The 240,190-nt window shown below is 53.8% G+C and overlaps 68 protein-coding genes across 68 annotated transcripts; 36 read left to right on the top strand and 32 right to left on the bottom strand.

Moving 5' to 3' along the window:
• The first annotated feature begins 1,014 nt into the window (after positions 1 to 1,014).
• KVR01_005087 (uncharacterized protein) lies at positions 1,015 to 3,910 on the top strand. The gene is made up of 5 exons (XM_044793991.1): positions 1,015 to 1,527; positions 1,725 to 2,105; positions 2,314 to 2,434; positions 2,792 to 2,942; positions 3,046 to 3,910. The coding sequence occupies exons 2-5, from the start codon at positions 1,883 to 1,885 to the stop codon at positions 3,196 to 3,198; spliced, it is 648 nt and encodes a 215-aa protein (XP_044645532.1). The 5' UTR covers positions 1,015 to 1,527; positions 1,725 to 1,882; the 3' UTR covers positions 3,199 to 3,910.
• Positions 3,911 to 20,289: 16,379 nt separating this feature from the next.
• Positions 20,290 to 21,256, bottom strand: KVR01_005691 (uncharacterized protein; the record flags this gene model as incomplete). Its single annotated transcript, XM_044787780.1, has 2 exons — positions 20,290 to 20,450; positions 20,725 to 21,256. The coding sequence occupies 2 exons, from the start codon at positions 21,254 to 21,256 to the stop codon at positions 20,290 to 20,292; spliced, it is 693 nt and encodes a 230-aa protein (XP_044646136.1).
• Positions 21,257 to 23,469: 2,213 nt separating this feature from the next.
• KVR01_004990 (uncharacterized protein) lies at positions 23,470 to 29,646 on the top strand. Its single transcript, XM_044784321.1, has 2 exons — positions 23,470 to 27,061; positions 27,118 to 29,646. The coding sequence occupies exons 1-2, from the start codon at positions 24,528 to 24,530 to the stop codon at positions 27,557 to 27,559; spliced, it is 2,976 nt and encodes a 991-aa protein (XP_044645435.1). The 5' UTR covers positions 23,470 to 24,527; the 3' UTR covers positions 27,560 to 29,646.
• Positions 29,647 to 29,776: 130 nt separating this feature from the next.
• On the top strand, positions 29,777 to 37,409 carry KVR01_005401 (uncharacterized protein). The gene is made up of 2 exons (XM_044786363.1): positions 29,777 to 32,070; positions 32,491 to 37,409. Exons 1-2 carry the CDS (start codon positions 30,423 to 30,425, stop codon positions 32,598 to 32,600), a joined length of 1,758 nt encoding a protein of 585 aa, XP_044645846.1. The 5' UTR covers positions 29,777 to 30,422; the 3' UTR covers positions 32,601 to 37,409.
• Positions 35,260 to 37,260, bottom strand: KVR01_005550 (uncharacterized protein; the record flags this gene model as incomplete). Its single annotated transcript, XM_044790991.1, has 1 exon — positions 35,260 to 37,260. One exon carries the CDS (start codon positions 37,258 to 37,260, stop codon positions 35,260 to 35,262), a length of 2,001 nt encoding a protein of 666 aa, XP_044645995.1.
• An 88-nt stretch (positions 37,410 to 37,497) lies between the features above and the next one.
• KVR01_005422 (U4/U6-U5 snRNP complex subunit PRP31) lies at positions 37,498 to 41,317 on the top strand. The gene is made up of 2 exons (XM_044792099.1): positions 37,498 to 38,003; positions 38,121 to 41,317. The coding sequence occupies exons 1-2, from the start codon at positions 37,686 to 37,688 to the stop codon at positions 39,612 to 39,614; spliced, it is 1,812 nt and encodes a 603-aa protein (XP_044645867.1). The 5' UTR covers positions 37,498 to 37,685; the 3' UTR covers positions 39,615 to 41,317.
• A 5,407-nt stretch (positions 41,318 to 46,724) lies between these two features.
• On the top strand, positions 46,725 to 49,088 carry KVR01_005331 (uncharacterized protein). The gene is made up of 2 exons (XM_044788368.1): positions 46,725 to 46,854; positions 46,940 to 49,088. Exon 2 carries the CDS (start codon positions 47,003 to 47,005, stop codon positions 48,287 to 48,289), a length of 1,287 nt encoding a protein of 428 aa, XP_044645776.1. The 5' UTR covers positions 46,725 to 46,854; positions 46,940 to 47,002; the 3' UTR covers positions 48,290 to 49,088.
• Positions 49,089 to 51,318: 2,230 nt separating this feature from the next.
• Positions 51,319 to 54,652, bottom strand: KVR01_005442 (uncharacterized protein). Its single transcript, XM_044785341.1, has 4 exons — positions 53,334 to 54,652; positions 52,627 to 53,274; positions 51,902 to 52,570; positions 51,319 to 51,806 (listed from the first exon to the last, which is right to left on the bottom strand). The coding sequence occupies exons 2-4, from the start codon at positions 52,970 to 52,972 to the stop codon at positions 51,595 to 51,597; spliced, it is 1,227 nt and encodes a 408-aa protein (XP_044645887.1). The 5' UTR covers positions 52,973 to 53,274; positions 53,334 to 54,652; the 3' UTR covers positions 51,319 to 51,594.
• Positions 54,653 to 55,158: 506 nt separating this feature from the next.
• On the top strand, positions 55,159 to 58,352 carry KVR01_005132 (uncharacterized protein; the record flags this gene model as incomplete). Its single annotated transcript, XM_044787469.1, has 7 exons — positions 55,159 to 55,888; positions 55,967 to 56,055; positions 56,138 to 56,402; positions 56,464 to 57,040; positions 57,202 to 57,566; positions 57,740 to 57,818; positions 57,892 to 58,352. The coding sequence occupies exons 1-7, from the start codon at positions 55,796 to 55,798 to the stop codon at positions 58,350 to 58,352; spliced, it is 1,929 nt and encodes a 642-aa protein (XP_044645577.1). The 5' UTR covers positions 55,159 to 55,795.
• KVR01_005192 (uncharacterized protein) lies at positions 58,324 to 62,463 on the bottom strand. Its single transcript, XM_044786420.1, has 3 exons — positions 61,712 to 62,463; positions 59,475 to 61,649; positions 58,324 to 59,423 (listed from the first exon to the last, which is right to left on the bottom strand). The coding sequence occupies exons 1-3, from the start codon at positions 62,120 to 62,122 to the stop codon at positions 58,641 to 58,643; spliced, it is 3,369 nt and encodes a 1,122-aa protein (XP_044645637.1). The 5' UTR covers positions 62,123 to 62,463; the 3' UTR covers positions 58,324 to 58,640.
• Positions 62,464 to 62,577: 114 nt separating this feature from the next.
• KVR01_005163 (uncharacterized protein) lies at positions 62,578 to 64,571 on the top strand. The gene is made up of 5 exons (XM_044787045.1): positions 62,578 to 63,171; positions 63,279 to 63,352; positions 63,415 to 63,653; positions 63,734 to 64,121; positions 64,190 to 64,571. Exons 1-5 carry the CDS (start codon positions 63,053 to 63,055, stop codon positions 64,399 to 64,401), a joined length of 1,032 nt encoding a protein of 343 aa, XP_044645608.1. The 5' UTR covers positions 62,578 to 63,052; the 3' UTR covers positions 64,402 to 64,571.
• KVR01_005063 (rDNA-binding RNA polymerase I transcriptional factor) lies at positions 64,548 to 67,166 on the bottom strand. Its single transcript, XM_044794477.1, has 2 exons — positions 66,020 to 67,166; positions 64,548 to 65,967 (listed from the first exon to the last, which is right to left on the bottom strand). The coding sequence occupies exons 1-2, from the start codon at positions 66,899 to 66,901 to the stop codon at positions 64,795 to 64,797; spliced, it is 2,055 nt and encodes a 684-aa protein (XP_044645508.1). The 5' UTR covers positions 66,902 to 67,166; the 3' UTR covers positions 64,548 to 64,794.
• A 992-nt stretch (positions 67,167 to 68,158) lies between these two features.
• On the top strand, positions 68,159 to 70,285 carry KVR01_004965 (uncharacterized protein). The gene is made up of 2 exons (XM_044790661.1): positions 68,159 to 68,783; positions 68,847 to 70,285. Exons 1-2 carry the CDS (start codon positions 68,494 to 68,496, stop codon positions 70,057 to 70,059), a joined length of 1,503 nt encoding a protein of 500 aa, XP_044645410.1. The 5' UTR covers positions 68,159 to 68,493; the 3' UTR covers positions 70,060 to 70,285.
• Positions 70,262 to 74,461, bottom strand: KVR01_005309 (uncharacterized protein). Its single transcript, XM_044787986.1, has 6 exons — positions 73,498 to 74,461; positions 73,094 to 73,427; positions 72,946 to 73,023; positions 71,946 to 72,879; positions 71,651 to 71,893; positions 70,262 to 71,586 (listed from the first exon to the last, which is right to left on the bottom strand). The coding sequence occupies exons 1-6, from the start codon at positions 73,805 to 73,807 to the stop codon at positions 70,777 to 70,779; spliced, it is 2,709 nt and encodes a 902-aa protein (XP_044645754.1). The 5' UTR covers positions 73,808 to 74,461; the 3' UTR covers positions 70,262 to 70,776.
• A 989-nt stretch (positions 74,462 to 75,450) lies between these two features.
• Positions 75,451 to 81,547, top strand: KVR01_005038 (uncharacterized protein). The gene is made up of 2 exons (XM_044790736.1): positions 75,451 to 76,389; positions 76,735 to 81,547. Exons 1-2 carry the CDS (start codon positions 76,269 to 76,271, stop codon positions 77,259 to 77,261), a joined length of 648 nt encoding a protein of 215 aa, XP_044645483.1. The 5' UTR covers positions 75,451 to 76,268; the 3' UTR covers positions 77,262 to 81,547.
• On the bottom strand, positions 77,704 to 80,874 carry KVR01_005014 (uncharacterized protein; the record flags this gene model as incomplete). Its single annotated transcript, XM_044792418.1, has 1 exon — positions 77,704 to 80,874. The coding sequence occupies one exon, from the start codon at positions 80,872 to 80,874 to the stop codon at positions 77,704 to 77,706; it is 3,171 nt and encodes a 1,056-aa protein (XP_044645459.1).
• A 3,646-nt stretch (positions 81,548 to 85,193) lies between the features above and the next one.
• KVR01_005367 (uncharacterized protein) lies at positions 85,194 to 88,515 on the top strand. The gene is made up of 4 exons (XM_044787882.1): positions 85,194 to 86,210; positions 86,331 to 86,774; positions 86,827 to 87,115; positions 87,165 to 88,515. The coding sequence occupies exons 2-4, from the start codon at positions 86,348 to 86,350 to the stop codon at positions 87,826 to 87,828; spliced, it is 1,380 nt and encodes a 459-aa protein (XP_044645812.1). The 5' UTR covers positions 85,194 to 86,210; positions 86,331 to 86,347; the 3' UTR covers positions 87,829 to 88,515.
• Positions 88,516 to 89,081: 566 nt separating this feature from the next.
• Positions 89,082 to 91,702, top strand: KVR01_005105 (uncharacterized protein). Its single transcript, XM_044783584.1, has 2 exons — positions 89,082 to 90,111; positions 90,197 to 91,702. The coding sequence occupies exons 1-2, from the start codon at positions 89,436 to 89,438 to the stop codon at positions 91,597 to 91,599; spliced, it is 2,079 nt and encodes a 692-aa protein (XP_044645550.1). The 5' UTR covers positions 89,082 to 89,435; the 3' UTR covers positions 91,600 to 91,702.
• Positions 91,703 to 91,972: 270 nt separating this feature from the next.
• KVR01_005278 (uncharacterized protein) lies at positions 91,973 to 94,898 on the bottom strand. Its single transcript, XM_044791158.1, has 2 exons — positions 93,068 to 94,898; positions 91,973 to 92,992 (listed from the first exon to the last, which is right to left on the bottom strand). Exons 1-2 carry the CDS (start codon positions 93,401 to 93,403, stop codon positions 92,297 to 92,299), a joined length of 1,032 nt encoding a protein of 343 aa, XP_044645723.1. The 5' UTR covers positions 93,404 to 94,898; the 3' UTR covers positions 91,973 to 92,296.
• A 789-nt stretch (positions 94,899 to 95,687) lies between these two features.
• KVR01_005053 (uncharacterized protein) lies at positions 95,688 to 99,077 on the bottom strand. Its single transcript, XM_044791715.1, has 2 exons — positions 96,581 to 99,077; positions 95,688 to 96,509 (listed from the first exon to the last, which is right to left on the bottom strand). The coding sequence occupies exons 1-2, from the start codon at positions 98,267 to 98,269 to the stop codon at positions 95,922 to 95,924; spliced, it is 2,277 nt and encodes a 758-aa protein (XP_044645498.1). The 5' UTR covers positions 98,270 to 99,077; the 3' UTR covers positions 95,688 to 95,921.
• Positions 99,078 to 99,156: 79 nt separating this feature from the next.
• Positions 99,157 to 104,175, top strand: KVR01_004923 (AAA family ATPase peroxin 6). The gene is made up of 3 exons (XM_044783802.1): positions 99,157 to 99,810; positions 99,878 to 103,301; positions 103,360 to 104,175. Exons 1-3 carry the CDS (start codon positions 99,636 to 99,638, stop codon positions 104,039 to 104,041), a joined length of 4,281 nt encoding a protein of 1,426 aa, XP_044645368.1. The 5' UTR covers positions 99,157 to 99,635; the 3' UTR covers positions 104,042 to 104,175.
• Positions 104,176 to 104,303: 128 nt separating this feature from the next.
• Positions 104,304 to 106,327, bottom strand: KVR01_005579 (uncharacterized protein). Its single transcript, XM_044793865.1, has 2 exons — positions 105,516 to 106,327; positions 104,304 to 105,441 (listed from the first exon to the last, which is right to left on the bottom strand). The coding sequence occupies exons 1-2, from the start codon at positions 105,957 to 105,959 to the stop codon at positions 104,614 to 104,616; spliced, it is 1,272 nt and encodes a 423-aa protein (XP_044646024.1). The 5' UTR covers positions 105,960 to 106,327; the 3' UTR covers positions 104,304 to 104,613.
• A 670-nt stretch (positions 106,328 to 106,997) lies between these two features.
• On the top strand, positions 106,998 to 108,625 carry KVR01_004991 (uncharacterized protein; the record flags this gene model as incomplete). Its single annotated transcript, XM_044786887.1, has 3 exons — positions 106,998 to 107,777; positions 107,845 to 108,476; positions 108,550 to 108,625. The coding sequence occupies 3 exons, from the start codon at positions 106,998 to 107,000 to the stop codon at positions 108,623 to 108,625; spliced, it is 1,488 nt and encodes a 495-aa protein (XP_044645436.1).
• Positions 108,626 to 109,548: 923 nt separating this feature from the next.
• Positions 109,549 to 111,251, top strand: KVR01_005519 (uncharacterized protein). The gene has a single exon (XM_044794088.1). The coding sequence runs from the start codon at positions 110,289 to 110,291 to the stop codon at positions 110,712 to 110,714; it is 426 nt and encodes a 141-aa protein (XP_044645964.1). The 5' UTR covers positions 109,549 to 110,288; the 3' UTR covers positions 110,715 to 111,251.
• A 3,714-nt stretch (positions 111,252 to 114,965) lies between these two features.
• Positions 114,966 to 116,827, top strand: KVR01_005254 (uncharacterized protein). The gene is made up of 2 exons (XM_044787473.1): positions 114,966 to 115,594; positions 115,687 to 116,827. The coding sequence occupies exons 1-2, from the start codon at positions 115,169 to 115,171 to the stop codon at positions 116,230 to 116,232; spliced, it is 972 nt and encodes a 323-aa protein (XP_044645699.1). The 5' UTR covers positions 114,966 to 115,168; the 3' UTR covers positions 116,233 to 116,827.
• Positions 116,828 to 119,084: 2,257 nt separating this feature from the next.
• Positions 119,085 to 119,700, top strand: KVR01_005307 (uncharacterized protein; the record flags this gene model as incomplete). Its single annotated transcript, XM_044791795.1, has 2 exons — positions 119,085 to 119,285; positions 119,371 to 119,700. The coding sequence occupies 2 exons, from the start codon at positions 119,085 to 119,087 to the stop codon at positions 119,698 to 119,700; spliced, it is 531 nt and encodes a 176-aa protein (XP_044645752.1).
• A 2,401-nt stretch (positions 119,701 to 122,101) lies between these two features.
• Positions 122,102 to 122,811, top strand: KVR01_005530 (uncharacterized protein; the record flags this gene model as incomplete). The annotated part of the gene is made up of 3 exons (XM_044788132.1): positions 122,102 to 122,249; positions 122,322 to 122,489; positions 122,570 to 122,811. The coding sequence occupies 3 exons, from the start codon at positions 122,102 to 122,104 to the stop codon at positions 122,809 to 122,811; spliced, it is 558 nt and encodes a 185-aa protein (XP_044645975.1).
• Positions 122,812 to 124,527: 1,716 nt separating this feature from the next.
• KVR01_005616 (uncharacterized protein) lies at positions 124,528 to 125,304 on the top strand (the record flags this gene model as incomplete). Its single annotated transcript, XM_044781707.1, has 1 exon — positions 124,528 to 125,304. The coding sequence occupies one exon, from the start codon at positions 124,528 to 124,530 to the stop codon at positions 125,302 to 125,304; it is 777 nt and encodes a 258-aa protein (XP_044646061.1).
• A 453-nt stretch (positions 125,305 to 125,757) lies between these two features.
• KVR01_005635 (uncharacterized protein) lies at positions 125,758 to 126,048 on the bottom strand (the record flags this gene model as incomplete). Its single annotated transcript, XM_044786970.1, has 1 exon — positions 125,758 to 126,048. The coding sequence occupies one exon, from the start codon at positions 126,046 to 126,048 to the stop codon at positions 125,758 to 125,760; it is 291 nt and encodes a 96-aa protein (XP_044646080.1).
• A 376-nt stretch (positions 126,049 to 126,424) lies between these two features.
• KVR01_004987 (uncharacterized protein) lies at positions 126,425 to 127,237 on the bottom strand (the record flags this gene model as incomplete). Its single annotated transcript, XM_044793729.1, has 1 exon — positions 126,425 to 127,237. One exon carries the CDS (start codon positions 127,235 to 127,237, stop codon positions 126,425 to 126,427), a length of 813 nt encoding a protein of 270 aa, XP_044645432.1.
• Positions 127,238 to 127,875: 638 nt separating this feature from the next.
• On the bottom strand, positions 127,876 to 129,406 carry KVR01_005158 (uncharacterized protein). Its single transcript, XM_044784087.1, has 4 exons — positions 129,148 to 129,406; positions 128,930 to 129,039; positions 128,472 to 128,817; positions 127,876 to 128,395 (listed from the first exon to the last, which is right to left on the bottom strand). The coding sequence occupies exons 1-4, from the start codon at positions 129,161 to 129,163 to the stop codon at positions 128,085 to 128,087; spliced, it is 783 nt and encodes a 260-aa protein (XP_044645603.1). The 5' UTR covers positions 129,164 to 129,406; the 3' UTR covers positions 127,876 to 128,084.
• Positions 129,407 to 134,252: 4,846 nt separating this feature from the next.
• On the top strand, positions 134,253 to 137,245 carry KVR01_005029 (uncharacterized protein). The gene is made up of 2 exons (XM_044791738.1): positions 134,253 to 135,104; positions 135,253 to 137,245. The coding sequence occupies exon 2, from the start codon at positions 135,273 to 135,275 to the stop codon at positions 137,109 to 137,111; it is 1,839 nt and encodes a 612-aa protein (XP_044645474.1). The 5' UTR covers positions 134,253 to 135,104; positions 135,253 to 135,272; the 3' UTR covers positions 137,112 to 137,245.
• A 2,129-nt stretch (positions 137,246 to 139,374) lies between these two features.
• On the bottom strand, positions 139,375 to 140,027 carry KVR01_005054 (uncharacterized protein). The gene is made up of 2 exons (XM_044787643.1): positions 139,837 to 140,027; positions 139,375 to 139,747 (listed from the first exon to the last, which is right to left on the bottom strand). Exons 1-2 carry the CDS (start codon positions 140,008 to 140,010, stop codon positions 139,409 to 139,411), a joined length of 513 nt encoding a protein of 170 aa, XP_044645499.1. The 5' UTR covers positions 140,011 to 140,027; the 3' UTR covers positions 139,375 to 139,408.
• A 1,820-nt stretch (positions 140,028 to 141,847) lies between these two features.
• On the top strand, positions 141,848 to 143,885 carry KVR01_004949 (uncharacterized protein). Its single transcript, XM_044793661.1, has 4 exons — positions 141,848 to 142,661; positions 142,733 to 143,152; positions 143,228 to 143,402; positions 143,471 to 143,885. Exons 1-4 carry the CDS (start codon positions 141,918 to 141,920, stop codon positions 143,800 to 143,802), a joined length of 1,671 nt encoding a protein of 556 aa, XP_044645394.1. The 5' UTR covers positions 141,848 to 141,917; the 3' UTR covers positions 143,803 to 143,885.
• Positions 143,886 to 143,926: 41 nt separating this feature from the next.
• Positions 143,927 to 145,112, bottom strand: KVR01_005615 (uncharacterized protein). The gene has a single exon (XM_044783660.1). It carries the CDS (start codon positions 145,055 to 145,057, stop codon positions 144,053 to 144,055), a length of 1,005 nt encoding a protein of 334 aa, XP_044646060.1. The 5' UTR covers positions 145,058 to 145,112; the 3' UTR covers positions 143,927 to 144,052.
• A 1,537-nt stretch (positions 145,113 to 146,649) lies between these two features.
• KVR01_005097 (uncharacterized protein) lies at positions 146,650 to 148,128 on the bottom strand (the record flags this gene model as incomplete). The annotated part of the gene is made up of 1 exon (XM_044781760.1): positions 146,650 to 148,128. The coding sequence occupies one exon, from the start codon at positions 148,126 to 148,128 to the stop codon at positions 146,650 to 146,652; it is 1,479 nt and encodes a 492-aa protein (XP_044645542.1).
• A 1,155-nt stretch (positions 148,129 to 149,283) lies between these two features.
• Positions 149,284 to 150,128, top strand: KVR01_005602 (uncharacterized protein). The gene has a single exon (XM_044787124.1). The coding sequence runs from the start codon at positions 149,340 to 149,342 to the stop codon at positions 149,943 to 149,945; it is 606 nt and encodes a 201-aa protein (XP_044646047.1). The 5' UTR covers positions 149,284 to 149,339; the 3' UTR covers positions 149,946 to 150,128.
• An 878-nt stretch (positions 150,129 to 151,006) lies between these two features.
• KVR01_005361 (uncharacterized protein) lies at positions 151,007 to 153,444 on the bottom strand. The gene is made up of 2 exons (XM_044793374.1): positions 152,111 to 152,668; positions 151,007 to 152,055 (listed from the first exon to the last, which is right to left on the bottom strand). Exons 1-2 carry the CDS (start codon positions 152,592 to 152,594, stop codon positions 151,463 to 151,465), a joined length of 1,077 nt encoding a protein of 358 aa, XP_044645806.1. The 5' UTR covers positions 152,595 to 152,668; the 3' UTR covers positions 151,007 to 151,462.
• A 118-nt stretch (positions 153,445 to 153,562) lies between these two features.
• On the bottom strand, positions 153,563 to 156,847 carry KVR01_005655 (uncharacterized protein). Its single transcript, XM_044792011.1, has 4 exons — positions 156,546 to 156,847; positions 156,148 to 156,467; positions 154,535 to 155,737; positions 153,563 to 154,473 (listed from the first exon to the last, which is right to left on the bottom strand). Exons 1-4 carry the CDS (start codon positions 156,615 to 156,617, stop codon positions 154,308 to 154,310), a joined length of 1,761 nt encoding a protein of 586 aa, XP_044646100.1. The 5' UTR covers positions 156,618 to 156,847; the 3' UTR covers positions 153,563 to 154,307.
• A 1,533-nt stretch (positions 156,848 to 158,380) lies between these two features.
• On the top strand, positions 158,381 to 162,544 carry KVR01_005243 (uncharacterized protein; the record flags this gene model as incomplete). The annotated part of the gene is made up of 3 exons (XM_044787812.1): positions 158,381 to 160,329; positions 160,380 to 160,915; positions 160,971 to 162,544. The coding sequence occupies 3 exons, from the start codon at positions 158,381 to 158,383 to the stop codon at positions 162,542 to 162,544; spliced, it is 4,059 nt and encodes a 1,352-aa protein (XP_044645688.1).
• An 822-nt stretch (positions 162,545 to 163,366) lies between these two features.
• On the top strand, positions 163,367 to 164,590 carry KVR01_005245 (uncharacterized protein; the record flags this gene model as incomplete). Its single annotated transcript, XM_044792882.1, has 1 exon — positions 163,367 to 164,590. The coding sequence occupies one exon, from the start codon at positions 163,367 to 163,369 to the stop codon at positions 164,588 to 164,590; it is 1,224 nt and encodes a 407-aa protein (XP_044645690.1).
• A 449-nt stretch (positions 164,591 to 165,039) lies between these two features.
• On the bottom strand, positions 165,040 to 166,855 carry KVR01_005588 (uncharacterized protein). The gene is made up of 3 exons (XM_044788753.1): positions 166,654 to 166,855; positions 165,952 to 166,590; positions 165,040 to 165,788 (listed from the first exon to the last, which is right to left on the bottom strand). The coding sequence occupies exons 1-2, from the start codon at positions 166,718 to 166,720 to the stop codon at positions 165,968 to 165,970; spliced, it is 690 nt and encodes a 229-aa protein (XP_044646033.1). The 5' UTR covers positions 166,721 to 166,855; the 3' UTR covers positions 165,040 to 165,788; positions 165,952 to 165,967.
• Positions 166,856 to 166,866: 11 nt separating this feature from the next.
• On the top strand, positions 166,867 to 169,689 carry KVR01_005441 (uncharacterized protein). Its single transcript, XM_044789982.1, has 2 exons — positions 166,867 to 167,308; positions 167,368 to 169,689. The coding sequence occupies exons 1-2, from the start codon at positions 167,035 to 167,037 to the stop codon at positions 169,179 to 169,181; spliced, it is 2,088 nt and encodes a 695-aa protein (XP_044645886.1). The 5' UTR covers positions 166,867 to 167,034; the 3' UTR covers positions 169,182 to 169,689.
• Positions 169,690 to 170,231: 542 nt separating this feature from the next.
• On the bottom strand, positions 170,232 to 173,343 carry KVR01_005719 (DNA-directed RNA polymerase II subunit RPB4). Its single transcript, XM_044786881.1, has 2 exons — positions 172,688 to 173,343; positions 170,232 to 172,585 (listed from the first exon to the last, which is right to left on the bottom strand). Exons 1-2 carry the CDS (start codon positions 173,013 to 173,015, stop codon positions 172,467 to 172,469), a joined length of 447 nt encoding a protein of 148 aa, XP_044646164.1. The 5' UTR covers positions 173,016 to 173,343; the 3' UTR covers positions 170,232 to 172,466.
• On the top strand, positions 170,459 to 171,514 carry KVR01_005345 (uncharacterized protein; the record flags this gene model as incomplete). The annotated part of the gene is made up of 1 exon (XM_044789865.1): positions 170,459 to 171,514. One exon carries the CDS (start codon positions 170,459 to 170,461, stop codon positions 171,512 to 171,514), a length of 1,056 nt encoding a protein of 351 aa, XP_044645790.1.
• A 387-nt stretch (positions 173,344 to 173,730) lies between the features above and the next one.
• Positions 173,731 to 174,233, top strand: KVR01_004999 (TRAPP subunit TRS23; the record flags this gene model as incomplete). Its single annotated transcript, XM_044789377.1, has 2 exons — positions 173,731 to 173,840; positions 173,897 to 174,233. The coding sequence occupies 2 exons, from the start codon at positions 173,731 to 173,733 to the stop codon at positions 174,231 to 174,233; spliced, it is 447 nt and encodes a 148-aa protein (XP_044645444.1).
• Positions 174,234 to 174,548: 315 nt separating this feature from the next.
• On the bottom strand, positions 174,549 to 175,534 carry KVR01_005302 (proteasome regulatory particle base subunit RPN10; the record flags this gene model as incomplete). The annotated part of the gene is made up of 2 exons (XM_044786069.1): positions 174,549 to 175,166; positions 175,244 to 175,534. 2 exons carry the CDS (start codon positions 175,532 to 175,534, stop codon positions 174,549 to 174,551), a joined length of 909 nt encoding a protein of 302 aa, XP_044645747.1.
• Positions 175,535 to 176,036: 502 nt separating this feature from the next.
• Positions 176,037 to 177,336, top strand: KVR01_005279 (uncharacterized protein; the record flags this gene model as incomplete). Its single annotated transcript, XM_044783072.1, has 4 exons — positions 176,037 to 176,244; positions 176,304 to 176,447; positions 176,517 to 176,619; positions 176,673 to 177,336. The coding sequence occupies 4 exons, from the start codon at positions 176,037 to 176,039 to the stop codon at positions 177,334 to 177,336; spliced, it is 1,119 nt and encodes a 372-aa protein (XP_044645724.1).
• A 329-nt stretch (positions 177,337 to 177,665) lies between these two features.
• KVR01_005268 (uncharacterized protein) lies at positions 177,666 to 178,451 on the bottom strand (the record flags this gene model as incomplete). The annotated part of the gene is made up of 3 exons (XM_044790467.1): positions 177,666 to 178,081; positions 178,182 to 178,289; positions 178,391 to 178,451. 3 exons carry the CDS (start codon positions 178,449 to 178,451, stop codon positions 177,666 to 177,668), a joined length of 585 nt encoding a protein of 194 aa, XP_044645713.1.
• Positions 178,452 to 179,754: 1,303 nt separating this feature from the next.
• On the bottom strand, positions 179,755 to 180,878 carry KVR01_004846 (uncharacterized protein). The gene is made up of 2 exons (XM_044786558.1): positions 180,838 to 180,878; positions 179,755 to 180,757 (listed from the first exon to the last, which is right to left on the bottom strand). The coding sequence occupies exon 2, from the start codon at positions 180,478 to 180,480 to the stop codon at positions 180,151 to 180,153; it is 330 nt and encodes a 109-aa protein (XP_044645291.1). The 5' UTR covers positions 180,481 to 180,757; positions 180,838 to 180,878; the 3' UTR covers positions 179,755 to 180,150.
• Positions 180,879 to 185,444: 4,566 nt separating this feature from the next.
• On the top strand, positions 185,445 to 186,885 carry KVR01_005526 (uncharacterized protein; the record flags this gene model as incomplete). The annotated part of the gene is made up of 2 exons (XM_044786637.1): positions 185,445 to 186,193; positions 186,274 to 186,885. The coding sequence occupies exons 1-2, from the start codon at positions 185,510 to 185,512 to the stop codon at positions 186,883 to 186,885; spliced, it is 1,296 nt and encodes a 431-aa protein (XP_044645971.1). The 5' UTR covers positions 185,445 to 185,509.
• Positions 186,886 to 187,482: 597 nt separating this feature from the next.
• KVR01_005231 (uncharacterized protein) lies at positions 187,483 to 189,221 on the top strand. The gene is made up of 3 exons (XM_044790259.1): positions 187,483 to 188,142; positions 188,333 to 188,643; positions 188,706 to 189,221. The coding sequence occupies exons 1-3, from the start codon at positions 187,780 to 187,782 to the stop codon at positions 188,956 to 188,958; spliced, it is 927 nt and encodes a 308-aa protein (XP_044645676.1). The 5' UTR covers positions 187,483 to 187,779; the 3' UTR covers positions 188,959 to 189,221.
• A 1,464-nt stretch (positions 189,222 to 190,685) lies between these two features.
• Positions 190,686 to 193,158, bottom strand: KVR01_005449 (uncharacterized protein). The gene is made up of 3 exons (XM_044790733.1): positions 192,413 to 193,158; positions 191,340 to 192,329; positions 190,686 to 191,276 (listed from the first exon to the last, which is right to left on the bottom strand). The coding sequence occupies exons 1-2, from the start codon at positions 192,448 to 192,450 to the stop codon at positions 191,351 to 191,353; spliced, it is 1,017 nt and encodes a 338-aa protein (XP_044645894.1). The 5' UTR covers positions 192,451 to 193,158; the 3' UTR covers positions 190,686 to 191,276; positions 191,340 to 191,350.
• On the top strand, positions 192,504 to 193,676 carry KVR01_005712 (uncharacterized protein; the record flags this gene model as incomplete). Its single annotated transcript, XM_044787325.1, has 2 exons — positions 192,504 to 192,845; positions 193,611 to 193,676. 2 exons carry the CDS (start codon positions 192,504 to 192,506, stop codon positions 193,674 to 193,676), a joined length of 408 nt encoding a protein of 135 aa, XP_044646157.1.
• A 4,429-nt stretch (positions 193,677 to 198,105) lies between these two features.
• KVR01_005409 (uncharacterized protein) lies at positions 198,106 to 199,636 on the top strand. The gene is made up of 2 exons (XM_044789118.1): positions 198,106 to 198,490; positions 198,546 to 199,636. Exons 1-2 carry the CDS (start codon positions 198,447 to 198,449, stop codon positions 199,042 to 199,044), a joined length of 543 nt encoding a protein of 180 aa, XP_044645854.1. The 5' UTR covers positions 198,106 to 198,446; the 3' UTR covers positions 199,045 to 199,636.
• On the bottom strand, positions 199,306 to 202,795 carry KVR01_004899 (uncharacterized protein). Its single transcript, XM_044784618.1, has 3 exons — positions 201,846 to 202,795; positions 201,465 to 201,771; positions 199,306 to 201,396 (listed from the first exon to the last, which is right to left on the bottom strand). Exons 1-3 carry the CDS (start codon positions 202,650 to 202,652, stop codon positions 200,525 to 200,527), a joined length of 1,986 nt encoding a protein of 661 aa, XP_044645344.1. The 5' UTR covers positions 202,653 to 202,795; the 3' UTR covers positions 199,306 to 200,524.
• Positions 202,796 to 207,894: 5,099 nt separating this feature from the next.
• On the bottom strand, positions 207,895 to 209,513 carry KVR01_004966 (uncharacterized protein). The gene is made up of 2 exons (XM_044788429.1): positions 208,471 to 209,513; positions 207,895 to 208,417 (listed from the first exon to the last, which is right to left on the bottom strand). Exon 1 carries the CDS (start codon positions 209,321 to 209,323, stop codon positions 208,667 to 208,669), a length of 657 nt encoding a protein of 218 aa, XP_044645411.1. The 5' UTR covers positions 209,324 to 209,513; the 3' UTR covers positions 207,895 to 208,417; positions 208,471 to 208,666.
• Positions 209,514 to 209,719: 206 nt separating this feature from the next.
• On the top strand, positions 209,720 to 211,959 carry KVR01_005463 (uncharacterized protein). The gene has a single exon (XM_044792858.1). The coding sequence runs from the start codon at positions 210,033 to 210,035 to the stop codon at positions 211,728 to 211,730; it is 1,698 nt and encodes a 565-aa protein (XP_044645908.1). The 5' UTR covers positions 209,720 to 210,032; the 3' UTR covers positions 211,731 to 211,959.
• Positions 211,960 to 211,962: 3 nt separating this feature from the next.
• On the bottom strand, positions 211,963 to 213,057 carry KVR01_005646 (mitochondrial 54S ribosomal protein YmL37). Its single transcript, XM_044787193.1, has 2 exons — positions 212,633 to 213,057; positions 211,963 to 212,539 (listed from the first exon to the last, which is right to left on the bottom strand). The coding sequence occupies exons 1-2, from the start codon at positions 212,982 to 212,984 to the stop codon at positions 212,283 to 212,285; spliced, it is 609 nt and encodes a 202-aa protein (XP_044646091.1). The 5' UTR covers positions 212,985 to 213,057; the 3' UTR covers positions 211,963 to 212,282.
• Positions 213,058 to 213,177: 120 nt separating this feature from the next.
• Positions 213,178 to 214,013, bottom strand: KVR01_004969 (uncharacterized protein). Its single transcript, XM_044785914.1, has 2 exons — positions 213,658 to 214,013; positions 213,178 to 213,513 (listed from the first exon to the last, which is right to left on the bottom strand). Exons 1-2 carry the CDS (start codon positions 213,881 to 213,883, stop codon positions 213,431 to 213,433), a joined length of 309 nt encoding a protein of 102 aa, XP_044645414.1. The 5' UTR covers positions 213,884 to 214,013; the 3' UTR covers positions 213,178 to 213,430.
• Positions 214,014 to 214,426: 413 nt separating this feature from the next.
• On the top strand, positions 214,427 to 216,160 carry KVR01_004903 (uncharacterized protein; the record flags this gene model as incomplete). The annotated part of the gene is made up of 4 exons (XM_044794609.1): positions 214,427 to 214,957; positions 215,019 to 215,123; positions 215,186 to 215,775; positions 215,830 to 216,160. The coding sequence occupies 4 exons, from the start codon at positions 214,427 to 214,429 to the stop codon at positions 216,158 to 216,160; spliced, it is 1,557 nt and encodes a 518-aa protein (XP_044645348.1).
• A 1,943-nt stretch (positions 216,161 to 218,103) lies between these two features.
• Positions 218,104 to 219,555, top strand: KVR01_004975 (uncharacterized protein; the record flags this gene model as incomplete). The annotated part of the gene is made up of 2 exons (XM_044790165.1): positions 218,104 to 218,251; positions 218,324 to 219,555. The coding sequence occupies 2 exons, from the start codon at positions 218,104 to 218,106 to the stop codon at positions 219,553 to 219,555; spliced, it is 1,380 nt and encodes a 459-aa protein (XP_044645420.1).
• Positions 219,556 to 220,285: 730 nt separating this feature from the next.
• Positions 220,286 to 221,995, bottom strand: KVR01_004956 (uncharacterized protein; the record flags this gene model as incomplete). Its single annotated transcript, XM_044795005.1, has 1 exon — positions 220,286 to 221,995. One exon carries the CDS (start codon positions 221,993 to 221,995, stop codon positions 220,286 to 220,288), a length of 1,710 nt encoding a protein of 569 aa, XP_044645401.1.
• Positions 221,996 to 222,264: 269 nt separating this feature from the next.
• On the bottom strand, positions 222,265 to 225,186 carry KVR01_005206 (Golgi transport complex subunit COG4). Its single transcript, XM_044782810.1, has 2 exons — positions 223,734 to 225,186; positions 222,265 to 223,669 (listed from the first exon to the last, which is right to left on the bottom strand). Exons 1-2 carry the CDS (start codon positions 225,045 to 225,047, stop codon positions 222,473 to 222,475), a joined length of 2,511 nt encoding a protein of 836 aa, XP_044645651.1. The 5' UTR covers positions 225,048 to 225,186; the 3' UTR covers positions 222,265 to 222,472.
• A 148-nt stretch (positions 225,187 to 225,334) lies between these two features.
• Positions 225,335 to 229,243, bottom strand: KVR01_005429 (Ca(2+)/Mn(2+)-transporting P-type ATPase PMR1). The gene is made up of 4 exons (XM_044782863.1): positions 228,694 to 229,243; positions 227,426 to 228,626; positions 226,041 to 227,375; positions 225,335 to 225,971 (listed from the first exon to the last, which is right to left on the bottom strand). The coding sequence occupies exons 1-4, from the start codon at positions 228,835 to 228,837 to the stop codon at positions 225,433 to 225,435; spliced, it is 3,219 nt and encodes a 1,072-aa protein (XP_044645874.1). The 5' UTR covers positions 228,838 to 229,243; the 3' UTR covers positions 225,335 to 225,432.
• A 787-nt stretch (positions 229,244 to 230,030) lies between these two features.
• Positions 230,031 to 232,917, top strand: KVR01_005612 (kleisin alpha). The gene is made up of 2 exons (XM_044783057.1): positions 230,031 to 230,730; positions 230,788 to 232,917. Exons 1-2 carry the CDS (start codon positions 230,467 to 230,469, stop codon positions 232,438 to 232,440), a joined length of 1,917 nt encoding a protein of 638 aa, XP_044646057.1. The 5' UTR covers positions 230,031 to 230,466; the 3' UTR covers positions 232,441 to 232,917.
• A 2,443-nt stretch (positions 232,918 to 235,360) lies between these two features.
• On the top strand, positions 235,361 to 238,305 carry KVR01_004914 (uncharacterized protein; the record flags this gene model as incomplete). Its single annotated transcript, XM_044793468.1, has 2 exons — positions 235,361 to 235,412; positions 235,475 to 238,305. The coding sequence occupies exon 2, from the start codon at positions 236,806 to 236,808 to the stop codon at positions 238,303 to 238,305; it is 1,500 nt and encodes a 499-aa protein (XP_044645359.1). The 5' UTR covers positions 235,361 to 235,412; positions 235,475 to 236,805.
• A 647-nt stretch (positions 238,306 to 238,952) lies between these two features.
• KVR01_005467 (uncharacterized protein) lies at positions 238,953 to 239,960 on the bottom strand. Its single transcript, XM_044793812.1, has one exon. It carries the CDS (start codon positions 239,851 to 239,853, stop codon positions 239,131 to 239,133), a length of 723 nt encoding a protein of 240 aa, XP_044645912.1. The 5' UTR covers positions 239,854 to 239,960; the 3' UTR covers positions 238,953 to 239,130.
• Between the last annotated feature and the right edge of the window lie 230 nt (positions 239,961 to 240,190).

The following is a 240,190-nucleotide window of genomic DNA, read 5'->3' as shown; positions in this document are numbered from 1 at the left end:
AGCTTCAGTGACTTCCGAGGCCTTGCCATCCGTTACACAGTCGATGCCTGCTCTGCGTGGTCTGCGCGTCGTGTTGATAGGCTCCCACACCCACATACACGGAATCACAAGCAACTGACAATATGGCCATCATAGCAGAACAGTGAATGTCCCCTGTCCACCTGTCGCCACAGCCACGGCGGGATTTGGACCAACGAGGGGATCGACAAGTGCAGCAGATCGCGGCAGTCGCTGAACCGAATCTCAGATACTGTGGCCGGCCTGGTCTGGTACTGGTACCTGCTGTACCGTAGGAGCGAGTCTAATAAGAGCTATGGCCCATGGGCCCCCCACACCCACGCCGTGCTCGGAGGGGGGAAGCGTTGCCTGCCCTCTGAATCGCATCGCTCCGGCCGGCAGAGCTTGAGTGATGGGAGCCCTCGGAGCAGGCCCTTGAAGCCAGGGTCACATAATCGTGACAGGCTAGACTATAGCACACCAGCGCCGTCGCGGACCCCAGTGTTGCTGGAAACCTTCGGCCCTGAGCAGGTGGGAAGTTGTGGCTGGCCTGGTGATGTCCATGGGAAAGCCATGGGATTGCCCAAAGTCCCATATTTCTGTGAGACAAATCCCGTCATCGCTGCCCAGTCAAGCGCAAGGACGGGGCTTGCTTGCATCCCGTCTTGCGACTAGGACCGATCGTGACACCTTGCCCGGCCTTGCCTGCGAGCAGGGGATGCAGGACAGATTCCTGCCGCAGATGGCTGAGTGAAGCTCGGGAGCGTGATGTGCTTGGTGTGTGGTGCATGTGTGTTTGGGTGGATGTATGTGCGTGTGTGGTGTGGGTGGGGTGGACGGGAATTCCTGGTACAGCCCGTTGGGTGCGGCACCCCTGCTGCGATCACCCCAAGTGCCGCGCTGTATTGGGGCACGGGGCACCCTTGGGCTTTGGCACCTGCAGACCCCAGACCCGCTATTTCTGGCAAGGTAGCACTAACCCAACGTCCCAGGCTCCCGACGTCTGGCTGTCCGTCCGTCGTCATCTCAGAGCTGAGGTTCGTTCTCGACCCTCAACCGGGAACGTCACAACACGACACACCCACCCTGCCGACCACACACCAACCAACAGCTGCTCGCACCTGCGCCCAAGGCAGCCCAGAATCGCCCCGGTCTATCGCTGATACCTGATACCAGCCAGCCTCCCCCTATCGTCACCGTACGCGCGGTTCGCCCAGGCTGCCAGAGGGAAGGAAACCTTGCTTTCGGGCCACGTCGCCAGCGCAATACGAACCTCCCCTTCCCGACAATAAGACAACCGCACAAGCGTTGATCCAGATCCACAAATCCTGCCATCAACCACCTCCGAGGCTGGATCAAAGCCCAAGCATACCAGAGCACAGGGCGCAGAGACAAAGCACTGGCTGGACCCGACCTGCCCGCCCCTCCTGTCCGCCCCTCAGCCCCTGAGGCTTCCGCATACCGTGTGCCTGCACCACACCCCCGACCTTCCGATCCACACCTGCTCAGGAACCTGCCACAGAGATAACGGTAGGTGACCCTTTCAGTCACAGCCTCGCCCTCTTCATTACGCCAGCCCTCCCTCCCTAGTGGCTCGCCGGTTGATCCTCCATAACCCCCATCTCAATGCCACCCAATAGAATCGCGCGCTTCACACATGCTGCACCCCCCTTCATCGTCTCGAGAAAAATCACAAGGCCGGCCACTGATTATCGTCACGGCAGCAGCAGGTCACTGGGCACACCTTTTCGCCACCACGTTGGTGACCCGGAACCGTCGGTCCTGGCCCTACGGTTCTTTCTCGAATCCCTCCGACTGAGCATCCACATTTGCGCCCTTCCCGGACCGCCAGGAGCAAGACGCAGTGCCCTGCGTTGACGACAAGATGGCATCAGCATCATTCCGAGACCAGATGAATGCCCTTGGCTGGTCTAGGCGCGGACAGGATGAGCCTGTGAACACATCCCAGCAGAGCGGACTGCTGTCGTCGATCAAGTCGTTGAACCCATTTGGCGACCGTGGCTACGTTCGCCTTCCTACGACGGAGGGCGCCGGCGCTCCACTTCCCGCAGCCTCGCGGCGGGAAGAGGAGGAAACCTGGTTTGCATGTGAGTCGCTGATCGCCGCTTAACAAATTCCACCTACCCCCAGAGAGCCTCCGGTTCCCTTGCAGACGGCAGCCGGCCCTACGAGGGCGCTGCTCGAAGCGCCGTGTCTCACCATCAACGGAACAAGAATGTCTATCCTTACCGCGGGCTTGCATCCGTCACAACAGACAAAGGCTGACTTGGCGGCTCCTTGGGCTTGCTCCCACAGTGAATAGATGGGATCGGTTAATGATTTTTGGTGCTTGCAACTTGGGCGCCGCGGTCTGCTTCGTTATCTGCTTCTTTCTATTCCCTGTGCTGTCACTGCGGCCGTCAAAATTCGTCATTCTGTAAGTGCGCATGTTTTCTTGAGTACCATGTGAGCACCCACAGCAGGAGTAGCGCTGGGTGCCCCCATCCCACGACGCCCGAGGCGGTACATCCCTATTCTACATCCCATGCACGGGGCCCCCTTAGCCGGCCCGTTTCGTTCTGGAGGAAACAAGCTTGGTTTGCTGCAGCTACCCGGCGCGCATAAGCTGTCGATCTCGCATGACACGCCGAACAGCCAGTTCCTCGCCCGGTGACTGGTGAGGGTGACCTGCAAGGCACAAGCCCCCTTCCAACTTTTTATTTCAAAGCACTCTCTCTCGATCCCGTCCCGGCCGCGGTGGAAATGAAAAACTGACTCACAAACTTACTTTCAGGTGGACGTTGGGATCGACATTGTTTCTCATATCCTTTGCGGCCGTGATGGGCCCATGGGCCTACGTCCAACACTTGCTCTCCGGGCCACGGCTTCCATTCACGGGCGCCTACTTCGGATCCATAATCCTCACGTTTTACTTCGCTCTAGGGGTGAGTCATTCCTCCGTCTCCCATTGCTACGTGTCCTCAAAAGCCCGTTATCTTTGAAGCCGAGATCCTAGCTGACGTAGCCATCCCCCACCCCCACGAATAGCTCCGCAGCACCATCCTCACGCTGTTTTCCGCTATCATCCAGATGATTTGTCTCGTATGGTATCTTGTCAGTTACTTTCCCATGGGTTCCAGCAGCCTACGCGTTGCCTCAAGCTTTGGCGCAAGGAGAGCTGCCGCCTGGATGACCGGGTGAGCTGAGTACACGTGGGTGCCATGACCGGGAAACAGGTATTTCATTCTAGACATCACGAGGCGGAAAGTGGCAGTGGAGACATGGTCTCTTTCTTACACGGCTTATACTATAACGGCGGTTTCAACTAGGAACAGTGGTCATGAGATGGAGCGGTTGGGAGTGAATCCATATCGAAGCGAAGACGGGCATGAAAGGAGGTGTAGTAATGATTGAGCAAGGCTCGGTACTGCAGGCGGGACCTCCACGGGAGGGCAGGCGTGATCAGAGATCATGCAGCGCTTAGCTGAATGTAACATAGCATATCCATATCCCGGTTTCCGTATTCCGAAGAAATGCACGACATACAGTACAGCTGCCGTATCGTGCGCAGGCACTGGGGCGGTGACCGGTGACTGGTCGACTTCTGGGAGTTGAGCGCTGGGCGCGGCTAACTGAGAAATGAGTGCGGTTCCTCTCTCTGCTGTCTGCCATCAGATGAAGGGTCGATGTGACATTGCCCTTGCAGTGGCTTTGGTTCGCGCTATCAACCAAGGCCCTTGGAAGGGCGTCCTTCAAGGGTCGACATCTCGAGATCCCCTAAATCCTCCCCAGTCACAGGGAGGCCTTTGCTGCGAGGTATCCCGGGGCCATGGCAAGGTTTGTCAGTTCGCATGTGTCGCTGCCGACGCCCGTGATGGAATACAGTAGCGCGTCCCGTGCAAGTATTAGCTTCCCACCGGCCCGCAACCTTTCCCTACCCCCCTGTCCCCCTGCCACCCCCCACAAGCGGCGCAACATGCCCTCAGAGATGGGGCATCGCGGACGGGTCGAATGAAATGAGAATGCCGTGTGGCGACAAACATCTCGACACAGCACTGTACGAAAAGAAAGAGGAAGAAACGTGTGTGTTGTGTGTTTCGGATTAGCCACGGCGCAGCTGGACGCATCACCGTCGTCATGACGTTGCAACGGGCCTCCACCCTCCTGCGCCGCGGCCAAGACACTGTACATATATCTACATACATGCAGTATTGGAGGGGGCCTAACACAGGCAGACGGGCGACGCGAGTCTGCAAGCACTTGAGCTGGGGCAGGCAGGCGCAAAAGCTGCTTGTTCCCTGCGTATGTGTGTGTGTGTGTGTGTGTGTAAGTGGTATGTATGCAGGACGCCCGATCTCGCTTTGTGTGTTTGAGGAGTGTGTGTGGGCGCAGTTGCAAATGTCACCCCAATATACTTCACGACGGGGGTGGTGGAGGGGGAGGGCAGGAGGGGGGGGTTATGCAACTTTGGCCAGGCGTCTTCTCGTCTGTCCGCAAAACATCACGTGGGAGGGCGTCTGGTGACACCCCATGCCCCCTCGGACGAGGTGTGCCCTCCTGCTTGAGTCTTGCCTGCCCGCGTAGACTAGTTTGCTTCAACTACCACGGTCGTCATGCGTTCTGACTCGTCGGGATGTGTCGAGTGGCAGGAGGAAACGTTCCGGGAGGAGGATGGGCCCAGAGACTCTGCTCTCTCCTTCTCTCTTGGCCTCTCTCCTTTTCGCGGTCTGCTGGTGGCAGTCGGATGTGAAGGGGGAGGGAGAGGGAAGCAAGCATCTGTCTCACACAATGCACCACCAGCTCCACGAAGCGAAGCGAAGAATGTCGGCGATCTGCGCGCGCCGCGGTCGCAAGACAGAGAAGGCCGCCGGCCGTTTGGCATTTGCCAGTCTGCCAGTATGCTGTCCCACATTGGCCTGCAGCGGCGGGAACGGCCTTCACGTGCACCCAGAGATCCGGGGGTTCTGGCTCGACGCCAACTATCAGACTTGCATGCAGAGGCGGCAGGTTTCCCTGAGGCAATCTGGTTCAACCCCAAGCCACAGGGGAGGCGGGAGGGGAGGCCTGCCGCGGGTTGATAGGGTGTAGCTCATCTCTTGACACGGCATCCATGGATCCAAGGATGTCTTTCCGCTGCTGCTTGTATGATACTAATATACTCACTTATATTTAGCGAGCGTCCCCGGGGGGATCAGAGACAAAAAAACAACCCTCGGCCGCTGCAGCATCTGGCGTCGCGCGCAAGCGCGGGACGGGCAGCGGTGAGATCTCAGACAAGAGTACGTCACGCAAATACCAACCCGTGCCCGTGGGCTGCAGTAGTACCGACCCCCGGGAGCGAATGGCCGCATCTGACAGCCTGCCCGGCCCGCGGGATACCTGCATGCGGGTGGCTGCTGTCTATCACCAATGGACCGCACTGGTCAGATGAATAGTCTGCACCCTACGACGGCATGCCGGAACATGTGGGCAAAATACCCTGTTCTACCCGTCGCTTCATATGGGACGGCCGTATTGGGCACTCGCGCCAAGTGCAAGGGGTTGATATAATCATGCCCAGGTGCCTCCATCTCAACAAATTATGCCAGTTTGACACGTTCTCGGTCGCCGATACGAGCATCATTACTAAATTACTGCGGACTGCCCATTGAAAGTTGCATGTATCCTTTGTGGCTTGTCTGATGCTCTCGCAGGATCATGTGTCTAATTTACCTGATCAGCCATTACAGAAAACACGCCACATTGCAACTCTGCTGTATGTACTGCCCCTTCTGTGCGTATTGTCTCGTGGACGTCTTGTAACGTCTCACATACCAGTCAGTGTCTAGTCAGTGTCTTGTTCAAAAGAGCTTCCCCAAATTGCTAACTGTCAGGTTTATTTACTTCATCTGGAGGACACACATCACTGTGGATCAGAGTACACGTGAAATGCTGGAGATGATATCAACTCGGCTAATTAACTACAAGGAGTACTTTTAGCCCGAGGAGTGAAATCTGGTCATACTTCCCGCAGTGCTTTCATATCATGGATGAAAACCCGCATGTACGTGTCGAGTCAAGTCCAGCTGCCCAGGTGCCGAGAGCTCGTATCGCTGCGTCTGCCTCAAGTGCTCTTTTACCGTTCGCACATACCCGCAAATTCTAAAGTAGAAAATATATGGCGTGTTGGACTCGACTGTCTAGGTGTAAAACGCCACTGCGAGTGCTAAATGATACTTGCGTAACGCTGTCACTTGCTACTGACATCTGAGAGAAAGGCTACCTATCTGGATAGGTAAGGACTTACTAGACCTACATGTTCAAAAGCGCTGGCACCTAGGTAGCCTTTATCAGAGCTCCCTATCCCTTTCTCACCAACCTCATTGTAGACAGTTCCTATCCTATGGCGGCCTACATATATTCAGCTCACAACCACAGTATAAAATCTTTTTCTTATAGCTATTAACTATAAAATATACTATAAAAGAATAATTAACTTTACTTAATATTATAATTTATAATTTAAAATTATTAATAATAATTTATTTATTATATTTTTATATTTATTATAACTTTAATTTTAAATTATTTTAATATTTAAAGTAATTAAATATTATTTTAAAAAAACTTTATATTTTATATATTTATTATATATAATTTTACTTTTATTTTATATATATTTAAAGATATATATAACATTTTATTATATAAAGACATTATATATATTTTAAATATATATAAAATAAAAGTAAAACTATATATAATATTTTATATAATAATAAATATTTAAAATTTAATATTTAAAAAGAATATAATATTAATAATAATAATTTTTAATGTATACTTATAGTATATAGTAAAAGGAATAAATTTTAAAAGCTTTAATATTAGTAGAATAAGTAGGGAAGTACTCTTTTTAAGTATAATAGAGCCCTACACACTAAAACTAGGTCGAAAATCAACTTAAAGTTAGCCTAATCTAATTTCAATATACATTAAATACCCACCTAATATATAAAAGCTACTATCCCTAATAATATAGTAGTTAAAATCTTCCTAACTAAATTAAAGGTTATTAATTTAACTTTAAGTATTATTATATCTTTTTTTATTTACTATTATAATTAGCCTTAAAGCCTTTATTATAATAGTTATCCTCTACTCTATTATCTTCCACCCTCTTATTATTAACCCTATTAAACTTTATTTTATAATAAACTTTATTCTTATTTAATTAATAAAAGATATAAAATTTATTAACCCTTAAAGCTTTTAGTATTACTTTAAGTTCTATTTAATCCTTTAATTAGTTAAAAGAAAGTTATAAACTTATATAAATAAAGTTAAAGTTAAAATATTTTAAATTTAATAAATCCTTTTAATTAAATTATTTATTAAATAATAAAAAATAGGCCTCCTTAAATATTCTCTTCCTTAAAGGTTATTATTATTTTAATTATATAATAAAACTTTATAAAAAAGTTTTATTAAAAATAATTAAAAAGTAGGTTAAACTTTAATTTAAAGCTTTTAATAATAAAAGATATTAAATAGAGTAGATTTTTATAATTTTAAAAGTATTAATTATTTAAATATTATAAGACTTTAATAAATAAAGTTTATAAATATAAAAATATATATATTATAAACTTATTATAGCTTTTAAAAAATAATAATAGTTTTAATAGTTTACTTTTTTTTAATAAAAGATACCTTAATATCTATAAAGGGAGAAAAACTAGCTACTTTAAGGTATAAAGAGTGCTAACCTTTATTTAGTTTTAATAGATATACTATAAATATTTTAGTGTATTTAATTTTAAAAAACGGCTTACCTTTTAAGTTATAAATAAATATATTTTAAAAGACCTATTAAAAATAGATATTATTACTATATTATAGCTATTATTTAATATATATTTATAGTATATAGTAAAAAGAATGAATTTTAAGAGCTTTAATATTAGTAGAATAGGTGGGAAAGTGCTTTTTTTAAGTATAATAGAGCCCTATATATTAAAACTAAGCTAAAAATCGGTTTAAAGTTAGCTTAGTCCGATTTTAATATATATTAATTATAATATAATAAATATTTATAATTTTAACTTTATAATATATAAATTATTTATATTTTTTTAATTTTATTATTAAATTAAAAATAAATAATTAAAGTTTTAAAAGAATAAAATATAATATATCTTTTAAAAATTAACTTAATTAAGTTTATTATATAAAACTTTTTATAATAACTTTATAATTATTTATAACACTATCTATTATTAAAAGATACCTTTCTATATTAATACACTAAGTTATACTAATTTAAGCCGGCACTATTAACCTATTAAAGGTTAAAGCTATCACAAACTACAAGCTACCTAGTTTAATATTAATAAGTATTATATATAAGTGTTAAATTCGCTATATAACTTAGGTAAGTTAGCTAAAATAGGCGAAGATAAAGCTGCTATTCCCCTAAAAAACACACACGAATTCTAGCTCTACTTAAATAAACATCTATCTATTAGCTCTATTATATTATAAGTAAAACTATTTAAAAGTAGTTACTTAACTAACCTATTAAACTAAAAAATAGTTAAATAAAGTAACTATATTTTATTATTTAAGTTTATAATTCTAATAGCTTTATTATAAATAAAAGAAAAATAACTATTAATAATTAAATTTATAATTATATAAAAGTAAATCTTTACTTTAAAAAAGTTATTATTATTTAAAATAATTAATATATTTTAAAGAAATTAAAGGATTATAAGTTTAATTTTAAATATATTAAAATTTATAAGAATATTAAATTTAAATTTAAAAATATAAAGCTTTAATTTATTTTAAAAAAGATTAAAAACTTAAAAGAGATTTAAATTAAATTAAATTAAATTATAATATAATAAAATAATTAAATAAAAATTAATTAAAATTTTATAATTATAAATCTTTTAACTTTATATTTAAAAAAGAACTTTATATTATATAAATAAAGTTAAAAGTATTATTTTAATAATAATATTAATTAAAATTATAAATAAAAGTAATTATATAATAAAATTAAATTTAAAAATAATTATTATATAAATAAATTATATTAAAAGAAGTTTAATTAAAAATATTTTTAAATATATATATATATATATTATTAGTTAGCTTTCTATATATATATATAAAAGGAATAAAGGTTATTTATAATATAGTTATATTTATTTTAGTTTTATATATATTATCTCTTTAAGAGGTATAGTAAAGCTACACCTAATAAAATAACCTATTTAATACACTTACTTATATAAATAACTATAGTCTACTTACTACTATTAACCTATTAAATTAACTTAACCTATACTAATAGTTTTTAAAATTATAATATTAATTTATTTAAAATTTATAAAGAAAAATATAAAAAAATTTCTTTAAAGTTAAATTAAACTTTAAACTCTTTTATATTTTAATTTAAAATTTTATAACTTCTACTTTACTATATTCTTATTAAATAAAGTATACTCTAAATATTATTATTATTATTAAAAGCTTTTAATCTATATATTTTAATTTTAATTAATACTTTTAAAAGTTAGAATAAATATATTAATTTTATTATATAAAGTTTTAATTCTAATAAAATTTTAATTAAAGATTATTAATTTAAATACTTAAACTTTTACTTTTAAATATATATATAGATTTAATTTTTATTATTTATAAAATAAATAGATAAATTAAGATTTAAAAACCGTAATATATAATACTTTTAATAATATTAATAACTTTAAACTAAATTAACTTTTTTCTATTATTATAAATATTATAATTATAAAACTTAATTAAAAATATTTATAAAAATATAAACTAATAATTTAAATACTTATATAATAGTAAATAATATATATACTTTTAACTCTATTAATATAAGTTATTAATTTAAACTCTAATTATAAAGTATTACTTTTAAAAGAGATTTAAAGCTAATTATAAGCCTACTATATAGTTTATAAATTATTAAATATAAATAACTTATAAAATATAAATTTAAACTTTTATTAATTGTTTTATTATAATTTTATACTTTTATCTTCTTATTAATCTTTTAATTATTATTCCTTATTTTTAATTTATAAGTTTAATTATCTCTATTATTTTATTTATAAATTCTAATAATCTTTAATTTTATTAAATTAAATATCTTAATATATTAAGTATAGTTAATACTTAAAGTTTATTAAAATTTAATACCTTTTAATTAATATATTTATATTTTAAAGTAAAGTTTATTAATAGAAATAAGTTTTTCTAAAGTTTTATTTAATATTAACTTTATTATTATATTAATAAAGTTATTATTATTATAAATTTAATAAATTTTATTAATTTCTCTCTATTTATATAATTAATAAAGTATTATAATATTAATTATTAAATATTTCTCTTTTATAATTTCTAATTTAATAAAATATTTATATAATAAAAATAAGTTTATATAAATAATAAGTAAAATATAGTTTATTTTAAATAATTAATAACCTTATAAAGTATAATAGAAATAATTATAGCTATATTAAATCTATTAATTATTCTATAAATCTTAAATATTAATATACTCTTTATAATATATTTATATTTAATAAAGAATTAATAAATAATATTACTAATTATATTTTAATATATTTTATTATTATTTATTTTTAATTATTAAAATAATTATAAATTTAATTTATAAATTAAAGTTAATATTATTAATAAATAATTTATTTATAAAACTATTAACTTAGCTTTTATTAAATTAATTAATATATATTAAAGTCTTTAATTAAAGTTCTTTATTTACTATTTTAATCTTTTATTTAACTTTATATAATTATTTTTATTAATTTTATAATTATATTATAATTAATAAATTAAATAAAGCCTTTAATTAATATATTAATATTAAATATACTTTATATACTCTTTATTTAATATATTAATATATTTAATTTAATACCTTTATATTAATTAATTTAATCTTTATATTTTAACTCTTTTAATAAATATATATTTAGTTACCCTTTTTATTATATAAGCTTTATTAAAGTTAAGTAAGTTATTTATAATTAGCTTCTTTTTAACTTATATAAAATCTTCTCCTTTTACCTTTTTATTATAAAATTTAAAAGACTTTAATAGTTAAAGTTAAAATATTATTAGTCTATAAAGCTATTATTTTAAATATATTTAATAAATATTATAAACTATTATTAATAAATATAAATTAAATATTAATATTTCTATTTCTAATATATTAATATAATAATCTTATTATATTTTATATTAATAAACTTTAAATTTAATAAAATTATAAAATAATTTAATTATTTATATTATAATTTTAAAAGTATTTTAATTAAAGTTTAATAAAAGTAAATAAAATAATATACTTAAAGTTAGATTTTAATTATAAATATATTTAAATAATATTTTAACTCTTTATTACTATTTTATAAAACTTTATTAATAAAGTTAAAATAACTAATATAAGCTATTAGTTAGTTTATTAAATTATAAGTAATTCTATAAAATACCTTCTTTCTTTAAGTTATTATTTCTTTATATAATTATATAAGATTTTTATAAAGCTTAAAATCTTTACTTTTAATTTTATATATTATATAGGCTTTAAATATATAAATTCTATTATATTTCTATTTATTATATATTTTAAATATAAAATATTATTTCTAATTAAGTTTATAATTTTAATAGTATTAAATTCCTTAAATAGTTCTTTAATAATATTTATTATACTATTCCTTTAAAGTTTTAATATTAATATATAGTTATTTTTCTCTTTTATATTATATAAATATAAATAGTAAATATTTTAAGTTTATTTTTAGATTTTAAGGATATTTTTATTATTTATATTTTAATAGTACTAATAGAATTATTTATAGTATTATATAGGGTTATAAATTATTAGAAACTAGTCTATTTTTATCTTTATTTATAAGTTTTATCTTATTATAACTAATTTTTATATCTTTATTATAAAAGTATAATTATATAATTATAAATTAGAATTTAATAGGTTTATTTAATAGATTTAATATTATATTATATTTATTAATTATAATTATTTTATATAGTTCTTACTATTTTTCTTCTTATACTATATATAGATATTACTTTAAATAAATAGTATTAAAGTTTTTATTATTTTTAATCTATTATATATATTTATTATATTTTATATTTATTACTTTATAATATATTAATATACTACCTTTACTACCTTTTAAATTAATTCTACTTAATAAAGTATAAATAATATAAAAGAAAGTTTATATAAACTTAAAAGTATACTTTAAATATTAATAATATTAATATTAGTTTATTTAAACTTATTATATTATTAATAATTTTAATTATTATTTATAAAATAATATTTTAGCTTATTAATTTTACTATTTTTATATATAATATATTAAAATATACTTTAATAATTTATAATAATATTTTATTTTTTATAAATTAATAGACTTTTATAAAGACTTACTTATATATAATTTTATAATCTTTACTTTAAATTTAAACTTTATAGAAATAAAGTTTATTTTAATATTATAAACTAATATATTTAATAATTTTAAATATATATTAATTTATATTATATATAATATTTTTATATATTCTTTATAAATAAAATTAAAGGAAGTATATAGCTTAAAAGGAGATTATTATATTTATTATATAAAAATTAGTTTACTATTAAAATATATTATATTAATAATTAGTTTATAATTAAAGTTATAATTATTCTTTAAAAAACTTAAATTATTTTAAGGTTAAATTATAAAGTTAATAATAATAATAAAATTTAATAATTATATTTAATATATTAATATTTATATTTTTATAATTAACTTATTTAAGTAATTAATATAATTAATTTATTAATTAATATTTAAAATAATAATAAAATTATTATAGTTTTATTTTAATAAAAGATTATAATATTTTATTTAAATATATAAAATTATAAATATCTTTATTTATATATAATTAAAAGAAATTATTTTTATTATTATAATTTCTTTAAATAATTTAATTTATAATATTATTAAAGAAAATATATAATTTATTTATATCCTTTAAATATAATAAAAATATAAATATATTAATAATATTAAAATAATAATTCTAATAAAAGCTTAATATAAATAATTTTAAATAAAGAAATCTTTATACCCTTATTAAATTTAATAATAACTTATTTTATTTATTTTATATCTAATAATATATTTAAATTTTTATATTATAATACTATATATTAATTATAACCTATTATAAAGTATTTAATAATACTTATATTTAGAATAATATTTTAAAACTTTTACTTAAAGTATCTCTTTTAATAAAATTATAATAAAGAATTAATATCTTCTAATATAATAAATCTTTTATTTTATTTAAAAATATAATATAAAAATAAAGTATCTATAATATACTATATAGTTATTATATTATATAAAATATTAATAAAGTAATAATTATATATTCCTTATACTTTCTAATCTTTATCTTTTAATTATTTTTATTTAAATTAACTTTTAAAGTTAATTAAAAGGTAGTATATATATTATCTAAATTATTATTATTATAATATTAAATATATATATTAAAACTATTCCTAACCTACCTTTTATTTTAAAGGGGTAATAAATAAACTAATAGTTTTTCTTATTATATATATAATAGTATTTATTCTACTATTTTTATTATTATAATTATTATATTAATAAAATCCTTTATATTTATAATAGTTATTACTATTACTATATTAATTATAAAAGGTCTACTATTATTTTAATATAAACTATATAAAGTTTAACTATTCTTATTACTATATTTAAATCTACTTTTTATATAAATAGTATTTATTATTATTATACTTATAATTAATATAATATACTTTAACTTTTAAATTAATATTCTTTTATCTTTATACTTTATAACTTTTAAATTATTATATTTAAAACTATTAATTTATTATTAATATAAAATTATTAATTTAATATATTTTAAATAAAAGATTAAGGAAAATAAAATCCTAAAATAAATATTTATATAATTCTATTAATATAAATAATATATAATTAAACTTAAATATATTAAAGTATATTTAAATAATAGTTATATATAGGATTTATAATCTTTAAAATTTAAGTTTAAGTATTTATTAATATAATTATAATTTATTAAATAAAGTTTAAAGGATCTTTTATAATCCTTTATTAATATATATTAAATTACTTTATATATTTATATATATTAAATTACTTTAATTAAAAGTATTATATATAATTAAAATTAGTTTTAAAGTAATTTTTAATATAAAGTATATATTTTAAAATATAAAACTATATTTAATAAAGTAAATATAATATATTTTAACTCTTTTATTAAAATAAAAGAAAGTATAATATAAAATTAGTTTAATATAATATTATATATTATATATATATAGAATAATAAGTATATCTTATTATTTAATAAGTTATAAAGTTTATTAATTTACTTAATATAATTAGTTTAAGCTTTAATAAACTTTATTATTTTATTTAAGTTTATAATGTTATTAGGTATCTCTTTAAGTAGTAGAATAGTATAATTATTATCTTTTAAAGCTAATAGTTATCTTTTAAATATAAAATATAGTAGTGGTATATTTAAATATTTTAGTATTTTATATTTAGGGTATTAGGAGGGATATTTATAATTAAATATTATTTATTATATTATAAGTTTAAAAATCTTTATTTTATTCTTATTTTAATATAATTATTATTATTAAAGTTATTAATACTTTCTTAAAGTATATAAAATCTATATATATATAAATTTATTATAGTTCCTTAATAATAAATATTTAAATTTATTAAGTTTCTTTATAAATAAAAGTACTTTATTCTTTTAATATATATTAATATTATTTCTATTATTTAATATTAGGGTTAAAAGTTATAATTAAATAATAGTTAATATAATATTAACTTTCTTATTTTAAAAAGTTTAATAATTACTCTTATTTTTAATTTATTAAATTAAGTTTAAATTATTTAGTAAATATATACTATAAAGGGAAGGGATTTAAACTATAAGAAATAGTTAATTTTAGCTTTATTTTATATTTAAAGCTAGTAACTTTAGTAGTTCTAATACTTTTCTCCTTAGTATTAATAAAAATATTTATTAAATTTTAAAAGGTTAAGGAGATTATAAAGTAGGAGAGTAATCCCTACTTTAAAGGTTCTTCTATTATATATATATTCTTAATTTAACTTTAATCTCTATATTTTTAAACTCTTATTAAAGCTATTAAGAAAGTTTTAAATAGTTAGTAATTAATATAATTAAATATAAATACTATTATTATATTTTAGTTTAATATAAATACTACACTCTATATAAATTTCTTTAATATATATAATATATATATAGTTTTAAATATATATTTTATTTATTTAATAAAATTACTTTAAATTTATATAAAAGTTTATTATTTATTATTATTAAAGTAGTTATTATTTATAAATTTTAAAATATATATATTAAATTATTTAAATAAATTAATAATTATTATTAAATTTATAATAATTAATACTATTATATTTTAAATATTTTAATCTATTTTTAATTAAATCTCTTTAATAATATTAAACTTTATATAAATATTATTTATTATTATAAAGTTATTTATAATAAAGTAAGTTATATTCTTTTATATAAATAAATATATTACCTTTAAAGTTATATTTTTCTTTTAAAGGATTATTACTTTTATTATAATAAATAATATAATATTTAATTAATTCTTCTATCTTTTATTATATAAATATATTAATTATTAGATTTATAATATATTAAAAAGATATAAGTAAATTAATTAAATAAGTAGGTTAATTATTAATTCTATTTAAATAAATAACTAAAAAAACTTATTTTAATATAAAGTTTAAAATAACTTTTATATTTAAGTAAATAAGTATTATTATATATAATTTTAATAAATAATATAATATATTTAATTACACTTTATTTAATTATACTTATATTATATTTTATACTTATACTTAAATAAATAATTAATTATACTATATTTATATAATTTTAATATATTTTATAAGTTTTATATAATTTATATAATAAATTATTTAGTTTATTAAGTTATAAATATAAATAGAGTATATAAATATAAGTTTTATTACTATTAAAAGTAGTAATAAAAGGATTATAATTTATAATATACTACTAGCTATAGGAGGAAGGACTAGTAATTTAATATAAAAGTTATAAAAGTAAAAGAGTATTAAGGTTATAAAATAAAAGTAATTATTATAATTATTATAAAATTTAATTAATATATTTATAATTAAATTATTTAATAAAAGTTTATATATAATCTATATAATAAATATAATTATAACTATATAGTTTTAAATATTTTAAAATTATATAATTATAATTTAATTTCCTTTAATAAAGTTTTAAATATTTTAAAACTTTATTATAATTAATTATAATATAAGTATTATTATTTATAAAAGAGTTTTAAATATTTTAAAACTCTTTTATAATAATAATAATAATTTACCTTTTAACTTTATTATTTTATAATTATTAAATAATTATTAATTAATATTAATTAGCTTTCTATATATATATATAAAAGGAATGAAGGTTATTTATAATATAGTTATATTTATTTTAGTTCTATATATATTACCTTTTTAAAGTATAGTAAAGCTATATCTAATAAGGTAATTTATTTAATATACTTACTTATATAAATAGTTATAACCTACTTACTATTATTAATCTATTAAATTAACTTAACCTATATATATATTAATAAAACTTTTATTAAATAAATATTATAACTTTTATTTAAATATATAATTAATTTTAAAAACTTAAAATAAAGAAATAATTTATAATATACTATTTTAAAACTTTTATAATAAAATATTAAAACTTTTAAAAATATTTTAAAAGTAATTTATAAAAAATATAATAAATTTATTTTTCTTTAAGTTTATATTTTTATTATTAATAATTATTAATTTTAAAATATAAAAATATATATAAAAAAAAGAATAAAGTTCTTTTATAAAAAAATTATAAAAATATATATAAAGTTATTAAAAACTTTATATATAAATTTTAAATTAAAAAAAATAAATAATTATATAATATAAAAGAAAAATATAATATAATTAAAACTTTATTTTATATATATAATAATAAACTAGTATTTACACACCTAATAAGTTAATCTACACACCTAATATTTTCTTTCTATATATTTAATACCTATTTTTTATATATAAGGCTTATAGAAAACTATATACCTAACTAAAATTCTCTAAATTTTCGGTACTTAAAGTATAAGCCCCTTCTAGACCCCTTCTAGCACCCCTTCTAGCACCCCTTCTAGCACCCCTTTATCTTCACCTTTTAGCGCCCCTTCGCCTTCACCTTCTAGCAGCCTTTCACCTTTGCCTTCTAGCACACCTTCTAGCCTATACACCTTTAAGTACATTTAGATACTAACTAAGCATTCATCTAGCCTTCTAGCGTTCAATTAATATTTAAATTCTTAGTTAATACCTAAATATACTTAAGGTATACAACTAGAAGGTAAAACTGAAACTATAGAAAGGTGAAGTGAAAAGTAAAAATTATCTTATAAGGTTTTTTAACGCTAACTTAGAAAGTACTTATAAATATAAGGGAGTTATTAAGAAAAATAGGTATTAAGTAAGTAGAAAGAAAATACTAGGTATATAAACTAACTTACTAAATATATAAATACTAGCTTTATAATAATATATAAATTAAAATTATAAATATATTTATTAATTTATATAAAATAAATTAAATAAAATTTTTAAAAAATATAATATTATTATTATTAATAATAATATAATAAATATTTATAATTTAAATTTTATTATTAAAAATATTAATAAATAAATTAAATTTATAAATTATTATATTATAAATATTTTAATTAAAAAAGTATAATTTTAAATTATTTAAACTTAAAATTTATTAATTATTAACTTATAATATTATAATATAATAAATAAGTAGTAAAATAAAAATATAATATACTTAAAGTATAAAGTAGAAATAATTGGACGATGCCGGAATCGAACCGGCGACCTTTCGCATGCAAAGCGAACATTATACCCCTAAACCAATCGCCCGACTGATGCATGGCATCGGTGCTGCAGGATCATGTCAATTGACTTTTTGCCCAGCTATGGAGGAGATAGCCATATTGTTGCAGTAAGTCTACTAATAGCACTAATATGGATTCTATTAGAGACTGTGTTGTGGGCCTATCAACATGTCTGTTTGGTTTAATATATTATTCTAGCTTTTATTATTTATATTTATATAGTAGGAACCTTTTTAATTTCTATAAATTTCTATAAAAGCTAGGTTTTAACTAGCGGTAATAGTTTTTATAGTTTTAAACTATACTTATATATATAAAAAGCTAGGAAATTATTAATATTAAGGGTAGAGCTTAAAAACTTTAAATACTTTAATATTATAGTCCTTAAGTTTATAATTAAAACCTTTTTACTATTCTCTTTAAAATATTTAAAATAATATAAACTAATTTAATCTTTTAAAGTCTATAAGTATATAGCGTTCTTAAGTAAAACTTAGTGTTTATAATATATTATTTATAAGATAGTTTATGTTACGAGAGGGGAAATAGAGATAAAGTAACTATCCTTAATACGTTAATTTAAATTAAAACGACGCTACCTTTTATATAAAGGGAAAGGTTTAAAGGGATTGTAGAGGGAAGGTTTAGGTCTTAGAGGGTGTGGGTAAATGGGCCACACTGGATGACTAAGCAGTAGGTAGCCAGTGGGGCCCCCAGTCACTCACACACACACACTCATAGTTTATAATAACTTTTCCACATTAATTTACTTTAAAAAGTAGTTTAAATAATTTATTTAAAGTTATTATTTACTATATTTAATATAGTAATATAGTAGTAAGTATAAATAAAATTATTATACTTTATTATAATAAAAGTATTTTAAAATTTATTATATTATTTTAAAGAGTTTAATATATATAATATATTAAGTTTATATATAAATAAAGAGGGTTAGAAAGAGAGAGAAAAGAAAGGAGAAAGAGAGAGGAGGAGAGAGAAGGAGAGAGAATAATAAAAAAGAAAGAAAAAAGCTAAATAAATAATAAAATAATAAATAAAATAAAGTAAGATTTTATTTTTTCTTACCCCTCCTACTCTCCTATTTCTATTATAATTTAATTTATTTACTATTTTATTATATTATTTCTATTTATATTAAAAGCTTATATATTATATTATATTTATATTAAGATAAAAGTATTTATATTTATATTCTATAAGTAAGTTTAGTGCATGTAGTTTTGTGAGTAGCAACCTTGAACCTATCTCATTAGGTCCTGTACCGGTGCAAATAAATCCGACCACTAAACGTTGAAGGTAGGCCACTGCTCCCTAAGGAGTGTCTAACTCCCTTGAGAGGGATTTTAAGCATGCGGTTCTGTGTGTGGCTGGCGCAATTCCAGAAACGGTGTCATCACTACCTCAGCACATAAGTGCTGCCAGTGGCCTACGTGCCTAGGTACCTAATAATGCCAGCATCCCAGGTTTTATTTCCAAGACCAGCGATTTACTCCCGCATAAATAGAGGGTACAGCCATATAAGGCTCAGCACCTACTTAGGTAAGTACATATAGTCAATCCCTTGGTGGGATCTACTTACATAGCGATCATCTTAAGACCTAGTCTCGCCAGATAACTCCTTTCATCGCAACTAGCCCGTGGGCTACTTATATCCACGATTCTAGTCAACACCACCATTAAGACATTGCCCCTTAGCCTTACTTATACATCACAAGGCTAAGGCCATAAGCACCTATCATATTTTAAACACTACATTAATATTCTATAATTTTAAATACTAGGTCTTAAGCATTTACCACTATGTGGCACTATGTATGTTCTCAGACATATATAGAATAGAAGTGAACCCACTTAGCTGTACTGTAGGGCCTAGATACACACTGTTTTTACGGGTGTGAATCTCTTATCTCTTATTATTTCCAGTGGTGGCTATTTATCCTAGGTCGAAAGTGTTGTTTTCCTCCCCCCTAATACTGGGTCTTAAGTGTTTACCACCGTATGAAGGCGCCATGTAACTATGTCCCCGGACGTACGCGGAAGAGAAGCAAAACCAGTCAAGCGTTTACAACTGCATGAAGGCGCCGTGTATGGCTTCGAACGTATATGGAATAGAACCGAAACCAGTCACTCTTCAATAAACAGTGGCCGGTGCTGGAGCAAGGCGGCTTCAGGATTTCCACAAATTCTGCGAGCGAGTTCAAGTTGCTCGTGAATCCTGGATTGAGTGATGAATAGTAAGCCAGCAGTCACTCAATGAAACAATGGCCACATAGCTACTGAGTCATGCCTTCTTTATATCTCGCCCCAAGTATGTGTTTGTCGGACAGGGATAATATATGACCGATTCCGAGGCTGTAAAACTTCCGACAATGCGTCCCGAGATCACTTCAATGTCAGCTCTGGCAAGGCAGTTCTCCAATGTGAACACGCAGCGTCATTATTTGACGGGTATGGCAATTAGCAAAACGGGTTCGTCACTCTGTTCTCACCTTTTTGAAACGGCCTGGGCAGTGATCGAGGTGAAGACGGACTGTCGGTCCGCTTCGGTCGCGATGAACCGTCCTTAAGTGGATGGAAAGGCCGTTTCACAATGCAGGGTGCCGCGAGAGAGCTCTCCTGAAACCAGACGATCGATCTGTGTTTGAGGTGGGCTACATCTGACGCCGAGGAAGTCCGGGGTCGTTGCTTGAGTTCAGTCATCCGAACAAGTGAGATGGGCATAGATTGGAGGCGATCAGCCCCAGGATTAGGTTCGTTGAGATCTATTCCGGGAGACCGGTCCTCTCCGTGCGTGAGAGGACTGTATCTCGAGAGAGACCGACTGGCATGACTTTTGTAAACAGGCTGTAGTCCAGTCCAAGGCATTTTGGCAGTGTATGAGTGGATGAACGAGCAGATATCTGTATCTTGTGGCCCTGGCCAACTGGTGCTCTTAGGCGTCTGAGAAAGTCGCAGGTCCACACAAACAGACCGCATGCCAAGAAGTACCCGTGGACTCTCCTGTAGCAGGATGTTGGCCATATGGCGACTTCTGGAGCGCCACAGCAGCCTCGACAGAAACGACCGCAGACCACGTATGGCGGAAGAAATCGAAGATATGTCCTGTCACCCATAATCCACCTTATGCCACATGTGCTGGGTGACTGCCCAGGCGCGTGCCCATCTCATCGTAGGCGTCAATCCGGGGAAGGGAGGGGTGGACGGGGAAACGGGGAAGCTGCGGCCAGCCAAAGCCACCTGCCCGTTTGACAGCTGCCGGGTGGTCCCGCGTCCTCCGTCAACATCACACCACCAGCAGTGGGAACGAGGCTCAATGAACTCTTGCGCCCCCCCTTCCCCAGGACGTCGTATCATTTGTATTCCCTTACAAATGGAGGGGGCCTCTGGTGGAGTTGCCGGCTAGGAAGCTGATAACTGGTCATTCACCTTACACGATAATATGCCAACAGGTCTCGGCAACACGGTACCACAAGGTCGCTTGTTGAACTCCGTGGGGCATTGGGGAGGTAGGGCGACAAGGTTGTTGGAGGGGGGCTTTTTTGCGCCAGTCTTGGGCAGCTGGCATCGGACTGGACAGTCTGTGCGGAGGATACTTCGTATTGGTGCACCGAGTCGACAACAAAGAGTGACCAGTGACTGGAAGCGCGAGATCTTCAGGGGCCCCTGTGACGCTATCCCGCGACCAGCTACGTATAAACAAGGCCCGGACCGGCGCTTTCAAGGCTTGCCCGATGGTCAAGCTGAGCCAATTGGGAGGGCAGATGAGGGAAGGGTTCCGTTCCATGAGCTTGTGCCCCTCGGCCCTCATGCCGTGGCGGCGACACAGCTGGACCTGCCGATTGGAGCTGTCTCTGAACAACAACGCAGCCTGAATAGGTAGGGCTTGCCGACGTTGCATGTGTCTCAAAAAGCCGCGGTTTGCCCTACGTAGCCCAGTCCTTGGATATGCCATTGCCAGCAGATGCGAGGGTGGATGGTACCGGCATGTGTATGTGAAGTGCTGTACGATGGCTAAGCCTGCTTGGGACATTGAGCTCCGTAAACAACCTTGAGAGACAGCCAGGAGCGTGTGACGCCAGGTGTGCCCGAGACGGTGCAGCTTGTCGGCGGCGGGCCTTCCAGCCTGAGAGGTTTATTAGCCTCATGGTCCTGACTGCAACGCAACCTTTGCAGGCGGCACACCCTTGATCGGGGGGTTTGGACGGAGTAGAGGGTCCGAGGGGTCTGTCCTCCCTGCCTGGCTGCCTGGCTGCCTGGTGTGGAGTATTACACAGTAGATCTTTTGCAGCAAGCGACGGCGGCCTTGGTGAGGCAGTACCAACAAGTCTCTCGTGGGTCCGTGGGAGATTACATATCTGAGGTCAGGCTGGCGGAGGTCGGGCTGGTGAGCAGATGAGAAGCGACGAGAAGCCTCGGCCTCTTCTTCCTCCTCGGAAACCCGGATGACTGCGACAGTGCAGGAACACTCTCTATTTTCGGGTGCAGGCGGCGGGGGGGGTATGGGTTTTCGGCAATGCTGGGAGTTCTGCAAGGGAAAATTTCAGAAGGGAACGGTGCAATGCAAAGTTCCGGTGGGCCCAGGGGGACTGTGGCCAAGAGATAGACGGATCAAGATACCAGCATATGGACCCAATGTCGAACAGAGATACCTTCTGGGTGCCGGGGCAGGTAGCCAGGTACTAGTAGCGTAAGACGGACTGTTGGAGGGGCAGAGGGGATGGAAACAGCACCTGCCTGTGGTGGTAGTAGTACTCCGTACTTTAATGGCCTTGCAAGGGAGGTAAGGTAGGTGGTCTGGTGGTGCGTCATTGGGACGGGCAGCCAGGCAGCCTGGCAGTCAAGCAGTCAGGTCGTGAGGGAGAAGTGTGTGCCCAGGCGGAAATAAAATGGTTTCTCCCAGCAAACCGCCCTGCACTGCTGTGATGCAAGCCTGCAGGAAGCGAGAGACGCGAAAGGGACGACCTGGGAGACCAGACCAGGGCAGGATGATGCTCTTCAGGTTTCCTCGGGAATACATGGGTATTCCGTACTCATGGCCCTTTTGCACGAGAGAGCACGCACTCACGCACACACATACAAGCACATACATGTACACACATACAAGTCATTTGCATTCGACAATGTAGACAGGCAAGGCAGATGGACACACACACGTTATTCATTGAGCCCTCTGCATTCATTCCATATGCAGTGAATGACTCTCGTGGGAAGCCCTGCTTTTAGATTTTGGGTGACTGTCTAGTCCAGGGCGGGGACTGGCTTTTTGCCTGCAGATTTTTTGCACAAAAAATTCCCCAGGCTCCTCCTCACTTTTTACAAAAGATTACCTACCTCACTTCACCTCTACCTCTACCTCCTCCCTACCTACCCAACATCACCCCGTCCACTCCGAGACTGTGGTCCTGTTCATTCCCCTGCAAGAAGAAGCCTCTTTCTTGTCCAGAGGGAGAGGTGCCGTCGACATCAGAAGCAGCAGCAGCAGCAGCAGCAGCAGCAGCAGCAGCAGCAGCAGCAGCAGCGGACAGCATTCCTCGGGATTTGCTTGCAGCCAGCATTTTTTTTTTCTCCTTCGGTCGTAGCAGCTGCACCACCAGCTTGCTCGTGCCCGCCCCGTCCGCCCGTCCGAGGTCTCACTCAGCCTGGCCTAGCACCCACCAATTTTGCCTGCCTGCCTGACCTACCTTGAGATTTCGTTTCGTGCGTTTACTATCGGCTCGTCTCAACACCCGAGCAAACGGCGCCTGCTCTCTCAGACGCTTCTTGTCCGTGTCGTCTACCCCATCGGTTATCGATCGCCCACCTTGAAATTCTCTGTCCTGCCCCAGGGCTTCCGCGACCCCCGCGCCACACGACATCAAACAGAACCTAGAGTGGTATTCGGTACACCTTGTTCACTCCCAGCCTGCGTCCTCCAGCTGCCTCGTTCCTCCTTGGAGCTTACCTCACGACCAGACCCAGCCTGTTGTTCCGCAGTCTCCTGGGGCGACCCAGGCACACCACGCATTTCGAGATACCTGCCCACTCGCCAGCACAACCCAGAAGCCACAGCACTCTCCCGCTTGCTTCCTCCCCTGTTTCGCGGCCAAGGCTATACTCTGAGCTCCTTGAATCCGCGCAAACCCCCCGTGTTGTGTTCCTCGCTTGAGGCGCGCCTGCGTGCGTGGGATACATTAACCCTACCACTACACACCACAGGCTGGGCTGCAACTGCGAAATTGCTGTTGCAGGCCAACCACCCCAAGTGCCTACCGTGAGTCAATTCACACCACGCAAGCACTACGCATCGGACACCATGTCGGCCGCTGCCACCTTTTCCTACGCGCAAGCCGCCAAGGGCCGCAATGCCGCCCAGCCCGATCCTCAGTCCGCAGCGAGCCCTGCTCCGGTCGATCCAGCAAAGGACGACAACAGCTCGGTGACCACAGCTGCAGATGCCTCGGCAAAGACATTCTCGACCACTTCTGAGGTGTCCGAGTCGGTCAAAAGCTCCGAGGTTGATCTCGAGTCTGTTGCCTCGAAAGCCCACTCAGAGCTCGCCAATACTGGCGATTCCGACGGCTCGGCCACCTCCGCCAAGTCCGAATCCACCGTCGTGCCTCGCCCAGACGACGCGTCCAAGAATGGTGCGCAAAGCACGACAAGCGAGAAGACCTCCCGTCAATCAAATCGTACCAGCGAGTCCTCGGACAGGAAAGGCCGCAAGGGTAAGAAGGGCAAGACTTCAGACAAGGACGCCGAGGGCGAACCAGCTCAACAGGAGCAGGAGAAAGAGGTCATCCCTGTGAAGCTTTTCGAAGCTCCACCCCCGACCGTCAACGTGTGGCAACAGCGGGCCGCTGCCGCGAAGGCAAGGCAGCCCAGCGTGACTCCTGCACCAGCTGGCACCGACGCGGCGACCAAGGCCGTGTCTCAGGGCTCAGACAAGAGCACCAGCGGTGCCGAGAATGCCGACGCCAAAGACTCCTCCGAGTCGACCCGACCTGGCAAGCCCGTCGACGGATCACGCCAAGCCAGCGAGCAGGGCCCCCGAAGGAATCCGAGAGGCAGCAGGGCGAGTGAGCAGGGCACGAACGGCAATGTTCCCCCAGTGCAGGACGCGTCTCTTTGGCCAACACCGGAGACCGCGGCCGCTGAAGACAACAAGCGCAAGCTTTCTGAGTCGGACGCACCCTCAAAAGACAAGCAGGATGAGGGGTCACTGACCAAGACGACCCGGCCGAAGTACTCCACGAAGTTGGACATCACCCCCACCGTCAAGTGGGAAACCCAGCTACAGACACGCCCCGCGGGCAAGGCCCGGGGTGGAGGGCAGTCTGGGCGGAACTCTGTTGGCCGAGGCGGCCACTCTTCAAACCCCAGCGTTTCTGGGGACAAGTTGCAAGGCGGGTCGGAGGCGCAAGGACCAGCTGCCACCAGTGATTCTCAAGGGAAGTCCAGGGAGGACGCTCCGCCGCGAACGAACCCGCTGCCTTTCGAGAAGAAGAGGTTCCCCGCAGACACGCGGGACATCCGCAAGGCACCAGCTGCGGCTGAGCGTCGTGCCGGCGCCCCCGGCGAGTCTCATTCCGCGTCCAAGAGCGAAGCAACGAAGGGATCTAAGGGTGAATTCGCGCAGGGCCTCGGCGGACAGCAGAGCGGCTCTCGAGGCGAGGGCGCTGAGCCTGGTAGAAAGGAGGGGGGCTTCGCCGGACACAAGGATGCGAGACCTAGGAGGGGCGCACACGGCAACGGACGCGGCGGGCATAATGGAAGTCAGTCATACTCGCAGTCATACCAGGGCAACGGACATGGTCCCAGGTCAAACGCGTTCAATCAGCCCCCCTTCGCCAATGGAGTTTCTTACGGAGGCCCGGGATCAGGCAGAGGTGGTCGTGGTCGTCCTACGTCGTTCGGTACTTTTAAGGGCCCATCGAACGGCGCAGGCAAGATGGCCATGCAGCCTCTCAACACTGACTTCAGCCCTTTCTCTCCCTATGGCCAAGCTCCCCATTCCGCTTTCCCCGCCTTCCCAGTATCGGAACACCACCTGTTGCAGCACGCTGCACTGAAACAGCAGATCGAGTACTACTTCTCTGATCTCAACCTGCCTAAGGATCTGTTCCTGAGAGAGAACATGGATGCGCAGGGATTCGTGCCTCTGAACGTCATTGCTGAGTTCAGCCGAGTCAAGAGGATATCTCAACAGAACCTGCAGTCTGTGCGAGAAGCCTGCTCAGACTCGGAGGAAATCGAGTTTGTGCTGGGTGACGGCACGACAGAGCTCTTGCGGCGGCGGGAAGGCTGGGAGAAGTATGTCCTCCCAGAAGCCAACAGGAAGGAGCACGCCCGCAATACTGGCCCAACCAGTTTCGAAACCAAGTCAAGGCACAACATGCACATGAGCGCCCCCGGCTATCACCAGCCTTTTTTCCCCGCAATGTCACCAGCGTTTGGAGCACCGTTTCCTGGAGATATGTACCCTGGATACATGAACGGACCAGGATACAGCAACCAGGGACTCAACGGTGGGCCGGTCAACGGTCACCGCGCCGATGATTCCCAGCTGAATGCTGCTGTGCCCGAATTCGCTCCCGGGAACGACGCCATGTTCAATGGCTTCGATGGCCACGCGCTGCAAGCACAGGGCCCTTGGGTAGAGACCGCCCTGAAGGATGCCGAGAAATTCTCAGACGAAGAGGTTTCGAAGCTGCATGTTGTCCTGCCGGGACAGTCTAAGAAATCCCAGGAGGCTGGAAAGCTACCCAACGGAAGCACTCAGGACAGTGCCGAGGACTCTAATGGCATTGAAACCAATGGCGTTCATGCCAGCTCAGACGCGTTGAATACGTGAGTACCTGAGTGCGTGCCAAACCCGGTGTCATCATCCGCTGACACTTGCACAGTCCTGAGCTGGGCCCAGTCGCCGATGAAGCTGCCTCCAGCTCTCCTGCGTACTACCGCTTTGATGGTCAACTGGCACAGGCCTCCGGTGATAAGATCACTGAGAAGTATGTGGATGTCCGAGCGAGGGCTTTGAAGCTGCGTCAGTCTGCAGCTTCAGGAGACGTCCCGAACGATATGAGGCGGCTATACAAGTTCTGGGCGCCCTTCTTGGTGTCAAACTTCAACCCTGGCATGTACAAAGACTTCCGCCAGCTCGCCCTCGAAGACGCGACGTCAGCGAAACCAAGCAAAATTGGCCTCGGCTATTTGCTCCAGTTCTACACCAGCGTGCTATTTGCCGAGAAGCCTATTTGGTCCCGTGATCACCCCATATACAGGGTGCTTACGTCGGACTTCGAAAGCTCCCAGACAATGATCGGATCAGGAGAGCCTCAGGTGTAAGACAGGCTTGCAGGATTGTGCATTCGGCAACGTCTGGTTGGCTGCGGTACTTGACATTGTATCATGCCTGTGAGAAGGCGCAAGAACGGAAGCAATCTATCTGATTCCGCCGGGGCCATACGACGCTGGATTTGGTTCGAGGCCTGCACGAGAACATCCTGGTTCTGCGGGTCTTTCCTGCTTCGGCAACGGAGCCTTCACGCAGGAGCCTTGAGACTTGACGCATTTACCGATCACCATCTATCATCTCTGTCCATGGAGGCTTGGGTTGATGAAGCCAAAAGAAAAAAGAAAGAAAAAAGATCAGCACAGGACAGCGTTTTGAATCATGATACCCGTTGGCGAAGCCCCCTACAATCTGGAGGCATGTCTGATACGAAGAAGCGCACTCTGAAGGCTTCCTAACGTGGACAACTACAGCGATGGTGGCCGTAATATCACTCGGTCTCACGGCTTCTGGACTGGCAACATTAGCACGATGATATTTGCAAGAGAGTATGTATGACAACATTCTTGGTCCACAATGAGGACAGTCACGATTTTCAGTCGGGCATGAGTTTTTCCCTCCCCCCGGCCCCCCCAAAAACGAAACAGAAAAGGAGGATGGTCATAGGCGTGTGACACACGACAAACCTTGGCCAACCAGCTAGCATCCCATTCATGCATTCCGGTCTCCCGGTGGAGGCTGTGGAGTCTTGAAAACCATCCATTCCCGCATCAACCTTTTTTTTTTACGCGAGAAGATAATTCATGGACAAGCACATTTCGGGCAAGAGAGGAGTTGTCGCATGCAAGGAGACAAAAGTTGCACCGGGGAAAGCTTCCTGCTGTGTCTTCTACCTCTGCCACTTTGAATGTCCAGTGGCAGGAGGACGACACGTGGTGAACCAAACAGGCCAGCAAGATGCAAATCACACAGTCCATTTGATATGGTCTGGAATTGGAGGAAGGTCATTTCGAATCCTCTTAGTGCAAGGAAACGGGGTTGGCCCAAGGGATGGATGGACAGGCCTGGGCTTTTGTGTTTTTTAAACGACGACGGGGTTTGTCAAAAAAGCTCTGGCCGTCTTTGCGCTTCTCTTTCATTGTTCTTCAGGTGTTCGGTATGGAAAGACAAAAAAAGATTTATTACCCTTATGCTTTTTGCTTGCGTGGCCGATAAGTATGGCTGTATGAATAGGGATCATGGGGAGGGGGAGGGCAAAATATCACATGGGAGCAAGAGGACAAGCGGGCAGAATGAGGCGGCTCCTCCTTTCAAGGTCAATCTTGAGCGACGTTGATGATGTAAATAAGTTAGTTCTTGAATGTTGAGGGCAAAAGCGACCTGATTTTCTTCGTGGGATCGAGCCCTGGCTGGCATTGGTCCTTGGCGCTCTTCAGTGCGTGGCTGGCGGCACATGATTTTCTGGCTCTACCGGATGTGATTGGCTGGCAGGTGAAAAGCAAAGAAATAGCAAACAAGACACTACTCAAGAATTGGTATCCGAGGTTCCCCGGTGCTTGGAAAGTGAAGCGGTGGTGAGCAGAGTCTGGGGGTGGGAGAGAGCGGCTGGATGGTTCAGTGAACCGAGGAGCCAGGGGAGCTACTCCGTACATAGGAGGGGCACAACACTACGTCACCCGTGGGGCATGGTTGGGTTGGGCAGTGGCTGGGCTGGCACGCAAAGGGCGATAGCGAGTACACCCAGACAGCCAGACCGTGACAGCAGCGGCCGTTCTGCCGTTCCGCGGTCAGCCCGATGCCCTGCGCCACTGGAGGGCCTGCTGCTTGTCTTACCCGCCCAACGTTTCGATTCAGGTGTCAGGCCGGGCCGGGTAGGGCAACGAGCCTCGTAAGCGCGGACTGTGCAAGAGAGGAGGCCTCTGCTCCTCTTGTCCCGTCGTTGTCGTCCCTGTGCGACGAGGCCATGCTCTGCTCGGGGTGGTCTGAGGGCGGGGACGGGCAGATAGGCCGCCCGTGTGCCATACAAACCCTCGTTGTTGTTGGCCATGTTGTGCCTGTGGTGCTGCTGGTGCTGTGCCACAAACGGGCATTGGACAGGCCGACAGGCCGACAGGGAGTGGAAGGTGGAAGAACAAGTCAGGCTTGGCCTCCTGGGGTCATCCTTCGATGACGGTGGCCGCGAATGGTAGGGCGGCACAGGGCGAAAAGTGGGAGGAGGGAGGAGGGCTGGAGGGCTGTGGCGGCTTGCTGCCCTGCCTGTCTGCCTGTCTGCCTGTCCGAGTGTCCCATGCTGCCTGACCTGACTGCCCTGTCCTGTCCAGACTGGACTGGCCGTGACCCCTCCCTCCCTCCCACTTGATTTGAGCCGTCAATAGAATAATACAATTTTACTTGCCGCTGTTGGGTCATTATTACCCACGCTGCCAGGCAAGGTGGGAGGAATTTGTTGAGTCCCATTCTAGAACTCAAAGTTCAGCTGCTGTTTCTGTCTTGAATTACCCTCGTACGTTATCAATATCCTATTTTAGGTGCAGGCGGCCATATTTTCTAGCCTCTCTGCTTCCTGTCCCCCAGTCCCCTCCCCCTCCCCCCTCACCTCACCTTGCCCTCGCCCCTCCTCGCCCCTGCTGCTCATCAGCTGAATCCAGCCAACCCAACCCTGTGCATTTCCCGGGCGTGACACCTCCCTCGCCTTCTGTTTTTCTCCCACTACATCCTTCCATTCCCCAAGGCAAACAGACTAAATCCGGGGTCTGATCATCGGCAGCCTGTCCTCTCTGCGCTCTGCCGTCAAAACAAACAAACATACGCACACACATATACACACACGCACCTTTGTCCAGAGCCTGATCAGCTCATCGGCTCGCCGCTGACGTCACCTTGTCCTCCCTGCCACCCAGAGAGCATCCGTTAGCCATGAGCTACGACTACGATCCTCCCCGCCGCCAGCGAAGCACCCGGGAGCACTATCGCGAGGAGAGATATGCTGATCCACAAGATCCCTATCTGAGGGTTCAGTCCACTCGCGACCTCGTGCCGAGGGGTCGGGAAGACAGCGACCTGTCTGTAGAGGAGATCCGTAGGGACTTCCCTCCACCCGGCTACGCCCCCCGCGGCGATATTCGGAGGGCTCGCTCGGCCGAACCCTATGACTATGACGATGATGCGCGCTCCGCCTACACCCGCAGGAGCCGCGATGACTACTACTATGATCGCGACTACGATCGTCGCCCGCGCAAGAAGGCCGAAAGCGTCTACATCGAGGAGGAGGAGATGAAGCGCAAGCGTATTCTTAGCCAGCAGGAGAAGATCATCGCTGCCGTCGCTGGCGCTGCCGTCGCCCTCGGCGGCAAGGAAGTCTATGACCGCCGCGAGGCCAACGAGGATGGCACTGACGTCCATCGCAACTTGATCTCCTCAGCTGCCCTGGGTGCTGCAGGTGCCTTTGCTGCCTATCAGGGCGCTGAATTCTACAACAAGCGCGCCGACAAGACCGAGAAGAAGTCCACTCACATCGTCCACAAGGGCCGTGATGGCAGAGTCACCGAGTACTATTCCGATGACGAGGACGAAAAGCACAAGAAGGGCCACAAGAACTTTCTCGAGGCCGCCCTCGGAGCCGCCGGTCTCGGCACAGCCCTTAAGGCTCTCACCGGCGGTGGCGGTCACGACGAGAAGCACGGCGACCGGGACAGGGACAGGGACTCACGATCCGACACCAGGAGCCGTCGCGGGAGCCGCGAGAGATCTCAGTCCAAGGGCGGGCCTGGCAACAAGATCCAGAAGGCCGCCATGGCCTCCCTCATTGCCGGTGCCACTGAGGCGTTCCGGGTCTCCAAGGAACCTGGCGCTTGGAAGGGAGAGAAGGCCAAACGAGTTCTCACCGCCGCTGCCGGTGCCGCGACCATCGATGCTGCTCAGAAGCCCGGGAAAGACGGCAGCAAGCTTGGCCTGGCTGAATCCGTCATCGGCGGTCTTATCGGCAACCGCATGATCAACGGGTCCAAGAAAGAAATTATCGAGGACAAGGCCACAGGGCGAAGCCGCTCGCGCTCTCGTGCCAGGTCTGAGAGCAGCAAGGGAGGTGGTGGTGGCGGCGGCGGCATGGGCCTCGCTGCACTGGCTACTGCCGGTCTGGGTGCCATTGGCGCCAAGAAGGCCGTTGACAACATTCGTGACGAACGGTCACGATCCCGTCGCCGGGACGACTCTCGCGACTCTTACGACAGCCGAGACGAGTCCCCCAGGAGACGCACGCGTAGCCGTAGCCGAAGCGTCGTCGACAAGGCCCGCAAAGGGCTGGCGAGAATCGGCCTAGGCAAGGGGGAGGATGAAAGCGAATATGGGTCCCCACGTGGATCGCGCCGAGGGGGCCGCTACGACGACGATTATGATTCTCGGGACGGCCGATACCGCGATGATTATGATGATGACCGGTCCTACCGGGCTCGTAGCCGGTCAAGAGGAGCCCCGTCCCGAAGCCGGGCATCCTCTCGGGGGTCGGTATCCAGTTCGGATCTGGGAGATTCCGATGAGGACGAGAAAAGGGCAAAGAAGATGCGAGGTAAGCAAATCATCACTACTGGCCTGGCGGCCGTGGCCACCATTCATGCAGCGCACAACGTGTACCAGAGCATGGAGAAGCGAAATGCTCGGCACAAGGCGGTCAAGGAGGGTCGTCTCAGCCCGGAGGAAGCCCGTAAGCTCAAGTCGAAGGCGCTGCTGCAAGATGCCGCGTCAGTTGGCATCGCCGCTCTGGGCATCAAGGGAGCCGTTTCCGAGCTCAAGGAAGCCCGGGAGATGAGCCACGAGGTGACGGAGTGGAAACACGAGAAGGAAGAGCGGCATCAGCGCCGGATGCAGCGCCTCGCACGCCAGCAGAAGCGGCTCGCGTACTCGAGCGACGACGACGACTATGGCGACTTCAACGACGGTGCCACGCAGTACAGCAGAAGATCCGGGGCTGACAGATATGCTTCGTCAGTTCCTCCGCGGGTTGGCGGCAGGTACGACGACGGGCCCCGTTATTCTGATGGGAATCCTTACTCTGCCTTGCCGGCACCCCCTTCTGGCTACAGCAGCAGCAGAAGATGAGCACTCAGGCGCGTGATGCAACAAGTATGGATGCCTCCGTTAACAATCTGCCCATTCTGCTGCCGCGCGCTCCTCCACCTACACCCTCACCAGATCAGCTTGGCTCATTATGCACATCACGTCATGCGCCTGTCTGCCTGCCTGCCTGCCTGTCTGTCTGTCTGTACGACTGTACCACCGTGGCACCGCACATCTCGCACATTTTACAACAAGCACTATACCCTGACGACTGTTATGATCAAAAGATTTGGAACATGTGCGACGAATGGAAGGCGTTGAAACGATCTTGTGGAACAATGTCTCTATTGGGTCTAAGATATGTCGAGTGCTTTCATCTTGGGCTTCCTCGATTGGCTCGACGACTCTACCTCCTACCGCTGCAATGCGATGGTAGCCATGGCTTGGGCTCCCAACCCCTAGCTTCTGCTGCTGCTGCTTCTTCCCTTGTCTCATGATGCCTACGCCACGCCAGCTCATACACATTTACACGCGCTATGATCTCTATATACGCCACCAATACCCCCAAAGACTATACGGGTGCATTTGGGGAAAACAGATAGACTCCCCAGGCATTTACTCCAGTCCCTTTCTACACGGCACTAATTCATTTGCTTTCCTTCCACACAAAACGTTCCCGTGCAAGTTACTGATGATATCCCCTTTTCGTGATAGATCGGCGCAATCGCCGCTAAAAAAAAGAGAGACGATCCCTCCCGCGTCTTATGGAGTCAAGGATGTCTCTGAGGGATTTGGGAGTTCTAGGCCCCAGCCTGTTTCTCTCTGGGATGCAGCTTGTGTAACCGCTCCTTCGGGTTCGGCCACACGAGCGGACCAGCCGGGATTATCAGCAAGTGGGCCACAAGAGCCGCATATAAACCAAAGAACGAGAGCATACGAGACAATAACGCGCGAACCACGCGAGGCGAGTGGCTGACCGCGACGATCACCTGCAGCCAACGTACCCACAGATCGGACGATCGGTGATTTTCTTTCAGTCCTCGCAGTGGAAGACAATGCGAACGGGCCCTGGGACGGTGCACGGAGGAAAAATGACCGGGGTCCCACGAGGGGTAGGGGGGTTCTGGCAGAGTTGGCTGATGCGGGTTTTAAAACGGGCATCTAAAAGGGCCCTCGTGAGAAGCGAATGGCCGGGAGACACGTCTGTTAGTTCGGATGCCGCATATTTTTTTTGGAGATGGTTCTGGGCTGGTTGGGCGGTCTTTTTTGGGGTGGGAGACCAGCGTCCTTGGGATTTGGGAACGACAAAGCTCATGACAATGCAAGGGGCTAGCCTAGCCCACGCGCAGAACGAGATGACGACGACACCTTTATGACCTGATTTCTTTCTTTTATACCTCTGCTCTTACTCCGCACATCACGACACCAAGATAGCCTCATAGCAGTCAAATGCACGATTTCATGACCTTGGTGATACTCGGCAGCAGAGAAGTACATGGTGGCAACGTGCGTCACACAAGAGTTGTTCCCAATGGGGCTCTGAACGCGTGACTGCCGAGCTCTGCGACCGCTGTGACGTGGAGACTGGCCGACCTGGGGGACGTTGAGATCTCTGACAGGTACAGCCCAGCTAGTGCGGTCTTGTCCAAATGCGACGACGCGCCGGCGAGTATCTGGCCGGGGTTGGTTATAACTATGAAGCGGTGTGAGGGGGAGGGGGGGAGGGGGCGCACTCGGGCCTCAAGGACAGAGATGCGGGACACGAAGCGCATGACCACCTCGTTCGGTGCCCAGCAGGCGCGTGTGGGCGGGTCTCTGCACCTCCAGAGGGGCGGGCTTGAGTGAAAGTCTTATTGAGCTAGTAATTAATAATTAGATCTAGCCAGCCACAACGTATCTGTGACTGTGGCGTGTTGGGCGGGGCCGAGGGGAGGGGGGAAGGGGGCTGTCCTTCTTTCTGTCTGCTCTCCTCTCTTCCGGAAATCCCTGACCACCGCTCCTCAATTTCTATTCCTCTGTTGTGTACTATGAGTGTGTGTTCTTGTGTGTGCTGTGCGAGTATGTAAGGCATGTTAAGGCAAGTATTTTCCGCCCCCCGGGCAGAGCCGAACCCACCCCGGCTGACACCTCTTCGCCTCTTTGCGCACGGGAACCAAGCAGGCGGAAAGACGAGCGGGAGTTCCCAGCTTGGCATTGGCGGTCACGCCCATGACATCACCGTGCAGCCGGCCCAGGGCGAGACCGGGCCTGTGCCTGCCTGCCTCCCCCGAATCTGCCAGAGTGTACCTGACATGGGTCCGGGCCGGCTGGGGTAAGAATGAGACGAGGCCCTTTGGCCCCGCGCTCAGAGACAATGCACGCATAGGGAGGCTGACTGCCTGGCTGCAGACCGGTTGGCCCTACTGTGTATACGTACCTAGGCACCCAGGGTACTGCTTGTGCGCAAGCACCGTCGGACGACCACTGATGGACGAAGCTGCTGCGATGGTCCCGTGCAGTGTCGAGAAATACTTGCCTCGGAAGATTCCGACAGGACGACAGGAAAGGTCTCTGTGGCCCGAGGAAGCCCGCCTATCATTGTGTCTCAAGCTCGGTTACCTCCTCCGAGGGCACAACAGCAGTCACAGGTGACACGGGGGGCCGGGGCGTGACGGGTAAAATGCGATGCTTTTTGATCGGCGGTAGAAAAGGCCCTGCGATCTTATTGCTGTTTCCATGCCTGTGCCATAGCCAAGAAGTTGGAGATGTCCGCCGGCTGCTGCTCGTCCACGGGGAACACGTAGTCGATGTACTCCTCCATCTCGCCCTCCTCATTCTTCCTCGTCTTCCTGACCTTGCGCGGCATCTGCTTCTCCACCTTGGCCACATCCTCCGCCGAGCCCTGCTCCCTCTCGAACGCAAGCCACGCGTTGAGCAGCGTCACCCGCTCCGCCTTCCGCTCCCGCATGCCCTTGAGCGCCCGCTCGAACACCTCGCGCGTGCGACCCTTGGCCTCCTCGGATACGCCCTGATCCTCCTCGTCCGCTGCCGCCTCGCCCCCGTCAGGGGCCCCGAGCTCGAACTGCGCGTAGCTGATCCAGACCTTGGGGTGGTCCGCCTTCTCGAGCAGCCGCTCGTACAGAGCCCGCGCCCGCTCGAACTCGCCTTCCTCCTCCTCAAAGTCGATGTACTTCTTCCACACCATCTCCGGCATGTCCAGGACCGGCTGGTCGATGCCCAGCTCGAAGATGGCCCGCGCCCGTTCCAGGTCGCCCAGTGCCCGCTCGAGCTGCGCCCAGTCGATCCACGTCTGGCAGTTGGACGGATTGTATGACACGTGTTTCTCGTACAGCGTCCGGCACCGCGTGAACTCGTAGAGCTTCTGCTCCAGCGCCACGTACCCCTTGAATAGCGAGTCCTTGGGGCACATCCCGATTGCCCGACCAAGCGTCTTGCGCGCCAGCGTGAGGTTGCCCTGGCGGATCTCGAACTGGGCTTTGAGCAGCCATACCTTGGCAAAAGTGAACTTCTTGTGCGGGATCAGGTTCAAGCATGCGTCGTAGACCTGTCGTGCGCGCTCGATATCTTTGGCCTCCATCTCTTCGTATATGGCGTAGAAAATCCACAGATAGATGTACCGCCTCCAAAGTCGCTTCTCCTGTGCCGGTGGAACCTGGGCGACTGCCTTTTCGTAGACTTCCCGCACCCGCTCAACATTGCCAGACGTCTGTTCCAGATTTGCATAGTCGATCCATGTGTCGTAGTTCTTGGCGTTTTCCTTGACCTGCTCCTCGTAAAGCCGTCTTCTCTTCGAAAGGATAACATCCTCAACGCCGTCCCGGTCGCCAAATTGCTTCTCGAACACAGTGTACTCAGCGTGCAGCTTCATAGATCTTGATCGCGGGAGGTTGTCCAGCGCGAACTTGAAGATAGCCCTTGCCCGGTCATACTCCTTGAGTTTTGCCTCGTACCTCGCAAAGGCAATGAATAATCGCTCATCCACGAACTCGTCACCTAGTGACTCGATTGCTGTCTGGAAGACCTCCCGAACCATGTCACTTGTCCCGAACTCCTCTTCGAATTTGGCCCATTTCAGGAAATTTCGCGGCTCGGGATGAACTAGAACAAATCGCTGGAGGATGTTCCGCGCGTTGTCAAACTCCTGGTATCGCCTCTCAAAGTGGATGTAGGCGCTCCAAGCCCGCTCATCGGGCTGCCATGTCATCCACCTCTCGAATACCTGCCGGCATCCAGGTATGTCGCCCAGACCTTCCTGGACGAAGACATACTTGTACCACATCTTGTCCACGCGGGGCAACAAAGTGACCGCGCGATCAAGCAGGTTCCGCGCATGTTGGATGTTGCGCTCCTTGATCTCGAAATCAATGTACCGCATCCACAGCGCCGGGTTGGTCGGGAGCACATCCAGGGCACGTTCGAAGACGGATCGCGCGCGGGCAAACTCCTTGTACTGGATCTCAAAGTCGGTGTACTGGGTCCAGTTCTTGAGCGACTGGCTGTTGCGGCGGATGTAGTCCTCATACTCGCGGCGCTTGCGGCCCTGGAACTCCTTGAGCTCCTCGAGATCCGCGAAGCGCTGCTCGGGCTTGTCGAGGCCGCCCTCCTGCCTGTCGACGGCCTCGCGCAGGAGCTGCTCCGCGCTGATCTGGATGGGCGCAGCTCCCTTGTTCTTAACACGGGGGGGACCGCGTGAAGACTCCATGGTCGGCGAGCCGGTAGGACCAGATACGATAACTGAAAATGACCGAGGCGTCCCGAGGGGGGATGAGGCGACAACGATGAGGTCAGTGTCAGTCCTGTGGTGTTCGGGCTTAAGATCGTGAAATGATGGACTACGAGTGAGTTGGCCCTCAAGTACTTGAATCGTTTATTTTCATAGCGTCCAGACGCGGCTGACCTAGCATGGTTGCTGCAGGCTATTTGCGCTAGGATGTGGATCCCGCACGGACCACCCGGTTTTTCCAACCTTCCTACCTCTTCGCCTTGACAAAGAGCTTCTGGAATCAACAGCACCATCTCAACTTACCATATTTCTCACCTACTCAGGCACGAGACCGTGTCGTGATACACACCGAGCTGAAACCGTAACCAAAGAAGATCGCACCAACTGATAGACAAACGAACAAGATGTCTACGCTCGTGGACGAGCTACTCCAGGACTTCGAGGACTCGGGCTCGGAGGCTGGCGACGCCCCGAACGAGGACAGCTTCCTCGGGCTCGATGATGGCGAGACCGCCAAAGAGACGTCCGGAAACGGGGCAGACATGGACTTGGACGATGGAGCTGACGAGGACGACGAGGAGATGGGCGGTGTCGACAGCAGCAAACAAGTACCAGAGGATCCCGAGGAAGCCAAAGCAAGGGTCGAAAAGATGCAACTCAAGGACGTTAACGATGTGCGGCATGTCGCTGGGCTCATGAAGACGCTGGAGCCAGTGCTTGAGGTTAGTTGCCCGCTTTTGAAGCCCCCCTGGCCCTCTACTACTTGTTCAAGACATTGTGAAGTGTTTACATCTTTATCTCTGGACATTAGCCCTGACTATTTGCGCCCGACCCTGCAGAAAATCGCATATTACCAAGCGCAACCACCAGAGGCACGAGATGCTAGCATCGGAAACATCGAAGACCATCCCGAATACAACCTCTTGACCGAGTCGAACCAGCTATCCACCTCAATCGACAGCGAGATTGTGCTTGTACACAAATATATTCGCGATCACTACTCGGTGCGGTTTCCCGAGCTTGAGACGTTGATTACGAATCCTCTCGAGTACGCCAAGGTTGTTGCCATTCTGGGAAATGGCCCTCTCGATTCAAACAACGTCAAGACCTTGGAAACGTCGAAGAACAACATCTTGAACTCGACGCTGAAGGAGGTACTTGACGGTCCCTCTCTCATGATTGTGACACTGGAGGCAACGAGAACGAACGGCCATGAGATGTCAGAGGCCGAGCTCGGCCGGGTGATGAGGGCTTGTAAGATGGTGGTAGACCTGGACAAAGCCAAGAGGACCCTGACGGAATACGTGCAATCGCGCATGAACATCTTCGCACCAAATCTCACCGCTCTCGTCGAGTCTCTGACGGCCGCGCAGCTTCTGAACGGGGCTGGAGGCCTGACCGGGTTGGCCAAGACGCCAGCCTGCAACATATCTGCCTGGGGGTCCAAGAAAAACCAAACCAGCGGGATGGCGACAAACGTGGGCATTCGCCAGCAGGGCTTCCTTTACCACTCTCCAATCATCCGCAGTGTACCCAGCGACATGAAGAGGCAGGCTATGCGTATAGTATCCGCAAAGGTGGTCCTCGCCGCCAGGGTAGACTGTGCACACTCAAGTCCGGATGGCTCAGCTGGTGAGGACTTCAAGCAGAGCTGCCTGGAGCGGCTTGACAAGTTGCAAGAGAAGCCCCTGAGCAAGGGACAGCGCGCTCTGCCCGTGCCGGATGACAAGCCGAGCCGAAAACGAGGAGGGCGTCGCGCGCGCAAGGCCAAGGAAGCTACCGCCATGACTGAGCTACGCAAGGCGCAGAATCGTGTAGCCTTTGGCAAGGAGGAGAAGGAAGCAGGCTACGGTGCAGGAGACTCCACTGTGGGCATGGGCATGATCGGACAGACTGACACCGGCCGGGTGCGCGGGACACAGATCGACGCGCGCACGCGCGCAAAACTAAGCGCGAAGAACAAGGGCTGGGGCGGCCTCGCGAGCTCGGTCACGGGCGGCGCGGCATCATCGCTCAAGGGCTTCGGCCAGACACCTGGTGGCCTCGACCTGCGGGGCAACGGACTGCGAACATCTGGAGTGGGTACTACGGTGGGCGGTGGTGGAACCATGTCATCTCTCAACTTCACGCCAGTACAGGGCCTGGAGCTGGTGGATCCAAAGGTTCAGGCAGAGCTGAAGAGGAAACGTGACGCCGAGCAAGATCGCTGGTTCAAGGGCGGCACATTCACACAGGTCGGCGGTGACAGCAGCAAGACGAGCAGTGATGGCGTTTTCAAGAAGCCCGCCCTGCCACCACCCAAGCGGGTTGACACGGGCGCGACGAAGAAGTGAAGAGGAGACAGTATCAAAGCGGAGCGAATATTCCGGTGGAGGCAGCGCGCCTAGCAGCTGAGCAGAGGACGCCACAGGCCTGGGCGAATAGGAAGACAGATGATAGCTAATCGTGCTGGCTCCAGTAGGCATCTGAAGAGCAAAATAGGGTTTACTTGATACGAATCCCAACCAGTAAGCTGGTTAGTGTGTTGGGGAAAAGCATCGCGGAACCATGCACCAGCCCCTCAATCAAGACAGCTCGCACGGATCTCAAACGAAAATGATGTGGTGGGACTTGACCAAGCGCGTGCTGCCTTGTGAGGCGACCTCTCGTGAGATGACCCGGTGTGTGGCCCACGACGGACAACTCAACGTGAGATGTAGACCGTCGGTGGGATTTCCTCCCGTCCGTCCGAGATGGGAAAGTAGATAGATGTTGACGGACCAAGCCCGGTGCTCACAAGTGCAGGCTGATCACGACCCCAAGGGCCAAAGGGCCCAAGCACCCCCCCAAAAAAAGTGGTCAATTGTTAGAAAACCTGACACACCAAGCTTGTGGAATCGTCCCCTCCAAACCTCCCGTCACCCCGCTCCGGAAAGCTTGGTCCCCAAGCCTTGGTGCATGATGGCTAGAGCTTGCGCTCGGCTTCTCTGTCGCGATGACTTGCTGGCATGATGGGGGCTGCGATAAAAATGAAAGACTGGTTCCTGTTGGCCTCTTCTGTGTCTCTTCCGGGTCGGGATGCAGGCAAGGCGGTTAGCAGCTAAGCGGGCTCGGCAGGTGCTCCATTGGCAGATCACTGGTAGAACAGGTTGTGGATGTTGTTGTGATGATGTCCTGAGATGTTGATGACTGGAATGTGGCGAGACGAGGACGCGCAAGACATGTATGGGTAGGGAGTGAGACGCTGGGGGTGGTGCAAACCCCGCCTGCTGCAACGCCAACCGGCCACGGCGTGATGGGAAATCTTGCTTGGAGGCGAGCTCGAGGATGGGGATTTGCTCAGAATCCCATCTTCGCCTAGACTGGATGGATGGCAGGACTAGTGGGCTGATCGTCGGTTCACTATCTAGCTGTCTACTTTTCCCATTTGATTGCACCCGGGTTCTCGCCCCTCGATCCTCCCCGCAAATTGCCATACTGTGGCATGCGAGGCAACAGGCAGGATGATGTGTCGCGTGTTTTCTGTCCCATTCTTTTTGTCATAAACTGTCATAAACTGTCATGCCGGACCAAGTGGCGATGCCGCATCTCTGATCAACGCAAACTGACTTGACTATGATGGCATTTTCAGTGGATTTGCCCGAGTCTGACCACTTGGGTGAACAGGGGACATAGGCCCCGCAGCGTATCAGAGCAGTCCACATACATGCCAGTACACCAATACTGAGGTAAGAGCTCGGAAAACCTGTTTGTCTCAGGGTCCTTGGGCCCTGCATGGTCCATAATATATCTGTTCTGCGTGGGGTGCGACGGGTCTGGCCAAAAACATGTGCTGCTGCAACCTGGACTGCGCGCGCATGCACCTTCGCGCTTCGCGTGGGCTAAGAGCTAGTCTCCCAAGTCTCGACGGCGTTGGGAGAATGGTCGGGTGCCCCATTGGCTGATTGGGCAAGCGTCAGGTTGAGAAACCTGCTCCGGGTCACTGGTGTATAGATATCATTTCACTTCCAAGGCCCGGGAATCGTGTTGACCACTCGCATGGCGGCCGCCAAGGCAGTCGTGGTGATGAAACGCAAGCAGAAGCTGTTGTCGTGCTCACGTTTCTCCGCAGCTGTTTCGACTTGATGGGCTAGCTGGTGGTAGGTGACCGAGCCCTTCTGTGTTGTGGCTGAGAGACGGTACGGAGTAGACCTGCCACAGTATACAGTATACAGCTAGACCACGTCCTCCTGTTGGAGAAGCGCCGGTGAGATAACCCCTCCTTGCAGGGTGATCACGTCCGAGATAGCCGGAATGCTCGCCTCTGTGTCGTGTCTGTGTTGTGTGTGTGATGTGAGCGCCTTGCGCCTTGCGCCTTGCGCCTTGCGCTTTTCCCACGCCCGTGATGAGCCGGGACTCGTGGGCTCACCGTGGTGCGGTACGGTAAGGCCCCCTCGTGCTGTATCGGCATATTACTTTTGGTCGTCTCATCACTCCGTGTCGGCTAAGGCTTCCCTCCCCTGTGGCCGTGGTTGGGCCTCCTGCACCTCGCGTTCGAGAGACGGGGAGACGCCAGTCGAGGCTTGGCACCAAACCTTAATGACCTCCAATGGGAACTTGGTCCCCGTGCAGCCAGGCAGCTCGAATGCCCTCGTCGCTTTCGGCAGCACGGCAGGGAGTTGTAACTGCTGCTGCCAGTGGACTAGCTAGCCCATTCACGCTACCGAGTACTTGACAATTTCGGTACGCCAACTTTCGTAGCGGGAACGCGGCCAGCTTGGGTACCCAGGGTGGGTGCAACTATGTATCTGGCTTCGTTACGTCACTTTTTTTTTGTGCAGCAGACATGTGTAGACTGACCAGGTAGTTACCTAGGTACGTAGGTACCTAGGGAGATGTTAGATATAATTGCAACGGCAGGAATGGATGGCGCCCGAGGCCTTGCCATGGTCAATGGCCTGAATAAAGGACAGACAGATCAAGTGCCTGACCGAGCAGGTTCGAATGGCCCAGCAGCCGAGGCGGAGCAATTGCTCCTCGACGTGTCCCGGTCTCACACACAAGACACACAGGGAAGGGAGAGATCTCGATCGCGGTAGCCACGCGCGCAGGCTACCCCTCCCAGACAGGAAGGACCCCTACATTTCGCGAAGGACCCCAGCATGTGCGTAGTTCCAGGGTCCACACCCAGCCCCACCGGGATCAGACACCCAGACACCCTGTGCCTGCCCTGCGCCCTGCCAGCTGCCAGCTGCCAGCCTGGCTGCCCTGGCTGCCCTGGCTGCCCAGGCTGGCCAGGCCCTCTCGTCGACCGTGACAGCCCGACTGTGGGACGCTTCGTTGGATGCTCAGTCACCCAGTCCGTCCGTCAGTCCGTCCGTCTGGCGGTGCTGTGTGAATTTCTTTCCCTGGACCCCTTGGCCCCAGTTGCCCCATCGGATCCTGCAGTGCGTCACTGTGACGTCCTTAATCCGAGCGCAAAAAAAGCGTCTTTGCCCGGCACTCAGGCACTCCAGCACCCATGCACACCGAGCCTGCGAGCTTGCCTGGCCGTGTGACATGACAGCGTCCCCGGGGCCCGGGCAGGCACAGACGAAACCGCCGGCTCCCACGTCCTGTGTACGGTGTACGGTGTACTAGGCAGTAAGCCAGCTGGCTGGCTATGTTTTCGCATTCGCGATAAGGGAATCGTCCACACCGCCGACCGCCGCCCAGCGCAAAGGGTCTCCTGTCAGAAGGGGGGGGGGAAGAAACACTACGGGATGGAGCTCCATGTCAGCTGTCCCTGAAGCCAAAGCAGAGGAGCAATGCAAGGTCAGGCCTGGAGGGTTACACCTCTAGCTGGCCGAGCTCCACCCCAGACAAGGGCCCCACACGTGTTCCGGGTGGGCCCTGTTCTCGGCGCCTGCGGAAAGCCGATCCTCACCTGAACTCTCGATCAGTCCCCCGAATCTTACTTGCAATCCTGGGACCCTGAATATCCAGCGCACACTCGAGGTATCTCTCTCTGCATCTGCCTGGGCCTGCCCACCGCCTCAGGGCCCCATCAGCCGGCTATGTCACCACTTTCCTTGGAAGCTCGCGGAACTATTCCAAGGAACACCGCCCTGCCGAAACGCGCACAACAGTAACCTGCCCCAACGTCGTGTGGGTCCATTTAGGTTGGCCCGAAGCGCTGGGAACACTCCGACGCCTACACCAAAACAAAACCGCTAGGCCAATAAATCTCTAGCCTGCTCCATCACCCTGCCCTCTGCCAGTGGCCTGCTCATTCTATTTCCAAGGCAGAGCATCATGCAAGACATTCTTCTGTAACAGGCGGAGAGGTCACGATCTGGTGGATGAGAGCGCAGAGAGAAGGCTAAACCAACAGACCCTGGGAGGCTAGGTCTCACCGAAACCCCTCGGCCGCGTAGCCTCTCTGGCCTGAGCCTGCCAAAGCGGAAGTGGGTTGGGCATTAGTGGTCCTGCTCCCATCACGACAAATCCATCATGACCCCAACTTGCTGGCGCGGACCGGAACTTGGCGTGGCCAGCCAGATCGTGGGAAACCGATCCGGATCGTCAATCCCCCCCTTTACACGCCTGACAGATCGCAGTGCAGCAGGCAATGTCATGCTGCGCTGCGGTATCGTTGCGATCCAAAACCAAGCCCGTGTTTACAAAGACTCGTGTCGAAGAAAATCCAGCACGCTCGTGTGTGTGCCCCTGCGATGCTGATCTCAAGAGTGCGCATTGCGACGCCTTGCTGATCCTGTGTTTTAATTCCGGTTCCCAGAACAAAGCCCTACCTGCGATGATGGGAAACTTGCAAATGCGCATGCTCAAAGAGGGGTGCCTCGGGGAGGGGAAATGGACGCATTTCACTTTTGCGGAATGCAGGAGTTCCCTGCTCGGGACCGTGTCATTCGCCCACGAATCTCCTCCCGCCAGAGCTAAACTTTCACCACGGGAGTCTGTTACGGGATGGCACGACCATCCTGCAGCATGGTATGCATTGTCGATGATTCCGGATGACCCTCCTCTCTGGTCATCCATCCATCAGTCGACATCGTCTTGCCGTGAGTCGACCTGATGAGGGAGCTTGGCCGCGGTGGAGCCCAAAACAAGGGCCCTAATGCAAGTAACAAGTAGCGCTACTTGTCCCCAAGTACTCCCTTCCGACCCCCTTGTCGCCTCTGGCTGTCCACGTCCACGGGCTGGAAGATCGCGGCTCAAATCTCAGAAAGCCCGATTATTGGCTGACAGCTTTTTCCTACTTTTTTGTCGACTCTGGTCCTCGAGGTACTTACTCGCACACCCGGCCGAGCCACGCGACGGGCGAGGCGTCCAACACTGAAACGGGCTGACGGGTAGCACGGCAAACTCTGCCCTTGTCGCCCAACGATGAGGCTGTCATGATGAATCGGCGATCGTGATGCCAGATTCAAACTCCCTCGCGCTGGAGCCCATATGACAGGTTCCCGGCGTCCCAAAACCTGGTTTCCCATCGCAGTGCGTGCCCCCAGCTGTCCCGGTGTCCCACATCCCACACCAACCCAACACCACAACGGCTACCAAGTCCTCACACGATTGTGTGACCTGTGCCAGGTACTTCGCAAGGCGTCTTTCCGGCGTGGTGCTCTGTCGAGGGAACCCCCTTATTGGGAGCCTTCTGATCCCAATGTGGATGTATGTCATTTGGGATTGCAGCCCTACCCAGATGGCCCGTCCTCAACCCTGGCCGTACCGTCTTTGGGGCCGGTCCCTGATCATCTAGAGCGACCCTGCAAACCCTGCAGTACGAAAATGTTGTCACTCCTCCCAAGGCGGGCAGCACGGCCAGGTGCCAATGCCCAAGAATACCATCCCAGCAGCCCAGCAATCAATTTTGCCCATTACGTTCTTGCCCATCGACACTGGAAAAGAGCGGAGCCATATATAGTATTATGGCACGCGCCATTCGAAAAATAAGCACCGGCTTAGGCAGGCCAGAGCATGTCGATTGTCGAGTGCCTCCGGGGCCCCGGTAAAGTCGTTGGCGGCCATTTCCGTCCCTGCGGGCGTCAGGGACCCGATTGCAGGAGAGGCCCGGCGGGGGGGGACAAGAACCCTGGGCGCTGCCCGACGTCATTGTTCTCACTGTGGTAAATTCTCACAGCATGGAGGAGCCCCATAGCCCCCAGATTCATGCATGAATATCCGGTGTGGTGCTGGGGCCTGGGCCCTTAATGAATGAGGCCCACGACTCCCAACATCAGAGCAGCCCGCAAGATGGCCGAGGTGAGCGGTCGCGACAGCGGGAGGATCTTCCCCAGGAGTCTTGGGTCCGCCTGAAGGACCAAATCTCATAGGCTGTTGAGTGCAGAAGTGGAGGTCGACCCCAGGCTGCATCCTACGCTGCTGCTGATGTGGATGAGGACGGTTGCGAGCCGGTTGATCAGCTCGCGCATACTCGAAAGCAAACATTCCGGACGCTGCCTTGCTGCACCGCTGGTGCGCTGGAGGCCAGCCAGCCTTCCCCTCAGGGGAGGCAGCGCAGAGGTCATGTGTCAGCAGCGACTCGGGAGAGAAGTTAGGATCAGCATGTTTGGGTGCTCAGCCGCGTGCCCGTCCGCACCGGGCTCGGCACGGAGCCATACGACCCTCGAGGGACGGGAGACGGACAGAATGTTCCGTGAAAGCATATTTTGTCCCAAGCCCAAGGCAAGGACTGGGGGAAAACCTTGCTCGGCAACTCATCTCAGGCAAGTCTGGGAGGATGGGGCAGATTTACAGCGCATGTACTGTTGTTGCTGTGTAGGTCGGCATGAGGCTGCATGCCGAAGGCACCGAAGCACCACCAGCATGGAATCATCATGACAGAGTCTCTCCCTCGCAAGACTTCTCTTGACATGGACAGTCGGTCTTGAAAGACTCTGGTTTGGGGCAAAGGTCGTGTCATCTGGACTCGGGCGCAATCCCGACGATTGTCGGTGACGAGCGAGTGGATGGGAAGTCTCGCCGGCGGGCCTGATGAATTTTACCTTTTCACCAAAATGTGCCGGTGTCTGGGTTCTCAGATCGCGATTTAGAACTGGCGGAGGGTCCTTGGTGGGCGCAACGTCTCCTGTCACCAGGCCCTGGACCTGGGCATGGGGTCTAGGTACTTCGGGACGGGGTCTTGAAAGTACCTCGTCGTGTGGGCGGTCCTCAGGGCCCACCTCAGCACGCGGCAGGGATAGCCCTGGACGGCCTGCGCGCCCCCTCGAGGAGCCCGCGCCAAGAGGGGTCACCCATGTCTGTCCGTGCCTTCCGGGGGGGTATGCCGACAGAGCAGAAAGCCCATCCGGTTTCCTGGTTTTTCCCACCGCGGCCGTGACTTCTCGATTTTGTAGCGGGCCCCCCCTGCTCTGCGACGAGACCCCTCCGCATGGACTCGCACTAGATCGAGACCCTTCGCAGCGAACTCTAAAACCGATCAGGGATCCCGGGCTGGGCTGGGTACCGCCTGGAGCCTGTGTCCACCCGCATCGTCTTTCAAAAAGGAACACTGCCGTCCGTCCATTCCACCCGTCTGCCCCTTCTCCCCTCCCTACACCCATCCTCACGGTCAGTCACACACACCTATCCCGAGCACCTCTCCGGACCATCAATGTATGTTATTGTTGTTGTTGTTGACTTGTCGTCACGACAAGGCCCCGACCTGCCGTCGGAGCTCATAAATTGACGTCTCATGTAGCTGTTGCCCGTGCCCACCCGAGCCCCCCAGTCAGACCCGCCTCCCGCGACAAACTCACTCGCCATGTCGCCCACTCACCGCGACGCCTCGGGGCGCCTGATCTCTATCCTACAGGACTCCAATGAGCTGGATTATGAGCCGCACACCTCCCAGAAGACGGCAGCTCACTCGCAAGCACCGGCGTTCGGCTCCTTGGTGATGCCTCACAGCATGCGCTCTCACGGCTCATACGCCCCGGCTGCACCCCACAGGGAAACCGTGCATTCAAACCCCAGCACACCAGACCTGATGCGGTCCGACTCGTACGACTCTCAGACCAGCAATGATCCCGCGAGCCCCATCACCCCCAACAGCACTTATCAAGAGCAGCTCTCCCCCAGGAGCTGGGCGCAAAACAGCACGGGCTTGCCTGCCCCGGAGTCCTTTCACTCGGCCTCAAAAGCTCACTCTGCTTCACGCCCCGCTTACCGTGGAGAAGCCCGCCCGATCCTCCCTCCGATCTCGTCCTTTGCCAGTCTGCCCAGCCCGCGGACAGCAACGAGCCCGGGTTCGGCATACCCATACGACTCCATGCATCGCCACCACTCGTCCTCCGGTCTCGAGGATCACCACTTTCGTCGCGGCTACGACGCGCGCGAGGACTACCCGGCGTCCGTGCTAGATGGCCCAGCTGAACCCTCCATCCAGAGGGCTGCGGAGCAGCAGCAGCACACTGATTTCAAGCACCAAGCGCCATCCCCGTTGTCGCTGGAGCAGGACCACGCCATGGACCTTGACGAGGAAGATGAGTCGGTCGAGAGCGCTTCTCCGGGCAAGAGGGCTTCCAAGGGCAAGACCTGCACCTCGCCTAAGCGTTATCCTTGCAAGTTCAGGGAGACTTATAGTTGCTACAAGACCTTCACCACTTCGGGCCATGCGTCACGGCACGCCAAGATTCACACTGCAGAGAAGACGGTTCCATGCTCCTGGCCAGGCTGCAACAGGAGGTTCACCCGATCCGACAACATGAAGCAGCACCTCGAGACCCACAAGAAGGACAAGCCGAGGGCCTCGACCCGGCAGACCCGCCGCCCGTCCCTCGCCGCGATCCGACGCCAGTCTTCTTCCAGCAGGAGCAGCGTCAGCCGATTCTCGCTTCCCCGCGACACACCGCCTCTATTGTCGCCGAGCATTGGCTCCACCATGATGTCCCCGACCTTATCCGCTGAGCGCTGGGTCAGGCCTGTAGCCTCGAGAACTCCCAGCAGTGGCCTCGACGCCCTCGCCATGGTCGCCGCGGATGAGAGCCGCGCCGAGCAGGAGGCTTCATACTACCAGCAGTACCAGCAACAGCGACCTCGACAGCAATAGGAACCCCATATCCGGCCTGCCTGTTCCGGACCTGCCGGCAGAGACATGGGCTGCGACTATTTTTTTTTTTTTGAACTGTACATTTGAATTTCTCGGGATCCATTTCATCTCTTCTCCCTCACCTCGGACGGCCAGATTGGGGACACGGATATATACCCAACACGAACTCTTTTCTTTTTTCTCTGCGATCGGCACGGCGCAACAAAGGATACGGACATAGACGGCTGCACGAATACGCATAGCAACCCGGCGTTCGAAACTTGATTTTTACGTTAGCTTTTTGATTTGTTTTATCCTTCTACTACAACGAGGGCGAACGATCTTGGAGCCCATGAGGCGACGAATGGTCCAAAAACAAAAGTGGTCGCAGCTGGATGGCCCCGACAGGCGGTCTGGGCTCTGTGGTGGAGGTCTTTCCCACCTAGCGTGGACGGGACTCCAACATGGCTCTCTCTTTTGTGTACATATACGACGGACAGACCAGCGGTCCAGATGGTCGACGGTTGATGGTATTTATACATACGGAAATCAATGATACCACGGGAGGGGACTCTGAATGTTTTTGCAAGAAGCCGCACGCACACGACAGCGCGGCATAATGCGGCTGCGCGCATATCAGTGGGCGCAGGGGATGGCAAGCGAGAGGGAGAATTTGGCAGTTGAAAATTGGGGGAGGGGGGTGGAAGCGATCGAGCGTTGCTTGTATAAGTTGCGCGACGCTTGGAAACAAAGCGCGAGCCTTTGTCACTTTACTCACTGAGCTTGGCCGAGCAACGAAATACAATCAATTTTGATCAAATAACGAGGTCCCTGAGCAATCTCACTGTGCATTTCATTGTGCATTGTACCTGTTGAGTGACTAAAGAATAGGTACCCAGCTTCGGTATCTGACATTCAATGAGCAGCCAAGTTCAGCTTTGAATTGCTCATGCCGCTCAGACTATAATTGCTCTAATGCGCTAGGCCTCGATTCATCTCATTTGGTCTCGTGCCATAGAACGTCAAATGTAACACGTGCTTCGGGACAGTGAGACGGCGGTATGACAGTCCTCTCAATCTAACTCGTACAGACGTAGCTTCGAGCCTCATACAAGGCCGCGATAACACCCCGGCTTGCATCCAACGCCGGCCCCGGACTGCCATCCTACAAGACGGGGTCCCCACACCCCCAGGTTAGAAAAGCTCTGCCCGTCCAACTGTCGCCAAGACGCCTGCTTTACCCAGATTGTGGTAGCTCCCGCCCGCGATCTAAGCCCCGGCTCCGAAGAAACTAGCCGGCTCCTGCGCAGGAGATGTGTTTTATATACAGACCAGGGCTTTCCACATGTGTTGACCGAGCCTTGGCTACAAACAACAACAACACCAACAACACCAACAACACACCCCATCTTCCGGGGTCATGGGGCCACACACAAACACGAACGAAGTCGGCGCAACGGCCCTGCTCGGACGCCCCTCGGGATTCTCGACGACGATATAAGCTTAATTATTATGTTTGAGATAGATGTTCCTGCACTCTCGATGTCCTCAACACGGCTTGATGACACCCGTTACGTCACTAGCACTGGTCGGTCAGCAGGAGAATACAAATATCCACGTTCGACGCGAGTATCTCAAAGCATTAACCGAGACGTCCCAATTCCAAGATTTGGTGGGATTTCATGTCTATCAAAACGAACACCGATGTTTCTATGCGGCTCGAGCCGCTTGTGACTTTTCAACGGCGGCCTCCTGCGGGAAACTGAATGTGTTGTAGATTCAACAGCTCCCGAACGGCTCGCACCCTTCCGAGTTCGATGAGATTCAGTCGTAGATTCTTGAACCTGGGAAAGACCCACAGTCCTTTCTGTTCATGTATCAGGCCAGCTCGGAACAAGGTCGAATTCATTCCATCCTGTGCGCTCTCTTGCCTCTGTTACACAATATGTCCTGTTTCATGGAGAATGTTGGAATTGAAGGAACTTCTATCTTAGCAAAAGTCGTCTGCCAGAGCCAGCAGTATGTCTAGCAAATCGACCTCTGAGCATCTTAAAGGAGGATATTGACAAGGTTTTCATTAACTCTCTGGGTTACTGGCATTCGCGCGATCGTCAATGGTTCCCAAGTACACCGCCTCCTGAGCCTCACTGGCCTGGCTACCGTGTCATCTGGTCTTTTCGAAAGGAAAGGAATCAATACCCCGTGCACACTTGCTCAGTACAACTTAGCATCGCTACCGCTTCCCTGTAAACGGGCCCAGAGTAAACACGATACCTTGTCCAGCTCCCCCGCCCAAGAAGAGGCAACCTCGCCATCCCAACGAGTTCGGATAGATTGATCGGCGATGAGCTTACGAGCGGCTGGCCAGCGCAGACTAGAGCTTCTCGCTCCCCGGCCCTGGCGAGGCCGACCGCCACCCTCAGCTCTGGGACGAGCTGCTGGCTTGAGGACTATCATTGTCATTATCAAGTGTGTCTGATGCCCCAAGTAAGGCCGCATCTTTGAGCTGTTCAACCCATCTTCTGGGGTCTGCTTGCAAGACGGTCTTGCAACATCTTTAGGACGTGTAAATCAAGAGCCGCAGAGGAAGGGAGAGAAGAGCAATAAGACCGCGATGGAAGTTTGGCTGAAGTTCCCCAGTGACGAGGTTCGGTTGTTGCGGCAGGGCCTTCTCAGAGCTGCCGGAAACAGACGAAGGGCCAATGTAACTCTTCACTACAACATCATCCCAACGCCATCATCCCTTTGTGGTATTGCTACCTCACATCTGAAACACCTAGCTCGTGTATTTATAGTAAGTCATCTCATCACGTTGGTCACTGCTTCCTATTTTCTGCCGCATTATCCGTATGGTGCGTTTGTGCGGAAGGTTTTCCAAATCTATATTGTGTTCGCTCTGGTCTATGGGTGGCAGCCTCAACATGATTGACGCGCGAGACCACTGCTGTACGGTGTTTCAAAGTTTTGGACTCTGTAGCTATCCGTGTAGGCCACACTGGCATTGAGAAACAAGTTGTATGCAGGACAGTGTCACCGTGGAAGCTTTTGCGGTCTGTCTCTGTCGATGATTTCGACACAACAGGTCTATTTTTTTTATTTCCAGTGGACGGAGTGATCGTGAATCCGTCGCACTCCACATATCCTATAAGACAAGCCTGGGTATAAAACTCCTTGCTCAAACTGCGACATCCAGATTTCCTTTCCCAGTAGCAGTTTTTGTCAACCTCCCCTCTCCAAAGCTGCATGTTTAGCACACCCTTAGAAGCCACGCCAGCTGCATCATCACCACAAATAGTAGTCTGGAGTTTGTCCTCCAAGTGTTGTTGCTAGGATCCCGCATCACTGTTCCCCGGCCCCAGCATAGTGGATATGTTCGGGAGACTTCTTGAGGACTCTGTAGCCTCAAGCTCATACGTTGTTTGGCCCGTCCGCAGGGCAGGCATAGGGAGTTCAATACGGTTTGGCGCAAATGGCATCCCACGCAATGCCGCGTCTGCGATGTGGCAAAAGGTCCATTGGTCAACGAAGCGGCGGTAGTCTAGATTATTGGTCAGCGGTAGTCATGTTGGTCTGGCGTAAATAGAACTCTTGAGGGAGGGACCAAGGCGGAAAATTCAAGGGTGAAATACTGACCACTTTCCCGTGAGAAGCGAACCCCCAACCAACGGATATCCAGCGGCACAGTAGTCGCGGAAATCTGCGAAGCATCTCGTTCTGACGACCTCTGCTTGCTTCGCCATGAGGACGGCGACGAGAGGGAGAAGCTCCTCGCGCGGACGGCGTTGGGCGCGCTCCCGCGCCTTCCTATCGCGCCGAGTCGGCATTCTCTATGCTTGTCGTCGCGGTTGCGAAGCTCCTCATGGAAGTCGGTCACCTGGTACTCTCGGTACCGCCGCTCGCGCCGATTGGACGGCTTGTTCGAGTAGAATGTTATGCAGTGGTGCAAGGAGAGTCGGTCTCTCCATAGTTTGATTCTTTGTATTGTTGCCAGGCCTCGCACAGCCCCTGTCAGGGTGTCTGTCCTCCCGTGCGTGTCCGAGAAGACGACATCAACGTCGAAATAGTCGACAAAGTCTTGTCTTCGCAAGTCTCCCTGGAACCGCATCGACCCCTCGATCGAAGTGAATTCATACTTGACTTCGACGACCTCGTCGTGAACCACCGTGCCGTCGGCCGTGGTGTACCTTATCCTGTATGGCTCTCGGAACGTGACAAATAGCTCCATCTCCGCTGGGTCAGAGTAAGGGCGGTGCTGGGCGTGTAGCGTAACAGGTTGCGCCTGTGTTGGGAGGCCCAATGGGACTGCTGTAAGGTTAGCTCATGCTCACTTGGATAGAGACCCTCTATCCGAAACGCACGGAATTGTTCCAAGATCTCGCCTTGGTAGCTGCTCTGCCAGACAACCCGGCGAGTCTCCCCTTCTATTACCTCCCAAGGCCCGAGGTACACTGTGCGCTCGTGCGGTGTGCGCTCGAAGAGAGTAATCGTAGCCTGGTAGCCCGGGGGCCCAAGGTCCAAGGGACGTAGTGAGGTGGCCGGGAATGACGGCTCGTAGGTTGCGCCCGAGGCGGAGGAGCTTGTCGGCGTGTGCGTGAGATGTGAATGTGTCCGGCCGAGGGAGGGACCGGCCAGGGACGAGGAGACGTATGATGACGATGAGGACCCGGATTGCAACGATCGAAAAGATCGACTGGAGGAGGCCATGGCTGGGAGGGAGCATCAGTCCCCGGGCGTCCTGAAGCCCAGCTGCCTCTGAGCCTCGCCAAAGGCAAAACTAAGGTGAGTTGCAGTCGGTGACGGAGGGCATGCTATCGATCCCAGGAGTGCTAGCAGCCGCGCGGCCAGGTTCGGAGTGTGTGGTCCTTCACTGCACGAGGCGGTAGATATAGGGGAGATGTGTCTGGGTGGGCAGACAGCATGCGGCAGAGCGGACAGGACCTGGCAGACCGGGAGGCTTCCGTGGGGCAAAACAACACGGGCAGACAGAGGTGAAGGAGTGACGACAACTACGTGCCAACGAGTTAGGGTCGGCAGGGGATATTGGCCGGGAGGTGGAAGGCTTCACCTTGGAGAGGCAACCGTTGAAGGACCCCGGATCAGCTGGACAGATCGAGGGCAGCGATTAAGGTTGCGACAAGAAAAGCATCTCCGTCATGGGCCGAGCTCGAGGGTTCACGGTTGTGCTGTTTGATTTGTTTCAGGGCGGGCCCCATCGCCGGTGCAGGCACAGTCTGGCAGTCTGGCAGACGAGGTCGAGATCATCAAGCTGGGCATCTTATCGGAGAAAGAATGATTTGCATTGCTGTTTGTTGCTTGCTGCTTGCACCCTGTCGTGGTGTAGCCCCTGCTCCGAGGCTCTTCTGGCTCCTGACTGGCGGTTGCGTCGCCCGTCGGGCCTGCCTGGGACAGGGTGGTGGTGATGTTGCCGAGCGTACTCCGCGCAGGGCATGCAGGCTGGCAAGGACAGTAGAGTTCAAGGGGAGCGGGGGCATTATGGGACGCCATTGGTGTTGGCCCGGGGGGTCGAGATGTTCTCAAGGGGCCCCCCGACACGGCCGTGGACCAGGAGCATGGCGGGATGCAGCAAATAGAGCCCGGCACACGAGCACATGCCAGAATCCGACGACGGGATTGCACCGTTGCATGGCGGACGGGCTAAGCCGTTCCGGGCGGGCTGCAGGCCCATTTCACCCCGTCCCAGCCCGTCGTGGTGGTTGTCGTCTTCCAGCCACCCTGTTCGTGTGCCCCGAGGGTTGAGCCCCCTGAGGTTGCATGGGCAACTGGTCCGGCGGCGAGGACGGGTGCCGGAAGGACGCAGGCACGAGACGGTGGGCGGTCTTTTAATAGAATGTTGATGAAACAACCCCAGGAGGAGACCTTGCAGTGCTGCCCATCTAACATGGGCCAGTAATGCGCCATGATTCAGGGCAGGTTGTGTGACAGCCCAGAACCAGGCTGCTGGGTACGGGGTACCTGCTGTGTAATCTGTATTAGCGCGCACGAAACATCAGGCTGCCAAGGCTGGGAGTGGTGGTGCGGATGCAAAACTTCAGAAACATATCGCCAATGTCTGATGTTTGTCTGATCCGTTGTTTGTTTGCCCGCCTCTATTTTTACCGTCTCAACGGGCGGAACAGACGCAGCCGAGAGCCCAAGACCGGGGCTACACCCGGGTGGGAAGTGAGGCTCTATAATTATCACCGACTCTCGTTGTGGTGATGGAGAAACAGCAGTCATCTCCGCGATCCGGTGCGAGCCCCGGTGGGTTGTGTTTGTGACAGCTCGGCTGGGACCGATTCGATCGAGGTGGGCAGGTGGGGTGCCAGGTAGATTGGCTGCCGTAGGCTGGGGATCGACGACCCGTCTGGAAACCCTGGAAGTAAGTACCATGTACTCCGTACCGTGGGTGAGGTGAGGACTGGACGGACTAGTCTGGTCTGCCAGCCGCGCGCCCTCGACGGCCAACGTCTCCTCGTCTGTCGCACCTGCCCACCTGCCCACCTGCCCACGTGGGCCCTGTGCTCATGCTGGGGCTCCCGCAGCCCAGGCAGCCAGGCAGCTGGGCAGAGCAGAGAAAGAAAAAGCAAATTGGCTCTTGTACCACGGTATGTGCGCGCACACGGCATGTCCAGCATATTGTCTGCATGATAAATAAACGCCACCCACCCAAGGAAAGAGGCGACTGCGTGAGCAAGGCTGTGGACATGATAGGCAGGTGCAAGCGTCCATGTCTGTGTCCGCCAAGGTGAGCTGGGGTGAAGACTGTCTGTTCTCCTGCCACTGCCACCGCCGCCAGGCTATTGTTTGATCGGACCGTAGTGCTTAATGGGATATGCACCCTGCTGCCCTGTCGTCTTGGGGCCCAGGTCTTTAGCCGGCCAACATGCGGCGACTGGCTGATGTTTGCTGAATTAAACTTCTCGCTCGGATTTATACGTTTCGACGAGCCCGGCCCCGTCCACAATCACACCTCCTCCGCCGCCGCCCGTCCCATGGATCGTCCTGATCAACCGTCTGACGGCTTCTTGACCCAGATCAAGGTCCAGGTCCAGGCCCATCTCAATGTGCATGTCTGATGTGCATGTCTAATGTCCATGTCCGATGTCTATGGTGGTACCCACACTCACCCACACCCACACCCGCACCCACACCGATACCCACACCCATACCCATACCCATACCTCGACGAAACCACCGCGCACATACAGCTACAGCTACAGCTAAGCTCCAGCTCCATCATCCATCCAATCGGGACTCCTGGCCTGCTGTGACCCGGCCACGGCCTTGCAGCCTCGCAGCTTCTCATACATGATCCTCTACTCCTGCCATCAGTATCCTGATCCTGCTATTACTCTAATCTTCCTGCTCTGTTGGCCCCACCTTACAGCACCTGCCCGTGACAGACCGAGTGTGGAATATTCTGTTCAGAGCCTCTGTCACCTCCTATCTCGCACCATGCCCGCTTAGACATATACGATAGATACTCTCTGTTGTTGAGGTCTCAGACATGACCAGACTTGTGTGAAAATGCCACGCAACATGTACCCAGACGATGTGGAAAAGAAAAACCGTGGATTCCTGGGCTTCGACAGCTCTGCACTGCCCCAGAGGGACCTACAGGTGAGCCTCCTTCTTTATGCCGATACAGCCCTGAATGTGGGCATATGACCATTTCAACTCACCAAATCCCGCTCCCAGGACCGTCAGCAGCTACGCTACGAGCTGGATTTGAATTCTTGGAACCTGAGGATCTGGGGTGTTGCTGCCTCCGGCTTTCTCACCGACTCGTAAGTCTGTCCCCACCGCTGCTGTATCTACACTGTCATCCCTATCATACACGACGAGCCCTGGCCGCTGACAGCATCATAGGTACAACCTATTCGCGAGCAATGTTATCCTGACCTCAATCACTTTCGTCTACTTTCCCGACAAAAGGTGGCCTGGCCTTGTCATAAACCTCGTCACCCTCTTTGGCTCAGTCTGTGGCCAGATGCTCTTCGGCTACCTGGCTGATCGCTACGGACGAACGAGGCTGTACGGCATCGAGCTTGTCCTTGTCATTGTCTCAACCATAGGAGTGGCCACGAGCAGCTATGGCTATGGCACCCTGTCGTTCCTAGCCCTGTTCACCTGGGTCAGCCGCCTCTGCCAGAATATATCTCGAGTGACCAGCTACTGACAGGTAATTCAAACAGTGGCGTTTTGTTATGGGTATTGGAATCGGCGCAGAATATCCCCTCAGTGCTGTCATCACGTCAGAATGGTCCAGCACCTCGTCCCGGGCCACCATGATCTCCTCCGTCTTCATGATGCAGCCAGTCGGCCAGGCACTGGCTCAGCTCGTCGGCCTTTGGGTGGTCATAGGACAGAATAAAAAATACGATATCCAAGGCATGCAGTGTGGAATCAACGATAAGTACGAGAAAGAGTGCAAGCAGGTCATCGACGGGATCTGGAGGATCGTCATCGGATCTGGCTGCGTCCCGGCCGTCCTAGCCATCATCTTCAGGTTCTTCCTCTACGACTGCGGCCTCTATAGCTTGGAGGTCAAGGCAAAGCCCGGGACTGCTTTTCGTGACACACAGAGAGTATATGGCGCACCCCCCGCTGCTGTGACTATTGACAGTCCTTATTCCCCTGGTGGCCACCAAGCACAGCCCTTTCAGTTCATGCCGGTGCAATTTTCCAAAGAGGATTTATACAACTATTTCATCACAGATGGAAATTGGTACTATTTACTAGGAACCAGTGCAACATGGTTCTTCTTGGATGGTGAGTGGCCCCTCGGACGTGTACTGTCCCTGGAAAGATTGTCTTCAAGGGTCAATCAAAACGTGCGATGGGATGCGCAGGCAGCATCTCTCCAGTGTGGGCATGGCCGTCAAGTACACCTGACCAAAATTCCTCGGAAGATGCTAACTTGGACTGTGCAGTCAGCTTTTACGGCTTTTCCCTAGACAAAGGCAGCACGCTCGCAGACCTCTGGGCAACAAGCTTCAAGCCCACCATCACCCCTGACCTGTCTTGCTGGAACTCGACCCTTGACGGCGGGAACTCCACAATACCCCTATGGAACCAGAATGGCATACCAGCATGGCAGACAGACTATGCTCACCCGTGCTCGACAATCTACGATACACTGATCGAACAGGCCAAACAGTACCTCGTCACCGTGTCTATCGCGTCAATCCTCGGCACTGCGTGCTACACCTTCGCGGCGAACCGCCTGCACCGCAGGCGCTTTCTGACTACGTCATTCTTACTTCTAATGGCCCTTTTTCTAATTACTGGAGGCGTTGTAAGTAATTATCAAGGACAAGACACGTTTCTGTACTGTACGAAAGAGGCATGGTTTGCATGGTGAAGAAGTCTTCACTTGGCTAGATTGCACCAGGCACTCCGAACAGCATACAGATCCCACCGCTGAGTAGATACATGGCCGTGAACACGACTGATATTGATATATTGCAGTACTATGGCGTAGCTCACACATCGTCGGCCCCAGCGACAGTCCTCGGTGTCGCGATCTGCCACTTCTTTTTCAATTTCGGTACGTGATTTCCACAGCTCCTGAATGACACCGTTCCAGCAACGAGAGCCCCTCGACTAACACGGCACCACAGGCGCAAACACCCTAACATTTATTATACCCGCCGAGATCTTCCCGACCACATACAGGTGCACCTGTCACGGCATCTCCGCGGCGGCGGGCAAGATCGGCAGCATGGTGGCCGTGCTGGTCGTCTACGGTATCAACGCGGGCTACAAGTCCAACACGCGGCAGGGGCTCATCTTCCTGCTCTTCTCCCTCTTCATGGCCCTGGGCGCCGTCTGCTCCTGGGCCTACCTCCCGGACATCCAGCGGCGCGTTCTGGACAGCGAGACAGGGAAGCCCCTCGGCCTCGCCAACAAGAACCTCGAGGTCCTGGGCGAGGGCCGCGAACGCGCCAGGAGGGACGGCGAGGTCGTCACCATCCGGGAGAAGCTGCGCGAGCTCAGGAGGCGGAGGAAGGGCGCGGGGTTCTCGCTGGGCTCCACCCCAGCGGAGCAGGAGGCTCGGGGACAGGATATCGGGATGAGATAGATGGATGGGCATGTATGTATGATATAGAGGCACTGCGCTTGGCAGCCAGAGATTTGGAAATTGACAAATCCTTCTCAAGAAGCATGGCAACGTAGGCTCCCGCGGTTCCGCATCACAGAGCGTCCTTCCGGGGCCGGAACCTGCACTTACACTTTGCTGCAATTGCATTACTCACCTCAAGGGAGGGAGCAACTGTTTTCATTGACACCCGAAAGTATTGAATGCGTGGTATATCATGCAATTGGCCCATTTAAACCTTTTGTTTCGGCTGATATACAGTGGTCAGCCTCATCTCGCCGTCCCAGCATCGCTCTCCCCACTAACGCTCGCGCTCGCATCCGACAGTTCACCACCGCCGCCAGGGCTCCCACCGGTTCCACCAACCGGACTCCCCGCCTTGCTCGACTTGCCAGACCCGGAGCCGGAGCCGGATCCCGAACCGTTCAGCGCCCTCCTCTGCGGGACTTCAAGCCGCGCGACGAGCGACCCGCCAATGCCCTCCTCGCCCTCCCTGTTCCCCGTCGCGATCCGAACGTTGGCCATCTCCAGCGCCTCGCGGAGTGTATCGCCCGTCTCGTCCAGCGCGGCCAAGAACCGCGCCAGCTCCTTGCACAGCTCCCAGTCCTCCTCCCTCATGGCCCTGCTCAGCAGCCTGACGCTCTGCTCCGACGCGGACGACAGCTCGTCGAACGTGTGGAGGATGAGGAGGTAGCCGCCGGCGGTCTTGAGGCTCCCCCGCTGGAGGCTCTCCTCGAAGAGCTCCTGCGGCGGGGGGAGGTAGGCGAACAGAGTGCGCCAGGAGCGTACCTCGGTCTTGCGGGTGCATTGGACCACGATGTCCAGATACTCCTTGAAAGACGAGAGCAGCGATAGGACGCGAGGGAGGATTGCGCTCTCGGGAGGCGGGGACGGCGACATGTCCACTTCTTCGTCGAGGACGTGGTGAAGAAGGACCTCGAGCGCGTGCGCAAAATACTCAAGATGCTGATATTGTTGAGCCAGATAAAGAGCTGCCAATGGCTTTCCGGCGATGAGGTGGTAGCGTAGGATCTCAGGCAGGAAGAGGTTTGTCTAGGTTGATGTCAGAGACGTGGGCAAGGTGAATATCTATGCGGTACTTACCCGTATCGAGAAGCGGAAGAATGAGAAGTTGATATCCCTCCTCTGGACAAGATCTGGCTCAACGCCAAGGATGATGGCTTTTTCGAGTAGGACCGAGAGTGGGTAGAAGTCTATGCTTATAGCAACAGGTGGAGGGAGTTCGCGCTGGTTGTCGCCTGAGATTGCGTTCAGGACCTTTTGCATATCCGACCAGGCCTTCAGATCACCACCGTCGAACATCCACAGAGAGTTGAACAAGTCCTCATTCTCCGCTTCTGCTGGAATATTAGTGCGAGGTGGGCCAATCGGGGCCAGAAAAGGCTGGTCCTTCATGGAGACGTAATACTCGACATTCTGCGCAATGACGCGCATGTCGTACTTGAGCTGACCTTCGTCATTCAGTGAAGGTTGCAGCAACACGAGCTTGCCGTCCACCAGAAATAATACTGATGCGACAGCAACATCCTGAGAAGGATCACCTTCGACGAGGTGATGTTCTGGCAATACCCAGCTCAGGCCTCGTACTCTAGCAGGAGATCTGACAATGCCGTGGAAGGCAATCTGGCCGACTTGCACGAGGCGAACTGAGTTGCCGAAAGGAGCGAATATGAAATGGTACAGGAGATTGTCGTAGGTGTATACCAGAAGCGAATCTTCTCCCGAGGGGGTGAGGAGGACTACCGGTGCGGGCATAGAATGCACGTAGACGATAGATGCGTTGTCCAAGTCCTTCTCACGCGAGAAGAGTCGTAGCTCGTAGGACTTTTGGACTTCTACGGCAGCCACCAGTACGTTCTGGTACCAGCACATGCCACCTCTGACTTGAAATTCATTCTCCATGTCTGGGTTGGAGAATGTTTTCCACCGGCCGCTGTTGACGCTGTAATGAGCAAGGCCACGCCGGCCAGCAACGGCCAGATAACGTCCATCTGACGATATGACCGTGCAGCGTACTGGCCACTGGTTCAACAGATAATTTGCGGGCATCCTTGCCGTGTGCCAGAGGAAAGGCTCTGCTGAGATGGTACTCATGTCTGGTAGATCGTACCCTCTGTATATCATCACGCTCGAGGTGGTCTGTAGCACAGTCCGGAAAATGTTCGAGGAGCTGTAGCACCCCGTGACGGCGCTTCTCGCCATCTCCAGCAGCCAGAGAGCCTCGTGTCTCATACCGACCATGAGCATCTCTGAGCCGCCTCCAAGCCACGAGGCGTCTTTGATACCGGAGATCCAGTGCTCATCGTGCCTAGACACGAGATTTTGGTCGACCCCGAAGCTGCTGCTAAGAGGCTTCCCGTACACACTCCATGTCGCCCATCCCTTCTCGTAACCTGCAAACAGACAGTACCCGTCGGGAGAATAGCTCAAGGTAGTTAATGCGCCTGAGTGGGAATCCGACACAGACAGCCTGTGGATGTGAGACGAAGGAACGTTGCCAGAGTAGTCTCTGACCGTATAAACACGGATGGCGCCGTCTTCGCATCCGAGTGCTATGAGGGAAAATCGTGCATTTATGACGGCGTGTGTCCCACGGTCTTGTTTGCCTTGTGGGGTATGAAAACAATGGCCCTTGAACAGCCTTTTCGGGTCCATCTCACCAGTCTCTGGGTTAGGTTGGCCCTTTGGCGTCCGCTGGACGGCGTAAGCCTTGCCGTCACTTGTGATCCAAGTCGAGAGGTTCATCGACCTGTCATTCGTCATCTCGATCACGGTCACTTTCTTTCCGAGCCACACCATCTTGCTCAGGAGCTCGGTGCTCGTCTGGCTGCCCGAACTGTCTGGACTCCAACGTATGCACTGTACCGCGGCTGGCTTCCGCGTGGCCACTACCACTTCGTCATCAAGCGCAAGGGCACTCACTATGCCGGCATCTACCTTGATGACCATGCGAAATCGCACGCTGATATCGCGAACGCCCTGGCCCTCCCCAGCGCCCCAGAGTATCTGGTCAGGAGCAGTATGTCCCGGGCCACCCCAGTGGCTTTGGCGCCGTCGCTGAACATTGGTATGGCTGGTGAAGTAGGGCTTGTATACTCGCGACTCGGGATCGGTGGCTAGCGAATAGGTAATGAGGAAGCCCTGGCTGGTGCGCACGACGAAGATGGCCGAGTCGGGTCTGAGCAGGAGATCGAGGTTGGTGCCGTAGGTTTCGAGGGAGGTTTCGGATCGAACAATGACAGCAAGTATGACAGTTGGCTAAACACAATGTGAGCTCTAAATGTGGGCATCCGAGGGCTGGGAGGGAGTTGGCATCGCACCTTGGCCTGCCATATGGTCATGGAAGTCGCAGTGATGACGGCAAACAAGTGACCGAGGCGCGCAACGCGCAGGGCCAGGATAGGCTCCTTGAGCGGTATTGACGCAGGAACAGGGGGTGGCTCATTGCTTGTGGAAGCTTCTGAGGCCGAGTCGAGCGAAGCGTGCTCTACCGAGTTGATGGCGGGTGTCTGGGGCGTTATTGGGGTGACGGGAGTGGGTGGGACAATGTCATAGCTCGAGGCCGAGGCGGAGTCCGAGGTCAGGAGGGAAGCCTTGTCAGCCTTGTCTGTGGCATCCTCATAAGCATCCGGGGGAGGAGAGAGGCCATCATGGGAGACGACGAGGTTGAAGTTGGCAGTCTGGGTGCTGCTGGTGGCATAAACTCGAGGTGTGCCAACGGGCCAGTACATGGCTGGCTGTTGGGAGCCAAGAGACAGGTTGTGTCTTCATTCGTGCCAGTTCAATGGCTGCTGTATCGGTTGAATGGATTGTGGGAGTCCACTGCGAGCACTTAGCTCATCATGATTGGCCTCTGTGTGTGTGTGTGTGCTGGTAAGTTCTACCTGGGTGATTCCAAGGTTGCAGAGAGATTGTTGACATTGACATGTGGTGAGTGGTTGATACCTAGGTAGGTACGGAGTAGTGTGGGTGGCCTCAGCTCAGCGAGGCTTCCTGTTGTTTGCGACGGCTGCGGCAGGTTGGGATCAGCTCAGTGGAGCTGACAGCCCTGCCTCCCGCCTGCAGGGAGGGCCACGGACTCGGGGGCCCAATGGGAAACCCCCAAGGGTCCCGAGCCTCTGAAGCTTACCTCCAAGTCCGGCACTAGCAGGCCAAAGAGCATGAATTGGAGGAAGAAACACGATAGATACAACAGAGCCGCATTGAAATCTGATATAACTGGGCAGCTCGTACTGTACAAATTGCAGTCTTGGTGTCCCTGGGCCTCGTGGTACGTTGGCGAAGCTCAAGTCGTCTTTGTACTCCGTACTTCCTTTCCAACACCCATGACACAAGGCAGATGTGAGGTCTCCCGGTTACTGGATCGCGTCCCCCCGTTTCTCCCGTCTTCCTCAATAAGGAGCTGGTTGATTTCCCCAGCCTTGCAACCACAAAGGGAGCACCTGGAGGACTCGGCAAAGCTTTCATAATCTGAAACTCGTTGACGGTCTGGGAGCATATCAAGGGCCAAGCTGCTCCTTGGTGCGTTACGTGCAGCCATCTCGAGATCTAAAAACCGAACCCTCGGAACTGCGCCTTCTCGCTGAAGACGAGTCCCAGACACGTGCCACCAAATCACCACCCTTTGTCTCGGTGTCTGTCCAACGCCGCTTGCAGCTGAGATGGCTCCTCTGAAGCCTAGAAGTAGTATTTTTAAGCAAAACTTTGCAGCCCACTTCAGCCAGCAGAGAGCTCAGGCATATTCCGACACAACATCCTCAAGAGGTGCCTCATCCCACAAGTATGTCCCCTGGCAGCCCTGCATCGACAACCGTGCCCGCCATCTCCAGAAAGTGGCCATCATGGCAACTTACCTGACCTTATGGCATACTGATACATGGTTTTCAGCATCCGTTCTATTGCGTGGAATCCTCAAGGTAGCTTAATCGCCACCGGTGCTGCGGACAAGACGCTACGAGTCTGTGAGTGCGATGGAGCCTCACCATTGATGCTGTACAAATTCGGTAGCTGACCAGTCCTCCAGGGAACCCGGAGAAGCCAAATGTTCGCTTCTCCACCGAGCTCAAGGGCCACGCAGCCCCGATCGAGAAGGTCGCCTTCAACCCCGTCAAGGACGCCGAGCTCTGCTCCGTCAGCAACGACGGCGTCGTCAAGTTCTGGGATGTCCGCACCAAAGCCTGCATCAACGAGGTCAAAGGGCTCGGCGAGGCCTTCACATTGGCCTGGCACCCTGACGGCAAGTCCCTTATAGTTGGTACCAAGGTGAGATACACCTCCCTACGACCATTCCTGGCGCGCGGGCACCCCCTTCGGTGACTGACTACCCACCGTGACTGCCGCAGAGCGACAAGCTCCACATCCTGTCCCCGACGCAGTCGGCGCCTCTGTCATCTCACCAGCAGCCCGTCCAGACGAACCAGATCTCATTCTGCTGGGGCGGCAAGAAGGTGTTCGTGTCGACGGGCGAGGGCAAGGTGCGCGTCCTGTCGTACCCTGACCTCCAGCCCCTCATGCACTACAACTACGACCGCTCCAAGGTCGACGGGCCCGGCGCCACCGACGAGTACATGATGAAGGGCCACACCTCGTCCTGCCTGTCGGTCGAGCTGAGCCCCAACGCGCGCTACCTCGCCTCCGGCGGCACGGACTCCATGATCTGCCTCTGGGACACGCAGGACTGGATCTGCCAGCGATCGTTCACCGATATGGTTGGCCCGGTCAAGAGCCTTAGTGAGCCATCCCGGATCCTGCCCTATCTTCGGTCCAAGATGTTGTGCTGACACCTCTTCCTCTCACAGGCTTTACCTGGGACGGGTACTACGTGGTTGGCGGTAGCGATGAGGGCACTGGCATCGAATGTTATCACTGCGAGTCTGGCGAACGCGTCCACACCTTCAAGACGGCCAGCCCTTCTCCCGTCGTCTCGTGGGCCCCGACTAGGTATCACCTTGCATACAGCGACCTAGGCCAGCTCCGCATAATTGCAGCGGATGTGCCAGATAGGAAGTGACAGGATAGTGGTGGTGGTGATGATGATGATGCAGCGAGGAGGGATTATGCTGCACGGCTGTCACAGATCAGAACACACAGGTGTGTAGTTTCAGCCTGGAGATACCCTTGTAAACAAGACGAGATGTCACAATATATGCCCAGTGGTTTTCTTCTAAAATTAATGTGATTTTGCAGATTTTGTGTTACACATGACTTTTCAGAAATGGGTCAAATGTAGCTCCTCTGGTCACATCTGCCGCAGCCAACACAGCCAAATTCTCATAACGTCTCCGAACGAACGCTGTTCCATATCCGATGCTTGGTATCTGTACCCCTTAAACGCCTGACCAAATGCTTTTATGCCTGCGCGTCTTGCCCCTGTATCTCGAGGTCCTAAAACGCCTCTGACCGCCTATTGTCTTCCGCTCCCCTCGTCGGTCTCTGTGTCCTCCTCAAACGTCTCCATGCCCTCGGGAAGCTCTTCATCATCACTCTCATCCTCTTCATCATCAAGACCCGGGAAAGGATCGTAAGGTATGTAGTCGCCGTCGACCCAATGCCTGCTCTCGGGAAGCTGATAAGGGTCGAAGGGAAAGTATGGCGTGAGCTGCAGCCAGCTTTCGTCGTATGGGTTGTGGCTCGCTGTCTCTCGCAAGGCCTCCACGCTTGAGGATACATACGAAGAGAGATAAATCCGTCGGTTCGCGTTGATCTTGTCGTGGACGTACATGAAGTTCAGGTGACCGGCAAGCTTGGCGAACTCTTGCACAATGGTAGGATGACAAACCCGCAACGGGTTGAACGCGGACCAGATGTTCGCGCGGAGGAGTGGGCGCAGCTCTTCCATCCACTCCAGTTCTTGGCCCATGTACGAAGCAGGATCCTCAGGATCGACGAGGTCGGGCTTGCCGACCACCAGATCGCGCCATCGAAAGCAGAAAATGTAGAGGAGGCCCTGGAAGAGAGCGTAGTAGGGGGTGAATCTCCTCAAGTCTGGACGTGCAGTCGCTTGGTGTCTATAACGATATGAGTCGATGTGCTTGATGAGCACTGTGCATATCGTCCGCACGGACTCGGCAGGAACCTTCTTCCCGCGAGCTGCGAAACTGGCCAGATAGGCGGCGGCATTCTGCCTCGTGACCATTGAGTTCTGATTGCCGAACGCAATGTCGAGCAGGACTCCAGCAAACCGGTCGGTGAGGTCCTCGGAAAGCTGGCTGAAGTGGAAAATGAGGAACTGCGTGTGCCGACTCGAGTATGTGGGAAGGATTATGTTCACAAATTCTGTAAGCATGTTCTCGAAGACATCCCTTGCAGCATCAGAGTCGGGGTCGGCGAAGATAGGCTCGTAGAGCTCGAAAAGGCTGTTCATGATGAAATCCATCTTCTGGATATGCTGCGCCGCCTTGAGGATCTTGCCGCTGAGCTCATGGCGATCATCACTCTCGTCACTTGCAACACTCTCGACGTCACTCATATCATCTTCGTCGGGGTCATCCGCTCTGGAGGCTTGGAGCTGCTGGATCACACCCGCAGCGATGTCATCATCGACCTCATCCAGGTCGACTTGGATTTGGACATCAATCTAAGGCACTGTAAGCGAACAGCCGAGAAGGAGGGGAGATGGCATTGCCCACCTTGACAAGTCGATCGGTGATCAGCTCCATGATCTCAGGGCCCATGTCCGGTGCATATTCCCGCAGACGCAGCAGGTTCTGTACGAAGGCCATATGAATGCTCTTGGACTCGTCGGAGAAAGGGAATTCCTTGTTGACCAGAGACAGAAGCACACGCCTCGCGGCGGGGAACAGCTGCAGAACGTGGGCAAGTGCTCGATGGAGGCGTCGCCTCATGACATCGCAGCTGACGTCGGGGAAAAAGCCTGCCCTCCACTCAAACTCCCTGAAATACCGGAATCTTTCCACGAGCATGCTGAGAACATTGCTGAGATAGATGGATTGGCCGGTAACGAGGTTGGCCAGGAAGTCGATATAGGCGTCCACGAAGTCGTCAGGCCGGCCCAGCCATGGTATGCTGAGGACCTCGTGCACGAGGCCTGAGCAGGATCTTCCGAGCTGAGGTGCGCACACCTTGAGAGCCTTGACGTAGTGTATAAGATCGGCAGGGTCGACCTCGTCGTCGACCTGGCTTGAAGTGGGGGTCTGCCTCCGGCGTCGGTCGTTCTCGAAGATGCCCTTCAGGGTGTCATAGCCTTCTTGATCGCCCATGCTGTTCTCCTTCAGAGCCTTGACCACTGACTGCTTGATCTCTTCGACCTTCTCCTTTGACTCGGCCGGTGTTGCCGGGGCAATGCTCTGCACGGTGTTGGAGTTCATGTCGAAAACGACGGTCTTGCGACGCTTGGTTGGACTCTGCGGGTCGGCGTCTTGGTCTTGTTCGCCGTCTCTCACGCGACGGCCCAAGGTCGTCAGACTCGTGCGCAGGATGCTCTTCAGGGCAGAGCTCTTGGCGGATGGCGATGACCGCCGCTCTGCTCTGACGGGTGTATGGGTGGCCATGGGGGAAGAACCAGATTCGCAGTTGGTCAATGCTGACGTCGGGGCCGTCGAGGATGCCTGATGGATCAAGGGTTCGGATTTTAGGCGTCGAGCGAGGCGGGGTTTAGGGTTTTTGTGCAGAGCAGATGGGACATGTTAAGGTCCTCCAGCAAAGACAATAAAGCTGCCTGGGTATTGTTCCTGTTAAAGCTGCCTGGTCTGAATGGCAACGAAGTTGTCCATTGGATCGTAGTGGTGGGCAGGGAGGGTTGGAATTCCAAAATTTAGCACGCGAGGGAGTGGAGGCAAAACCCTCCTCCTCAAACTCCGCTTCACTCCCGCCGTGGACCCTACAGTACTAGAACGCGAGTTGGCCCGTGCGCATTCAGATTTTGGGTCTACTACTAAAGCACGCGTTTTGCCCTTTCAAAATTCTGGGCTTCTATGCCCCTCCGAACTGACTGCCTAGGTATTGCCGACCGGCCAATTCAAGCAGCACCAGGCAGGTGGCTGGAAGATCCAGTTGAACACTGTGTGTATCATGAGAAGCGCCCTCGGTATGTTCACCATAAGGACGGGAGGCGTGGGTTTGCTGGCTCATTGTCAACCCATTATGACAATCCTCTTTTGGTGACAGTCATGGTCAATTTGTCAATTGCACCTCATAGCGTGCAAGCTTATATGATCAGGGTCCGGCTACTGCCCGCAGAGTTTGGGATTTCCCTTGTCGAACCACGACACAGGATGGTAATCAGAGTTGCTCGCGTGCCCGTACTGCCCAGCAAGCCCAGGTCGTGACGGCGCCAACATCCCTGCTACGGCCCGTCCTTCACGGGCTGAGCACAACAGCACGACCAGATGAGCCCCAGAGCACCAAGCCCCTCCCCGGTCAATGGAAAAGGGAAAGAAAAGACCAACAAGTGCTCACTCGGCAGCCCTGCCCTCAACACAGAAGCAAGGCAGCGAGCTGGGCCTACTACGGAGTACCGAGTACAGTACTTTTGTATAATCAATTGTTCTACACTACTGGGCCGCCATCCTCCAACAGTGGCCAACCTGCCAACGAGCGCAGGTCCTCCCTCTCAGGTGCCACGCAAACGCTGCGGCTGTGGGGTGACGATCGGCCTTGTCAGGCCCCGTTGATTCGTAGGGGAGCCGGCTGCCGGGTGGCGCTGCAGGCCTCAGCAGCCAGCTAGTCATCCCCGTCCGACAGCCAACATCCCGGCTGCCCTGGCCAGCAGCTTCGGGCTGGGAGAAACAAGCCTCGCTGCGGATCCATTTTCACGAGTTTCGCCTTTCCTGCTGCGCTGCACTGTCTTGTCCTTCCTCCTCCGCCCCGGAGTATCATACAAACACGGTGACGTCTAAATATGGAGCTGGGCAAGGTTCTGCTCGCCGATCAGAATGTGTGCTGCGCCGATTGCTGTATTGTGCTTTGTTATATCTGCTGTGGTCCCAGCCCAGCCTCCCGTATAATGGCCGCCGAGCTCGAGTGAGTTTGCCCGACCTGCTTCCTCTTCGCCCCAAGTACGGACTTGGTCTATCTCTTCTCATCGCATCGTGTCCCTGTCCTGTCCTGTCCTGTCCTGTCCTTGGACGTGCAGCAGCTCGTCATGGCTGCTCCAAACCGCCCGCTCTGGCTGGACGTCAACGACTCGCCCTACAGCAACAACGGCAACCAGGTCGCTAGTATTTTCTTCCTTGCTATTGTTGCAGCCAGTCTCACATGCTGCCTTGCTGTATCGTGGAAAACGCGACGCTTCGTTCCGTTTAGTCTGGTCCTCAGCATCACGTGTATATTCGAAGTAACAGCCTACGCATTGCGGTTACAAGATTGGTACATCGTCACTTACACCACCAACTTCGGTCTATCCGTCATCGCACCCGTCTTCCTCACCATTGGGTAAATTCTTCTCCACAATACCAATCTGATCTAGTAGTATTTTGGGCTGACCCCATCGGACAGAATTCATCTTTGCGCCGCCCAGGTCCTCCGCGTCCTCGGAACCGAACATGCGGTCCTGTCGCCCAACGCGCACATGCGAGTCTTTATCTGGTCAGACATACTCGCCGGTCTGCTCCAAGCCATCGGCCTTGGCCTGACCTTCTCACGCGCCAAGCAGGCCGGTCCATGGGGAATTACTTTGCCCAAGGAGGCCGGTACGGGACAGGCCATCATTTACGCCGGCCTTTTGATGCAGACTCTGATGTTAGCTGTGGCGCTGGTCCTTCTTGCCATCGCTTATGTCAGGGCTGGGAAGGCAGACCGACAGTACGGATACACAACTTTCCACAAGGACGGTGCTGGATATGTCCCTCTCACCCCTCGCTTCAAGACCTTCCTCGTTGTCTTGCCGCTCGCTGGAGTTTGTGTGCTTGTCAGGTGTGCGTACCGGTCGGCGGCAGCATGGGGTGGAATCGGGAGCCCGACCGCGAGGGACCAGCTATTGTGGCTCGTTGCCGAAGGCGTCATGCTGACCGAGGCTATCGTGACGCTCGCGGCCTTCCACCCTGCGATATGGCTTGATGACGGAATGAGGGGCAGGGTACACGGAGATGTCACCGAGCAAGATGGGACCAGGACGTCCAAGCTGGGCAAGCGGCTGACGGTCGGGACCTTCGCGACCGGCATGACGGACCTCGAACACGGCAACGCGCGGGACTCGCGACAGGACCTCGGCGAGATCAGTCAGGTCATCTTCTCGTCGAACATGATGGCCCCATCGGACGTCTCATCAGAGGGCTCGCCCTCGCGGCGCGGCTCGGCTGGTGAACACGGCCACGAGCCCATCACTAGCCACACCGCGGACATGATGGCCAGCAGCCCCTACGACCCGCATCTGCCCCCCGCGAGGCGGTACTCGCAGGATATCACGGCCGAGTCGCGGGCGCTGTCGCCGCTCGAGGCCGAGGAGGAAGCCGACCGCGTCTCGATCATCCCGGAGCCGCCGAGGAAGTCCAGCAAGCGGATATCGCGCGCGCTGGAGATGGCTAGGCTTGAGCAGGAGAAGCGGGACCAGGAAGAGGAGGACGACAGGCTGGAGGTCGAGTCGGTCGTTCTGCCGCCGAGGATGCCCAGCAAGAGGGAGCCTAACCGCGGGTACAGCTACAGCAGGGAGGACGACCTGGAGGATGTTGCACTCACGTCAACTTATTCACAGTCGCTTTACTCGCAGTGAGGGGCAATTGGTACAGGGGTAAAAGGGTGGACAATGTGGAGGAAACGGCACAGAGCGATTTTGATTACAAACATGATACCCGGAGTTTCTGGTGCTTATTTTGGTCTGCTCAACCTTCAAGAGCGGCAAGGTTGCCCAATACGTGCGGTATGTGTGTATCCGGCCTTTCAATGTATTGTTTAATGTGTTATCAGTATGTATGAATACAGACACACGATGCAACTTATAATGTGGAAGCAATGTGACTAGAATCATTGCGTGTCCGAATTTGCCTTTATAGCAAAAGATTCGCTGTCGTGGAGTGGGATGTCCGCGGCCCTAACTCTCCCAAAATGAGGGATTATGTCCCGGAGTAATGTACATAAAATATAGATGAAGAAATAGCTTTCCATCCTTCACCCAATTTTTCGCCAAGCCGGATATCGTGCAGATTCGGTTTCCAAAAAAAAACAAAAAAAAAAAAAACAAATAGGATGACCCATACCGTTCGACCGCCATATCTTCCATGCTACCCACCCGCCGGAGAGACTTGAGCAACGCTGCAGTCAAGATGAAACAAAAATTGAACATAAACGCCAAGTCGACTGACTTCCATGTGCTCATCCCAAATACCACTGTCACCGGGTCCAAAATGACCGCGCGGTTCCCACGCCATGATGAGCTTACTCAGATTTCCCCAACACCTATTAAACACCAAATATCCAGCATCCAGCCCGATCAGGGCTGTGCATCCCATCCCATATCCATTGTCTCCATGGGCCCCATCTGTAGCATCGTCCTTAGAACGCCTTCGGAGACAGGCGTCATGCCGGTCGTGCCGGAAGTAAACTGTTCCCAATTGAAGTCTCCCGCATTTGAGCCCGCAGCGCCGCCGCCTGGGGTCTTGCCCGGAGTGTCTGGCATCGTGAACTGCTGGCCGGGCGTCAGGCCAGTAGTGAAATCGCTGCCGGGCAAGTTTTGGAAAAACGCATCGATGTTCCCGGTCGGTAGCTGGTCTTGCTGCGCCCGTGAATTGTTGTTGCCGTTGTTGAGGTTGTTCGTGGATGACGCCGGGCTGGCTTCGAATGAGTTCCTGCCAGATCGATTGCTGTTGGCCGTGAAGCCATTGCTGCTGCCGTTGTGCCGGTCAGATGCAGATGTGCTGGAGTTTGGCGTCGGCCTGTCAGATGCGAGTCCCGCGTCTGGTGACGCCGACATGTCTCCGGAACTTCCCTCATTTCCATAACCACGTAACATACCAGAACCGAAAGAGTGGGCGTTTCCAGACCGCAACCGATCCATGTACCCCGCAGGGCCCGTGTTTGGCCATCGAGTGTTTGCTCCGGGCATATTCGCCGGGTTGGTCTGATTGCTGGAACGGCTTGGGTCCGCATCAACGATGTCGGGACCGCCGACCAGGTCACCATTGGCGTCGCTGGATTTCATGTAATTACAACCACTCTGCGCGAATATACCGTGATTATCAACCCCCTCGTCGCACTTCGCACCCGGTGGGGTTTTGCCAGGCCATGGATAGCCTCCATCTTGCTAAAGCGGCACATCCAGTCAGTCTCACATATCTAACGACGTTGGTTGACGGATCCAGACTCACGCCCAATGTGCTTCTTGGGAAAGCTGCCCTCAGCTTGGGTATACGCGCACCGAGGGCTTCCAAGTCGACATCAAGCTGGACAAGGAAGGACTCGGTCAAAGGGTTCCGCCTCTTCAGGGCTCCCATTGCTGCAAGGAGAAACCGAAGTGAATCGACAGTCTGGCTGTCGTCAGGTCGACTTTTGAGGTACTGCACGAAGACTCTCGCGGCAACATAGAGGCAGAAGGAGGTGAATGGGTTGACCTGGAATGGTTTTAGCATTGGCATCTAGTACATCACCGTCTTGGGAACTCACCGTAGAGAGGTCTATATGTGAAATCGTCCTCATGGTACTCGCAATCTCGTTTGCTGCGGTGATACAACGGACCTTGCTCTCGGCACTCACAGAGGCCGGCAGTCTGTTCTTGTCCGCCTTGAAGATGGCGGCTTGGTGGAGGCAGATGGTGGATGTGTGTATGCACATGTTTGTGAAGATGACGTTGGGGTTTGTTAGACCCGCAGGCAGTTTGAGGTGAGCCGGAAGGCAGAGAGACGTGTTTAGAAGGATGTTGTCCAGATTTCGATGTCGTTTCCAGAACTCGCCATTGAGGTCGTGGTCGCGGTCATCGACGTCCGGCCGGTGGAGATGGAGGAGGTTGCGACCGAACAAGCATGCCATCAGGACGACACCGCCCATTGTGGAAATGCTACCGGCCCCGGCAGGGGTCATGGAGTCTGCGAGGGTCTGTGTTTGCTCCGGTCGGCTCATATCGTAGGCGTCGTCGGAAGCAGGCATATTGCTCATGATGTCCTTCTCATCGATGGTCATGGGCCACCCTGTACCAATGCTGGCGTACCTATCCTCAGTGAAGGCCATCCAGAAGGTCCGCCTTCTTTCTTCTCTTTCAGTCCAGTCCCGGGGCGGGGGAATGCATTGCTTGACGTCTAACCCAGCACCGTCTAGACGATGCAGTCCCATCATCTGACAGAGCCGAACAGCAGAACCGGTACTCATCCAGGCCCTCGGGAAGTACATCATCTTGAACTCATACTCGGCAAGCAAGACATGGGTCTGCGCATGGGCGACCGAGATCAGGTGTTCACCAAAACCTTTGACGTAGTCGGCCTCGACGTACTTGCGGGCTCGCTGGTAGAACAGGTCTCTCAAATCGGCGAACTTGTCTGCTACCGAACAAGCAAGCGTCCATATCGCATACCTAAGACAAACAGGTGGCCGCTGACTTGGCGCTCTAAATACCGTGTGAGTGACCGGTTTCGAGACATAAGCATGGTGTCATGTAGGAGGTAGGCCTTACAAGTTCATAGCTGCGAGGTAGCGATATTTGTGTATCATGGGCATGGAAGGGTGAACTTTCTCAAAGTATATCTGGTGGCTGCACGTTGTTACGTGTTAGTACCTCCCGCTACAACGTGAATATCCCGCCGGAACAGGGCCCAACTCACAATTCATCAATAGACTCTTGGGGAGGGAGAGGCTCTTCCAGACCCAGGCCGATCATCTCCCAGGTAAAGCTGTTCTGCATTGGTATAGCATTGAAGTCGAAGGTGTCGGCGGGCTGTGGAGGTTGGGGGGAGTTGTCCCCGTTGAAATTCCACCGGTCTATGTCACCCCCAGCAGAGAGGCTGATAGAAGGGTCATTGACAATGAGGTTGTTGGGTGTTGAGAGGCTGTCGTTGACCTTGGGATCGGAATTGAGTGCGGGAGGGGCAGCAACATGCACGACTGGCTTGGGGACAGCGGGCGGATCTTGTGTCTTGAGCAGAGTCTCGACTTGTTCTATGAGCGCCAATTCGTGTCAGCAGTTGGTCTTTCAAGACGTGCCCTGTCAGAGTAGGAGCAGACGCACTCAGCCGTTCCTCCAGAGCCTTGACATATCCACGCTTGGGGCCGCTCTTCCGCCGGACCTCGTCGTAGGCGCAGTCGTGACCCAACCTCGTACATGTGCTACAACGGGGGCGGGTGCCGTCGCATCTGAGCTTCCTCTTCCTGCATATCATACATGCCAGGCGCTTGGGCTTGGGTACATCAGCATTGTTGGGTGGATGGGGGGCAGCGCCGGTGGTCGGCGGGCCGCTAGTTTCCACCTGGCCGGCGAGGGTGTCATCGGCATCCTCGACGCCATTCATGGCCGTGTCCGTCTCTGGCGACGTGGACATGGCGAGGGCGCGACGAGCCAGCCCTTGGGCAGGCGGGGAGGCGAGGGTTGTACCGCAGGGCCGAGTGGCGTCCGGAGCCGGGCAGCAGAAGATGTGATGGGCGAGTGCCGTCGACTCGGGGGCCGAACGGCGGCGGTGCCGCGGAAGCGAGAGGGCGTCGTGGATACCGGAAGGGGTTCCGTCTAGCTAGGGGGGCAAGGCGGAGCGTGGGCTGACAGGGCGGGGGAGTGCGGACGTTGAGGGGCTGGTGGCCTGGAGCAGGTCGGCGATGATCTAATCGATATTCGGGCGTGTGAGGCGAAGAAAAACGGCAGGCGAGGGGCCATGTGAGGGTGGTCGTCGGCGGTGGGGAACAGACAAAAAGTCAAGCCAGGCCAAGTCGATTCGGGCCAGAGAGATGTATGTGCTATGTAGGATGCCTCTCCTTTCAGCTGCAATAGGAAGCGGGAGCGCGCTTGTCTGCTTGCTGTCTGCTGCGCACAGGCGGATGGGATAGGAACTGGATGCCAGGATGCGTCCCGAGGTGGGCAGCCCGAGGTGGTGTCAAACAGTCTACGTAGTACCTGTCCAACTGTCTAGACTGACCACCAAGGGTAGTCTGGCTGTCTCATCCTTGTTACCAGGCCCGTGGGTTTGGGGGGAGCGGGATTCGACGGTGCATCAACCGTCACAATCCGAGTGCGACTCAGGAGATCGGCAGGCGCACTAGGATGAGCACTTATTAAGTGCCTTCTACCTCCAACCGCAACTATGTCTCCACCCAAGGCTATGTATCTGCAACCCAGATTAATAATACAGCTAAACATGTTTGGGACTGGCCAATGCTGCTAGGTTCTCTAGCCTTCTACAGTATCTCACGCCTACTGTGTACGACAGTGCAACTGCACTACTACTGTCTTGGACTAACACCAGTTGACCCAAGTGCAACAGGCGTCAGTGTGTATTCGTTATCAATCAATCTCCCTCTCGCTGCGGCGGGCCTGACAGCCATGACAGACGTCTAGCTGCAGCATCAGCACCAGCAGCATGGCTGGCTGCCCACGTTTCTTCAAGCACGCCGCGCATGATCTTGAGGACACATCGCAGCCGCTGACTGGACCTGGGCTCGGATCCGAATCCCGCCAGCTCTGAACCATGCTTCTTATCCATCCTCTTCCCAAGGTTGCCGTGGATGACGCGCTCATCTACTCCGTACACCATGCCAGGAGTGTGTCGGTTGTGTCAAAACCCCCATCGCCAATTATGGGGTACCAGCATTCCATCCCACCCCATGTCATCCTATCCTATCCTATCCCATCCCATCTCGACGCACCCTGTCTGTACAGCACTGTACGTGGGCGCATATACTTGAGTGCCCAGAGAAGCGTCACATTGCTGGCCGAGGCCGCATGTGCCATCCCTCCAAGCCCCTCCTCAACCATTCGTCGTGGGCATGTGTAAGGAAGTACTCCGTACTTAGCTAAGAGCCCAGCCGCGTGGCTCTGACAGCCAGGCAGCCGAGTACCGTCCTGCATGCACAGCCTCGAATCAGATTGAATCCCACGCCGGCCACTGCAGCCCATGTCGGTGGCTTTTTGGTCCGTCTTACTCCTACCCTGCTCTCACCGCCTCCCCCTGCCCTTCTGGACCGGCAGGGGCTTGGCGCAATCCCGACTGTTTCGCTGCAGAAGCTTGTTGCTTGCATGCTTCAGCGTCTGTCCTCCACCACCTCGGGGCCGAGCTGCGCCGCTCCGGCCCTGGGTGGACGGAGAGGTCGGCGCCTCAGCTCGGAATCAGCAGACGGGTCAAGTCCCGGGTGGGATTCGAATTGGCTTTTGCAAGACTCTCCCAGCGACTCCCGGGCCGGCACACGCCCCTGACACCCTGGCTGTTCCTCTCTGGGCTGCCTGGCTGCCTGGCTGCCTGGGCCCTGGGTACTCAAGCCCTCAGAATATGCCACTTGGCCCACTCGTGCCACCCGCACAATATGTGTCACCGGACATAAGAGAGAGCTCACTCGTCGGGGCACTCCGTGCAGGCGGCCGCAGCTGCGCGCCCGCCATGATTGGCCGCGCACACTGTTGCACGCTCACGCACTGCTGAATAACCTGGTTACCTCTTTTGTCCTGGTCGCTGTCCCAATGCGGAATAACCACCATGGGACCCAGGAAGGAGGTGACACCTCGTCGAACCTCGACCCAGCTTCACCACTCCCTCATGCATGGAGACGCTCCCTCTTCCGCCTGTGACGGGCGCAAATTCTGCTTCGCTGCAAGGATGTCGTCGCCACGGAGTGCCCAGGTCTTATTCAGCTTGCTGGAGCACCAATGCCGGGCGGGCGCCGAGGGTCGAGGGCGGCGTATATGAATGAGCATGGCGGTCTGGCCGTCGCGCATCGTCCTGCCTGGAGCAGACCACGATACTCCTCTTCCCGCCGGCCCTGAATACCATCCTCGCTCCTCAGTCAGACAGCTTGTGAACAATGGAGGCGCAGTCTGAAGATCGTCCGTCATTCACGTCCTTCTGGAGGAAAACAAAGGACGAGTCGACAGCCCGAGAGCTCACTTTCGTCCAGAGCGACCCCAGCCAGTCGAGTGGTAAAGGTGTGTGGGGATTTCATGTTTATGAGTGCTGCTGTTGCTCTTCTTATATGTCCAAGGCTATATGCTCTGCTGTAACCAGCCGGACGGGGCCAAGAAATCTGGGAAACCTGCAGCGTGACACATTGTCTTGATTTGGTGACCAAGATTTGTCAACGCTACGCTCGGAACGGCCCAACAGTCGACGCCGGGCGTGGAGCTTGGGAATCTGCGTGGGACTTAGTCGCGCCCTGGCACCATGTGTCCTGGGTACCCATTGCTACATCAAGCCACTTCCCGCGCCGCAGCTGCTTTGGACAAGGTTCACAAATGTAGCCAACCAACTCCAGCTAACATACACGCTCCTAGCACCCGTGCAGGCCCACGAACCGGGGCAGGCCTCAAAGGACAAGCGGAGAATCCAGGTTCGAAAGGCACAGGTAGCACACCGCCAGCGCAAGGCAAAGTACGTGGAGCAGCTCGAGGCGGACATCGCTGGCATCCGAGACAGCATCTCCCACGCCGAGAGTGCACGACAGGTGCTACGGGACGAGAACGAGGCCATCCGCGCTCAACTCTCCGCTGCTGCGGCGGCGTCTGCCGCCGCGTCGGCTTACAACCAGGTTCCGGGCCCGGGGATGCACCTCTCTTATATGCCGCCATATTTGCATAGCAATCTCCAGTACCAAGACCCGGGCCTCGACCCGGGATTTGGCATGGACCACTATGACACCATGAACCTGAACATCGACGGCTCCCTGGACACATACCCCCCATACTACGTGAGCGCGCCCTCTTCCTTCGCCAGCTCAGGCGTCGGGTCATCTCTAGGCTCGCCCCAGTACCTGGCTGGGAGCGGAGGTAGCTCTCCATATCCCTGCTTACCGGATATGTGAGCCACTGCTCACGCTTGACATGTCGTTTTGCAACGATACACAGCAGTTGCAGATTGGGCTGGTGTCTTGGGACGCATGAGCTTGCAAGTGTGCCTGCTGCAGGGCCGGGAGATGATGGATGGAGAACAGAGGCGATTGGGGTAAGGGGGTATCAATGATCTCTCAAGATACCCGCAAGTTCGTCGACACTGTGGGCTGCATAGAGACTAAAGGGCACACAATGTGTTACCCGAGCCACTTCACAGAGGATGCACAGTCCGTCCTATGTAGATAGACTCCAGGTCTGAGACTACTAGCTCAACAGGAATTGGGGCCGGGGAGAGTCGGGGTTTACATTGGCCGGTCATTGTCACAGATAGGGCACGTTTGGCATAGCATCAACATCCATGAATGATTTATGAATTAATTAAAACAAATTATTTTTATGTCTCCAGGACCATACTCAAGCCTCCACCCAGTTCACCCACTCACACCGGCAACCACCCGTGCCGCCGTCCACGCCGCCCCAGCTCAGGTCACCGTTGGGCAACCGGGGGTTGACAGCAGGAGCACCGAAGCCAACGTCATTGGCAAATAGCGTGGCGTCGGTGGTGTTGACGTGGCGGTCCGGCTCGACGCCGTACGCAAAGGTAGCCTTGAGGTCGACGCTGCCGCCGTGGGTGTCCTCGCCCACGGTGACGGGGTAGGGAAAGGTCCCCGGCATCGAGGCCAGGTCGTCGACGTCCGCGGCCGGGCGGCCGGAGCCGCCCATCAGCCTGCTGGCACCGCCCTTCCGGGTCCAGATCTTGACGATGAACCGCGTCTGCGTCCACGACACGAGGAACTTGGCCGTGCCCTCGCGCGACCCGCCGTTCGCGTCCGCCGCCACCGGGCCCGAGCTGTCGTTGCCGTCCATCGACGTCACGTAGATGGTCTTGTTGAAGTACGAGTAGAAGCCGTAGTGCTCTGTCGGCAGGCCGCGGTCAAAGAGCCGCAGGGGCTGCTGGAAGGGGTACGGCCGCAGCTGCGCGGGCGCGCCCGTGCCGTCGGCGTTGAGGGGCGGCGGGGGCAGGAAGTCGGACAGGCTGCCCGTGCTGTCGGACCCGGATCCGATGCCGTTGCCTATCCCGCGCTTCCCGGCCCCGTCCGACCGGAGCATGTTCGGCCCAGCCGAGCCGCTCGTGTTGGTGAAGAAGCTGATGTAGAAGGGCGTGGGCTCGCCCGCTTTCTCGTCCGAGACGATCCCGTCCGTCGTGTTGCCCAGGAACCACATCTCCTGGAACGACGGCGGGTCGGGGTTGGGCGCGATGCCGGTGTCATATAGGTTGATGGCACGCTTTCCTGGGGACGAGCTGGGGTTGCTCAGGTCGCCGCCCTGGATGTTGTTGGTGGCGCTTGCGCTTGCGCTTGCGCTGGTGGATGATGAGGCCGTATTGGAAGCACTCGCCTTGGAAGAGGTAGATGCTTGGGGTCGGGTTGGTGTTGGGGGAGTGCCGTTGGGCATGTTCCACAGCTGGCGGGTGTTGTTGTCATACTGGATCTGGAAGATGAATCCAGGCTGGTCGGCATCAGAAGGCTCGTTCGCTGCCTGCTGCTCAGGAGGCAGCGAGCAGCTCCAGAGTGTCGACGGCGCGGCGCAGCCGTTGACGACCTGCGAGTTGTCCGGGGCTACGATGGTCGACAGGCCGGTAGGCATAGGTGGGAAGTCGGTCAGGTTGAGCCAGGTGTTTTGGATCTCAGAGCCGCCTGTAGAGCCGCCTGTGGAGCCGCTTGTGGTGGGTGTAGTGTCACCACCGGGTCCGCGCGCCATCCTGCGTGAGAGCACAACACCCAGGACAACACCGAGGGTGGTCAGCAACAGGAACGCGAGGCAGATCGCGCCGATCCAGACCCTCCTGCGCTGGCGGCCCTCCCGACCCGAGCGGCCGTAACACCCGCTCTCGGGGACGCATCCGCGGCCCCTCCAGAACCCCCCGGCCTTGTGGGCGACGTAGTCTTCCTTCTCGTGCCTGCGCCTGGTCCGCTCGATCTTTGCGGCGGGGTCATTTCCATAGTTTGCGAGGAAGTGGTCTCCAGTCACATAAGTGCCTGGTTTTCTTTCTGGCAGCGGAGTGCTTGTGCCAAGCGCCGGAGTCAGGGGTACATCAGACATTTTGATGGCTCCCTGTGAGGTCATCGTCCCGTCCAGACCGGGGCTGCCCGGCTGCGGAGAAGGCGGGTAGGTGTTGGATAGTTCGTGTCCTGGAGGGAAGACGGCGCGGAATCGAACGGGCTTGGGCTGCTTGGTGGAGGGTGTTCGCTCGTACGGTGGTGGCATTTCCGTCGGGGCGTCATGGCCCTCCTCATCCTCCATCATGGCTCTCGCCTTTTCGGGTCGAGACTCGCCCTCGTGACCTGGCGCTTGGGTGGACGCGCCGGAAGATGAAGAAGACGCTATCGTCGGTGTTGGAACGCGGATGATGGGGACGGGCGATGGGTGTGGCCGCAGTGTCGCAGAAGATGCCGAAGCGGCGCTGTAGGCTGGATGGTTTTCAATATGAGCGGCGCCGATCGACTTCTTCTCATCTTGTCCTTTCCACCACTCATCTGCAGCCGGACTCGGGGCCTCCTTGTCAGACTTTGATGTTGGGCTGAAGCGTTCGCGGAAAGGAGTGGTGAGGTGGTCCCACCAGCCAGACCGGGCGCTCGTCGCCGTCATTGCTCCCGGTGAGAGCTTTGAGGTCGCGGAGGCTGGGGTCTTGTGTCCATCCTCCTCGAACAAGGTGATCGGGGTGGAATCGGAGTCATCGTCAAAGTCACTCCTCGACAGCCTGGCCCTGGCTGGATTTTTCAGGGACGTCGGCAATGCTGGCACAGGTGGCACGCCGGGCTGCCCGGGCGTGGCGCTCGTGACCTGTGGTGATGGACCTGACGTATAGCGAAGATGGCGCGCCGGGGAGAAGCTATCCTCTGTGTCGGGGGACCAGGCAGATTTGGGCTGCTGGTTCTGGAAGGGATTCGTCGAAGGCTTGCTGAAAGGCAGTCTGTCAAAAGGAGTGGCGACGACGGCAGTCTGGGGGCTGATGTCCTTGCCGGCAGCGTCATCCTCGGGCAAGGATATACCAATGACTATCTTGCTGCTGTCAGGGGTGGTATCGCCTTGAAAGGTCGAGACTGAAGCAGTTGATGGGCTGTTCTTGAGCCAGGCCCAGTTCCCAACCGAGCCGGGATTGGGCGACCCTTCCAGAGCCCTCAAGGCGCTCGCGTCAGAGAACTTGCCTGTGGCCGGATGACTGGAGTGAGGGCCAGGCGCAGGCTTCACGAGCTGTACGGCGTGTTGAGGCCCCTTTCGGAACCTGGTCATGTCTGTGACCAGTCTGATGCCCGCCTTGGCATTCTGGTCTTTTTGCCGCTTGCGAGACTTGAGTCTCTGGATTCTCATGGTCGACTGTCTCGGCTTGGAGGACCGCTGTGCGGTGGAGGTCTGTGTTTTTGACGAAGAGGAAAAGCCTGGTACCGCCAATGGGGCGGGGAAGTCGTCTGCTCTGGGCGTGGGTGCCTCATCGTCTGTCCATTCCTCCCACTCATCCCGTTGGGTCCCATTTTGAGGCTGTGTTGCAGCCATGGCGATGTGCATGGCTCTGAGGTCCTCCATCTCAGGAGTGGTAGGCACTGTGGCAAGTGCGTATCAAGATTTGCTCAAGATTTGCTCAAGATTTTCTGGGTAAACAAAAGGGGAGATCTCGTCAAGAGATCTGAGCCTTGAAGAATGCAATTGGGATAAGAGCAGATGAAGAGTATCGTTTCCGTTAATTCGCAGCCCAAGGATAGGTAGGGTGCGATGAGGATATAGCAGACAGAGAGAGGTTTCAGGCTTCGTCCAAGGGAAGGAAAAATACTCGAGAGATTAAACCAATTACATGGGTGGTTGGAGAGGATGTGTGGGTGGTGTTGGGTGGTGTGAAGAATAGGATGGTCGAAGGAGTACAATGGCAACAGCAACGCGTGTTGGTCAGAACAATGAGAAGACCATGGCGCGTGAACCAACGCACAATGACTTTGGCCAGAAGAACAAAGGCAGAGAACAAAGAAAGATAAAAAATGACCAGTTTTCAAGCCATGTTGAGATGAGTGATGAGTGAGTATCCTCATGGTGGCACGAGAGTTGGGCGGCGGAGCAGCACTTGAGGGCAGTCAGTCAACTGGTCCACCCTCTCGACCGGTGGGGCTGCGCGACTGCAGGAACCCTCCAGGAAACCCCCGGATGACAATGTTTGAGCATCAAGCAGATCTGACTGGCCTGACTGGCGCGGACAGGCATGTGGTGAAATCTCGCCAGTCTAAATGCTGCAGCTCGGGACAGGGCTCGACTGCACATGACGGCGCCTAAACGTTGGCTTTGGTGGTGATTTGCGTCGAGGCTCGAGTTTTTGCTGCGGTAAGCGCTCGAGTCACAGACCCCAGCCCCACCCAGCCGTCTTGGTGTAAAACGATTGGCCGAGCACCGCACAGGGCCTCTCTCGAAGCGCCCTCCAACGCCAATCGGTCTGGCCCGCCACGACCAAGATGCCGCGCAGCCCTCCCCTGCAGATGGCCCCCTGCATATCGCCTTCTGGGTCCATCCTGCTTTGGTCCCAACGTCGTGGTGGTGAAATTGCGTGTCTGCACGAACACCACCACCGCGATCGCGTCAACAAGACTTGCAAGGTTGCGAGCTCTTCTGGCCCTGCAGCTTCGCGTCAAGGATGAGACGGCCGACACATGCATGTCTTTGTGTCTAACTTCTGTGGTCGGGAATCCATGCTGTATCTCGGCTCGGCTGCTGATCCCGTCCCGGTCGGCCCAAGCTCCTGTGTACACAAGCACACCCATGTCTGCAAATATCATTGATTGCCAATAATTCTGTCGAATTGACAATCCACCCACCAATGAGCAGCAAGGCCAGCGGTCTCGATGGCAGGCCTTCAGGACATGCCGCTCATCGAGACCTCCATGTGGCCGCCTGACCCCAAGGTCTGGGCCATTTCATGTTGTAGGAGGGGGTCTTGGACCTTGTTTGCTATCGACGGTCACTTTGGAGGCCCGTCAGTTCGGGACACTAATCGTGCATACGGGGACGGGCAGGGAGCTGTCGCGACATCATGTTCTTGTCAGTGGGTGGGTAGGATCCAGGCAGGCCAGCTTGATCGGGCCCGGGTATCATATGCACGCATGGCCACGGGCTGGTCAGATCGATCAGACAACAGAGTGGGGCTCACGGTGGTCCCATAGTACTCCTTAGTATTGAGACGGCCGGCGTCAAGCTGAGGAGGTTTGAAATGAGTTGCGGGCTGCGCGCTTATGTCGGCGCTTGCGCTCGGATGGGCTGGATCCCGTCTACATAATACTGATCCCTTGCCCGGGTGAGCTCTGGTCCGCAGGCACGAGTCCAGTAGCATCATTGTTGCAGAAGGTAGCATGCCCAGGTACGTGTGTGGGTCATGACGACTCTTGCACGTGTGTTCGCGAGTTCGTGTTCGCCTGTGTGGCTCCGGTAATGGCCGTAGTGGTCTGCCTCATCACTTTTCGCCGGGAGCTCGATGTCCGCGATGTGTATCGGGCGTCCTTGGCTGCTGCCGTTGGATTTATATCGAGTACGTATGGCTCCCTTCCTACCTAAGTACGTTCCCCGCATTATCAAGTACCTTGATGCTGGAGCAAACTCAACAGCGGCAACACCCCATGCGGTAGACAACTTAGGTACACAGGATATTAGATCATCAAATTATGAGACCGGATATTTGCACCCGCCAAAACGGAGGGTGCACCCATACCAGGCAACTCAAAGTTCAAAGTGCTTAATTCAGCACCAAGCCACAAGTAATTATCTTACAGGTTTATCCTATAAGAGGTTATCCCTTGAGGCTTGGGTATACCCTCCGTTTTGGTGGATGTGAATACCCGATCTCATTAATTAAGATGGCTGATGTTATGTTTGAGATATCTGGTCTTTTTCTAGTTCATCTTCGAAAACTTCTGTACGACATGTTGGTAGATGGCCTCTAGCATGATAAGTTTGTCCAAGTCCTCAATCCCGGCATCACACATGATAAGTAGGCAGGGAACAAAGTCCCAACGTAAGAGAGAGTCTTTCATCAACTCTCTAGCACGCTTGGAGATCGCATACCTCTGAGGCCAAGATTCAAACCAATCTGGGTTGTCTTTACGGTTGGTAAGGTCGGCCTTATATTCCTTGACTAGACACATAGTCAAGTCCAGGTCATCTCTTGTCTTGACTTGGCAAGGGGGGTTGTGGACTGTGTCGGTCTGGAACGTGGCGACGGGCACGGGCTGTCTAATAGTATGGGGCCTTCTGATGATGGACTGCTTGGTGCCGAATCATATTGGATGTCTTCGGCGTCAGACACACCGAGTTCCTCGCTGCCTTGGCGGCGAGGTGTAGTGATTCAACTGTGGGACTTGTTGTCGTGGCTCGGTAACGAATAGACAAACGACCCCGTGCCAGACTTGACTCTGATGCTCTTTGTCGTCGATCTAGTGCCTAGGGTTGTGGGCGGCATCTTTCGCTTTGGATTGATCAATGCTGCCGTGTGTTTTGGTATGGGGGGAAAGTCTGAGGTGTCTGGCGCATCGGAAAAGCCATTAAACGACTCCGAGGCCACCTCTGACGTACATGGTCCCATAACCCAGGCAGGAAGAGCAAAAGCATCATGACAGTTGACAGACCTGCCATCGACACAGATCCTTGCCAGTGCATCTGGTGCTTGGGCCATTGTCGTCCCCAAAGGGCGAGGGATCGGCAGGGAGCCCCAGCGGGAGGGAAGCTTGAAATGCTTGGCGAGATGGTGGTGGATTGCCACATGTAGACCGTGCAGAGCGTGGCTTGCGTGGGTATTCCGATGTCTGCGCGTGGTTTCCGCGGTACGAGGTGGGTTTGTGTGCTGCTGATGTCGCATACACATTCTAAAGCCCACGACCACTACGATCGCCAGACCACGACTTCGTTCCCGAGTCTAATCAAGTACTTACCTACGTACTTAAGTACCTAGGTAGTCTTGGGGAAAAGGTGGTCTCAGCAGGGCGACTCGAGCCGGCGAAACGATGCTCATACAATCAGAAGCAAATGTGACAGCCTGGGCGATTTCTCGCTCACAGCACGCGAACATGCCCAGGTGGCTGCCAGTCAGTGGACACCAGCAACTCTTGAGGCTTACTATACACATGCAGCATTTCATCTACCACACAGTCGCTACCACGAGATGGTAATCCGCGGTCGGCAGATCTTACCTCGAGCTCACGTGATGTCCGTCTCACCCAGAAACAAGACAGGTGCCCAGGGTTTATCGTCGGCCAGGCCTGTTCTGCCTGTCTCGCCTGGGATTCAGCCTCCCTTGCCAAGCCCCTCGGTCGCACGGGGGCACAAGTCCGACGCTGGAGTCGTGATGCTCTGCAGAGTCCTGTGCACCTTGTGGCGCAGTCAGTCTGGAAGGACAACAACAGCAAAGGACAGAGGAATAAGCGCTGCTTGATGCCTTCGGTTCATCAGTCGGAGGATGGCTAGTGCTGATACTACAGATGTACTTTAGTCAAGTGCCAAGACACTCGCGATGGGAATACGGCTGGCGCGTTACTAAGAGCAGCCCGTATTCCGTCCAGACTACTCAGCTGTCAGGCCCGTTCCGCTGCCCTTGTCCGCCCGCCACCGTCTTTTGCTCGGGCGGGAATTTGTGTCGTTTTATGTTGCATTGCTATGCGATGATGGGCGCCGTAGTAGCCCGTGGTGGGATCCTGCAGGTAGCATCAAGATGGTCAGGCTCTTCCTTCGTCTGATGTATGTTATTTTGGCGAGGGCCTCTTGGACCCCTGAGATTGCAGAGTGCTGTCATTTAAAGTTATGGGTCGCTCGCTGGCTGCCAGGCTGCACGGGCTTTCCCCTTCCCGGCGAGTCAGTGCTCTTGTGCAATCTGTGATCTGTGGCCTGTGGCCTGTGGCCTGTGGCCTGTGGCCTGTGGCCTGTGGCCTGTGGCCTGTGATCTGTGATCTGTGATCTGTAATCTGCAATCTGCATTCATCTCATTGATTGTGTGCCCAGCCAGCCCAGGCTCTTCCTTCCTGCCAGTTGCGGACCAAAGACATACTGTACATCACTTTCCATCTCCCATCTTCTCTTCTCCGTCGCCCACTGCTGCTCATTTGCGCCAGAACCCATCGCACGGAAACGGGGGCTGCATGACAATCTATCGGCCCAGCGCCAGCAAAATACCAGCCCGTCCCCGTTCGTCCCATCGCATCCAGACCCTGAAAGCACCACATTTCCCGGCCCCCCTTCCCCCACTCAGAACCACCCGTGGGCCCAGCCCGTCACCGTGACAGCTCTGCCCTGGCACACACGCACGACGACTCTGTCGATCTCTCTGCAGGCTCCCAGCTCCAACTTCCCATCCGTGACGGAGACACCTGTCGTGCCCTGCCCAGGTCTCGGCTCGACTCGACTCGACTCGACTTGCCGTCCCAATAGGGCCATCGCGACCTCTTGCGTGCGCACCTACTGAGACCTCGACGGCTGTGCTCCCACCCGTCAAATCATCACACCCGAGGTCGACTCGAGCACGAGGCTAGACACAAAGCGGATTGCAACCCCACGCCCACCCACTCGCCCACCCGCTCGCCCAATACCTCGCATCCTTGCCGCCGTAACACCACCGCCCGCAACTCCAACCTCCCTATCCACCTCGCAGCCCCTTGGCTTTTTCGGCTAACCAGGAGGCAAGCCTTGCCCTCTGGTCGCTGTCACCTGCACCGTCAACCTGGCTCCCCCAAGACCCTCCGCTACCTCCTCCTCGGCTGAGGACAGACCGGCCCCCTCCCACCACCGACGACGCTCATCTGCTTCGAGTGGCCTCAAGATTTCCTTGGGAGGCGAGCCCGCCTCCTCGCTTGGGTCGCTTGGCGTCCATCGGCAGAAGCCTAGCCAGCTCTCCCCGATCCCAGGTATGAGTTATGTCCCGTACACGCTCCCCTTTCCAGTCGCAACCGCGCCGCCCGCTGCCCGCCGCCCGCCGCCCTGCCCCCGTGACATTCCTGCTAACCCCTTCACCCTCCATGGCACAGGCACCCCAGGCTTCCAAATGTCCCTCTCGAGAAGCCCGTCCCCCCTTCCCGCCGGCGGATGGAGCAGCCCCGGCCTCGATATCAACACGAGCGGTCGATCCAGTCCCTCGGCCGCATTCCCAGGCTCCAATGGAAACCAAGTCGTCTGGGAGTCTGCGCGCATCAAGAATATGGGCAATGGTGGCTACCCGTCGTTCGCGACTCAGAACCAGGGCTTCTTTACCCGACACATGCGCCGCATATCGAACAGCCTGCCACAGTTCAATACGAGCACACATTACGCCGAGAAGGAGAAATTGCAAAAGGGCAGATGGGCCCCAGCTCAGTCGGTGCCGTTATATGGCAGGATAAGAAACATATTGGCGCGCATGGGCCGAAAGTCGAAGCTGCGGTTACTTTTCGTCCTGCTGCTGCTTGTCGCGATCATCATATTCTACCAATCCCGTACGTGTCCCCGGAGCTTGCGGGCTCTGTCCTACATACTGACCTTCGCCAGCTTTAATATATCACTGGCGCCGGAAAGCATGGCTTGGCGGCGGAGAAAAATACGTGATAATACTAGCCGCCAACGTTGGTGGCGGTGTCATGGAATGGAAAGGCGCGAGGGAGTGGGCGATCGAGCGCGACAGTATGCGCAACAAGAAGAAGTACGTCGCAAACTGGGGCTACGACCTGGAAGTCGTAGATATGAGCACAAAGAAGCGATACGCTCACGAGTGGCGAGAGAGCTGGGAGAAAGTCGACTTTGTCAGGCAAGCCTTCATGAAGTACCCCAAGGCGGAGTGGTAAGTGCATCTTGACCTACTTCTCGATCTCAGGCTAACCAGTCCGCAGGGTGTGGTGGCTCGACCTCAACACTTATATCATGGAACCATCGTACTCCCTCCAAAGTCACATGTTCGATCAGCTACAGAATAACATTTACCGCGACATCAACGAGTACAACCCTCTGAACATCACGCATCCCCTAAACGACACCTACCTTGACGATGATTTGCGAAGCCCAGTCGGTGACGGAGACATAAACTCGGTGAACTTGATCCTCTCCCAGGACTGCGGTGGCTTCAACCTCGGCTCCTTCTTTATGCGACGCGGCCAGTGGACCGACCGCCTGCTCGATGTTTGGTGGGATCCGGTGGCCTACGAGCAGAAGCATATGGAGTGGGCACACAAAGAACAGGATGCGTTGGAGCAACTCTACCGAAGCCAGGCGTGGATCCGATCCCACACGGCCTTTGCGCCGCAGAGAAAGATCAACAGCTTTCCTCCGGGCGCGTGCTCCGATAAGGGCAACGACACACGCGTTCACTATGACCAGAACGACCGTGACTTTGTCGTCAACATGGCAGGTTGCGAGTGGGGCCGAGATTGCTGGGGCGAGATGTACAACTACCGTGAACTCAGCTACTGGCTGAACCGAAACCCGTGGGAACGTTTCAAGGAGGACCTTGTCGCCCCTATCATCTACAAGGTCACCGGCAAGAAGGTCAAGTTCTGAGAGCTGCGCTTGTCGCGGTGCATCATTCGGTTGCCAGATGCACCCACGCAATCTAATACCTAATCACCCCTGCTATTTCAGTCGACCTGATGTGGTAACATCATCCTTCCTCCAGCCTCCTCGTGGGGTGTCTCGAACCAGCCACATCCTAAAGCCCCTGTCAGCTTAACGACAGCCTTGTGTTGCAGTGGCTCAACGGCCCAGAGGACGAAACGCTCCAGACATTTCCCAAGCCTCTTCATCCCTGGCTCCACAGTATCCGCGCTTGTCTTATCCACAGCGCCTGTGTGCTACTATGCCCCATTCGTGTTACGCCGGCAGAGCCGAGGCCCCAAGACACAAAATACGACAACCTACTTTACCCCTTTCGACGGTGATGGTCCCGTGGTGCCGAGAAGCATTGGCGGAGAAAGACGGGTGGATTCCTGCATTTGCATCTCATAAGGAGTACAACGATTTGTTGGATTGAGAACAGACAGACGGTGGATGTCTCTGCCCTGTTTTCTTGCCAAATTGATGACTGTTTTGGAGGACGGACGATTCTACTTTAGATGGCCTTGGGGATTTTGGAATTACAATAGGCGCAGTCGCAATGTCATTGCAAACGGATACCATGTCAGAATCAAATGAGGCTTCCTGGGTTGCAAACACCGACGCTGTGATTCAATTACCGTATATGACTCTCAATCCCCTAGCTGAAATTCTGTCAATCCCAATCGCACTCTGCTTTATATATCCAACCTTGCAGGGAGCTTCTGCGCAATCGACAATCCCGCAGTCTTGTTGGGGAGGGGGATGGTGTGTACCTAGGCAGTTGGCGGCGCTAAGGGCGATGGAAGACGTCAAGTTCCGTGCGCAGCGGAAGCCAGCGAGTGCTATATCGCTGCGGTATCTCACATTGTACTCTGCGCTCTATTAGGTTACGTACTTAGGCAACACTTGCAATTGTGTGGTTGGAAAGGCTCAGTGGTGGTTCATGCATTGCTTTTTTGGGTTGCAACTTGTGTGGAGATACTGTGGAATTAAATGAATATTCCTTCAATTACTGTCGACCGACCAGTACACGACAGGCTCGGAGGCAGAGCTTCCTTTGACCTCCTTACTATCGGGAGACCTGTCGTCAATCACTTGGCGCCTGCTGATGTAAGCCAGAAAGGCACCCCCCGGCGGACGACCAAATTGCAACTAAGAAGCTTGGAAGCCAAGAGACTAGAGGCCACAAGCTGACGGACCATGGCACGCCGCTCGGGTCGCCTGAATGCACATGTGGCGGCCCCAGGTGTAAGCGATCAGGGGCGTACTATGCAGCTATGCAGCTATGCAGTCCTGAATTGATCAACGCATGCCACCGCTTGGGAAACATTCCTCCACGACAATTCTGGAACCTCTTCTTCCTTCGCGCTGTGCATAGCCCGCCAGTCCGCGTCTGTGCTTGCTGATCGTCGGATGAGTCGACGACAATCCTGAGACACTTGGCAGCCAGAGGGACTGGAGCCAGGCATTGGTTTCATCGCATCTTCAGCGGTCGACCGCCTACCTATCTGTTCTCTTGCTTCTTGCTCCTGTGCCTGTGTCCCGCGGACAATGCTCGCGTGGTGTCTGTCAAGATGGTTAGCACCCGCAGCATGAGGCTGCTGATTTTGGCGCTCCTGATTACCGTTACATTCTTATACATTGGCTGGGACCGGCCGCTTGTATGGGGCGACGTTCCGGACTTTGTGACTGACCCGGCGCCCGGGGCCGGGGCCGGGGCCGTGGCGGACGGGAAGGCAAATACGCCGCCGCCCAGCGGCGATGCCCTGAGCCGACCCGGGTCCCCGGGGCTGAATGACGATGAGACGGATGGGCCTGGGGACGGGAAAGAGGAAGATGACTACGATTACGAGCGCCCAACGAGCCCCGAGGACGTCCCGCCGCCGGCCTCGCCCAGCAACGAGAAGGTTGAAGGAGAGGCCTCAGCCACCCCGGTCAAGGCTGGGGGACAGGCTCCGAAACCGACGGTGGAATGTCCCGTGAGCTTTGAGAGCTACATGAGTAGCCAGCCAGGCCCCAAGTCAACGGGCAGACGCAAGTTTCCCCTGGTCCGCCCGCCTCCCGAGTGTCGAACTTTTGTGGTCCCGGAGCTCGACGAGTACATCACCAAGATGGAGTCCAAGATCAAGGACCCGGATCTGTATAGGCTCTTCCAGAACAGCTTCCCGAACACGCTGGACACCATGGTCAAGTGGCACGGGTATGCCCAGGACAACGGCACTGAGACGACGGAGGAGCTCAGCTACATCAGTGAGAACTCACACCTCCTTGCCACACATGACATCTACATGAAATTTATATGAGATGGACTCATTAACATCATGGATACTTGTAGTCACGGGCGATATCGACGCCATGTGGTTGCGCGACAGCGCGAGCCAACTGTACTCGTACCTGCACTTCCTGTCACCAGAGAGCTCATCAGTCGGCGGCAAACTCAACACGCTGAACTCACTCTGGCGGGGGCTGATCAACTCACACTCGCGCTACATCATCATATCCCCCTACTGCCACTCGTTCCAGCCCCCACCCGAGTCCGGCATCCCGCCCACGACCAACGGCGCGTACCACAACAACAACCCGCGCCCGGCCTACGACCCGGTCAAGGTCTTCGACTGCAAGTGGGAGCTCGACAGCCTCGCCTCTTTCCTCCAGGTCAGCTCGGGCTACTACGAGCGGACCAAAGACCTGGCCTTCTTCGCCCGGTACAACTGGATCGATGCCGTCAAGGCCTCTGTTGACGCCGCCGCCGCCATGACGGTCGGCACCTATGACGACGAGGGCCGCGTGCTCCCCTCGGCGTGGACCTTCACGGGCTGGACGAACAGGGGCTCCGAGACGCTGACCAACGACGGGCTCGGCAACCCGAGCAAGACGAACGGCATGGTGCGGACGGCGTTCCGCCCCAGCGACGACGCGACCATCTTCCAGTTCTTGGTACCTGCCAACATGATGTTTGCGACCTACCTGGAAGAGGCGTCCATCATCATGGAGGCGCTCGCGGAGGGCGGCAAGGGCAGCAACGCACTCCCAGGGATGGACGCCGACAAGACGGCGCGGGCCGCCAACGTGACGGCCGGGATGCGCTCCCTGGCGGCGGGGATCCGGCGCGGCATCGACAAGGACGCGGTGGTCAAGCACCGCGACTTTGGCGACATCTTCGCGTACGAGTGCGACGGCTTCGGCGGCGTCAACCTCATGGACGACGCCAACGTCCCCAGCCTGCTGTCGATGCCGCTCTTCGGCTACGCGCGGGGCCCGCCGGCGCGGCTGGCAAAGCTGCCCGAGGGCGAGCACGCGCCGCCGAGGCGGGACTACGCGGCCATCTACCAGAACACCCGGCGCTTTGCCCTCTCGCTCGCGAACCCCTACTACGCCAAGGGGCCCGAGATCTCCGCCGTGGGCGGGCCGCACCTCGGCCCCGGCAGGGCGTGGCCCATGGCGGCCCTGGTGGCGGGCATGACCGCCTTTGACGAGGAGACGGGGCTCGCGGGGCCCAAGGGGAAGGGCGGCGTGGAGGACGAGGTCGCCGAGCAGCTGGGCATGGTGCTGAACTCGACCTCGGGCATGGGCGTCGTCCACGAGAGCGTCAACTCGTGGAATGGGAATGCGTTCACGCGGGCTTGGTTCGGCTGGGCGAACGGCCTGATGGGCGAGTTGATAATCAGGATCGAGGAGTGGGAGATGAAGGCTAATAAGTTGAGCGGCGCCGGGTTGCTGGGTAGAAGCTGGCAGTGAGTTGGACATGAATTGCGGTAAAGAGCACATATAGCCAGGGCTGTAGGAGCCCTTGGGAGGTAATTGGCATATCACATCAATTTGAAATCAAAAATTCTGAGAAGACTGTCCGGGTACATAACGAGGCTGCTATAACTTTGTAAGCGGCGGCGGCGGCGAGAGCGACGACGGAGGATTGGTCAACATGGCAGTGAGTCCTGACTGACCAATCAAAATTCACACGGGGACGGCAATGAAGCAGTGGACAAAAATAGGCGTTTGTAGTATGATGATGGAGATGCCAAAGCCAAGAAAGTTCTCCGACGAACAAAACTCAACTGCGCAAAGGACGTGGTATTCAAAACGGGCATCACAACGATCAGATGCAAATAAGTGAAGGGCTGCCCCGTGTGGCAGAAATCCATATGGATTGGCATATTCAGAGTAATCCATCGCACTGTCTACCTCGATCCTGTGGCCACCGAAAATCCGACCAGGATGCCAAAGCTCAGGAAAAGATCGAGCCAGATCAAACGCCGTCCGTGCAAAACAAGTGTGGTATCAGAATGGCATATCGCCCAAGGTTGTATAACCGGAAGAAGAAGAAGAAGAAGAATATAGAAGTGAAACCCCAACACCTGTCCCCCATCCCATGTCCATTCACACCAGGCAAACGACGCAAAGGAGAAGCATGCGCGGCTCTCGGCCGGCGGCCGTCTTAGACCTGGTGGTCGCGCGGCATGAAGCGCATGCCCCTCTTAACGGGCGTGCTCGTGGTAGCGCCAGCACCAGAAGTCTTGGAGTAAACCTTGATCGATTTGAAGAGCCAGTAGGCGTCCACAAAGGCACTGGGGTCCTTGGCGGCGTATTCCTCGCAGGTGGGTGCTTTTGCGGAGCACTCGGCATCCTCGGACCAGTTGGCGCCGGCCCACTGGCCACAGAAGTCTGTGTTGATGGTGATCCAGTGCTCCTTGAAGTTGTTGTCGATGTTGCAGCCGCTGCCCCCCACGAAGCTGGCCAGCGGGGTGCCGAATGTAGAAGAGTCAAGCGTGTTGTTAGACGACGTGATCCTGTTCTGCATCGTGCTGTTCCTGGGGAAGAACCACACCGAGATGGCGTCGCTGTTCCACTCCATGGCGTAGACACCGCCACCATTCGCGTTCAGGCCTTTGCCGAAGTTGTTTGTGCTGTTGGTGGTCTGGGGGCAGCCGAGCCCGCCTGAGCCGTCATTGCAGTTCTCATTTTGGAGAAGTGTGCCGTCGACAGTCTCACCCTGGGTCATGGAGCAGGTAGGGCCGGTGTGAAGGGTCACCTGGTTGGACTTCTGGCTGTTGGCGCCCTCAATGATGTCGATCTCGCCATTGTGTGGCCAGGCCTCGTTGTATGTCCACAGAGCGGGCCAAGTTCCACATCCCTATGCCGCAGGAGGTTAGTTTATTTCTGACATGTTTGCAAGGGTTGGAAGGGGGAAAGTATGTATCGAACTTACCACTGGCATGTGGACGACATCAGCAACAAGAAGCATCTGGGTGTATGACTTCTTGCTGTTGATACGCGTGCTGGCGCGGCCATTGGCGGGGTTGGCGGTCTTGTGATCGCTACCCACGTAGATCATATCCTTGTGGAAGCCGGCCAGTCCCTGGGAGGCAGCATTGACCCTGTTCTGGTACTGAACAAAGCCTTTCGTAGGGTCTGCCTCAGAGAAGAACTCGAACCCGTCGAAGAAGTTGGCTTGGTTGTAGTCGTCAGTCAGGCTGTAAGCTGCTCCTGCCACCAGCTGAACGCCGGCAAGCAGGGCGAAAGTAGTAGCGGTGACTGAATGCATCTTGTCAAAAGATTTGTGAGAAGTTGAAGGTGAGACGCGTTGAAAATTGTCGAGGAAGGAGGCTGGCTCTGTTTGTTTTTCCCTTGCTTGCCCGCTGCGAAAAGTCGACAGTGAGGGAGAGGCAAGTTTGACAAGATGAATTGGACCAAGGCTGTATCTGAGTTGAGGAGGATCGAGGAGGAAACACTTGAGTCTTGGGTCAAGACAGCCTCGTCTGTAGACAGGTATGATCTCTCAAGTATGTGTCTGTGACAATGGCACAATGGTAGAAATGACAGAAGGGTTGTCGAGAATAAAGCTATTGTTGGGCCTGCAACAAAGGCTCTCTGTGCCTTGAACAAGGAGGGGCTGGTGAAAAGCACACCGGATAAAAAAAGAAGGACAATGGATGAGATGAATATGTGCCAATCAAGGCAAACGCCGTGTGAAGGAGAGACGGCGGAGGGAAGGGAGAGAGGGATGAGAGATCAGATGGTACCAGCCACGCGGGTCCAAAGTCGGTCAACGATGATAGCGAGAGTCTCGACCTTGGGAGAACTTGGCCATATGCCTCAGACGGGAATGTGGTGTTAAATATGGGCACGGCTGGCCCTGCATATGGAGCTTGGAGCCTGGGAGCCTGCCCGCCTGCCTGCATGCATGTGCGAGTCACCTTGAAGTGGACATGCAGACATGCAGACATGGTGGGAAGGGGGAGTCGGGCTCACAGGCGACAAGCGACGGGGGCGTCAAAAGTCGACAAGGGAGGAAAGTTTGGCGCAGATCTGCCGGGGAGCCGCACCACAGCACGGGCGCCGAGGAGGGGAGGGTGACCGGGGGGCCTTGTCCTATCCATTGGTACACATTGGTGCCATGGTCCCTTCTCGCCTGCTACTCGCCAATCTGGGCGGCGGCGCAATATGGCTGAGACTGGAACCTCTGGGTCGGGGCCTGCGGGGCTCGTCTTCTTTGGGACCGTGAGTATATGACAGGAGAAGGGATGGTTCTCGGTGGGGTTCTACTAGCAACAAGACATGCGTGTGCTTGATATGACAAGGAGCACCTCAGATGAGGCGGGCCAGCCACTCACACACACAGACGGGCGGACAGACAAGCACTGCGCGTGTGGGAGCGGCTGGGGTGCCGAATGGACCAGACGAGCTGCATGAGAAACATTTGAGACAGGGTTGGAAGCCAAGCATTGACTCTACTCTCTTTCCAGATGATCGACGTTCAAACCGTGCAGGGGTTGGCTTATACGTGAGACCTGCCAAATAAGCGTGCAGGCGGGTGCCCGAGGTCGTTTATCTGGCTCGACCGGGACTTCTCAGAGGTGACCGACTCAATATCCCTCCAGCAGCCTGGCAGCCAGTCGCGCCAACGCAGAGGATTGAGCGTTGGCCACGAGACCCACAAGTTGGGCTGAGATCAGATCAGAGATAAGTGGGAGATGAGGATTTCATGCTCCGTAAACCAGGCTGAGGTGGGATGGATACACATGTGGAGGCACGCAGGCACGTTGAGTGAGGTGAGGTTCAGGGAGGCTCAGGGATGGCAGGGATGCAGGGAGAGTCGTCATGTGTTTGGAAAAGGTTGACGGCTCTCGCCCCCTAGCCTCGTGATTGGTCCTCGCCCACCCCACCCCCTAGTCCGGCACGCCAGGCACACCAACCAGATTGGCTCGACATCTGCAAGTGTAGTAGCTACAAGTCCAGCCCAACTGATCTGCGAGAAGCACATGCTGGTGAAACGTGAGAAGCTTCCAATGTTTCGAAACACCCGCCTTTGCCTCTTTGTCGCGCTGATCACCTACCTCTTCGCCCTCGCCTCCCGTCACGGGCCAGAGCAGGCCAGACCGGCTGACCGGACGGACCATCGAGCCCTGCCAACCTCCTGGCGGGCGGGAGGGCCAGGATAAATACCTGGGCAAACAAAAAGGACTCCGACCTCGCTGGGTGGGGACCATTTTGCCCCTCAGTGGAAACCTCCCGATTTCTGGACCCCTATCAACTGCCACATCAACTGACAGCCAACGGATCCGACTATCTGGTAAGCATTTGCAGGCCTGTTAAGCGCCGGTGTGCCATTTTGAAACAGTTTGACCGCCTCTATGCCCAGGTCGGTGTGCGCGCGTGTGTGTGTTCGCGTGCACAAGATGCTGTTGGCCGTGGGAGCCATTCGGGCAATTTTCTTGTTTGCCCTCTGCTTCCTTCATCTTCTACTGTGCATCGATCGTGTTGATTGTGGGCCACCAGATCATCCCCGTGGCAATACCACTGTTCGCGATGATCTATGCATGTGCATATGCAGGAACAAGTCAAGTGTATTAAGTTAATCTGTGAGGTCTTTGTGTTTGCAGGCCGCCCATCCTGGCGTTGCATGCACGCCCATGATAAACAGCTAGCCAGGACGCCAGGCTAGTCTCGATGTCGCTATGCCCCATAAGTACATGATATCTAAGCAGCTCAAAATATCCAAAGGGGCTGTATATATGCAGGTTCCCATGGCCCATGACAGCGTCGCTCGTAAACTCATCACACTATGCAGACAACTCCTCGCTGCTGCTGGGGCTCTCGCCCGACGTGTCGCCCTCGTCGGCGGCCGGCCCTTGGTTGTTGCCAGCCCCATCGCCTGTCGCGCGGTCGTCCACCCACTGCCCGACATCTTCACAGCCCTTGGGCACCCGGCACCTGGCCCTCTCGTCCGGGGGACACGTCCGCCAGAGCGTCTCCCTCAGCTCCTGGAACACCTCGCGCTCCGCGTCCATCGCCCATATCACGTCCAGGTGCTCGTACTCGGGGATCACTTTGCTGAAGACCACGCGCGCATGCGGCTCGCGCCCACGTTCAAACCGGCGCAGGAGCTTCTCCCCGTCCACCAGGTCGTCGCGGCCGCACACCCAGAACGCCATCGGCGGGCTTTGCGAGTTATACCATGCCGAAGATCCCTTTGGCCGCCGGTGGTGGTGGTTGTGGTGGTTGTGGTGGTTCTGATGGCGTGTTCGTGTAGGCGAGCGCGGCTCGCTTGCGTGCACCTCGGGAGGCACGGCTGCGACGGGGTTCTGGGACTCATCCTCGTCCTCGCGCTCCTCGGCACGCCATTCTTCCTTGGTGGAGAGGATGCATTTCTGCGCAGTTACGTGTCAGCGGGGCAGTTGCGCATAGAGGTCAGTAAGCACAGGCAGGAGCAGTGACTCACGTGCTTTGCGAAACACTCGCGTCCCAGCCACCACCTCATCGACTCGGCACTGACATAGACGGGGGCGAACTGGAAGAATCTGTTCCTGAGCCCCCGGTCCCACCTTGTATCCGACCAGTCGAACAGGAAAGAGAAGACCTTGTAGCCCATCCAACCGTAGAGCCTCGCGGGTAAGAACTTATGCGCGGTCATCATGATGGGTATAAAGGCATGGATGCCAAACATCATCCTGAACATGGCTGGGGTGATGACCCGCATGAATTTGAAATACATCTTTCCAATCAGTGGCCCGGCGTAGGCGGCCGGTGCCAGGGCACAGAACACAGAAAGCTTCTCCCCGAGCTCGGGTCTCTGTTCCTTGGCCAAGGCAACTAATGTCTCGGTCGTGCCCTGGGAGTGGGCTACCAGGCCAATCTTTGAGAATCCCGTCTCGTATAGGACACGAGAGGTCAGCGCGGGCAGGTCAAAAACGCCCATCTGCCTGATGTTCCAGCACCACATGCGCGGGTCGGAATACTCCAGCAGTACGTGCTTGGGCTTGAATCCGCAGCGATTGTTGCCGAGCCAGACGTCGTATCCTGACTTGCACAGCCAGAAGGCGAGGGACTGGTCATCGTTTACGCAGTACGCCCCGGCTGACTGCAGCAAGCCGTGCATGAGCAGTACTGGGTATTTCCGTCGCGCCTCGGGGTCTTTCAACTCCCTGCCCCGCCGCTTGCCGCCCGTGAAGGGGTCGGGGCCATGAGGTAGTCGCTCCTTGGCGTCAAGCTCGACGTATTCGCGAGGGTCGTAAACATGCCACAGGTCGATGATGAACCCGTCCTCGGTCTGGACTTCGAACTCTTCAACATCGAGGCCAACCCGCCGCGCGTAATAGCCCACGTCGCACTTAATGGGGTCCGGGCCACCTTCTGTGGGAATATAACCATTGTAGCTGACCACGCTATCATTGTCGGTCAGACGTCGTTCCTCAGAGGTGCGATGCTTCCACTTCCGCTCCTCCTCCCTTCTTGCGTCCCGTCGGCTGACTTCCTCCTCGTAGAACGGACGACCTTTATCCGGATTTCGAAACGTGAGTCTATACCAGATGCGCCTTGCCACCAGCGGGATGCTCGTGAAGAGGGACCCGAGAACTACGACGCCTAGGAATGACAGGCTTAGGAAGAAGGAAGACACTCTGAAAGCCGCACAATGGATGTCCCGCAGGATCGAGGAGGGGCCGTACAGTGGCAGCGGGGGGAACAGAGGGTTCGTGTGGGAGGGCGGCATGGCCCGCCGCAAGGAGCCTTCGGACGTCTTTTGCAACGACTTGCCATTGGGCACCGGGGGCGCGGTGAAGGCCTTGTGCGGTTCGCCGGGGTTATGGGAGGTCTGAGCCTCGACGTCAAGATCATGGTGGGCGCTTCCATTCCTCGAGTGTCGAGAGGCTGCAGGCCGGTCCTGTTCGAGCTCCTCCCTCAGCGTGTTCAATTTTTGCGCCTCTTCCAGAGGCACACCTGGCAGCCTGTGTCCTTGGGCCGTGGCGATGACGGGGTCCCTTGGCGTGACGAAGAGGGCCTGGGCGGCGACATTTTCCGAGTTATCCTCGTCTGGATTCTTGTGCGATAGTTTCTGTGATTGCTTTGCAAACTCGACTGCGGGGTGGGCCAGCGGCGTGGAGCTCGGGCCGGGTGTGTCGTCGCCTGTCATCGCCGTCGGTCGAGGCTACGATGAATATAGAGCCAGGCAGAGGAGGCAGAACGGTGAGAGCAGGTATAATTCTAGAAGACGGGAAAGACGTCATGGAAGAGATAAACAAAGACTATTATTCTCTAGTCCAGGAACCGGAGTCTGCAGTTCTAAGGCGTTGGTCTAGTTGCGCACGAGCAAGAAAGGAAAAAAAAGATGATGAAGCCCCTGACTACCCTGGAAGTTCTCCGTAAGGGGATGAGGACCACTCATTTCCCGGGGTCGGCCTATCGCGGGTCAGTGGAGGACAGACAGATGGTGAGAAGGGACGTCGGGATGGCACGAGGGCGGCGGCGGGAGAAGGCGCGTGACGGTGATATGCGACAGTGTGTAGGGTACCTAGTACTTATTAGTGAGGAGAGAATATCATCTGTCAAGGCACCCGGACACCCGTAATGGGTGGTCCATAGCCATAGATTCAGCCCCGCGCGTCATCTGTGCAGGGGTGGGTGGTCATGAAATTTTGCAGCCGCCTCTCCTCGATACGGACGGAGTACCAGCTAGTCAGACGTGGAAGTCCAGGCATGTGAAGACCAAGCCACACCCGCAGCTGGGTGCAGTTGTGCTATCGCGACTGCTCAAATCGAAGGCGAGATGGGCGCAGGGCTTGGCTTGGCATTCGTTATGATTGCCAGATTGGCATCACTGCAGAACCCAAGTACCCAAGTACCTAGGTACCTAGGTAGATATATCTTGCAGAAACTTGATGTCATTTGCAAGAGTCAATGCAGACAGAAGGTCGACCCAGGCGGTGAGGTGGTGACTGAATACACGAAAAGGATGCAAGGCACAGAAGAGAAGAGGGACACGTTTGGATTGGGATGGATTGAACTTGAATCTCGGCTTTATATCAGTCTTCTATGTTTGGCAAAATAAAAATAAAGTTGCCTCCAGATGCGACTACACACGGACGGACACTTGCCGTTCGTTGGGTTGGGGTTGGAGTCGGCCGGCTGCCCATCCTGCCATCCTGCAGCCCGCCAGCCCGCTTGCCGAGGTTCTCCAGGAGAATCGGCAGGGGTCCACGGGACTCGTCAACCTCACTCCGCGCCGAACAATTGACTCCGGCACCACCTGTCGCATATCTGTCTGTCTTTCCTTCCGTCTGGAAACCGTCAAGCTGCTGACCATCTCAAACGGGGTCGGTTGCGCCGTGTCGTGTTATACTACGCCGCCCCATCTCCCAATCCCCCACCCGAGAAGACGATGAGCTCCCGATAACTGAGCTCCATAGAGCTGTGCGCTGCGGGGCCGACACTCATCGCCAACCTCGTCTGGGTCACGCCTCTTGACTTGCTATACCTCCCCCTCATACCAGCTGACGGCCATGTCTTCACCGGCACCCGTCGACCTGTCTCATCCCCACCGGAAGCGGAAGAGAAGGCGCAGACACGACAAACCTGCCATTGCCGCCCGGCTCGTCCTTGATGATCATGTCAAGGGTGACGTTGGCATCTTGTCCGAGGACTTGTTCGCCGACCTGTTCCCACATCTGAAACATGGTAGCTCTTCCTGCCTGTCCCTCATACCCTGGCTTTCTCATGCTAATACTCACCTCTGCTGCTCAAGACGCACAGCACGACCAGGATGGCCCCCTCGTCCCCGACGTGCTCCACGTCGCTCTGGCCCCGTGGGCACCCAATGCCTCGCCCGAAACCACGAGCTGGACAATAGTACCTGTCACACAGTCTTCTGCCCTCGCACACTCGACTCTCCAGTTCTCTCCCTCCTCCCTCGCCCTCCAGAGCTTTGCGACCACCCTTCAACAGGTTGCGCCATCCAAGCTGTCCAGCCACAGCCGAAGTGGAATCGAGATATTGGTTTTGGACGTGGTGGCTCTATCACTCGATACAGTCTTCGTGAGCCTCGAGGGCGACCTCGCGAAAAGATTGGAAGATGGGGAGGGCACTTTCTTCAGGGACCATCCCGACGTTACCTCGGCCCAGCTCAAAGGCAAGGGCAAGGGCGCCACAGATGAGCCCTCTCCGGATGAGCGCCTCAAAACCGCCATACGCGTTGCTCTTGGTACATTGAAAGTGGTCCATTCCGGAGATCTGTTTCCACTGCCTCTGCCACCTCACGCCGTAACTCACGTGCCCCCGAACCCAGGCAAGGTCACGCTTTGCGAGCCAGTTGCCCAAGGAATCTTGTCGCCATCAACAAAGATAATCGTATCTAGAGGGCGTATGCACTCCAAGGATAGCCGTACTTCATCAGCCATGTCCTCGTCTAAGAAGCTTAACGGGCTTGCCGAGGATGATGACGACACTGCGAACGACCAATTCTATTCCGCTGCGGAGGAACGCTATAGGACGAGCACAGAAGCCCAAACTGAAGAGTCGGATGTCATCACCGAGACTGAAGAGTCAGAGCTTTCTTTGGATGAGCACGACGATTTATCGGACGATTCGATGGATGACCTGATCTCCCTCCAGGCCCCAGCGTTGCCCGCGACAGCCAGCGGGGTGTCCACGATGGTTGCCGGCACACCGATGACCTTGGGCCGCGGCCGAAAGACGAACGGTATCAGTACGCCTGGCTCAGTCTTCTCAACCTTTACTGCCACTACGGCGAGGCTCGACCGACCTCGCGGGCGGCTGTTCAAAGCACAGGGTCTCATGAGACCCATTCCTCCAGAGCTCCTACATCCGAAGGTCCTCCCCGCTGATGACGAGGAGGCTCGTGTGTATGTCGACATTAGCAATTTGACAAGGATTGGTTGTTTTTCTGGAGACTGGGTGAGGTTGGAACCTGCACAGGAGCCTCCTGCGAACGGGTTCGGCCAGTTTGGCCTCGGGAGCTTTGGCGACATAGGCGAGGAGGAGCCAGACTGGCGGCCAGTGAGGGTCTTCGGTTTGCCAGAAGGCTACTCACAGCGACCTGTGACGAGGATTGTGCACTCCAAAAATGAGGGCAGACGACCTTCCTTCTTCGAGTCCCAGCTGCAGAAACCGTCAAGCCCTGCGGTCTATGTGTCGCCTGTCTTGTTGGCAAACCTTGACGGCCCGGCCTATCTGCGGATAGCCCCTTTAAAGAGGGGCTCCCCGGTTTTGGCGAAGAATCCCTTGTCAAAGCTGACAGGCTCTTCACAACCACCGTATGCTCGCGAGGTCACCCTGCGCCATGTTCGAACTCCGAGATCGGTGGAGCGGGACGTCCAAACAGCTGTTATGGCCGGGGTGAAGTCCTATTTTGAAAAGAAATCGAGAATAGTCAAAAGTGGTGACTTGATCGCTTTTCCTATCGACACGCAGCTCGGAAGGACACTCCAGGAATCCGGCGCGGATAACCTCGCTGTTGATGATATTCTGTCTTTGGCCGCGTCAAATCCTACGAACCGAAGACAGGGTCTCAGCTATGATGAGGTGGTCTGGTTCAAGGTGACCCATATTGTTCCAATGAAACGTGAAGGCCCTGAGGAAGAGCCTGAAGAAGATACGTGGGGCTCAGTCGCATGCATCGATGTCTCAATGACACTCTTGCGACAGACAGGGTCTGTGACAAGCCGCATACCGGGTGTTCAGGACAGCACATGGAGGTACTATTTGGGCCTGAGAAAGCCGCCAGATCGATCTTTACAGTCTCCACCGACAGCAATTATGGAACCAGAGAAGCCTCGAGTTTCTCCCCTGCGGAGCCGCTTGCGTAAGCTCCTATCAGCAGCAACAAGTCGAAGGGCGATGCAGCTCAAAATGCCCCCTTTGGCGATCTTGCTCGTGTCCACCCAGAGAAATATCGGGAAAACCACCGTTGCGGGGGATGCGTGTCTTGACATTGGCCTACACACCTTTGTGCTAGACGCATATGACATTGTCAACGACGCAGGGTCAGGGGGCAGCGACGTCAAGACGGAAGGATTCTTGAAGAGTCGAGCTGAGCGGGCCATGAGCTGCGGCCCAGAGTGCTGTGCTTTGCTCATCAGGCATGTTGAAGCTTTCACCGCGGACAGGATGGTATCGTCAATGAGAGAGATCCTAGCCGATGCCAGAGTGGTCATTGCTACTACGACCGAGGTGGACAAGGTACCCGACGGGGTGAGAGGACTGTTTACCCACGAGCTCGAGATGAGGGCTCCCGACGAGGGCGAGCGAGAAGTGATACTGAGAAGCGTCATCGACGACCGAGCAATTTCTCTCAGCCCTGAGGTCGAATTAAGCAGTGTAGCCCTCAAAACCGCCGCTCTAGTCGCAGGTGACCTGGTCGACGTCGTCGACCGGGCCCTGGTCGCCCAGCGATCACGTCTCGAGAGACTCACCTCCCAAGAAACGGATACAAGCACCAGGCTCACCATCCGTGACATTCAAGTCGCTGGCGGTCCATCCTCTCGCGGCCTGACACCGGCTGATTTTGATGTCGCTGTGGAAGCTGCGCGCAAGAATTTTGCAGACGCCATTGGGGCCCCAAAGATCCCCAATGTTACATGGGATGACGTTGGTGGTCTTGAAAACGTCAAAGATACCGTTTCAGAGACCATACAACTTCCTCTCGAGCGGCCTGAGCTGTTTGCTAAGGGTATGAAGAAGCGCAGTGGCATTCTTTTCTACGGACCACCTGGGACAGGTAAAACGCTGCTGGCGAAGGCTATTGCAACTGAGTATAGCCTGAACTTCTTTAGCGTGAAGGGTCCTGAGCTGCTTAATATGTATATTGGTGAGTCTGAAGCCAACGTGCGGCGGGTCTTCCAGAGGGCAAGGGATGCCCGGCCATGTGTGGTGTTCTTCGATGAACTGGATTCCGTGGCTCCGAAGAGAGGCAACCAAGGAGACAGCGGTGGTGTGATGGACCGCATTGTGAGTCAGCTTCTGGCTGAACTGGACGGAATGTCCAGCGGCGAGGACAGTGCAGGAGGAGTGTTTGTTATCGGTGCCACGAACCGGCCGGATCTTTTGGACTCGGCACTGCTGCGGCCAGGAAGATTTGACAAGATGCTGTACCTGGGAGTGTCTGACACTCATGAGAAGCAGCTTAGGATCCTGGAAGCACTGACACGCAAGTAAGTGCAGTTTGAAACCTCGTCCACCTGAGCACGAAGGCTGACCATCCATTCGCAGATTTACCCTCCATCCGGCTCTCACACTGCGCGCCGTCGCCGAGAAGCTTCCATTCACATACACGGGCGCCGACTTTTATGCGCTATGCAGCGACGCCATGCTCAAGGCCGTGACAAGACAGGCCGGCAAGGTGGACGTCAAGATCAAGGCCCTCAACGCCGAAGCGGAGGCCGAGGGCAAGAAGCAGGCCATCTCCACGGCCAACTTCTTCGATCACCACGCCACACCGGAGGACGTCGCCGTGATGGTGACCGAGGAGGACTTCATGGACGCGCACAGGGAGCTCATCCCCAGCGTGAGCGCGGGCGAGCTGTCCCACTACGAGCGAGTAAGGGCCACCTTCGAGGGCGGCCGGGAGGCCAACGGCGCCGCGGGCGCAAATGCGGAGAAGCAGAGGCCGGCCCCGCTCAACCTCAGTCAGAGGACGGTGTCGACCGCGTCGCAGCGGAGCGCAAAGGGCAAGGGCAAGTCGATTATTGCTAGCAGCAAGGGCAAAGGCAAGGCGGTCGCTGCGGGAAGTGATGGTGAGGATGCCGAGTATGAGGATGACTATGGGATCGACGCCCAGGAGGCCGATGGAGATGGGCCGAATGGGGTCAGCACCAAGAGCAAGGGGAAGGGAAAGGCGGTTGCTGGATTCCAAGACGGTACGGCGAGTGACGACGATGGACTGTATGACTGAGTGTGCTTCAACTCCGGACCTGGTATCGGTACAATGGGGCAAAAGTAAATAAGGAAATGGCACGTGTTTATATGACCGAGGAACAACGGCCACAGAATGTAACAAAGTACAATCTACATGTATTGTGCCTGGAACAACTGGGTCCTTTCGCATGCTGACTTCCATTCTCCTTCAGGATTGAGATCCACTAGCACTTGCCCTCCCTGCATTGCTCCGGGGTGGTGCTGAAGGGTCTCATTGTTGCACAATCCGTCCGTACCAGTCGCAGACGTTACTAGTTGGCTGAGATACAATTCGCCGGAGTCTGGTCGCATGAATATTCAAAACTGACAGGCCTTTTGATGCATTGAGCTTGCATTCCATATCAATAAACAACACTCCAGGGAGACCGATACTCGACCCCGACATATAAATCTGAAAGTCCCAGGCAAATACTCCTCACCTCCTAAACCCAAAGCTCATATAGGAATTACCACGACTGCCATACTCCTTGCTACTGATATCAACATCAGTTGAACACAGCCGTACTGAGGTCCCTGCTGTAATCCGGCGATCTGTTTGTCCTGCAACGATCATGCCTTGGTCCCCTCCGCCTCGACCCCTTCCTTAACCTCACCGGCCGGCTTGGCTGTATCCGACTTCTCCTCCTCCTCCTCCTCCTCCGGCTCAGGCTCCTCCTTAATAGCCTCCTGGCTCTCAACCTTCTCGATCTCCTCGGCGCTCGCGCTCGCCACCCTGGCCCCGGCGAACGTCCCTTCGCTCTGCGCCTTCCACGTCGCCGTGGTAGGGCTCTGCACTGTATGCAGCGCCGCGCCGAGACTGTTGTCCCCGGCGCCGCTGCTCTTCCACGCGCCGCTGGTGGGAGACTGCAGCCCCGCCGCGGTGGTGGCGGCCGACGACGCGGAGGCCGCGACGGATAGCTGCGACATCTCCTTTGTCGGGGCGTCTGCCTGCTCCGCCTCGGCCCCCTCGCCGCCCGCCTCGGCCTTCTTGCCGTGGACCTTCTCCCTCAGCGCCTCGAGCTTGGCTTTCTTCGCCCTCGCCGCGGCCTCCTTGGCCTTCTGCGCGGCCTCCTCCGCGACGCTCTTGGTGGCGGCGACGACGTTGTTGTTGTTGTTGTTGTTACTGTTGCTGCCGCTGCTGCTGGTGGTGGGGCTCTTGGCGCCCTTGACGATGGCGGCGATCTTGTTGGCATTCTGTTCGGCCTCGCTCTTGACCCGGTCGGGCGGCGGTGGCGGGTTTGGCATGGCGGGCGGGAAGGGGGTCTTGTTCTCGGGCTGCTTGTACTTGGGCACGGGGGCGACGGCGCCCTTCTTGGGCTGGGTGAACTCGTCGTAGTAGATCTTGACGTGCTGCTTCAGCTCGCCGTACTCGTTCCACTCCTCGATCTCGACGATGTCCTAGGCCGCAAGAACCGGGGTGTTAGCTAGTCATTTCCCATTTCCGCCTGGGGAGAGGGGCCGGGCAGACTCACGCCGAGCACTATGCCGGTCTGGACGAGCCCGGGTAGCCTCCGTACGCGGCCGTCCGCAGCCTTGCCGGCTCGACGGCCCCAGAGCATGCGCGCCTTCTCATCGGTGGCGACGTCGATGGCCTTGAAGGGCACACGGTTGGCGCGCAGGATGGTCTCGAGTCGCGAGGTGGCTGTGATGATGTGGCGGTTCCCCGCGGTCAGGGAGGTGTAGATGTACAGTGCTGGGTCGGTGCTGTAGTTCTTGACCACCTTCCTGACCACCTTCTTGACCGGGGCCGACGCAGGGGCATCGGCCGAGCCCTCTGCTGGCGTCGGCGTCTCAGCCGACTTGGAGCTCTGGGCTGCTGGCTCCTCGGCTGAAGCTGGGGGGGCGGGGGCAGGTGTTGGTGCTGCTGCTGCTGCTGGTGTTGCTGCTGGTGCTGCAGCTGGTTCCTCGGACGCCATGGTGGGTGGTGGTCTGGTGCTTTCTCTGGGGGTTTGGGGCTTCGTGGAGGCAGGTGGATGATCTTGGGATGGCTCTGGGGTCTGGGGTTGTCGCTGCAGACGTGGCACTTGGTTGATGTTCCGGTGAGATGGGCCAGGGTGGGATGGGACGGAGGTACGCGGAGGGGCCACTTCACACTCCCACACAAGAGAGCTCTGGGCTCAGAGAGATCAGAGGTGGCCGGCCTCAGCGTACGAGCAGGTGGATCCTGCGTTTCACCAATGGGCCATTTTAGCCCGGCCAGCGGTGGTGGCCACCATGTCAAAGAAAGGCCTACGCGATCTGCAATTTCTCGGCCCTCCCCGCCAACGCTATGCTACTGTAAAATCAACTGCAGGTTACCGTTGTAGGAGGATGGGTGAATTCAAGACTAACTAATAGTCCTGTCTCCCGCTGTCCTCTGATTGCCTTATCGATAGTATGACGTACTCAGGGGTCCTATTGCCGAGCTGCATCGTCTGACTGGTACCCCGTACTTATAGGTACCTAGGGCTAGTATGTTTAGCTGTCTTGTACGCACACCTGTATTTACCATCAAGGTCAGGGCTCATAAAACAATACGCCATGTCAATCCGGCGTGGCCGATATGCCGCCATTGTGAGACATTCCGAGCATGGTTACATCAAAGCCACAATGCTGGGAATGGAACAACTTCGCTATTGCTCTGGTCCTGTTCCTGGAGTCCGAGGGACCACAATCGGTGATTTTGGCCAGACTGGCTCTCGGCACAAAGTGCCGGAGCAGCAGGTGCTGCAAGTTCCCTTTAAGAGAAACTAGAAACTGGGTGTAGAAAGGAAATCTCACATTTGTTATTGTAGCTGTACGAGACCGGTCCACCAACAGGACAATCTTGGTTCCCGTGCCGCTTCAATACATGACTTGCTTGCTGCGGTTGAGTGAAGTGATATAAGACATGTGCATCAGTGAGAGATGTGCACATATGGCTCCGGAATCATTCTGTAAATTGCCCCAATACTTCAACCGTCCTTGAGATACAAATGTGCTTATTGGTCCCACCAAAAAAAGGCTCCAGGGGGCACAAGAGCACCAAGACGAAAAGCACCCCGGAGATCAAACCTGTCGCCGTTCCTGCCATGCCCACACATAGCCGTATGCCTCGGCCCAAGACCAGTGCCTCCTCTGTGGCATCCCCCATGTGTCACACAGAGCATCTCATCGACTATCTCAGGGAGAGATACCCGACGGAAAGCACAACCTGGGAACAGTACAGCCACAATCTCGCGCTGCACCACTTGGATGAACATGTCCACACACAGTTTGACCAGGCCAAATCCGCAACCGAAGGGGTCGGGAAAGGTATCAAACAAATCCAGGAGCGCCTAGAAGAGATGGATGAGATTCTGAAAGGGGCAGACGAGGCTGCAAAATCCGCCAGGGACTTTGGAGAGGAGACGAGGAAGAGGCGATCCGCAAAGGCAGATGAGCAGAGCAAGATGAAGGAAGACGCGGCAAAGAAAGAGCTTGAGCGCTTGAAGGGGCTGGTGGAGAAGCAAGAAAAGGAGAGCGAGGAACGCAAGAACAAGCCGGCCCCGAAAAAGGGTCTTGAAGAGGCAGATGTCCTGAAGTTGATCGATGAGCGCGACATGCGGCGAGAGTTGGAGGGACTGAGGGGGCTGCAGGAAGGGGCTACGCCAAAGCACAGCAAAGAGTGCCTCGGGGAGGCTGACCTTGTCAAGATCCTTGATCAACGCGACCACGAGCGAGAACATGCCAGACTTCAGGCGCTTGAAAAGCAAAAAGCAGAGGACGCCAAGCAGGTGAGTGGTCGGAACGAGCTCCCGCCTACCGACCAGCATTACATTGGGACTGACTCTGTTCTTTCAGGACGAAATCAAGATGCAGGAGCTCAGATTCTCCGAGATGTTGGAGGAGAATGAAAGGAAAAGGGAATTTGAGAGGCTCAAGGTCCTTGAGGCGGACATCCTGAGGCAGGCTGCCGGTGGCTATGCGAGCCCAAGCGACACGGTGACCCCAAGCCTGGCAGAAATCGAAGGCATGATCGAAAGGATCTTGGAGCGACATGACCTGACGCGACGGTTTGAAGAAAGTTCCCCAGCTCGAGGGACCAGGCAGAGGCAGGAGGCATCAACCATCGCTGAACCCAGCCGCGAAGCCGAGGCCCAGCGCACGATCGGCCAGATCTTGGGAACGCTCCTGCAGCGTCAGAATGTCGACCAGGCGACGGAGCTGCTGGAACGCCTATTGCACAAGACAAGGCAGGACAGCCGTAGTGACCGGCACTGGATCCTAAGCGAAGTTCTCGCATACGTGGACGACTACTTGATGCCTGAGCAGCGTCAGGAAGAGTCTGGGCGGTCTGGCCATCACCACCATCACCGTCACCATGTAAACGACACGGGCTGCAGGTTTGGTTGTGAAGCACCGAGCCCATATGCGTGTCCTTGCAGCTTGCACGCCTCGCCTCCTCCTCGAGATGGCCACCCCAGTTTCGGTCCGTCAGGCCGCTGGCAGCCAATACGCCCCCGACCCCGAGTTGAGAGGCCGGCCACGCGCCCCTGGGAGCCCGAGACTCATCAACACTGGCACGAGAGCCCACACTTCTGAGGTGTTGCGTCCCAAGCATGGCAGCCTGGAGATCCTATAGTACTCGGTGTATGATGAACCGGGCTGGCACTGACCAGGCCAGCCGAGGCGATGAGGGAGTGTGTATGTCTGCTGCGCATCGCCGGAGTCTGTGATGCAGCCACGGTGCTTATCCGGAGGGCTTGTCCGTGTGGTGGGCCTGACCGCTGTTTGAGAGGGCCGGTTTGGGGCAAAGCATCCGACGTCGTGCACAACGGTGCTATATTCCGTAGTGGCATATAAGACGCAGGCTGGGATCGGGTCTGCGGGTCTGGACTTTTGTAGATTAGGAGTCGGTGGGGTTGTCCCATGGCCGAGGGAAATTGGAATGGGGTTTTGTCGTGCGCAGACGCCAGCGGCCGACCTCTGCGGCCTGAGCACGATTACGATGGTCAAGCTCGTGCAGAAGCTTAAACGCGTGTGTCAAGCTTTATCGGGGCGTCTTAGTCCTGGTCATCTCTGCTGTCCACAATAATAATAAGTGGCGTTTCCTCTATCAACTGGCGTGGCACGAAAACCTCGTGGTGCGACGTTGCCTCGGACAATAGACACGTTTTGTGCAACCGTCGGCCCAGGACAATACGAGAGTGGCCTTGGCCTGCTGAAGAATTGTAGATTGTTCCATTGATGCTTCTTCCCCGCCATGATCGTTAGTTCCGAGGGCTGCGAGGAGGTCAACGGCCGCCGCTCGAGTCGGATGCCCCGCTGCAGGCTTTGCAAGTTGCCACCACCACAAAAGTGTTCATTCCATGGTGCAGATATCACATGTTCTGGACTCCCCAGAGGCACGCAGGCAGGCAGGCAGGCACGCAGGTCGGTTGGCCGGCAGTGGCCGTCGGAAGCGGTTTTGGCATTTAAATATGGCGCATTGTTCGAGTCAATGTCGGCGGTTTTTGGGGTCTGACTTTTCGCCATGGCTCCTAGGGCGTCAGACCCTTGTTGCCTGCACTATCACCCTCATGGCTTGCAGATCTGTATCTCATCAGCCAATGAGGGTGTTTTGTTCCTGAAAAAGATGGGGCGGTGCTGCATGGGAGAGCCCAGGACCCAGCTCCAGTACCACGATGACCTCCTCCCAATAAGGTAGTGGGGCCCCAAATCCAGGGCTGGCATTGGCCAGGGCATCTCGAGTCCCACCTGCCTGACAACGTCAACCCGCTCGGATGAGATTGCGCTGCTTCCTGCTGCCCTGCTGCCCTGCTGCCCTGCTGCCCTGCTGCCCTGCTGCCCTGCTGCCGTTGCCGCACACACACAGAACCGGCTGACAGGCAGACAGGATGCAGAGACAACTGGTACTTGTGGGTGGAAAAGGAGGCGCACCCGCCCCCGTCCCTGTCCATCCCACACAGTGGCCCCTGCCGCCCCCATCCCACCCATCCCACCTGCCCACCCGGCCGCAATATCAACCTCGTCGGCCTTCCTTGCCTCGCCCGCACGTCCTTGCTCCTTCTCTCCCCAGCCAGCAGCTCTCAAATACACTCGCTCACTCACCCAGCTTGCCTCGCGCAGCCTTACATTCGCTACTACAAACTCACTCACGACTTTGACCGACGCCCCAGACTCACGACGACAAAGTTCACTGAATTCCTTTCTCATTCGACGCAGATCGCAAAAACCCTGTCGATAAACAAACACATCATCAGCTCATCCACCGGTCAACCGCACATCACAACCCCTCTCCCAAGATGCAGGTCTCAAACATCCTCCTCACCCTCCTGGCCGCCGGTGCCTCGGTCGTCTCCGCCCAGGACTCAACCACCGTCCTGACCACCTCTCTCACAAAGAGCGTCACCCTGACCATGGTCTCCCCCACCTCGAGCGTCGTCTCCTCCGCCGTGGACAACACCACCACAAGCGAGTCTGTCGCGGTCCCGACCACCTCCACCTTCTTCCCCATGGGCAACTCGACCAACCCCTACCCCTCCGGCACGGGTGCCATCCACACCTCCACCAAGGCCACCGCCACAGCCACCGACTCCTCCGGCGAGTCCAGCAGCGAGACCGGCGCCGCTGCTGCGAGCTCCTCCAGCTCCGCTGCCGTCGCCGGCGCCCAGACCCTGCAGGGCGGCCTGCTCCTCGGCGCCCTCGGCGCTGTTGCCATGCTTGTCTAATGGGCTCGCCGATAGGGGTTATCAGCTGAAATCATCGCGTTGGGGGCATCGACTTAATCCTTCGCTTCGGCCTTCACGTCGGATATGGGGTCAATGATAAAGCGTTTTTCATTTTAATTCTCACGGGGTCGAGAAGATTGGATGTTTTCTTGGTCGGAGAGGAGAGAGGGACGACAGGACCTGTGATACCACGACGCATCTTTTTCTTTGCCTCTGTTGTTTGTTTCTTCCCATCTATACACTTCTTGTCGGATCCATCATCATAGCTGGCTACCGGGCTGGCGCGATCCTACCTTTTTTCTCGGCCGTAAATTTGGACTATCACTCGCCATAGAACGCTGGAAAAGAGAAAAGTTATTTTTGGTCCCGAGTTGCAACCTCGTCACCCGAAAGGGGGAAGGAAGAGTTAGTTACGGAGATGTACGGCGGCGGCAAGCAGTTCATGGGCTTCATGTTGCATAGTTTTAGTACCCATTTCCCCAAACAGCGGGATCAAACATGACTGCAATCGACACGAAATGATGATCTGCTACTGAACCGAACCTGTCTGTGTCTTCCCGTCCAATGCTTGGGCCATGTCTTGAAAGCTAGTTCGTCTTGGGCCAAGTATCCGAGCCCGCCTCAAATCTTCAATCGGGAGCTCGCTGCGCATCTGATATATCTGCTGCGTCTCAGGGTGTGCTCGGTTGCGTCGAGGGCTGGCGGGCTGGCGGGTCAGAATGGCGAGACAGGGTCCTCCTTGCTCACAGAAGCAACTGCCAGCGAGGTCCGTCCGGCATTTACTGTGGGCTCGCTCGATGCGACATATTGGTTTGTGTGAGAAGGCGCAACGTCATTACTGTGCTGTAACAAACTACAAGTCTGCTCGCTCTTTCCTCTTTATCACAAACGACAGCTGTTACTTCCCGATACAACTGACAGGCTGCTCAATCCTTCCCAGGTTGTGGTAATTATATGGTATGCTCTCCTTCCATCTATAAATCTGTCTGCCTCTGCCAGAAGCTTTCTGCCTTGCTCTCCGCAACCCTGACTTCACTTTGGTACTCACAAGAAGCTCACTGCTTTCACACACGCGGTTGTTCCCCACTAGAGAAACTTGCAAAATCCTGACCAATGCCATCCCATTACCAGCTCCATATTCTGAGGGGAGAGCAGCAACCCAGAATCATCTCCTCAAAGTCATCAACACAATATGTACACTCGCCCCCGGCAATTCCTAGAACACTTCTTCCAAAACCCTTTCCTTCTTCTTTTAAACTCCTAGGACGCCCGGGTTGTTGAGACACCGATGCGGATATCTTTGGCTGGCAGTGCCTGTCCCAGAGCCCAGGAGAGGCAACCCCTCCCACCTTCCTTGTGCAGTGCGCCAGGAAGCCCCATTCACGTTCAGGCCCAGTGGCCATGCATCTCTTTAGAAAGGGTATCTTCGGTCGGTAGGGGGTACGGACGGGAGCAGACGCCCTCGAGATTCCCACAATTAACTTGTGGTTTGGCGCCGACAAACCAAGCAAGATGTTCTCTTCTCTAGGTCACTGTCGGGTGGGGGCACTTGTTCGCCTTGCACAGATCGCACAGGTCGACTCCGGACGTTGTTCTGTAAGGACAGCCTAGGGCGTGATGATCACACCACTTGTCGCTCATTGTGTCGCGGCCGGTGGTCTCTGGGTGAACTGTCTTCAGCGGCAGACTTGAGGCTAGTTGATTAATGATCAGTTACGACATACGGTACTTGTGTGCACGGCGGGCCAACGGTCTACTGACTGGTATGAGGGAGGAGAGATCGTCGAACGACAGAATCCAGGCGATACTACCCTTGTCGAAGTAACGAAGCCTCTTGGGGGGGGGGGGGGAAGGTTGCGGTCTATCGAAGGCACGAGGCTGCTCGACCCGGGAAATGTTCTCACATATAATCAGGGATTGCGACCCCTGTCGTCGACTGAGCTTGGGCCCTTCATCCCATCCAACATTCTGTACCTGGCAGTGTGGGTGTCACTGATGGCGCAGGTGACCAGTGCCAGGACGGCAAATTTGCACCTTCTGCAGACCACGGTACGACCTGGGACAGCCTGAAACGCACGCATCCGCGGCTCTTTGCCCCAATAACTCGGTACGCGGGCCCATCTCGAGGGGCGCGGGCAGCCCGTGGCACGGGCTGGCAAGGCGACAAGCTACGCGCTGCCCTGCGAGGGGAAAAGGGCAGCCGGGCGGGCAGCTCTGTTTGCCTGGCAGGAACTTGGCACGGCAGAGATGTATAGGCGGGACCCGGACGACTCCATGTCTATTCTCGGCAGCATGGCCAGATGCTCGGGAGTCACAGCTGCTGACGACGCGTAGTAGCTGACACCATACATCCAAGACACTGGCTGTGGGCTGAAGAAGTTGAGCGAGGCGATCCATGCTCGGGAAATCCTGCCTGTGCTCAACGCGCATACAACTAGCACGGCAGGCCAACCAACTATCGCTGGGTGGCACCGGATGCTCTTTTTTTTTTCTCTCTTTTTTTTTGCTTTTGCCCCCAGGACGCAGTGGTGCGCGCAATGTCGGGGTTCTCGACATTCCCTCTTTTGGACGGACCAGCATTGCCGATCGGCGGGCGGGTCCAATGGTCCTACGCTCGTCAAAAAAGTTCAATACGGGCTGTCCGGTATGGCACTTGTACGCAACGAGGGCTTTTAACCAGATCCTACGGTCGCATCGAGATGAATAGCGGTGAACCTTGTGCCCACTAAGGTTTGGAGATAGAGGGCGAATGCCCGATTTGGCGGGCCCGTTTCGCCGTCTGCATATCTGTGATATTGTTGTGCAGGAGGCAGGGAAGGGAGGCAGGTACTTTGGAGAATATGGTGGCCATGATGGTGTGAGAGCCCCATAAGGTGAGTTGACCGGTGAGTCTCGGTGCCTGGGAGCCTGGGACCGTCGGAGCAGGCGGGCAATGCCAACCGACGCGTGCAAAGCGGCGGCATGTCCATCTTGCTGTGCCGCAGCGCAACGGCCGTAGCATGGACGCTTGAGCGCCGAGCCGAAACAGGACTTTGGCTCGAGGATCGCCGGGTCGTCCCATTCCACCGTCCCCCAATCTGTGCTGAGAGATAGGGCGAAATATACATGGTATATAGTACACAGTTCACCCAAAGCTCTCGGGCCGTCCCTCTGCGCCACTAGCTCGAGCCACTCACCATGCCCCGGGCGGTCCAGCAGGCAGAGCGATGGCACCTTGTCGTACTCGGGCCAATCCCTGGCATGGCGGGTCCAGCGCAGGACCGGGGCGGGCGTTTCGCAGAGACAGAACTCGGGGAACACGAGCTGTCAGCACTCGGGTCTCGAGGGGCGGAGGAGAGCGACAGCGGCGTCATGTTTCAAAGAAAGAGAGGGAGGAGGGAGGAGGAGTGGTTGTGTGTCTCTGCTGTGCTCCCGGTTCCACGGTACAGGTAAACCAAACCCACTGTGGTGGAGCCGAATTTGCTGCGGAGTAAGCCTGGACGCGAGGGAGGGACGTTGTGGATGTGGCTCGTACAACCACGATGCACAAAGCACGTGGACAATTAATGACGTGCAGGCGGATGTTTGAGAGGAATTGTCCTTTTGCTGCCGCTCCTTGGGTGAGGCTAGCGTGGCCCGTCAGCGCGGCCAGGTCTGGGGCGAGCACTTGAGGGCGAGTGCGAGGGCGGCGACCTGGCAGCGACCTGGCAGCGACCTGGCAGCGACCTGGTTACACTGCGGGTGCGACTGGCGTCGATAGACTGCCGATAGCGACCTCTGATGGATGGCGGGCCGTTTCAACGCCGAAGCATGTGTTACCTGGCATCACCGCCTCTCCCTTCCTCGGTTGAGGCGGAGAAACGAAAACACAGCGAGACTGGGGACTGGGGACTGACTCGAATAAAAGAGTGCCGGTGTTACGCAGTCAGGCAGTACAACAGAATGCCAGTGCTGTGGCAGTCGAGATGCATCACGTAAAAAGAGCAACGACCCTGCGACCTCGGGTTGGGCGGGTGGGCGAGCCTGGCAGCCTGGACCTGCAGGACATCGGAAATAACGAAGGAGCGTCCCTGTTGTAGCCAAAGTACCTTGGTATAAACAGGCGAGAGGAAGACCCTTGGAGCTTGGAGGGCTGGAGGGCTGACCTGCATGCAGCACGGTGGATGCAGTGACGGAATTGGAACCCCCCGCCGCCGCCGTCCCGGGTCAGGGTCCTGTCCACCCAGTCAGTGCTCCGCAGCGAGCTGCTGACATCACCTGGGACACTGACGACTCAATCCTTCAGGTCCCAACCTATGGCTATGGCTCTTCTGTCAGCTCAGCAGACGTCAGGCGGGAGGCGGAGTCGGAGGCCTTGCACCAGGCCGAACTGCGGCCCGCACTAAACGATCCCAACCTCCCAGCCTACACTTACGCAAGTCCGTTTGCTCTGCAGCTGAAAGGTGAATGAACCTTGCCTCCCGAGGGGCCCTTGGATGGGCCTGCCTTGGAGGGGGGGGGCGGCGCAACTCGCCATTCATCACTCATCATGCCGCAATCTCGGCTGCTTCCAGTCGGCCGCCCGTGTGACTGACGTGACTGACGTGTCGGCCTGTCGGCCTGTCGGTCTATCGGTCCTGCTTCTTATTATTATAATCACCCCGATCGGCCCATCAACCTCGCCAAACCCGCAGCCCCTCGGTCCCTACAACCCCCTGCCTACACTTTCGCATTTCCCCTTGGCATCTAATCGCAGTCCTATACGTATCCATCAACGTTTATCAATCTCTTTTGGACAACAGGAATACCAACAGAACATCATGTCTGCTAACGATTACTACGGCGGCAACGGCGGCCACCACCAACAGAACCAGTATGGTGGCCAGGGCTACGGACAGCAGGGCCACCACCCTCAGCAGCAGGTATGCGATATCCAACTCCTCCCAACTGTCCCACGTGCACCCGCCGCCAGGACATTCATTGCACAGCACGGCTGACACTGCCGGACCCCCAGGGCTACGGTTCTTCCCCCTACAACCAGGGCGCATACAACCCACCACCCCAGCAGCAGTACAACCAGTACGCAAGCCCCCAGCAACAGCAGCACCAGGGCTACGGCGGCGGCCAGCAGTACCCTCCTCCCCAACAACAGTACGCGCCCCAGCACGGCCACCAGCAGCAGTCGCAGTATGGCCACCCACAACAGTCTCAGTACGGCCACCAACCCCAGGGCGGCGACTCATCCTACGGCCACCAACAACAATACGGAGGACACCAAGGGCAGCCAGGACAGCCAGGACAGCCAGGACAGGATGAGCGCGGCCTGATGGGCACGGTGCTCGGCGCCGGCGCGGCCGGCTACGCTGCGCACTCGGCCGGCGGTGGCGGGCTCGCATCCGTCGGCGCCGCCCTTATTGGTGCGATTGGTGGGAATGCGCTCGAGAACAAGTTTGATAAGAAGAAGAAGGACAAGAAGGAAAAGAAGCATAAGAAGGACAAGTACGGCTACCAAAAGCGCAGGGGCAGTCACGGCTCTTCGTCGAGCAGCGACTCCGACTAGGCTTTTGATGGTGGTGCCGGGGTATTGGGGGGCGGGGGCGGTCTACGCCATTCTGAGACATCGTTGTGTCGGTTTGGGGTGGCTTCTGGTCTGCCGCCTGTAGACTCGAGATTCCAGTAGGGCTTGTGAATCCAATAAGTCTGCAATGGATTTGCAGTTGCGCTGAGTGATGGCAGCCAGCTGTCACGGGAGGGTCAAGGCACATTGCCTGTCTCAAGGCTTTTTTCGAAGTACCTGATACCTTGAAATTGACCAGTCTTGACTTTATGAATCGATAGCCTCGTGATTTGCGGCCTGTTCGGTTCACCAAGTTTCTTGCAACCGCGCCGGTGCTTCTCAAGTAAAGCCAGTCTCTTGACGCTCTCGCTCTATAACTTTCTTGAGGCGAATTAAAAGGCCGCTGCGCGCAGTTTGACAGGAACCAGTCTGGAGCCTTGAACGTACCACGACGTTAGAAGCAATGCTTTCATAGGCAGAAACGACTCATTTGCGGCGTTCATGGTCATCAGACTTGAAACGAGGATAGGGAGTGAGAGTCGACATGAGTAGTCTTGTTCCCAATCCTCATACACGTCATGGTGTATAGGGTTTCTTCACACAGTGGCAAGCACTCGAGGGATTCAGTATTGTCTTCCTCTTTTTTCTCTAGAACGATAAAAAAAAATCAAACCGATAATAGGTTGGGAAAAACAAAAACAGCGGTATTATATGTTCAGTCGACATAATCATTCCTCGTCGCCGTCACAACTCCAATAGTGGAGAATCGCTGTATCATTAGAGCCATGGTCTTCTGCGTTTAATCCAGCTCTCGTGCGGATCGTGCTCATGGCAAAGCGGCGGAGGAACGAAACAAAAGGGGGAAAAGGTTATGTATTTCCACGCTTGATTCCTTTCAATCAATGATTTGTCCGAAGCGACAAGATCAACGGGCCTGAGGACTAGAAGAAGAATAATGAGGACACAAAGCCTAGAGGAAGCTGAGGATTATGGCGGTAAGAGGCAGCCACGAGCACTAAAAACTAATCCATTTGTATATGATCGCTTATTCCCACCTGAAGGTTTCGATACCGACGCGATCTGAATGTTTCTACCAAGAGCACCTGGGCATGCTAGATGCATCTACAAAGATACTTGATTTGACAAATGATTTTTGCTAGGTACATGAGCAATATTAACACCACCCACCAGCTAATTATTCTCTATTTATGCGCCATGAACGTTTCTAGAACATGAATAATCGCAGCCTCTCGAAGCAAGCTTCTTGATTCAGCACGAAATCAGTGCAACACAAGCTCAGTACCTACTTAAGTACCTAGGCACCCGGGTACTTGGGTAGTTCTCTAGCTGCGCACTCCCCAGTTTCTAAAGTTAAGTACTCCAGTGCAACATCCCAACGTCACAGATGCTCTCTGCTGCCGGATGAAAATCGTACCAAAACGTGGTGTGATTCCGAGAACTCAATCTCTCGTTGCACATGGCAACCTTGAATTGAGAGACAAGTTTCCTCGATGTTTACATTGCAAAGTATCACACCTGATGTGGCTTGCGTGCCGTCCAGCCCCTTGGAACCGAATCAGGAGTGTTGTCCGACCCCAAGCAGGATTTCCCCAATACCGACGGCACACGAAACTCTGTTGAGCCCCTCGTGCCCCTCACGACAACGTCAACAACCCTGGAGCCACTCTCGCAGCGTGTGATCGCCGCACAGCCATATCCCGCTGGGAGAACACGGATTGCACCAACGAGAAGTGATTCTGTTATGTAAAAGGTATGCCCCTCTTTTTGGGCGAGCCGTCGTGAGGCGCAGGCCGCGGATCGCAGCCGCCATGCTGCCCCACGGGGTGCTATCATGAGCTTTTCGTTGACGAAAAAGAGGTCCGTTGCCGAGGGACACTGGCGCTCGGAGGTTGCTCCTCCTGCCGAGAAAAGACCATCCGGAAGTCAGAGCTAGCATCTGTGCCTTTCACAAAGCCAAGTCTGAAGCTGGGCTCTGCCGGCAGTCGTAGGCACTTGGATGTGATGACGATGCCTGACAGAGCTTGAGTTTGATAAAATTCTCAAAGCCTTTTTGCATTTCTCGCATAATGAAGAAGATCATTGCACCAGTTCGAGCTTAACTCTTATGCTCCAGAAGACCGGCCAGCGCGGGCACCACATGTTCGCCTCCCATCTTGGCACAGCCATGATGGCTCGCATCCCACAATGTCTTTGCTATTAGTCCCAGGGGTTCGTCCCAAATAATTGGATGAGCGTTTTGAGACAGCCCACCACCGGTCAGTACCGCCGACATCTCGGGCCAACTGCCACAATGGCCATCAAGCTGACCGGTCCTCCCAGGTTGACCCAAGCCTTCCCCGCATTCTGCGGATGGAGGGACCCATGACCTATAGCGAGGGCATGTTTTACCTAGTCTAGGCTCGCCCGACGACAGCCAGTTGTGGCCAATGGTCCGGCCCATTCGCAGGTGTTGGACCTGACCTCCGGCCGAGTGAAGCAAGTGTCGACCGTCTCAGCACACTCGCGAAGACCTCCGACTACGACCTTGGGTCGCATTCACAAGGGCAAAAGACCGGGCCAAGCAATTACGGAAGCATCACAAGTCATTGCGAGGCAACGCAGGCCGAGGATGTCTCCAGGGAGGCTGGATATGCGCCGTCATGATACTAATAATACAGTCCGAACCCAGCTGCGTACGGACTGCATGTGAGAATATTTATATGAGTCCCAGACCTCCACCCATTGTGATCTGTTCCAAATATTCGAACTGTCTCTGCATCTCGTAAAAAGTATCAAGCATTATTATAACCAAAACACACGGCCCTCATTCAACTTCCTGCCAGACAACTGCCAAAATGGTCAACTTCGCCTCCGTCCTCGTCTTCGCCACGGCCATCACGGCCCTTCCTTCCCTGATCCGCCGTGATCCCGCCGAGACTCTTGCCAACCTCCAGAGCATTGACACCTCAACCCGGGCTCTGACCACCACCGTCACCAACTGGGACGGCTCGCTCCTCGGTGCCTTGGGCATCCAGTCTGATGCCAACGCCGTCGGCGTAAGTCACTCTCCTCCCCGCCTCGGGCATACAAACCCAGGGCAACTCTCGAGAGACATCACCAATGCTGACTAGGTCCCTGCAGACCCAGATTGACAACGCCAACACCGCTGCCGCAGACGAGGCCCAGGCCTCGAGCGCGGACTCGCAGAACATCATCGGCTACGTCACGGGCACCCTCACCCCAGACATCCAGGCCTCCCTGACCGCCCTGACCAACCGCAAGGCCGACTTCCAGGCCCTGGGCATAACCTCCATCGTCCTGTCCACTCTCCAGAGCCTGCAGTCCAAGTCCGCCACCCTCGGAAACACGCTTGTTAACATCGCCTCCGCGGATCAGAAGGCCAACGCGCAGGCTGCAGCTGACGCGATCAATGCTGCATTCTCTGCTGCTGTGGCGGCCTTCTCTTCTTGATTGTTACCATAGCGTCACCGTGTGATGCGTGTGCCCTGTGCTGGCTTGCTGTCCTCTTGCCAGGGCAGAAGCTATTCTGTTCAAAATGACATATATTTGTTTTGTTGTTCTCAAGATAAAATACGTACATGTATAGCAAATAACTAGTAGGCCAGGCAACATGTGTAGCGAAGACAAGGAGGAATTAAAAAAACACTCATTTCTCTCCGCCACTTTCATGTTTTGATAATGGTAGCAGTGTGTATGTCTGTGGGTTCGAAGATGGGCAACAAACCATTCTCATCCGTTGTCAGAATGGTGTCACCTACCTAGAAGCCCAACGGCTGAAGTGGATGATGCTAGAACTTCGGAGCTTCGGAAGAAGGTCGCGAATGATCTACGAACACCCAAGCTCATTGGACCGGCTGACTGGATACGACAACAAGATAACAGGGCCCTCCCCGTTTTCCCATACACGTACCTAGGTTACTTGGCCTTGTAGCGTACCTGAATTCCAAGGCTGTAAGGTGAGTGGGGAATATCCTTGCAAAAATACAACGTCCATCTCCAAGAGTGTGGCTTTCCAGGGTTGCGAAATAGAAAGCCACTTTTCGGTCCGGCTACGGGCCAGGCTCTACTAAAATGGCACTAGACATCTCATTATGCGTCGAGTCAGGCCAGTCAAATGTATAGGTATTTCCAGAATTCGGCGTCCAGCACGTATCACTGGCACAACCTGGTGAATTTTGCACGGATATAATGAATGACTCGTTAAACTCAAAAGCTGCACTGGCGGACATGTAAGCAGACTTGTGGATCAAAATCGAACGCGACCACAGCAAAGGTAAATAGGCCAACACAAATGAGTACGGGATTAAACAGCTCGAAATGGAGGAAGAAAAATTATGAATCCGCTATGTAACAGTCAAATAACCTTGGAAGGTAGGACGTGGTGTCCGCTTCCATCACAAAGACTTCCTTAAATACTTTACCAACTGCTTGGTCCCCCTCGCTGATAGCCCTTAGCATCAGGTCCGTCCCAAGGATCCCATTCCCGTCATCGCATACATGACATGCAGTCTTTCTTCTTATTACGCTCGGATCTTCATTCGCTATAATAGTTATCATCAATTGGCTAAGTGCGGGCAATGGAACCGTACTCCAGGCACTTGGGCGATAACTGCCACCGTGCCGACTTGGGCTCCCGCCGCCCCCTCTGAGGCTCACGAACGATTCGATTCGAGTCAATTTTGTCAAATTGGCAGTAAAATCCGAGTTCATGTTCATGTAATGTGATTTCGTCAAGACGGTGCCCCTTAGCCTTGTCTGTGTGTCGCAAGGCTGAGGCCACATGCACCTCCCGTATTTTCACCTGCTATCGACACTATATGCTTTTTTTAATGCTGGGTCTTGAGCGTTTACCACCGTATAAAGGCGCCTTGTATTATGTCCTCAGACGTATACGGAATAGAAGTGAATCTAGTCAGGTAACTCTCATAATAACGAATCCAGCTCAAGACCCAGCTTAGAAATATCCCGTCGCAGGGCACCTGGGGCGTGTGGATGACTGTGCTACATGGGCATCTTATTGTTCCTCCCTCCGCTGATTATCATTAAATTAGCAGGTACTCGTGGACGTCTAGCTTCGTACTGGTAGCACTTGAGCGCTGCCGAGGCACAAGCTGCCTCACAGCCACATGAAGTTGAACGCACGCTGGCAGTGGGAAAATGGAGTCTAATTAATGAGGAGGACCAAACATCAATTGCGAAGCATGTTGATTAATATCCAGATGCTACCCTACACCCTTGAACGAGGTTTATGACGACATTTATGTATCGATTTCAAAGCAGACGCACTGGATGCCTAGTCAATTTGCGATTGGGTCGAATTACACGGGTTATCAAGAGAGCCCGATGTTGACAATTCACCCCTACTGCACTCCGCGCCTTGCTGACCAAGGTGTCTTGCGGGCTCTTCCTAGACCTTTTCGTGATCGCCTGCATACCCAGGTGTGTAGGGCGAAGCATTCAAGCTTTCAAGCACGAATTTCGAAGCTGAAAGATCTGCCGCAGGCTTCTGCGCTAGTTCCCCGAGCGTCATCCCGTCTATTGGGTTGCAGTAGCAAGCCGCACCCCATCGGCTGCAGTACACCTCGCGCTTGAGTGGAATCACTGGCGTTGCCCAATCAAGCCTTGGATGCAAATTATGGATCACTCATCAACAAACTTGGAGTTGCCGAGCAATGACAAATTCACAACACAGCTACTAATCGACCAGAACACGACTATACGGACCGGACCACGAGTATATAAAATGGAGAAAATCCTGGAATACTAATTCCAACATCCAAAATAAACACACGCAAGAAACAGATACTTCTCATTTAACAGTCAGGTTTCAAGCTAAATCGTCAGACAAGAAATGTCTTCTTCATACCCGGGTAAGATCGCCGACTGGATCGAGTACAACAAGAGTTTTGTCACAGATGTTTTCCCTTCCCTTCCTCAGCCATGGCATATGGCTGAGCGTCGGCTCCTCGCCAAAGAAACCGGCGAGACGACCCTAGTCCGTAAGTCACCCGCCCGACAACACCTCCCCTGTACTCAAGCTTCGTCTAACGATGTGAAATACCCGCGTTCAGTGACCTGCCTCGATCCTCGTTGTGTCCCGGAGACGTTCTTCGGCCCCGGTTTTGACGGCGGAGTGATCCGCAACGCCGGAGGGCGGGCCACGGATGACGCGATTCGCAGCCTGACCTTGTTGCGCGGGCTCGCTGGGCTCAGGAATGTCGTCGTCATCCACCACACAGGTAGGTGTCCAAATCTGAGGTTCCGAGGTGATGTCCCTCAATATTGGAATGGGATCATCTGCTCACCAGATTGGGTACAGATTGCGGTGTTACGCATGTGACGCCGGAAGAAATCGTCAACACGGTGGCAGCCGAGGGCGACGCGGATGCGAAGCGCGCGGCCGAGGAGATTGACTACAAGCTGTTCTCGTCCGACGAGTTTGAGGACTCCATCATGGAGGATGTCCGCATTTTGAAGAGCGCCAAGTCGCTGGCCGGCCTAAACATTTTGGGTTTCAAGCTCGATACTTTCACTGGGAAGATTGAGCCTGTGGGGATCTGAGAGAGGAATCCTATCCTTGATATGTGTTCGGAAAAAAGACGACAGCTGCACCCTCTTCCCAGGATACGAGGAGCGACAGGCGAAGGGGATTCGTGTGGTGGTTGATTCAGATCTATTGCTAGGACACGATCCTAGGACAAGGCTTCAGGTGGAATGGTGGATAAATTCATCAACAAAGTGGACTGTCTCGCTCTTTTTTTGAGAAAGTTTTCGACCTTGGGAAAATTGGGAATTATTGTACTAGTCAACACTACTGCTTAAGGCCTACTAAGTTGTAATGAAGTGCCCCTGACAATTTCTTTTCCTTTCCGTTTGCCAATCTTGGAGACTTTGGTGACACACGATCAAACATCGGATTCCATACCTAGACAGAGACGAGTTGGCTGCTGACAGATCATAGACATGTAAAATACTGACGAATTGGGCGCAAAAGAGCAGCTTATAGTGTCAAGTATTTCATACAATTCTAGACTGATTTCAAAGCCATCACCGAATCGTTGAATTGATACAGGTTTCTGATTTAACAAACCAATTGTCTCGTAGTAACTTGGATGCAGTGTTGTGGCGACACCTTGAACAGTTGCATCTGAAGACACATTAATTATTATAGGTAAAAAGGGCTCGGGCAACCAGACTGGGCGGCACAGCAGATTCTATTTCCTCACTCAAGTCGTACTGGCAGGACCTTAGCATTCTTGGCAGCTTATTAGAGGAGTGCTTAGAGGAGTGCTGCGCCGCACGATTGAAAGGGAGCACGGCAGCTTGGCATTCCTCCCAAAGTGCTGTGGATCTTGAGAGTAGTACAAAGTGACTCTAGCCAGGAGAATAAGCCGGCCCCCCCAAGACACAAGTATTTTGGGAAATGCGGACTCTCACTCAATGCGCTTACTCACAGATGCATATCTGATTGGCCCACTTCCAAGGTTGTGTATTTGTATTAGTCGTACATATGTAGTCTACTGGGGAAAAGTGGTGCCTGGGACCTGCTCCTGGTTGTGAGGACTTCAGGAGCCAAAACCGGCCGGCCCAATGGCCGCCATTGTGTTTGAAGGAGCCCAGCGCCTCCTCCAGTCATCAACACCTGGGTCTTACGGCCGGGCCAGCCTCAAAACAGGCCCCCAGGGACCGCGGCCGAGGGAGAAGAACGGGTCTGGCTCCGGATCGACACTGCAGGAAAGCCAATCACCTGGCAGCTGGGCAGGCCGGCATCAAACCCAACGGTAGCAAAAGACGGCCTCGTTACAGCTGGCTTAGATGTCGCCTGTCTCACAGATCGCTGCCGGTGTGTTTTTGCCCGTGGGAGTGCTCTTGGCATAGTATCACCTTTTGCCTCGTTTGACTTGGAAATGGCCGGCCGCCTAGTCAACGCCAAAGGAGGCGCCTTACTGCCTTGCGGGTGGCGCATCTGGACCGCGTCGTATCCCACAGGATGCCCTCGTGGTGGAGGCATGTCGCGATGCTCGGGGGCCCTCAGGAATATAAGAATGGCTTCATCAGTCCATCATACCACTTCTCATCCCACTCTCATCATCACAGCATCTCATTCTCTCTTCCCCATTACACTTACTCACTAATCTTTACACGCCTGGCGCGTTGCATACACCGTTCTCTCACCACATTCACTTCCACTCACGAGACTTCTCAGTCCACCACCATCTTTACACCACACCACACCTAGATTCGTCCGGTACGATCATCTATCCACATTCCCTCAAGATGCTGTCCTCGATCCAGATCCTTGCCATCCTGGCCGCCTGCGCCAACGCCCACATTGTCATCACCACCCCTCAGCCTTTCGAGGGTTCCATCAACTCGCCCATCGGCGCGGACAATGCCTTCCCCTGCCAGGGCAAGACCAGTGGTCCTCTCAACACCATGGAGCTGGGCTCGACTCAAGACCTCGCCTTCATGGGCTCCACCGTCCACGCCGGCGGCTCCTGCCAGATCTCCCTGACCTACGACTCCCCCCCTACCGCCAGCTCCGCCTGGAAGGTCATCACCTCCTTCGAGGGTGGCTGCCCCGCCCGCGGCCAGACCGGCAACCTCACCCCTGAGAGCGCCACCCTCCCGGTGCCCGACAAGTTCAACTACACCGTCCCGGCCGACATCCCCTCCGGCAAGGCCACCCTCGCCTGGACCTGGCTGAACAAGTCTGGCGGTGTCCGCGAGTTCTACATGAACTGCGCCGATGTCGAGCTCACCGGCACCGGCGGCGATGCTTCCGCCTTCGAGTCCCTCCCTGACATGGCCGTCGCCAACGTCCCCGCGGTGAACAGCTGCAGCAGCACCGAGAACACCGACGTCACCTACGAGAACCCCGGCGACGCCGTCTTCCGTGAGCAGTCCGACGCCTTCGCTCCCCTCGTCGGCTCCAACTGTGTCGCCGGTGGCTCCTCCGGCACTGCTCCCGCCGCGGGTGGCGCCGCCTCCAGCGCCGCTGCTGCTCCCGCCGTCCGCCGGGGCTCCAACGGCAGGGTCGCCCGCACCTTTTAAGACAAGCCGCTGTGCTTCTGAGTCAGAGGGCCGCTTGTCAGCAATCCTGTGAATTTTTGATACTGTGACCTGTCCCAGATGAGAGAACCTAGGGCATCTCAATGTACCAGAGGCATAGGAGACAAGATATACCAAGCGGCTGCTCTAATATCTGCTGGAAATTAGCTACGATAACAAATAGACGCGCAGGTAACTGCATCAGGATGATATTAATACAACAAGAGAGTCTGCCAAAACCTGATTGCCTTTCTGTGACCAAGTCCAAAATACCCTCTGATTTGTTCCATTTGTGACATCAAATGAGTGAGTAGTGTGGAATGAGGTGTGAAGGTCGCTTGAATGGGTCCTCATTTTCCACATGTCGTTGGTCATCAAGCTGAACGGACCATCGACTGCCAAGCCTCCCCAGACTCCCCAGGATAGGTGAGGTAGAGGCCCGACGGATAGTCCTCCTCATGGCCCTCCCTCGCCGGCGTCCTCCCTCCCGCGCGCCATGTAGAGCTTCTGTGCTCTCTCGCTCATCCCTTTCATCTTCTGGCCCTCGAGGCGCTCCAGCGAGTCCTCGATCAGCCCGATGTGGCCGCGCAGCGTCCCCTCGAGCCCGTCCATGCGCGCCTCGTTTTCCGCGTGCTCCTCGAGCTCCTTGGCGTGTAGGGACCTGAGGTAGAGCGTTGCAGCCCCGAGGGCGGACAGGTTGGCGAGGCCGAGGAGGCTGGTTAGGGCTGGGGAGCGGAGGATAGACATGGTGGCACTGTTGAAGGATAGATAGCCTTTACTCCTTGACTCGTTCCCTTTTCTTTGAGTATATGCAGTGGGTATATTGTATTTTGGGATATGTTGGTTGCAGAAAACATCCGTGCCTCCCGCCTTTTTCTGTTGTCTTACTACAAAGCAATCTACAGTTGAACAGGCCTTGGGCTCAGTTGCTGTAACGTCCTCTCGGAGCTGACGTCGGGCAAAGGCAGACTAGGTTGTTTAGCGCGCCCAGACCCCCGGTGCAGCAGTGATGATGAGGTTGTGAGGTCAACGACCTCAGATGGTGCCAGTCCCTGGGTTGGCTCTGATCCTAGCCAAAACAGACAGCCAGGGAGCGGGCTCTGGGCGGATCCCACGCAGTAGCTCAAGAATCCCTGTCGTAACGCTTCACCGTCAACCCCCTCGAGAGCTCTATGCCCTTGCTGCGCTCGTCGAGCTTCTTGACCACGGCGCCGAGGACGACCTTGACCAGATCGTCGGTGGACAGGGACCCCGGCTTGCCCGTCCACGTGGTGGTGTCGACGATGTCCCTGGTGTGGGCCTCCTTGTGGAGCTGGTCGTCGAGGTACTCAAAGGTCTGGGCGACCTCGAGGGTGGGCTTGCCGATCTGGAAGAACTGGACGCCGACCTGGTGCTCGGGGACGCCCATCTCGTCGAGGCTCTTGGCGCTCTTGACCAGCGGGGCCTTGATGTCGTCGTCAAAGGCGCCGGCGGTGATGACGATCAGGTTCAGGGCGGCGCCCTCCTCGTCCTGCTTGAGCATGCCGTGGTACCAGTGGAACAGCTTGCTGAGGCGCGCGCCCATGTTGCACTTGCCGTGCGGCTTGACGCGGTCGAAGACGCCGGCGACCGTGTCGGCCGTGTTGCCGCCGATGCGCCGGTAGCCCGACTTGCGGAACGACATGTTGGCCAGCAGGCCCTTGGGCCGGTGGTTGAGGAAGAACAGGTCTATGCCGTCCGGGTCGTACTTGGCGCAGATGGGCGCGATGCGCTCCAGCAGGGCCTTGACGTCGCCCCAGTAGGGGCCCATGGCCGCCGAGTCGTCCACCAGGAAGATGGTGTCGAAGCACCGCAGGAACGACAGCGTCTCCCCCAGGTCGCCGATGTCGATGCCCGACCCGGCCTCGGTGTCGGGGGCCACCGGGGCCACGGGCCAGGAATCAGATCGCTCCACCATTGTTCAGCTGTGTGTGGGCGAGGGCGATATTACGCAAGTCCCACAGGCGTTGGAGGTGTGGAGGTGGTTTTTTTTTTGTGGCCGGCGATCGAGATCGCTAGGGAGTGGAAGGGCTGGATATCAGACGTGAAGTCCCGGTTCTGAACACAGGTCACAGGTCACCGGGTGCGGCAGGCGTGGCTTTAGTTTAGGTTTTGTCGACGACAGCGGTGAGCGCGGTGGATCTGCGTGCTGCGTGCTGCAGCTTGAAGATCGGCTCTCCCAGGCGCTAAACACGCCCATTCGGATGGCCCGGCTTCAAGGTTGGCGACATGCATTGTAAATTTGGTATAACTGTCAATTCGTGACTGTTATTTACGCTCTCGATGCCTCATTTGCAATGCCATTGTGGGGGGTTTAGGCCAATTGGCACGCGGCATCTAAACATCGTGTCCACTTTAAGCACCTGGGCAGATATACAGCTACGCCGAGCCCCTGAATAAGGCACCCTCCCTCGGCACCCTGGCCTGCCAATCTGCTGCCGACCCCTGCAGCTGGGGCGCAGGCTGCGGGTTCCTGGCCGCCCGAGAAATATATGGAGCAATATGTCGCCAGCTATGCGCACATGTGATTTTACTACACGAGACTGACGAGCACGCTCATTCTTGTGTGTATAGTATCAGACTGCCGGTATGTGTGTGCTCCCCCCCGTGTTGCATGGCCTCACTCCAGAACTCCTCTATGTTTACTCAAGTACCCACCAGATGCTGCTGCTGCTTTCCGATGCCATTAGTTACTAAGGAGAAAAACGTGCCCGAGCCAGCCCCAGCCAGCCACTGCAGCCCCCCACCCCCCAACCGATATAGCCCTAATTAGTGAAGCTCGTCATCCTGCTCATCCGCCCTAGGAAGCGCCGTATCCTGTACTGCTTGGGCGGCTTCATAGGAGTTCGGAATGATGCTGTGGACGAGGTCGATGGTCTCTCTGCCGCCTTGATGATGTGTCCGATACCGGTGATGGCCTCGTCCACGCCGTGCTCGCCGCTCTTGGACGTGTCAACCTCGAAGTACGCACACTTCCACTCCTGGGCCACCGCCCGCCCTTTCTCTCTCAGTGCCTTTAACTCTGCCTCGGCGTTCTCATTGAAAGCTGTTGGTGAGAAGTCGCCCTCCTCAAGCTCTGTGTCGTCAAGGATCCAAACAGGTCAGAAGTCGTCTCTCGTTACTCTAAGTGCGGAACTGTCTCTGCCACTCACCCTGTGGAGGAGCCAAGTCCTCGTCCCTGTTCCCTATCAGGAACACGGGCACCGTCATCCCGGGCCTCTCATAGTCGGACATGGTGATGATGTTGTGGTGATTCCTCGCCGCGCCCGCGACCTTGTCACGCAGCTTCTGAGCAGTCTCGAGCGTCTTGGGTGAGTACAGGCTGAAGACGAACGCAAATGCGTCGGCGTACTCGACCTGATACCTCAGCATGGCCGTGTCCGTCTCCGGGCCCAGCTCCAATAGCTCGACGGCCGTGGCCGCGCCCGAGATGTCCATCAGCTTGCGGCAGCGGTCATCATTGTCCGAGGCGCTACTGGGATCATCGTTGAGCGTGAACTAGTGGGCCATGTGTTAACAACGGGATTTTGCGTTCATCGGCCACCGGGTCCCCTTCAAAAGGAAAAAAACGACCGAGGGTAGGATAATATAAAAAGGGGATTAACAAAACCTTCTGCAAAATCTTGCTCCTCCCAGCATACTCATCGTCGTCGGCGCAGATCACGATGCTGTATTCGCCTGGCTCCGCGAATGTTGGAAGGTCAAGATACGTCTTGGATGCTGCGTGACGGCCATTGTCAGGGTTGCGCTCGCGTGTGTGGTGCCCGGTGCAGATCTCCCAAAGGGCTTGCCGCCGTTGAGAGGAGTTGCGGGTGGACTTTCACTCACCTTGAGACAGTCTCATTGTGAGCAGCACACTAAAAAGGTATATAGCACGAGCCCACCAACTGCACAGCGGTGGTCCAGACGACCTTTTGACCGCTTGTCGCCCCCCCGACGAAAGAATGCAAGCTCGAGGCCACAATTCTCACGGCTTCCATTGGCCGTGACACGCGGCTCCTGCACGGTGGGGAGTCTCCACAAAATGCCCTCAGGGGGGTCCATCTGCATCGCCCTGAAAGTTAAAATCAGGGGCAGAGGGGCAAGGGTTAGGGGACTGTCAAGATTTCAGGGGCTCCATATTGTAGAATTGGGCCTGCCTGTCAGCCGGCGTATTGTTTATCGAGGAGGAATTCGCCGTGGCGCTGTGTATCTGACACACATGGCAAGGGTGCTCTGATATTAGGGTCTCACAACATTGCTACCAAGTCCCGGAGCGTCTTTGTCCGTCGTGATAACCCGTCGATAAGCCAAAGCGGCTGAAAGAATTTAAGTGTGGCTTATCGATTCATTGTCTACCTTAATTTCATCAGAATCATCAGTAATAAGACGTTTGTGGTGGTGGGTGGCATTTGTGAGTACTTAAGTACCTATGCATCTGACCAGACTAAGCTGTCACGGTGCTGCGTGCATATGTGACCAGAGGAATTACCGCCGAGAGACAGTTACACCCGCATGTCCCGACATCGATCGGTGACCGAACTTGGAGCAGCTCGACACACTCCTGTGCCCACTCTCCCATGGGAAAACAAAGCCCAACATTTCGATGTATAAATCCATGGTTGTGACTGTTTGCGCGGGCCAATTCCGACAGTCGGGCTCGACCGAATACATCCGCTTATCAAACCCGCTGGGTGTAAAAAGTAACCACTGTAAGCTTCATGAGAAACACCCCATTATGAAAATTACTGGCAGAGAAACTGAAGCTTGCGACAGAGATGCACCATCTTCAATATCTCCAAGTCCTTTAGCACGGGGTACCTGTCAGCCTCCAGCTGGTTGAACATGGTCTGCATCACTAATTTCATGGGCTTCGTCACAAAAAACCCGCCATCGGGCCGCGGCTCACTTGGCTGGCAAGTCAGGCCTCTGTAGCACTCGGCCATCTCTCTGGAAAGGGCAGACCGGCGTGCCTTGCCCATAAATCCCCATGAGTCGAGGGTCATCCCACGTGTGGTACTGAGAACAAGCTGCTTGAGACTAGTGCATGTGGCGAGAAACTCCATGAATCCTTCGATGTCCGTCTGGGGGTGAAGCTCCCAGAGGAGGGGGCGGGGCCAAAAGTGCTTATCGCAGCTAAGAGCCAGGCGATGAACCAGTTTGTTCCAGCCCCCTTCGAAGTGAAGCTCTACTCCTGCGAGGATCTCTTGTCCGGTGTAGGGCAAGAGCAGCTCAGAATCCAGATAGATCAAGTCCTCTCGAAAGCTGAGGCGCGGCCCAGCGTCACCGAGGGTGTCAGGGAAGCGCTTGCTAACGACAGCTCGGGACTCGGGGCATGTTGCGAGGAGGATGTTGTTGGGGCAAGACGTCCTTCCAAATCTGGTCGCGCAGTTCAAAGGGGAGGTGTAGGAACCTCGGGAAATGACCATCTTCGCGGTCCATCCTGGAAACGGTGCGGACTGCCCTGGTGGTTCTGAGTGCCAGTGTGCGCCGGTGACGACCTGGAACAAACGTCAGAGCGAAGTCGATTCAAAGTTTGTGGGAAGTTTCCGTGCGGTGTCGTGTATGCTCGTTGTGACGTGACTTAGCTGTAGCTGGTATGAAGGATGCCAGGAGAGATCTGGAACAAGGCGCGAAGCGAGAAAGTTGGAACTCGGCGAGACGAAAGCTGCCGAGTTCCACACGTGTCCCCATAGCTGCCCGGGTGTATGCGCAGACTAGATGCCATCGTCACAAGCTGGTCGCCGGCGCTGCAACACTAGTTGCACGACGGCGAGCCACCAGGGAAGGACAGTGTAGGGAGGCTGAAGCGAAGTCCACCGCCCCATGGTTGAAGAGAGACTGGTGCGATGTAGCTGCCTCTAGCTAAGTACTAAGAAAGCACCTAGGTACTTAGTACATACTGTGGTGGTAAGAGTATCTCAGATTGATCTTGCGGAGAAAACTTGCGCCCCAGAATATCCGCAGGCCGTCCGTCAAGCTCATTACCAAGCGAGGGCCATTTTGGGCCAGCCTAAAATCGCCCTGACGCCTCGAGTCACTCCCTGCGACTTCACAAACGCCGACATCCCGAATGCCGCAGTAGCTTGGCGTGCTGGCAAGACACGGGCAGACGGCTGAGGCTACCCCGCCATCTGCCAATACGTCACAGGGCAACGTTTGGCGGAAGCTGCGCAAGTCTACCACGCAACGGGGTCCGCCAACGGTTCTAGATGGCATTAGATCCCTGGCCACAGTCAAGACGGCTGGACGGTTGGGGTCAGGTCTCGACGTCTGCCGCGTGGAAGTGCGCAGATACGGTAGACGGATTTGAGCACCTGGGCAGGGCACCTAGTACGGAGCCCCACCTCGGCGCGAACGGTGGTCATAGACCCGTGAGCATTCCGACATCGTATCTTGGCCTGGCACACTACTAATAAAGCAAAAGCCAGGACTACTCCTCTCTGAAACCTTTACTCCCGCCCTTCTCCATTTCACCCTTTACACCTCCACCAGTTCACCACAGCTCACCACACATCAAGATGCCCGCCGACACCGTTGGAAAGGTGAGCGCGACCACTCGCTGCCTGCGACGAGACCGCAGCGCTGCTGGGGCAAATGCCTGCTGAGATTGAACCACATGCTAACAATTGACCTCTAGACCATCACCTGCAAGGTCGGTAGAAGTCGCACGAGGCGGGGCGAGAGTCTTAGGTTCCGTACTGACAGCCCCCGCAGGCCGCCGTCGCCTGGGAAGCCGGCAAGGACCTCTCGATCGAAGACATCGAAGTCCTGCCCCCAAGAGCACACGAAGTCCGCATTGAGATCTACTACACCGGTGTGTGCCACACAGATGCCTACACTCTGTCCGGCAAGGACCCAGAGGGTGCCTTCCCCATTGTCCTGGGGCACGAGGGTGCTGGTATCGTCGAGTCTGTTGGTGAGGGCGTCACCAACGTGAAGCCTGGTGACCACGTCGTCGCGCTCTAGTAAGAAAACCCCCTTCGTGCGCTCGCTCCTCTGCTCTGCTGTGTTTTCCTCATCGTATCATAATCTCCCGCCTCGACCCCGCTGGAGCCCCGGTCGACAGCTGGCGCCCGAGCTCCTTGGCTCGTTTGGAGCCGGAAAGTGGGGATGCGGTCCTCTGCCGGGCAGCTCGGGCACTCTCGGCGTCCCACTTCGGCTTGGCAGGGCCTGCACCACACATGCCTGATATCGGGATCTCTAGGGCTAACGCAGTCGCCAAAACAGCACACCCGAGTGCAAGGAGTGCAAGTTCTGCAAGAGCGGCAAGACCAACCTGTGCGGCAAGATCCGGGCGACCCAGGGCAAGGGTGTCATGCCCGATGGCACCTCCCGGTTCAGGGCCAAGGGCAAGGACCTGCTGCACTTCATGGGCACGTCGACCTTCTCCCAATACACCGTCGTGGCCGACATCTCGGTCGTCGCCATCACCCAGGAAAACGCCCCTATGGACCGCACGTGTCTGCTGGGCTGCGGTATCACCACCGGTTACGGAGCCGCCACAATTACTGCCGGCAAGGGCGGTGTCGAGAAGGGTTCCACCGTCGCCATCTTCGGCGCCGGCTGTGTCGGTCTGTCTGTCATCCAGGGTGCGGCCAAGAACCAGGCCTCAAAGATCATCGTTGTGGACGTCAATGATGCCAAGGAGGAGTGGGCAAAGAAGTTCGGCGCCACCGACTTTGTCAACCCCACCAAGCTGAACGGCCAGTCCATCCAGGACAAGCTGATCGAGCTGACGGATGGTGGCTGTGACTACACCTTTGACTGTACCGGTAATGTCGGTGTTATGCGTGCTGCCCTCGAGGCCTGCCACAAGGGCTGGGGCGAGAGCATCATCATTGGTGTCGCCGCCGCTGGCCAGGAGATCTCCACACGGCCGTTCCAGCTGGTCACCGGCCGTGTCTGGAAGGGTTGTGCCTTTGGCGGAGTCAAGGGCCGCAGCCAGCTGCCCGGTCTCGTCCAGGACTACCTCGACGGCAACCTGAAGGTCGACGAGTTCATCACCCACCGCCAGCCCCTGGACAAGATCAACCAGGTAAGTACCAAGGCACCCAGGACTGTGTGACTTTCGCATTAGTGACACAATACTAATCATCTTCATGCACAGGCTTTCAACGACATGAAGGCGGGTGACTGCATCCGTTGCGTCGTCACCATGAGGGAGTAAGCGGAGGTGTTTTGAATAGAAAACGTTTAGCATAGTCAAAAGTCTGGTATATGGGAGCGAGAGAGTTTGGGGTGTGGCGGGTGGCGGGTGGGGCGTTGTGGTGTAGTATACGGGTGCGTGGTGTGAAATGAGACTGTCGCACCGATCGATCAAAAGAAACCAGAAGAGTTTCGTTGAAGGCATTGCCAAGTGCAGCCGTGACACTCGAGGGCAGGGACGTGTCTTTGGGCTTCTGCAACCACCAATCTCCTGAATAGCCTAGACAAAATTGAAAATGGTATTCAGAGACCAAAATGGCGCTCTTCACCACCTGTGTCCATGAGCCTTGCAAGAGTGGAGGTGTTGAGCGGGAAGAAGACGCCTCGTGCCGTGTCCTGACTCGTCTTACATGGCAGAACCGTGTTCCGATTGGAGAGTTCAAAGACAAAATCCATCGCCACATGGTGTGTCTGATTATGTCCACGGGAGTCAGAGGCGCGCAGCATATGAATGCGTATGCCTGCTCGTATCTGACGTACCCACCGTTGGGCCTCGTGTATTCAGGGCTCCGAGGTGCGGAGTGGACCACGTCTGCTTGGGTTGGCCACAGACGCCGTGCCTCGTATGTTTCCACTTACACACTTCCAAGACGGTCCTGTCAAAACAAGCTCGTTCGCCGATGGCAACATGCCATTGCAAATTCCTCGGGTTGCCTCTGCGGCTGAAAGGGATTCCACCTACCTGCCATGCGACATCGCATTATAGGCGCAGGTAAGTCGAAAAAATGCTCGACATGGGCGGCGACAAGAGATGCGCCAAGCTCGGTCCCTGCCAATGCTGTTTGCCAGTGTGCCAGAGCAGGGGATCTGTGGCGCTGGGGAGGGCAAATGGCAAATAAGCTTCTGCTTGCCACGGTCAAGCTTCCCCGCCCAGTCGGGCCGTCGCAGCTCTGCGAGAGGGGACGGGCTGACGGGATGGGACGAGAAGGGCATGGCATGGCAAAAGAAAAAGCAGAAAATTCAAGCATGCTAGCGAGGGAGGCTAACCAAAGATGATATGAGATAAACGGGCCAGGTCGTGGGAGCATGGCATGATGGCACGATGGCTACTGGTCTCGACGATCCGGGCCAATGGTTGGTTGGTAGGATCAAGACCACGGCCGGTAGGCACATCTAATCTTATCAGATCACTCACGCTGGAGCTGGACTAGCCACTGGCCATTGCTGTTTTTGAACCCTGGATCCCGTCCGTCGTCCACTCTTTCCCAGCACCTGCATCGGGTGGTGGGGAGCCAGGGGAGCGTTGCACGCCCATATGACCGACCGGCCATGGTGCGTGGCTGCGTGGGTGGGTGGCAGGGTGGGCAGGTGGGTAGCATGCCCCAACCTGGGGCCTTCCCCGTCCATTACTAGTCGGCACGAAAACTCAGACGGTCTCTGGCCAGAGATCGACCAAGTTGCATTTGTGCACACAAGCGTCGGGCACATTACAAGTATGGCCTGCACCCCCGGTGTCTTATCAAGCAGTCACGCCGCGAGTTGCCAGTGCCCGGCCTTCTCGCTCTCCTTTCTCTCCGCCACGCAACGCCCAAAGGTCCTCCTCGTTTTTCCTCCAATGTCTGATGGCCAATATAATAAACAGGCCTCTATAGACTGAGGTAAGAACACAGCTCATCTGCAGGCCATGTGCATGATCATGGATCTCTGTCGATCGTGAAGCCTCCTTGAGGCGGACCCGGCCCATATGCTTTACACTCACTCTGTTCTGCTGTGGACTTCACTGACTCGAGCATGGGCGTGTTAAAGCACGCAGAAAGCCGCCCACCATGAGGTTCCTCGACAAGTTCAAGCTGCCTCACGACACAAATATCGTCGCATCAACAGGGCATGAGGGTGCTCCCGCGGCTGACACCAAGAACGAGCACGATGTGGAACAGCCCAGCGCCCCCGAGACAGACTTCAACTCGTCCTCAAGGGCTAGTCTAGAGGAGATCAACGAGAAGGAAATCCAGGCAAATCCCGACCACGTCACCGCCGATGCCGCCCTTGGTGTGCAGAAGGCTGAGGCCGCCGCTCTCGTCTGGCCGAGATGGGCCCTGTATGCGACCTACGGCTGGATATGGGTCTGTTTCTTCATGTTGGCCCTCCAGCAGGGCACCACCGCCATACTCAACATGAACGCCTACGCGAATTTCATGTCCGCGCCCCAGATCGAGACCGCCAACATCCTCGCCACCATCGTCGGCGGCGTCATCAAGCTGCCCATCGCCAAGCTCCTCAACGTCTGGGGCCGTGCCGAGGGCTTCTTCTTCTTCGTCTGGGTCTATCTGGTCGGCATGATTATCATTGCCTGCAGCAACGGCCCCGACGCCTACGCTGCTGGCTACGTCATCTACTGGGTCGGCTACGATGCCATCTACCTGATCATGGACGTCTTCGTTGCTGACACCTCCGGCCTGCGGAACCGAGCCTTCGCCTTTGCCTTTGTCGGCACCCCGTTTATCTGCACCGCCTTCACAGCCCCGCTGGCTGCGCAGAGTCTACTGAACATGACCACCTGGCGCTGGGGCTACGGGGCCTTTACCATTGTAATGTTCTTCGTCTTTACGCCCCTTGCCGTGGTCTTCAAGTTCTATTCGCTCAAGGCCCAGAAGCTGGGTCTCTTCAAGCGCGAGAAGAGTGGGCGCAGCCTGGCCCAATCTCTTGTGCATTACTGTCATGAATTTGATGTCGTCGGCTGTGCGATCCTCATGGCCGCCTTCATCCTGTTCCTGCTGCCCTTCTCTCTGGAACAGTATGGGAAGGCAGGCTACTCCTCAGCCAAGTTCATCGCTATGCTCGTCGTCGGTGTCTGCCTGTTCCCGGCCTTCTATGTGTGGGAACGATACTTTGCTCGACACCACTTCATCCGTTGGGAGCTCTTCAGGAGCCGCACCGTCACTGGCGCCTGCTGTCTGTCCGCCATCCTGTACTTCAGCTTCTACTCGTGGGATCTATACTACCAGAACTTCGTCATAGTTGTATACAACCTCGACCTGGCGATGGGTGGCTACATGGGCCAGATCTACAATGTCGGCTCCACATTCTGGAGCGTCCTGTTTGGTATCTGGGTGCGACAGACCAGGCATTTCAAGTACACCGCGCTGTTCTTCGGCCTGCCGCTGATGATGCTGGGCGCCGGCCTCATGATCCACTTCCGCGGTGCGGACCAGGGCATCGGCTACCTGATCATGTGCCAGATCTTCATCGCCTTTGCAGGCGGCACCCTCGTCATCAGCCAGGACATGGCTGTCATGGCCGCATCCGACCGCGACGGCGTGCCCATGATGCTGTCGCTGATAGGCCTTGCCTCCAACATAGGGGGAGCCATCGGCCTGGCGACCACAGGGGCCATTTTCAACAACACGTTCCCCCAGGCGCTGCTCAGGGCGCTGCCCGCCGATGCCAAGGCCGGGTACATGGACATCGTCACCGGCGGTTACCTCACACAGAAAACGTACCCCGTGGGCAGCGCAGTCCGCACCGCAATCAATTATGCGTGGGGCAACTACCAGAAGCAGAGCTGCATCGCGGCCACCTCCATTTTGGTTCTTGCTATTCCCTCTATTGTGGTTTGGAAGAACTATAATGTTGATAGGAAGCAGAACAAGGGTGTGCTGATTTGAGCAAGATACCCTTCAGATTTTTAAAAGGCAGGATTGAGTCTTCTGGTCGATTTCAAGGGTGAGGTGCATGATTTGTGAGCATTTAACCAAAGGATCTGGTAATATGTAATATAATGCAGTTTTTCTGAGCTGAATCCACATCGAACCCCCACATTGAATAACATCAGCCCCCAGTTGGCCCCGTTAATCCGTACACATGCTATGGGTATGCGACCCTTATACATTAGTAAACACTTGAATCCCCAGTTGACTATAGCCATACTATTAGAATGCTCTAGGAACTTAATATCTCTAAGTGTCGGTCTGTAAAGTACGAGTAGGCCTAATCGATGAGGAATTTCAAGTTGTTAGTTGCTACCTAGCGTGAACTAACAAGAGCCCCGAAAAGAAATGATTAGCTACGTAGATAGTACCTTGCCGTATTTTTACCTGGGGGCCAAAACAAGTAATACCAAACATAATCAACATAAAACCCTGAAGTGTTGTTGCACTGCAGCTCGAGCTGAAATGCAGACAACAGGCCACGGCCGTGGTTCATGTCCTACAACGACACCTTGTCCGTTGTATTTCAGACGCACGAAGCCGCCGCCACAGGGGGATTCCAATGATTTCGAAATGTTATAAATATCTACATATGTCTATGAAGCACCAACTGGATATTACGTCGCCGAATGCCGCAATGCCTCCAAAATCTGTGCCAACGGAATCTACTACCAGTAGTATCTTGTGTCCTGACACTAAAGGTATGTGGCCTGAAGCTCTAAGATCATTCGAAGAGCGCTGGTCGCAGGAAAGAATCCGGAAAGTATATTAGCAGCCTCGGTGCGATTCATTTATATAGCGACCATTTTCAGACCTAATCTCACCGTATAACTCCTTTACGGCGTTCTAGTTAACGCCGTCATTAAGACGGTACCCCTTAGCCTTATCTATACATTGCAAGGCTGAGGCCACAAGCACCTATCATATTATAACTATTATTATTAGTATTATATTCTTTCTAAGCGCTAGGTCTTGAGTGCTTACCACCGTATGAAGGCGCTATATATGTCCTTGGACGTATACGGAATAGAAGCGAAACCACATATTAGCAGCAGACGTTTCATCATCTTCAGGCGGATACTCAAGACGCTCCCCATAACCAACATCGTCTCATCGTTGACAGCCGCCGCTTCGGTCGGAGCCTTGACTTTCGAAGAGTTTCATCCGACCACTACCACTCTCTAGTATCGCGCATCCGAGGCGCTGTTTGCAAGCTGCGCGATTGCGGCCGTCACTTCAATCCTGCTATCAGCCATGCTGCTGTTCACCTTTGAGACAGTTGAGATGGTTTTGATGAGGGATTATTTGCTTTATATGGACGCCTATAATCTTCCTGGACTGGTCGATTCTCGCGTTTCTCCTTGGAATCACTCTATGGTACATTGAGAAGGTCGATGTTGGGAAGGCTATTTTGATTGAGATTCAAATGGGTATTATGCTCGCCCTCTCCCCCTACGCGTCGCTCTGGATGTTCGTCATCTTGAGGCGCAAGGGTGGACTTGGTAATCAAGAAGCTTTATTAGCGGATCTCAGGGGAGTTGTATGATCATTATGGCTGTTAAAATGAAGGGTGAGATGTACATCTTCGTATGCATTGCGCCCGAATCATTCTTGTGTGCCTGGTAATTGACATTATCTTCATTTCATCTTGGCTTCCGAGATTGTTCATGAGGTCAAATTTTGCTGTCAATTACTACAGCCAACAACCATCTCTAATGGCATTTCTCAGGGGTCATCTAGTAAATCGTATATGTGCACAGCAAGGGACGAGGAAACACTCAAATCTGTAGCTCAAGAAGGCCTCAACGCCACCTGAGCATCTCACCAGTGATGATACCCTGCCGAGGTAAATGACTGGATCGACGTCATCCTAAAATTCTCTTGGATAGGGTGAACACCGAGGGAGCAACTACTGGTTGTTGAACGTACCTGTAGAGCGCATTTCTTTTTTTCCTGACAACAACGCTTGCAATGAAGGGGCTCACCCTGTAGTACATACATAGCCTCAAACTTCAAGCAATGGGCTACCACGCCATCAACGGTGGACGCAGCTTAGGTACGAAAGAAGTTTGAGCATAATATGCTTGATTTGATCACATTACTTGGGGTATCAAACCCTCAACCGTCATCATTACTAAGTCATAGAGAAGAGATCCTAAAAACCAATCCTCGTATCCCAAAGAAGCCTTTCTGGAACTTCATGAAAGAGACCACACTCCCAAGGAGTGTCTAATAACCCATCCCAATGATCCCTCTTAACCCTGGAAGTCGACCGCCTGGCTCGCGTCACCGGCGGACTTCTTGTCGGTAGCGATGTTGTTGTCGAGCTTCTTCTGCTCCTGGGCGATCTTGTCTGTGTTGTCCTTGCCGCCCTGGGCCTGCTGGATCTGGAGATCGAGGACCTCGAGTTTGAGCTTCAGGACCTTGTTCTTGATCTTTCCCACCTGCAGGGCGTCTGCGTCGGCGCCGCTGGCGGCAGCGATGGCGTCGTTGAAGCCACCGGTGTCGACCTCTGCGCTCTCGGCTACCTCCCGGGCGTCGCTGATGATCTGGGCGTCGGCGGGGTCGACGTTTGCCAGGTCATTCTCGTCAATCTAATAGCAGGTGTGTAAGCGGTTGTGTGTGTGTGTGTGTGTGTGTGTGTGCAGTGACCGGGGCGTGCGGTGGGTGTTGTCGGACTTACAGGGAACTTGGCCTGGACCTCGGCGAGTGCGTTTCCAGCAACTCCGTCGCTGACCTGGAAGTCGGCGTAGCTCTGCTTGGTCAGGACCGCGGCACGCTTGTGGTTGCCATCCTGGGCGGTGGGCAGAGCCACGACCGAGGCGGCGAGGAAGAGAATGGCAGTCTTCATATACATGTTGGCTGATGTGAAGGAAGGTGGTTTTGTCGTATGAGAGACGGATAAACGAGTGGAAATCGAACAGATGAAATTAAACAGCACAGCTGTGTTGAAGAAAAGAGACGGGATGAACGGTTGAGAGGATGTTTGGATGAGTGAGTTGCGGGGTGATAGATGTCCTGTTGTACCGCCGGATGAGAGGAAGATCTTATAGTCGTTCGCGAAGGTTGTCAGGCGACGTCGTCGAGAGCTTGGCGAGCTAGTCCTTCAAACTCTCGAGACTGTTCCGAGCTTGACGCCGGGGTGGACCAGGGGAGGGGGCAGGAAGGGGGTGCAGAGACGCTTCTCAGGAATTGTCCTATGCCTCATGTCGAGAACATGGCCAAGACCTGAAGTCCACAATTACTGCAGAGCCGCAATAATGCGGCCGGTCCGTTACCGAGCACGACAGGCATGAGGGAAGGGCATGACCTGGGAGTGGTTCGTCCAGCAGGCGGCCCTTGACGAGACACGACGGGACGTACCCCTCGGCAGGGATGGCAGCGGATGAGGCAGAGCCAGATGCAACAAAGGCGTGGGCGCGGCAAACGACATGATGTTCGCGTGTTCGCAGATCGACGGCCAGTACCACGGACCCAATGAGGATCCGTTTCCTACAGGGCGGACGCCCAGGAATAGTCAAGACCAGACAAGCTCGGACAAGCTTAAATGATCGGCAGGCACATCTTGGCCTGATGTTGGCGGGTAGTGGTTGTTGGGACGAGGGCGGCAATGGCTTGAGTTGGTCGGTCGTCTCGTTGGTGTCGCACTTTGTGTGTGATCTCAGCCGGGATGCCGGGGTGAGGGCTGTTTGAGGTGTGGGGCTCTGGGGTGGCTGCTGCGACGTGCGAGGCAGCTCGCTTCTCCGAGGGCCCCTTTCTCATCGTTGAACGCGGGCGGGCTGCATGACCATGATTTGAAGGTGACATGCGCCGGCGAAGCATGAACATCCCTTCATTTCCCTGCGAGAGATGGCGTGCATCTCTCAAGAGATGGGATTAAACGCCAGCCTGGACGAAGCCAGCAAATTGGCCAGCCCCTGTCTGCATTCGGTAAAGACGCCCCCGTGTGTCAGGGAGTCAAGCTTCGGTTTAAGGTTGCAAGGCGTGCCCACCACGACTTGAGCCTCATCGATTGGTACGACACTGGACGACAGGCATCTTTTTTCCCTCCAATCCCCGCCCTTGGCCGTCTTCAAGAATAGGTTCTAATGCGTATGATGAGCAGAGTGCAGGTTCGATAGTAGCCCTCGGCTTATTGCTCAAGGTGGATACCAAAGCCACAAGACCATCCAATCATCTTACACGCATGGCCCACGGCTGCAGAGAAAAGATATCCTGTGCAAACGGGAATGGCTCTTGCCGAGCATGTTTACCAGGTTTGATGTTCCTACCCCGCAGTTCTGGAGATCCTGCTGTAGTGGTACTCGGTACGTGCGACCCGAACTGTGGTCAGCAACATCATGCCGGGGGACGGCCCATGCTGCATCGTTATCTGTACAAGACTATTCTAGGTGTACGGAGTAGAACACTACCTGGGTAGTACGAGCAATGTCTCGTGGGACTACTACAAGATGAAGCTATTCCGACTTTCTTCCTACAGACCAGACTCGCCCTGGTATGATGGTATGACTTGGCTGCAGATCCAGGATGAACCGCCGTTGGGGTAATCTGTACAGCAGGCGGGCATCGTGCCTATGCCGCAGCTTACCGCGCCGGCAACCCCGCGCCGTTGTTTATCGCAACATTGCCGACGGGTCGGCCTCCAGGTGCCCGTTTATATCTACTTAGATATTTTTGCCAATTCCTGCAGAATACAGATAGTGGTCCCAGTCCCAGTCTCAACATCATTGTGCTCGCCCATGCCAGAATCCCCGTGCCGTCAACATGCCCCACAAGTCTCTCTACGCCGACGTCTCTATTCCTGACGTCGACATCTTCACCTTGTTATTCTCGCGGCCGTCCAGGCCCTTCCCCGATACCAAGGAGATTCTCACCGACGGCGAGCGACCCTCCCGCTCCTACACCCTCGCGCAGCTGCGCAACGCTGCCACAGGGTTTGGAAAGGGACTCCAGGCCCTCTGGGGCTGGGAGCGCGGCGACGTCCTCGCCTTCTACACGCCAAATGATGTCGACACGCCTGCCCTGACCTGCGGCGTCCTCTGGGCCGGCGGTTGCGCCTCACCCGCCAACCCGCTTTACACCCTCGACGAGCTGACCTTCCAGCTGACCAACAGCGGCGCCAAGGCCCTCGTCACCCAGCTGCAATTCCTTCCCACCGCCAAGCAGGCCGCTGCCAGGGCCGGCATCCCTGGGGACAGGATCATCCTGCTGGGCGAGGAGCGCGACCCAGAGGGCAAGATCCGCCACTGGAGCAGTATCAAGCCTGCTGCTGCTGCGTACCACAGCCGCTATGAAAAACCCAAGGTGACGCCCAAGAAAGACCTGGCATTCCTTGTCTACAGCTCTGGCACGACGGGCCTGCCCAAGGGCGTGTGCCTGACGCACTACAATGTTATCTCCAACCTGTTCCAGATGGAGGCTCTCGAAGGGGTCTATCTGAAGCCCTCTGGCGGGCCTGGAAACGGAGGCGATCGGCTCCTCGGTGTGATTCCATTTTTCCACATATATGTAGGCTGGTCCCGCTGGCGATGAACACCACGAGCGCACAGAGAGTTATGCAGGCTGACCGTAAACCACAGGGCCTGGTGAACAACGTGTTTATGAGCATGTACTCCGGATGGCAATTAGTAGTGCTCTCACGTTTCGACCTCGAGAAGGCCTGTCGGCTCATCCAGGACTTTAGACTCACATTCGCCTACATCCCACCTCCGGTGGTCTTAGCTCTCAGCAAGGAGTCGGTGGTCGACAAATATGACCTGACGTCCCTCAAGATGCTCCACTGCGGCGCGGCGCCCATCACCAGTGAACTGATCGAGGTGGTATGGAACCGCCTCAAGGTCCCAGTGAAACAGGGATATGGGCTGTCTGAGGCTAGTCCTGTCTCTCATGTGCAGCAGCCTGATGAGTGGGCCAAGTTTATGACCTCGGTTGGCAAGCTGGTACCGAACATGGAGTCTAAAATTGTTGATACGGAGGGCAATGAGGTGGCCCTCGGAGAGGTATGTATCCTGCAGTTCTTGGTCAAAGACGTGTTACACAATCAGTGCACTGACATGAGCATATGATCACTACAGCCTGGTGAGCTCTGGCTGAAGGGCCCCAATGTATTCGGAGGTTATTTGAATAACGAAGAAAAGACAAAGGACGCATTCTCCGCAGATGGCTGGCTGAGGACAGGCGACGTTTTCAAGATGGACAAGTACGGCAACTACTACTGCGTAGATCGACTCAAGGAACTGATCAAATACAGTGAGTCCATCTCCACCCGGCCCTTTTTGAGCACCAGCGCAGCGGACAACTAACACAGCATTCCACAGAGGGTTTCCAGGTCGCCCCAGCCGAGCTGGAAGGCCTGGTGGTCGGCCACCCGGACGTCACGGACGCGTGTGTCATCGGGCTCTACGACCCTGCCCAGGCGACGGAGCTCCCGCGGGCCTACGTGACGCTCAAGGCGGGCGTGGCGCAGGATGCAGCCAAGGCGAAGGAGATCGCAGACTGGATGGCAGCCAAGACGGCCCCCCACAAGAGACTCCGTGGCGGTGTCTTTTTTATCGATGTAGTACCCAAGTCCCCGAGTGGCAAGATCCTTAGAAGGTTGCTGCGGGATAAGGTCAAGCAGGACGAGAGGCTTGCTGGACCGAAGTTGTAGCTTGTACTTTGTAGGAAACAGCTCCGGGCATCCTGTTCCAGACTCGGGGATTTTGTTCCGCGCTGTTGTCGATGCCATGCTCCAGGTAGAAAAAAAAAAAGGTTTCACAGCATGGTCAGACTGACTAAAAATGGCTGTTTATACATTCCTGTCTATTTTACAGCAGTCAAGCTATATTGCTTGCTATGTGTGGTCCTTACTATGGTATATCCCGTTGCGTGGTAGGAAAAGTCTAGTTCGCCCCATCTCGTCATGGCAGCCTCTCGGCCTCCTCCAGCAACTTCTCAACGCTGAACCTGGAGTCACCCTTGCCGAACCACTCAAGCAGCCTCTTCCTCTCGTCGGCCCTCTCCTTTCCAAGCGCGTCGTTCTTCTCGCCGTCCCAGCCGCCGTAGAACCTCTGCAGGCACATGACCAACCACCTCGCATCGTCAGGCTTCACCCCGCGGTCCGCAACGACGGTGCCCTGCATGAGCACGACGCGCTTTTCAGCGACCAGGTCGAGGTGGTGCGTGATGGTGGTGTGCGGGACGGCAAACTCGCCGCGCGTCTTGTACTCGGCCAGCTGCGTGAAGAGTACGGTGCTCGTGTGCGTGGCCGGGTCGAAGGTCCACTGCAGGAAGTGCATCTCGGCGCCCTGTTCCGGGTGGGGCAGCGGCAGCACGAACTGGGGGTGCTTGCGCGCCTCGGCCTCCATCGCCTCGTACGTGTGCTGCGGCACCACCGCGCACAGGTTCTGCGGGCTGCTCGCGTGCCGCAGCCGCCAGATTGCCGTCAGCTCGGGGACGGGCAGCGTGCGCGCCTTGGGCAGGTCCAGGATCTGGTCGAGCGACTTGACGCCTGATTTGTTCGGGTAGCTGGTTGGTTTTGCCGTCTGGTGGGCGGCGGCGGCCTCGGGTGTCAATTGGCCTTTGGGAGGAGGAGGAACAGAAGGAGCAGCGGTGGTGGCGCCGTTTGTGGGAGCTGGAGGTTGGTCCAGGGGAGGAATGCCTGGTATCGTAGCATCTTTCTTTCGGATCTCTTGTATCTTGTCGGCATAGGCCTTCTTCAGGTCCTGGATGTCGGCATGGCCCTCCTGGCGGGCCTTTGCGTCGAGCTTCTCGCGGTACTTCTCGAGGACGTTGCGGGACGCCTGCGTGGTGGCGAGGAATCGCACATCGTGGACTTGGGCCCAGCGCCGCTGGTTGGAGGCGCGCAGCGAGCGCAGTTGGCCGCCGAACAGGTTCCGCAGCGCTGGTATTCCTGTGGAGGCCATTTCTGTCCCCAGATCGAATCGAGCCAACCTTTGGAGGGTGAAGGGGAGAGAATTGATGCTCAAGCCCGATCTTCAGTTGGTGCAGACTGACGTCAAACTTGGTTGCTTACATAAGTGCTGAAGCTGCAAGACCCACTCACCTTGAAGCTCAACTCCAATTGCATGCAGCACATTCCCTAATAAACCACCAGCACATTCACGTGGCCAATTACCACTGCCAAACAATCTTTCATTGATCTTAAAAACTTCTCGCTATCTTCTCTTCAATACCCGGGCTCCAGAATCTCAAGAAACGTCTCTGCGCCTCCATATCAAGCTGCTCCTATCCTTTAGGACACTATAAGAGAAGTAATGGCTGAAATGATCAATTCATAAGAGATAAGTCTGCGGTTCTTGGTCGACACACTGGTTAAAAGATAATACAATATCATGAATATGCAAAAAGACAACAATTATGAGTCAAAAGCCATTCTACATTCCGTTCAAAGAAGACGAAACAAGTGCGGATTCAGCGCTGAGCACTACACATAAATATCGCCATTGCCAAGTAGGGTGGGAAGAGTACAATGATACCACCAATGATGCGACAATTCATGGACCACAGCTTAAGAAAGGACACTGGCCCACGTCACTTGCGGCAGTAATCAATGAAATCGTGTGTTACAGTCTAAATTAATCCCCTTCATACACCCCGGTTCAATTTTCCGGGCCATTTTGTACAGATTCCTTGGGAAATTGAATCTTCTCACCGTCCTTATAATCGTCGTTCATTGCTCTCGTGGTTATTGCGGACATTTGGAGCGAAGGCGGCAAGTTGATGGTCACGGTGTAGCAGACATCGCGGTTGGCCTCCGCCATATAAACCCCTGCTTCTACTCACTGTAAAACCATACGACCCACTTATTCGGCGTGTATGCCTTCATGGTACTGATGTTCGACTTCGATTTGCCAGCAGGGACTAACTATTGCTGTTGAGGGAGCGATACCTTGCACAGTTCTTGTCTCTGACGAGGGCGCGGGTTCAGACACGATGCTTACCATTCTTTTTTCAACTTGTTTTCTGTTAATTACTTGATATCACGGACCGAATTGGACATGGAGCTATGCCATGCTTGAGGATACGCTATGAGAACTCCCTGGCACAATGCCATGCACCTTTATTTACTTGGCGAATGGCCTGACCAAAGCATCAGGAAGGATGCAACCAACGGTCCTCCGAATAAGCAGCCGCTGTGGAGGCTTTATTTTACTGAAGCTTTAAATAATGCCGCAGTCCTGCATGCGACGGCTATGTTAGATCTTATGCAGTAGTGAAGAGAGAGCATGGCAACACCGCTGACGGTAACACTGCCAGTGTCTACTTGGAAAATCTCACAACCCCAGCGCTTTACGAGCTTCTCAGTCTCCGCTCTGACAGACACAGTGGTGGCTTGGCCTTTAACCTTCAATTCTCCAGTATTCAGTTAGCCACAGGACAGTTGACCTATATCTTGAGAGAAGCAACATGGCATGCCTCAACAAAGATCTTCACCTGGTGACATTACCTAGGCAGCACACCAGAACCTTATTCAAATATACTGCATATATTGTTTTCAAACGTCCTTTCCCCTCTCCTCGGCAAACCTCAAGAACTCCTCGTCCGTCTGAAGATTCGCATAACAGCTCTCCTCCAGCCCGAGACAAATCTCCAAGCCCTCATCCGGGTTGTCCTTGGTCGTCCTGGTCGGGAGGACAAAGAAGAAGCCCTCGAAATGCGGGTGCGGCCACCTCAGCGCGGCGGGCATCCCAAAACCAAAGTCGTGCATCTCATACGACTTCATTGTATGCCAGTCGAAAGCCATGCAGTCCAACCCCAGAACCCAGTGCATATCCAGCTCGACCCACCGCAGATTGGGACAAGAGCCCGCCCACCTGATCAGGTCTGCCACGTACTCTGGATCCACTTGGCTCGTCGCGGCGCGCACGGCGCGGGCGAGGAGGGGCAGCGTTGAGCCCAGGTCGGGCGAGAGCACGCGCGCGACGGTCAGCTCGGGAGATTGGGGCAGCGTGACGGCCACGCCAATGTAGTTTTCAGGGATGGCGGGCTCGGTGCGTCCCCGCGCATTGACGGCGTGGATGGCCTTGGATGGCGCCGCTGGGTCGGGCTTGAGCAGTGGTTGCTTTGCGCGGACGACGGCGCGCCATAGGATTGCGAGGAGCGCATCGTACGTCGACACCCAGCCCTCGCCACCGCCTGGCGCTTGCTTGATTGCCAGTGCCTTCAGCTCCTTCAGTTTGCTTTTCGGGACGTGCCATATTCGCGTCTTAACGACCGGCATCTGGAAGTCTGCTGGTGGCGGCGCCGGGGGCCCGTCCCTGGCCTTGTAGGTCGGGAACTTGTCCCCGAGCCTCTTTAGCTCCTCCGGCGAGGCAATGGTCTCTCCTTTGTCGCTCAGAAGTGTTCGCTCCGGCATCGTGGCTGCGTCTATGATGCCACCGGCTGTGCCATTGGAGACAGCATACGAGTTGCGCGACCAGCTTGTCAGCAGCACCTCACAGCCCATGCCGTCGGAGACTTGGTGGGTAATGGCAAGTGCCAGGATGATACCTCTGTCGATGAAGGTGACTTGGAAGGCGCAGACTGCTGGACCATCTGTCGAAATATCCTGCGCCGGGATGGGCAACTTTCCAACCACAGAGCACGGAAGCACCTTGCTTGCATCGAGCAGGTGGACTGGGAAGTCGTGTCTGTCAAGGAACTCGAAGGACTCGAGGTCGTTCACGCCATCTGGACCTGGCTCCTTGATTGTCAAGGTCACTGAGGATGCTAGTGTCCTCTTCACAACAATCCGGTTGGCTTCATTGTCAAAGTGCAGTGTGCCCACCAGAATCGGGTACTCAGCGAGGGTCCGAGAGAGGCCCTCGATCAGGTTTTCGAGTATTTGTTGCTTGTCTGCGTTGGGCTGCAAGGAAAAGACCTCGATTATGTGAACATACAGCTTTGGTTCAATAACATCTAGGTCTGCAAGTTGAACTACCTCATCTCGCTTATTGCCATATGGCTGTACTGTAGCCCTTCGGATGGTAGCCATGAGGGAAGACGGAAGCTTGCCTGAAAGTTCACACAAGAAAGGTGGAATGACGGAGGGAGGCCCAAGGTGATAAATCGCCGCTCAGTTTGCGACCGATGTGGGTACCTAGGTATGATTAAGCCTTTTTGGAGGTCAACGTCTCTCCTAGCACTAGAAATCATACGATATGTGTGGGTCTTATGTCTTTCCATGGGGATTTAGCGGTTTTATATGGGTAGCCCTGTGATGAGAATGCAGATATATGGAGACATAGCCCGTTGGTGAGAATGTGTCCTTGAAACTTGGCCCACTCAAGTGCCGAGTGCTAAGGCTTCTTGAAGTCCGATTACATAGAGAGTCTCGTGCCTCCTAGTTATATGAGAGCTAGGCCAGTCTCCTCGGCGGATACTTGCACATGCGAACCTCGATGCTACCGCACCTATTGGTAGAAGATAGACACGGGGTTCTAACTCCATTCCGATGCGGGTATGTGGCCGACATGTACGGCTACAGTCACACAACACCAGTCAGACCACATGGTTTCCACTTGCAGACGACAAGGTGCAAAAGCACTATAGCTGTGTTGAATTCGCTTTTTTCTTTTGGACTATATAAACACGTACTAGTAGTGACCACTGTTTTATACCACCTGGGCATGTTGTTATGATAGCTTGTGATATTCAGACTTCTTGGTCGTGACCATATTTCTGGGTTGTAGTAGGTGTTTCTGCAGGTATCAAAATGGCGAATCATCCACAAAAGAGACATGTAGATACTGTAAGTACCTAGGTAGGAGATTGATTCAAAGATCTATCCAAGTCTCCAAACATTAACTTTAAAGGTTCGGGACGGAACACACTGTATATTAAATGGCTTTCGTCATTGTTCCGTGTCTTCAGTCGAGACTCTTCTCAACTGGGTGTGGGCCTGCAGCTTGGCTATCACGTCACTTAATTTATCCCCAATCTTGATTTTAATAACAGCTGTTGGGGGGGGGGGAGTTCAAAAGGGCGCAATTGTTGGTTCTGTTGCCGAAGGGTGTCGAAAATACATAAGTAAGTACCTACCCTGTACAGCCCTTTGGAAGACGTAATCATTCTACCCCCCATCCACTGTGACAACATCCCCGCATCTCTCCCATCTTCGCGTCCTCGTCAGATAGCTTCTCGACTGTGCAAATTTCTTCTCTTTGAGCCTGTACTCACTAGCCTAACCATCAGAGCATATGCAAGATGCTGCGGAGAGCAGGTTTTCTGGCTGCCCAAGTTCGGAGTCCAAGCGTCAAGTTCAAACCAGCTCTTCAAACATGGCTGGTACAGTATGCTTACCGGAATCCGGTCGCCAATGTTGTGTCGCAGAAGCGCCACATGGCGGATAACACTTCGGTGCCGCAGAAAGACTCTCAATCGAAAGACAAAGACTATCACGGCGCCTGTCACTGCGGCGGAATTAAAGTTCACCTGAGAACCCAGAAGACACCATCCGAGCTCGGATCCAGGGCCTGCCAGTGTAGCTTCTGCAGGCTGCACCGCGCATCATTCACCTCTGATGCTGCAGGCGCCCTCACCATCAAAACCTCCGGCTCGGTCAATCGGTATCGCATGGGGACAGGCACCGCGGAGTTCTACATCTGCACGAACTGTGGCGTTGTTCCTGCTGCGACATGGAAGAGTGACGAGGGAAAGTTGCTCAGCGTCGTGCGCGTGCAATGCTTGGATATCCGGGACGAGCTCGAAAAGTATGATAAGAAGTGGAGTCTTGAGCATGAACTGGACAATCCTGAAGAGCGGTTCAGTCGGCGGTCGCGCACTTGGACGCCTACGGAAATCGAAAAGTGAGCTGGAAATTCGAGAGATGTGGCAATTGAATTGTAAAGTGCTCTCAAGTTTGTAAATGCTTTGCACAGTGTGTCGGAATACTATTACATGCTATTCTAAAGCTCTCCCTTCCAAGGCCCCAAAGGAAGTGACTCATGCTTAAACCTCATATCATGTTCAGGTTCGCTATGGAGCACATGTCGCCCAGCAATTTGAGCTGAAAACAAATTTCCAGGCCTTTGTTCAAGTTTGTGCTGGGAACTCGGGGAGCCTCGTTTGGGCTCGTCCTTAGGTCCCCTCCTTCTGCATCATGCTATACTGCACCCACTGCGGTCGAAAACCAGGGCCATATTGTTCTGGAGGGCAAGGCTATGGATGTATAATTAATATTAAATGATTCAAATGTTGGCTTCTACCATACGGCTATAGTGACAACATTTATTACTAGCTTGGGTTGTAGGATGGTGCCTGTTGTGATTCTTGGTAGATCTAAATGCAGTCTGAGTTTAAGCTCCGGAATCTAGCTCTAAAGTCTGTTGCGTCTATGCAAGCTCATATCCTAATGCTGTCATAGTAAGTAATACACGAGTACTTCATATCGCCACCCCACACCCCCGCCAGGCCCTCGTAAAGAAGCAAAGTCATCTGATTTTCACCGAGTGAGGTATTGGTGGCACAACATTGAGCTGTTGAAGCTTCATTGGTCCCTGTTCCGGGCAGGCTCTACGGTCGTTGCCGGTGCCTCAAAGGTGCCCTGCTCAATTCCTTGGACTTGGCAGTTCCCGTTGGAATTCGTTTTCTGCCTCACTCTTCTTCTCTCGCTCTGTCACTCAGGGCTCGCTCAATAGCATGGTACAAACATTGTCAAACCAGCCTGGGCACTTGAGTCTTGGTGCCAAAGGATCGGGCCGTGATTGAGTGACAGCCTCCTCCTGGGAACGTTCGCCACAGACCATGGGGAATTTTGAGAAGATCCCTGGGAGAATCCCAGAGATCTCCCCCACGTGCATAGGCCCCGGCTTAACCGGAATATCTAGAAGGGGAGCGCCGGGCCTCAAGGGTCCTGGGGAAGTGCGGGGAACGAGGATGCCAACCTCTGGCCCGGTACCCCGTATACGCTACTGCGTTGCAACAGGGCGCGTTTCAATAGGATGGAGGAGCGTGCCTGGTCCCCGATGAGCCTCCATTCTTGTTTAAACGACAGCTCGTCCCGACTTTGGGCACTGACCGACCTTGGGGACCAAATCTCACGACGATCACTTTCCCAAGATCAGCGACACACGCGGCGTTACCTGATGCTGCTGCGAAATCAACGTTGCATTTTCCTATCATACATTGAGGTACCCTAAGGACCTCGGAGCCACTAGATCGAGGGACAGCGACAGAGTGTCCAGTGTCCAAAACCATCATCCCTGCGGCGTGGCCCCTGCTCCAATCTAGAAGACATTCGCTCTAATCTAAGATCTAGGTGACTGTATCATTTTGCACGCAACCTGCCAAGGGCATTGGCTCTACCGGTCTAAACCCGTTCTTTTGTCTTACTCCTGCGATGTCTTGAACTCCCAGCGCTGGTTCTCGGTACCTTCGGCGAACGGGACGCCGAGCTCGAACAGCTTGACGACGACGTCCCTGAAGTCGTTGAAGAAGGCGTCGTTGTCCTTGGCGTACTTCTGCACGTACTGCATGAACTTCTTGTCCTGCACGAGAGCCATGTCGGCGGGCAGCATCATGATGGACTTGGTTTCCTTGTCGACAAACTGCTTGGGGCCGTCCCACTTCTTGTACTCCCACTTGGTGTTGACCAGGTAGTTGTAGTAGTCGTTTGTGAGGACGGTAGGGGAGAAGGTCCAAGGCCCGTCGAAACCACTGCGGTCGGTGTGGCAGCGGCCGAGGGCATGTGCTCCGGAGAGGGCGACGATCTCCTGGTCGTTGAAACCCATGCGGTAGAAGATGGAGCGGAGATGGTCCTGTGTCTTGGTTGCGTCGGGCAGGCGGCCGTCAGGAGTGCAGGCGGCCATGTCCTTGTCGGAACGGCCGGGGCGGTAGGGGATCTTGGGGCCCAGCATCTCCTGGATGGCGCAGACACCACCGAGGATCCAGAGATCAGAGTAGGTAATCCATGGGAATTTGGCTGATTTCTGTTAGTCATTCTGGACGTGATCAAGCAGCAGCCAGGGGACACGAACCCTTCACAGGCTGCAGGAAGTCTCTGGCGTGCTTCAGACCAGCATTCGCGCCATGGTCGCTCTCGGGAGCGAACCTCATGGTAGCACCGTTGCTGCCGCCGGTGCCGGTCTCCTTGTCATAGGTTCCGCTGGCATGCCAGGCCAAACGCACGAGGACTGGGCCGTAAGACCCGTCGTCGTACTGGTCGTTCTCCTCCAGCCTGGAGGCTATCTCGTTGTACACCTTCTGGTAGTCGTCCTTGGTGGGGTTGAAGACCTTGGGCGTGGCAGAGGCGCCGTTCTGGGTCCAGAAGTAGTAACCGGCGCCACCAGCTGCGGCGGCACCGGCAGCCCAGAGGAGGGGGTTGGACGAGGATTTGGGGGCTTCGGAGGAGTAGAAGCGGCGACCGCCCTGGCGGAATGTGCGCGGGCCTGCTGTTGCGAAGGTGCTTCGAGCTGTGGCCCGCAGCGCCGTGCGGGCGAGTTGGCGGGATGTGGAAGCCATCTGTTTGATGCGTGAGGAGGACGGACGGTCAGCGATGGCGGCAGTGATGTGGTGGAAAGGAGAGCGGGCGAGCCAGCAAAATATTCAACGATATGGCCAGGAACAGCTTACCTCGACGTAGTTAGAGCGTGATCTGGGAGACAAGGGTCTAGTTGATTAAGAACAGTCGGAGGACAGGAATCTCGATTCGGACAGCTGGGGCGGGCGAGCAAGATAAGAAGAGTCAGTCATTCACCAAAGCCCGAGGGTATTCCGGACCAAGTGGATCGGGGACAGCGTGTAGAAGCCTGGGCGTTTACATTATCTACCTACCTAGGTACCTAGGTAGGTAGGTATGCACCTGTACGTCCTGCCCAAAGTTCGCCGAAGCCACGCCTCCCTGCCTGCCTGCCTCTTGTCTCTCCGAATGGCGGGCGAGCTAACAGTACCGTGTACTTGCCATTCCAGGACCCCGGACCTGCCCACACGAGAGCGAGAGCCCAAGACCTCGGTCATGGCTGCCGGCAGGAGTAATAGACAAGTTGCCATTGGTCACAGGCGCCGTGTAAGACGTAGAATGGGCCCACCGGAACGGGCCCTGAGTCGGACCCCTGGGTTCCAGAAGATCAGAACGGGCCGGGCTGGGTGGCTCTCGCGTGGGAAAGAAAAGTGGGCGTCCCCGCGGAGCAGCTGCACGACGGGCAGGCGGATGGGACTCGCCGTCTAAAAATGCCAAACGGCCAAGACACACATGAAAACGGTCGCAAAAGGAACGTGAAAAGAGTACCTAGGTACCTAGGTAAGCTATTGCCCCCCGGGTGCCGCAGCCTTGGTTCGGTGTTTGCTGCATTCTGTCCTACCATGGCAAGGGCCTCACTTTGACCGCCCTAATAAACCCATCGAAAAAGGGCCGGAATTCAAATGCATATGTAGCTGGACGGGTGGGTCACTGGACTACGTGTAGATTGCGGCCGGCGGCCACCCCCGATCTCGGTTCAGTGCTTGGTAATCGACGTCCTCAGCCTGCGCAACTAAAATATTCTGGAACTTAATCCAGCCAAGGATACCATTTTGGCATATCTCCTTGTCCAGGCTGGCACTAGGTCTTGCTCTGTCCATTAATCTCAGGTATTTCAAATCATTCTTACGCAAAGCTTTTCATCGCTTGCGTCACTCAGCACCGCCGACCAAATCCCGTCCTTCCAGCCGTCTGACAAGAAGCTTTCGAGTGACTCAGCCAAATGCATGTCGCAGCCTTGCCGAGCCAACATCCCGGGTGTGATCCAGAGCTCGCATTTTGAATGTTTCTAGTAATGTCAAATTCAAGGCTGAGAGCGTGCAACTCTCTTATATTAGACATGTCTCATTACACTAGACAACAGTCGGACATGAAAACTCAAACTGGGTTCGGTGCAGCGCCGTGTTCGAGATAAAGAGCGAGTAACACCGGGGAGCATGGTACATTATATTTGATCGTCTGACAGATTCCATGCCTCCTCACCTCAGCCGCCACGCTTCTCTGTTCGACGAGAAGGATAGAAGGATATTGCATGGTGCACCGACCGTATACTTTGACAAGCAAGTAAAGCCCACCTACATCCAACTCAGCCCCAATTCAACCCCTAGTGTACAAGGACGAGCGCCGAGAATGCAGAAGCTCTTGTAATCTTTTTTTTGTTGTGGTCACCGAGGAAATTATCAAGGTGTTTGCAAAGGCGAAAATGGGTATCGGACTTAGTGGAAATCAGCAAGGCCAGTCGCTTTCGGATCCGCATCGACATGAAGTTCGTAAAAGCTGAAGCAGTAAGCCTCGGCCTTTTGCTGCGTAGCCTCATCAAGCTCGCCCAGGGGAACACCGTTGTCCTTGGCCGCAAACTTGTCCTTGGAGATCGACAGAGGGCTGGGAAAACCGCTTCGTTAGCTTCTTGTTCATGCTCCAAGCTACAGGGGCCCAGACTCACCCGAACATCTCGCGATCGATCAGCAGGAATTTCTTCATGGCGTCCTTGCCGCCACGCTGCTGGAGGTAATTCAAGTACTTGCCGCACAGCTGCTTCTTGGTAGGCACAGACATGCGACTCCGCGCCCGCATTTCGTCAATGACGTGTTCGATGCGCTTGCCGTGCTCAGCTTCCAGCTCAGTGTTGGTCGGCTGCTCGAGCTCGAAGTCCAGCCACTTGCTCCAGAACTCCCGGCTGTCAGAGTACCACTGCACATTCGAGCGGAAGACGGTCCGCGCCTCCTCAACCGAGCCCTTGACCTTCCACAGGAGATGGGCCCATTGCGTGACAAGGGCTGCCTTGGTGTAGAGATCAACCCCAGGGGAATCAATCTGCGCCTTGTACACATCAATGGCCGCATCGAGGCCGCTTTGCCGCCTCTGTAGGTTGGCCCATGAGATGATTGCCTCAACGCAGTTTGGTATCTTGATCAGGACAGCCTCGTGCACTGCTCGAGCTACATCAACACGGCCGCACGTCTCTTCGAAGTAGGCGAATTGCAATCGGATGCCAGGCCTGCTGATTGGCACGTACAACGTGACTGCGCGGAGGAAGATGTTGCGGACCTCTTCGTCCTTGTTGGGCTGCGCCTGCATCCACCGGGCATATCGGAACCAGAATTCCTCGTAGTAGGCACATGTGACCAGGCATCTCTCGTACAGCGCGGTGACCCGCGGAAGGTCACCTTCAGACTCCTCGAAGTCCAGGTACTTGCGCCAGTTTGCAAGCTGGGAGTGGTCTAGCTCCGTCACGTGGAAGTACGGCCGCTTGATCTCCGATTCGTACGTCCAACGCTTTGTCGTCTCGGATTGAGTCGTCTGGAAGACATCGTAGAACATGGCATCGATCTTCGCGCGTATGTCTCGTTCAACCTCGAGCTCCGACTTGACCACACCGAATGGTGCGGCCTCGGCGTCGACCTCGGCTCGGAAACGAGCCAGAACCTCCGGCTCGACCACTTCTTCCAGCGGCCGGGAGTGCGACAGCGTTCGGAATCTCTCGTAGTATCGCGCATACTGGTGCATGGGTATGTGGATAACACGTTTGAGGATCGCATAGATCTTGTCGTGGGCTTCTTGGCGCTCCTCGTACTCGATGTACTTGTCCCAGAAGGGGTGTGCAAGGAAATCGAGTCCCACGTAGGTCGCAGCCCGCTCGAACAGTCTATCGCAAGTCAGTGGGCGAGGATCGACAATGCAGGGGGGATAGGACCAGGTGGGGAGGAATGGATAGGATTGCAAATACAAGAAGGGATTGGTGTGGTAACAATAAGCCCTTCTCCCGACTAATCGAACAACAGCTCAACGTCTGTGCGACGGGGGGAAGCGTGGGGGAAGTTCAGAGCGAATCATGGTGGTGATGTGTGGCTGTGAAAACAACAGTGCCTGGTAGATTCTGTGAGACGCGATCCCAGCGACAAGTGGTGGCTCTTGGTAATTCTCACCGGAGCCCGACGATACGGTCAATGTCATCTTATCTCGGTGGGATCCGTTGATTTTGCGACGACCCGCAGATTGGTGGACGCGTCGACGGCTGGAAGGTTATGGGGAAGGAAAGCAGCCGTGTGAACTTACTCTCTCACGAGGTGCGCGACATGTGTGGTCTCCATCTTGAAGGAGCAGTACTCGGTCCAGAGGTCAACCGAGTTGGTGATGCTGGCGCATCCCCGCTCGTAGACCATCTCGGCCGACTCTGGGCCCGAAATGTTGAACTCGAGGTCGGCATACTTCTTCCAGTACCCGAAAAGAAGAGGGAATTTGAGGAGGAATCGATCATAGGCATCGCGCAGTGTGGCTAGGGACTGGGGGCTGGAGTTTCTGTTGAGGCCGCCCTCGAGGCTCTCGACTGCGCGCACCAGTTTCTCCCAAGCCTCGAAGCTGTCAGGGTCGGCTTCCTGTGACAACGGTCGCGGTCAGCACTGCCAATAGAGCACTGATTGGTACCAACGATATTGTGATGGGGCGTGACTTACAACCTCAGCATTGAGCTTTCGAATCTCAGCATTCTCCTCGTCAGAGCCTCCGTAGCTTGTGAAGTCACCCATCCTGGCCTGGTGCGGTGGTGCTGTGTTGGAAGGCTTCGCTGGAAGGCGTGAACGCAGTGCTATCTGGGTTTGTCGATGGCAATGATCACTGCCATGTGCCCCGGAAAGGCTGATGGATTCACGGGGATTGTGCAGGTAGCGAGGGATTTGCTGATGGTTTCGGCCAGAGAAAAGGGGGTTGGGGTGGAAGGCGGAATGCAGAGAGCAGAAAGCGGCAAGCTCGAAGATGCGCCTACAAGTTGAGGAGTTTGCGCCAGGCAGGCGGTAACCCTTGTCGGTGCTACTGTACATCATGCCCGAATGCCTGTCGACTTAGCTGCACTTGATTGGTCTGGTGCGTCTTACGTAAGATACTGGACCAGAACCACGAAAACTCTAACCAGCAACTTTTTGGACGTGCCCTCTCCTTCCTCTCCTTCCACAATCATGAGCTTGTGATGATTTACACAAAACAAACATGATAGGAAGAGGATGAACACCGCCCTTGGCGTGTATGATCTCACCCTACGTACCAAATCTGAAGCTCCTCATCTCTTCACCCTTCTTTATTTCTGGTTCTCCAGCATGACTTGTTTTCAGCCAAGTGGCCTACTTTCCCTTGATCCCACCCTTTTCCTGTTAATGCTGACAGTGGCCTGCAACAGCATCGCCGTCGCCTTGACAGAGCAGAAATGGAGACAAATGTCTTATGTCACTCTTTCGAGAAGAAGCATGCATGAAAGCTGCAATACTGCACTGCACCTGAGGCCTTCAATGTGTGAACACCAGATATGCACAATAGTGATGCCTCACATGTGACTTGACCTGTAGGGGAACCCTCCAATGTACAGCCGCCTATCGGGAAACATCCTATAAACCCCTATAGAGCAACCCCCTATTGGACAACTTGTTTCGCAATTATCTTCCATGGGACAACTCTTTATGAGAGCGTTGAATTTCAGACACAATCTTGTGATTCAATCTTGACAAACTGAAGGGTCAGACCAGGCTATGAAAACCCCCACTCAACATGCATGGCCTGGAAAACAATATTTAACACTGCTCTGTGGACTGCCATGTCCAGGACCTTGCTTTGGGGCTCTTGCTCCAAGGTTACCACCAGAAGTCCTCTTCCCGCAATGACGGAAGAAACCTGTCTTTATCTTCGGGGGAAAAACAAAAACCTGGACAGCTGGGACAGGGCACCTGTTGGAATGTTGGACTGGTTGCAGGCAGGGAGTAGATGTCCAAAGGAACACGGCACAACCCAAGACACTCGAGGGTTGATGGGTTGTCAAACCGCACCCTGCCCCTTTAGCCCCTGTCCCTTCCAAGACCTCGGAACAGGCTCCACAGGGCTGAACGCTCGGGCCTGGCAGCGTCATAGCAGCCCTCGGGTGGTTTGGGCAGTGGTTTGGGCAGTACCGCCAATGGCCAACGAACGACTGGCCATCAGTGATTCACTGCTTGGAAGCTCGGAACTTGCGTCTGCATCTGCATCTGCAACTTCGTTAGTGCCGCTGGTAGCTGACACGGTCGTCGCTTCCGAGATTTTCACCTCTGGCCTGCCATACCATCCTGCAGTGCCCACCTGTTCCTCTTGCCTCTAGCTGCCAAACCCCAATTCCACCTCTAGCCCCTCCTTGCCGTGCCTCTCCTTTGATCACGGCACCTCGCCTGGCAGGACATGTGGCAGCCCCCTGGCATAACGTAACCTGTCCCGTCTACAAGACTGGCGGCGGAATCAAGCTGAAGCCCTCCCAACCGCCGACTGCCGTACGGGCATGGATCCCAATTATCCCAACTCGGCCCTCTGGAGCGGCCAGGCGCCCTCCCCTGAGAAGTCGAGCTCGCTCCTGATCCGCGAATACCCTCACCGAGCCATTGCCATTGTCTCCAACGACCACGCCCTCATCTTCCGTCACAGCCCCACCACCAGCGAATCCATCGCCAATGGCTCCCTCTCCTCCATCCCTTCTGCTCGGCCCCGCGCCGGCACCGGCATGAGCGCAACCGACGGCGTTGCCTCGAAATGCATGGTCGAATTCACCCAGATTACCAAGAACACCTTGAGCGACTACCGACCCCTGACACCACGGCCGATATATGGGACACTTGGGCTGATATCCGTCGGCCGCGATGTCTTCCTCTGCGTCATTACACACGCATCGCGCGTCTCCACCTTGCGTCCCGGAGAGACCATCGAACGGATCCTGGCCGTCGAGTTCTACGGCCTCAACACCTCCGAGTACGACGATGTGTTCACAGCCATCGACCCCTACGAGCTTGAGATGTCGGATGCCGCAGCCACGTACGGGCAGCCGCTCACCAGGAGGGAAGGCGTCGAACACCCTTGCGTCGATGTACAGAAGCTCCTGAGCAATGGGAGCTTCTACTACAGCACCGATTTCGACCTGACCAACCGGCTGCAGGACAGGCCTGCGGATGCGAATACATTCGACATCGACAATTTTGATGAGGGCTTCCTGTGGAACTCGTACATGATCAGTCCTCTCGTACAGTTTCGATCGCGGCTGATGCCTCACGAAAGGGAGACTCTTGACGCATCACGAATTTTGACTTCGGCTATCAGGGGATTTTGCCTGACAATCAACATCCCTCAACTAGTGGCGCCTTTGAAGCCCGCAAGGTCGGGCATGCCGTCCTATTTAACTGTAATATCACGCCTTTCATGCCTTCGAGCTGGAACCCGCTTCAACTCGAGAGGCATAGACGACGATGGAAATGTGGCCAACTTTGTGGAGACAGAGACGATTTATTGGAGCCCGTCGGGTGTCCTGTTCTCGTACGCGCAGGTTCGCGGTTCTGTGCCTGTGTTCTGGGAGCAGGCTGCTGGGCTGCTGCCCGGTCAGCAGAAGATCACCATAACGAGATCACCTGACGGCACCCAGCCGGCTTTTAATAAGCATTTTCAAGACCTCGAGCACAATTACGGCGCTGTCCATGTCGTCAATCTGCTGAGCGAGTCGAAGCCCGGCGAAGTCGAGCTCAGCCAGCTCTACCGTAATGGCATAATGCATTGCCCTCTGAGTCGCACGGGTGAAAAGCGTTCCAATGAGCACGCACTCCTGAGGGCGACGGAATACGACTTTCATGCCGAAACCAAGGGGCCGACGGGCTATGAGGCCGCTAGGGGAATACGCCGGTACATTGAGGGCTCAGCAGATGGCTTTGCCTACTACCTCGCCGAGGAGACAGATTCCCCGGGTGAGACCGTGAATGGAACAGCTCACGTTAATCGGCGCTATGTGGTTGTGCTCCAACAGGAAGGCGTCTTCAGAACAAATTGTCTCGACTGCCTTGACCGCACGAATCTGATACAAACCCTCGTGTCCCAAATGGCTGTCGAGTCGTTCCTCGGCCACCGCGGAGAGCATGCCTCCTCGGACTTCTGGATGAGACATTCGAACCTGTGGGCCGACAATGGTGACGCGCTGTCACGGATTTACGCTGGCACTGGAGCTCTGAAGTCCTCCTTTACCCGGCATGGGAAGATGTCTTTGGCTGGTGCCATAGCTGATGCGCGGAAGTCAGCAACCAGGTTGTATATCAACAATTTCACAGATAAGCAGCGGCAAAATACCATCGACACGTTGTTGGGCAGGCTCGTGGGCCAGTCACCTGTATCCCTTTACGACCCCATCAACGACTACGTCAACGCCGAGCTCAACAAGCGGAGTGCACAGTTCTCTTCGACGGAGAACATCAGAATGTTAGTCGTCGTTGTTCTCATGCTTATGGCGATATACTGACCGACAACAGCTTGGTCGGCACATTCAACCTCAACGGACGCACTAACGGCATCGATGAGGACCTGTCTGCGTGGCTCTGCCCGGAAGAGATTGGGGACACACAACCTGAGATCGTTGTGGTTGGGTTCCAAGAGATTGTGGAGCTGAGCCCTCAGCAAATCATGAACAGCGATCCCACTAGGAAGCAACTCTGGGAGCAAGCTGTGCGGGCATGTCTGAATACCCGAGCTCAAAAAATCGGCGGCGAGAAATATGTTGTATTGCGAAGTGGACAGCTTGTTGGTGCGGCATTGTGCATATTTGTGAGACAGTCCGTCCTCTCCAACATCAAGAACGTCGAGGGCTCTGTGAAGAAGACAGGAATGTCCGGCATGGCTGGCAACAAAGGGGCAGTAGCCATCAGGCTGGATTACGCGAACACTCAAATATGTTTCGTCACTGCTCACTTGGCGGCCGGCTTTGCCAATTACGACGAGAGGAACAAGGACTACGCCACGATAAGCAACGGACTGCGGTTCCAACGTAACAGGAGCATCGAAGATCACGGTAAGATGGATAGGCCGGTCATTTTGAAGATCACAGGGCTAACAGAGATGAAAAGACACCGTCATCTGGCTCGGTGATTTCAATTATCGAGTTGGATTAGGATGGGAGACAGCTATGGAACTGGTTCAAAGGCGCGACTTGGAGCGACTCTACGAAAATGACCAGCTGAACCTCCAAATGGTGGCTGGCCTATCATTTCCCTTTTACTCGGAAGCAAGGATCACGTTCATGCCTACATACAAATTCGACATTGGGACGGATACATATGACTCCTCTGAAAAGGCTCGTATCCCAGCGTGGACGGATCGCATCCTGCGCAAGGGCCCCAACCTCCGGCAGCTGGCATACAATTGTGCACCACTCAGATTCTCGGATCACCGGCCGGTTTATGCCCTCTTCGACTGCAACGTGAGCATCATTGACGAGCCGCATCGAGATAAGATCAGCCGTGAGATCTACCTTAAAAGAAAGGCAGAGGTGGGGGATGCCACGGCAAATGTCAATACCGAAGATACAGAAGATGAGGACCTCATTGGCTACGATGCTATAGAACCTGGACTTCCTCCAGCCAGTTCTGATCGCCAGAAATGGTGGCTGGACAACGGCAAACTCGCACAGTCCTCAATCACGCCTCCAAAAGCCATGGATGGCTCGACGTCGACGATTCTAAATCCCAGCCGACACCCGAACCCATTTGTACCATCGGACGAGCCCGACTGGGTCACAGTTCCGCGCGCGGACTCCAGGCTGTCATCCTTTTCCAGTATATCTACGTCGCCCTACGAACATATCAACCACTCTACCTTGCTGGCTTCTTCTGTTTCGAGCACCCCTCCGCAGAGGAAACTGCCCCCTCCTTACGACCCATCAGCCCTACCCGCAAAAGTAGGAAGAATTGCCCTAAACGAAGAACAGCACCCACTACAATTCAAGAAGTTAGCCACACCACCATTACCTCCACCGGCTAGAAAGCCGTTGACCCAGACGCCGTCATTTCCTCCGCCACCTAATCAGACTCCTGTTCCTGGTATCACCAATCAAGTGAGGAGACAGGCGCCGGTGCCACCACCTCCCCGATCCGCTTCGATAATCTCTGCGTCTTCACAGAAGACAGCTAAAGGCCCGCCGCCGGTTGCCAGGAAACCAGCACACCTTCTCTCTACCTCACCGACTGGGCTAGACTCAGAGACCTCGCCCTCTACTGAAACCAAAGCCAAGCCCATACCGCCCCGACGGCCCTCGAGCAGCGTGCAGAATGTGTCCCGCGCAGCGATACGTGACAGTCTGCACCGCACTGCGTCGGCAAGGGAGACTTACAACCGCAATCAGGAGCAACCGCCAATGCCTCCGCCTCGTCGGGCGGGCACTGCTTCTGTAGCAAATGCAGCACCTGGTTGGGCTCCGCCTGGCGCTGTAGGCCTGGTTGGACTGTCAAAGGACGGCCGCCCAACAATTCCGCCGAGGAAGCCGGTAGGATCGGGCACACCTTCACCGACCAGCTCGTCAGGTCGATCACCACCTATACCTGCTCCAAAGAAGCCTGTTCTGAATGGCCGGAGTCCTGTGGTGGATCTGCTAGGTGACGACGGCGCCGCTGTTGGAGGCTGGGAAGCCCTGAAGCCATCTTAGTGGGGGTGGAAGGGTTGACTGGGAACACAGCAATAACCGGGTCGCATCGTCAGGATAATGGTAAATGGGTTCGTAGTCACTTTGAAATTTGAAAAGTATGAACTGGAGGTCAGGCGCAGCAAGCTTTGACCCAGGCATTGGTATTGAGCGTCACGCTGGCATCACTACTACATAGTAGACTTAGATGATACAAAAGTACAGCGCCTTATTCAAGGGTGCTAGATCAGGTCAAAATTTTAAACCTAAGCATCTGGCCATGGTGAGGTGGATTATAAGTCGCGCAGCGGGGAGGGAAGTCATCAACAGGTCCTCACACCGTAGTCGGATATGGTGTAATGGTTAACATCGGTGACTCTCACTCACCAGCTCGGGGTTCGATTCCCCGTATCCGAGGACATTTATTTTGCACATTTGTGCGCGGCTCTTTTTGCTATTTACGAGCAAACGCTTATATGCATGCATCCACTACTATGAGAGATGTTGACAGCCTGAGCCGCTTGTGGAAGTTTTGAGGCCCTAAAGTAAGAGACTACAAGAGAGGCCCCGAAGAGACGGCATGAATCAGAGGTTTAGTGCGCAAACTGTTCTCTACTAATTATATCAGGCGTCTGAAATTGCAGGCAACATTAATGCTCCTAGAATCGACCCAAAGAATTTCTGCCCCCTGCAGACTAAATCATGGAGCAAGGGTGCCCTGGCTGTTGAGCTCTTATCTTATCGCTGATTGCATCTGGGACCAAAAAAGTTTCCCAAACTAATGGTAAAGCAACTGGTGTTCGCATTCGACAATCTGGAACCTTTTCCACCAATCCAAAGTCCAAAATGGCGCCCACGAGACCATCCAAGAAGGCAAAAGCCAAGAACCGAAGCCACACCAAAAAGTCATCTGCAGCGTCCACAAAACCAGCCAAACAACTACTCGCCGAAGCGACGGCACTCCTCGAGCAGGGCGATGCGACAGGCGCGGTAACCACGGCGCGCGCCGCCCTCGACGCCGCCCTCGAGAACGACGACGCGCGCACTTGCGCGGCGCATATGCTCCTGGGCGAGATCAACGTGGAGCTGGGCGAGATCGACACGGCGCGGTCGCACTTCCTCGAGGCGGCGCGGCTGGACGAGGACGGGTCGCTGTCCGAGGAGCTGGGCGGCGGGCCCGAGAAGTTCAACTGGCTGGCGCAGCTGTCGGAGGATGGCGGTGCCGACTCGGTGAGCTGGTTCGAGCGGGCGGCGGCGTGCCTCCGGGCGCAGATACAGGTGCTGGGCGCTGCGGCGGACGAGGCGCGGCGGAAGGGGAGCGCGCATGGCACGGCGGTGAAGGAGATCGAGGACGCCGTTTCGGAAAAGAAGAAGAAGCTCTCCGAGACTCTTTGTGCCGTCGCGGAGGTGTACATGACGGACCTGTCGTGGGAAGAGGACGCCGAGGCGCGGTGCGAAGCGCTCATCACCGAGGCGACGATGCTGGCGCCCGAGCTGCCCGACGCGTGGCAGACGGTCGCGAACGTCAGAGTCAGCCAGAGCAGGAGGGACGACGCGGTGGCGGCGCTGGAGAGGAGCATGGCGCTATGGACGGATCTGGAGCCCGAGGACCCTGGAGTGCCTCCTTTCCCATCCAGAGTGAGCCTGACGAGGCTGCTGATCGAGTGCGACTTGCAACAAAAAGCGGTGCAGGTGTGCGACAGGCTGGTCTTGGACGACGACGGGAGTGTGGAGGCTTGGTATCTCGGCGGAATGGCACATTACACACTGGGCGAGAAGGGCAAATTAGAAGCGAACAGTGCACAGAACGGCGACAAGAGCGCAGAGCCGAAGGACGGCTGGAAGAAGGAGTGGGTCAGAGCACGGCAGTGGCTGTCACAATGTCTCCTGCTGTTCGAGGCACAGGAATACGAGGACGAGAGGCTAGGAGAGCACGCCAAGGAGCTGCTCGCCACGGTGAATGCGGAGGTGGGCGACCTTCCGGACGATGACGATGACGATGACGGTGAAGACGGAGCTGGCTGGGAGGATGTTGATGAAGACGGTGACGAGGACATGGACCAGGCTTGATCGGCAATACCACACATGGATATCAAAGCAAGAACACTGACATTGGCTGGCGGACGCTTTTAGACCACTCGAATTGGAAAGCAGCGCCTCATGTATACTGTGATTGGTGTGCAAGATCCTGGCAATTCACTTAACGTTGAATGACTGGCCATTGCAATCATGGCTTACTCGACATGTTGCCTTGTCTCAAAAATTGCCCTGACATTCGAAATGTTCGCTATGGGCATCATAGCATGAGAGAAATGTACCATTTTTGCGTGAGGTTCCACCAAAACAAGGGCTTCAGAGCTGTCTCAGTTAGGGGCTTCATGGTAGCTTCGGGAAGGAAATACAGGTGCCTTGTGGTGTAATGGAGTTGCTTTGTTGTCCAGGGTGGAATGGTTGGCAGAGCGTGTAACACACTAAAAGTACTGTCTTCTAGGAGATTGTTATCTGGAGGCTGGGAGGTTGTCTTGTGGGAGCTTATAAGTTTGTCTTACGAGAGACTGTGAGGTTGGAAACGGAGACAAACACTTGGTTGTATTACACTGCAGTTGAGGTATTAGTGATTTCACTGACTTGTCAACAACAAAACAAAAAATAAAAAAGTCTAGGTTCAGGCAAGGATTGAACGTCGACCCCCGAGGCGAAAGGGAGGAGTGCATCGCCACATTGTGAGGATGGCGCAATGCGAGAGCCCAACAAGAGAAGCAGGACCAAAAAAAAGTTGGTACGCCCTGCCAGCTGCTACAGCGCGGTCCTCTTTCGAGTTGACTATTTGTTTTCAGTGTAATCCAACCTAGGGCATGGTGCGGTTGGCACTGTGTATGGAGGTCGATGGATGAATGCATAGTTTCTTTAATTTTTTTGTCAGCGGTGTTACCACTCGGCCAACTGCCCCGACTATGCTACCTCGCTCGTGGCAATGGGGAGTTGTGCTGGACTATAAGCTTGGATGAAGCTCGAGTTGGCCTCTAGTGAATGCGGTCCCCAGCCGCCGGACACGGCACTTGGGGACACCAAGAGGACACCAAGGGACATGGGGACACTGAGGGCCTCGGCACCCAATGCCCAGCTACCCTGCTCTCTCTTTCTCTCCGTCCTGGCCACCTTCCAGCATTACCCCTTGCTCTTGCGTTCTTGCTGAAGATTCGTAAAGCGACGCCAGCCTTGGGGGTTCGTTATGTGTGTGCGACATTGGAGGGCCATCTTCAACATCCTTCCTTGCATATATGTGAGCCCTCTTGCAAGAATTACGCAGAAAGCCAAATCTTCCAGGTTTAAACAGAAATCAATGCGCACAAAAGGGTAACGACAGCATGAAGAGACAACTCCCGATCAAAGGATGGCAGCAAAGCAACGGTGGCAAGCAGAGAACTCACTGAAGTGTCATTTCCGTCATGAGGCTGATACTTTCAGCTTGGCCATATCCTCTGCTGGCGCATCATCATCTCCATCCTCTATCTCCTCGCCCTTTGCAAGGCCACTCTCCCAGAGTTGCCTTCCTGTCATCTTGGTGGGCTCTTTTATCTTGGCCTTCTTCATCTCGGCCAGTCTCTCCTCTTCCTCTTTCTGCCTCTTCTCCTCCATCTCCTTCAGGAAGCCCTCCCTCCAGCTGAGGAATGACTCCCTCGTCACTGCCGTGCCCTGAAACTTCTCATTCTCCTTCCTTTCGGCCTCCAAGACCGCCTCCTCGTGGGCCTTGACTGCAGCTTCTCTTGCCCTTATGGCTATCTGCTCCGCCTCCTCCTTCAGTGACGTGACAAGTGTGAACACCATCGCCATACCGAGATTCTCTTCTATCACTGGCTCCAAGCTCTTCAGAAGCTCTTCCTTTGATTCTGCGATGTTGAACAGCGGGTGCTTGTTCTCGCCGTCTTCATTGGAGAGATCGAGGTACGGGGCTGTGTCTGGGTAGTCCTCCGGATATCGCACCGTGAGTGCTATCACGGGCTGCTCGTTTTCTTCGTCATCAGGTATGTCGAGCGTTATTGTTATACGGTACTGTGTCTCGGAAATGTCTAGGAGATCAGGTCAGCACATATGGACTTTCGCCGGCGCAGCCATGGAGACATGATTGTTACCTGTGATCTCATCCGGGAAAATTGAGTCGAGCACCTCGCGTTCCTCTATCTGCTCTTCGCGACCCATTTCGCGGGTTTGGTCGGAGAGACCAGGGGAGGCAGACTGTGGCACGTCAAATGGTTTGCACTCAAGCCTTGCAACAACGATACCTAGGTAAGTTAACGAGCCCGGGTTGACTTGACGACGTGCGGTCGGTGGTGGGGTTCTGGCCGGGCGTTATCGAGGGGCTTTGGGTTTGATAAGCACACCGCCTAAATTTGTCGAACAAGGGTCTCGACGGCAGAATCGCCATCTCCCTAGAAAATTTCCATCTACCTATAGCCTTCGACAACTTTACCATCTCGGTTACCCGCCTAAGTAACCCACACCGGCACACAACAATGGCCACCAAAAGCGCAAAAGCTGGCGACAAACGCAAGGCCGCGGTCGAGGCCCCTGAGAAGAAAGTCAAGAAGTTCGAAGTGAAGAAGGAACGTCCTGACTCAACACGGAAACTCTTCAGGAACGAAGACGCTTCGGACGACGGCAGCGATGACGACTCGTCCGATGGAGAGGACGGCGGCGCCGAGCTTCCTGCAAAGAAGAAGGCGAAACAGACCAAAGGGGCAGAGAAAACCGGAGACAACGACGTGACAGAAAAGAAGCACGAGCGAAGTAGGCCTTATCTTGACGCCTTGTGCCTGTGTCTCCTGTTGTTAATGAATTCATGACAGGTGGCGAAACCTCGAGAGAATCGCACATCAAGCAGAAGCAGCTGGCCAAGGAGCGAAAGGCTGCCCGCCCTCTTGCAGATGAGCTGCAGAGGGCCAAGAAGATCTGGGAGCGACTACGGCGAAAGTCCCACGTGCCAAAGGAGGAGAGGCAGCAATTGGTCGACGAGTTGTTCCAAATCATCACCGGCCGCGTCAAGGACTTCGTCCTCAAGCATGACGCCGTACGGGCTGTCCAGACTGCACTCAAATACGCAAAGACGGAACAACGAAAGGTGATCACGCAAGAGCTCCAGGGTACTTACGCCCAGCTGGCCGAGAGCAGATATGCCAAATTCCTCATTGGCAAGATGCTGGTCCAGAACGACCCAGAGATCCGGGACATGATCATTCCTGAGTTCTACGGCAAAATCAGGAAGCTCATCAACCACCCCGAGGCAGGCTGGATTCTCGACGACATCTACCGTGGTGTTGCGACCAAGGAGCAAAAGGCGATCATCCTGCGCGAGTGGTACGGCCCTGAGTTCTCCCTGTTCAGGAAGGACGGCGACAAGACCGAAACGGCCGAGCTGGCTCAGATCCTGGAGGAGAACCCCGAAAAACGCGGTCCCATCATCAAGCACCTCCTGGGCATGATCGACCAGCTGATCCAGAAAAAGATGAACGGCTTCACCATGCTTCACGACGCTATGCTGCAATGCTTCTTGAACCTGAAGGCTGGCAGTGAGGAGCAAACGGAGTTCACCCAGAAGATCAAGGACGACGAAACAGGAGACCTACTAAAGAACATGGCATTCACAAAATCTGGCTCGAGACTTGCCTGCCTTCTTCTCGCTCACGGAAACGCCAAGGACAGAAAGCAATATCTCCGACTCTACAAGGATACCTACGAGGCCATGGCTGGCGATCAATTCGGCCACCGGGTTATTCTCACAGCCTACGATGTTGTAGACGACACTGTGCTCACATCCAAGACGATATTTCCCGAGGTACTGGGCAAGAATGAGGAGAAACATAACGTCATTTTTGGCGCCAACGACCTCAATGCGAGGATCACCCTCCTTTATCCTTTTGAGGGCACATCCAAGGCATTGTTCCCTCTGAGTCATCAAGGAGACCTGGATATCCTCAACGAGATCAACGAGATCCGCCAGTCCACTAGCAAAAAGAATGCTGAGGTTCGACGCAAGGAGCTGGTAACTGCGATGTCCCCAGCTTTATTAGAAGCCATCGCGGTGTCCGCCAAAGACCTGGTGTCGAGCTCCTTCGGCTGCCAATTTGTGGCAGACGTGCTGCTGGGCGCAGTCGGAGACAAGACATCGGCCTTGCAGGCAGTCGCTGAGGCAGCCGCGGGAGACCCGTCACCGTCGGAAGACGCTGAAGAGCTGTATTCCTCAGCGTACCCTCATCCAGCGCAGACGGCTTGGGCGGAAAGGATGTACAAGACATTAATCCAGGGCGGACGATTTGACAAGGCAACCAAGAGTATCAAGCTGGTAGAGCCTCCTCTGGACTTCGCGAACGTACTCTACCCGGTCATCAAGGATCACATAGTGGCTTGGTCCACCGGGCGCAGCTCCTTTGTTATCGTTGCCCTGCTGGAATCGGAGAGCTTCTCCCAGAAGGAGAAGATCAGAAAGGTGCTCAAGAAAAACAAAGCGGAGCTCGAGAAGGCAGCGACCACTCCCGTAACCAAGGAAGACGCGGGGAACGATGCCGAGAAGCAAGGGGCAGGGAAGCAGAAGAAGGGTCGACAAGGGAAGAAGCCGCCAGCAACTGGAAATTCAGGGTCACGGATACTTCTCCAGAAGCTGTGAAACTTTATTTCTCTTCACCCAGTCCGGCAGCTGTGTATGCAGGGGTAGTTTGGCAGGAAATCATATACTAGAGCGGCCTCCATCCCAACTATACCATGAGCACACGCATGAGAGCCGGCCGGGATGTCGGGAGTTGGCGAACGAGCTGTCCGACTCGGGGCGGCTCGTCACACTGGTTCGAAGACTGGCCCTGCGATGTAACTGTGACGGCAAGGCATTCCGAGAAAGGGAAGGGGTGAGGCTGAAAGGTGGGGCATGGTTCACCCATGTGGGAGCTCGCTAGATCGGATCTGACAACCGGACGGAGGGGACCACAGGGACCGGGGCCCGAGCAAAGACGCAGACCCGGGCCTGGGGTAATGAAACCACGACATGCGTATCATCAGCCAGCAGCGAACCGTGGGAACTTGGGGGGCAGATCATGTATCCAATTGGCTGCCCGGGTGAATATAAGACTCGTGATAATACCCTTTTTGAGAGTGCCAGTTGCGAGCTAGTCTCCCTTTCACCGGCATGAGCCTAAACACACTTCCAAAATGAGAACTGTGGTGACAGGGCCGTGCCCGTGCAAGATCTCCTGCATGTCTGCGTGTCTGCGCCTCTCCATCTCTGGTTGACATGATTCGAGATGGATGACTGACGTGTACAACCAAGATCAGTCGTTGAATGCTCGGATCTTCCGCGCTCGAAACAAGTGAGCTTTGGCAAATACATGACCGGTCCCGAATCGAAGGGACGGGTAAGACGTCTACCAGAGTTATTCACCCCAGTCGACTGTCGTCTGATCAAGGATGGACTGTCAAAAGAGATCACAGAAGGGTCCGACACCGCGTACTGAACCTCTCAGTAAGAGATACGCCATATGGTGCCAAGGGATCGAGCAGCACTGCCCCCAATTTGACGATTGCCTGCCTCTCATGTACAAGCCCTTTCGGGCCGTTCATCTCTGCTATCTATGAGGCAGCCGGGCTTTGGCCTGATTTTGCAACTGACCCATGGACGAACATGTCTTGGGATGCTCCTCAGTTGGACGGGCATCTGATATCTAGGGTTTCGTCACTCCTTTTTTGGGACTAAGTCGCGATTCTTCATGGCTGATTGCATGTCATCGTGGACCTCCTCTGGAACCTCTGTTGCACTGCCCTCCCAAGCTCCAAGCTCTCCGCCGTGGGAGCTACTGAGGGGCTTCACTTATAAGACCCTTCCACGATCACGCGTGCTCCCGTCGTTGTCGCCAAGAACCTCCACCTCGCCGCCACCCAGTAGCACACTCGACAATGGGTTTGTCCATGCTTGTTCGCAGTTCATCAGCCTTGGGCGTGGAGTGTCCAATTGGCTATCGATTCTATGCTTGCGCGGCGAGCAACTTCATAGGCTGCTGCTCCACCGATCCTTGTGGGCTGCCAAATGCCTGCCCTCTCGAAAATACGCCAGCATCTTCGACGTCATCCAGTGTGCCCATAGCAACTGCAGAGCCAACAACACAATCATTTCCCACGAACACCCCATCTTTCACGAACCTCTCGACTTCTCGGGTTGTCACGGTTGTCATCCCCACAACGCATCTGTCCTCTCCAACAACGACAACGACCGCAACTGTCTCAACCATCTTCTCACTGCCTCCATCCTCGTCACCAAGCTCCTCCTCAGTCGCCTCGAACTCCTCCTCTCCAAAACAATTCAACCCAGTCGGCCTCATAGTAGGCCTCACTGTCGGCTTCACCGTCCTCGCCCTCATGCTGGTACTAGTGATCCACCTGCTCTGGCGCCGCCGGCAGACGAGGGACCCGTGCGACGAGGATCCAATCCTCCCGAGGATGGGCCACAGAGCCACCGCGTTCTACCTGCCACAGAAACAGCCATTCAACTCCCCCATCATGACCTCGCCCAACACAGACAAGCCAGTCCCACCAGCGCCGACGTCCGCCCGGCCGTGGCGGCAGTCATTCGCCGAGGCGGGCCTGTCAGATCAGCAGGCCGTGCGCGACAGCAGGCCCAGCCCTCGACATATCCCCATCGTGACGGCCGCGCCGGCCCCGACGGACACCGATGAGGCGGCGCCAGCCCCGACGGTGTGGAGGCGCAGGAGCGACGCCCCCAGGGAACCCGCGCCGGCGGCAGTTAGGGCCCAGGGCAGGGCACAGCGGCCGATGAGCAGGTCGTCGTCGCCCGTGGACTCGATCTTCGACGTGCCCCAGAGGCGGACAACGGCGGAGATGGACGCCTCGTGGGCATTGTTTAGGGGGGACCCGGCGGCGTTCTACGGCCTGTCTGCGCCGCCTCGGAGTCGGGATGGCTCACGGCCTGGCTCGAATAGCAATCAGGGTGGGTGAAGGCTGTGTGACTGGTGGGTGGTGGGAGAGAAGTCCTGTGAGCGCGCCGTTGTACACACATGGTAGTGACTGGTAGACTGGGGTTTAAGCATTTCCTGGAGTAAGGTGTTCACAAAGGGCGTGTGGTTGGAAGGAGGAAAGGGGCGAGGCCCAAAATGGTCGCTATAATGCTCCTCGTGGTAAGAGCCGGGGCAACCAAAATACCAACCTAATCGGGCCATTGAGCTCCAAAAATAACGATACCCACGTTTATCGAACATTTGACGAGTATCGCGCAAGCATGAGAGAGTCCCCAGACGTCAGTCGCAAAAGAGTGAACTGGGTAAACGACAGTCTGAAAGGGATAAATCACTGTTCCATAACCAAGATGAGACTGCATAAAAGTTGGAGGAATTTCTACAGACAAGGAGAGGGCACACTGACAAATTCCAGAAGTCACTGCGAACTGAAATCAGCACATTTGTGAAGTTTGAATATCGCGATGGATTCTTGTTTGTGATGCTCATCGATCGAGGGTCCATTTTGGTCTTTCCCGTTCCCACCTCGTCTCGGGGGTATAGAACATGACAAGAGAAATTCAAGGAGAAACACAGCCGTAAATGATTTGATCCTCCCTCACCTATGACGCCGGCTAATGCTTCAAACCCAGGCCGAGCTCGCTGTCGTTCAGTCTAGCTGCTTGCTCTTTTCCCTCCTTACCGTATTCGTGGCCCTCTTTTTAGTACCTTTGTCGCATGCATCGCCCGCGCCCCACGGGCTTTCTGCCTTAGGCCGCCCTGCTTTGCTGTAGTGAGTCTGACAGCGTTCGCATCCTACCTGCGAGTGCCCCCATGGTTCTCCGGGCTCTTCCGGGTCTTCTCTGTCCACGATGTGCCCCCGCCCACGCTGCAGAACCCGGACTAGAGGTCGTCTCAAGCACAGTCACAAGCCAGCCCACTTATACCTAATGCGCTCACCCTTGCAGCTTGGCCATCTGGTCGAGCAGGTCTTGAAGGACATCATCGTCGATCTTGTTCGCGATGGACGGGATCAGGGTCTTGGCCTCCTCAGCGCTGTCGCAGCAGAGCGAACCTAGATGGCGAAACCGGATCAGCACACAGCGTACACCCTGGTCAACACCTTGTCCCACGGCGCGTGGGGTCCAAGAGGAAGGGCTGGCTCAAGGCTCCGTACCGATCTGCGCCCGCTCGAACTTGTTCAGGTTCTTGTGCGAACTGAGCAGGCGCTCGACGGCCTCGACGTTCTCCTTCTGCTTGAAGCGCGCGAATGCGTCGAGGTAGTCGACGGTCTGGGCGAGGATCTCGGTCTCCTGGAAGCCCTTGCGGTCGTTGCGCCGCTTGGCGACCAGGGCGTTGATGACGAGCGACGCCTCGGACAGCGTCAGCGTGTCCACGTCCTGGAACTCGCCCAGGATCACGTCCGTGCTCACGTCCTCCTCTCCCGGCGGCATGGGCTTGGGCCGCGACGTCGGCTGGCGGCGGGTTCGGGCATGCTTTTCCATGGTGGGCGATCCGGTATGTCGGGCTCGGCAAGCAAGCGCGAGCAGCTCGATTGCGGTATGGAGTGGGAAGGGAGGTCGAAGGTCGGTCGGCAGATGGGTGGGAGCGGGTGGAGACCCTCGGTGCCCAAGTGGTGGGAGCCTGATCGCTAATGCAACGCTTGAATACAGGCGACTAGTGAGGCGTTGACCTTTATTTTTTCAGCACTGCCGCATTTGGGGTGTTGATGGTTGTCTTTCATCCGTGGACGAGGAAGCAAGAGCAGACTGGGGAAAATGGGAATTTGAGGCTCAATGCGGGAGCACTTAGCGCGCTGTTAGTGAATGCCGGGTACCTGGGGAGAGGTACCGCGCCTAGAGTCTGGGCCGTGGAAATACACCTTGCTAAGCACTTGCCTTGTCTTGACAATGCTGGCACTCTCGCTATCACTCTCACTTACCATCTGCTTGTTCTCATGAATTCATAGAGCCATTATCACCGACTTGCTCAAGGGACCCTCTTAGCTTTCCACCTGCCAACAGCCCCCTTCAAAAGAGCAGTCTAGACCTCGAGGTTGGGATAACAATTGCCCCCCTTTCATGAGCCAGGTGTCCGGAAGCCTCATTTACGTGCTCAGGGCTGGCTGGGGACCCATTTGCCCAACATGTGAACATCCTGCAAGACACCTCACACTCACTCACTCACTTACTGATGGTATCCAGGACCGTTTTCGCACTCATGATCATCAACAAGGCAGGTGGCCTCATCTTCAACCGCACATTTCAGGAGGGCGGGCTCAACCAGCTCAGCTCCAACGATTACCTGGTAATAGCAGGAACCTTCCACGGGTATGACGGCTTGAGCTCCTGAACACCACGAGGCACGATCGCTGACCGTGCCACAGTGTCCACGCTATCACAACCCGCCTTAACCCAGTCAAGCAGCCACCGCTTCCTCCATCTGCAAATGGGATCCCCACCCGGCCGGAACCTCCGTCTGGGCTTGAGGTTATGGAGACCGAGAACTTCCGCCTGCAGTGTTTCAACACCATGACCGGCACCAAATTCCTCTTGTTCACAGACAACACCCAGGCGAACGTGGATGTTACCACAAGACGCATCTACGAGCTTTACTCGGACTACGTCATGAAGAACCCCTTCTACCAGCTGGAGATGCCCATTCGGTGTGAGATGTTCGACCGGAAGCTGAACTCGTACATCAGAGAGATCAACAACCGGTAATGCCCGGTGACTTGTCAGGCTAGATAGGAGAGGCCACGAGGGCTATGGGAACGGCGTTTGTGGAGTCTGTGATATGTGGCATTAATGAACTTTGTTGTTACCGGTCAAACCGAGGCAGAATACCCCCACTGCAGGAATTAATTCTCATTCATGTCTAGTCTTGAGCTTTGTGTCGTAACGACACTATGCGACCTTTCCCAGACCATAATCCATATCTGCCAGCTCGTTGGCTGCTGTCCACGTCTCGTGCCGGTCGGCTCGTGATCTAAGCGCCCGTACTCTAAGAAAGCCCACTTTGACAACACCGGGAGCAGACTAAGAGGTGTCCATCTTATCGCCACTCTTGTCTCCGTCCTTCTTGTCGTCCGTGGAACCTGACCCACTCCCGCTCCCACTCGGCTCGCCATTCTTGTCCAGCAGGGGCTTCGATGACTCGTCCTCCTCTTTCACCGAGTCCAGCGAAGCCTTCTGCGCCGCGTCCGCTTCCTCTCGGGCTTGTCTGTCCCTGCGGGCCTGCTCCTCCTCCATGGACATACGCAGGGCAAGCGCCAGTTCGGGATCGTTGTTGGGGTCGAAGCCGAACTCCCCAAAGTCACCGCCGCCCTCGCCACTAGCTCCGGCCCCGCCTGCCGCACCTTCTCCGTGCATGATGGGCGAGCTGACAAGTTGGTCGCTCAGGAGACCGGTGCCTGCGGGGATGGTGACGAGATGGGATCCCTCGCCGGACTTTACGTGCTCGTTGAACTTGTTGAGCTTCTCATGTGTCTCACTGCCTTCCAGCTCGCCGAACAAGACAAAATCCACCGAGGTATTGACCTTCTTGAGCTTCTTGGCCAGGGTCGTGAGGGTCTTCTCCGAGTCTTTGACGGGCGAGCAGACGAATGCGACGATACGTTGTCGTTGGGTCTTGTTTTGCCTGTGCTTCAGTGCGAGCTGTAATGGACTGCGGTTAGCTTGTTCCCGGTGAGAGCCCCGATGAAGCTGGGGCAGGGCACATGGGCAGCACATACACTAGCCACTTGGATTCCTGTTGCCAGGTTGACCTCCCCGCCGATCTTCTTCTGCGTCCTGTGCAGGCCCTCGAGAATGCGACCTTGCTCCGTGGTCAATGTGCTGAGCACTTCGGGGCCCTTGCCACCCATGCTCATGAGACCGACCGAGGACTCCGGGTTGCTCGTCGTGATGGACTGGAAGAGGATGTTGACGGCGTCTCTTTGCGCGCCAAATCGGTTGGGCGCATAGTCTCCGTTGCGACTGCTTTCGCTGTTGTCGACAACGATCATGACCGCTTCGAGAACCATCTTGACTGCGTGTTCGGCGAGGGGAGCAACGCCGAGGTTCTGATGATGGGGAGGGGTGGTAGTCGGGGGTCTCTCGGTGGCAAGACGGCTGCGGATGGGACCAAAAGTCAATGATGGACGTCGAGGTAGGTGATGTGCGCAAGGGAAGGCCGAATCTGTGATAGCTGTGATAGGATGTGGTTTCGGCGTAGAGGAAGGAAGCTGGACCATCAATTCGTCAGTACAGGTCAGCCTGGGGGTGCCTGGCGGCGTCAAGGAGCGGCAGGCAGTGACAAGCTCGGACCCACAGCTCTCTTAGCGCATCAGCTCCCCTGTCCCTTCTCCAATGCGGGTTGACTGATTGACCTTAAGCTCCACGCCTTTTGTTTACTCGTTTCCTAGTCCAGCATCTAAAACCCCAGCCCGCAGTTGACATCAACACGACAAACATTCCGGCCAAACCCGCATAACTTCGTTCCGCTGTTTCATTAATGTCCACTCAAATTTCTGGGGTTCTCACAGAATGACAGCCTCTCAGCGCACAAAGGAGCCGTCGGATAAGTCTGCATCTGCCGCCGACCGGATCGAGAACGCGCATGGCGCGCCGGAACCAAGGATCGCGACAGAGGCAGGTAGCTCTTCTGCGGCTCAGGAAAGCCCGCGCAAGAGGAAGGCCGCTGGAATCACAATGGGCCAAAAACAGGCGCTCATCGACAACCTCCAGCTCGAAAGTACGTAGTCGCGCCTCTCACCCGCCAACCCCACGGGCATGATTCTAACGCGTCAATAGTCACCGAACGCGCCCGGAAACTTCGCGCGCAGTACAATCTTCAGGCCCAGGGTCTTCGAACACGCATCGAGATCCGCGTCAATCGCATTCCTATGGCGTTGAGGAAGTCGAAGATGGGAGAGCTCGCAGACAAGCACAAGAACGGTCAGCATCCTCAAATGTCGAAGCCCACCCCTTCCGCTTTCTCATCTTCGGTCTCTCGTCCACCTCCAGTGCCAGCAAAAGACACCCCTGGGGCTCGCCCGATCTCGCAAGCGACCTCTCAGACCACCACGGCACCTAAACGGGGACCTGGTCGGCCACCTAAGCGAACTAGGTACATGGCCTTCCCTTCCTCCCTTGTAGTTGAATCTGCGCTGACCTGCAAAGTGATCAAATATCGGGGACTGGCAAAGAGAACGAAACCGAGCCCGCAGAGCTAGAGCAGCCCAAGAAGAGGACTCGAAAACAGGCACCTCCTGCGGACTCGGCCAAGGCGTCCAGGGTCCTGTCGCCGGCATCATCAAATACTCGCACTCTTCCTCGTACCACGCCTGGTGGCAAGCCGTTGTTGTCCAGACCTGGTCTAGCCACCGTGGCCGGACCATCTTCGCCCACGAAATCGCCCTCAAAACAACACAGCTCGTCGAATCTCTTCAGCAACCTCGCAGAGAAGGCTCGATCAACACGCACAGCTGCCGCGGGACGGAAGCAGGCGGCGTCCACCTCCACCACTGCCAGTTCCACCGGTGGATCGGCAAGAGGGAGGAAACCAGCGGCCACTGCGACCATAAGTGAGGCGACATCAAAGACTGCGCGGAGAGTTAGTGGCATCAGCGAGTCTAGCGAGAGCAGCACGTCGACAGTCGTCAAGAAGGGGGCAGGAAAAGCGGCTCAGACCACGACAAAAGAGGCCGCGCCTGCGAAGAGGACCGTGATGGGCACGATCAGGAGGGGCGTGGCTGGTGCTGCGTCCAAGAAAGCCGCGGCAGCAAAATCAGCCAAAACGCCCGCTTCGACGGCCACGGGCAGGGTGCTGAGGAACAGGAGTTGAGTGAGTGGGTCACCGAGATGCTCGGGCGGGAGATGGATGTAACCGCACAGGAGTCATTTTTTTTTTCATAGTCATGGGATGACCTGGAATAGCAGGGCGTTCAGGAGGGCATTGCATCATTGAATTTGTTTGAGGCTATCGCTGCAGTCTGGTCTGCTTTTCAAATACCTGTAATGAGTTCTCAGCAAGCAACACATGAGACCGTCGTCTGTCATGCTCATCAGGATAACGCTTCACGAGTGTGCATTGTGAACTTGTTGAATCCCGCTTTTCCTCCCCAGCGTGCCCGCTCCCCCATCGTAGTCGAGCTATCTCCTTGGCTTGCTGCTCTAGGCAGCGCTCGCCGACTTCTTCTTCTTATCCTCCACAAGCTCGATGTTGTCCTCGGGTATCTGCTTGTACTTCTCGTTGAGGAACTCCTCAATCTCGTCGCTAACGTCGCCCTGCACCACGATTTCCTCGCCGCCCGATGGGGTCTTGGTCACGCTGGAGCCCGTAGCAAACTTCTTGCCAAACTCCTTGGCGACCTTTTTCAACTCCAGATCGAAGGCCTCGAGCCCGGAGACGGACGTGACGTACTTGCGCTTGTTGCGCTCGATCCTCTTGATGGTGACGACGCTCGCGGCACGCTTGTCGGCCTGCTTCTGCTCGGCGGCCTCGGCCTTGGCCGTCTTCTTAAGCGCGTCCTTCTCCGCTCGCTTCTGGGCCTCGACTGAGAGGTTGGCTGTGGATGCGGCAAGGGCTTCTGCAGGTTGGGGAGAGTGGCTGGGTCAGCGTGGCTGTTGTTGTGTGTGCTGTGCGACGAAGGCAGGAGCAGATGTCGGGGAGGGGTCTCTCGTGCATACCGGCTGACCATATTGCTTCGTACAAGTCCTTGTGGTTCTTCTGGAGCCATTCCTGGCACTTCTTTACCGTGCCTCCATATTCGCAGTACTCTGGTGGAAGGGTGCAGACTATACAGCATGCCATGTTAGCTGTGGGCGGGGGGGGGGGCATTATATGGAGGGGACGGAGGCGGCGACACGGGCGATGGGCGAGCAATGAAGGAACATACCACCACAATACAGCACCTTCAGACCTTGTGGCTCAGCCGGTGCAGTCTCGGCGTCGGCCATAGCAATACCTAGGTAGCAAGTGGTGTTGAATTGAAGAGACGGTCCTTGAGGCGAAGCAGAAAACGCCGAGTCGAGAGGTCTGGTGCCGCGTGGTGGGGGGAGCTTGTGCTTTGATGCAAGTCGTTGTATGTACCGTACAGTGTTGGCTATTGAGGGGTTGCTCCCCTCCGTGGTATGTGTACCTGCCCCACCATCAACGACTCTTGAAGGTGGGGTTGAGTGCTGTGCATGTGCGTCACTCGCGCCTCCCACAACTTCACTAGGGGCCAGGTCGAACTAGGCTTAGCATCACCACCTACCCACTTATAGCAGCAACCTTGGGAGTCACAATTCGGCATATTGGAACATTTGTCTTACTTTATCTAAACTGCCTAGGTATATCCCACCAGGTACCTACTTCACATACACTATTAACATGACACCGCCACACCTTTAAGAGGTCCTATAATACCGTAACAGAGTCCATATAGCTTGCTCACCCCTGGTGTGTTGATATATATATATATATATCCTATATGAGGTTGGGAGGTTATCCTACAGGGGGTTGACCTCCATCAGGTTGTCCCATAGGATCTTGCTCTTTGGTAGGTTAGAGGAAGGGCAACGCTTGAGAGGCTAAAGCCGCGTAGCAGACAACCGAGCAGGGCTTGTAGTCAATTGAAAGGCTTGATCCGGGCAATGAGCTGTGCCTTTTAAAATCTGCCCAGCCCCTTCCCTTTCCCTTCGGATGAAGAGACCCATCTAACTCACCCACTATAAGTGGCCTGAGCAATTCCTAACCTACTTCACATGTTCAAGGTGTTCACGTCTAGGATTTTCAGTATCCTCTTAACTCCTCGCTACTCCCCTTCCACGGCAGTCTGCAAGTTCTCATCTACACAGCCTTCTACCCAAACACCCCCGGAGATTGATCAGCCATACATCATTCTTCAAGTCAATAACCACATTTCTTAGCTTTGTATCACCCCAAGAATATCAACCGCGTAGATAGTGCCAACAGTTCCCTTCATCTGGCATCCTACTTTCTACCCTGCCTTCTTTAGAAACTATACAAAATCTGCCTTCCATTTCTTCACCGGGTCAAGGAGATTATCTCGGAACAATTTCTAGAGCTATCTAGGCAGGGAAATTCCTAGCCCATCAAGCTGTCGGACACTATGGTGGCACGGGTTTTCAACAATTAGCTCAAGATTGCGTTTCCGAATCTGCCTATAATACTACCACGTCTATAGCACCTTATTACCAAACTGAAAGAAAGTAAGAGCTGCGGAGCTGCTAAACAACATCATGATAGCTTTTTAAGTTTTGTGAATAGACTCCATAAGCCCAAGAGTATGGCAGCTATCGGATGATAGCTTTGTACTCCACGGGCTAAATTAGCATGATATGAGAATCTCAATAAGCAGGGCATCCCATTTGGTCAGAAGATAAGCACGCTTGGTTCTGGGCCACGGATTGACAAGTTTCCAAACAGTTGCAGGCTCTTATATCAAACCTCCACTGCTCAACCCTTCTTGATACATATAGCCATGCACTCGAGATGTATGCCATTCTCCGACGAACCAGGTTCTCTTGAACTACAACCGCCTCCTTCACGTCTGCAATCCCCTGTGCAAGCATAAGTTCCCACTTGCCCTTGCAATCTCACCCAAGAATGACTTCGCCTCGGCGCTGCTCCAACTCTCTCCCTCATCTGCGCCTAAGGGTGCTGCCAGACCTGCAGGCCAAGCTGCGTGTTGAAGTTGCTCGGCTCTCCGACCGTACACTCGCTCTTCGGGCTGATATAATAGCAGACGACGCCGTAGACGCATACCGTCAGAGTGCTGCCAGAAAGGTTCTCCAGCGCAATAGTTGAGTCTGACACAGTCATTGTGGCCCAGCCTGGAGCATTCGCTACCTGCCCGTTGCCGCTCTGGACGAAACTGGCGCTGGCGACTTGTCCGCAACCCGCGCAGCCCGACTCGGCGACGCAGGTATCGGCTGCGAAAGCGGAAGGGAGGAGGGAGAGGATAGCGAGAAGAAACTTCATATTGAAGGTTTGGTTTTGAGGATATTGATAGAAAGCGATGGATAGTTAGAAACTGATCTCGATCTCGGAGGCTTGAGAAGAGAAAATGAGTCTTGTGACGTTAGATGTACAACAACGGACACCCAGCATCCTTTATAGACCATCTATTTTCTAAGCCGTCTCCTTTACTCGGAAACCCAATGTGATTTGTGACGTCTCAACCACCTGGGCATGGAAAAAGGAACGAGCACCAGGTGATTTTGGTCGGCGATTTACGTCTCGAAATAGCAAGAGCCATCTATTTAGGTTAACAAGTCCGTTGGGAAGGTTCATGGCTAAATGTTTAAAGCAACAGTGCCCGTAAACAATGCCACTCACCATGGAGCCTGTCTTAATTTGGAAGGAGCAACGCTCACAGGTGGAGTTGATTAATGCAAACGGAGTTGGCTTTGTTGGCAGAAGAGGAGAATAACGTGACTTTCGGTAGTAGAACCACAAGCACCACTATCTAGGTACCCGGGTAGCTTAAAGAAGCCTAGTAACCTGCAAACAATTCTCCGGTCCGCTATAACCGCGACATGCAGAACCAGCCCTCGAGCATATCTTCAGGAGTTCTCTGGCACCATGCAACAAGAAACAGGTTTTTGGGCAGCTTGACAAACAGCTGCCGCCTACAATTTGTAATTTCCAGGAAGATCCTGTCCCTTTCAGGGGCTCGGCATCGTCAAGTAGCACTCATGGCTACAGCTCACAAAGCGACTTCATTAAGCTTTCCGAGCCTAACCCGAAAGAGGAATGACAGCCGACTTCCCCCGTATTGTTTATTTCTAAATACTAGAAACGAAACGTAAACCGCCCTCCTCTTCTTATTTGTCCTTCCTTCCGGCTTAGCGTTCCACAAGGCTGAATTGGTGCAGAGACGCTCCTCGGGGAAAATGCAGAATCCGCGATTCGGGGAACTCGGGGCTCATGGATAAGAAGAGTCAAAACCCGTTGGAAGCGCGCTCAACATCCAACGTGGAACATCCAACGTGGACCGCAAGTTGGACACCATAGGACGTTGTGGAAACGAACAATTCTCGAGACTGTCTGTTGTGACTGACGCTTGCTCAGAATGTTCTAGTGACCACCTTTGATGTGGTCTTTTCCCGAAGAAGGCGATGTGTTGTCTACCCTAGGGTAGTGGGAGCTTTAGACAGCAGACAGAGTGAGCCCTTGCTGAAGCATGTCTGCAAGGTAACCGCCGCTTGACATGTACCCTATCCATCCCATAGCTCCATAGGAGAGAAACAGAGTGCTATGACAGGGGCTAGCATAACAAATTTTTCTAGCTATGTTCGCGCTCAGGAAATACAAGCTACTTTAGAGGTACACACATATACATGTCAGACATTAGCATTATCAGTGTACAAGGCGACTTCACCCCACAGCTTGTAATGACAGATGAATTTTGAGACAATATCAGACCTGGTTTAGCCTGCAAGCACCATATCTGCCCCGTGAATCTTCACGGTCAAGGGCCATCGGAACCAGAGAGGATTTCACCACTAAATATGGCTTCTATTTCGACTTTCTCACCTGATTTATGGCCAGCAACACTCACGCAGCTGCCAATTCGGACACAGCCAGTGGATTGATCGGAGTCGTTTCGTCCCTGCCAAGGAACAGACAGCTTACATCTAGCAAATGCGCCACCTCATCCAAGTCAGACCCTTCCGATACATGTGCAATCTTGCCATCCCAATTTCATCAAGTTATCAACGCAGAAAATCCACGCCTGTACAATAACAGGCTATAGTCCCCTTCTCAAACTTCTATTAGCACGTTTAAATCACCTTACTAGCACTCAAATTGACTCAGAGCACTTGAGTAACCCAATATTGCCCCACAACCTTGTGATCATTCACCAACCACTCACAACGACCATCTTAGACCACTCGTTGACTTCCAAAATGCTGCAAGATACTCAGAGAGCAATCTGAGCACACAACATTGATTGTGCACTACAGGATGCGTCTCAAGAAAAACCCGAGCGCCCTTCGTGGCGATTTAACCACTGGCACGCTCCCGAGGATCCCGACAAGCCGAGACTCCCTTATCTCCTTGGAGTTTCGTTCTGGCACGTGTCTCTGGTCCTTTCTGATGCGCGTCCCAAACATTTACAATTGCGACTCACTGGCATGGAATGCCGCCTTTACAAATTTTCGAACCAGGTCCGCATCTCTCTACCGTGGGGCTTGAACTAGCGACACAATCAGCAAGGCTTCGAACAAGTTGCCACCTGTCTCGGGGTTCAGTGACCGCAGAGGTGATTTCTTACGTGCACTGAAGCAAGGTTCTGCTTTTCCTCACCACTTTAGCCGACAAGAGATGGAGACCTGTGCGTTCGAGATTTGTATCAAAGCTACTCTTACAACTCCGCTCACGCATTAACAATTGAGAACGGATATTCGCACAGGAAAAAAACGGCTAGTACACAGGTACAATATTTCCTTCTAGGCTACAGCCAATCAGAGGGCTTTATTCAACCTCCCACAACTACACACACCACCCAAACGAAGTGCTTTTTACCCCCCACCCAGACCTGCCAATTTACCCACCAAACAACACTCTCTCACCAACCTCACCCAAGGAGACCTAGGAGGAAAGAAGTAACAAACCACTAGACTAGAAGTGACAATACGAGGATTAGAAATTGAGGGCTGATGAGGAAATGTGTAGTTAATGAGTGTAAATTTCAGTTTTGTATGGTGAGTGGGTGGTGTAAATTAAGGTCGGCGCACTGGGGGGTATTTGTACCTGTGTACCAGCCGTTTCTTCCTGTGCGAATATCCGTTCTCTAACAATTCACTCAGTCAGGTATGACTGTATATAAACAGGACACTCCTTTTAGGACAATCACTGGCACTGTCGTTCCGACTCAACAGAGGAATTCAGAGAATGCCAATAGTCTAAAATAGACAGTACACAAGGAAAGTGTGCTCACTTGGCTTTTCAGATGAGAACGGAGATTCGCAGGGCAAAAAACGGAGGGTACAGGGCAAGAAGTACCGCCAGCCAATCAGAGGGCTTTATTCAACCTTACCTCACTACCCACACCACCCCAACCAAGTGCTTTTTACGCCCTAACCTACAGACCTTTATGAGAAGGAGACTTAGGAGATTTAAGTACTCAAGGACTTACCAGAGCGCCCTAAGCGATAACGAGGAAAGTAGTAGCAAACCACTAGGGTAGAAGAAGCGATAGGGGCAAGCAGAAGCAATGTGGGTAAGTAGAAGCGACGAGAGTGGTGGTGCAAATTAAGGTTGGCGCACTGGGGGTACACGTTGCCCTGTACCCTCCGTTTTTTGCCCTGCGAATCTCCGTTCTCTTTCAGATTGCGGCCGGTTTGGCCCAAACAGAATCGAATCTAATTCGATCAACAAATCGACCCACGTATCGATAGAAAGGGTCGCGACTGTGCAATCAGCAGAGGGAAACAAGGGTCAATTTGGTAGCATTGGTCTGAGCTTGTTGCGACTGCCCGGGTAGACACAAAGTAATATGTTCTTCGGCAGCATGGCTAACACGGGCCCAGCCGCAGTAAGGTTTAAGAGGTCAACTTGGTATGCCTTCTTGATCTGACTTAAAATTGACCAGGCTTGATTAAAATTGCCGTCAATCCACCAGTTCCACTCGTGGGGTGCAGACGGGTAATAGAAAAGGTGCGGGCCGTTCGGCTAGTCAATCATCCCTTTCAGCCTTGGCGGGTCGTACGAGACGATGACATGGGGATTTTTGTGCTATATGCATAGTATGGGCCTGTTGACGGCACCTGAGGTCATGTTGAGAGCAGTTGAGTCGTGGCTCCAGCAGCATCAAGTCTAGACTATGTCATCCCTTATTTTTAGAAACGCCACTCGCCATTGCTTGGCAACTTCTTCGGGGCTGACTCTTGATAAGATCAAATTCACCTTCTTTTCCATCAATCAGCAGTCTGGGATGGTGAAGTCTGCACTCCCCTACGAAACCAAGAACTCGCTGCACGCAGGGAGAGATAGCTCTCATAGCCGCCAAGATCTTAGCCGAAGATGTACTTCAGGAGGCTTCGAGTATTCTACTCCTCTGAAGGTTTTAGGAAACTAATTGAGACACCTAGATTGGTGTTCTAGGCTCGCATCATACCTACTAGCCCAACTCGCAGCCCTCTAAGAAAAGTCTATACATATGCCTACTAGACGGGTGTCTTAGCAGTAGAGTGAGCTGTTCCCCTTTAGGTACCTAGATGGGAATTTTACCTCTTTGGATGTAGCAAGTCCTTAGTTTTGCAGGGTAGTACAAATTCACCATCCCGTTGGCAGTTAGCAGGTCCTCTGTAGATCGACTCATGAAGAATGACGCTCGACGGGGGCTGTGGCTGGGGATTTCTCGCAGCTGTTTCATAGTAAATTGCAGCCCGCTTTCTCCGAACTTTATTAGAAACAGATCGCCGTTTGGTGGTCCCGCGAATCCCCAGGGTCGACCGGACGGCGCTTCTGTTTCCTGAGCCGATTACAGACAACGCAACGTATACACTGGTAATACTGAGGTGCCTCGTAGCCGTCTTCTGTGATTCGGAGCTGCCGCGCTATTAAGAGCTGTCGGAGAGCCCCTGGCGCCCGCAACGTGACCGGCATGGTCGATGCATGCGAACTAAACGAGGTCTTCCTCCACAATCGCCTGGCAAGGCTGGTGGAGATGCCAAGCCACAATGTATTCACGAGGAAAGCCAACAGCCCACCGCAATTGTTCTTCGCGTATGCGCCGAACAGGGCTCCAGGTCCTCAACCACCGGCTTGGCGATGGAGTCGTTGCGGTTAATAAAAGAGATGAAGCCCCCTTGAACACGACAGAGTAGCTGCCTCCTGCTCGAGCTCTATCCATCATCTTCGCAGCAATGGGCTGTGTCATTCTTTCATTACCTTGTTTGTTGTGACAGATTCTTTCCACCTATCTCTTTTCATCAATTGATTCTTTCCAGGACGCTGAGAATTGTACAAATATACGTAAGCACGTAGACGAAATACCAGAATGGCCAGGACAGATCTCTTCACCGTGTTCCTCGCCCTCACCGTTGGTGTGAGCGCACTGCCTCAACGCTCAACGCCCGTCGAGAGGGCCGCCGAGCCGCCGGCGACTTTCAGCCCTCAGCCCAGTACTGGTCCGGGCGGCAGCGACTTCAAGGACTCGGCGCACTTCCGAGTGTTCAACGGAGGCAGCGATGCGGACCCGGCGTTGCAGATGCTTGAGGGAGCGTACGAGTGCTTCGTCAACACTCTGGGATGGAGGTCGAGCGGGCTGTCGTTCAACGACGAGACAGACGCCGGACCATACTACAAGGTCAACGCCTACTCGGTGGCCAGCATCTCGAGCGGCGCGGCCGGATTGATGCACTCTGAATTTGAGCCTGGTGCCGCCTGGCTTGAGGTCGTCAGCGACTACCTGGCCACGCCGACTGTCACGGTCCACGAGTACGGCCACGCGCTGCACTACTACCAGAAGACTTGGGTTGGCCAGACAAACACCGGTGCCTGGTGGGAGACGGTGGCCAACTGGTTTGCCGATACGTACTCAACGAGCCCGCTGTGCGCCGACGCCAGGAAGGCGCATAACCAGCAGGAGGGCCGCAGTGAGCTCGAGCTCAAAAAGGTCATTGGTGACTCGTTCCAGGTCATCGTCGATGGCACTGTCGACTCGGGCAACTACTACCAGGCAGTAAGTGAACCTGACATCAGTCTATTTCCTGCGCACTCCGAGTCTCGTCCATGTCTGGCAGCTGACTCTGAATTCTGCAGTGGCCTTTCCTTACATACCTGACAAACAACCCGGACAACTTCGCCGGGCTTGGCAAAGACACATTGCTCCAGATGATGGTGCAGTACGAGGCCAACAGCGACGAGACGCCTCTGCACACTCTGCAGCGCGTGGCCGGCAACGCCACCGCGGGTGAGATCGTGGGCCGCTACTGGGCGCGCATGGCCTACGTCGACATCGGCCACCAGCAGGCCGCCGCCGCCTTCGAGGAGCAGAAGGCCACCTTCAACTACGCCAACGTCGATGCCTCGGCCAACGGCTACACCGTCAAATCTGCCCGCGCCCCGCGCTACATGGGTGCCAACATCATCCCCTTGACCGTTTCTGGCGGCAAGGTCGAGGCCCAGGTCACCTCGTCGGGTGCCTTCACGGCGACGCTCGCCATCAAGGGTGCCGATGCCGTGCGCTACGTCCCTCTTGCCAACGGTTCCGGCTCGGCTGATGTTGCCAGCGGAGAAGAGGCCACCCTGGTGGTTGCCAACACGCCCAAGGAGCTCATCATGTACAACGGCTTTGAGCTGGCGGGCAGCAAGGCCAACGAGGGCCTGAACTACTCTTTCACCCTGACTGGTGCTACTGTCGCTTCGGCTTAGGTTGATCTGGGCCAAAGTCAGACTTCGGCTGTTATTGGGGCCCTTCTTGTATATACATAATACCTTGTTGTCGAGTATACATTGCAAATTAAATGCATAGTGTCGTGTTAAAGTTCGCCTATCTCGACCGGCGAAAGGCCCCAGTCATGCCCATCTTGCAATTATGCTGGCTCGATTACCACACAGCCTTCGTAAGCGCCACAAGGTTTGGGTGCCTTACTGACAGATAGGTCGATACCGTCCCCGTGACTAGAATCCTCCTTCACATACACCATTACCGTAATATCACCACATCTTCAAAAAGTTATGCAATGTTGTAACAGAGTCCCTGTGGCTACCAGGAAATTTGGACCAGCCTTGGAAATCCGAACTATTGCACCTTCGATGTTCATCATACTCAAATACATTCGGACCGCGTGTCAAACATCACCTAGGCACCTAAGCATCTGCCGAGCCTCCACATACCCCTGACAAGTTGAAAATGCGCAGGGCCTCATTGCAACGCAGTACAACCTTGTACGGAATAGCGAGCTGACGTGAGATCTGAGAGTAGTACTGATGATTTGAGCTAGCTTCAAAAATTGGGCACAGGAGTTCCTACAACTAGGTATCGTTGCTCGATTGTTTACATAATCTCATCTGAACATGGATCGCCAGTTGTTTCCCCTCCTTGTGGAATTGCCAGAGAACCAACGACAAACGCATCTACCTAGGCAGAACCCTGTTTGCACCAACAGTACTTCTGTTGGCTTGGATCACATTTTTGACCAACTCTTATAATCTTCTCATTTCTCACTGTTTTTAACATTTCCAAGTGCATATCACCTCGTCCCCCATGACAATCAACCCTTTTTTCTCAATCGCTCTCAGTCACACTCGTCCTTCTTAGCAGCCATGACCGAGGGACTAGAGACAGAGGGCCTAGCACCATTTCCAGTCGAAGGTCTGTCAGAGCCCTGCCAGACCTGGTACAAGATCTTCGGGGACCTCGGAACAACAGCAGTGCCCTTGATCCTGCTCCATGGTGGCCCTGGGGCCAGCCACGACTACTTACTGCCCTTGGTTGACCTCGCGCCTGAGACCCCTCTCATCTTCTACGACCAGCTTGGAAACGGCCGGTCGACCCATTTGCCCGGGAAGAACGGCGACGAGAAATTCTGGACAGTGGAGCTTTTCATGAATGAGCTCGATAATTTGATCAAGCACCTTGGCCTTCAAGACCGGCCCATTGATGTCTACGGTCAGTCTTGGGGTGGGGTAAGCAGCTCTCAGATATCTACAAATTTTACCCCTTCTGCAACAACAAACAAATACCATTTTTAGTCTATGACAGGGGCTTTGCGGGCAGGATCCGAGACAAACTGAGGTCACCTCCTACCTCACTCCTCGTCAATCAGGGACGAAGGCTTTTCATAGGTTCTTTGGCGACTGACCCCAGATTTTGTAGATGCTGGCGGCCGAGTGGGCAGCAGCACAACCGAGCTCGTCCAATCTCCGGCGCCTGGTTCTCTCAAACAGCCTTGCGAGCATGGAGATCTTCCATGAGGGTGTCACCGTGTTGAGAAAGCAACTGCCCAAAGATGTCCAGGAGGCTCTGGACCGCGCGGAGGAGACCAAAGACTTCACAAGCCCCGAGTACGAGGCTGCCGTTGAAGTCTTCTACAAGAGACATCTCAGTCTTAGCAGACCCTGGCCGCCCCCAGAGGTCCAGTCTGCGCTTGACTGGTTTGCCAAGGACCCGACCGTCTATGGAACAATGTATGTCGCTTCCTTCCCCACCCACAGGAAGGTCAAACACGAGGAGCTAATCACAAGTGTAGGTATGGTCCAAGCGAGTTATACGTATCCGGTTCACTTCGCAACTGGACTTGCATACCCAAGCTATCCAAAATCAAGGTTCCCACCCTGATCATCAACGGGGCACAGGATGAGGCCCAGGATGTGGCCAACCAGCCCTTCTTTGACAACATCGAGAAGGTCAAGTGGATCACGCTGGATAATGCTGCACACTTTTCCCATGTCGACCAGCGGGAGCGTTATATGAAGCACCTGGCGGCCTTCCTTAGAGCATAGACCATGTCAGGACTGATTGGAAGGGCATGAGTTTCTTGGTGCTGAGGTTTTTACTGGAATTTTGGGATGCGAATTGCGCGGCTACTTGCATGATATCGACTTACTAGTTAAATCCGGCCTTGCAGGCTTTCACATACAAGAGTCGCTGACCTTGATGCGTATAACTGGTTTCGCTTCTGTTTCGTGTCCCTCCGAGGACACACATCGCGCGTTCATGCAGTGCTAAACGCTCGAGAATCATGTAAAAAAGCCAAACTGCCAACAACTGTTCTCGCTTTCGTTGGTCACCCCAGCTGCGGGGTCTGATGAGTGAGCATGCTATATTACTGCAAAAATACGGGATATGATTCCTAGTGAACAATATACAATTATACACATGTTTCTGATAATCCTGCGATGAGATTTGTTATCAACGACACTTGTATCAATTGCATGCCCACATGCTCTCAGCAATACCTTAGGGTAGTGGCAGTCTGTCGGTACTAATTCAATCCTAGCTGTTGCCATGAGCCACAAGTAAATTCATTAGATTCACTTTCAAGCTCAGGCGAAATAGAGATTGGTTCAGATTCTGAAGGTCTCTTGTACCTGTAGACACTGGAACCGACTGCCGGTCTCTGGTCACATGGTAAGCAACAGGAGGCACTGGATGATGGCGCGTGACTGCGAGAGAAGTGCCACCTTCTCGACATCAGTCTGTGGTTGTGGTTATGATGGGGGTGGAAGCAGCTTCTGGGGACGGAGAACATGCCCACAGATATCGGTTCCGTCTGAAGCCACACAGCCTGGTCAATAGTGGATGATATTGCTGCCAAACATCGTGGTGCCGCGGTAGAGCGATCGATCCATTGTTTCCGTCCCCGGAACCGTCGGCATTAGTCTCCCTGGCTGTGTCGAGTTCTGCACTTAGGTAGTCCCTTGAATGAGATGAGATCCACGGAACTGAAACGTACAGCGCCCGTCTTACACTACATGCCGAATCACCGCCTGCGGGACCTAGATGCTTATCAATGACCTCGGCGTAGGTGCCTCATCTCGTTCGGCGTGGTCGCCCTTCTTTTGTGGGAGGGCTGGCAAGTGCCGAATATCCGATTAAAAAGGCCCCTTTTTGAAACCGCTGTCAGCGCTGAAGGATGGGACCGCGGATAAATTGGACATATCCCAGGATTGGTGTGCCTGACTGTCCCTGGTGGGTCCAGTACTCGCTTCCCGCCCCCTGTCAGCAACAACTACTACTCTACTGCATCTTTGTAAGCGATGAGTTCGAATGTCTCCCAGTTTGCGGGTGAGTGCCGGAAATGAATGTATCGCTTGATCATCGTATCCATCAATGTTGTGTGGGGAACAGATATCGCGAATGCTGGGCTCTTTCATGCAACCCAGTGAAACGGGCAGAGCTCCAAAATAGCTGTCACGGGGGAAATAAGGCAGCTTACACGGAGAATACCGTATGCTAAGGCTGTGTCTGACAGGTGCCACTCCTAAATTTTTGTTAACTGGGCCCAAGATCTTGGCCGATACACACGCTACGATGTGGGAGCTTTGGGAAACGTGCTCGGTTTATTTCCGCAGATCGATGGCACCCCGTCAAGCCCGGCCAACCCGGTCATCGGTGCTTTCTTAGAAATGACATCGAAGTCACTTCGCACTCTAGGCAGATAGCCTCGGATAATATCATGCGAGGAAAGATCACTCAATATTCATCAAAAGGGACATGGAAGATTGTGTTAAGAATACGCTGTTCAAAGCGCCGTAGTTAAATTTGCTAAAAGAGGCAACTCTCAGAGCACTAGCCTAAAGGGGGGGGGGGAGAAGAAGAAGAAGCCACAAGAGGACTTGAATATACATGTAATAGTTGTCGCAAGAGCTATTCCGTCATAGCGATGCCGTCTGGCAGTGCCTTTGGTGGCCGGTGGCCAACCGTCAGGCTCGCTTAGAATGCTCAAAGCATACAGGGGGGCAAAGACAGCAGCGGTGGTGTGGAGAACCATGCGCATGTGCCCTGGTGGATCACCGCCTAATGGGCGGGATAGAATGTGCAACTTCCTTTGGAAGGGTGAAGGCCTCGGGTTGGCCATGTCAGGCTCAGCAGTTGGCCACCACGTATTGTTCTGTGATTAAGGAACATGCATGTGGGGCATGATGAGATGGATAGGACGAAGTGTCGTTGGCAACACAGCGACGATAGTGAACCTAGGATTCTTTTTCAAGGCGATCCGTAGTGTGGTTTACTGGGCAGATCGTTTGCAGTGATGTAGTGGAAGTATTCCGGCTCCGCGTGGCGGTGGAACAAGACGGATTGAAAGTGTGCCAGGGCTCTGCTGTGATGGGTTAGCATGATGAAGAGGTAGTCAGGGACCGGTAACGAGTATGTGTCTTACCTTGGAGCACTTCAAGTCTCGTCGGCACTTTCGGGTACAGTCCAGATGGCGGACACGCTGCTCTTGAGCCGGTGATGTGAGGGGCGAGTCCTGGACGGTGATGGGGTTGTCAATTCGACAGGAGATGATTGCGGCGACGGGCCCTCGAATCCCTCGCCCGTCCTGGGGCTGAGCACTGAATGCTGTTCCACAGCGTAGGGGCACCTTCCCTCTCCGACGGAGGACCGGTGGCTGTGGAAAGAGCATTGCCGGAAGCCAAAGTTGCGCTCGTCGTTCTTGAGTTTGTTGCGGGGCAATCTCAGCTGTGGGTTCTTGATGCAGACGTTGGCTCTGCTGTCGGCCATCTTCTCCACGTGCTTGGTGTAGTCGACGCCCAGCTCTGGAAACTCGTCGAACAGCTCGTTGAATGCCAGGGGGTCGCCGCCGCCGTTGCTCAGCGTCCAGGCCAGCATTGCGACGGACCACTTCCGGAGGCGGAAAGACTGCTCGCGCGAGCACTCCTCGTAGAGGTGGCGGACAAAAGAATAAGAGACATCCCAGTCACACCTAAGGTACATGTCCTGCACGGCGTCCATGGTGATGTCCTGGAGGGCGGATAGCTTTATGACGGCAGCGAACAGGTGCAGCTTCACAATGTTCCAGTGAACTGCTCGTCTGCTGGCCTGGATCTTGGCCTTGTTGGCTGGTGTGAGCTGGACGGCCACGGTGGAGATCATCTGGTCCATTATAGATCGGAACGAGTTGCGGCGGTACAGCCAGAGGATGAAGAGGTCCATCATTTCTGGGGACTCCTCGGAAAGCCAGAGAACGCGGTCAGGCTGATCTCCGGAAGACACCGACAGGTCGCTGTCGGGTGAGCCTGGGACCGAGTCTACAGTCTCGAGGCTATACCGGAAGAAGGAACTGGAAGCACAGAGGAGCTTCTTGTGAACTGTAAATTCCCTTTGGGTCGGGCCGACCAGCAGACGCACCACCTCAGCGCCAGGCAGACTAGGAAAGCTTCGAGTTAGCAGAGGCAGGGCGGGGAGTCAAAGCTACTCGGTAGAGTGACACGGGTAGGGCAGGTGGCTTACGGTCCCAATGAAGCCATGTTGTCGTGTCGTCTGGCCATGGTGCGGATTTGTGCAATGATACTCGGTAGCGCTTGTCAAAAACAGGCACTCGATGCGGCACCCAAGGCTTCCCATCATGAGAGGGGAGGAGGGAGTGAGCCCATATGTATGCCTTGGTGAGCTCATATCAAAGCCAAGTCCTCTGGATCGGGGGATCAGCGCCGAGGCGAGTCAATCGAATGCGATCCCAGTTCGCCATCAGGGAAGACGAGACGAAGACAGGGCCCAGGCAACCAGGGCAGAGGGAGGAGGGAGCAGGGCAGCGATCACGACGGGACCAGGAAACAGGCCCCTGGCGGGACTGGCCAATCTGTTTGTTTCGAGCATGACCTCTGCTGTCATGGGTGGAGCAGGACCAGACTGCCAGAGAGAGGGCGTGAGGAGGGCGAGGGCCGTGCAAGCTGGCAAGCTGGCAAGCTGGCAAGGCGGCAGGGCGGCTGGTTGAATCCAAGGGCCTCCTGCCTCCTGAGTGTCTGAGGTTCTGTCGCTGCGGTACGGAGCCCCCTTATCGCGGGCGCGACCCCACTTCTCCCGCCTGGTGAAGCTCGGGTGAGGGACTGTGAGGGACTCATATGCCTGCGGCTATAGCTGACAAGCTTGTCATAATGTCACCAGCACCCACGGCTGCGAGCCCCGGAGAAACCCTGGAATGCTTGGTCGGGTTTGAGCTCGACGCATGGCTTCCTGTGGCGCCTCCCTCCCTGCAATGCCTGTCAGGACCGCCTGGACCGGTGGGCGAACGCCCATGCACCCTTGCCAGCCAGCCCCGTTGTTTTAAAACATGAGGGGCTTCCCGGCTCCGAGGTTTCGAGGGAGTCACTCACCTCCCGCTTACATGGGCAGAATGGGCTGGACTCGGCGAGCCAGGCCCTGTCCATCCGTACTAGCACAGCCGACTTAGACGGGATGGCATAGAAGATCCAGGGGATCGGCAGATTAACCATCTCACCTCTGTCGTGTAGGTACCACCCGAGTAAAACGATTGAATCGGCGGGGTTCAGGAATTCCCACTCTCAATCAACATGTTTTACGAGGGCCGCACCCGGTACCAGAGAAAGAACATGTCCTCGCACGGTTCCGGTGACGATGCTCGACAATGGCTGGCGGGAATTTGTGGCAAACGCAAACTCGGCGACCTCACGCCGCTGCCTTGGTCGAGCAAGAAGAAAGCTCGAGGCGCCGCTTAAAGTTGCTCACCACCACCAGCGGCGAGCCCGCAGCATGACCGAAGGTTTCCTCGTGATCCTCACAAGGGCATCATGCTCGACCCCTCATCAATCTAAATGACATCTCCGGCCGGGCGCCAGACTAGTCCTGCTCTGTGCACTGGGCTTGCACAGGCCTGTGACCCAGTTGTTGACTACATTCCGGAGTCAGTTGAGTTTGACAGAAAAGCATCATCCCGGTCCCAGGAGTGGACGGGCTCCTCTTGTCGAAAGATATGGCGCCCTCAAGGCTCTCCTCCTGCTGGGCCTCAACATTGTCCCTCCACCTCCACGTTTTGCACGTCCATCCAACTGCCAATGACGAAACCTTAACGCGCGGAAGCTAGCGCATGACCAGCAGGAAACATGTTCCATCCCGCGTACTAGGGATTGTGATGCAACATCGTACCAAATCCCTTACGTGCCATCTCCGAAGCAGATAGAGTGGCTGACGGGGATTGTCGCCCGCCGTCGTGCCTTCTCCTCTGATAGGAATACATGTATTGCTGTACTATCGGCACCAACAGTCCCGGGCCCAAAGGCGCTCCTCTTGCAACTCCCATCACATCGCCCCATGGCCCCAAGCGCTCGGGTCTTCGAGACAGCGTCGAGCCCCTGCTGGCCCCGAGTGTGCTTTCCGGCCAAGGTCCATGTGGAACGCGAACTACTGCTCCCCGTCAACCTCCGCTTCTGGCGGAGATAGGGTCGCTGTCGAAGGCCGGGTAATCTCGCGCGCCGTGTCCATCGGCAGCTCGCTTATACGCCCGCCTAGGTTATCGGTCCTCGGGCTGCTGATAAGAGCATACCACAGTAAGCTCTTTGAGGTTGGGACTATTGAGGAGAAATACCTAGGTACCGCCGGGTAAGCGGCGCCCAGTTGGAGGTGTCCATGGGTTGCGGTCCTTGATAATTTCCCTAGCCAGAGGACTCCAGTTAATGCGGATAACTATAGGGAAGCGGGGCATGGTATAGTCGCTCTACCACACATCTCGACTCGAGCGGAAGGGCTTCCGTTGTCAGCCATGACACATAGTCGTTGCATCTGGGTCAATAGAAGACCGGGGCTCTCGTGCTCATGGCCATCGAGATGAGACCGAAGTTCCCCGCTCAACTGCACGCGCGAGGTACGCTGGGGCACGGGGAAGATGGTCCTGGGAGGACTGCGAGCTCTACAACCTCGTGCGCGTTCTTACCCAAGATCTCGTCATGTGAGGCATGCCTTTCTTTTTGCCTGAGCCATGGCGCGTTGTTGTCAAGTGCCGATCAGTAAGACGCTCGACGAGTTGCGACAACCGCGTGGGGAGGAGCTGTCACTCTGCTACACCCGTTGGGGTTTCGTTGACAAGAGATCGTCGGCCGATATTAAGTCGGGGCCAACGATCAGGGCAGCGACAAACGGGTGCCAAAGCCCGGTCATCAGAGTCCATTGGTCACAGAATTCGTGGGCTACCCCAGGCGATAGTGCCTGGCATGGGCTGGCGATCGTCATTGCTATCATGGGAGGAGTGCTTGGGTACACCCGCAAGGTGTCGCACGAACAAAACCCCTCGCCGATTTGGTGGTCGAAGCACCATTGTGAGAAGAGATTGTGGGCACCTGGGGACGCCCGTGCCCTCAAGCTTCGAAGGGTTCGACGATCCGGAGATCAGTGGTGTAATCAATGAAGTCTAAACTGCAGCGCCACCTGCCATGTTCACCTTTGACGTTCCAGGATTTGTGGAGCTGTACCCCATAGGCTAGGAAAGTTTTAGAGTTATTAGCCCGAAAGTTGCATCACTTACCGTTTGCCTGCCCAAATTGCACTGTACCTGAAGAGAGCCGCCCACAAACAAGCCTCGCAGTACAGCTCAAGGGTGCAGCTTCACGGCCACGTCGATGGCAACCAAACTTGAGCAGGCTATCTTGTGCTTGTATCTTACTGTTATACAAAGCATAGGACCTCCGGGAATATCCGATGCTGGCATACCTATTTCACCTTTGTAATCGCGCTACGAGCCTCAATACGACAACGTCGAGTCAAGCCTCCCCACAGTTGGTTCTTCATCCGTATCACTTGAGTGTGAAAATGTGATCCCCTCCTCGGAATTTTCCTATCTTTCAAGGGCAAGGTGATCCCTCGTCGAAATCACGCACACAAACACTCGAACAGTGCAGTTGCAGCACCTGTAAGGCCCTGCCAGTGGTGGTCATGTGCAACATACTAACTCGAGTAAGTAGCGGTGATCCATGCCGTAGATCAGCATCGTGAGGATAATAGGATCCCAAGGTTCCGAGCGTCGCGTTCCCCCGGAAAGCTCGAATTCGCCTGGGCGGGATGAGGTTGGGGCGGCTCAACCAAAATACCTAGGTATACGCGGTGGCTGTGGCCAGGCTGCCAAACCAGCCGTGGCCCAGCTGCCGGTTCACGGCGACATGGCGTTCCTCTGCCTCCAAAACCCTTGTGACGGCGGAAGCCCCGGCACCCACGCCCACGGGACGCTAGAAATGTCCGACTATCCGGGTACAATGGGAGGAGGCATCGAGAAGATGGCCATGCTCGAACGAGTAGAGGTGAAAAGTTGTACGGTCGGAGACTGCGCTTTGTCGCCGCATCGAGTTTCGATGTCCAGCTCGGGATATCGCATCATCGCTTCGAAAGGCAATATGTCGTGGAACTACTGGCGCGAGAGGCTCACACTTCCGAGTCGTCTGAACCAGCGATGCGGTTTTATCTTCCGACAGCAAGGCACGTGCCGACTTGAATCACTTTATGTGATTTTCTGGAGACAGGCATTCAGTTCGAACATTTCCTCCGTTCGATGGGCTCGTATCCGGTGAGTACCCGGTCCTGATGCGAAACTTCAATGAGTCTTTCCAAGCAGACTGCCGCGAATACCTTCGCCTGAGCACTCGACCGTTGCACTGAAACGTGTAGTCCGCCTTCTCAGGGCTAGGCTCCCTGATCAGGAGAATGTCCTCGGCTGGATGAAGCTCAATGGTATCCGCTGCGCGGTCACCGTATCTTTACTCAACCTCACATGGGCTAGTCGCCTATGTGGTAGCACCCTACGTCCGATAGGACTGCATTGCATAAGACGATGGGATGACCTTCTATCGGATGGTCTTGCATGGGACAACCTGTTTTGGGACTGTAGGATAACATCCCATGGTATAGATAGTGTCATGTAGCGACCTAGAAAGTATTTTAGCCCCAGAAACTCTCTTGTAATGTGGTATTTCTGGAAGTGTGGCCGTGATACAATCATGATACTTGGGAAATTTCGTAGCTAATTAGCACAGGATGGATGAGCATAAAACCATCCAGTCCCACGCCGTGAGTAATGGTCCGGGCCTCATCTGGGACCCGCACAGGCATAGGGCGACCAGGCAGAATCGCGAGTGAGGACGTTCCAGTAGCGACAAGGCAACTCGATAGGCGCCCATCCGCGTTGGTACCGTGTTGCTGACACGCAGTCTGGCTGCCCGCAAACCAGACGCGAAGCTTGATGGCAGACCACAAAGGCGGCGATTCCGGGTACTTGCAAGTGATCATGTCCTAGTGCGCGATCAGGTACAACATGGTACCCGTCAAGACCATGCCACTTCTAAAGTTTGTTTTGAAGACGTCGCGGCCTCATGCGAAGTCAAGCTCTCCCGGGAGGCATGGAAGCTTCGACCGGACGGACCGTGGAGGCGAGGGAATGCCGTGACGCGAGTCACGTGAAGACCATGAGTTGTGGACGACGGACCTTCCGTATTTCCGTGTCTGGTCGTGGAAGACATCTTGCACGTGGTGGGCCTTTTGCAGACCCGGTTAAGTCAGCATCGGAGGCGCAGTGGCGATATCGTGAGCGGTTGACACTCGGCTGACTGGGCACAGGAATGTGGTGGCGTATAGGTGTCCAGGTGTCCAGTCGTACAGGCGTACAGGCGTACATGCGTGTTATCGTCTCAAGCGTGCCATGGCGTTTCGACTGAGCAAAACAGTGGAGCAAATGGAGCACGAGTTTTAGTTTATGACTGCGGTTGAGGGCATTCCAAATCCTGTCGGTGCTGCGCCAGCATTGATTGCGACAGGCCGTGACGGCTGACTAACGGGGAACAAATAAACCCCTCGTTACGGTCAGTAGTTGGAGGGTCCAGATCAGGCGCACGGCGACACAGCCACCTGTGATCAGCTCAGAGGAGGGGTGTTGGTGGCCGCCCCGGTCGCAGGCCAAGCAAGAGGAGGAGTGTGATCACACTGTTTTAGGCCTCGGATGGGGAAAGGTGACGACGTGAAGCGGCCTGGGCGCCCGCCAAGCTGGCGCAGCCGCTTATCAGCATGTGCCGCCTGTCTTATCAGATAACGGTGTCAACGTCCTGCTGTTGGTGTTAGTGGCGCACAGATGTGCCTGAGAAGCTGCTAGAGCACGCTTGTAAGTCGGGGCCTGCCAAGTCCCCAAGTGTTAGGAAAGGTTTGGTTGGAAAGCGGCGAACCGGTAGTCCGGCAGCAGCAGACCACCTTGCTATTGATTGGGGCGGACGTCATCCATGTCCCCTCGTCAGAGCTCGTCATCCTGGCAAGACCAGCACTGCCCAGCCGCCCGTCTTCATTTAAGGTAACGAGACCAGCACATTCCGCATTGCACCGGCGCCGTTGTTCTTAAGGGTTGGTTCCCCACTGCTTGTCGGCTTTATCTCGCAACCGCAGACTTTGGACAAACACCCAAACACCCCCGAGCTATCCACTCATCTGGCCCAGAGACTATATAAGCCAGTCCATCGCAGCAAAACGCCAGCAAACGAAAAAACATCAGTCGCCAGCAGTCATGATCATCCCTGAAACGGGAGAAGCTCTCGTCGCCAGACAATAGTAAGCGTGCTACACACCTGTCTGCAGTAGGACCAACCATGCTAACCAAGAGCAGTAGCGGCCGCTGTGCCTCTGGCGAATACTACAGGAATGGGTACTGCTATCGCAGCAACTGGTCCTACTGGGGCCGCTGGGTCCTAGCCGCCGTCGTCATCGTCTTTTTCCTCGTCCTCTTCCTGACCTGGAGCTGTATCTCGAACCGCCGCCGCAGGAGGAGGGGCATGAACCCGCGCTACGGCACCGGCTGGATGATGCCTGGGCAGTATGGAAACGGCCAGCAGGCGCAGCCACAGTATGGCAACGGCTGGTTTGGTTCCAACAAGCACAACAGCAACCAGCCGCAGTACCAACAGCCCCCGCCGCCTCAGTACACTCCCGCGCAGGGCCCCGTGCCACAGCAGTACACGGGACAGACATTCAATTCGAACGAGGGCTACTACGGCCATCACAATAACAATGACATCCCGCTGCAGCAGCCGACCTCGTCGTATTACCCGCGCGGAGGAGATAACGTCTACGAGCCGCCTGCGGGACCGCCGCCTGCTAAGTCCTAAGCGGGCGACATGCTCACATCGAAGAGTAATGATGACGGAAGGCGCGGGCACACAGCGATGTTGTGCGGCCTAGGGACGGGAAAATGACGGACTTGATGTTACGCTCTGTACTTCCGGGACGGGAAGCTCGGCCGCGGTAACAGTACGACGGGCAGGCGTTACGGAATACCTCTAGGGCAACGACACTTGTTTTTTTTTAATTCAATTCACTTCACTTCTGTGGCGGAAGGAAGTACAGGAACATAGTCGAGGTTGTATTAATTGTAATTCATACTTTCGACCCAACTGAACCGTCTCCGCATTTCCGCATTTTGGTAACATGGTTGCTGTCGATATTGTAGCGCTTGAGCATCCTGAGTCGCGAATTACCCGTACGGATTTGGACCACCTTGCGCATAGAGTTGAGCAGGAGCCCCACACGGCCGGGGCAGCTCTTTCTCCCCGTCTGCCGAGATTCCGCAGCTGGGAGGCCTCGCTGGCTGCTGTGGCTAGCTGCACATCTGCAGGGCGTGCCACCCCCCCGACCACTGTACTCATTGACTCACTCCGCATCACCTCAACTCGACCCGGAGTAGTCTCCAACTGATTGAACAACGTCATACAAATAGTAGGCGACACGCATATGTCTATCAACCGGAAACAAGACGGGCACAAACCTGTCGGCACAAGCTATATCCTCCACCCCTTCGTTTCAGGGCTGCATGGTCTGAATCCATGCAGTCAGCGAATTCATTTGGTCGTGTGTGTTCAATTGCCGGTGTGCCTACGAATTTGCGGTCCTCTCTGTGTCAAAAGCCCCAGGGAACAAGGTCCCAGGGCTGTGGTCAGAGAAGGTGGGGGGATGGTGGCGGTTTGTATGTGTGGGAATTAAGCTTAAAAAATTGACAGGACAGTGAACTGTGCCGTGGTCTGGAACATATCCCGTATGCTGCCTCGCGATCAAATAGTTACCCTGGGGCCAGCACGTGTTCTCCACGTCCTGTCTTTATGACCGAGTACATGTTCGTACTCGGTCACGTCAATATTGTCTGCCAGTGAACCAGCAATCATTAACGACACTTGAAGGCTTGAGCTCTAGAATCAGAAGTGGCATTGCCTCTTGTAGTTGCAATTTTCGATATCATGCCCTCTCATTGGGATATACATCTGATTGACCACCTCGCCCTGTGGATGCTATATGAATATACAATATTTGTTTTCTCTGCTTGTGCTAAGTAGTTCCCGGGCGGCCACAACGCAGTCCGCTCGGGGTAGAACACAAGTCGCAAGCAAAATGTTCCAGTGCCGTAAATCCTCCCAATGTATGCTTTGAAAATGTACAGTATATCCTGCATAATATGCTAACAAGCTCGCTTGCTGCTGCTTTAGTCGAGCATGTATTGTCGAAAATTCTGGGTATCTTTGAATCCTTTTTTCCCCTAGTCCTTGATTTTATCCTAGCTTTCAGTCCGCGTGGTTGGGCAGCAACTCGAGTTGCCCTTCAATCTTGTCGATCTGACTTATCTCGCTCGTCCATCGAAGCGCGCACAGGTCCCTGTGGTTGTCTCGGCGGGAATACAAAGTCCCCGTCCACAGTCACGAGGTCGCCCTGCTCTACCTCGGCGCTGGGCCTTGCGGCCAAGAGGCCTGTCTCTTCGCCTCCTTCGTCTTCGACATCGGTTCCGCTCGAGCTCGGGCTGGTCATATCGCCGTCCTCGTCGGGCCTCCTGCCATGCACGTCTGTCTGCGCATCTGCTCGCATCTTGGTGATCTTGATGTAGTTGTAGGCGCAGATTGCGCCAATAGTAATAAATAATCCGGAGATGTTGACGGGGGTCAGTTTGTCGTCGAAGACGAGTGTTGCTGTGGAGATTGTTACGACCTCCTTAAAAATACCTGCAATCGAGAGCGTGACGACCGAGGTGCGCTGCAACAGAGCGAATTCAGAGGCCGTCATGAGGAAGGCGATAGTACCTGGGAACAGGACAAGCAGGGGTGCAGCAAAGCCCCATTCATCGACTAGACCCCTCATGCCTCCAACCAGCTCAAAGAAACCCTCGGTGGGGATGGCGATGCAGATGAGCGTGAGGAACATGACAGGAGCGAGGAAAAATATGCTGGAGAACGGGTTGGAGGTGGCGGGGTTTCGGAGCAACAGTATCTGCGTGAGTCCCCAGCGGAAGCCAGAGAAGAAGGCGGCAGAGATGACGAGAACAAAACCGGCCAGGTCGAATTCGACCTCGCCGGCTACCATCATGACCACTCCCGCAGTCATGGTGGCAATGATGCCCACAAGCTTCCATGTGGGCGACTCGAGCCTGAACATGAAGGCGAAGATGAGAACGAATGCTAATGAGGACGACTTGCACATTGCTAGAACGGAGATCAGTAAAGGTTCACATTCGCAGGCATTGTCCAAGGGGATGGGGGCGTGTTCTTACTGTAAAACGTAAGTGTGATAAATTTGAGAGATGTGTTGCCCAAGCCGATATCAAGCCCCGTGGCAGCACCACAAGGTCCTATCCGAGTAAGATAGAACATCTTGGTCATGAGCGGTTTCTCCGGCTGCGAATCTTGTGTCGGATCACGGAATTCCTGCATATTCCTTTGCGCATTTTGTGGTCTTAATGATGGTACGAAATAAAGGACGAGAGAGGCCAGTGTAAACTGCACAAGCATGTGTACTGATGTGGTGAAAAGCGGAAAGGGGAAGTTGAGCCGGGAGCTGTCGAACATCCACTTGTTGTACTGGCTCTGCTGTCAGTAACACAGACCAAAGTCTTGTCCAAGAATTGGACCATAATAGCGAGAATCTGGCTTACAAGTGAAATGCCCAACGAAAAGAGATACCATAGACCGATTAGTGTGCCATTGACGGCCAGTTTTCGTACGACGGTCTGGTCTGCCTCCTTTTTCTCCTCTGCTGTGACGTTGTCCCGTGCTATTCGTTGGTCAAGGAGCGTGTTCCGCCTCTTCTTCTTCTGTTTCCTCCGCCTCTCCTTGGTGGTGAGCCCTGTCTCCTCATCATCATGCAAATCCTCGTCCGAGAAATCGACGTTGGCGGGATGCCTTATGACGCCGTTCTTGTCCTTTATGGTGGACTGGCTCTCTTCTGATATCTTTGGCTCGTCGGTGTGGAACTGGCCAGAGACGGACGGGCCTCTTGTGTGAGCACCTCTCCCGGAAGGCTGCCCCTGCGCGCTGCTGGCTGGGGACATAAGGCTGCTCCGTCGGCGGCGGTGGCCGGCGGGGTTTGGGGTTATAGGGTCCATCTCGATGTCTGTAGGGTGGGAAAGGTGTGTGGAAGTGGAGGAAGCAACGGCATCAGAGACGGTTGCCCTCCTCGCGCGAGCAGTTGAGGAGCCCTCGGCGATGGGAGAGGGGAGGATTCCGAGAGCCCCTGAAGCGGAAGTAGAGGCGGGAGTGGTCGCGTGCGGGACGGCAAGCGGGAATCGAGGCGAATTGGAGGGTGAGGACTCGGCCGATGTGGAGTGGGCGGCAATGGCGAGGCGTGGGAAGGCAGCTGTGGACTCGAAACGAGGAGTATTGTTCTTTGAAGAGTCGACGAGCGGCTGGGGTGGGGAAAGGGGAGGGGGCGGAGGAGGAGGAGGAGGAGATGAAGAAGGCATTATACACGGCGAGTACGGCCAGGCAAAGTGGTTATCAATGGTAATGTAGAAATTGGGGCCCCCGTCATCTGGACTTGGGCTGGTGGACCGTGGGACGGTAGGACGGTGGGCGGTGGAGCGCGAACTGTGTGGGTGGTGCCGTCCCGAGGTCAGCAGCATCCAGCAGGACTTTCTTGGGGTCCTCCTGCTTTGCTGCACGCTGCACGCTGCAGCGGCAGAGCGGGCAGGCGGGCAAGACAGGCACGGGGGCACGGGAGCACGGGTGGATGGGGGTACCCAGGTACGCTGGGCAGAGTGGCACAGCGCGAGCAAGAACACGTACACGGTACCAAGAGCATATAGGCAGGCACTAAGTCGTATAGCGTATAGTAAACGGCATTGCCAAAGCACACTGGCACACTCGCACCTGGGGCCTGGGCAGCCCTGGGGCACTTTACGGAGAGCACCCGAGCGCTGCGGCGCCAGCCCTGAAAGGGGAACCTTGCACCGACTTCCTTGTTTCCCTTGCTCCTCTGCCCGGCAACCGGTGCCCCATCAAGCCCAGAGTCTGCGCCTGTGACCAGCAACAAACTGCCCCCCCCAGGCGATGGCGGTGATGATGGCGACGGCGACGGTGACGGTAACTATGGGGTCGGTCGCTAATCGGGCTGATGAGCACGCGAGGCCCACGGCACAGGGCACAGTCGGCCTGTCAAGGTTGGTCTGGAGGGGGAGCCTAGGAACCTTTCCAGTTCCAGGTGGCTGATGATCGATCGGAAGTACAGCGATCCACCGCCTGCCCGCCCGCCCGCCCACTTTAGTGTGTAGGGCTATTCTGTACCTACACTATACTGTGTAGATGGTTGACTTGTCTGACTGTTCTGGCAGGCTGGCAGGCCTAGCTGGCGTGTTTCTGATGTTTTGCGTCTGTTTCTTGCAAGCTTCTGGCAGGCTTGGTACCGAATGTCGGAAGGGTTTCCTGGCCTGGCGGGAGCGTGGCCAGTCAGCGCGGGCGCATCAAACAACAACTCTGGCCTAGGCGGTGGTCCGTGGCTCCAGCCTTGGAAGACCAGGCCAGACAAGCCTGACAAGACCAGACAAGCACGACCAGACAGGACGAGGGTGTGAGGCTCTTGGCAACGGCGTTGCGGGCGGCCCATTGGCTCTGCCCACACGCGACCCCCTGGTCCAGGCGCGGAATCGGGGTCAGGATCAGCACTGCAGCGGCGCCTGAGACTCTTTTCTTGTTCTGGCTGTCGCCGTGTCACGCCCTGCCCTTGCTGCCTTGCTGGCCCATCTATCCGCCCATCTATCCCATCAGTCCCATCTGCCTCTGCTACTGTGGCATCCCATATCCCCGTCGCCGGCTACCAGTCAGCAGTGCACCACGTGAAAGGGCTGTCTGTTGCCCCCGTGACCAACTCGACCCCGAACCAGCCGATGTTGTGACGGCTGGACGGGCAACAGAAGCCAGCGCCAACCTGCCAGCCTGCCAGCCTGCCAGAGCCACAGATTCGCCCTGAATATCACAGGTATACCTGCAGGGTCTTGCATAAATGCCTACTTTAACAGCAGACACGCCGACACTCTGACACGTCGGGCGGGCTATCACTGAAGATCCCCACTCGGTGGTTGACCGCCTGCAAACTCGAAGTGGAGATGCCTTCGCAGGGCCTGGACTGGATTTTCCAGATTTCTTGCAGCATCAGGGCCCAAACTTCCGGACCGAACGTTCTCTCCTCTTCCTCTGCAGGCGTCCTGCAAGGGCCACCGGGGCCCAAAGAGGACCCCGGGGCTCCACCGCCAGGTCAAGCTCTCAGGCTCTTCCCCTCTTCTGGGTCGCAATGTGCCCGAGCCGTCTGCCACGTCGCCTGGGCCAGCGGGAAAAGGATAGTCTACACAGCACTGTGCAACAAAAGCCCACCCTGCCAGCCTGCCAGGCCTGCCAGCTTTACCACAGCAAGTGGCGTGGCGGTACTGCGGCTACTGTTGTGGTGGGCCGGCCTGCCTGCCCGTCTGCTTCCCCGGAGACCCTGGATTTTGCCGATTTGCGCCTGCAGGAAGCCAGGAAGCTGAGAGGATCCTGGCAGACCGGATGGCATGACAACCTTGTTCGACTCTTGCTCGACTCTTGCTCTTGACTTTTTGTCGTTGCTACCCTAGCTACCTATACAACGCACAACTATTATCTCTTCTCGGTTGGTTGCATCTAACTTATTAGACTTTCCTTCACGACGCAGCTCTCCTCCACGGCCTGCTCGGCGGGCGACACGCGGACATTCTAGGCTCTGTTCGGCCCGCTCTTGGACTCTCAAGACATATTCATCAACTTCTGACTGCCAGAATGCAGGCTAGCACACGCGACAAGTCTTGTCTCGCACCCACCCAGCCAGCTCAGCCCACATGATGATGTCAGCGAGCTTGCCGAGGGCCAAACCTTAACGGCGTGCTGCTGCTTTCTGTTGTGTGTCTGGACAGCTGGAGTGGCAGGGTAGCAAGGTAGTAGTGGCTCGCCTTATTGTTCCTTGTGCCTTCCATACCCTAAGATTAGACGCGTTTCTAGCCCCGATCGGGCTGCCAGCACTACCGACCACTAGTCCGCATTGCACTGTGGCTTGGGGGCCGCGCCTGGCTGGTCGCCATGTGGTCATCGACGTTGACCATCGGCGCAGGCCTGAACGGCTCCTCCCATGCCCAAATGGTCATGCGACCGCTCTGGCCAGGTCAGCTACCAGCGCGCATGAAGCTTAGACGCCCTGCCAACTGCCAGCGTGCTCGGCTGAGTCGAACTTGTGCAGAGCATGCAACGCATGGGCACTATGGCCGCCTCGTGCTCATGTCTCGCCTTGGTGTTCGAACGCCGGCACGGCACGACACCGCATGTTCGAGACCAGCCCCCGCTCATTAGCATATCCATTCCACTCATGCTGTGAGGTTCCAGACCGACTTGTCCCGTCCGCCCGCCTGCCGCGCCCGCTCACGCCGCCACGGAGCACGGCGAGCGAGTCAGGGTGCAAATCATTGATCGCCTCCCCGAGCAAAAAGTCTGGGGAACATGGCGGGTGATGTGTTGTTATGATGTCAAGGGCTTTTGCTTTTTGGGTTATTTCTCCTGCTGCTCCAGCCACCCGGGGAGTTTTCACAACCCACCGCGGTGATCCTCATCTTACAGTTCCTTGCTACCGTCCCGGCAGGATCGGGGGCTGGCGCAGGCGCTGACGCCGGCAAGCCTAGCGGGCCTGGGCAGTGTGCCAGTGTGTGCACACTTGACGGCATCAGTCCTTCCTGCAGCGGAAGCTTAGCTGGGTCCCGTCCCATGTGACGTACGGGATCGATCTCTGTGTGAACCGGAGCACACGGCGGGGAATTTCTAGCCATGGCCTTCGGGGCAAAGCTTGACGGCGCCTTGGGGCTTCATGCAGTCGCGTCATGCCGCGTGGGCGCGCTGCTCAGCATTCCAGTTCTGACTTCACGTGTTCGGGTTTATCAGCATCGTGTCTTACAGCCGTCAATCCCAGACGGCTGACTCGGTGTCACTGGCGGGACCGGTGCAACCGTCGCGATACCGCATTGCCGGGCCCGCCTTTGACCGTGATAAGCCGATATGACTAATTTTGCACTCCCCTGCTTAAATATCGACTCGCTCCTCCCAAAATGGAAAGATCAATCTGACTTCAATTTTCACATCCAAAAAAGTACTTACTAGTACCTTCTTTCTCTTCTTTTTCACATTCCAGGACCCTAACCACTAACCCGAACCCTAGCCGCTAACCCTGACCCTAACCGCTAACCCTGACCCTAACCGCTAACCCTAACACTAACCATGGGGGCTTCGCCCCCAAGCCCCCACTGGGGGGGACCCCCCAGACCCCCCGATTAAAAGTGGTTGAGGTACCTTTAAGTACCTGAGAGGCTTGGCATTTGAGGTTGCAGTTGGGTGGGGCCGACTAGGCTTCTTTGGGAGGAGCGAGTCGATATTTAAGCAGGGGAGTGCAAAATCCGTCATACCGGTGATAAGCTTATTTCGTTGGTCCGGATGGCTGTGTCTCGAGTTTCGCCTTTTCGGACGAACACGACATTGCTCGGATCGCTCACTCGGATGATTACCCGCGGTGTAGGATATGCTCGGGTGCGGGCTAGGCCGAGGCTCACATATATTGACCCACGACTGCGGGAGGGATCACACGGCACAGTGTTGATGCTATATACCGTTCAACGCCTGTCTTTGTCACCGGGCCATAGTGCCTCCATCTTCATATTGATTGTGCGTCGTTTACGACGACATTAGCAGATGGCAAAGCATGGTATCAGCGGAAAGTCTAAGGGGTACCGAGTATAAACGTAGCTGTCTCAAAAAGGGACGGGATTCGGGACCAACTCAATCTGAATCACATAACTGAAAACAGAGTGACGTACTGTTGCCATGATCGGAGATCTTTTTTTTTTTTTTTTGGCGATTTTGAGGTCTCCATCGGACTACATCCGTTACGCTCAACTCGCGACATAGTTATGTCATGGTATACCGAGCTCATCGCCTCATTAAGAAACCCTGCTGAGTTGTTATTCATATGGAAACCGAGAGACTTTATCACTCAACGCTCGGTGAACGGCCTGGGTCATCCTACTTGCGCAGCACTCACGGCTCGCTCATGGTATCTTGACCGTTCAGGGGCCGAGTCTTGCCTCAAGGTGTATCTCTAGGCAAGACAGCCTAAAGTGGATTCCGTCGAGATGCTTGCACCTGTTGTCTCTAGGAGGGAGACGCACACGATTCCAGTACCACAAGCCGCCCGAGAGACCCTTACCAGGTCAGGTCCATGGAGCTTGATGTAGAGGAGGTCGGACCTGCTCCTGGGCTTAAGCGCGACGGTGTTGAGGCAGTCTACCTATCAATGGGTATTCTAGTGCGTGCGGCGTAGCTTCACAGAAACTATCCGAGAGTACATTATGCCACGCCGGGCAGCCCTGTACCGCACCCAAAAGGCTTTACAATATCTTCCCCCGGTCAGATATCTACGCAGTAATTTTATCTGACCTTTGGGAGAACTGTTCTAGGACTTGTGCAACGCATGCTGCCTAAAAAGCCGAGAGACCATGGTGCTGTGTCTCGCAGGGAGTGATCCAGCCCGGGGCCACAGCACGTAGGAGCAGTCCTAGCTCTTGATGCATGTACCTTCGAGGCTCGAGCATGATGACCAGTACTGGTACTAGAGGGTTTTCCAATGTTGTTCGAGATCGATTATGATAAATGGGGAAGCTCAGCTGGTAAAACGCAGGTAGATTTCATCAGGAAAGCCTTGTCCCCGAGCCTACACACGCGTGTTCAGCACTGCGGATGGTGTTCGCCCAACTTGTCAACTCTTTGGCAATTATTAATTAATGTATTTTGATATGTTCGCCGTCTCGAATATGACATATTGTCCATCGCCCTCGGGAGCGTAGCACAACCGGCCTTTGTGACCACACAAACTAGAGTTATCCAATGTCTTTGTGTGTCTGGGAACAGCTCGAGCGTCGCACAGAAGACAGTAAGCTTGCCATGAATCCCTCTGTGTGCCTGATGCGCCGAAGCTTCAGCGCGGTGCATATTGCTTCTTGAAATTCCCGATGCCACCTGATTGCAGACACCCGTTGTCGTTGTGCGAAAGCCACAGTATCGTGCCATGTATGACATCCACCATAGAGTGGGCTTCAACAGATTGGGCATCTCATTGTAGTGTCCTTTTCCTAGAGGGTTCCAGATACAGAGTCATCTGTTGCCTATGAGTCAACGTTCCCGAAACGCCCTGTCAGCTGGTCAGATACGCCTCTCAAGAAAAGTTGTGGACATTGAGCTCACGAGTAGTTGGCTTCATTGTCCGGTGAACACCCCTGTTACTCTCATCGTCTTAAAGAGTCGAGCTTCCGTGGCTTCCGTATAGAGCTCAACTTTCATCATCCTCTAATTTGACGTGATCCTCGCTTTCCTCTGCTAATGATTCCATGTGGCCCAGAGTTTCCGTTGATTGACTTCGTCCGGGCAAATGCTTCATCCCCTATGACAGGTCCATTTCCCCATCCATCGTGCCGATGGAACTGAGCCCACTGGATGCAGGCCTGGACTCGGTGTCTGTGTCGGGCGATGTCTTGATTGGCCCACGTTGCCTCTCAACCCAGCTCCGGATGCTGTCGATCTCGCTGTGGCCCTCGACCACGACCAGACCTGAGCCGTGCGGCTTCCCTAGTAGCGTGCCAGCGTATCTCGAGTCGTCGGCCGTCTTGCTGTGTCTCTTCTTCAGGGCGCTGAGGTAGTCCGTGACGCCCTCCTCGCTCCCATCCAGCGCGATCCTCCTGATGTTCTCATTCTTGGGGCCTGTCGCCCACGCCACGAATTCGTCCACGCCTCTCGTGTCCTCCTTGCCTGTGTAGTCTTGCTCCTCGAAATCTCGCTCGGGTAAGAAGGCACCAGCGTTCTGCAGCGCGAGCCGTACATCCACGATGGTTGGCGCCGCGACACCATTGTAGTCGAACTCGCCGGTGTTGTCACTCGCGTTGCGCGCTGTTTCCTCGCACAGCATGTTGAGGTACCTGGCTGCGAGGTCTGTGAGGCTGTCGATCACGGCTGGTTTGGCGGAGTGGAAGCCAGTCGCGCGCAGGATTTGGATTATAGCAGGCCGCAGGAGCGCGTGGAAAACGGCCTGCGGAGGTGTCATTTTCTGGGGATCGGGCCACAGCGAGAGCGCCGCGGCTGTTGTCGAGCAGCCGACGGAGGAAGATTCGGGTATTCGACTGTTGTTATGGAGCTACTGCTATGCGCATGATTGTTTTCGAGTCTGTTGAAGTGCTTTGTCGGAGAGTTTGCGATTTGGTCGACGAAAGGTAGGAAGTTACATTGGCGGCGCAAACATTCACTTGGAGGTAGAGAGCGCACCTCCAAGCTTCCCTGCTCTGCCTGCAGCTGGTGGGTGCGGCTTGCCTAAACTTGCAGGGGTCGGCCAGTCTGAGCTTCCCCACCCCGACCCATAATTTGCCTTGAGATCTGGGTACCTAGGTACCGGTTGACCCCAGATGCGCGGTGGAGGAGCTACCCAAGTTCACATCACGAATCCCTTCCCTCCTGCAACAGAAATCAGTTTTTATTGCCCTCACGCCCCGCCGCCCTCTTCTTCGTCAGGTATTCTTTACAAGAGCCTGATTTCGCCATAGGCCAGCGGAGTGGTCATTGCAAAATGATCTATGCTACTTGCTTGCCAACATAATCCCATCCCAACACGTCCCGATTTCGCTGAGCCCTCGACTTCAGAAGCTAGCGCGACACCGCGCAAGACACCATTCGTCACAACCCTTGACCACGCCCACTTGCACCAACATCTTGCAACCAACGCCTAGAATCCCCCCATTTGGCTTCCATATACGCACAACATGGAGGTGCCCGAGAAGAAGAAGCTCAAGCTGAAGATCAGCCGGACCCCGTCCATGTCCAGCAGCGGTCCGGGGTCTGCCAATCCATCCAGCGCTGTCGGCTCTTCTCAACATGTTGTCGCAACACCAGGCCAGATGTCGCCCAATATTCCATCCTCAGCCGACGCAGCTATCATGCCACCACCGGCAGTACCGGCAACACCAACAGAACATAAAACACACAAGATCAGGCTATCTATCAACAAGAGCCAGCCATCCACCCCGGTCTCCGAGTCGCCACCAGTGTCTAGAAAGCCTCTTCCAACCAACAGGACTGCTCTGCCCGGCGCTCCGCCGGCGGGCGAGGCACAAGCCCCTTTGACTATGACCAAGGCAGGGCGGACCTCGAAACCCACAGCGAAGAAGCGCGCCAAGGCGGATGCCGATAGTGGCGATGAGGCCCAGCCGAGCAGAAATGCCCAGGAACCTGCGAAGAAGAAGATGAGAACAATCAAGTTGAAGTCGGGCCCCGATGCTCCCAGCGCCCGGAGAAATTCGTCATTCAGAATCGCTATCAAAGATTCTCACAAGTCGACATTCTACCGTGAGAATGGCTCGGGCTACGACTCGGAAATGGAAGACGTCGAGGAGGATCCCGTCATCGAGGAACAAATTGTGCTGCGCATGATGGAAGGTCCTGAGTGCGACTATATCAACTCGTGCCTGGACGCAAAAAAGTTTCCTTCGGGCGGCATGGACTTCAAATTGAGGTGGCTCAATGAGCGGAGGGCGATCGTGACAGTCCAAGGACGGATGTACGCGGCTGTGCTTGTTGATATGCCGACTATTACGGAGGGAATGAAGACGTGGGACAAGAAACTCATGATCAAGTCAGGGGATATCTCTCAAATGCTACTGGTTTTCGCTAGGGTTGATGACGAGGCCTCGGCACGCACAGCAGAACTTCCCAAAGTCATCTTCGACGGGCACAGGTGGCCACACGGATTGACGCCACCCATGCACGATGCCGTCCATCGCAGGTTCCGCAAGCGCTTGCACAAAAGTGAGATTCTTAATAAGGAACAAGAAGTACAGAGGCTGCTCCAGGCAGACAAGAACGCCGTTAGCACAAGGTACGAGTGGATCGATGAACGGAGGGATACCATGCAGGCGGGCACGCCAGATATGGATCAAGATGCCGAAGGAGAAGAAGATGCAGAGGGCGAGGTCGACGATACCTGGGACATGGGCGCGAACAATATGGATATGATTGATGCCGATATCGAGGCTCAACTCGAGGCCGAACTCAACGACCTCGGTTCGGAAATGGCAGAGACACCGATTCAGGAAGGCGCTACCCCGGCAGCCTTCGCCCCAGAGACACCAGCAGCTGGTGCCGAGGCTGCAGATCTGGAGAATGGGGACAAGGCCTCGATCGAAGGCGAGAGTGGAGAGGACTACGATGACGACGATGACGATTCCGATGATGACGTGAACGAGGAGGAGAAGGAGCGCAGAGAACAGATCCGAGGTGTGCGCGAGGATGTCAGAGACATCGAAAAGCAGATCAAGACTTTACAGGCGGAGCTGGCCACAAATGCCAATCCGTTGTTGAGGAGACGTATAGAAGGCAGGATCAAAGGTCACATGGAAGACCGGCAGTTGAAACTCGCTTCAATAGGGGAAGTACCACCGGAGGATGAGGACCAGGGCGAGTGAGCAACCTATGAAGTGGGTTTGAGATGTCGGGACTGAGGTTAGCACCTGACCCTACCCTGTGAGTAGTATTGTCAGTCCCAGACTACCATGTCGTCTGTCAGCAACACAGAATGCCATGAAGCCGGAGTGAGTAGCAGCTATTGGGCTTTCTTGCGCTGTTTTGAGGCGCATTTCCCAGGCCCTTGGAGGTTGAATGGGCTTTAGCTTTAATCAAGCAAGTTAATTTATCACCTAAGGTGCCAAGCACTTTTGCCTGTCTGAATTACCAGTGCCGAAAACCAAAGATGGCACTCGGAGCGTCGTGGGGAAGAGCATGCATGAGCAGAATCCATAATGAGTTTGGAGCGACCAAAGGTGGCTCAAACATGTTTCTCCGTGGTTTGTGTGCAATGAACACAGTCCCATGTGGCAAGAATGCCTCGGAAGTCCGCATTCCCCAGCCAGACCCCCCAATAATGTACATATAGACATAATGCCACACATCAACAAGGCACAGCTTTTTGCGACCCAACCACCGCGCATAAATGGTATAGTCTCCTCCAAAACCAATGCTTACATAGACTTGAGGTAATTGCTCTCCTTGATCTTGGCCTTCCTCTCCTTCCTCATCGCCCTCCTCAGCTCCTCCCGCTTCTCCACGGCCTCGATCGCATCCTTGATGTCGCCATCCGGCTTGCCAGGTAGGTTGATGGACTGTTGCTGTAGGGGTATCTTGGGCGCCAATGCCTCGAGGTTTCCGGTCGCCAGTATCTTGGCCTCCAGCTCGCGCTGCCTCTTGGCTGCTATCCGGCGCTGCTTCTTGGATTTCGCTGTGTGGGAGGGGCGGTGGTTAGCGCAAAGATCCCACTTGCGTATGTGTCAAACTGCGGCGGCAAGGAAAGAACACGGCGTTGGGCACATACAGAATTCATCACCGGCGTCCGCATCCTCCTCCGCTGCTGAACCCTTCGTCACATCCAGACACGACCACAGCCACTCCGGGTACTCGTTGTCCGGCCGCGCCACGGGATCCGTCTTCCCCTTGAAGTAGTTCAGGCCGTTGAGGACCGTGCCAGGAGGGCATGATGACCGCGACGAGGCCTCGTCCGGGGTTGCGGTTGCGCCATCTTCCGCAGGCACAGGAGCAGCAGCTGCTGAGGCGGCGGCGGATTGCCTTGAGGGTATCGCGCTAAATGTCCTCCGGACTGGCGCTCTCTGTATTAAAGAGCGTTGGCCGAGGGCCGTTGCCCTTTGTAAACAACTTCTGCAGATCATGCTGTCGACTTGTGGCGGAGTTTGGCGTGTTGAAGTCGTTCAGAGGGCAGTGGTTGTGGTACTAAAGGTGCCGAGCTCCAAAATTTCTCGGCAGGCAGGCCGCAACGGGGACTGCAGTGGCAGGTCCTTGCCGTGAGAGCGCGGGTATCTAGACGGCACACCACAGCTAACATCATATTGGACGCAACGTTTTCGTTCAATGGCTTTGCCATGGTGGGGTATACATGGCATTTGGTCGGTGAATATTTTCTTCTGTCTTCAAATCACTGTCTAGATGCACAGATTGCAAGAGCCTGTGGCTCCAATTGCATGCACATTTCCGTAGACCAGCCGCAGGTCTCCCGCCCGATCAACTCGAGGGATTCTCTCAACATCCATTTACCTGGGCCAATTGCGACGAGAATCGCTTGTAGATGAATTTGAAGATGCCCGGAAAACGGTTCCCCTCATGCGTTCTTCGCCTGCTGGTTTTGTTGTTCAAACAGGTAACCCCGAACTCTGTGCTTCTCAAGCAACTGCAGATACCGCTCTGTTGTAGATTGTCAGCTGGAGGCTCGCCTGCGGAATCCAATGCACCTCGCGGTTACGCCTTTATGAAGGATCCTCTTCATGTGTGCCTGCTGCTCGGGCTTCCAAGAACGTCCTGCCCACGGCGGGTGACGATGACACTGACCTCGCAAAGCGCCGCACTTCTCCAGGTGGTTGACGCCCTCCCGGTAGTAGCACTTGCTCAGCTCCTCCCGGACGAGCCGTCCCATCATGACCTGCACCCACTGCTCCCGGATGATGGCGTCCTGGGCCTGCTTGAGGCGCTTGTTGTCATCGTAGTCGACGCCTTCGAAGGTTGGTGGCACGGTCGGCTTCTTGGCCAGGAAAGCCTCGGACTCGGGGGTCGGCATTGCGGGTGACTGTGGAGTTAGGCGGCAGGTGCAATCGACTAGGTGCTGGATGGATGCGTGTGTTGGGAGGGCGGAGGGCGTTGCGTCGGTGCTTCCCTCGCGCGACAGTTGAACGACGAATGGACTTGTTTCGATATCCAATTATGCCAGCCGGCCGGAGGCTCGCTCGCTGCAGCAGCTCTCTCGCCAATGTCCAGCATGGACCGTGCACGAGGAGGTACGTACTCCCCATCTCCTATCGCTCCCGTATCGCAAGCCTGCCGCGGGGCGTCGAAAGTGGAGTTAGCGGACCCACACTAGCTCTTCGCCGCCAAAAAAGTGCAAATTCTGCCGCAATTGAAGTTTTTCTTGCCCAAGGGTCCTCCTGCCACCCGACTTCTTAAGAAACCCCGTCGCAAACTTTCATCTCAGATTCTGTCCCCGAGCTCTCTCTTACTCCTACCCATCTACCGTTGGAAATTTTCATCTTCATCATTTCCTCATCCTTCTCCCACTTCCCGCCCATTCTTCTTCAAAACAGTCTATCCAACAACTCTTTTCATCATGGGCAAGGTCAAGGAGGCAAAGTCCAGCAAGGTCAAGGCCGAGAAGCCTTCGGCCGTCAAGGCTGCCGCTGTCACCAAGTCCACATCAACCCCCAAGGCCAAGTCCAAGGCCGCAGCTCAAGAGATTGCCAAGAAGGCCACTTCTAAGAAGTCCAAGAAGCAGGAGTCCTCTTCTGAGTCCTCCAGCTCCGAGTCTGAGGCCGAGTCCGACGACTCTGCTTCCTCATCTGACTCTGACTCCTCTGAGTCCGAGTCCGAGGATGAAAAGCCCGCTCCCAAGGTGAACGGCAAGGTCAACGGAAAGGTCAACGGCAAGGCCAAGGCTGCAGAGTCTTCGGACTCTTCCGACTCATCTGAGGACGACAGCGACGACAGCGACAAGAAGACGCCTGCCAAGGCCAAGGCCGCTTCCCCCGCTGCTAAGAAGGCTGCTGCTGCTGAGGAGTCTTCCGACTCTGACTCTTCCGACTCGTCTGACGACGACGAGGAGAGCGATGAGAAGCCTCCTGCTGCCAAGAAGGCCGATAGCGTGAGTGGTACCCGGCGACGGAGCTTGCACTGTGGTTTTTGACTAACCAATATCCCTGCAGTCTGATGACGACAGCGACTCCTCCGACTCTGATGACAGCGACAGCGACAGCGACAAGAAGGCGGCTAAGCCTGCCGCCGCAAAGGCAGCCAAGAAGGCTGAGGACGTAAGTGATACAAATCCAACAAATTGACCTTAGACTTGATCCCAGCTGACAGCTCTGCTTAGTCTGACTCTGACGACTCCGACGACTCCTCCGATTCCTCCGATTCCTCCGATTCCGACAGCGAGGAGGCTGAGGAAACCGAGGCACCCTTTGCTGCTAAGAAGCGCAAGGCTGAGGAGGCTGCTGAGAGCGCAGCTAAGAAGAGCAAGACCGAGGATGCCCCCGCGGAGGGCTCCACCCTGTTCGTTGGCAACCTCAGCTGGAAGGTCGACGACGACCTCCTCTACAACGAGTTCCAGAACTGCAAGGGTATCACAAACGCCCGTATCATCACCAGCCGGGAAGATGGTCGCCCTCGTGGCTTCGGCTACGTCGACTTCGACACTCCTGAGAATGCCAAGGCTGCTCTGGAGGAGAAGCACGGTGCCTACCTCGACGGTCGTGACATGCGTCTGGACATCTCCAGCGGCAAGCCCAAGAATGACCCCGCTGCCCGCGCCGGCGACCGCGCCAAGAAGTTCAACGATGAGATGAGCCCCGAGAGCGACACACTCTTCGTTGGTAACCTGTCCTTTAACGTTGACGAGGAGACCGTCTCTGCCTTCTTCGGCGACATTGGCGAGATCAAGAGCCTTCGTCTGCCTACTGAGCAGTAAGTTGAGCCCACAACAAGTACGTGGCCTGCATCATGCTAACTCGTCTCCAGGGAGACCGGACGCTTCAAGGGCTTCGGTTACGTCACCTTCCACTCCGTTGAGGACGCCAAGAAGGCCGTCGAGCAGCTCCAGGGTGCGGACCTTGAGGGCCGTGGTGTCCGCCTGGACTATGCCAGCGGCCGACCGGACAACGGCGGAGGTCGCGGTGGCGGCCGTGGTGGCTTCGGCGGCCGTGGAGGTGGCCGTGGAGGCCGCGGTGGTTTCGGTGACCGTGGCGGACGCGGCGGACGAGGCGGTGGTCGTGGTGGATTCGGTGACCGCGGTGGCCGCGGTGGTGGTCGCGGAGGCACCGCATTCCAAGGCAAGAAGATCACATTCTAGGAGAACCTTGGTCCGTCCGCAGTCCCGAAGGTCGGCGGCGTCGCTGCCAAGACGAAGGCGAAGAAGAGTATCAAGAAGCACAAGACCGCGTCGTGAGACGTGTTGTCACTCAAGTTGGTTCCGAGGGCTCGTGGCATTTCAGAGGGCTTTGTGGGTTTTCGGCATCGATACCTGTGGGCTTATTCATGACTTGTGGGCTGGTTCCTGACCTGTGGGCTCGTGTGCTTTTGCACACTCTAGACGCCGCTGGTGTCTGCTCTTTGCTCTTGGGAGCATCACTTAGGTGATGAGTTTCCTGCTTGACCTTGTGGGCTTCTGTGGGCTTTCTTTTGAGACTGGGATGTCTTGTGGGAGCATCCTATCAAGTCTCTTGACCGGTCTCTACTGAGGGTTCGTGGGCGTTGGGGCATCAAAAAAGGGATTTGCATTTAGTACACGACACGGATACTGAGGGCTTCTGAGGGCAACTGAGGGCATCATGGCCGCCTTGGCAATGCCGGCTGGCAACGCAGATCTCATCGACGCATGATTCTAGTTGACTATTGGGCCGGTAAGTATCTCCTCGCTGCCGAGACGTCGTTACTTTGTTTCCAATACCCAGTTACTGCTTTTTTTTTTGCAATTAGTTAGTTGTAAGCTACGATAGACAGTGGTACACACTTAATCGATCGACCGACAAGAGAGTTTTGAACAAGATATTTCTCACGTAATCAAGGCTGTGTGAACGTGGTGAAGGTTGTGATAAAACAAAAGAGGCGAAACCTCAAGCCTGCTTGCTATCCTGGTCAGTTCAACGCAACCCCAGCCCACTTGGTTTCCAGAGCGGACATTAAACATGAGTGACTGATGGTGAGAGATAGTTGAAACATAAGATCATGTATGCATGTTCCATGCGCAAGAAAGCGTCGCGTCATTGGGGTGTGTTGCAGGCCCGCGTGTGACGCCGCATCCAGCGGCTGCGGCCAGTCTGCCAGTCACGAGGTCAGACTGCTGGGGCAGCCGGGGCCATGTGGACGGGGTACGGCATGTTTGGGGGCACTTTTGGGGGCGCGGTGATCAGCACTTGCACTTGACCAGCTCGCCCCATAGGCCACTTGACAAGGGGCCCCTCCATGTGTCTCTGTCTAAAGGTCCTTCTAGGGTGATCCTACCAAGCGCCGCCTCGTCCCAAGCGACAAAGACACGACAAAGCACGACTACCGTATTTTGGGGTGGTGGTCACGACGGCAGGACGGCTCTTCTGCCCCCATACGGATTCCAGCCTTCTTGGCCTGGCCTATCTGCGCACGCTATCCTGCAAGCCCGCAAGGCGTGATCGGAGGCGGTCTACAACCAACTGTACGGGGTACAGTGCTTTTGTTGAGAGAGTCGTCAGACTCGTCAGGCCCGTCACCGTCACCGTCACCGTCACCCTTCTCGACAACTCCTCTTTCCCGCCCGCTGCTATTCTGGGCAGGAGACCAATCCCGTCACGTTTCCTCCTCCCTTGCCCTGCCTGCCTGCATTCCCTGATTCACCTGCATCTGCATCTGATCCGCATCTGGTGCGTATCCACTGTGGCCCAGGCGTCCACTTACTACCCGTACCTACTCATCCTAGTGTAGTAGTACTGCACTCACTTGGGCATCCACCGCCCCGCCCATATCGATAAAGCACTGCAGATCTGCTTGGACCCACTAAACCCGCCGACCGGGGGCTGGGCAAGGGCACCCAAGGAGGGGTCCCCTTCTATCTACGACTTACACCACCACGTCTCCCTGTGTGCACTGCCGTGCTGCGTAGTGCAACCACAATCGCAGCCAGACATCACCTCATTTCTCCTACACTCTCTCCTCTCCCCTCCCTCTCCTCCGCATTTGCTCAGGTAGAGCCGTTCGTGAGACCACTGACGACTCTCCTCCCTCTCTTTCTCCTATTCGGTCTCGCCCCTTAGAGGATCCGCCATGGCTTCCTCGCAGCAGTACAGCCGTCCAGGCCCCAGCCGCCCCAGCCGCCGTTCCATCCCCAACTCCGATAGAGTTTCAGAGAGCATCGCGCGATCCGATACGAGTCCGCCAACGACATCAGCGTCGCAAACCCAACGCAATGACGGTCAGTCAACAGCAGGCATGATAGACATGCCATACACAATATCAGTCCCCGGTGCTGACACTTTCTCACAAGAATCATGGGTCGAGGTCGCATCCCAGCCGTCTTCCTCGTCTCTCTCCTCCATAGGTGACGAGATCGTTACGACCGGTCTGCGAGTCGGCGCACAGTCGCATCCACACCGAAGACGGCGCTTGCAGCATCACTACTATCAGTCCATGCAGCAAGATGTCGTAAGCCGTGCTGCCGTGCAGACAGCCACAAGTAGTCAGGACGAGTGCACCGAGAGTGAGAGCGAGGACGAACACGTATTGACTTCGTCTACTGAGAACATGGGTGCGAGGACGGGAAATGGACATACTACACTACAGCGGTCCCAGACCGCTATCGGGCCTGGCGCCGACCTCTCCGACTCAGACGACGACAACGGCACTGCTCTAGGCAGACCATCACCGGCACAAGGCTTCCGCCCTCAGCCCAACGCCTTTACGCACCCCCCTGCTCACCTCAGCCACCGTAGCTATTCTACGAGCTCAGCGATACCACCTCACCACCCCGCTGCCAGGACCCAGTCCTACTCCTCCTCCCACAGGTCACACAACCGCGTCCGGGCCGGCTTCATGTCCCCAGCCTACCAGAACAACGAAGATGCCCTGCGTGCATCCCTCACGACGCTTCTCTCCTGCGCCGCGGCAGCCAAAAACCTGCCCGGCAGGCGAAACGTCGCCGCCGAGCCGACTTCTGGGGAGCCGGTCATGGGCGCAGGGGTCGGGCCAGGCAGCCAGCCTATGGAGTTGAGGCTGGTGCAGGAGTCGGAACTGGGCCCGGTGGCCTCGCCGGTGCACGTGTCCCCTGCGCCGAAACACACGTCGCGGATACGTCAGCCCGCGACCCGGACGACGTCCAACTCTAGCGCCCCCGTGTCCGTCTCGTCCAAGGAGGAGAAAGGAAAGCGAGCCGCCTCGACATCGCAGCCAAAATCCCAGCGCGCGGCCAAGAAGAAAAGGGTATCTGCAACAGGCGTAGACGACAACACAGTGACGTGGATAAGCCCTGCCACCTTGACATGGGTGCTTGGTACCGGTGTTGTACTCCTGGTCTCTGTTGTAGGATTTGGTGCGGGTTTCGTTGTTGGGCGCGAAGTCGGCCGGCAGGACATCCTTCACACCATAGGTGGCGGAGGCGCACCGATGAGCCCGGGTGCAAACACGACGTCTTGTGGTGGTGAAGTGATTCGGAGTACCAGCAGCGGGACGCTTAGAAGGTGGCGCTGGGGCTCTGGCATGGGAAGACTCGTGAGCGCCTAGTGGGTGAATTTCATTGAGTTTATACCCATTTGAAACGCGCAATTGCTCAAGTACTGGAGCCGAGGGGACATGAAGAGGCCGAGCAGAACCAAGGCCCACATACGACCACGCCGCATCGAAGCTGGCTGGTTTGGTGGGTCGGCTGGGACGAGTGAAGAAAGCTTAACACCTCAGACTGACTTCGCTTTTCTTTTTCTTTCTGGTTTCAAGGTGGAAGAAGGCGTTCTGCGGATACTTTTGTGTCCGATGCATAAGGGAGACGGATATGCTTTTGGTTTGGTTTGCAAGTTGCAAGACTGGGAGATACCACGCCCGTTCTGTCACGGCCGCTCAGGTCTCACCGCTAATCACCGCGAGATCGTCGATGCGGGCGGAACTGAATAACGAGTACACGATCAGTGGGAGAGCGACGAGCAGGACGGAGCAGGAATAGCATTGGTTTACCTAGGAGTTGATACGATTTAATATTCTTTTCACATGACCACCTAGTGCTCTATATACCTAGGTACGCGTGGTCTCGTCTGACCCTGCGAATAGGCAAATTTGCGCACAGGTTGGCACAGGTTGATTGGAGTGTATTTTCGTCTTATCTAGTGCGCATGCAGTATTCTTCTGGGGGCCTCGCAATGATACCTAGGCATGCTCTTCCCAACATGTATCTGCGGGAGGGCCTGGAGCCTAAGAGTTCCCTGGTACCTCGGGACTTCCGCATGCCCTTGGCCTTCTCCCGCTAGGTTCCAACGACCTGTCCCTCGGAAATTCGGCCCTCGTTCTTCTTCTCACGCTCTCTTCTTTCCTCGATCAATTTCGCGAAACCGATCCCCGTCGCAATACCAGCCAGGTGGGATATCCAGTCCTTCTGACCCGGCAGCTGCCTGAACAGAGGGATCAGGTTCAGACCGATGATCAGCCCGACGATGCCAAGTCCCTGTATACCATTGGCAGGGTCTGGCGGCAGGTCCAGAATCTTGAAGCCCTCGAAGCGGTGGATCCAGAAGTAGCAGCAGATGACGCCGAAGATGGCGCTGGAGGCCCCCAAGCCGTATGTCAGGTGGCGTGTCAGGACGCACTTGTACAGCGAGGCGAGGAAGCCCACGGCGCCCGAGCCCAGGAAGACGGCCAGGTACTCGGCGCGGTTGGCGTCGTGGAGGAGCAGCCCGCCCAGCAGCCAGAACACGAACATGTTCTCGACGAGGTGCGAGGAGGCCTGGTGCGAGAAGATGGCGGCCACGGCGCCCGTGGGCCGCGGGGCCACCATGTCCATGATGGCGTACTTGTTGAGGAACTTCCACGCGCCCATGCGCCGCCACGCGACGAAGACGGCCAGGTTCAGCAGCATCAGCCCGTAAACGGTCGCGTCCGCCTGCGTCAGCCAGGGCGCGAGGAGCCGCGCGTCCTCGGCCGGCGCGCTGTAGCCGCCCGACGCCCACCAGAGCAGCGGGGCCAGCGCGGCCACGAAGACGGTCGTGGGCAGGAGGAGGCGCCACCGGGGTGTCTCGGGCGGGGCCTCGAGGCCCGACGTCGCCTCGGCGCGGTAGGCCTCCTCCTTGGCGCTCATGGCGACCTGCCGGGCGCCGCCGGTCTCGGTGGACAGGCCGCCCCAGTTCTGCTGGCCGGCTTCTTCCTCCTGCTTGCGCTTCTCCTCCAGCGCCTTCTCCTCGGCCTCGCGCCGTGCGACGTTGCGGGCGCGGATCTTGTCGATGATGCTCTCCCCGTAGACGTTGTCGTCGCCCGCCTTCTTATAGAGCGACCAGGGGCTAGACTTGCCGGCATCACTGGTGTCTTTCCCGGCAGCGCCGTCCTCGTTGGCCTCCGACTCGGCGGCGCTCTCCAGAACCCGCAGCTCGTCCTCGGCCCTCAGCCCGGCGTTGGTGATCTCGTCGACGGGCACGTTGGCGCGGAGCCACTCGAGGCCCTGGTTGATCTCCCGGCCCGTGTAGCTGGCGGTGTTTTCCTGCACCTCCGGGTCCTCAAGGCTGCCTGCGACCCTGCGGCCGTGCAGGATCCTGAGCAGCTTGTTCGCCCGGTGGGGCGTCATGTCCGCAGAGCTCCTGAAGATGTCGACTGTGGCTGATCGGTCCAGGTCCTGTTTGGCGAAGGGCAGTCCCTCCTCGTCCGCGTACCCGGGAGGCAGGTCGACGTAGTGTGTCACCACGCGCGAGGAGCCGAAGAAGGTCCTCCTCTGGTGCTCGATGCGCCGCGCCGAGTTGCGCCATGGTTGCTGGGACTGGGGTCGTGTGAGGTTCCTGGCGTGCTCTCCCGGGCCCTGACGCCACGCATTTATACATAACGAGGCACATAGCCGTGCTGGTCCAGAGACGGGCTCAGGGATAATTCCTCTGGATGCCCCGGAGCACACGGCCCGGGCGTGCTTCTGCAGGTTGAGTCTCAGGCCCGGGGCGGCGCGTAGGCCGCAGTTGACACCGAGGAAGGTGCTCATGTCGCCGCAGGTTGTGCGCAATCACGGCACGCCCTCATGCATCCACCTCCATCAAAACAATGCGCGCCAGACTCGCAGGCTGAGGTGGTGTTGTTTCTGCTAATTGGGTGGTTGTCTGGACGGTTCCCATGTCGGATGGTTGACGGCCACTCGAGAAAAATGCCTGCCGCTGCCGCTGCCGCTGCCGCTGCCGCTGCCGCTGCCGCTGGGCCGCCCACCAAGGGCCATGATCCACAGGCAGGGGTCCCACGTGTTGTAAGGTATCTAAGTACCTAGGTACCTAGGTACTTAGTAGACATCCCCTGGCTTGTAAGAAGGCCGGTTCCACCAACTGTTGACACTAATTCACAGACACGGACAGACAAATGAGAACATCTCTACCCTCCTAACATCCCATATACATTTTTTCAGCAATTGAGGTGCCCGCTAATGCTACTTCAACCTGGCGTGTCTTTCTCGATAGGTCTCCATCGCAGCTCATGACCTGACAAAGCTGCGAGCCCTCCTCCTCTCCTCCTCGCTCAGCACCCACTGGATGCCCTCGTCCGAGGGGTCGTTCATAATCTCCTCCCACTCATCGTCCTCCATGTTGGCCACCATCAGCACCTGGCTCACCTTGGCAAACAGCTCCCTGACGCTGTAGTTGCCGCCCTTGGACACCACGTTGACGATGGCGGAGAAGTCGCGCTCCATGCGGATCACGCCGAACGCGTTCGCCCGCCCCGAGTATCCCCACGCCCGCTTCTCCAGCACCCGCGCGAGGTGCTTCGCTGTCAGGTCCAGCAGCGTGCTGAACGTCTTGGGCGTCATGATGCGCGCGATCGGCTTCATTAGCGCGTCCCACCCGTGCTCGAACCGCCGCGCCACCTGGTCCAGCAGCTCGTCCTCGTCTATGTCCTCCGCCGCCGCTATGTCCGCCAGTTCCTCCTCGCTCAGCGTGTAGTCCACCTCGCGGAACGTTTCGGCAAGCACCCGTTGGACCCGGGGCTTGGCCACCTGGTTGGCCAGGACCTGCAACCCCTCGCTCAGCAGCTCGGTGGTCTTCGAGGTGAAGCTGGACAGCAGCGCGTTGAGTGCATTCGTGACAAAGATGACATCATGCTCGAACGGGAATGTGTCCTCAAGCGCCGGCTGCGGTCCTGCGCCGTTGGTTCGTTCTGTCGACTTTCCGAGGAAGGTGAATATGATCCTCTCCAGGTACTCATTGGCCATGTCCAGGCTGTTGATGAGGACAATGAAAGCTATGACCTTGTCCTCTGGAGGTAGTCCTCCTTGCACCACCGGTTTGGGATATGATTCGTCTCGCATCTTTCTCTGCACCATGCCAACAAAATCTGACCCCAGAACCCGGCCGACTGTCGGCAAGACGGAGCCGACAGCCTCTCTCTGGTGTGTGGATAGTGTCTTTTGGATGACGGTGTTGACGATGTACATAACATCATCAACGGCTGAAATTACAAATGGAGGCTGGCCGTCCAATTGTTTGTGCCCGCTGAGTGAGAGCCCGCTGGGCATCTCGTCTATCTGGAATGCCTTTTCCACGGATCTTCTGAAGAAGAACGTGCTCATGACATTGTAGGGTGTGGTAAGCTTTCCCGAGACTTTGCGGCTCAGGTTCGATTTGGTCAAAAGGTCTGGAACATGAAGAGGTGCATCTTGTTGTGAATCGGGCTCCTGGAAGTAAGTCTGTCAGCAGGATACTCCCACGTTGCGGTATGCCTCGGAGCAACCAATTTACCTTGCATTTCCCGGCGATGAAGCGCGAGTAAAGGGACCATCTGCCCAGCATCACAGCGATCTCGTTCAACAGCCCGTCCACTTCTTTCATGTTGACACCCTCGTCCTCACTATTCCTCGGGTCATTCGTCCCGCCCCCCACTGCTGGAGAGTTCACCCTTGATATTCCAGCCATCCCCTTCTGCTGTGGCAAGAAGCTCTGCACCAAGAATGAAAAGGGGTAGCTCTTCACGTCTGTCAGCTTCCTGTCGACGCCCCTGTCGTCACTCCACGAGTCCAGGATGATGCCGCCTTGGACGTCCGCCTCCATCTGCAGTCTCTCGATGACCTTGACCATCTTGCCGGACCCGTAATGTCTCTCGACCAAGCCTCCATGGCTCTCGACGATCTGCGCAATATGCTCGAACAGTTTGGTTATGGCATTCGCGTAGAAGAAGCCGTCCTGTGCGCCATGGCCGCCGGTGCCCGCCTTGAGGGTCTGTCTCGCCGTCCCGGCCACGCCCTGACAGACATATCGGCCGTAGACATCCAGCCCCACGTCGCCCCTACCGATGAGTGGGAACAGCTTGAAGAAGCGCGTGACCTTTGTGCCGTCGCCCTCCTTGGCCGCCTTCTCAAACTCCCTGAGAAACAGCCCACACAGGCTCTCCCTCGCATTCTCGAGCGTGACCCAGGGCGCATCGGGGATCTCGACCGTGGGGACGGTGGCAGCGGCGAAGCCGCCGCGGATGATGTCCTCTGGTATCCTGCTGGCGCGGGCGACGTAGCCGGCGGCGGCCTCCCAGTCCTGCGGGGCGCCCATGCTCCAGACGACACCGCCGACGCAGGCCTTGAGCTCTGCGACCTGCTCGACGACGCGCAGGGTCTCCTCGACGCGCTGCTTCTCGAGGTCGAGCTCGCGCACGCGGCCGGACAGGCGGCCGGCGGTGTGGGCGGCGCCGGCGAGCATGTTGTTGCTGATGGAGCGGGTGGCGATGACCTGGGTGCCCAGCCCGGCGCGCAGGTTGTCCAGGCGCCCCAGGTCCCGGCGCAGGTCGGCCTGGGCGGCGAGGCTCGCCTGCAGGCGGCGGGTGAGGTCGGACTCGCGGGTGTGGAGGGCGGCGAGGGCGGCGCGGACGTCGGCCGGGCTGGTGGCTTCGCGGATGGGGCTTGGCTCGGCCGTCGAGCTCAGGTGGGTGTTGATGCCGGCGGTGCGGGCGGTTATCGAGGGAGAGTGCGGCGGGCTGTTCTTGGTGTTGATGGTGAGGGTGCGCGAGGCCGACCGAGCTCGGCTCGGGTCCTGTGGGGTTGTGGACACGCCATTGAGGGCAGACATTGAGGTTGCCGTGACAGTTGGCGTTGCATGCCTGCCTGTAGAGGAGATGTTCAGGTCACAGCCGTTGCTGCCATCAGCTGCGAGGCTGCGAGGCTGTGAGTTGTCGTTGGGGGTGGATGCTGGACGAGCGTTGAACGAGCTTGGACTGGCCAAGGGAAAGAAGCTACGTACGTAGGTCGACCTGCTGGGGCTGACGGGGTTATGGGGTCCCTCCACGGCAGCAGGGGTGGCCCTGTAGACTGGCCGCGGGTGCTAACATAGTAGACCAGTAATCAAGCCCCACAATACATAGTACATATGTGGTCTATTACAATGCCTCTACAAAATGTATATACAAGCGCTACGCCATGCATAGTACAACTAAATAGGGGGGTGAACGCCCCTCTCACACAGCCTGGCTGTATCCAGTCCCGAGCCGTTTCTTGCCGTACTTCCACCACTTTCTCGCCTCGTCCGCCCAGAAGACGGTGCTGCAGAGCATGACCAGGCCGACCAGGTCATAGAAGCCAAGGGCCTCGGTCTGGAACACCTCCTGCAGCCAGGGGAAGTAGATGACGAGCAGCTGGCCCACCAGGCTCATCGACACGGCCCAGTTGAAGAGCGTGTTGGAGAACAGCCCGACCTCGCCGCGCAGTACAGATTTGGACTCGGACCGGCACGCCAGCGCGTTGAACATGTCGAAGAGCACGAAACATGTGAACGTCATGGTCGTGTCGCGCCGCGTCACCTCGCCGTCCCCGAGCATCTCGTGCGTGTACACCAGCATCGTCCCCAGCATCACGATGAAGGCTGCCTGCGCCACCCGTTGGATGAGCGCCCGCGTCAGTACCGGTGCGCCGCGCCGGCGCGGCGGTCGCTTCATTACATCGGGGTCAACGCGCTCGACGCCCAAGGATTGCGCCGGAGGGCCATCCATGATGATATCTGGCCCGTTTGTCAGCAGGCCCTTCTCTCACACATGCGCTTCTGTGGTCGGTTACGGGTGATACTTACTGATCCAGAGGATTTGCATCGCGTTCAGTGGGGACTTGAATCCCAGAATGGTGCAAATCAAGACCAGGGAAAGGCCAGCTGCGCTTGTGCTCAGTTGGAAGGTCAGGAAGTTCTGGATGTTGTTGAAGATGCCCTTGCCCTCCTCGATGGCGTTCAGGATGGTGGAGAAGTCGTCGTCGGTCAAGATCATGTCTGCGGCCTCCTTTGCCACGTCAGTCCCGTTCTTGCCCATCGCAATGCCAATGTCCGCCTTCTTCAGCGCCGGTGCGTCATTGACACCGTCCCCGGTCATTGCAACAATGTCCCCGCGCGATTGGAGAGCCCTTATAATCTTGAGTTTGTGGTCGGGAGTAGTACGAGCGAAGATGGTGGTGTTCTGCATCGCCTGTGCAAGGTCTTCCTCGGACAACTTGTCCACGTCGCTGCCGGTCAGGACCGGTTTGACCGAGACCTGGCCTGGGCCGTGCTCCCGAGGGGCAGCAATCTCCATTCCGAGTTGCTTGCCAATCGCCATTGCCGTGGTCTCCGCGTCGCCTGTGATCATGATCACCTTGACACCTCCACGCATGAGTCTTCTGATGGACCGGCCAACGCCAGGTCTCGGTGGATCACTCATGCCGACCAAACCGGCGAATGTAAGACTTTTGTATACAGTCTCGTCCTCTTGAAGCCGGGGGCTGGCGCTTCCATCATTCCCGGGAGTCCCACTCCTGGAGGGTACTCCGTTGGACTTGCTCCTGCCAGACCTGTTGACAGGTCCACTGGCAAATGCGATGATCCGGAGCCCCTTCACAGCCATGGCGTCCGCAGCCTGTTGGATCTCCTGTTTGCGAGATGAATCCAGAACAAATTCCCGGCCATCTTTCGACATGTAACTGTCACATGCTTCTAGGACTCGTTCCAGAGCCCCCTTCATATAAGCGAACTCCTTTTCGCTCTTGTCAGACCCAATTGTGACGCCCATCCATTTCCTCTCTGAGCTGAAGGGCGTCTCTGACGTCCGAGTTCCAATCGATTCGCGTACATCGTGCTCACGGAACCTGTCTAGCAAGTCAAGCATAGCGACGTCGGTGGGCTGGCCAACCCAGCGTGTGTAGGTCGAAGGCTCATCCCGGCCTAGAGTCGAAGAAAGTACGGCCTTGGCTGCAGCTCCGTTCTCCGTGTACCGCCTGGCTAGGCGCCCATCATTGGCGATGTTGCCAATGCGTAGAATGCGCAGTGTTGCGGCGTCAGGAGTGACGTCTGTGACTTCGTCATCTGAGTCGACATCAACGACATCCTTCGCACCAAAATACCACATCTTCGAACTTGTCATATGATTCATCGTGAGTGTACCTAGTCCTCTGTCAATCCAGATGTTCTCATCGAGAGCAGGGCATACTTACCGGTCTTGTCTGAGCAGACCACGTTCACAGACCCCAGCGTCTCAACTTTGGGCATTTTGCGAACGATGGCGTTGTGACGGGCCATCCGATGCACACCAAGAGCAAGCGTAACAGTGACAATGATCGGTAGTCCTTCGGGGATTGCGGCGACGGCGAGTGATATGGAGATGGTGAATATGTCAAGAAGCTTTTTACCCTGAAACCAGCCAGCGATGGATATCAGCCCTATGACCACGAATGAGAACTTGCTCAGCTGCGAGCCAAGCTCATCCATGGAGAGCTGGAGAGGAGAGCGAGGGCTCTCGGTGTCGGTAACGCTCGTGGCAATGGTGCCCAATTGAGTGTCCCCGCCCGTCGCGAAGACCACGCCCTGGCCGTGACCAGATTTCACCAAGGTCCCCATATACGCAATATTCTGAGCTTCGTTCGAGTCCTGGCTGGGTTTATCAACCAAGCCTTCCGATGAGCTGGCAAAAGTCGGAGCCGGCAGCTGCAGAGTAGACGTTCCTTGAGCCACCGACGCCACCGCAGCGCGGGACCGTGGCTCGGCAGTCACTTTGATCGGCTCGGTCTCTCCAGTGAGGTTGGATAGATCGACGGTCAAGTCGGCGGCTTTTGTTACGCGCAGATCGGCTGGGATGCGGTCGCCCGTCGTGAACATGACCAGATCCCCTGGTACCAAGGTCCCGGCCATGACTTTGGAGGATGTGGCTTCAAGAACCTCTTCGGCTGGCGTGGGGGCGCCTGACGACCCGTCCTCTTCCAGTCCATCTTCGCCAGCCGGTTGCCATGTCGGTGTCTTGGGGCCAGAGCCCGTCTTGGCCGGCATGCTCCTGATCAAGTGCGCATGGTTCGGGACAAGATGGTTGAGGGCCTCGATGGACTTTTCGGACCGGTATTCCTGCACAAACCCGACGCTGACAACAATAGTTACAGCGATGGTTATACTGACGGCATCGTCCACATTTCCCACGAGAACAGAAGCCCCGGCGGAAGCAAGGAGGAGAAGAATCAAGGGCTCTTTGAATTGACCTAGGAATCGAAGCCACAACGGCTCGGGAGGCTCGTGGGGTATTTCATTGGGTCCGAAGTCTCTCAGTCGCGACAAGGCTTCTGCGGGCGTGAGGCCATTTGTCAGGGATGTCCTGAGGCGCGAGGCACTTTGGGCGGCAGTCAGGCAGGAGAACTCGTCGGCGACGCCCTGTACAAGACCCGGGTTAGCTTGTAATTCAGACCAAAGCGATAGGTGTGCTTTGTCGAGGACGAACCCTAGACTGCGCCGACGTTGTGCGCGGATATCCTGGGGATCTGGAACGTGACCGATCGGCGTCGGCCCAGGGAGATAATTCGATGGATTTGCTCGACTCGTTGAAGATTGGCAGGCTTGGGGAGTCTCCAGTGAATCTGTCCATGTTCTCGCGAGATCAAGACCGGGGAGCTCAAAGGTTGCGCCGAAGGGTTCGAGAGGGACCTCGCCGGCCGAGTCGATCGGCTTCGGGGAGTTTCCTTTCGAGACGGGCACGGGTCACGACTGGGGATCCAAAATGCTGCAATGCTGGGGCAGCCGCATTAAAAGACGTGTAGGTATCGCAGGGCGGGCGGCATTGTTCGACGGGATTTTCTAGGGCTCGAATGCAATCTGAGTAGGCACCAACACGCGCAAATGCAGGGGGAAAAAAGGTCCGCTCCAGAGCTATTGTGGACAGGAAGGTCGAAAGAGATGGCGCTGACGTGTAATGTTGAGCGTTTGCGGAGGGTTCTTGAATCCTGGAGTCTGGCCAGTCGATCCGAACCGAGTCGGGTCGAGGCTGAATCCACCTAAGCTTCTTGCACGTCAGTGCGCAACGCGGCGCAGGCTCGAGTTGCCTGCAGGACCAGAATAGTGGAAACTGATAGGTACCTGGGGGGGGGGGGGGGATCCAGGCACATGCATCTAGATGCGGCCTAGTAACAATTTCGACTCTACCGCTGCCATGCCATCAAAAACAGGATGAATATCTACACACCCGACCGACATTTGATACATACTGTACTCCAGATCTCATTTGTTGCTGCTCTACCTATCCAGCCAGGTACCGGAACGGAACATGATGCTCGGCAGCGTTTGAAGTGGTGCGTCCATTCCCGCGTCATGGTAGCGCATTCACCTTTTATGGGCGAATTGTTCGCTTTCAGTTCTTGATGGGATAATCGATGGCCATCCGCCTGCTATATATGAGAGTAACTAGAGGAGGCAACATACTACAGAGCAAACTGTTACGGGGCCCTCTTTGGGATCACTTCCAACAAGATTCAACACCTTATTTGTCTACTATGTGATGATTCCTCTGGAATAACCTCTAACAAGACACCCCCCCACAGGAAGACTACCTGCCAGGTACATGATTGACTTTAGCTTTTAGGACCTGGGCTTTGGGTTGACTTGCATGCTGTTGCAGGCATTTGATACCGAGTCGATGCTGCCAAGGATATGTGACATCCGGCAGCGACGGCCACCCCGTTTGGGACAACAAACCCGAACCCTGACACAATGGTGGTACCCTCCTGGGGTAGCATCCTTTGATGAAGTGTTGACCAGCCACTCAATTCTTGCAGGGGCCCAGCCGCCGTTTCCATTTTGCAGGCAGGGTCTTAACCTGGAAGAACAACACGCAACACCGCCAGTCTCCGTCTCCCTCCCCCTCTCCATCTAATCCTCATTGCTATCCATCCCGCCGCCCCCCAGCGGTCCGCACCAAAGCTGTCGCAACCCACTCCAGCGTCTCTTGATTGCTGATCGCGGCGCTCTTTCGTGCTTCCCGATCTTTCAACCACATCATACGCGTGCTGCGCGGTTTTTGCTAGGCCCGGTCGTTTGTGTGGTCGGATTCACGCGCCTGGCTACACGCGACGTCTTGTTGCCCTGCGAACCCACCTTTCCTGCGCGTCGGCGCGTCAAGCATTTATCGACTAGCTCAACATCGTCTGTTACAATTTAGCACCTGCTATCGCTTCAGTCCTCGTCGGACCCCCTTGGACGTCGCTGCGACGCCGTCGCGACCATGTTCTATTCCGAGACCCTCCTCCAGAAGACCGGGCCCCTGGCCCGCGTCTGGCTCTCTGCCAACCTGGAGCGCAAGCTGTCCAAGCAACATATCTTGCAGTCAAACCTCACCGAGAGCGTCGAGCAGATCATCACACCCAGTCAGGCCCCCATGGCGCTGAGGTTGACGGGTCAGCTGCTTCTCGGCGTCGTCAGGATTTACAGCCGCAAGGCGCGATACCTGCTCGACGACTGCAACGAAGCCCTGATGAAGATCAAGATGGTGGGTCCATCAGTCTCAAATACATAGCCGTTGCATGCCCAGCTGACATCATCACAGGCCTTCCGCTCTTCAGGAAACAATGATATTCCTGCCAACTTACAGGTACCAAACAGGGAGTCTCTTTTGCTTCCTGATCGTATTACGCCCTATGACAACCTCGACCTGCTCCCAGCTCCTGATGTCGACTTGCTGCTGAGCACACAAGACCTTGATGTCGGCTCTCAACCTATAGGCCGCAAAGGTCGCGTTAGCAACAGAGACATCAACCTGCAGGAGGACTTCAACAACAGCCAGTTTCTGCAGGACGGACTGGGAAAGGATGACGGACTGGCTTTGGCCAATGTGGATGACCTGGACCTGGACCTTGACTTCGGTATGGACATCGACGAGGGTCCAACCAGGATGACCGTGGAAATGGGTCGTGAGGCCCCCGCTGCTCGTGGTGTCGAGGACGACATATTCAGCGAGTTCGACCTGCCCCAGCCCACCAAGGATAGAGACCACGACCAGTCCACTGCGCTTGGTTTTGGCGACAACGGAGTGCGCATTCACGACGATGACGGAGACATCTTGATGGGGGATGATGATTTCCGACTGGACCTTGGAGACCAGTCTGCCATGCACGACCGCGGAGCTGAGGTGGCTCGAGCCCGAATCTCCGAGTCACCGCTCTCGGACATTGACGAGGAGTTCGCTAAGGAAATCGAGATTGAGTACAGTCGGCACGCCAACAACACGGACATGTACGAACCGAACGACGACGAGGAGTCGGCAATGGTGCGGAACGCGCCTCAGAGGTCCAAGAAGAGAAAGATCATTGCGCCTGACGAGCAAACCATGCTCACTGGGGCTGTGATCAAGGAGCAACAGTCGAAGCACGATAACATCCTCAAGCCCCAGGTGTTCTTGCCTCGCGACCCTTACCTGCTGGCATTGATGGAGATGCAGAAAAACGGCGGGTTCGTTTCCAACGTCATTATGGACGGCCAGAGCGCGACCTGGGCACCAGAGCTGAAGGGTCTGCTTTCATTGGACGCGATTCGTGCGCCCACTGACCTGAAGAGGAAGCGGGATAGTGGTATCGCAGACATGGATGTTGACGGCGAGCAGGGCACGTCCAAGTCGCCGCGGCTCGAGATTGATCAGGATGACCCATTCGCAGTTGGTGCCACGGATCTCGGTAACCAATCTGTGGCAGCTGATGGCACGATACTTGAAATTGAGGGTGACGACGACTTGGCCAACTACGATGACGAGGGATCTGCCCTGCCAAACTTTGACGACACGACAGCGCCAATTGTCCACCCAGCAGACAACGGGCCAGTCTCGGTTGGCACCAAGCACGCCGTGCACATCCTACGAGACCTATTTGGCGATGAGGCCGCCACAAGCGCAGAGAAGCGCAAGAAGGCATCCGTCGTATTCCAAGAGCTCTTGCCGGAGAAGAGGACGACCAAGGCAGACGCGACCAAGATGTTCTTTGAGTGCCTGGTGCTTGCCACCAAGGACGCCATCAAAGTCGAGCAGCCGGATGGATCTCTCGGCGGGGCCATCCGCGTGAGAGGCAAGCGAGGTCTGTGGGGTGCGTGGGCAGAGCGCGAGGCCGGCGGTGAGATGGACGAGCAGGCTGAGGCGAACGAGGCTCAGGCTCCGAACCAGCCGCAGCCGGCAATGGAGAGCGGCTCAGCTGCCGTCCCCGTCTCGGCATAGGAAGGCACCAGCACCCGCACGGGCTAGATATTGCATCCTCGGGCGAGAATGGCGCCCGGCGGCTTCTTTGTACAAATATGGGTTTTCAAAGGGTTATGGGTCGCGGCCCCCGTGGGCCTTGTTTATCACACGACCAGGTGGCGTTAGGCGTGGTGGAGGAGATACCAAGTTCTCTGGGCAGCTGTTTATGGTAGGTTCTCTGGTTGGTCGAAGGATGTTCAGGATAAAAACTTTGGCCGGCTTCAGATGTTTCTCTTTTCCCAACCCTGTTCACTGGACCGCGGTTGGTTTCGAGTCCGCGTTCTCATTCTACTTTATGCGGCAGGTTTTGGAAAAGTGGTTTCTCTTCAAGATGACAAGCAGCAAGATTTCAGCATTCGAAGGGCTTTGTGTAGCACAGTAGGGAATGGATTAGATAGTCATAGTCAGTCGGTCGGTCAATGGCCAAGCATCATCTGATCAAGCGGATTGGAAAAACATGGGCATCATCATCCTATATGGTCCGTTGTGCGTAGTGCCCCCGATAATCAAGGTTCTGACGAAGGATGATCATCCGTGGTGTCCCCTGCCCGTGATCAGCATAGTTGATAATGTATGGCGACCCTGCCAAATGATGATGCTCTCTTGAGCAAGACCGTGGCCTGCGCCAGAAGTGGACGCAGATGCCCGCGCAGCCCGGCATTCTTGTTGCTCCAGTGACAGGCAAGGAGAAGGGTAAGTCGGCACTGGCCCTGCAGTAGTCGCATGGTCATGTGAAGCCCAAGCTGGATTTTGGCTTTCCGACGGGAGTGAAACAGTGGGAACAGGCTGACAGGCTCTCAGCCTCTCTCGTTGACGGGGTCGTCGGTGTCCTCGTTGCACCGGGGCATGCGGCGCTACTGTGGTTACAATGGTCATCCTAATCGGTCACCCTAATCAATTGGAGGCAGCCTAGACGATCCCCCGCATCTGGGCTAGCTGTCTGGCTGTCTGGCTGTGCCATGCTTTTTCCGACGTGACACTTTTTGGGCCGCCTGGTCGCCTGAGGTTTGTCCCAGAACCAACCTGGCATGCTTGGGTGTCATCGGGCGCGGCTGCACGCGCAGCCATCCAGCCGGGGAGGGTTTTTGGCTTCTGACCACCTAGATTCCCATGCGCTGGCGTTTCTGGTCCGGATAACCCAACCGACGAGGCAACCATCTGACCTCGTAAAGTTGGAGGCGCGCGCAAGATGTGGAAATGACGGGACGGCGTTGCACGTCCCTGCACTGGGAGCGGGTGCCGAGGACAGCTGTGGGAAAAAGTCTGTTCTCAGCAGACAATAAAACTAGGGCTTTAGCACAACTGATAGACAGGTGTTAGCGTTTGGGCAGGTTGGTTAGTTTGGAGATGGTTTGATTGCAATCGGCAGCATCTGAAACATATGCAGTCTGTCTGTCTGTCTGTCTGTCAGATCAGATGCCTATCAACCCCAGGCACCCTGCTGCAACAATCCGGTGGAGGCGGCACCTGCTGTAGCAACGGGTGGGATACACATGCGTGGGCAGCGTGGGTGTCACAGGGTACTTGTGGTGTGGTGGGCTTGTGGCTGGTTGAGGGCGGAGGCGGGTGGGTGGAGGGGTGAGGGATGAGGGGTGAGGGATGAGGGGTGAGGGGTGATGGATGGCCCAGGATGGGTGATGTGATGGGAGATGGACCCAGCAGCTCGGATGGGCTTATTATGGGCATGGCCGCAAGAGTCGGCCCGGGGAAGCTCCATTGGCAGCGCTTGGCCCTGGCAGCAGCCCTGGCAGCCCAACCCACCTAGCTGCAGATGCAGGCACCCCTCAGGTCCTGGCAACCCGTCAGCCCGTGCACCCGTTGTACTGTGGTACTATCAGGACTATGTGGTGTGTAGAGCGCTGTTTTGCGCCGGTGGGGACGGGCAGTTGCGGGTACTATAGTGCAACTTCTGGGTACACTTTGGATACCACCCAACCCGCCATTACCCCTGCCCCCTTGGGACCCTTGAGTCCTTGACGTGAGATCTGGGGCGGTCTGCGGCCTGCGTCCTGCGGCCTACGGCCTGCATGTGTGGGCTGGGCTGGCTGGGGTCCCTTCTATATCCCCGATGGGCCCTCGCTTATACACGAATACGAGGGTGTGTAATACAACAAACAAGGGAGTAAGGTACTTTTACTTAAAAGTATCTAATATATTACTCCTAAGCAACCATTACTATAAACTTTAAATTCAATTTTAAATTCAACCTTAACTTTAAAGTAATAATTTTTAGCTAAAAGATTAAAGGGGCTCTACCTAAAAGGGTTAGTCACTAATAGCTATACAGCCCTTATTAAGGTTATTTGCTCTATAACTAGTACCCTTAAGGAGAGAAGTAGGGAGAGAGAGAGAAAGAGAGAGAAAGAATTTAGTGGTTTTAATGTTTTTTAGTGGGAGAAAAAGAAGAGAAGAGGAGGAAGTTAAAGATAGGAGTTAACTTTAAGGCCTTCCTACCTTACTTACTATATAAAGTCCCTAAGTAATCTCTTAGTAATAGTAAAGATTTTTAAATATATTAAGGCTAGTTAATAAAAATAAATAATAAAAAAAAGGGAAATTATATATTTAGAGGGATGAGAAAGTTAGTAATAGTATTAAAAATATAAATAGAGAGGTACTTTATCCTTCCTATCTATTAAGTACGCTCTATATTAGATTTAGGTGGTGTAGTTGCTTAAGGTCTGGGCACGAAGTAGTATGTACTCAAAATACAGGTTGGGGATTTAGAAGATACCCTGGCTGGGCTGGGCTGTCTCATTCGGGTTGCTTGTGTCGTGCTGCCCGTATACTCCGTCCCCGTACCCTTACCAGAAAGGGTAGTCTACCTGTCTACCTAGGTGGGCGATCGGCGCGAGGGCAAGGGAACCAAGACTCTCAAAGACCCGGCCCGTGGTCTCTTTTTTTTTGTTTGCCCAGCCAGAATTCGCATTCGTTGTTCCTGCCATAGAGAGGTTGGTTATCTGTCCACGTAGTCCACTTATTATTACCCTGGGTACTTGCTTATCATTATTAGTCTTGTCTCATTCCCTCAATTCGTTCAGCATGCAACTCTGTCACCTGCCGCTGATAATCCAACTCACTTGCTCGCTCGACTGAATAAATTAACCTACTGGCTGGGCTCACGTTACCTACATCACCTCAACAACCCGGGTCGGGCGTATTCCTCTCCTGCATCTATCCTCTGCTGCCATTTTGCCATTTATGGGTCCCCGCCCCTCCCCTCTTTCGCTGCCATCTTTCTGAAGCACCCAGCCCAGTCCCTGTCCCCGGCCCCTTAGCCCAGACTCGGAGGCGAAAGCAGCCCCGTCCCCTCGGTGCCCTCTTTCCCTCTTTCCCTATTTACCTGGCCCCCTTTTTTATTATTATCTACTGTTATCTCTCTCCCCTCTGCCTCTCTGGCGCCGCCTTCTATCTTCTCGGTCTTGTTCCTCGTCCTACCGGCTGGCTAATAAGCCCGTCGCCTCTGCGCCTCAACCCCGTACCAATTTGCCTCGTCACTCTCGTCTCCTGACCCGGGCTTCCAGGCTGCCAGGCTCGCCGTCCCCTCATCCACTCACCGACGCAGGGCCAAGCGTACGAGATTGCCACGAGCGGCATTTCTTGAAACCCGTACTTCGAAACACAGAACTCACCACCGACACCACGCTGCATTTTGCCACCTATCCTCATCAGTCGCAGCCGGCCGATTCCCGGAGCCGACTGTTTACTTTCCGACTCGCTCCCCCCGTGCACCTGCACCTGCTCCTGCGCTACTTTTCGTGCAGCCGCATCTCCGTCTTCATCAGTTCCAATCTCCGTCTCAGTGATCTCATTCCCGCCTGTTCTCTCCCTCTCTCCATTGATCCTTCCCGACAGACTGTGCCCTGTTGCATGGGAACCAAGACGGCGCATGCTTGTCTGTCGCCGATCCACGGTCATCGCCATTTCGTTGCCCAACTGACCTCTTGGCCTGACTCAACTTTTCCTGGGAAACACCTCCTATGCAGCATTGAAACCGTCATCTCCCTTATGCCAGCAGCCCCACAGCGTATTATAGCAACTCCAACTACTCAATCCCCTGTGCCGCCCGCATTCCGTTCCGAGGCACGCTCGCGCGCCACCCATGCTGCGCACCCGGCCTGTCCTCCCTCTCCCAAAACCTGCAGAGAGCCATCAATGCATGATTGACTGAGCCCTATGCCCTACCACTCTTGGTCCCGACTTTCTTTACACGCCGATCCGCTCCAGCGGGGGGTTGGGAACTTTGGGATCATCCACACCTACGACATCTGAGGCGGTTCTTGCGGTGCTCGTACAGGTACCTTGTACCACGTACCTGGGGCACGCGACTCTACGCAACCCCCCATGACCTCCACCCAAATCGTCACCATCAAAATGTCCGACCACGATGATAACCACATCATCGATCATAACGGCGGTCTCGTCGCCGCCCTGCGTTCCGTGTGGTTCTACTATATAGCGTGCACACCATGCAGGAAGGTCGGCCACCGTCGCGAGACCCGCAAGGAGGCAGCGCGAGAAAGGGGCCTGAAGGCGCGCTTGGAGATGGAACAGCCCGGGCTCTACAGACACCCAAACCCCGAGAACACAAATGAGTACTGGATGGAGGACATCAGGATGGGCCCAAGCCTGCCCAAGAAGACCCCAAACGGCAAGAATCAGAGCCAGGGAAAGATGAACGGTGCCGGGCCTGCGGGTGCCGCCGTGGACGGATCCCAGTTGGAACGAGGGCTCACCAACGGCAGCAGTGCAGCATTCCAAGGCAACGACACCCCCGGAAGCCCTACCGTGGTAGCCGCAGACGACCTCGAGGCGAGAACGACGCTGTCCATGTCCGTGGCAGACTCAGCGGACCTGGAGTGGAATCACAAGAGATACCAGAGAGAGGACGAGGAGCTGTGGGGCCACCAGATGTACAACCGGGCCGGCCAACGACTTCGCGAGGTAATAACAAAGGGTCGTGATACGGCTGGCAGGCTGTTCGACACCAGGACCGGCCGCGAGCGCGAGATTACCGAGGAGGAGCGACAACAGTTCTACGGCGAGTACTACGGCGCACCGAGGAACCCGCCCGTCAACGACTACCACCCACCAGTCGTCAGCAGCAGGCCCGCGCTGAAGGGAGAGTTCCGGTGGATGCTGCAGCCGCCTCCACCGGCCAAGGTCATGGAGGGCAAGGTGCCGGTGAGCAGGAGCGGGTCCAAGACAAGCGTCAACAGCCGCAGGACGCAGGCCTCGCTTGCCAGCAAGGAGGAGCTCGGGCTGGGCAAGGCGCTTGGGGAGAAGCTCGTCAAGGATAAGATCCGCAAGGGGGAGAAGCCCTCCGAGGCAGAGCTGACCGTCATCACCGGGCCAAGGCCTAACAGCAGCCGTAGGACAAAGACGGCGTCTACGATGAGCAGCATCCCCAGCCAACGCTCCACCAGGAGCCGAAGCAACACTACGGGCTCTGAGTCTTCGGACACAATCTACGAGCGCCGCAGGAAGAGGAGACTGGCCAAGCAGAAGGCCTCAGAGGAAGCTGGCTCAGAGGCCGACAATGAGACCGACACCGAGGACCAGAGTCGACTTGAGCGACGCGCCTCGCAGAGGCCAAAGCTGCAAACCATCGCCAGCTCCGACCTGGCCAGCAAGAAGTCCGACAACAGCGAGAACATGCGCCCCTCCAAATTGGCCCCGATGAGCGAGCCATCTTTGGCCCCGAGCCCCATGTCTAAGGGCCCATTGGAAGACATCACCAACACCGCCAACCAATCACCTGCGCCTGCCTCGCCCGTGGCAACCCCTCTGGCGGACAACAAGCCCGCCACCGCATCTGCAGATAGTGGGCTCGCAATGGCTTAGGTGCCCGGGTGCACAGTCTCATGACGTATTTTTACCTGCATTATGGTGTTTTGGGCTTTTTTTTTTTCTTTTCAAGATTTTGGACCTTTTCCTTTATTCGCTTCCGTTGTGCATATTTGAGCCCCTCTGCTGCAGTCGCTGGGGGAGGGGATTCGTTATTTCTGCATCGTTTTACTGCATGGCTGGCTGGCACTGCATGGCAAGGCTGTTCTTACATCACTTTGCAAGGCGTCGTGGGGGCGATCATGTCTTTCCGGAGTGAGGAGCAAGCTGCACGGGGCCAGGAGCTATATGGCCCAGAGATTAGAAGTAGCTCGAAGATGCTCGGCTGGCGAAGAAGTGCGAACTGCAGATGTTAGGACCGGGAGCAGAACGAGATTGGGGGATAGAGAAGGGGTGGAAGAAGGGAGGAAAGAGAAAAGCTCAAGCAATACAAAACCTCCTTTGACCTGCATTCGTCTTCATGGCCGTATCTATAACCGCATTCGCATCCATCGCATCCGCCTTAGGTAGTCAGTTCCTCATGAACGTTGGGCGATCGACTCTAAACGCCTATTTACTTGATCTGAGCAAACTAGGCCATTCAATATGGAACACGCGCATCTCACCCCAGACTTGGGTAGACCGAGCTTAGTTGTGGACCAGAGTTGTGGCCATAGTATTGTGATCTCATTGTCCGGGTATCGAACGCGACATTTCCCATTTGCCCTCCAGCTGTCGGGGCCAGACCGTGGCCTCCTTCGCTTTTCCCCTCAAACGCCTATGATGCTCCCTTATGACTAGCAAACATGAACAAAAACCATTCATCATAGATCCTGCCGGTTATCACAAATGCAAGCCCCCGTCCTCGTCGTCATCGTCCTCCGCGAGCCGCTCCTCTAGCCTGCGACGAAGCTCCTCGTCCGTGAGCCTCCCGCCGCCGCCGCTGCCACCACCGGCGCCGTTCGTCTGCATCGGTGCCGCACCGCTTCCCTGCCTGTTGGGAGTGGCATCCATATGTATCTCGCCGTTCCTGATGACGCCAGTCTGGAACGTCCCGTCCTCCCAGGGGTTGCTACCACCACCACCACCACCACCCCTCGACGGAGCGGCGCCCTCAGCATGGCCATTCGCCCCGTTCACAGCCGCCGCCCCGGGCACCCCAGCCGCGGGAGGAGGAGCAGCAGCCGCGGGGGCCACGCCGACACCAGGCTCGTCGTCCTCGAGCTCGTCCTTGGCCTCAAACTCCCTCCAGCTCATGCCCCTGCCCTCGACCTCGGCGCGGACGAGCTCGATGCGGCCCCTCATCCGCTCTATGACGGCCTCGTTCTCGCGGATCGCCTCGGCGCAGTCGGCGTCCGGCTCGCCCGGGGACCCGCCGATCGCGGCCACCGCCCCCTCGGCAAAGGGCCGCAGCTGCGCGTTCGAGTGCGCCAGGTGCGCCAGGCTGTTGCGGATCTCGAGCACCTTCAGGTGTAGGGAGGCGGGCGAGAGGTCCTTGAGCGCGGCGGCGAAGCGGGCTGGGGTTATGGGCGCTGTTATGTCTTGGGGCTGGGTGGGACTGGCCATCTTTTGTTTGGCTTTGTGGTGCTGTTTGGGTAGGTTCGGTTTTTGAGTTGGGGGAAGGGGGGGTTGGTGGTGGGTTCGATTTGTTCGGCGGTCCTGGGAGCGAGTGGATTGATGGGTATTATATGGTCTTCTGCTGGTGTGCTACAGTAGGCGAGATGTAAGGAACTTTTATAGAGGAGTAAGTACAATAGTGTGGGGCATAGTTATTTATAAATAATTATTAAATTTTAAAATAGTAGGGTTATTATTTTAATATAAACTTATATATTTAATTATTATATACTACTTTTAAATATTTAAAAATTATATTAAAGTTAAAATATTTAAATATTTTTAA

This window comes from Diaporthe batatas, assembly GCF_019321695.1.
Source record: "Diaporthe batatas strain CRI 302-4 chromosome Unknown Contig00005, whole genome shotgun sequence".
NCBI classification, from domain to species: Eukaryota; Fungi; Ascomycota; class Sordariomycetes; order Diaporthales; family Diaporthaceae; genus Diaporthe; species Diaporthe batatas.
Note: the sequence above shows the minus strand (reverse complement) of the source record. Positions and strands in the feature narration are given on the sequence as shown.

Excerpts from the sequence above, each read along its gene's own strand:
- KVR01_004969 (XM_044785914.1), bottom strand. The coding sequence starts at position 213,883 with ATGCCGACCCCCGAGTCCGAGGCTTTCCTGGCCAAGAAGCCGACCGTG. Across the intron at positions 213,514-213,657 it reads GAAGTGCGGCGCTTTGCGAG|AGCGGTATCTGCAGTTGCTT; the intron begins GTCAGTGTCATC and ends AATCTACAACAG.
- KVR01_005449 (XM_044790733.1), bottom strand. The coding sequence starts at position 192,450 with ATGGCCAGACGACACGACAACATGGCTTCATTGGGACC. Across the intron at positions 192,330-192,412 it reads AACATGGCTTCATTGGGACC|TCTGCCTGGCGCTGAGGTGG; the intron begins GTAAGCCACCTG and ends AAGCTTTCCTAG.
- KVR01_005429 (XM_044782863.1), bottom strand. The coding sequence starts at position 228,837 with ATGGACAGATTCACTGGAGACTCCCCAAGCCTGCCAATCTTCAACGAG. Across the intron at positions 228,627-228,693 it reads CAACGTCGGCGCAGTCTAGG|GGCGTCGCCGACGAGTTCTC; the intron begins GTTCGTCCTCGA and ends GGTCTTGTACAG. Across the intron at positions 225,972-226,040 it reads GATGCAAATCCTCTGGATCA|ATATCATCATGGATGGCCCT; the intron begins GTAAGTATCACC and ends CAAACGGGCCAG.
- KVR01_005105 (XM_044783584.1), top strand. The coding sequence starts at position 89,436 with ATGGTTAGCACCCGCAGCATGAGGCTGCTGATTTTGGCGCTCCTGATT. Across the intron at positions 90,112-90,196 it reads GGAGGAGCTCAGCTACATCA|TCACGGGCGATATCGACGCC; the intron begins GTGAGAACTCAC and ends GGATACTTGTAG.
- KVR01_005441 (XM_044789982.1), top strand. The coding sequence starts at position 167,035 with ATGGCCACCAAAAGCGCAAAAGCTGGCGACAAACGCAAGGCCGCGGTC. Across the intron at positions 167,309-167,367 it reads AGAAAAGAAGCACGAGCGAA|GTGGCGAAACCTCGAGAGAA; the intron begins GTAGGCCTTATC and ends AATTCATGACAG.
- KVR01_005163 (XM_044787045.1), top strand. The coding sequence starts at position 63,053 with ATGGCTCCTCTGAAGCCTAGAAGTAGTATTTTTAAGCAAAACTTTGCA. Across the intron at positions 63,353-63,414 it reads GGACAAGACGCTACGAGTCT|GGAACCCGGAGAAGCCAAAT; the intron begins GTGAGTGCGATG and ends CCAGTCCTCCAG. Across the intron at positions 64,122-64,189 it reads TGGCCCGGTCAAGAGCCTTA|GCTTTACCTGGGACGGGTAC; the intron begins GTGAGCCATCCC and ends TTCCTCTCACAG.
- KVR01_005422 (XM_044792099.1), top strand. The coding sequence starts at position 37,686 with ATGTCTACGCTCGTGGACGAGCTACTCCAGGACTTCGAGGACTCGGGC. Across the intron at positions 38,004-38,120 it reads CGCTGGAGCCAGTGCTTGAG|AAAATCGCATATTACCAAGC; the intron begins GTTAGTTGCCCG and ends CCGACCCTGCAG.
- KVR01_005063 (XM_044794477.1), bottom strand. The coding sequence starts at position 66,901 with ATGGCCACCCATACACCCGTCAGAGCAGAGCGGCGGTCATCGCCATCC. Across the intron at positions 65,968-66,019 it reads TCACCGATCGACTTGTCAAG|ATTGATGTCCAAATCCAAGT; the intron begins GTGGGCAATGCC and ends ACAGTGCCTTAG.
- KVR01_004966 (XM_044788429.1), bottom strand. The coding sequence starts at position 209,323 with ATGACACCTCCGCAGGCCGTTTTCCACGCGCTCCTGCGGCCTGCTATA.
- KVR01_005038 (XM_044790736.1), top strand. The coding sequence starts at position 76,269 with ATGGAGGCGCAGTCTGAAGATCGTCCGTCATTCACGTCCTTCTGGAGG. Across the intron at positions 76,390-76,734 it reads CAGCCAGTCGAGTGGTAAAG|CACCCGTGCAGGCCCACGAA; the intron begins GTGTGTGGGGAT and ends ACACGCTCCTAG.
- KVR01_004846 (XM_044786558.1), bottom strand. The coding sequence starts at position 180,480 with ATGAAGTTTCTTCTCGCTATCCTCTCCCTCCTCCCTTCCGCTTTCGCA.
- KVR01_005309 (XM_044787986.1), bottom strand. The coding sequence starts at position 73,807 with ATGTCCACGTCGCCAGAGACGGACACGGCCATGAATGGCGTCGAGGAT. Across the intron at positions 73,024-73,093 it reads CAAGAGTCTATTGATGAATT|CCACCAGATATACTTTGAGA; the intron begins GTGAGTTGGGCC and ends AACAACGTGCAG. Across the intron at positions 72,880-72,945 it reads TACCTCGCAGCTATGAACTT|AGCGCCAAGTCAGCGGCCAC; the intron begins GTAAGGCCTACC and ends CACGGTATTTAG.
- KVR01_005361 (XM_044793374.1), bottom strand. The coding sequence starts at position 152,594 with ATGGCTTCCACATCCCGCCAACTCGCCCGCACGGCGCTGCGGGCCACA. Across the intron at positions 152,056-152,110 it reads CTTCCTGCAGCCTGTGAAGG|CCAAATTCCCATGGATTACC; the intron begins GTTCGTGTCCCC and ends AACAGAAATCAG.
- KVR01_004965 (XM_044790661.1), top strand. The coding sequence starts at position 68,494 with ATGGCTGCTCCAAACCGCCCGCTCTGGCTGGACGTCAACGACTCGCCC. Across the intron at positions 68,784-68,846 it reads CCCGTCTTCCTCACCATTGG|AATTCATCTTTGCGCCGCCC; the intron begins GTAAATTCTTCT and ends CCCATCGGACAG.
- KVR01_005588 (XM_044788753.1), bottom strand. The coding sequence starts at position 166,720 with ATGGGTCGCGAAGAGCAGATAGAGGAACGCGAGGTGCTCGACTCAATT. Across the intron at positions 166,591-166,653 it reads TTTCCCGGATGAGATCACAG|ACATTTCCGAGACACAGTAC; the intron begins GTAACAATCATG and ends CTGATCTCCTAG.
- KVR01_005646 (XM_044787193.1), bottom strand. The coding sequence starts at position 212,984 with ATGATCTGCAGAAGTTGTTTACAAAGGGCAACGGCCCTCGGCCAACGC. Across the intron at positions 212,540-212,632 it reads GGACGCCGGTGATGAATTCT|CGAAATCCAAGAAGCAGCGC; the intron begins GTATGTGCCCAA and ends CCTCCCACACAG.
- KVR01_005519 (XM_044794088.1), top strand. The coding sequence starts at position 110,289 with ATGCAGGTCTCAAACATCCTCCTCACCCTCCTGGCCGCCGGTGCCTCG.
- KVR01_005463 (XM_044792858.1), top strand. The coding sequence starts at position 210,033 with ATGGAGGTGCCCGAGAAGAAGAAGCTCAAGCTGAAGATCAGCCGGACC.
- KVR01_004949 (XM_044793661.1), top strand. The coding sequence starts at position 141,918 with ATGCCCCACAAGTCTCTCTACGCCGACGTCTCTATTCCTGACGTCGAC. Across the intron at positions 143,153-143,227 it reads ATGAGGTGGCCCTCGGAGAG|CCTGGTGAGCTCTGGCTGAA; the intron begins GTATGTATCCTG and ends TGATCACTACAG. Across the intron at positions 143,403-143,470 it reads CAAGGAACTGATCAAATACA|AGGGTTTCCAGGTCGCCCCA; the intron begins GTGAGTCCATCT and ends AGCATTCCACAG.
- KVR01_005615 (XM_044783660.1), bottom strand. The coding sequence starts at position 145,057 with ATGGCCTCCACAGGAATACCAGCGCTGCGGAACCTGTTCGGCGGCCAA.
- KVR01_005278 (XM_044791158.1), bottom strand. The coding sequence starts at position 93,403 with ATGCATTCAGTCACCGCTACTACTTTCGCCCTGCTTGCCGGCGTTCAG. Across the intron at positions 92,993-93,067 it reads ATGTCGTCCACATGCCAGTG|GGATGTGGAACTTGGCCCGC; the intron begins GTAAGTTCGATA and ends CCTGCGGCATAG.
- KVR01_005054 (XM_044787643.1), bottom strand. The coding sequence starts at position 140,010 with ATGTATATGAAGACTGCCATTCTCTTCCTCGCCGCCTCGGTCGTGGCT. Across the intron at positions 139,748-139,836 it reads AGGTCCAGGCCAAGTTCCCT|ATTGACGAGAATGACCTGGC; the intron begins GTAAGTCCGACA and ends ACCTGCTATTAG.
- KVR01_005401 (XM_044786363.1), top strand. The coding sequence starts at position 30,423 with ATGAGCTACGACTACGATCCTCCCCGCCGCCAGCGAAGCACCCGGGAG. Across the intron at positions 32,071-32,490 it reads AAGGGCAAAGAAGATGCGAG|TTCCTCCGCGGGTTGGCGGC; the intron begins GTAAGCAAATCA and ends ATGCTTCGTCAG.
- KVR01_005158 (XM_044784087.1), bottom strand. Across the intron at positions 128,818-128,929 it reads GGAGCAAGATTTTGCAGAAG|TTCACGCTCAACGATGATCC; the intron begins GTTTTGTTAATC and ends ATGGCCCACTAG. Across the intron at positions 128,396-128,471 it reads GGACTTGGCTCCTCCACAGG|AGCTTGAGGAGGGCGACTTC; the intron begins GTGAGTGGCAGA and ends TTGACGACACAG.
- KVR01_005579 (XM_044793865.1), bottom strand. The coding sequence starts at position 105,959 with ATGGCGTCCGAGGAACCAGCTGCAGCACCAGCAGCAACACCAGCAGCA. Across the intron at positions 105,442-105,515 it reads AGACCGGCATAGTGCTCGGC|GACATCGTCGAGATCGAGGA; the intron begins GTGAGTCTGCCC and ends CTTGCGGCCTAG.
- KVR01_005409 (XM_044789118.1), top strand. The coding sequence starts at position 198,447 with ATGATCATCCCTGAAACGGGAGAAGCTCTCGTCGCCAGACAATA. Across the intron at positions 198,491-198,545 it reads GCTCTCGTCGCCAGACAATA|TAGCGGCCGCTGTGCCTCTG; the intron begins GTAAGCGTGCTA and ends AACCAAGAGCAG.
- KVR01_005254 (XM_044787473.1), top strand. The coding sequence starts at position 115,169 with ATGGGCCTGCCTTGGAGGGGGGGGGCGGCGCAACTCGCCATTCATCAC. Across the intron at positions 115,595-115,686 it reads GCCACCACCCTCAGCAGCAG|GGCTACGGTTCTTCCCCCTA; the intron begins GTATGCGATATC and ends CCGGACCCCCAG.
- KVR01_005367 (XM_044787882.1), top strand. The coding sequence starts at position 86,348 with ATGTCCCTCTCGAGAAGCCCGTCCCCCCTTCCCGCCGGCGGATGGAGC. Across the intron at positions 86,775-86,826 it reads CATCATATTCTACCAATCCC|CTTTAATATATCACTGGCGC; the intron begins GTACGTGTCCCC and ends GACCTTCGCCAG. Across the intron at positions 87,116-87,164 it reads AAGTACCCCAAGGCGGAGTG|GGTGTGGTGGCTCGACCTCA; the intron begins GTAAGTGCATCT and ends ACCAGTCCGCAG.
- KVR01_005467 (XM_044793812.1), bottom strand. The coding sequence starts at position 239,853 with ATGGCCAGTCCCACCCAGCCCCAAGACATAACAGCGCCCATAACCCCA.
- KVR01_004923 (XM_044783802.1), top strand. The coding sequence starts at position 99,636 with ATGTCTTCACCGGCACCCGTCGACCTGTCTCATCCCCACCGGAAGCGG. Across the intron at positions 99,811-99,877 it reads GTTCCCACATCTGAAACATG|ACGCACAGCACGACCAGGAT; the intron begins GTAGCTCTTCCT and ends CTGCTGCTCAAG. Across the intron at positions 103,302-103,359 it reads CTGGAAGCACTGACACGCAA|ATTTACCCTCCATCCGGCTC; the intron begins GTAAGTGCAGTT and ends ATCCATTCGCAG.
- KVR01_005655 (XM_044792011.1), bottom strand. The coding sequence starts at position 156,617 with ATGGGTGACTTCACAAGCTACGGAGGCTCTGACGAGGAGAATGCTGAG. Across the intron at positions 156,468-156,545 it reads GAAAGCTCAATGCTGAGGTT|GAAGCCGACCCTGACAGCTT; the intron begins GTAAGTCACGCC and ends CCGTTGTCACAG. Across the intron at positions 154,474-154,534 it reads ATCGATCGCGAGATGTTCGG|CCCTCTGTCGATCTCCAAGG; the intron begins GTGAGTCTGGGC and ends CGGTTTTCCCAG.
- KVR01_005053 (XM_044791715.1), bottom strand. The coding sequence starts at position 98,269 with ATGACAGGCGACGACACACCCGGCCCGAGCTCCACGCCGCTGGCCCAC. Across the intron at positions 96,510-96,580 it reads GCGAGTGTTTCGCAAAGCAC|AAATGCATCCTCTCCACCAA; the intron begins GTGAGTCACTGC and ends GTAACTGCGCAG.
- KVR01_005192 (XM_044786420.1), bottom strand. The coding sequence starts at position 62,122 with ATGTACTGGCCCGTTGGCACACCTCGAGTTTATGCCACCAGCAGCACC. Across the intron at positions 61,650-61,711 it reads TGACCATATGGCAGGCCAAG|CCAACTGTCATACTTGCTGT; the intron begins GTGCGATGCCAA and ends CATTGTGTTTAG. Across the intron at positions 59,424-59,474 it reads TCTTCCGCTTCTCGATACGG|ACAAACCTCTTCCTGCCTGA; the intron begins GTAAGTACCGCA and ends ACATCAACCTAG.
- KVR01_005331 (XM_044788368.1), top strand. The coding sequence starts at position 47,003 with ATGTCGCCCACTCACCGCGACGCCTCGGGGCGCCTGATCTCTATCCTA.
- KVR01_005602 (XM_044787124.1), top strand. The coding sequence starts at position 149,340 with ATGCTGCGGAGAGCAGGTTTTCTGGCTGCCCAAGTTCGGAGTCCAAGC.
- KVR01_005442 (XM_044785341.1), bottom strand. The coding sequence starts at position 52,972 with ATGGCCTCCTCCAGTCGATCTTTTCGATCGTTGCAATCCGGGTCCTCA. Across the intron at positions 52,571-52,626 it reads CGAGATCTTGGAACAATTCC|TCCCATTGGGCCTCCCAACA; the intron begins GTGCGTTTCGGA and ends ACCTTACAGCAG. Across the intron at positions 51,807-51,901 it reads TCGCTTCTCACGGGAAAGTG|ACTACCGCCGCTTCGTTGAC; the intron begins GTCAGTATTTCA and ends CCAATAATCTAG.
- KVR01_005231 (XM_044790259.1), top strand. The coding sequence starts at position 187,780 with ATGACCGAGGGACTAGAGACAGAGGGCCTAGCACCATTTCCAGTCGAA. Across the intron at positions 188,143-188,332 it reads ACGGTCAGTCTTGGGGTGGG|ATGCTGGCGGCCGAGTGGGC; the intron begins GTAAGCAGCTCT and ends CAGATTTTGTAG. Across the intron at positions 188,644-188,705 it reads CCGACCGTCTATGGAACAAT|GTATGGTCCAAGCGAGTTAT; the intron begins GTATGTCGCTTC and ends TCACAAGTGTAG.
- KVR01_005087 (XM_044793991.1), top strand. The coding sequence starts at position 1,883 with ATGGCATCAGCATCATTCCGAGACCAGATGAATGCCCTTGGCTGGTCT. Across the intron at positions 2,435-2,791 it reads CCGTCAAAATTCGTCATTCT|GTGGACGTTGGGATCGACAT; the intron begins GTAAGTGCGCAT and ends ACTTACTTTCAG. Across the intron at positions 2,943-3,045 it reads CGTTTTACTTCGCTCTAGGG|CTCCGCAGCACCATCCTCAC; the intron begins GTGAGTCATTCC and ends CCCCACGAATAG.
- KVR01_005612 (XM_044783057.1), top strand. The coding sequence starts at position 230,467 with ATGTTCTATTCCGAGACCCTCCTCCAGAAGACCGGGCCCCTGGCCCGC. Across the intron at positions 230,731-230,787 it reads CCCTGATGAAGATCAAGATG|GCCTTCCGCTCTTCAGGAAA; the intron begins GTGGGTCCATCA and ends ACATCATCACAG.
- KVR01_005029 (XM_044791738.1), top strand. The coding sequence starts at position 135,273 with ATGAGGTTCCTCGACAAGTTCAAGCTGCCTCACGACACAAATATCGTC.
- KVR01_004899 (XM_044784618.1), bottom strand. The coding sequence starts at position 202,652 with ATGCCTTCTTCATCTCCTCCTCCTCCTCCTCCGCCCCCTCCCCTTTCC. Across the intron at positions 201,772-201,845 it reads TTTCGTTGGGCATTTCACTT|TACAACAAGTGGATGTTCGA; the intron begins GTAAGCCAGATT and ends CAGCAGAGCCAG. Across the intron at positions 201,397-201,464 it reads TATCACACTTACGTTTTACA|CAATGTGCAAGTCGTCCTCA; the intron begins GTAAGAACACGC and ends TCTCCGTTCTAG.
- KVR01_004990 (XM_044784321.1), top strand. The coding sequence starts at position 24,528 with ATGTCGGCCGCTGCCACCTTTTCCTACGCGCAAGCCGCCAAGGGCCGC. Across the intron at positions 27,062-27,117 it reads AGCTCAGACGCGTTGAATAC|TCCTGAGCTGGGCCCAGTCG; the intron begins GTGAGTACCTGA and ends ACACTTGCACAG.
- KVR01_005206 (XM_044782810.1), bottom strand. The coding sequence starts at position 225,047 with ATGTCTGCCCTCAATGGCGTGTCCACAACCCCACAGGACCCGAGCCGA. Across the intron at positions 223,670-223,733 it reads TCATCGCCGGGAAATGCAAG|GAGCCCGATTCACAACAAGA; the intron begins GTAAATTGGTTG and ends ACTTACTTCCAG.
- KVR01_005719 (XM_044786881.1), bottom strand. The coding sequence starts at position 173,015 with ATGGAAAAGCATGCCCGAACCCGCCGCCAGCCGACGTCGCGGCCCAAG. Across the intron at positions 172,586-172,687 it reads GTTCGAGCGGGCGCAGATCG|GTTCGCTCTGCTGCGACAGC; the intron begins GTACGGAGCCTT and ends TTCGCCATCTAG.